The sequence below is a fragment of the Passer domesticus genome, chromosome 12, assembly GCF_036417665.1.
Source record: "Passer domesticus isolate bPasDom1 chromosome 12, bPasDom1.hap1, whole genome shotgun sequence".
NCBI lineage: Eukaryota > Metazoa > Chordata > Aves > Passeriformes > Passeridae > Passer > Passer domesticus.
In genome coordinates this window covers 89,954-333,746 of record NC_087485.1, presented here as the reverse complement: position 1 = coordinate 333,746, position 243,793 = coordinate 89,954, and the positions used below count along the sequence as shown (strand labels likewise).

General features: G+C 47.3%; 12 protein-coding genes, 4 long non-coding RNA genes and 1 other non-coding gene across 49 annotated transcripts in view; 10 read left to right on the top strand and 7 right to left on the bottom strand.

Moving 5' to 3' along the window:
- Positions 1–9,098: 9,098 nt before the first annotated feature.
- LOC135279130 (uncharacterized) lies at positions 9,099–83,532 on the top strand. 4 transcript variants are annotated; one of them, XR_010346451.1, is made up of 8 exons: positions 9,099–9,121; positions 9,208–9,282; positions 9,578–9,647; positions 57,240–57,307; positions 58,451–60,281; positions 75,964–76,108; positions 82,145–82,319; positions 82,576–83,532. It is a non-coding gene; the product is annotated as an uncharacterized LOC135279130 (long non-coding RNA). The 4 variants fall into 4 exon arrangements; XR_010346453.1 differs by lacking the exons at positions 9,099–9,121; positions 9,208–9,282; positions 9,578–9,647 and adding an exon at positions 56,925–57,156 and having other exon boundaries at positions 58,451–58,671; XR_010346452.1 differs by lacking the exons at positions 9,099–9,121; positions 9,208–9,282; positions 9,578–9,647 and adding an exon at positions 57,022–57,156 and having other exon boundaries at positions 82,872–83,532.
- Positions 11,055–18,602, top strand: LOC135279132 (uncharacterized). Of its 4 annotated transcripts, none has more exons than XR_010346457.1 (3): positions 11,055–11,929; positions 16,022–16,136; positions 16,256–18,602. It is a non-coding gene; the product is annotated as an uncharacterized LOC135279132 (long non-coding RNA). The 4 variants fall into 4 exon arrangements; XR_010346458.1 differs by having other exon boundaries at positions 16,022–16,150; XR_010346456.1 differs by lacking the exon at positions 16,022–16,136 and adding an exon at positions 12,834–15,981.
- Positions 54,583–56,201, top strand: LOC135279136 (uncharacterized). The gene is made up of 2 exons (XR_010346461.1): positions 54,583–54,679; positions 55,509–56,201. It is a non-coding gene; the product is annotated as an uncharacterized LOC135279136 (long non-coding RNA).
- A 3,334-nt stretch (positions 83,533–86,866) lies between the features above and the next one.
- Positions 86,867–89,127, bottom strand: LOC135279135 (uncharacterized). The gene is made up of 2 exons (XR_010346460.1): positions 88,861–89,127; positions 86,867–88,188 (listed from the first exon to the last, which is right to left on the bottom strand). It is a non-coding gene; the product is annotated as an uncharacterized LOC135279135 (long non-coding RNA).
- On the top strand, positions 88,268–92,714 carry PMFBP1 (polyamine modulated factor 1 binding protein 1). 6 transcript variants are annotated; one of them, XM_064386224.1, is made up of 9 exons: positions 89,363–89,422; positions 89,500–89,533; positions 89,631–89,815; positions 90,288–90,536; positions 91,164–91,292; positions 91,517–91,729; positions 91,820–91,987; positions 92,065–92,267; positions 92,539–92,714. In XM_064386224.1, exons 3-9 carry the CDS (start codon positions 89,639–89,641, stop codon positions 92,558–92,560), a joined length of 1,161 nt encoding a protein of 386 aa, XP_064242294.1. In that variant the 5' UTR covers positions 89,363–89,422; positions 89,500–89,533; positions 89,631–89,638; the 3' UTR covers positions 92,561–92,714. The 6 variants fall into 6 exon arrangements, with proteins under 6 accessions (XP_064242297.1, XP_064242296.1, XP_064242298.1 ...); XM_064386227.1 differs by lacking the exons at positions 89,363–89,422; positions 89,500–89,533 and adding an exon at positions 88,268–88,940; XM_064386226.1 differs by lacking the exon at positions 89,500–89,533 and having other exon boundaries at positions 89,345–89,451.
- DHX38 (DEAH-box helicase 38) lies at positions 92,678–101,925 on the bottom strand. Its single transcript, XM_064386189.1, has 26 exons — positions 101,406–101,925; positions 101,056–101,243; positions 100,799–100,900; positions 100,232–100,388; positions 100,014–100,132; positions 99,831–99,907; positions 99,588–99,743; positions 98,811–98,972; positions 98,618–98,725; positions 97,648–97,760; positions 97,408–97,545; positions 97,003–97,189; positions 96,729–96,914; positions 96,412–96,552; positions 96,122–96,232; positions 95,933–96,049; positions 95,590–95,697; positions 95,362–95,474; positions 94,667–94,875; positions 94,427–94,581; positions 94,192–94,347; positions 93,982–94,116; positions 93,778–93,903; positions 93,311–93,406; positions 93,046–93,167; positions 92,678–92,925 (listed from the first exon to the last, which is right to left on the bottom strand). The coding sequence occupies exons 1-26, from the start codon at positions 101,717–101,719 to the stop codon at positions 92,841–92,843; spliced, it is 3,681 nt and encodes a 1,226-aa protein (XP_064242259.1). The 5' UTR covers positions 101,720–101,925; the 3' UTR covers positions 92,678–92,840.
- A 1,403-nt stretch (positions 101,926–103,328) lies between these two features.
- DHODH (dihydroorotate dehydrogenase (quinone)) lies at positions 103,329–106,886 on the bottom strand. Of its 2 annotated transcripts, XM_064386236.1 has the most exons (9): positions 106,831–106,886; positions 106,450–106,647; positions 105,994–106,193; positions 105,712–105,794; positions 105,008–105,195; positions 104,425–104,538; positions 103,982–104,135; positions 103,749–103,908; positions 103,329–103,642 (listed from the first exon to the last, which is right to left on the bottom strand). In XM_064386236.1, the coding sequence occupies exons 1-9, from the start codon at positions 106,846–106,848 to the stop codon at positions 103,588–103,590; spliced, it is 1,170 nt and encodes a 389-aa protein (XP_064242306.1). In that variant the 5' UTR covers positions 106,849–106,886; the 3' UTR covers positions 103,329–103,587. The 2 variants fall into 2 exon arrangements, with proteins under 2 accessions (XP_064242306.1, XP_064242307.1); XM_064386237.1 differs by lacking the exon at positions 106,450–106,647 and having other exon boundaries at positions 106,831–106,884.
- Positions 106,887–107,725: 839 nt separating this feature from the next.
- On the bottom strand, positions 107,726–114,361 carry IST1 (IST1 factor associated with ESCRT-III). Of its 3 annotated transcripts, XM_064386238.1 has the most exons (10): positions 114,029–114,361; positions 112,952–113,051; positions 112,202–112,382; positions 111,895–111,982; positions 111,534–111,617; positions 111,050–111,160; positions 110,536–110,742; positions 109,373–109,465; positions 108,201–108,246; positions 107,726–108,038 (listed from the first exon to the last, which is right to left on the bottom strand). In XM_064386238.1, the coding sequence occupies exons 2-10, from the start codon at positions 113,037–113,039 to the stop codon at positions 107,839–107,841; spliced, it is 1,098 nt and encodes a 365-aa protein (XP_064242308.1). In that variant the 5' UTR covers positions 113,040–113,051; positions 114,029–114,361; the 3' UTR covers positions 107,726–107,838. The 3 variants fall into 3 exon arrangements, with proteins under 3 accessions (XP_064242308.1, XP_064242309.1, XP_064242310.1); XM_064386239.1 differs by lacking the exon at positions 109,373–109,465; XM_064386240.1 differs by lacking the exons at positions 112,202–112,382; positions 114,029–114,361 and having other exon boundaries at positions 112,952–113,046.
- On the top strand, positions 114,360–126,574 carry ZNF821 (zinc finger protein 821). Of its 7 annotated transcripts, XM_064386202.1 has the most exons (9): positions 114,360–114,506; positions 114,681–114,829; positions 115,838–115,929; positions 122,400–122,510; positions 122,607–122,732; positions 123,175–123,317; positions 123,830–123,934; positions 124,791–124,957; positions 125,652–126,574. In XM_064386202.1, exons 3-9 carry the CDS (start codon positions 115,890–115,892, stop codon positions 126,304–126,306), a joined length of 1,347 nt encoding a protein of 448 aa, XP_064242272.1. In that variant the 5' UTR covers positions 114,360–114,506; positions 114,681–114,829; positions 115,838–115,889; the 3' UTR covers positions 126,307–126,574. The 7 variants fall into 7 exon arrangements, with proteins under 7 accessions (XP_064242272.1, XP_064242273.1, XP_064242269.1 ...); XM_064386203.1 differs by lacking the exon at positions 122,400–122,510; XM_064386199.1 differs by having other exon boundaries at positions 122,400–122,732.
- A 1,805-nt stretch (positions 126,575–128,379) lies between these two features.
- On the bottom strand, positions 128,380–136,139 carry ATXN1L (ataxin 1 like). Of its 2 annotated transcripts, none has more exons than XM_064386193.1 (2): positions 136,038–136,139; positions 128,380–134,999 (listed from the first exon to the last, which is right to left on the bottom strand). In XM_064386193.1, the coding sequence occupies exon 2, from the start codon at positions 134,887–134,889 to the stop codon at positions 132,823–132,825; it is 2,067 nt and encodes a 688-aa protein (XP_064242263.1). In that variant the 5' UTR covers positions 134,890–134,999; positions 136,038–136,139; the 3' UTR covers positions 128,380–132,822. The 2 variants fall into 2 exon arrangements, with proteins under 2 accessions (XP_064242263.1, XP_064242262.1); XM_064386192.1 differs by lacking the exon at positions 136,038–136,139 and adding an exon at positions 135,243–135,377.
- Positions 136,092–174,952, top strand: AP1G1 (adaptor related protein complex 1 subunit gamma 1). 3 transcript variants are annotated; one of them, XR_010346446.1, is made up of 24 exons: positions 136,094–136,306; positions 145,513–145,716; positions 150,289–150,413; positions 152,449–152,590; positions 153,794–153,890; positions 154,735–154,811; positions 157,007–157,102; positions 157,558–157,638; positions 157,883–157,981; positions 158,394–158,449; positions 159,224–159,337; positions 162,352–162,492; positions 162,791–162,845; positions 163,864–163,986; positions 164,297–164,386; positions 164,881–165,008; positions 165,580–165,684; positions 166,176–166,317; positions 166,881–167,007; positions 167,441–167,536; positions 167,771–167,931; positions 168,926–169,024; positions 171,062–171,845; positions 173,436–174,952. XR_010346446.1 is itself a non-coding variant. In XM_064386190.1 (23 exons), exons 2-23 carry the CDS (start codon positions 145,516–145,518, stop codon positions 171,161–171,163), a joined length of 2,457 nt encoding a protein of 818 aa, XP_064242260.1. In that variant the 5' UTR covers positions 136,094–136,306; positions 145,513–145,515; the 3' UTR covers positions 171,164–172,311. The 3 variants fall into 3 exon arrangements, 2 of the variants coding, with proteins under 2 accessions (XP_064242261.1, XP_064242260.1); XM_064386190.1 differs by lacking the exon at positions 173,436–174,952 and having other exon boundaries at positions 171,062–172,311; XM_064386191.1 differs by lacking the exons at positions 167,441–167,536; positions 173,436–174,952 and having other exon boundaries at positions 136,092–136,306; positions 171,062–172,311.
- LOC135279814 (small nucleolar RNA SNORD71) lies at positions 160,713–160,799 on the top strand. Its single transcript, XR_010347009.1, has one exon. It is a non-coding gene; the product is annotated as a small nucleolar RNA SNORD71 (small nucleolar RNA).
- An 821-nt stretch (positions 174,953–175,773) lies between the features above and the next one.
- Positions 175,774–207,414, top strand: PHLPP2 (PH domain and leucine rich repeat protein phosphatase 2). 3 transcript variants are annotated; one of them, XM_064386186.1, is made up of 19 exons: positions 175,774–176,029; positions 176,243–176,487; positions 180,863–180,996; positions 185,075–185,265; positions 185,690–185,815; positions 186,908–187,062; positions 190,997–191,143; positions 192,623–192,853; positions 193,584–193,786; positions 194,288–194,348; positions 194,870–194,965; positions 196,256–196,411; positions 197,048–197,248; positions 197,739–197,901; positions 199,132–199,262; positions 199,647–199,757; positions 200,207–200,395; positions 200,529–200,760; positions 202,071–207,414. In XM_064386186.1, exons 1-19 carry the CDS (start codon positions 175,898–175,900, stop codon positions 203,208–203,210), a joined length of 4,044 nt encoding a protein of 1,347 aa, XP_064242256.1. In that variant the 5' UTR covers positions 175,774–175,897; the 3' UTR covers positions 203,211–207,414. The 3 variants fall into 3 exon arrangements, with proteins under 3 accessions (XP_064242256.1, XP_064242257.1, XP_064242258.1); XM_064386187.1 differs by lacking the exon at positions 202,071–207,414 and having other exon boundaries at positions 200,207–200,342; XM_064386188.1 differs by lacking the exon at positions 202,071–207,414 and having other exon boundaries at positions 200,207–200,437.
- On the bottom strand, positions 203,656–210,143 carry MARVELD3 (MARVEL domain containing 3). Its single transcript, XM_064386244.1, has 3 exons — positions 209,839–210,143; positions 209,544–209,641; positions 203,656–209,430 (listed from the first exon to the last, which is right to left on the bottom strand). The coding sequence occupies exons 1-3, from the start codon at positions 209,895–209,897 to the stop codon at positions 208,829–208,831; spliced, it is 759 nt and encodes a 252-aa protein (XP_064242314.1). The 5' UTR covers positions 209,898–210,143; the 3' UTR covers positions 203,656–208,828.
- On the top strand, positions 209,311–242,745 carry TAT (tyrosine aminotransferase). 3 transcript variants are annotated; one of them, XM_064386214.1, is made up of 18 exons: positions 209,311–209,447; positions 210,564–210,681; positions 211,337–211,486; positions 217,927–218,169; positions 218,349–218,453; positions 219,283–219,350; positions 219,733–219,891; positions 220,071–220,209; positions 220,727–220,779; positions 221,149–221,301; positions 222,185–222,313; positions 222,748–222,831; positions 224,370–224,468; positions 225,199–226,675; positions 226,831–228,737; positions 238,803–239,454; positions 241,135–241,291; positions 241,769–242,745. In XM_064386214.1, the coding sequence occupies exons 4-14, from the start codon at positions 217,935–217,937 to the stop codon at positions 225,340–225,342; spliced, it is 1,368 nt and encodes a 455-aa protein (XP_064242284.1). In that variant the 5' UTR covers positions 209,311–209,447; positions 210,564–210,681; positions 211,337–211,486; positions 217,927–217,934; the 3' UTR covers positions 225,343–226,675; positions 226,831–228,737; positions 238,803–239,454; positions 241,135–241,291; positions 241,769–242,745. The 3 variants fall into 3 exon arrangements, with proteins under 3 accessions (XP_064242284.1, XP_064242283.1, XP_064242285.1); XM_064386213.1 differs by having other exon boundaries at positions 225,199–228,737; XM_064386215.1 differs by lacking the exons at positions 226,831–228,737; positions 238,803–239,454; positions 241,135–241,291; positions 241,769–242,745 and having other exon boundaries at positions 222,782–222,831; positions 225,199–225,249.
- Positions 227,882–242,745, top strand: LOC135279123 (carbohydrate sulfotransferase 4-like). 6 transcript variants are annotated; one of them, XM_064386229.1, is made up of 6 exons: positions 228,601–228,737; positions 231,227–231,305; positions 234,719–234,832; positions 237,413–239,454; positions 241,135–241,291; positions 241,769–242,745. In XM_064386229.1, the coding sequence occupies exons 3-4, from the start codon at positions 234,828–234,830 to the stop codon at positions 238,602–238,604; spliced, it is 1,197 nt and encodes a 398-aa protein (XP_064242299.1). In that variant the 5' UTR covers positions 228,601–228,737; positions 231,227–231,305; positions 234,719–234,827; the 3' UTR covers positions 238,605–239,454; positions 241,135–241,291; positions 241,769–242,745. The 6 variants fall into 6 exon arrangements, with proteins under 6 accessions (XP_064242305.1, XP_064242301.1, XP_064242299.1 ...); XM_064386235.1 differs by lacking the exons at positions 228,601–228,737; positions 234,719–234,832 and adding an exon at positions 227,882–228,011; XM_064386234.1 differs by lacking the exon at positions 234,719–234,832.
- TERF2IP (TERF2 interacting protein) overlaps positions 242,323–243,793 on the bottom strand; it is a 2,229-nt gene continuing 758 nt past the window's right edge. Inside the window, exon 3 of the mRNA XM_064386241.1 lies at positions 242,323–243,229. Coding sequence (XP_064242311.1) covers positions 242,789–243,229 — 441 coding nt within the window. The 3' untranslated portion in view covers positions 242,323–242,788. The remainder of the gene's footprint in view (positions 243,230–243,793) is intronic.

Below are 243,793 nucleotides of genomic sequence, written 5' to 3'. Positions count from 1 at the left end.
GCTGAACAAAAACACAAAGCGCTTCTCCTGCTGCCCCTTGCTCCCCAGCCCTGCCTCTTTCTCCCATGGAGTTCAATTAAAGAAAGGCGAAAATTGAAGCTGTTTTACGCAAGGCGATTGCAACATGCATATTTGATTTTTATGATGGATCTAAATTGCTGAATAAGGCCGTGGAACAAAGGGAGACTGCGGCTTCCTGCCCATCACAGCCAGGCAGCCACTGCAGAACAAAAGCACCAGCCATTAGGAGCTCAGCGGGGAGATACATTATATAAATGACTTTGTTTCTCTGCCCCTTCCCCCCCATGGGGGCTCGGACGGGGCTGGGGGCGGCTGATTCCACATCCCGGGGAGAGCAGGCTGCGGGGCCGCGGTGCAGGTGAGCTGGGCACAGGCGGGCAGCCGCACCCGGGCTGGGCACGGCCCTGCCCTGCTGGCCCTGCTGGGCACGGCCCTGCCCTGCTGGCCCTGCTGGCCCTGCTGGGCACGGCCCTGCCCTGCTGGCCCTGCTGGCCCTGCTGGGCACAGCCCTGCCCTGCTGGCCCTGCTGGGCACGGCTCTGCCCTGCTGGCCCTGCTGGCCCTGCTGGCCCTGCGGTGGCAGTCGTGCCCCTCGGGCGCTGGTGACAGCCTGAACAGCCCCTCTGCAGCCCGGGCTGCGGGGCCTGTGGCACGGGCGCTCCGGAGCTGGGGCAGCAGCAGCGCCCTGGGAGCACTCCTGGGAAAGGCCACTCCGGGCTCGCTGCTGTCCTTGCAGCGCAGGGCTGACCAGCGGGGTGCTGGGCACCAGGGTCTGCGCCCATGGGGAGCTGTGGCTCTGCTCTCCACTCGCAGGACTCCTCTTTGTCTGCAGGGAAAGCTGTTTGCTAGGGATGCTTCAGGCAGAAGATCTGCAGTTCCTCAGTCTAAAGCAGGTGTTTGACAAGGGCAGGATCTGGTTAGCATCTGTGTCGGCAGAGGGTTTCCCCCAGCTCCTGGAAGCGCTGCAGGGCAGAGCTGGGCTGTGCTGCACAGTGTTTCTGCACAGGTGGGCACGGGCCTGGCCTGGCATGCCCCGCAGGGCCGGCAGCAGCCCTTCCTGCTGCGTGACGAGCATTGCCAAGATTGTCCTGGCACAGCCCCCAGCTGTCCCCGCTGCAGTGCCACGGGAGCACAGCGGGCTCATGCCTGTCCCACGCCAGCGACCCTGGGGTGCCCTGGCAGCACCCATCCCCGGGGTGCCCTGGCAGCACCCATCTCTGCAGTGCCCTGGCAGCACCCATCTCTGCAGTGCCCTGGCAGCACCCATCCCCGGGGTGCCCTGGCAGCACCCATCCCGGGGTGCCCTGGCAGCACCCATCTCTGCAGTGCCCTGGCAGCACCCATCCCCGGGGTGCCCTGGCAGCACCCATCCCGGGGTGCCCTGGCAGCACCCATCTCTGCAGTGCCCTGGCAGCACCCATCCCGGGGTGCCCTGGCCAGCGGTCAGGAACACGCACTCCAGGGACACAGCAGATGGCTCCCCGAGTCCTGTGAGCACCGTGGAGCGTGGCCCCTCTTGCTGGTGTCCAGGAGGGCTCTGGGACAGCACTGTCCCCCTGCAGGGGACAGGCTTGGGGTCGGCTGGTGCTGGCCCCATCCAGCTGCTCTCGCCGTGCTGGGGAGTGCCGTGGCTGCCTCAGCTCAACCTCTCCTGCTGTAGATGTGACAAACGCTGGAGAAAAACAACCAGCCAGGCTGAACACGCGCTTTCCTTCCCTAATGCATCCCCCAGGTCCTCTGCCCAGCATCTCCCCCTCTGCGCTGCACCGTGGAATTGCATCCTTCAGAAACAGCGTCCTAATGGATCTCCCCCACACCTTCCCTGTGCTTTGGAGAGCAGGAAGGAATGTGACAAATGCCACCGCGCCCAGGGCCATGGCCATGCCAGGCAGCCTTGCTCTGGGGGGGCAGGAGGCATTGAGAGACCACCACAGCCCTGCTCCCACCCACCACAGCCCCAGGAGCCCACCACAGCCCCATGTCCAGCCACCACGGGACCCTCACCACCAGCTGCTACCAGTGAAGAAGTTGGAGGTCACTGCGCCAAGATTTTGCTCGAGAGCCCTGGCAAGACCCACAGCAGAGAACAGGGGAAGGGAACCTGGGGAAGATGTCCCAGGCAGCCTCCTGGGCTGGCTTGGGATGAGGTGGGAACCAGACAGGTGCAGCTGCAGGAAAAGACTGGGAAAAGGTGGGAGCGGCCCAAGAGCTGACAAGGATGTGTTCAGCTCTTTAAAGTTTGATTTCCATGACCTTTTTGCTGCTGCTTACCGCTCCCCTGGTGCCACTCCCAGCACTGACTGGGCCAGGTTGTGTTTTCCCTGCTAGGGAGCTAAACTGAGATGCTGTGTGTAAGAAATGGGAAGTGACAAGATATGACCGAAGCATTGGAAATCAATCCAAACTAAATGTGCTTCTTAACTATAAGTGAACAGTTGAAAACAATCCTCTATTATAGCCATGGAGATAAATACTCTGTTTTTATTAGGAAAAAATTGCTTTGGACTGAATAAAGTCGTTTGATTAACAAGTCAAAGCAGATGGTTTATTGATGTTTCAAAAAGGAGTTTACAAGGTCTAGTGAAAAAAGAGCCCCAGCTCTGAATTAACAAATTACCCGGGTATGTGGGACATTGACAGTTCACTGCTAATAGATTTATGGGCTGCTGCTGGGTGTTTTGTCCCCATTTGGTTTATTATGATAAAATATTGGGGCAGGGGTAACCTATAGCCTCCCCGCCATATACTGTATCGACCCCTGACCCTGGGAGCCTGACAGCAAACCTATATATTAGATTCTTAATTTGTCTTAATCTAACAGGATCGGTCTCTGTGCAGTAATTATTTTCCAAAGGCAATGGTGTGGGTGTGTGTGAGTACTGCAGGTGAAGGTGGATCACTCTGTCAATTGCACTGGACATACAGTCCAACTGCTGAGGACTGGAGAGATCACAGCAGGAATGAGGTAGGAGCATTAGCATCCCAGGACATCACCTTGAGAAACAACAACATTCCCAGGTGCTGTAAATTACCCCCATAAACCAATTAACAGGGAGGCCCTGGCAGCACCTGGAGATATGCAATGATCATGGCTGGCAATGTGGGGACTTGAAGAAATGGGGCCACAGAGCTGAGCCTTTTAAAATAAACTTATGGAACTTACAGCAATTGCCCAAAGCCCTGCCCATGGACACAGCTTCCCACCAGACTGCCATGTCCTGCAGGTGGGCAGAGGGACTGTGGCTAATGCAGGCAGCTCTGGATCCACAAACTTGCTGCCCACTACTAAGGGAGAAAATTTGCAGCCAAAACTCAGCTGGAGTTGAAGATGTCAGAAATGTGGGGGACAATAAAAGGATTTTTTTTTTGCTATATTAATGGCAAAAAAGCAGTGTAGAAATAGCATTCACCTTTTCCCGGATAAGGATGGTCTCCTGACAAACAGGGACATAGAAAGGAAGAAGTGTTTAATGCATTCTTTGTCTCTATCTTCAATATGGATGACAGACCAAGGGGGTCCAGTGCCCTGAGCTTCAGGACCATGACTGGGAAACTGGTAACTCCCACTTGACCCTGAAATTGTGAGGGATTTGCTCCTCTGTCTGGGTCACTATAAATCCATGGGTCCTCCTGATGAGACACATCCTTGTGGGGTGACACAGAGGTGCAGGCACTGTTCTCTGCTCTCTCGTGGCCAGTGACAGGGCCCAAGGAGTGGCTGGAGCTGTCAGGGGAGGTTTAGGCTGAATATTAGGAAAAGATTCTTCACCCAGAGGGTGGTCTGGTGCTGGAACAGGCTTCCCAGGGTAGTGGTCACAGTTCCAAGGCTGCCAGAGCCCAAGGAGTGTTTGGACAATGCTCTCGGACATACGGAGTGATGTGCAGGGGCAGGTGCTGGACTCGATGATCCTAGCTGGTCCCTTTCAACTCAGCACATTCCTCCTCTCCGTTACTGTGCCAGCTCACTCAGGGCAGCTCCGGTGCCTGCGTGCACTCTCACGCCTGACCTGCCACGGCTGCTCCCTCAGAGAGGTGAAGAGGGGATGCTGCAGTTCGGCCCTTGCCCATCTTTGTGCCCGGGCAGGGTGGCTGTGGTGCTGAGCTCGGGCTCTGCCGCCCTGCGGAGCACGCTGCTGCCCGTGCCTGCTGGCACCGAGCTGCCACCCAGCCGGGTGTGCAGGGCACGGCTGATCCCCGACAGCCACAGCGAGCACCAGGCAGGCGCTGCGGGGCCAGGGCTGCGCTAATGCCCCGCCACGGGCTCGGCAGGGTCTGCGCACACCCCGGGCTCGGCAGTGATGAATGGCCACAAATGTGTCTGCTATTGCTTCCAGAGCACACAGGCGTTTTCTCTCTCTTTTATTGGGGCTGTTGGACCACTGGAAATGGGAACTCGTATGATTTGTTCTGCAGTCATTTCCCTTTCTCTTCTGTAATAGGATCTGCAGGAATCATTTAAACAGCTGAAGGCAATTTAGTGTCTTTTTTACCTTTCTCCCCACACTTCCTATGAGTTCACCAGGAACCCTCCTGATGAACTAATCCTACTGTAAAACATTATTTACAGGCATTATTCCTCTAATTAATTGTCTGCAGCCTTATTTACCAGGTTCTGGATTAACTCTGAGACCAGTGACTATCCAGAGCTGCTGTTTGCTCCAGCGCTTTCTTTTGCTCTGTTTATCTTTTCTTTGTACAAGAGTGGCTCCATTATATACAAACTGTCCTGAGGCTTAGCAGATATTCCAGGGAATCACAGGACTGTATCTCATCTTTTCCAGTAATTAGTTACTCTCTCACATCTCAGAGGAATCACAGCAAACCTTCTTCCACATGCCATTGCTCCCCATGAAGCAGAAGGAAATTGAAAGGATCACATTAATATTTTAATAGTTGACATTACAATTTTAATCTCACCCCAAATGCAGGAGCACTGGAGGGGGAACCATCTCACTCTCTACAACTACATGACAGGAGGTTGGAGAGCCAGGTGGGGTCAGTCTCTTCTCCCAGGTAACAAATGATAGGATGAGAGGAAATGGCCTCAAGTTTAGCCAGGGAGGTTTGGTTGGATATTAGGGAAAATTTTTCATGGAAAGGGCTGGCACAGGTGCTGTCTAGGGAAGTTTTCAAAAAATGTGGATGTGGCACCTGGGGACATGATTTAGGGGCAAGCACAGTGGTGGGGCTTTGCTGAAGGTTGGACTTTGTGACCTTACAGGTCTTTTCCAACCTTAACAATTGTGATTCTAAGCTGTCACAGCTGAGAGCACAGGTGCTACAAACAGGCTCTGCCTGTAACCTCTTAAGGGCCTGCTCAGCCCCAGCACATCTGGGGCAGTGGAGGCCCATGGAGTGCCCACAAGGGAGTAGCCTTGCTCCAGTGTTTAACCTCTTCAGTGTCCACAGGAGCTGGTGTTCTCTGTGCCAGGCACAGGTGCCGCTGTGCCTGCTGTGCCCTGCTGCTGGGCTCAGGGGAAAGGCTCGGCCAGCTCAGGAGCAGGGGTGGCTGTGCTGCTTGAGCTGCTGCAGGAGGGATCAGAAGGGTTCCCAGCACCCTCGGGGTTCAGCCGGGGCTGTGCCTCCCAGCGGGGCAGGCAGGGTTGGAGTGCCTTCCTGGCCTGCCAGCACCACCTCTGCCCTGCTTCAGCTCCGGGCAGCACTGCCGTGCCTCTGGGGGACACAGCCACGCGCCTCCTGGCCCAGGGCCAGCACCGGTGCCACTGGTGGCCGCGGGCACACGGGTTTGTGGTGCTGGCTCACACTGCTGGCAGCTCACGGTGCCACCGCAGGGCTCCTCCAGAGGAGTCCCTGCTGACAACTTGCTGGATGACTCCCTCCAGGAAAGATGGTTTTTATGCGTTGTTCTGGCATCCTGCCACCTCTCCTTGGTTGGGGTATATTTTATTAACGCTGCCAAGACAGTGGGTCTAGGAGGATGGGACGGGAATGCTTCCCTCACTTCACTAGCTGGAGCAAATCACTTACTAGGAAGCAATTTCAGTTTCACACCCTGGCTCGATTCCAAACTAGGATGGGTCTTTTAGTCTATTAGTCACAATAAACTAAACTCAGAGTTGGCCTCTAAAAGATCCCTCCCAGCCCCGCTAGGCCACTGGGGTTTGGCACCAGCACAGTGGAACAGGGCACGCCCACGTGTGCTCCTGCACACTGGAGGAATCCGTGCGCCCTGGAAAGAGAAAGAAAGGATCTTCCCACTGGAGGCATCAGCTACACCCACCAGCAGCAGATGTCCCCACCTGTAAGACGAATAAAAAGTCCCAATTTCATATACCCATGAGTGGCGAATCAAAGCCAAATTACATAAAAGCACAAATTGGTGTGGATTACTGCTGCTCCTGATTTCAAATTTTTGACCTGTGTGCATTTCAGCTGAAGGAATACTAAGAGAAAAGCATTTTAAAATGTATTTTAAAATAGGAAAATTTCTGGTTTGAAAATTATTATAAAGAGTGATGGGGAAAGAGTTGTAGTGAAAATTTGGAGGAAATGTGGTTGTAATGTGCCTAGCAGTGAAGTTCACTGGGGTCTGACCCCCACAAAACTCTCACTTTCTTTATTTTTTCCCTGGATTTCACAAATTTGAATGGTATCTTGTTTTGGAAAAAGAATCTGGAACTAGACTTCCATTCCCAACACCATCCCACAGTTACCCCATTCATGCCATCTGGTATTTGATCAATATACATGGCTGCAGGAGTATTTTGCATTGGAGCTCTGTTACATTTTTCATGTGATGGTCCATTGCACCTGGGGCTTGGCCTTATGCTGAGCTAGACAAAAACAAATTAGAAGTTTCTTCTGTAGTATGCAGTGCCTTGTTATTTCTGTAGCATCTCATACGCCTGAGGCGAGCAGGATTAGCAGAGGATTACTGTGCATGCGCGCATAGCTTAGAAAGCTGCTTTGATTACAAAGCCCAAAAAAAGGATATTAAATTTTTATTACAAAAATATTTGGTTTACTTCATTCCTCTTCTAACAGCAGCCAAAATTCCAAGCATTCTCTCGCTCTGTGGTCACACTCCAGTTCCAAGCAGGGGGAGGAAGTGAATTTCGGGTGTTGTTTTCCTCCCAGAGATCACAGCCTGGAGCTTTGCCTCTCGCTGTTTCCCAGGTCAGCCGCTGAGAGCAGGGCCTGGGCAGGCTGAGCCCGGCCATCCTGCAGAGGAGCAGCCAGGCTGAGCCCGGCCATCCTGCCCAGAGCAGCCAGGTTCCTGGGCAGGCTGAGCCCAGCCATCCTGCCCAGAGCAGCCAGGTTCCTGGGCAGGCTGAACCGTGACTCCCTTGTTGTTATTTACATCTCATGGGTTTCAGTGAGCTCCATTCCCTTCCTGCTTTTCCACCAAGCAAGCATTGGAATACCTGGGCAGTTCCTGCCTCCTATGATTTATCATTTGTCTGTGAATTTTTTCTCTCTCTTTTTTTTTTTTTTTTTGTCTATAGCAATTTGGTTTCTATGCGGTCTCAAGAACAAATGTCTGAGTCATGTAAAGCTTGGCCTATACACCACCTGTGCTAACGGCACCTTTTTTACCCACACATCCATTTCCCAAACTTTCTGCCTCTCTTACAGGGGACAGCAAACCAGCTCCAGCGTCTCCTGGGCTTGGAGACTTCCCCTATCTCGAATCAGATCTGTGTGGGGCTCAGAGGCAGCAGCAACTCTTTCATCGGTTTATAACACACATAAATCAGGGTCTAGTCCCGGCGGCCGGGCGGGGCAGCGCTGCCATAGAGCAGCGGGACAGCCGCGGGGCCTGAGGGGCCTGAGGGAACTGAGGGGGCTGAGGGAACTGAGGGGGCTGAGGGAACTGAGGGGCCTGAGGGAACTGAGGGGCCCGCCCGACCCCACAACAACGCGCGTCCCCGGCGCCGCCGAGCGCCCCGCCCCTTCCCCGCTGTCCAATCGCCGTCAGGCAGGAGCGGTAACCCAAGCTCCTATTGGACAGTTCTCACGTTAACCAACGCCGGCAGCACCCGCGGGCTCGTGGAGCCGCCCGCGTGCTCAGGGGACACCGCCCCCCCCTCGCGGAGCGTTGATTGGCCGCTGCGGAGCGGGGCTCACCCTCATCCGCCTCGGGGTTGGACGAGAGCCAGGGAGGGGCGGGGCGATGGGCGGGGCTGGCGGGCCGTTTGAACGGCGCTGCCGCTGCTGGAGCCCTTCGGCCCGTCTGCGGCGCGGCTTCGCCGTGTCCCTCCCGCCGTGCTCCCTGCGTGCCCCACACGCCGTGCTCCTCGCCGTGCTCCCTGCGTGCCCCACACGCCGTGCCCCTCCTGCCGCCGTGCCCCTCCCGCCGTGCTGCCCCCGTGCCCCTCGCCGTGCCCCCTGCATGCCCCACACGCCGTGCCCCTCGCCATGCCCCCGCCGTGCTGCCTCCATGCCCCTCCCGCCGTGCCCCTCGCCGTGCTCCCTGCATGCCCCTCCCGCCGTGCTCCCTCCCTGCCCCACACGCCGTGCCCCTCGCCGTGCCCTCCCCGTGCCCCGGCAGCCCGGCGGGCGGAGGCGCTCCCTTGCCCGCCTCCCGCCTCTCCAGACGGCCGCGGGCAGGCCCGGCTCCGCTGCCCCGCTCTCCCCGCCGGGCCAGGCCGCGCTGCCGCCCCGGGACAAAGGCCTGGCCCCTGCGGACGCGGCGCAGGTGAGTGCCCGGGGCTCCCACCTTTCCCTGAGGGGAAGAGCGCCCTGCGAGCCGCTCCTGGCAGCGCCTGGGGGAACCCTGCTCCTGCGGGCTCCAAGGGCCGCTGCAAAGCCAGCGGGAACACCCTCTGCTCTGGTTCCTCGCGGAGAAGTGGGATCAAACGCGTCTCTGTAGTTTCGGACAAACCACGCCAAACCTGTTGCTAAAAGCCTTCAGATTTGAAGTGAAACACTGAGCTGGGAGGTGCTGAAGTGCTCTGTGAGCTGGGTCCCTGCTTGTGTTGGTCCTGTTTGACCTCCTTAATTTATGACCTTAGTTTGTTTCCACATCACCGATGAGATAAAGAAATAGAAAGTTGCTTTTATTGAATCAGGCTTTAATGGGGGCGGAGAGAGCAACAGCTCTTGTATGTTGCCACAATGTTCATTGCACAGAATGCAGTGTAGGTCAACAAGAAATTGCTACTGCATAATGCAGGGGGCTTAGTTGATACATTTGGATAACCTAGAAAATCACTTGTTTGTTTAGAAAATCCCAAACATATGCTTGAATGTTTGCTCTCTTGGCTACAATAACCGTGAGGAACAACCCTGAGCTCTGCTGGTATGTGATAGTGAGAAACCATTCCCTGATAACCATGAAGTTCTGACTCTGACCAGGTTTTGGTCTGGGTTGTTAGGTGGATCGTGCAGCACAATCCTGCTTTCTGGAGGGTAACCCCTCTGTCTGACCATATGTTTAATAATGAATGCTGGGAAGATGTAAGCACCATTGGCTTTGTGGTGATCTGAATGGGGCAATGACATCTGGAGCATAAATTGTCCTGTTTCAGTTGAATTTGTGTATGCTTATTATAATAGTCTTAAAGAAAAAATTAACTTTGATTTTTAAATTTTAGATGGGACTGAGAAAACTTACAGCGACATCTCATAACTGGAAGTCAGAGGCACAGAGCAGCTTCTGAGCATGTAAGAGACAAGCAGCCCCTCCAACTTTTCTTACCTGAAGTTAATTTCACTCTAGATTTTGATTTTAGAACCTCCGGGTTTTTTCTGTCTCTAGTCAGTTTTTCTCTCTTTGTTTTGTAGTTTTACCTTGTGTTTTATTGTGAATTGTTTTTTTTTCATTTGTTTGTACTGGTTTACACTTCCAGAAGCAGCTGAGATCTTGCTATTATCCAGAAGTATTTCAAAGAGTGAAATACAGCTATTTTTCTGCTGCCACTGGTCAGTTAACAGTGATTATTAAATCCCATAAATATTCTCTTGCCTTTGACAGGAAAAGCCTTGAATGTGGGTTGATGGAAGTCCCCTTTCATGTTGATATTTGTAACTAAAATCAGGCTGCAAAGTGCTGAATGCATACAGAAAGCCCATGCTGGTCTTCCATTCAAGCAGAGCAAATGCAATCACCAGTGCTCGCGCCCTTTGAAGGGCTGGAGCACTTAAAAAGAACTAGATGATTTGTAGATGGATTCTGCCCCAGACTTCAGTGTTAGGAAAGGGCAGGTGGAACTTCACCCCATTTCTGAAAATCAAACCCATTTTGTTAATTCAACTCCCTCCAATTCCCTGTCTTGGGGTAAGTGTGCTCACTGGTGAAGAAAAGACAGAGCAGACCCTGGTGATACAATCCCACTTTGGACAGCCAGAATATTTGTTGTGTTTACAAGAGGCATTTTTTGGAGAAAATGTGTGGGAAAAGAGCTCTGGTGAAAGTGGTGAGAAGTTTGACTTAATTTTTTGAGGTCACTTCACTTGTGGGTATTTGGGTGCAGCAGAGAATGGAAGCAACTCTGCCTTATGAAAGGCATAAAACCCAGTGGCTATTTTTTGGCCAATGTTGCTGATTTTCCAGTAAGCTCTGTGCTGCACGGAGGTGTAGAACCCTAATGGTTTGTTGTATGCCATTAAAAGGTATTGTACACTCATAAAAGAATGACATTTTGATCAATGCTGTTAAAAGAATTACTGTCTTGACACAGAAAAGCTTTCCTGCTGCAAGTTTAAAAATATGCCTTTAAAAGCTTTTTATTGAATACCTTTGCATCCCTCAGAAATGTGCTATTTTGGCACAGGGCTGCTCTGAAGTAACTCCACATTGTAACCTGAATGCAAGACCTGGTGTTTACCATCAGCAGGGTGCGAGGTGAGGCAGGTGTGTTCACTTACCTACTGCCATGGGGACAAAGGAAAAGCACCTGGAGCTGCCTGTGTGCAGGCTAAAAATACAACCCCTCATTTTTAGAGCCCCAAATCACTTGAAAGCTATTTGTTTGTTTTGACATTGATTCCTCTCTGTCCCTCCAGCTTTCTTTTGCATGTCCCTTTGGAGTTTGAAGCTGTGCATTGATGTTGGAAGGTGGCAGGTAGGGGAACCACAAATCTCCACTGCAGCTGGGTCCTGCCCCGTGGGCAGGAGGGCTCTGCTGGGAGAAACGGGCTTGGAGGTGTCTAAGGTGGTGCTGTGGTGTAACACTTCTTGTGACAGAAATCTTCCCCTAGTGTGGTTGAAAGATCTGGTGTCAGAGCTCTTGATGAATCAGAGCTGCTGCAGGAGTGCAGTACCTGACCTGGTGTGGCCACAATCACAGCTGCACTGTTCAACACGGGTGACAGGTGCTCTCAGGTGGGAACTTGAGAACCCCGGCAGGGACCTGGGAGGTGGGGCTGTAATTCCTCAGCCCTGACGTGCCCTCATGCACTTCCTATGTATGTTTCTTGAGCTTTTGTGTTTCAGGCTTTCAGTTGTTCAGCTGCATGCCATGTTCCAAATACAATTTATATAAGGGTGGAGGGATAAATTGAAAGAACCAAGAATGGTGATGTGAGTTTTGATGTAAAGAAATCCAGGATAAATTGTTCTCTAGGCTTTTTCTTCCTTTCCCTTCTATATACTCGTGACCAAAGCAGCAGATGTTCTGGGCGCAGTTGGTATGGGCCATGCCCTCTCATGGGATTGTCACCTGCTGGGGGATTGCAGAATGCTTGCTAGAGGTTTTGTAACAGGTGAGTGAGGTCACAGCTTTACCTGGTGCTTCTATACCTCAGCTGAAAAGAGCTGTGACATGCAGCAGTGGGATTTAATTGCTGAAGAAAGCAAGATGTTTCGTTTCACTGTGTGTGAGTAGCTCCCTTTAAGGTCATAAATATTAATGCTCTGCATATTCTGCAAAGACAAGGTATGAAAGGAAGAAGCAGGAGAGCTTGAAGGCTTGTATTTGGCACATGAGGATGTTGCTCAGAGAACTGTGAGTAGAATTGGCACCTGTCTCACTTGCTTGCTAACTGTCTCTCAGATACCTGAGTTTTGTCCATTTTGACCTTTAAGGAAGGCATGAGATGCCCAAATACTTCCTTATTTCTGTTTTAATCAAACTTTTGGCAGCTTTCTAGGGCAGTGGTTGGTTTGGGTTTTTTTGTAATTGTGTGAGTTTCTGTCACCAGCTGCTATCAACAGTTTTCTGAAGCCTCATTTGTGTAGTTTTAGCTTTGGAGGAAATATGAAAGCAAAATTATCTTCATGGTCCTATTTACCCACAGCATCTCCCTTGAAGCTCCCTACAAATGTTTTTCTACAGTGACCTTTCAGAGTACCTGCTTTCAAGAGAGGCTGCCAGACTGGAAGTGGGGCTTAGGCATGTTTTCTTACATTTAGCTATATTAAAAATGGGGATCTTTGTTCCAGTCTTCTTTGTCTGGCAAACTAAATTGCTTTCTACCACTGATCCTTGTTTTCATCGCTCTAATCTGTAAATTTGTTCAGTAATCATCTTGTGCCTTCTTTTTTTTTTTCAGAGCATAGACAAAACTGCTGCATAATATAGGGTCAAGCTCTTGAGGGTGGGATAAAAGAAACTGTTCTCTTTTGTGTTGATATTTAATTGCTGTAAGCTGGAAACATTTATTTAGTATTTGGCCTTATCTGCAATTACATTCTGAGGCCTATCAGTCTCTAGCCCACTTGATGTGTCATGTTGATTTTGATTTTCTTAATCAAATGTCATTTTGCATCAAGTCAACTGTCATACAAAACCTGCTGTATCTGTGCTATTAATTAGCAATAAGCATTTAATTAAAAACCACACTAGTGCAAGAAAATTTTCTGAAAATTCACGTCACTAATGCTATATTACCCTCTCATTTTTTTTCCAGCCAGTATCTTGTATTGGCCATTCTGTTGCTTTGCCATCAGTGTCACACAGACAAGATTGTAGGTACTCATGTCACCAATCTGAAAAAAAACCAAAAAACCTGCCCCAACAAAATCATCCCCCCTGGTTATTGTTTCTCTCTGTCCTCTCAAATAGCCTGTTGTCCAAAGAATACCAAAAATTAGCATTAGTGGTTCAAACAGCTCCTCAGACAAGCTCTTTCTTCTAGTCACCATGGAAATTGAAACCTAGATCTTAGCTCTTCCCCTTTTGACCTGCTTGAAGCCACTCACTCAAGATATAACTGTCCTAGCAGAGTCATCTGTCTTCCTGCAGGACTTGCAGGATCCTTTCTAGAGGTTCCTTGAGGTCCCCTGCTTAACCAGCCACAGCAGCAGCACTGGGGGTGATTGTGACTTGTTGCTGGTTTGGGCAGCTGGGGTTAGAAGGATTCGGACAGAAGCTGATGGTCTAAATCTCTTTCTGCTATTATTTCTGGCTTTGGTTTGGAATTGATTAAAATTTGATGTTAATCTTTGCAGCTGTGAAGTAGAGAAATTCAACAATCTTTACAACTAACCCCAAATCTATAGAAATTGGTTCTAGTAGTGCAGTATTGTCACCAAGGCATCCAGCACAGGTGCCAGTTGTGATGTGATCAGAGCTCCTGCATGTTGGATGGATTGAGTTGCTGTAAGAACTGCTGAGAGCAGATCTTTGGGCAGCAGAGACAGGGAATCCACTCTTTTATATGATGACCTTCAAAGTCAAACCTCTGTGTTGTCTCATGTTTTTGGCTGACTTCCTGTGGGCATGTGAATAAATCAGGTCAGTGTGCTCGCTTGATGTGCATAGACAAGTATGAGGATTATGAAATGAGAGCAGTAACAGAAGGGTGTGTATTACGGTGAAAACAATAAAGGGTAACGTAGAGGAAAGTGGTGCCCTTTTGTGGAAATATTTATGAAAAAAAATGATAACTGGAAAATAAGATGGGTGATTGATACATGTGGAATGTCTCGGGAATAAACAGATCAATAAAATCAGCAAGGTGTTTTGTTACTTACTGGAGTCCTGAGAAACACTTTTGTACTTGTGAAAAGGACACGTTCTGAATTCTGGAAAGTATATTGTACTGAAGTTTAGGGGAGTAAATCAGCTGGTAGCTGCGAGTGAGGTTTGTTTTTAAGTCTGGAACTTGGGCAGTATATATTCTTGTTCTGAGCCTTGCTCGAGGAACAGCGTGCACGGAGCTGAGGGAGTAACTCATGCTGAAAAGAGCTGTGGCTTGTTCTGCTCTCGGGTTTTTTTAGCAGGGCAGTTTGCAGGATATTTTCTTTGTTTTCTTTGTAGCTCTAGTGTTTGGGCTACAGGGATTTCAAATATTTCAGAGAAAAAATAGCTTCAAATTCAGCTCTGAGTCTGATGTTTGTTTTATTAGTGGAAATCTTTGTCTCATGTGTTTTCCCAGTTCTAGATAACCTTTTCTTGTCATCTAAGAAATTAATTTCTTTGTTGGACTCATTGCAAGTAAACTTGATAGCAGGATTGCTGTTATTGAGGCAGCTTACACAGTGATTTGCTAAGTACAGCCTCTTCATATAATGTGAAGCAGAAGTCGATTTATTGACCACCACTGGGATTTCAGGAACTGTTGAACTACCTGGTTTTTATCCTTCTCTCATAAAATTTGCTATTAAATGTCTTTTTTTTCTGTTACCCTCTTGAAAAGGGTTCTCTTTGAAATGCAGTCATACAAGAGCAGCAATCCTACTCGTTTCTGTGCTGTAGGGTTTGGCTTTTTAATGAAGTGTCTACAGGGTCATGTAAAGTATCTCAACATCGGATTCTTGAAGGTTTTTGTAAAATACTTTCCCATGCCAGGAGCACCCTGGTGCTTCTCTGCTGTGACAGCTGGCTCTGTGGCTGTGGTGCCAGCCCTTGGCAGGGAGCACATCCCAGTGAGAGCAAACCACTGCAGACCTGCTCTGCTCTTAGCACAAGACTGTGCTTGCTGCAGTACATGTCCTCTGTCAAATATTATCTGCTGCTTCTCTGGACTGCTAAGGAATTAATAAATATATAATTTGATTAGTTTGTGCTATTTGCTGTATATTCATAGTAGTTTTTTACTACTTTCTGCAAGCTCTTCTCTAAGGTATATGTTAGGAAGGAAAACTGTTGTCTCTGGAAATCTGTAAAAACAGTTTTAAAAATAGAATCCAAGTGAACTGTACCAAGTGGATTATTGATTCTCGAGGATGCAGAGAGAATGCTTTCTCTGAAGTCTTCATTGCTTCAGAGCCCATACCAGTGTCTGGAAGCTTTGGGGGTGATGTTTTCTGATTTACAGACAGTAATGGAGAAATCATCTCTAGTTAATCTGGATTTCTGACAACTCTTCCCAGGCACTGCTGTAGATGGGATGTGAGAGCTGGGGCACTTGTGGGGGGAACTTGGACATTTACAGGTTATGGTACGTGGTGGGGAAGGTCTTGGACCTTGGTGTGTTTCTGCTCCATGAGATGGTGCCACGCTGTGTTATGTGTGACCAGAGCACGACACTGCTTGGGACTGTCAGAGTTCCACAGAGCTGCTACAGACACTGAAAGGGAGCAGGGAAATGAAGGCAGAAGAGAACAGCTATGAGAGTGCCTTAGATTACTGCAACCAGCTAAAGGGGATGACATGTTTGAACCCTGATGCTGCAAGCGCAGCTGCAACATCTGCCAGCCCAATGCTCAGGGGAGGCAAGCCCACCCAGTTATGTACTGCGGTTAAAAGATTTTGGTTTTGGTTTACTTGTGCAGAAGTTAAATGAAAGGAGCAAAACTAGTATTTTTCAAATTCCCTTCCTGCTTATCTTAATCTTGTATTTATTGTGCAGCAGCATCTTAGTAGTTCTGATTAACCTGACCACTGGATAGTGACAGATCCTTTTTATTTGACTGGTCCCAGAATGATTTTATTTTGCTGTCACCTGCAGATTAACAAGCTTCAAGGGGAAATGGCTTCTGCCAGGTGCTTGGTTATCATGCATGTTCCAGCTTGGTTTTATTTCCAAGACTGAGTGTCCATTTGTAATCCAGAGGAAGCCCTGATTTCTGGGGGTGGAAGCAGGAGTATAAATCACCTCCAGGCTCTCAAAGGTCCCCCATGAACAGATATTTTTTGCTTCCTCTTCATCAGGTTCTATAGGTGCCTATGCTGGTGCTTGGTATGTGTACAAATGGGAGAGGTGCTACTGTCTGATACATCTGTGGCACTCATGGCTGCATCTTCCAAAACTTGGGTTCTGCAACTGGTAACAGTGCTACTGTACTTTTTCTTCTGTCTTTTATTTATTTTTTTACATATCCACTTTCCATTTTGTTCCTGTTTACACAACTCACTTTATTCCCTTTGCCTTGTCTCCTGCCTTAGGGATATCAGCTAGCCTGAACTAACCTTTTGCATTGGAACTGAAGTTGTGAGAGAGCAAGATGAAAGACAAATTTTCCTCTCCATCCAGCGAGTAAATATATCCATCCACAGCCTTGTCAAAGAAAACCAAGAGGCACATTGCTAAGAGACTTCTAGGTACTTGGAGAGGAACATCAGATGTGAAATGCTAACAAAATTGACTCCTTAGAAATTTTGAGTCTCACTTCTACTGCAGAAAATACTTTACCTTACTCCCTTGATCTTCATATTTGTAGTGGTTTTGACATGTCCATTATTAAAGAAATTATAAGACACCCCTCCTCTGGTTCGGTGATGTAATGAAACCCCAGAGACTGGCTCAGTGTTTGGGGCTTTCCTAGTGAGAAGGAAGACTGCAAGGTCACCATATTTGCAGTTTGGAAGAAGAATTCTCACCTAGCTGATGGCTCCTGGCAGGTATCACGTGCAGAACAAGTCTGCATTCATTTTTATACACTTCTAAGAGTGAAAAATGAAACTCAGTTTCCTGATTTGGCAACAGAAGTGCCCAAGGGCTGCTGCAGGCTATCACCTGTGAGGAGTCCTTCTTGTGAGTCCTTCCCAGTGCTGCTGTAAGGGGTTATTTGGGAAGTGTGAGCAGGCACAGGCTTAGCACACGTGGGTGGGTGTGAGTCTTGAAGGTTTGTCAGCCCCAGCATCAAAGCTGCAGGGCCAATGTGGCTGTGAGTGGCCTCTGCTGCACATTTGTGTTAGGCCTGTTTGTGCCATGCTGTTACTGTTTTCTGGGTAAAATTTGTGATGTATGTAAATCTCAGGTATGTGGTCTCACCTTTTGCATCTCCTATCTGAGAAAATATGTTTGTTTTTTGTCCTCCCTCTCCTTCCTTTTCAATCATATTTTGCCTGACCAGCAGCTGCCCAGAGAGGAACCTGAGCCCAGGACTGGTGAGCAAGCGAGGATCTGCTGAATATCCGTGGTTCAGACACCACCATGCAGCTTCTCCACTCTGTCTTTAATTAAACTTGGGTTTTCTGTTGTTGTAGCTGGAAGCAGCGTGCTGACACAACTCATTCTTGTATCAGATTAAAATGTCAATGTTTTAATGTTCTCATCTGTGGGAAAAAGAAAATAGTTGGGTGTTTTATTTATAACTTAAAAAGATGCTGTGGGAAAGGTTTACTTGTGCAAGATGGAAAATGGCAACTAAAGGTACAGAGTTCCATTTAATAATAAGAGTCTTTAAAAGGCTGAAAATAGTGAAAGGATTAAATCTCTTCATGAAATAGGCTGCACTGGGGCATGGCAGTTTTAAACAATTATAAATTTACTGCATTTTTAATTATTCACTGGGTTTTTTTGCATTTGTGGCATAGTGTGCACACATCCTGATGAGCTCGTATACCAAGCTGGTGCTCTGTGAGAAGGAAAACAATTAAAGTATCTGAAAAAGAATGGTCAGAAGTCAGTGTTGTCCTCCATGCTAAGTGACTTCCTTCTGGGAGATGGGAGCAGTATTTTCTAGGGAGAGATGTAATACTATTTTTTGTGACCAATTCCATTCGTGCTTTCTGCAGGTTGCTCCCTGGGCAGTGTGAGGAGTGGCAGTGGCACTGGGTTGGAGCTGTTGGTTGCAAGCTGTGCAGGCAGCTGTCCAGGCAGGTTCTGGGCTAGCAGGGTGGCCAGGTGAATGAGGGGCTGCTGGGCAGGGGTCCAGCCAACAGCTGGAATTGCCTACTTGGGGTTAATGCACTTCTCCAGAAAGTGTCTCCCAACCTGATTTAGAGATTTGCTTGATTTAGGCTGTCCTCTGGGTTGCCATCTGTGGAATCTCTGTTTCTGGGCAGCCGTGTCTCCCTTGCACGTGCATTACACGCCCTCACCAATGCCCTTTTGGGTTATGCTTTTCCTGGACTGGGGGAAGAAATAATCCATTTTAAAGAAGGGAAACAGAAAGAGCTCCCACTGAACACTGATGCTGGAAGAAGAGTGCTTTTCATTTTACTTCCTTGCTCCCTCACACTTACTCCTCTCCCCCCATCTCCTGCAGCCCGGCTGCTGGGGGATCAATTTGTTGGCAGGGTTTGTTCAAACATCAGCAGAATGCATGTTCTTGCTGTTCTGCTTGCAGCTGGGTGCTGGAGCCAACACAAACAGCTCTGGTGTGGGAACCAACACTGGGTGTTTGAGTCAGGCTGTTCTTAGTGGTCTGTCCTTCCTGCAGTAAAAATGTCAGCAGTTTCTCTTCCCATAGTGTTCATTTATGTTCCTGTTGTTTAGTGTTTATACAGTCACTGTGCCTGTGGACAGTTCAAATAAATTTTTAAATAAATTCTGTGGCTTTCTTCACTTTCAGCTCTTGTTTTCTGTAGGTTTTGGGGGTTTTCCACTCTATGGCTTCATTTTTTTTTTTTTTTGGTCCCCTTTCCCATTGTCAAAGAGAATGTGGCATTTTGTGTTTGGTGTTGGGTGGGTTTTGTTGTTTGGTTTTTTTTTTCCCATGAGATAAAACTTGATTGTGGGGACATTTCTGAGGGCAAATAAGCTCCAGTGCAGGCAGAGTGCCTCCAGAGCAGAACAGTGCAGGTTCCCGAGTGCCTGCCTTGGGAGCCAGGCACAGGGTGCTCCAGGCTGAGGCTGGTGACAGAGATGGTGCTGCACTGCAGCTTTTTACTCCCTTCAGGGACACCAGACAGCACTGGAGCTTTGGTGGTGTGCTTTGTGACACCCTTCCAAGCACTCAGGAACGACCAACGTTCCTTACTGGCTGTGCATTGTTGCTCTAGTGAAATTCCAGGATGCAGGATGCTTGTAGGAGCTGGATGGTTTGAAGCTTTCTGTAATTCTTCCTGTTACCCTCAGGGCATGCTGAAAAATTACCACTTTGTAGAGTCTTTGGGAGATGATGCAGTCCCAGATCAGACACTTCTCTATTAAATAAAAAGTATGATAGGCCTAAAAGCATTGAATTCAGTATTTTGAATCTCTAAAGGCCAATCCCAGTGTGTATCTATTTGGACTAATTTACTGAACTATTTAGTTTCTCCTCCTGCATAACAACCATTCCATCCCCAGCCATTACCAAGTCAGCTCTGCCTCTGTGGCTGCCAGGAATAACTTTACTTTGCATGGATAATTAACTGGATTGAGTAACAGTGAAAAAAACATTATTTCCACATAGTGGTAATAATAAATCTGTTACTACTTTTGGCTCTCCATGTTATTGCCATATTTGGGTATGTCTTAATGAGGAAGTGGCTTCCTTTGGCTGAGTTCAAATACCAGCACAGAGCCTGCCTCCAGCGTTGGGCTGGGCTGCTGAGAGGAGGGCAGAGGGGGCATTAAACCAGGCAGGCATTCCTAACTGGGTTTTTTTTGGGGTATTTTGTTTCTTTGTTTGTTTTGTTGTTTTTTGTTGTTTTGGAGGGGGTTGGTTTGTTTTTTTGTGGGGGTTTTTTGGGTTTTTTGTGGTTTTTTTTCTTCTTTTTGTTTTTTTTTGTTTTTGTTTGGGGGGTGTTTTTAGAGGTTTCTTTGTTATGTTTTTTTTTGGGGGGGGGGAGGGTTGGATTTTTTATTGGGGCTTTTTTCCCCAGCAAGCAGCAAACTTCCAGTCTTTTTGACAAGATAAAACTTGGAATTTCTGTTCATGTAAGGATCAAAGCTTTGCTAAGACGGAAATCTTGCAAACATTTTTTTTTTTCAAACCAAAATTGACCTTTCCTGTGAGGATAGTTGGAGCATCCCAGTGTGTTTTTCAAAATGCATAAAATATGGGGATGGGGTCTGCTGAGCTCACCACAGGAATTCTCTTGAGGGACAGATATAAAGTTAACATAGCTTCTGAGCACAATAATTTTCATGTCTCATAACAACTTATGTGATCCTCTCACAACCTTTTCTAGAATCATCCTCCTCCTTTTGCTGTTCATTTTCATCACCTGTTCCGTGTCATGATCTGGAGTCTCGTTGTGCACCAGCCAGGGAGGAATGAACCTGCTTCCTCTCCCTGCTGGGCAGTCTGAGCGCTGTGCCAAGTACCTGACATCTCCAGTCTCGTGTGTGCCTTGCTGCTCTGATGTGGTGGCACCACACCCAGTGCACCTCCTCCTCCAGCCTGGCCCCATCGTGGGAGCTGCCGGCCTTGGGAAGGGTCAGTGACCCAAAGATCAGTTTAAGGATGTCACAACAGGCAGCACAATGGAAAGCTGAAGGCTTCTGGGAAGAAGAGGGCACACTTAATTGGTGGTAGAGAAAATAAAGGGAGGTGTTTGTTGGCTTGTGCCCATTAACATTTCCTTCTGTCAGTCTTGCCTGTGTCCCACTATTTAATTCGCTCTATGTCTAATCCATATCTGCTGTTCCTTTTCCATCATCCTCTCACCAGGTCAACCGCCTGCCTCTAACCACTGCCCTGTGCAGGCAGCTCCTGCAAAAAATAAAATGCAAAAATTACCTCTGTTATTGATAATAACTAAGTGGAGTTTGTGAAAGAGGGGAGGAATATGTAACCTTAGAGTTAAAGCTGCAGAACTTTGATGGTTGTTAAACCAATCACTGAATTTAGAAAAGACAAAAGGAAACAGCTCAAGACAAGCATTTAAGCAGTTCTTGGTGAAAAGTACTCTTTGCCAAAAATAACTTCACTTTATTAAATTGCTCATGTGGTGGGAGGAAAAAAATAGTCAAAAAAATAAGAACTTAGAGGAATTTTTTTCCTGTGTTTTCAGCATTGATCTGGCTATATGACTGCAAAACCTATAAAACTGCAGAAATGCTGAACCTAAACAAAACCCAGCAGTAGAGAGTCCTTTTCCTTTCTGAGCCTATTTATCCATTTACTTGATTTCCAGGTGGACCCAGTGTGGTGTCACTGATGTTCAATATCCTGAATATGGGAATTAGTGTGCCAGATTTCAATCTTTACCTGCCCATCATTAGAGTTCAGATGTGGGGTCCTCAGGAGTAGGCACAGCCACTACACCCCCAGGGATGTGGTGGAGTCTCTACCACTGGAAGGTTTCAGGGTGCTTCTGAGCAGTGTGAGATAAACCTGTCTGGGCTCCTTTTCCCATGGAAGGTCTGTGAGGTCCCTTCCAGCCCGGGCTGCTCTGTGGCTCTGCAGTCACAGCAACAGCCAGCGTGTTCAGGCTGGGAGGAAGGGTCTGGAAGCATGTTTGTGGGAGGTGGGAGAGGTAAAGGACAGCATTTTCTCATGACTGGAATCTGTTTGTTCTCTCTTCTCCATGGCAAAGGAAGTCAGGGCTCTGGGCTTTTGAAACCAAATGAGTGATGGTGCTGCTAATGCCCTGGTGGCTGACCACAGCTGCTGGCACCGAGGCTCCCATTGCCACTGCACTGCTGATGGGCTTCTGAGGCATTTGTTCTTATTAAATGAGTTGACTATTTTCAAATACTGTTCCAGCTGTAGTCTTGAATTATTCAATTTGGGAACATGGATAGTGCATGTTAAGGTCTGTGAGCTTACGTTCCTTATTGCTTGGTGCAGTTGAGGATGCATCATGCCATTAAAAACATTAGTTTAGATGACTTTTCTATATTAATTTTGAGGCCTGCAATAGACCTGGTGTAAATGTAAGTGGCCATGTGGCTTCCTCATCCTGTGTGCTTTGCCAAAGTATAAGCAATGAATGGAGCACTGATCTGTTCTCTGGTACCAAATTTAGGATAAAATAAAACTGAGAAATCAATCATTTGGTTTTGCCTTCATTAGATCAAGATGTACCTTGGAGTTTGCGGGCCACAAAACTGCCTCGAGTGGCAGTGGGTCCATGCTAATGCTGCTGCTCTGCAGACTGAGCTCCAGCCAACTTCAGGGCTGGTGTTACTTCTCAAAATCTTTTTCTTAATTGCTTTTCTCTGCAGAGAAATTCCAGCTGAGCATACGCTGTCATGTCACTGGCAAAGAGTTTAGTGGGGGCCTGACTACTGCCCTACAAATAAATGATATGCTCAAGCCCAGCAGTGAGATGCCTGTGAGACACCTCTGTGGTCAGCACCCTCCAGACTCTGCTCTCCAAAAATCAGCTACCTCAAAAGAAATCACTTGACTGATTTGTATAGACACTTCTGAAACAAAGGCCAGCTTTTTGGAAGAATGGTTGGTTAGGCTGCTTGGATAAATACTGAACATCTTCAATATCCCTGGAATGTAGTGTACCTTGTTCTCAGCAGGGAGAGCCACACACTGAAGTTGTTTGCAGAAATACCAATTTTCCTTGAGTCTCGGAGACAGATGTGCAGCTGGGAGAGAAGCCATGGTGCTGTGAGCAGGTGTGGACTTGAGCTCAGCTCAGGTGACGTTGGCGTGCCAGGTCTCAGGAAGCAGAAGCAGCCTGTCAGCTCAGTCTGTGGGGACTTGCCCCGACTGCAGGAACACCACAGGTACCTCAGGACACCATCCACCTACCAGCTGCACTAAATCCCAGCGCTTCCAAGTGCTGCTCCAGGGCTCAGCAGAGGGGGAAGGAACGGCAATCCAGTCCTGGCCATATCAAAGGCCAACAGTTCATAGTGGCTTTTCAGTCTTGATGAGATCCTGGCCGCGCGTTGCTCAGTGCCCAGCTGCGCTCGTGTCCCAAGGCTGCCAGTGACGCTGCTGACCTCCTGCTGTCACCGTTGTCCTGGCCCTGCCACCTGGCAGCTACTCCGTGGTCCCTTCCGACCTCTTGCTGGGTTTTAGCATGCAGGTGTAGCACAAATTTGTTTGTGTAGATTTTGGGTTGTTCTCCCTGACTGTAACAGACCTAAAGAAGATAAAGTGTTGATCACAGTTCTCTCCTTGCAGTCCTCTCAAATGGCTACAGTGGTGCATCACTGCTGACTTTAATTATGTAGTTTGAATGAAAATGAGAGGGAAGCAGTTTGCCTTGGGCCCATGCATACCTGGCATGCTTCATCACAGCCTGACAAATATCCCTTAACCCAGTCACTAGCTTGTATTTTATGGCTTATTTTTAAAAATCCAGCCCAGGGAATTGTGGTGTTTTTGAGGGGAGGGGTGTGACCTGCAAATATTTGATTGATTCTGTTCCTGTCCTAGAGTTCTATGTAAAATTTATTTCCTGGTTTTCCTTTTAAACCATTAGCTGACCTTCCATACGGATCCCAGCTGTGCATTAGCATTGCTTGGGGATGTGTTTGTATCTTTTGTCTAAAAATACCCAGCCGGTAGGATCCATGATCCATGAAAGCTAATTGAAACAATTTCTCTTCAAGTTTTGGCAAGTGAACCATGCATTATAAGCATTAATATCTATAAATTGAATTGTTAATGAATCTAGACACTAATAATGAATGCAATTTTGTAGGCTTAACTAGAAACACTAAAATTATCAGGATCTGGAACAGAATTTTCAATCATTTTTGCTTATTAAATAGCAAAACTATGCTTTTAATAAGCTAATCATTTTTATTTGACCTCATAGGAGTAGCTCAGCTGATTAGAAACAGGATTCAAAGTGCAAAACAATGCTGTTTTTCTCTCCCTGTTTTAACTACCACAGTGCAGATCAGATCAGATATTGATCTGCATTGCTTATCCTGCAATACCTCTAAAAGAATTTGCAGCAGAACCTCTCTATGTCCCATTGAAGAGGAGAATTCTCTGCACAGACAAATCTAACATGGGATGGCAAGGAAGGAATACTGGCTAGCTTGGGGGATGAAATGATAAGGAAAGAAACATCAACAGGTAGAACTAAATAGTACACCAGGGGATTCAAAGTACTCCACCAAAGTATTAACTGGAAAGAATTGGTGTTTCCCAGTTCAGTTTAAAACTCAATGGGAAATTACTATTAAGTTAATATAGAAATACACATTAAACTGCAGAGTTCCCTATGCAGGAGCTCTAACTTAGTAGATAGCAGTGTAAATGTTACACTGAAATATTTAGCTGAAGTAGTTCAGAATATTTTTACTACTTGGACATTTGTTTTTGTGTCCATGCACACTGGGATCCTGTTCTGCCTCTCCTCGTGGCTGCCACTGAACCCCTGGGTACTTTCCAGACCTTTTTGCTGTGCTGAGGGTGTTACCACCAGGGATGGCCATGATCACAATCACGGCTGTGCAACTCAGCCGCTCGAGAGACTAAACACTTTCATTTTGGTAAGATGTTTGGTGACATTTCCATCATGATACATCTGCAAAGTGAAATTACTGAGATAATTTGAAGGGAGAAATGCTTGAGGATGTTCCCCCACCTCCCCACCACTGCCTTTTCCTGATGGACAAGTGGAGACTTGCTCAGCCTGAGGAGTGTGCCCCATCCCACTGCCTGCACTGGACAAGGGAGAGGGTGCTGGGTCTGAGATGTGTCTTCCTGTTCTGTTTTCCCTGTGAAAAGTCCATATTCTGCAAGACAACTATTAAAATAATCTTTAATAATTGATATTAGAATTCATCCATTGATGACTGGTGTGTTTGCTTTTATTCTTTGCTGTCTTCTGGTTTCAAAGATTCCTTTTCCCAAACCAACAGTGAAAAACAAGGGAAAAAAAAAGTTTTCTCAGTGCTGCTGTCTATTGACATTCAACAGAATAACTACCCTGGAGTTAATTCCTCCTCCTAAGTAAACTACTTCAGTCAGGGCTGTTAGCATGGAGGATATTGGCATTCCTGTTTACTCAACAGGAGTCTTTCAGGATCCTTGCTTTTTTAGTGAATTTAGTGTATGTACATTTTCAATAAATGTAACAAATAATCCAGGCAAACCTGGGAGCCTACTAGTGATGCAAACTGAACCAAAAATATTTAATCCTGGAGTAAACATTTATGAAGTTTCTGTGCCACCCTTTGGAAAGGGATAAAGTGGTCAGTCAATGTGCATCCAAGAAAGAGCTGAAATAATATTTTTTGGTAATTTAAATGTAAAATAGTGTAAATAATAATGTAAGTCAGGCAATGGGTTAAAGCCTTTCAGCCTCTTTCTTTCACTTGAATGCCAGTTGTGTCAGGTGCCCACCCTCCTTCTCCTCCAGAAAAGAAGTTTCTGTCCCTCAGAATCTGCTCCTGCTGCAGCCACTGCACTGACACAGGTGAGAGCTGGAGAACTCTCTGATTCACAGCTTGAGATGCAATTTTTTCAGCTATAAGAACCCAACCATACAGTGTATTCAAATAAGTACTAGAGAAGGAGGACTTTACCTGAGTTGGTTTTGCCTGCCCTCTATAAACAGAAAAATCAATGGTCTTTGTTCTTTTATTGAGGAGGAAAAAAAGTACTTTTTTCCCACCTGGGAGGGCTAATGGGATACTCTGGTGTGCAGCACCATTTCCGCAGTGAGGGAGGTGTCCCTACTTGATCTCTGCTAATGAAAGTCTTCAACCAGTGGTTTCATGCTGCTTCTGGGACATAAAACTTCAGGTTCTGGCTCTCCCGATCCATCACTTTGCTAAGCCTCTGTGGGGTCCTGTGCAGCACTTTTTGAGTGTAGTCCCAAGGAGTGTGTGACTTGAAAGTCATGGCCTTTTCACTGGCCAAAGCGTGCAAAGTGGAGCTGTGGAACACCTCCATAAACTTGGCTGCAAAGGTTGAATGTTCTGATGGACACTGACAGGCATCTGATCCTCCCAGGTTGTGTCTGAGTCTCTGACAGAGTCAAACCAAACAACACCTGTGTGCAAAGCTAAGAGGTATCTTTTTTTCCCTAGATTTCAGACCAGCAAGATCTAATAACCTTTACTTTGGTCTCCTGCACATCTTTCTGAAAAACGAAGCATGTCAGATCCTCAGAAATGAAAGGACATGGGATAACCTTACACCTGAATTGACATGGGCATGTCTTCTGTCATTCCTCAGTATTTTGCTATCCCATGTTTTATGTGGCTCACCTTTCACATTGACAAAAGAGACAACAGATGTATCTTTTTTATTTCTAGAATACATGATTCCTTTAGAGCATCTCTGTCATTTATCTTGCCAAATATTTAGTGGTGCTTAGTATGTGAGGCTCTTCAGGAAGATTACAAGATTTCTCATTTTTGCTGCCTAGAATTTAAACAAATACAAAAAAACCCCGTGATGTATTAAAGAGGAAGAGGAAATAATTGACAAACTATGGTGCTGGGAGCTAAATCACTGTTGGTGCAATTGAGGATTACTGGCCACCACTCTGGGTTGGTGGAACTGCTCGGATGCCAAGCATCAACGTCAGTTTCCATGCTGGATGTCATGAGAGCCTGTTGTCACTTTCCAGAGGGCAATAAACAAAGTTTGTCATAATAGCAGCCCTCAAAATCAAGATAGTTCAAAGCAGTAGCAGCCTTGCAAACAATTACACCTGCTGTTTATTTATTTATCTTCTTTTCTTCTCACCTCAGAGTTCCACGTTTTTATCAGAGTTTTTGCAGAGTGGAACTGGAAGTTGCTCACACACTCCACCCAATAAGACTGAGCGTGGGGAGAGGTGCCCATGCCCGTTTCAGTGCCACAGAGAGAGCAGGTTGTGGCACATGAGGAATGTGAAACTGTTGTATATGCTTATTCTAATGAAAGAACCAATGAAGGACAGTTCCTTTACGAAAAGGAAATACTTTATTACAAGATCTAGTAGAATTTACGAAGCTTGTTATAAAGGTAAATATCATAAATAAATTTTTATGCCACACTTCCTGTGGCCTGAGAGTCAGATGGTGAGAAATAACCCTGTGAAATGGTAGCTTCAAGAAATAGTGCACACAGGTACTGCTGCACTTGTATTTTGGTGTCATCCACTGCTGCTCTGCTAAATTTGATTCCAACTCAAATTATTCAATTATTATTGAATAACAATACTGAGCTGGTTCCTTAGACTGGAGAGATGGAAGATAGCTCTGGACAGAACTTCAAGAGTGAGAAATGTGATTTGATAATCTGGGGGCAACACAAAATTAAGAGCCCATTGGAGGTGGAGGGCATGTTAGTTGTTTGTTAGCACAGGTGGGTCTCTGACTAGGGATTGGCACCTGCCCTGTCTTTCCTGTGAAAGTGTAGATGTTTCTAAACTATGCCTAAAAAGTTGAGGGGAGGAGACAAGCTTTCAACTTTCCTTTTTTGGTAGTTCCTTGATAGCACATCAACTTTGTTTTTCCTGTCATCTTTGTCTGCCCCTCACTCCAAGCAAAGATGCCTTGTTGTTAGCAGAGATTTTTTGATGTGGCCAGGATTAGAACTGACTATTTTGCAGCCCGTTCTTTATTCTCAATTCAGGACTTACAGTCTGCTCTCTGCAATGTTGTAATGAGATCTGGGATAATAATATCAAGCTGTATCTAAACAATTGGATTAAAGGAAGCTCTGGGAATAGGACAGAGGTTGGGGTAACTTGCTGGATTCCGTGTCCGATTGCTGGCTACTTCCCTAGGGACAAAGTGTTTCCTCCTGGCAGACCTCAGCAGCTAGCTTTCAGTTTCTTTCATGATCAGCATTTTGTGCTGAATGTTTTAAAATGTTTGGAAAATGCAGCATAAGGGAGATTGAAGGTGTTATCTTTAATTGGACTAATTTAAAAAATTAATATTGAAAAGTTTTCTCCATGTTGTGTTGCTATTGACCTGATGTTAAGAATAGCGTGTGCTGGTCTGCAAGAGAAGAGTAGAGGAATATATTTTGCTTTCGGTTTTTTTGGGCTTTGAATTTTGATGGAACAGGAGAGGTTGCTATTATGTTTAGAAAAAAAAGGTGTGAGCATGAATAGGAAATATTTTCAAAAGTCTTTTTAGGTGTTGGACTGCCTGTGATGATCTGTTCATGGATGCAGCTGGGAAAGGCTCCAGCCAGTGTGAAGGTGTTGGTAATATCTGTTTGTCAGTTTCAGAACCAGGAAGGTCTGAAAGGTAGATGGACATTTTATTTTAACCTGGTGAGGCTCCTTTAGTAATCACTGCTCAGAAAGTAATGGCATTATGGAATTAAATTGCAATTGCCTGCTTTGACCTCAAAATATTACTTTGTCATCCTTGCCTGTCTCCTTCCCTTTCTCTCTGGAAAATTAACATTAGGTAAGAGTGAGGTAGATTCTTTTCTAGTTTATTCATTAGCAGCAGCAGCAGCAGCAGCAGCAGCAGCAGTGTTGTTAATTATGTTTAGATTGTAGAGGCTGTATTATGAGTGGCCAGAGAACACAGAATTAGTTTCAGATTTTTATAGCTAGAAGGTGGGAAAATCCTCCTCTGGCTTGCAGACTAAGCAGATTTCCTCTGGATATCACTGAAGCAATAAACAATAAGCTGCAACTTTTTTATCATAGCTTTGCTCTCCATGCACAGATTTTACTGTGAGAAATAACACAGCCCACTTCCTGGAGTGTCTTGCTCTCTTTATTTACATGTGTCATCTCTCAGCTTCAGCTGGTAGTTTTCTTCTTTTTTTTAATTCTTACAAGAGCAGTCAGAATGTTCTTGAGGAGCCTATAACTGTTTTTTGGGGTCCTCCTATATGAGTTAGGAGCCTGCCAAAGCCAACCTCCATCCTCCCTGAGCAACAATCAGCAGCAATCAGGATGGGAGCTGGTTACTTGACAATAAATAACTACAACCTTTCTGTTTATTTTTAGTTTTGTAATTTATTTAAATTTTCAAAATTTAAATTTCAAAATGTTGTGGTTTTAATCAGTTTACAAACAATTTGTCTGTGACTCAAAATATCTGAATAATTTGTTAATAAAACCCCACCCTGAGCACAAGTACAAGGGAGTGTGGCACTGCAAATTCATTTATCTTCTCTCGCCATCCCAGCGTGCTGTGGCACTGTCTTTCTGACAAACTGAACTGCAGGTATCCAATGCACCTGACAGTGTTTCCTGACTTGCTCAGTCTTCTGGAAGAGACCTCTTCAGAACCTGAACTATATTGCCTTTATGCTCTTTTGTCCCTTTAAAAGTGCTTGGGGGATTTTGCTGGTCACTGGGATGTGTTCAGCATTACAAAAGTGTTTCTAATAATCAAATTTTACTCCTGGTGTCTTTATAAACTCCCTCAGGTCTTCCTCATGATTTCTTCTTCTGAAGTCGGTTTGCACATGTTCCTTTGGGCTTTTTGCATCAACACTTGATAAGTACTGTGTGTTGATAAGACATGATAGGACATTCCTGAGGACTGCCTGGAAGCACAGGACACACATTTCACTGCGTGGAGACAGACAAACCATGTTTAAGTTGATCTGAAGCAGGGCAGACTGTTCTCAGCCCGAGTTCCTCAGAATTTAGGGGAACTTCAATGTTGGATGAAGAATTTGAGTCCCTTTCATCCTCAGCTGAAGTGCTGGTACTCATTTTGTCCTTGGTAATTAAAGGGTATTTCTTGTTTTTCTCACTCTTTCAAGTCTGTATCAGTAAGATCTTTGGAGTAATTGCTCAGAACAATAACATGGAAGTAGAACATCACTGATCTCCTTGGCTGGGAAATTTGTAAAAGGGAAGGAAAAAAGGGAGAATTTCCCTGTCAGAGCTGCAGTTTGGAGCTCAGTGGGGTCTGAGAACCAAAAGAGCAGCTCTGTGTCAGCTTTGAAGAGGTAAATCCTTGAATTCATGGTAAGTTGCACATAACAGGAAATAGCAGACTGTTAAAAATTCTGATAAAATTCAAGGAACTAAGCAACTAGTGTCAGAGAAATGGGTGCAAGAAATATTTAAAAAGAAAACTAATGCAAGTAGAGAGAAAAACAGACAAGGATTTAAATATATCATAAGCACATCACAACTAATTCATCTGATAAAGGAAGATACAAGACAGAAGAGGTGACTGATGTAGCTCAAAGATTTGATGGTACAAAGCCACCTTTACTTGAAATGATGAAAGGAAATAGAGCAAAAATCAGAATATTGAGGATTATTTACGATGTAAAGAGAGGGAGAGTAATCAAAAAGGTTGAGTAAATTCTAAAACGAAATAAGAAATGGCTTATGGTGTATGTGGGGAGGAGAGAATAAAGAAATCATTACTAAACGCAGAGTCACTCAGGAATCTAAAATGGATGAGCCCTGAACTGATTTCATAAATGGGCCTTGACAAAGGGGAAAACACAGCAGCACAAGGCTATCTGTGAGTAATGGAAGCATTTCACAATGTGGGATGTTAATAGAACACTTGGAAAGGAGGACTATAAATAGAACACCACTTCCCTGTATGTGTCCTTTATGTAAAAGAAATTAATTAGTATTTTTTTGCAAAATATTGATAATTAATTTGGAAGCTAATAAACTGCTGAGCGAGGGATTGCAGAATATATGTGAGGAACACCCTTTCCTTCTCCTTTCAAAAAAGGGATTCAAGTCAGTGTTGCTCAGTACACGGTAAAATATTGTCCGAATTTTTCTGGCTCATGATCTGTGAAGCATAATCACTAAAAAGCTCCTATGCTTGAAAGCATGTCTGTCATGAGGCACCTCCTGCTCCAAGACAGCTGCCTGGATGGTTGTTCTGGTCTTTTTAGTAAGCATGGATGACTCTGGGTACCTAAAGAAGTAAGATAACTTTTTGTTTAAGGCGTGTTATTCCTGTAAATTTGAATCAACCAGACTGCATTTATTCTGCTGCTGAATTTTTGACAGAGCTAATGTCTACTTAGCCACAGGAATGTGAATGCCCTGGAAACATCAGGGTACCAGCATTGCATAGAGAATGAGAGGTTTGCACTTACAGGGAGAGGTATTTTTAAACATCTAATACATAGTAGGTGCCTAAAATAAATAGATTATTTTTATCAGTAACTTCTGATCAAGGATTATATTGTATTTGAGAAGAGTGACAGTGTTGCAGAATTCCATCAAATTGGATGTAAATCTCTCTATAATTTTTGTATTAATTTCTGCATGCAAGATGGCAAAAGTGAATTCAGAAGGAACTGACTGATGTGAAAATATGTAAGGCTGACACTACAAGCCTAAGTTTTTCCCCATACTGCTCAGTAGAGGACCCAGACCAAAAAAAATAAAGGGGGAAAAGAAAAAAAAAAGGTTGAATTAGTGCCAAGTACAGGCAGTTAGAAAAATGATGGAACAGTTGCTGGGAGATTAGAAAATGTGGATCCCAGGCAGCACCATTTCTAAAATAACTTTTCTTTGTAAAACTGTGTTTAAGGGCTGGAAGTCATGATTTATGAAGAAATATGAAAAGAATTAGATGTGTTTAACTTGGCAAAATAAATGAAGAGTGTTGTACTTGTCCATAAGCATATGAAGAGCATAAACAGAAACCATGGAGAAGAATTGCCTTGGAAAGGGCCTAAGGAATGCAAATTAAATGTATTGTGATCATAATGCAAGAAGGAAAATGTATCTCAGATATCAGGTAATATCCTCCATTAGTAAGATTTATGAGACCCATCATGATGGGAATATGAAGGAAATTATGAAAAGTCCATTGACTGAGTCAACTGAAATTGGATTAGAAGGTGTAGAACACTTCAGCCCTGAAACGGGAATTGTCACATGCCCAGCAAATGTTGCAGACTTGTGAGACTGTGGCATGACACAGATGTGTTTCAAAGTTCTCTTTCGATGTCAGGAATGCAGATTCTGTCCTTGTGTGTGAGTTCAGGTGGGCAATCACCAAGCAAGTGTGCCTTGGCTTCTCTCAGCCCAAGTTCCACATGAATCTTGTGGCAGTCTTCAGAAACGATAGCATAGTAACATGCTCCTTCACCCCATGAGTGTCCCCAGAACCAGAGGGTTCCACAGACAGCTGGGGACAGAACATTTTGATCTTACTCTACTGCCTGTCTCCCAGGTACCTGCCCAGAGGGCTCCCAGACTCCAGGGCTCACTTCAGAAGCTCAGGAGTGTTGATTCTGGTTGCCTGACACTGTGCCAGAGAACTCTGGCTCTTGTCTGGTGATAAGCCTGAGTGATAGACTTGGAGGGGGTCCCACTTGTTTTCACCTTCAGCAGCTTGCTCTCAGGAGCCGGCCGCTGCCAGAGCTGAGGCAGACGGCTGGTTTGGCATCCAGCACCAAGTGTACCTCTGGCACTGCTCCATGCCTTATATCATGCTCAGCACTGAAGAACCTCAGAGTTTATTGAGCGCCTCTCCACAACTGGCTTCACCACAGGTTTTGGGGTCAGTGCTGCTGTTATGACAGCAGGTCTTGTTTAGGTTCTTACCTGAGATCATGGCTGCACTGCTCAGCTCCTGGAAACCTTCTGCATGGTAATGGCTGGTCAGTTTTGCCCAGTTTTAAATCCTTACGAATGCCAAGGTTGGCAGTTCCCTTGGGTTCATGTCACCAAGGCTCAGCATCCAGTAATTTTCCACTTTCCCATCAGAGAATCTAAGGCACCTGCACAGAACTGTTTAGAAGAATTTGGAAGGTTGGTCATCTTTGAAGGTGCCTTGTGGATCTAGATCAGTGGCCTCCATAATGGGATGTACAAGACTATCTATTAGGGCATATGAAGATTTTTTTTTCAGTAATAAATTCTAAAATTTAAAACAGTGTTTATTTTTTCCTTGTCCTTTGTAAATGCCTAATTTTGTGTATGCTTTATAAAGTATATAATACAGTAGTATGTGGAGATAATTGATAGATAAATACACATACATTGGTGTGCACACTCAAAATTTTTTTACTAATCAGGTGCACAATCAAAAGTTTGGAGCCCACTGATCTACATGTTTAGAGAAGGTTGAGAATGATGGCTGTGGCACAAAGATCTTCCACAAAGAGAATCCAAAAGACTGATGATAACCTTTGAAGAGGGAGTATGACACAAAGTAATGAAAAGTAATGAAAAAACCCTGGGCAATGCTGCTCGGACAGTCTGTGCTTCCTTGTGTTGTCAAGTAGATGCTTGAACTCTTTCTCATGTACACTGGGGTGTATTTTAGCCTTATGTAATTCCACAACTGCTGTGTAGTCAAATAACATCATCTATCCTGCTTCTCTGCCTGGTTGCTGTGTCTCTTTGTTGGCTCCAGCCTGGTTCTCTGTATCCATCTGCTCTCACGGAGCATCCAGACCTAGTTTGGACAGTCAGGCAACCACAAGTCCTGGAACATCTGTCCCCAGCAAAGGCATAAATGTGTGCATAAATGCACTCATGGGCTGGTGTGCCATTTTCAGCTGTAGCTAGCAGCTGCAGCCACAGTCTGATCATTCATTAATTTATAGTCTTTATTATGGCTTCATATGCGTGGCCCAGGGCTTCAGCCGACTCATTCACAGTGCCACAGCCATGGCTCTGCCCAGGGGAGGCCTCAGCAGGACGTGGAAGTGCTGACTATGGAAAAATGGTGTCAGTTTTCACACTAGATCTCTGACTGGCACCTGCCATCTGATCTTTCTCCAAGGCAGAAAACACACTCAGGTCTCAGCAGTTTCTGCTGCACAGTGCAGGCAGCATACCTGTTTGCCAAAGATACGTGCTGCCAAACTTTGAGCTGTCATTCCAAATTAAGATGTTAGAGCTTTCCTTGCCTACGACAAGTCATTAAATATTGCTCAATTACCCTTGCATTGAGCCTTTTTTTAAACTCAAGCTTACTTTACTGAAAGGCATCCTGTCTTGATTTGGAGATATTAAAAGATGAAAAATCCTCCTTCCTTTGATAGGGCAGGGTTTTTAATGTCTAATCATTCTCACTATAAAACTGTGCCTGATTTCCAATTTAAGCTGGTCTGGCTTCAGCTTCCAGCAATTGGTTCTTGTTATGCCTTTCTTGGCTGGATTAAAGAGCCCTCTAGGACCTGGTATTTTCTCCCTTTGAAGGTACTTATACATCGTAATCAAACCATCTCTTGATCTTTTTAATAAACTAAACAGATCGAGCTCCTTAAGTGTCTCATTCTCAGGCAGCCATTCCAGTTCTCAAATAATTTTTATGACTCTGCACTGTCTCAAATTTTCCCGTGTCCTTTTAAAAACATGGCCACCAGGAACAAAGGCATTTAGGGTATTTATAGTCAACTGCTTGCTCCTTTTCCCAAAATCCTTTAGATTTTCTTATTTCCATGCTGTGGGTTCCCCAGTCTGTAGACTTTCTTGCTCCTAGAAACTATGAGTGCTGATGTCATTTGCTCCCAGTGCTCCCAGACATGTAATCTAGCACCAAAAAATGTATGGACCTTTGTTCTGATCGGTGTAACTGTTCTTGAGCTTTTTTTTGCCCATTTGTGGGAGCTATTTTAAATCATTAATGCTCGGGAACTAGGACCTTTGTGTATTTTGCATTCTGGAAGGATAAGAACTTGAGTTGTTTGGGGCTGTCCAAAATCACCATTGATTGTAACTGAGCCTGCTTGTTCTTATAGAGGAAACCGAGGCTTCTACCACCCTCCAAAAGGGATCTCAGTAACCAAAATGATGTTTCAGTTCAGGCAATGGTCATAAGAGATAACACAGGGGGATTGGCCAGGGAGGACAGAGTTCAGGAACCACTTAGACTTCTTTAATGAGCCCAGGAAGCTGCCCTGGTTTGTACAGGGAATTATGCTGTCCGTGAGGATTTTCTAAACCTGTCCAGTGCTGCTCCTCAGACTTGGCTGTTGCTTTGTTGGTTTTGTTTTTCTGCAATGTACCTGTGTTTATTAAGGGGATAGTGGATGATCACTCCCCACCCTAATAAAAAGGAAATTTTCCAGGTATTACCTTGGTGAACTTATTTCTGTTACAATCCCTTACCCCATTTTGGTGCCCTTTCCAATTCTCTTCCTGTTATTAGTCATAGTTATCTTCTGCTGACTATGAGCAAACTGGAGGCCAGATCTGGGGTACCTTGTGTTGCCAATATTAAGCATTTTTTCTGTTGCACCAACCAGCCTCTGAGATATTTATCCTTGCAATTATCTGCCAGGTAGGCAACGGCTATTACCTGGTTTTAAGATAGGGAGGAGAAGCCGAGGTATGGAAAGCTTCAGTAGGTCAGGGCTTGAACTAAGATCTTCTAAATCTGAGGTAATTGTGCCTCCTCTCTGTTCCATCTTTAAAAAATAAAGCACACATGTTAGTTCTGAGGCTCGCTTTCATCTTCACCATTCTGCCTCCAGAAATCTTCACTCCTCCTCGCCGCACTGCGGTCGCCCTCGAAGAGTTGCACAAAGGCTGTCAGTCGCTTTGGTTCGCTGGCATCAAATATTGAGGAAAAATAGGAACAATTACAAGTTTAATATTAAAAGAAGCAATTTCATTTCCTTTCTGGAGTCTATGTAGTTTTTTAATGCTACCTGAAGAAGCAGAGTGTCGTGCCTGGTGAACGGGGCTCATTTACCATAACTCAGACCTCCACCCCAGCATGCAGGAGACAGGCAAGGGGACACCCGTGACTGGCCTGGGCTGCGGCTCGGTTATGCACTGCTGTATTTTTAATTCAGCTGGGCCCGACTGCCCAAACTGGGCCGTTGTTTTGTGATTAGACTCTAGGGGGGCAAGAAGAGCCACTAAAGGCCGCCAGACTGTGCAGGGGCTCCGCTGCTCAGGCCGGGCCGGGAGCCGAGCCAGCCCCGCCCTGGCCGCAGAGGTACCCCCGAGTCGGTACCCCCGTGTAGGTATCCCCGTGTCGGTACCCCCGTGTCGGCACCCCCGTGTAGGTACCCCCGTGTCGGTACCCCCGTGTAGGTATCCCCGGGTAAGTAACGCCGTGTCGGTATCCCCGTGTCGGTACCCCCGTGTAGGTACCCCCGTGTCGGCACCCCCGTGTCGGTATCCCCGTGTCAGTATCCCCGTGTCAGTATCCCCGTGTAGCTGCCCCCGTGTAAGTAATCCCGTGTCGGTACCCCCGCAGCGGAGGCGCCCCGCACGGTGTCCCCCCACAGGTGCCCCCTGCACAGGAGGCGCCCCTGGGGCTGTCCCGCTCACCGGGGTGCCCTCAGCGGTGCCCCTGGGGCTGTCCCGCTCAGCGGGGTGCCCTCAGCGGTGCCCCTGGGGCTGTCCCGCTCACCGGGGTGCCCTCAGCGGTGCCCCTGGGGCTGTCCCGCTCACCGGGGTGCCCTCACGGCTGTCCCCGCCGCCCCTCAGCCGCCCCTCCCGGCGCGCTCCGGGCCCGCCCTGCGGCGCGCGGCGGCGGCGGGGCGGCAGCGCCCCCTGGTGCGCCGCGCCGGCCCCGCCCGGGGACCCCGCGCCGGGACCGGCGGGACGGGACCGGGCGGGCGCGGCTGGCCCGTGCGTCCGAGCCCGGGCCGTGTGTGACCCTGTGTGAGCCTGTGTGACCGCGTGTGTCCGAGCCCGGGCTGTGTGTGACCCTGTGTGAGCCTGTGTGAGCCTGTGTGTCCGCGTGTGTCCGAGCGCCGGGCCGTGTGTGTCCGCGTGTGTCTGAGCCCGGGCTGTGTGTGACCCTGTGTGAGCCTGTGTGTCCGAGCGCCGGGCCGTGTGTGTCCGTGTTTGTCCGAGTGTGTCCGAGCGCCGGGCCGGGTCTGACCGCAGGGCACGGCCACAGCGCTCGTGTGGTGGCGCCGGGGCAGGGACGGGTGCTCTGGCTGTGGCTGTGGCGGTGACACCGGCAGCGGCGGTGGCAGCGCTGGCAGGGCTGTCTGTCACCTCAGCGGGGCCGGGGCCAGCTGTGACCCACAGCACGGGCGCCCTGACCGCCCGGCCGCGGTCTCCGCGGGCTGGGCGGCAGCTCCCGGGGGGAGCCCCGGCAGCCGAGCGCCGCGAGGTGTGGAGGGCAGGTGCGTGTGGTGCTCGCCCCTCACCTGGCGGGCTCCAGCTGCGGCCCCGGGTGTGGAGGGCAGGTGCGTGTGGTGCTCGCCCCTCACCTGGCGGGCTCCAGCTGCGGCCCCGGCCCCCGGCAGGGCTGAGGGGAAGGTCCCTTCCCTGCCACAGGGGCCGAGCGGGCTGCTGCAGGGGAGAAAAGGCTGAAGCTGCCAGAAAAAAACTGTCAGGTATAAAAGCTTACAAATTGGGGAGAGCATTCTCCTTTGACAGAGTAAAAATAAAACCCGGAATGGGAAAGGAAAGGCGTGAAAGAGTTAGTGACAAAATATCATGTACAGCTGGGGAGATGATGGTTTTATTGGTATTGCAGGGGGGGAGGGAGAAGCTGAGAGGCAGTGAAAACACAATTTGGCCTAAAATTGAATTTCTCTGATAAGGAATTTCAGAAGCGGCTGCCTCATTCACTGTGCGGCCAAATAATCATATGCGCTTTAATAATCTTTATTTTACAGGAGTATGTTGCCAGGGCAACAGAGTGTAAGCAGGAGCATAGCACCTTGCAGATCACAAAGGCAAAGCTGCAGAAAGACATTTCAGCGAGTTTCTCTCTCCCTTTTGCAATGTAATGACGACTTATTTTTCATGCACTGATTTAATAATCTTATTGAAAGATCCTTTCCTGGTTTCTCTTATTCTTGTCTGTCTGAGCACGGACAAAGGCAAAAATCTGGAATTGTCAAGCCCACTGGGCTCAGCAAACTAACAGATGTAATATGTTTAGCATTTTTATGTAATTACTTTTTATTGCTATTTTACCCTACTTCTATTCCTCCCCAGTTAGATGCTGCTTCCCTTCCATTCCAACCCAATCAGGGGATGGAGAGGGGCTGGGGGAGAGTTGGTAATTGACGGCATTAATCGGGAATTATTAGTGGGACGTGTTTTCAGAGGTGGGGGTTGGGTGCAGCAAGAGACCTTTTAGGAAGGGTGAATTGAATTATGGGCGATGCAATAATGAAGCCTGTGGGCTGTGAGCTGTAGAGGACACTCATCCTCGCAGAGCTCTGAGTGTTATTTATCACGGGCTCTGCTCTCTGGGTGAAAACCAGCACGTTGCCCTACTGACATCCTCTGGGTGACGGGGTCTCAACTAGCTGGGCTGAAAAACAAGCTGATTTGGGGTGATTAAAAATGGAAATGTCTAGACATCTTCAATGTTGGTTAGACTGGGAGCAGAAATGCTGCAACCAAACCCTCAGCAAGGCGCAGTGTGCCCAGCCTGTCTCTTGTAAACATTTTGCTTCTTTCCCAAGGGCCAGGCTGAGGAAGGAAGCGTGTGGAAAGCAATCGTTGCTGGCCTCAGAATGGGAGGCAGGGGAAGGCTCTGTGAAATGAAGTACAAAAGCCCTGGGTCATCTCACTGGGGCTGAGGAATTCCGGGAAATCGGGAACAAAGGCTGAGGCCGGAGCTCAGCTGTGCTCTGGCACTGCGTGTGGCAGTCTGGCACTGGGAAGCACAGAATATGTGGGTTTGGTTTGGTGGGCTGAGAGACTCAGGAGAAGGACACGGCGATGGGGGTTTGCAGCCTCAGCTGAGAATGCCACAGTTCTGTAGTGTGCATACAGGCTCACAGGTGTTACTGACGTGGAACTTTGCTTTAGGAGGCCAGTTCTTTAAAGAACAGCACGTAGGTTTATGTCTTCTGCATTTGGAGAATTACATGAAGGATATTTAACAACATATGTAAAATAATACATTTAATGTACACAAAAATAGTATTTAGGCCAAGCAGTATTCTCCACACAGAATTACATTGTGGCAAACACTCCTGGTTTTCTCTGAGTCAGCATCCCCCAGTCACTGGGAATGTGAGATGTTCCTTGAACCAGGGTTTTACAGAGCAGTAAAAACTGCCCTGAAGCACATTGCAGAAATGTCTAAAAGCTAGATTCAGGAGGGGGAGGTGGTTCTGCAGAGAGCAGACGTGGGCACAGTTGTGTGCAAGAGAGGGGAAAAGTCTGTTTGGAGGCTTGGGCAGGAGATCCATCACTCACCCTGTCCCCAGTCACCAGCTCAGAATGTAATGGGAGCATTAACAGTAATACAGGGCTTGCAGTCTCACCACCACTAATATCTCACCATAGTACAGACAAAAACGGGAGTTCTGAAGCCCAGTTAAAATTCTCTTGTTTTCTCAAAAACCAGATGGGCATTTGGACCTGAGACCCAAATTCAGGGAGGGAACTGTTCCTGACTGCAGGAACAAGAGTATATGAATCTGTGCACAGTGAGGTGAACAATTAATGCTGCATTGATGTGTTCAGTTTATTAACATTTGCTTATAAACCTAGTGTAAGGACACTGTACTCTCACTAACAACTTCAGCTTGGCTTTTAGAATATTTGCAGTGCTAATCCTAAACAGCAGAGGATCAGATAATGCTGTGGTATAAAAATTACTCAATATATAAATTTCTGCGATAGAATAATATACATTAAATTTATACAATATAGAAAGCAATAAGATGCCTTCTATATAATATTATTTATGCAAGTATATAGAATTAGTCATTTGTAGTTTTGAGTGTGTATGTAGATTGAGGAGTTTAGGAATAAAGACAATTCTTTAATGTTGTCATAAAAAGGAAAAATAAAACCTCTTTTTTCTAAGCAAACATATCCCAGGTTTCACCTTCCTGCTACTAAATGAATGGATTGCAATGATGTAACAACTGCATAAGGTTTTATCTGATTAGAAAATTCAGCAGTGCCTGACACTGAATTGTCCTATTGTTCCTAGTCTGGAGATAGGCAGGATTTTCTACAGCCATTGTAATACTTGTCCCCTTTTTTTCCGTGGACAGGTCTGATTATTATTACCTAGGCTATATTTCCTTTATGAAGGAAAAGGCTTTTCATAAAGCAGAAAAGGCTTAATTATGTACAAAACTATTTTTACTGACTACAAAAGCACATGAGCATCCTTCAAGTTGTGCTCCTAAAGCTTTTCTGTGGCATGTGGGGTCAGGAGAGGGAATGAACAGAAAAGCCTGAATGTAAGATTCCAATGCAGTTTGTCTTTTTTTCTCACAAACCTGTAATCTTCATCTTAGAATTTTAAATTGTTTTAAAATATAAAAATAATATTTCTCTGGGTTCCCGTAATACAACAAATATTTGGAAACTGATTCATTCAGTTGTGTATCTAGAGGTGTATCTAGAGAACCTATGGAATAAATCAGTTCTCTGCTGCTACCTGTATGTTGGCAGAAAAGCCTGGAGTGAGTGAGCAGACTGCTGCTTTGGCAGCATTTGAGGAAAGATCTCCCCTTCCCCGTGTCCTCAGACAGCTGGTGACAAGGTCACACTGACCTGAGGAAAGCCAAGTAACTTCTGGAAATCCCAAATCAGGTCAACAATGCAAGATCTGTCCACCATTCAGATTTAAATGAAGTCACCTTCCACACCGCTTTCACTGATGTTTAAGATTTTTTTTTTTTTTAAATTATTTGGCATTGGCTGGCTTCTGTGAAATCCAACAGCTCTGCTCCTCTAGGCTCTAGCCAAGGAAATCTAGACAGTTTTTGTCATCTCTGCAGCATCCATTTCATAGAAATGCTGCACATTGATTCAGTTAAAATATGTAGGTAGAAGATCTCCTAAAAGCCATCTTCCACGGAGCCTGCAGGAAGGCAGCTGACTGCAACCAGCCTGGGCCACGGAAAGAGCCATGGAACAAGGTGAACTGCAGACTGCCAGACACTGGACAATATTGCTGTATTTTTGGGAGACTGCATTTTTAGCACCTTAAGCCAGTGCTGGATAAGAGACTGTTTGCTGGAGGTTGCTCTACAATTTTTAAATCTCCTTTTTTTCTGTTTTAATAAACTTTAAAATGGAGAAAGTGAAAAGGATTTTTATTGGTTCTTTGTAAGACTTGATGTAAGCCCACAGTTGAAGAAAGGTGAAAGGACCTGTGCTTGCTGCAGGTGGAAGCAGGGTTATTGCCATCACAATATTGAAAAGGTTTGTCTTTGTACTGATTTTCCTATTTTGCTTAGGAAAGATGGGATAAAATTTTGGTGAGAAATTGAAGCCCAGCAGCTTAAATACCCACGTATTTCTAGCACAAAATCTGGGCAATTTGCTTTGCTCTTCCTGCTAGCTTGTATCCTGCTGCCTTTTGAAATGGAAACTCTTGTGACCCTCTAACCCTCTTGTTACTCAGAATAAAACTCTTTTAATTGTGTTTTGGAGGAGCATGCAAGGAGCTCCCACACTACTAATCAGCTTTGCTGGTTTGGGTCTGTATCTCCAGGACTCATGTTGGCAGAATAGCTTGATATTATTGCTGCTCTGCATCACTGATTTAATGCGAGGAACTTTAAAGGTGCAGGTCCCCATTTCTATCAGTGTGTTCCTACAGAGTGAGAGCAGCTCCTGGGCACCCCTGGCAGGACCTTGCAGGAGACTGGGCAGCCCTGCTGCTCTCGGGGTGCCTGAAAGCCTTCCTGCAGTGTCAGAGAGGGTGACTGCCTGCTGGGCAGGGCTGGCTGTGGGAGCAGCATTAACACCGAGACAGTTTTTGGAAGAGACCTTGGCTGGTAGTTTGCTATGTATCATGTGGAAATGCAGGCTAGCTTTAGTGCCTGGCACGTCTTCACATAACTAAAACCAAAAAACCCCAAAACTCTTCTAGCTAGAGACTGTGTTTTGCACTGGCCAGAAGCAGATCTGAATGGGTTTAAATCAAACCTGTCTTAAGCTGTTTGAGGTCTCTGCAGCTTTGGTTTGAAGGATGGAACTGATGCCTTCCAGTGCTAGAACTTCAGGACTGGATAGTACTGAAAAATTCCCCTTTATTAGGAAGGTGGAAGTTTTTCAATATAAAATCCTGTCCTGCTGTATCTCCCCCTTGGGCAGACCCTCACCCATTTTAGCACTGTTCCTTATACCATTTGCCTTCTCACCCTCCTCAGAAAACACAAACAGTGCTTTAGCTTTTCACATTTCAGTATAACTGTGTTTAGCAGTGCAGCCCATGGTGCACAGAGCTGTGCTGCTGCCCATTTGCTGACATTCGTTCATAGCTCTGCTAATGTGCCTCTCTTTGGCCCTCAGCATTCCAGGAGCAGGAAGGCCACTTAACCCGAGTCCTAGCTCTCTGATCCCGTTTGATCAGGAACAGTGATGCAGGAACTACCCTTGGACAAATGACTCTGCTGAGAACACTCCCAATTGCCCTGTAATAAACCTGCTGTCCTCCCTGAAAGCCATGATGAGGATAGAGAGGGTAACAGTGATTGAAAGGTCAACAAGTGTGAGCACTGACAGAATGAAAGAAACAAATTATAATGCTGAGGCCATGATGCTGAGAGCGCCCTGTGTCTAAATCCTGGCGTGGCTGGAGCCCGGGTGTGTCAGCATGAGTGCCACCCTGTCCTGGTCCCACAGCATTCCTTTATCCTCTCTGCGGCCGAGTGCTCACAGGCTTAACTTCAGCGCTGGAGATCACTCTTGGAAAGAGATCAGAATTCACCAAGGTGACAGTGCTAGGCTCCCTGTGTGAGAAGGAGCTCTGTGCTGAGGAGCCCCCAGGCTCCAGCCTGGGGCAGACACACTGGGGCAGATCCTGTCAGTACTGGTGGATGTGAACACCTGGCTAGGCTTGGCTTGATTCACAATTTGTCTCTTAACAAGATGTAAGGAGAAACTTTTCAGTGTGTTCTCAATAAGGTAGGAAAATGGAAACATAAAACAACTGGTATGTTCTGTCCTCTTGTCCATTTGTTCTGAAAGGGACACTTCCAGGGATGGGGCAGCCACAGCTGCTCTGGGCACCCTGTGCCAGGGCCTACACATTCTGCTCAAGAACTGCAGAATTACTCAGGTAATACTGGGTATTTTTCTGTCAGATGCAGCTGAAGGAGAGGGAGTGGCTGTCAGGGAATTGTGACTGCATGGTGAGAAAACCCTTCAGGTCAGTTGGAAAGTGATGTGTCACACACTTTCCACTCTGATGCATGAGTAAGGAAGAATGCAAAGATTCGTGGCAAAGTGTGGTTAGGTGGATCAATAAACCACAGGATGTTTTGGATTTTGGAGCTGTAAGGAACAGTAGGAAGCATTGGAAAGTGTGTATTCACCAGCACCTAGGGACTGCTCCCCTGTCTGAATGCAGGTATGAAACTAAGAACTAGGAAATAGTAGCAGGAAGCCTCAAACTGAATTGGCAATGCCACAGAAAAAGTAGGGAAAAACAGGAAATGGGACCCAGCACATCCTTAAACTTGCTGTGCAGCAAATGTTTGTGGAGTCTGTCCTTTGCTGTGTGGGATGCCCTAAAGTATGACATTCTTTCCCGCTGCTGTGTTGCTAGATTGTTGATGTTCTAATTTTGAACAGATGTCCCTAGTAAGTAAAGGGTGGTTCAGTTTTGCACTGGCCAAGTTCATGTTCTGGCTGTAGATAGGAGGACACACATTGCTTCCCGTGAAGGCATCAGAGCTCAGTCTGAGACTCATTACATTGACAGCAGCCAAAGCTCAGGTTCAATAACTGTAGCAATTGTATTCCCTGAAAGTTACCAGGCATTCCAAGGAAGGAAAAACCGTGCTGGGATGGTCGATGGCTCTGTGAGAGGTCACTGATTCCAAGGAGCAGTTACACCTGCCAGCCTTTGCTACTGCTGTCAATGCTCAGGGGATCAGGTAACAGTTCAAAAGAGAGGATCTGGAATGTTGTGACGTTTGCTGTAAGTTTAAGAGAAGATAATTAGAGTTGCTGCTCCAGCATTCATCTGGATTCAGAACAACGTTGATGCAGCTGCAAAAGGCCCAGAGCTGTTGGAGTGTGGCCTGTGATGTGGTTGACTCAGCAGCTGAACTGAGGAATTTTATCTCTAAGAGCTCTTTACTGAAACCAAAATATACCAGAACAAAAATCTCCTAGCACTTTTAAGCAGAGTCCTCGCTAAACTGCTCAGTAGTTTGTGAATTGACGTGATTGTACTAACTGGGTGTTGGACAGAGGCTGATGGAGTTCATGTCTCATGGCTGGAAATCATGAACACTGAAAGCCTAATTCCCCATGCCTTTATCACATCACCTCCTGTTTCAGGAATCATGGCCTTTGTTCATGCCAGAATCAAATTCGTGTCTGAATGGAGAGTGCTTCCAGTAGCCTGGGACTGGGATGCTTCTTTCCAGGCCAAGGTGATGAAGGATCTGGGCCTTGACACTCATGAGCTGAGAGGCTCTGCTTGGTGTAAGAGCAGGGACAGTCACGTGTGTGCTCTGAACGAGTGTCTGATGCTGAGGTGGACTGGGGAGAGTTCCCTGGTCACTCGTCCTCTGATGCAGTCCTCTGGTCACCCAGAATTGCAGGATTCTTGTTCTCTGCCTCAGCACAGCTCCTCTGGTGTTAAGTCTTCATTTGCTAAATTAATTTTCTATGAACTAAAAAGAGACAAAAAGGTTTTATTTGTGTAAGTTTTGTTGGGGTTAAAATTTTTTTTTGGTCCATCTTTCCTTGCTACTAGCTCTTTCAAATGAGGAAATTCACAGACATTTTCCCTAGTGCTTTTCATACCCACTCACTTTGTTGACTATTTTGTTTATTGGATTTGTTATTTAAAATCTGTTTCCTTATGGCTCTCTCTTTAATTTTCTCTTCTTTATCAGGGCTGCATGAAGGTAAGCTGAGGCCCAAAGCTATTCTATCCTAAATTCTGGTATTTTATATATATAAAACTTCAGGGCTGATGGCACCTATACCTGGGATTATTTATGGGTTTTCATAAAAAAGAAAGAGGAAAATACAGAATTGCATGGCTCCTCTTTTCCTTCCCCACGTCCCAACCCCCTCCCCACAGAGGAGTTTAATGTTAAATGATAAATGTGGAAATTAGAGACCGTCGAGAAAATCCAATTTGGTGAGGAGTTTTAAAAATCCCATAATAAACGCGGAGTGAAATGTATGATTTAATGCGGGGCGCCAATGGCTGCTATTATGTGCTATTAGCAAATCGGGGTTGAGAGTGAATCTTTATCACGGCGCGCGGGCCGGGGCTGCCTCTGCTGCCGCTATTGATTTGTAGCCGCTTGTCATAATGACATGGGGAAGCAATGAATGGAAGATGTGCTTTTGATAGGATTGAAGGGGTGCAAAGGGGGGAGAAAAAATTCAGCAAGTTTTCTATCTCTTCTGCCTGATTAGATTTTTTTCTTCTTTTAAGAGCTTTCACATTCCAATAAAAATGCTAAATCAGCTCTGAAGCAGAATTGTTAGGGAGTAAATAGCCAGTCACATTTAAAGGAGGAAAAGATCTGACTTTACAGCTCTGGCTTCACAGCAGCCGATGAGTCTAAAGAATATTTCTGGCTCCACAGAAATTACAGTAGTGGGCGGTGTGAGGGTGGCTGAGACCTGGTCAGAGGACCCAAACAGAATCCCACTGATGTTGATGCCTGCAGTAGGCATCAACATCTGTGGATGCAGTTTGTCAGGATGTACAGGAATTAAATCCCCAGTGCTGTGTGTTTAAGGGGAGGAGGGTGTGTTTTGTGAGCTCTGAAACAAAAGTGACTGCAATGAAAAAAAAATATAAGCCTTTGCCTTATAGTAACAAATAATAAAGGTCTCCTCTGCATCTGGAAAGAAGATTTTTGTCACTTTAATTATAGGTGTTCCTTGTCAGAAACCCAGCCCAGGTTTAATGGGAAAGTAGTGCAATCCCCGTGCTGTCTGGGGAAAGAAGGGTGACTGCTGGGGGCTCTCCTGTGGGTCAGGCTCTTGGGAACCAAGAATAGGCTCCTGCCCAGCCACGGCTCTGGTGCATGCAGGGATGGACAAAAGCCAGGTGTGCTCAGGAGTGGATCTGAGGGTGGGTCAGTGTGTGCCTTTGCCTTTCTGGTTAGTAGATCTACGTGCTTTTAACTTCCTGTCTTCCAAACATTTTGCCTGCCCTGGGAAGGTGGAACTTACCTACACCCCAAGGAGCAGAGCTCCACTTTGAGCTCCTTTGCTTCAAAGCCTGCATGTCTTCTCTCATTACTAATATGATTATTATTGTTCTTGTTATTTTTATTACTCTGGTTGGCCAGGTTGAAGAGCTGTGGGCTGAGTAAAATTTGGAACTCTGATGTTTGGGTCCTCCCTTTCGGCCTGACCAGCCTCAGCTGCTCTTACTTACAGAAACCCTCAAAGAGCAGCTGAGAGAATGTGGTTTCCAGGACTCACTCTCAGAGTATGAAATAGCAGATTAGAAATCAATGCAAAGAGTCCAAGTGCTCACTTCATCACTCAGGAGAAAGAAATACAGTATTCCTGGTCTGAGCTGTGTGCTCATTAAAATCCCATCCTTTAAAACACCCTTTGAATTAAACAGTGATCAGTGGAGATGGGTGGATTTCATGCCAGAGGCAGGCAGGCTGATGGCATGTCTGACGTGGTGCTCTGGCTGGGCTCTCAGGTGTGCACAGCTCATGTGCTGCTGCAGGTGGCTGCACATCTGCTGCAGAAATTCAGTGCAAACCCTTGACGTGTCAAATGCTGCTTCTTGTGGCAGACAAAACAGAGAGGATTAGCACCTGACCTGTTCCTTCTCAAGAGCACTGATATGAATCACACAGGACTGGGCACTTTAGGAATCCATCTCACCCCTCAAGCCATTCCTGCACACTCATACAAACAGAATGGATTATTCCTGCAGGAATGAATGAACAATGAACCAGTGGGAACCCTTTGCTAGGGGAAAGTACTATTTTGGGCCAGTCCTGTGTGGTGTTTGATAAGAAGATAACAACTTGATTCTCTACATTTATTTATGAAGTTAAGTGTAGGCTGGGAATCAGCTTTGGGAAGCTTTTGGTGCTAATGTGACATTGCTTCTAGAATGGTTGCTCAGACTTCTGAACAGATGAGTCAGCAAAAGCACAGAGGCAGCATTCCAGCTCTAGTCTGTCCTGTCTTCTGTGTTCTAGGTACAAATTTTATGATAACAGCACAGGAGGCTGATATGACAACAGCTTTAAAATGTGGAGATGCTGCTGCATCTCCACATTTTAAAGGAGATGGGAAAAAGGAATAGTTTGTTTCCTGTGTTTAAGACTTTCTGGCTTAAATAGCCACTAGGTTAGATCAGCAGCCTGGACCCTCCAGTCTGTGGACTGCCTGGGTTCTTTTGAAAGTGCTCTGGTCAATCTGTCTGTAAGTGCTCAGTGTAACTGTTTGTGTTGTATCACCTGTTTTCCGGGAGCTCAGAAACACCTTTTTGCAAAATGACAGGAAAAGGCCAACTTCAGTCCCTCCTTGCTCTGCTCATGTCAGAGTGGGACCTCTGAAGGTTCCTGCCAGCCCAAGCAGTGCTGGGAGTCTGTGATCTGTATGTTTTACCCCAAGTGCATGGGGGTTGTGTGGCCCATGGCATTGGATGTAAATTCTGTCAATATCTGATCACTATTTAGATCCCTGTATGGCGAGACACAAACAATCATGTTCTTTTGCTAGTATTTCATGAATAAACATGGACAGAAAAAACCCTAAACCCACAGTGACAAGGATAAACAATGGAATGGTAAACAGTAACATAATTTTGGTAAGATGCTGTCAGGACAGCAAAGCTGTGGAATTCCTGTGGAATTGTTTTCCTTCTGCCCCTCTTTCTTATGATTTTCCTTGGTTGAAAAGGGAGGAGGAGAGAGCACATTCTAACAGTAGCTTCTAAAATCACCTCTCTTCCATCTGTGAGTACAGGTGATCCATCTCCACAGGCTCCTAAAAGCACATTTATCATTTTCAATTTGGAAGCTTTTCTGTAATAAAACTGTTTTGTTGTAGCAGACAAGTTTGGGGATGTTTATTGTGTTATGTCTGTTGGAAGGCCTGCAAAACCCTTTTCTGTCATGCTGAGGGTCCAAGGCTCTGTCATCCAAGGATCCCCTTGCATGTGCACCCTTCCCCTCCCCAGCTCTGGCTCCAGGCACAGCTGCCCCTGCCCAAAGTGTTTGGAGAGGTCAGCAGATATGGGTGCTCTGAGAGAACAGGAATAGAGGGGAAAAGAGATTGGGATAAATCAGGTGTTGACTTAATCATGATCTTTTACACAAGATGCAGAAATATTCCTCTGCAGGCAAGGTCCACTGCCAAATGTCCATTCTAATTCTCTCATTTAAAAAGCAAACATGACTATCTGACATCCTTCAGCACAAGTGCCTCTGCAGTGATGCTGTCCAGGGACTGACCAGGGAAGTCGTTGTGGGTTTCTCAAGTTCTCTCATTTCTGTCCTCACAATGCAAATGTTTAAATACTGCTGGTCTTTGCTGCAGACCCTCTCCTTAGAAATCAGGGGTGGGGTTTCTGGAGCTGTTTAAACCTAAATAACTGACCATGCTAAAAGGGAGTGATCCAGTGTTCCTCCCTTCTCAGCTTTGTTCCTGCACCTCCCTTGTGCTGGCATCAGAGCCAAAGCAGAGGCAGTCTGGGTGCTGATGTGGGGTAACATCCCATGGGAGGTGAGAAGACATCCTCCTCATCCTCCTCCTTGGAAGTTTTCCAGCACATTAGGTCAAACATGGTAAGACACTGCATGACAGCTTTGCAGGGTGCTCAGCTCCCACTGCTCTGGGGTGGAGCGGTGGCAGGGTGGGTTCCGAGCTCTTTGTGGTGCTGAAGGCTCGTGCTGTGACAGCCACACGTCCTGTTAGCCAACACAGCTCCCACGTGCCCTGGGGGACACCTGCCAGGCTCTGAACCAACAGCCCAGGGCTGGCTGGGCGGGCAGGAGGAGTGTGTTCAGCTGCAGCCTTGCTCACAGCCTGCCAAGATGACAAATATTCCTTAAAGGAGACCATTAAGTAAAATAAACCCATCTTAATACACATAGGGCGCATCTATTACAAAATATATGATACACATGTGTATATTTAGTGTATTTAAAACCTGCATCTCTGGGATGGACACAGCATTGCCTTTGTCTGAGGCATGCTCAGAACCGCTCCGTGGGGACAATGTGCTTGGGATAATCTGTTGCTTGCTGAAATATGTTCCCGTTCTGAGTCAGGTGTGCAAGATACAGGACACAAAACACCAGTTCTCCTCGGAATGTGATCCAGCTGATCTGTGTGGCTTTTGAAATGTGCACTTTCTGCTGCTGGAGATGAGTGTGTCATGGCAGCATAAAGGAGAGTTATCGCATTCAGAGGCACATTGTACCCCACACCCCTGGAGCAACTCCACCCTACATCACTACCACCCTGGAGCACTGCTCTCTGAGCCTGAACAGTTCATTCTCCATTCACAAAGTTTGGCTCCAGCCATGGACAACAAACAGGCTCTGCACACACATGTGGCCAGGGAAGATGTGCTTGGGAAGTTTGCTATAGCTCAGAAGGGATCCCCTGAATGCCTGAGAGGACAGTCAGTTCCCTTGGTGCTGACTGAAACCACTGGGCTCACACAGAGCTGTGTGTCACAGTTTGCCATTACCTTTCTCCTGGGGTTTCCTGGCCTGAGTGATTCACGTTATCTGCCTGACAAATGTTGGCACCATAGAGAGATCTGCAAAGTGCTTACAGGGGAACAGCAAGCACACCTTTAAATATCTCCTCTTTATGGTTCGGCCTGTGAGTCTGATGCTTGCTTGGGCACACAGGTATTTAATCCATACTCATACTGGAACTCCTCACCTCCACCCTGCAGGTCATAATGCTAGCTGCTGGGAATATGCCAATAAAATGTGCTGATAATTCTCATCCTGCAGCATTCTCTCTGAGCAGTTTGTCTCTTCCTTGTTCTCCATGTCCTCACAAAGAAGGTAAGGGGCTGGGAAACTGCTGACTTTGCAGCAGTTCAAGCAGGTGCCAGCGAGGCCTCCAGTGGGATGGGACTGGGAGGAAAGAGTACAGATGAGGGTTGGTGACATGTCCATCCTGGTCCAAAAATAGGGTGGGGTCCTGCACCCACACCAGGGAGCAGGGAGAGCCACAGCTGCACCCAGAGTGGCTCCAGGAATGAGGCTGGCTAAGGTGTCAACATCAGAAATGGATGGCAGCGTTGAACTGGCTCTGTGACAGACAAGGGAGAAGGAACTTCAAGTTCTAGCAAGTCAAAAACCCACCAAAACACCGAGGTGGGAGGGAGGGAGTGAAGAGGGATATCAGGAGGTGTGACTGCAGGAGGGTGCCTGGAGATGAGGGAAAACACTGAAGGAGCAAAGGACCACAGGGTAAATAGTAACCTGAAACGTGTGCCAAATGTGGGGTCGGTGAGCTGTGCCATGAACTGAAGTGTCCTGATGGTCCTCAGGGGCTGAGCTGAAAGGAGATGGGCACAGCACCAGAATCTGCAAGAGCAGTGATGGGGGCAGGCCAAGAGCTGGGCTGCGTGTCCTGCAGAGAGCTCAGTGCAATGCAGGCACCCCCCTGGTAACCCCAGTACCTGGCACTGTGCTCCATCATTTTAGGATGTAGGGAAGGAGACGGAGAGAATAATGTTTGGTAAAATCACTGGGGTATAGAAACCTATTTGAGGGTGCAAAGTGTCGTGGTGTGCTGGTGTGGGGAGAGGTGAGAGCTGGGCTGGAGGAAGGAAGAATAGGGAGAAAGGAACAGTGAAGCTCAGTGGATACTGTCCTGGTTTGGGATCGTGCTTAGGGATCCTTGCAGGGCTCGTGCTGACAGCAGCAGCTCTAGCAGTACAGAAACAGCAGAATTTGGTTATGATGCTCTCTGGGAGGTACCACACTTTCCTGTAGAAACCCCTGAAGCTAACAGGCTCTGGGCTCGAGAGAGAGAAACCACTCAAGCAATCCATCTGGAACTAATGGGGTTTATGCCTTTGATAGGGCTGGGTTTTTTCATACACCTTCTGTAGCCTTTGAGTCTGCTGAGACCTGAACCTTGCTATAATCATTTCCACACAGGACAACAAAGGTTGCTATTTAACCCAAAATTTAGTCTGATATACCCTCCCTGGCAAATAAGCTTGAATAATTACTGCAAATTATTTAAAAAAAAAATCTGTCTTAATTACATCTCAGAGGATGAAAATTTCCCACCTTGTCTGAGTGCAGAAAGAGCAGCTGGCAAATGGAGGTTTCTCTCTGTCTACTAAATGGAATCTGATTTCACCAACCCCAGACAGTTCTTAGCCTGCTGATTCTTCTGTTAATTAACGTTGGCACATCACAAGGACTTACCTGAGTCAGGAAGGAGGCAGCAGCCATGCTCCTTCCCCATCCCTGGGCAGACCCTGCCTCTGTGTGTCAGCTCTGGCTGCTGCCTCGGGAGGGTGCTGGTCCCAGCCTGAGGAGCGGGACCAGCGGGGACTGGAGCTTGCAAAGAGACTGAATTCCAAACAGTCATGAATGCCTGGACCCCCTGGGAGTTTCATCCACCTCACCAGGCTTGAAATTGTGGGGACAGCTATTAGGAATCTGCCTGGATGTGATCAAAGGCATTAGTCCACCCTATATTAAAAATCACTTCTGGGGCTGGGCTTGACTGCACAAAAATATAAAGTAGTCTGGAGAGTCTTTCATCTCCACTCCTAACAGAACAGCAATCTCCTCACAATTGCTGTGACAGATGTCTGTTGGAAAATGAAACCTGTCTGTTCCATGCAGGAAAAAATGCCCATTATTACCATCAGCTGCCACTTCCCCCAGTGTTGCCAACAGAAAGGTATTCCTGTCCTTGGGGTCTGCCACCACCTATCCGTTCCTCTTGTACAGTCGCTGAAAATCTTAGTTGTTCCTTGCAAATGTGCAGAGGTGGAGAGAGCCGCTGCTCTCCAAACATGAGTGGTGCTCCAGAGGTCTGCTGGGGACAGGGAAGTTGGTGCCTGGGACTGCCTCTTTAGGGAAGGGGAGGGGGGGCAAGGGCTCTGCTGGGAGGGGCCTTAATCTGAATCACAAACTTTAATTTTGTTGTAAATGGAAGATTAGCTGCAATAAAAAAGCTAAAGAGAGAAGTGCCTTGAACTCTGAAAATTCCAGAACTTCCTATTAATAGATCAGTGCTTAGAATAACATGAAACATCTAATTTCTCCAAGCACTGACTCATGTGCATTCCCATTAGTGCTTGGCTGTCTGCAGTCACACAGCCCCATCTGACTCCATCCCTCCTGTGCTGGCTCTGGGGTCATGGTGCAGCACGAACCTTCATGGGTTCTGTAGCATCTCAGCTGTGCAGATTCATCACTGGCCTGGTGATTTTATAAAACATTTGTGTTCTCCATACTTTATTAGTCCCTGACAGACTCAATGTTTATAACATACTTCTCAGCAAGCTGTTTGCAACTCATTGCCCTGCTTGCTTTATAGTCCATAAATATTTAATTCTTTAATAAACTGCTTATATGTAATATCAAATGACGGATGTACTTCTCTCCCCTCTTCAGCAGTGCTACTATTTGCAAAACAATTCTTTTGGTGTTTTGAATAGCAATATATTCTATACATGCTTGAATTTCCTTTTCCTAACTAGCAATTTCTCCAGGGCATTTGGTGAATTGACAAACAACACAATGGCTCCTACAGTGCTCTGGGAGCTGCCCTTTCCTCAAGTTTCCATGGGGAGACTTCCAAATGGTCAATTGACCATTCCAAATGGCTGCAATCTGAGTGTCTTGGACCCTGGGGGTGATATTTCTGGCAGTATTTCCCACCTGTGCATGTAGGAAGTGGCATGTTGAGCATGCTGGGCACTGTGCAGAGCGGGGTGCTGGCTGCTGCATGGGGGGAGCAGCCAGCACCATGCCCCACTTCTTCTGCCTCACCCACTATGCTCCATGCTCATTTTCCCAGCACAGGGCACAGTCTTCTTCCTGCTCCTTTTTGGTAGCACTTGTGCAACGAGCGACTCCAAGTGGGTTTGGTCCCACCCTTCCTTCCACCTTCTCTGGGGGTTTCTCTGCCTGAGGAGCAGGCAGCAGGCTGCTGGACTCCCCTGTCCAGTCCCCAGCCTTTGGGCTCCCCTTGGAGTGCCAGATCCTGTCCGACAGGAGCAGGAACCTTGAGGACTGCAGGAGAAGAGTCAGCCAAGTGAGGCCATGGCTAGTGCTATCGATCTGCCCTGCAGCCTGCTCCATGTCTGGGTCAAAAAACCCTCTGAGGCTGTCAGCCAGCCACTGTTAGGGTGATGGGCTGCACCTGGCAACACCAGGCTCTATGGACAGAGTGGACAGGGCTGTGGAGCTGGCAGGAAGGGCTGTCCATCAGCACAAACACAGGAAGGGATCGTGACTTTGCACCACCACGTTTGTGCCTCCCAGCCTGTCCGTGAGTCCTTGTCTTACCCTGCATTTTGGGGCAGGTTTCTGCTCAGGCTTTGCCCTTTAGTCTCTTCCCTAAGGCTTATGGCATGCCAAGGCACCATTAAGGATTGGGCATCCTGTCCTGCAGAAACCAGGTGGGGAAGGGGTCAGATTCTGGAATGATGACAAGGGCATGGAGGGGGCATGGCCTTTCTGTAGAGTTGCTTTCTGTTGGTTTTGGTTGTTCCATATTCCCAGGCTCTCTTTGGTCTGGACACCTTGGTACTGAGCTGCGTTGAGGCTGTAGACCAGAAGGACGAGGCAGAGCCAGGTGGCACCATCGGGGCTGGTGCTCTGCAGTGTCCAGACCAGCAGTGTCACAGTGCTGGGGTCAGGAAGACATTGGCTGGGCAGTCAATGGGGTGGAACTAGATTTTTATTATGGACCCTTCTGTCCCAAACCATTCTGTGGCATGATTCTATGATCTGCTCAGATCATTCTGTCCATAATCATGGCTGCTCTGTTCCTCACAGACAGCTCTGGGCTGCTCACTTGGGTCTGGGCTGGTTTGACTGCAGATTCCTTCTCACCAGGATGGCAACAAGCATTAGCTGAGCCCCTGAGAGGCTGCGTGGGCATGGGCAGGCCATTCACACACAGCTGTTGGGCCAGGTTGCCACTGAGTTATCCTTGATGTCTGGAATTTTTGCAGGTAGTTTGTAGTGGCAAGCTGAGGTTTGGAATTGCTGCCCAGAGGCCGTCCTGGTGTCCTGGTTTTGATCAGACCTGGCAGCCTGTTGCCTTTTCTCAGTCTCCTGGGTGCCCTTGCAGAAGAGGGAGTGCAGAAGGGACACATCTGTTGAGATGTGGGAAGGGAATGGAATGGAGAGAGGTGACAGCTGGATGGACCTGTGGTCAGGAGTCTGAACAGCACAGGGCAGCAGCTGCTGTCCTGTCTGCAGCACCCTCGGCACACTGGTCCTTAGACACAGACTAGATGTAACCCTCCTGTCTGGGGTCTCAGTGCTCCTTTGAGGCTGGCCTGCCCAAGGCCCCTGGTTACTGCGTGCCTCCTTTGGGCAGCCCCTCACACCACTGCTGTGCCTGTGACAAGAGGCACACCCTTAGGGACTGTGGGGCCACCCTGCTCTGGCCTCCAGGGGACTGCTCAGGAGCCTTTCTGGAGCCACAGGCATGGTCTGTGCATGCCCAGAGCACGGGGGCAGAGGAGGATTCTCTTACAGTGGGTCCCATCTGCAGCTTTTTGAGAGCAGTGGAAAACAGTACTCGCTCCCTGGCACCACGTCTTTCTGCAGCCCAAGACCTGCCCTCCACCAAGGGTGCAAGGAAGCTGCAGAGCTTCAGGATCAGTGCAGGGCAAACATAGGAGGCGCAGATCCCTGAGCTGATGTCACACAGCTGATGTCACAGCTGATGAGCTGCTGACTGCTGGCTCACTCTGCCTCTCTTTGTTCACTCCTTGCTGACGGATATGGGTGCAGGTCCCAATCCAGAAAAGCAGCTGAACAGGGCAACCAAGGGGTCCTGTTCCCCACACGTTTTTGTTCTCATTACATCCAGGTACCATTCACTGCTCTGAGGAAAACGGGTGAGGGTGGATCTGACCAGCTCTGGACTCCCTGTCCCCAGCAGGCTTCCCGGTGGCACAGTGGCCACAGCTGCTCTGCCCCAAGACCCCGTGTCCCACTGACCTGTGGTGGGGACCCAGCAGCCACCGTGTCAGCCCTCTGTCCCTTGGGAAGCGTGCATGCCAGCCTGGCATCAGCCAGCACAGGGATGGCCTCTTGTCTCTCCATCGTTGAGCTGTCATCAGGCCCCTCCTTTGTCACTGAGCTGCAGCACTTAAAGCTTCTCCCTCTGGTTCCTTTTCTCCTGTCCCCCTTCCACAGCACACTTCTTGGTGTTTCTGAATAACTAGGAATCATCCAGGCAGCTCCCAGCACTCCAGGTCTCCAGCAGCGAGCACGCCAGGTGCCCTGGCTGAGGGATGAATGATGATAAATAAGCAAATCACATGGCGGGCTGAACGATTTCCCCAAATGAGCCTGTTTGTCCCAGGCACAGTGCAAAACCCTCTTCTCCTTGGAGATAACCTTTCTGTGCGCTCACATTATGCATGTATTCATGTGACTTCCTCTGCCTCACTGCCACCTCTTGATTTAAATAAAAATAATTTATGTGGACATTCCTTCAGTTAGGATTTCCCCCCCAATAATATTTCGTTGATGCTCTGAACCCAAATGGGGTCGTTATGCTTTTGCATATCATTAGGGCTTTATGAAGAACAACAGCGACATCTGCATGTGCCGCAGTGCCACAGAGATGGGGGAAAATACAGAAAACAAACCCCAAATGAGCTCCAAGCTCATCTGGCTCTGTCTTTCCACAGTGCCTTTGCCTCTATCATGGACACAAGTAATTGTACAGTGTAATCACATCACAGCTCATCTGAATATTCATAACCAACACAAAGACTGGAGGAGAAGAGAAGTGGGGAGGAAAAAGGAAGGTAATTTAAATATAAAACAGCATTTCATTTGGAAGCAAAGTTCCCCGTCCAGCTCAAGAGATTGTCTTGGTAGTGATTCTGTCTGTCCATCTCCTGTACAGAAGCGCGGGCAGTGGGAGCAGCCGCAGCCCCCGCTGTGGAGAGAGAAAATAAAGCACAACAACAAACAGCGGCAGGACTGCCCCCAGCCAAAGGGATGTTTGAAGAGTCGCCAACGGTGGCTAACCAGCTGCTGGTCTCCAGGAAAGAAATAGTCTATTGAGGGAGCTTTATAAAGACCCCAATTAATATGTTGTGCATGTATAAGATCTACAAAGAGCCCACTGTATTCCTCCCCCCGCAGCCACCACCTTCTCTTCCTGATCAATGCCAGTGGAGAAGGATCTGTGCTACCAAATAATTGATTAATCTCTTCAGTGGTGAAAACGCCCCTCTCCAAAACAGAGAAGAAAAACAAACACAAAAAGAGGCAACAGTTCGCTAAATAGCATGTAAATTACCGCTGGTTCCATCCTGCTTTGTGCCTTTAAAAATGAAAAGGGAAAGAGTAAATATAATCCCCATCTTAATGTATATGCTGTCTTCATTTCTTTTGTATTACTTTGGTATCCTTCACCAGTATGAACACAGCAGTGTGATGTTGAAGCTGTGGCTGGCTCTGCTAGTTCGTTCCCCAAAGAGCTCCTATTTCCATTCCACTGGAGCTTATATTCCTTTAAATGTCTAGCGCAGCATCATTTCTCCCTTTCTAATACATCACTCTGCTGGAATTAGAAGAATCCAAGGTTATATCCAACTTCAAAGGTTTCCAAGTCATCATGATTTTAGTAAAAGTAGAAGACAGATCATGGAACAAGTCCCTGGCTTTTGAAGATAGGCATCACAGGGACCTTCCTCCCTCTGTCTCGTTCTCGCTCTCCCACTCTCTCCCCCCAACTTTGTACCTCTCCAGCTCTGAATGTCCCGCGCTAGCGTGGTTTAATGATATGCAAATGAAATATGCATAAAACCATTCTACTGTATGATGATTAAACACTGGAGACATTAGCCGCCGACGCTTCACTGTTTGACTATAATAATCTTCCCCGAGCATCCACTTTGATTGCGGAGTTATGGAAACCCATAGCAGTTGGCAGAGAGGGAGCAAGAGGGAGTGAAGGAAGGAGAGGTGCAGGGATGTATCACCCATCTCTGCATTTATCCCACACCAGGAGACATTTCCCCTCTTTGTACTGCGTTCCTACTGCTGTCTTTTGTAATCCATCCATGCGGTCGCACCAGGGCAATTAACGGGAAAAAAACCTCTTTTCTCTTAATGTTTCAAAGCTCATTAGCCAAACGATTATTCCTCATTAACAGCGAAAGCTCATTCATTAAAAGAAAAAATATGCCCAAAAGATGCCAGCACTGTTAATCCTGAGCCCTGTAGCTGGGCTGTAGATCCCATGCTAGTATTTTCCATGCAGAAGGGAAGTGCACCAATCCACAAAAAAATACCAAAAACCACCAGGCAAAAAGAAAACATTTCGTGAGTTTTGTAAAATCCGCAAGAGAGGCAATTAATATTCCCATTGTATGACTTTATTTTTTGTCTCTCCCTTTTGTCTCCAGTGCCCTTCCCTGGCTCAGCGCCCAGTGCCAACAGAACACCTTGCAGGATCCTCAGCAGCGCAGACACCGTAAGTAGCCAGCTGTCCCTTGACGCCCTTGTCCAGAAGCCCCCGCGCCCTGCGGACCCCGTGCAGCGCCCGCACGGCTCCTTCCCTCGCTCGCCCTCCGAGTGCCACCTGGGTTTCACAAGTAGCACCTTCCAAATCTCTCTGTCTTCAAGTTTGTGCATGTCTGTGTGGCATCCCTCCTCCTCCTTCACTCCCATAGTGGATCTCGTGAAGGGCTTCAGATCGGCCCCATTCATCTCCCTGGTGATAGCAGTGAATGTAGATAAATCTCTGCTGCCTGCTTGCTGCTCCAGTATGATTTTTATTTTGTGTTCCGTGTACACCTAGGTCAAAAAGTGGGATGTATACTGACGGTGGGTGAGTGTGTGTGTGTGTGTGTCTCTTCCTCACTCCCTGTCGCTCTCTCGCACTGAGGCACACAGACATACATCTCCCTGCGTGTGTTACACGCGTGCACACGAATAAATACCCCCACACGGCCGCGCGCGTGTGTACACCGAGGCACACACACATCTCCTCACCCACTCACACAGCTCCTCTGCACCAACCCGAGCAGTGTGTGCCTGTGTGTCTGTGTGTCTGTACGCACTGTTCCATGTGCGTGTGCATACACAGGCACCTCGCTACACCGTCAAACATTCCCTCTCCTCCCAGCAGAGGCTGTGTGCAGCCTGATCCTGCCCTGTAAGAGCGGTATTCCTTCCTCCCTTCCTTCCCTCGGCTCCTCGGAGACCTTCGCATTCCCTCCTCGGGTCCCTCCTGAGCTGCAGATTTGGCACCTTTCCCTGAGGTTGTCCAAATGGCAAATGGCATCGGCCGGAGTTCGCATTCTTGAGCTTCTCTGGGCATTTCTCCCTCCATGTCGACTACTCCCTTTTGTTTGTTGTTGACTGGGCTGGGTGTGGTTGGGTTTTTTTTGGCATTAATTGTAAACGAACCTGAATGGCAAAACACGCCAACAGCTTGCGGGGAAAAAAAAAAAGCCAAAAAAAAAAAAGAGCAAGCCCCACACAAACGCCTTCTGCTGCGACAGATGCCCATGTTGCCCCTGGCATGGAGAGCGGGCACAAGGGGTTTGTTGATGAGGTTTTTTCGATTGCTGTGTTTATTGTTCGCATTTCCCTTTTCCATTTATTTTTAAAGACTCCAAGATGCCGGCCTCGGCTTGGAACGGAGCGGTGTCATGGCGGAGACGACGGCCTTTGTCTCGCAGGGTGTGAAAGCATCCGTTGTGCTGGCTCCACTGCGGCAGAATGATGTCTAAAGGGGGGAAAAGTGCTGGAAGTCCGAGGTGTGCGGCGCTGGCGGGGGAGCCCCATCCCCATGGCGTGCGTCCGACGAAGGGCTCGCGGCGGAGGAGCCTGGTCTGTAATCCTGGCACTTGTGCCTCCGGTCGCTGCCTGCCGTTTGCTCCTGGGGGTCTGGATAATCTCCCTTGGCTCTACGGCACTGTCTGGCCCGCGCTCAGGGCCCCCGTAACATATACCCGCTGCCGCGATCGCAGGGAGCTGTGGCGTTGCCACTGAATGGATGGCACTGTGCCAACTCCGCTGCCATCCGCCCTTGCAGCTCTTTTCCTCCCTCCTCCCTCCCGCTCTCCCCTCCTCCTCCTCCTCCCGTCGACTTGATGTTAATTAACACACGGGTTAATTGATTTTAAAAGCTGAAGAATTACAGTTAAGTTTTCCCACAGGGCACGGCCGCCAGCCGGCTGGCACGGCAGCGCCTGGCGCGGAGCAGGGGGGCGGCGGCGCCCGCGCCGCACCGGCCCTGCCAGGGCTGGAGCCCGGCCCGGGGCGGCTGGCACCGCTGCCTCGTCCTGCCGCCACACCAGCGCTGCGTTCCGCTGTGAACAATCGGCACAACCCCTCCCCTCGGCTCGGCCGTGCACCTGTCTCTCACAGCGAGCGCCGCTGGCGTTGCGGCAGGGCAGCCGGGCCCCAGCCCCGCGGCGCCTCACGGCTCCGGGCCCCAGCGCCCTGCCCGGCCGCCACGGTCGCGTCCTGCCTGCCACACCTGATTCCTCTACTCGGTTCCGATGTGTTGCTTGGGGTGAAGCATCAAAACCAAGGGAAAGTTAGTTTGTTGTAGTGACGAGAGAAATAACCCATCTGGGCTTTGGTTTTTCACTCTCCCTTGCCCCAGTGTGCCGCCGGTGAGGGTGACAGTGTGGCAGGAGGAGGCGCAGCAGCGCTGGGAACTTGCTGCTTTCACCTTCCTGTGCTTTCATTTTATTTCATTTTGTTTTTTAAAAGCATGAAGCAAGTGAAGCGACAAGAGGAATCCATTATGCAAATCAGGTCACATTTGCATAATGTCTCATGACTGGAATATGCAAATGAGTTGTATAATTTATGAGTGCCAGTGTCTGTCTAAAAGTGTTTCCCAGAATTTATAAAAACTGCAGCGTGGAGAGGCAGCTGCTGGCTGCCCTGCCAGGAGGGTCCACACTCGCTTTGCGAAGTCCTCTTGAGTCTGGGAGTGCAAACGTCTGGGAATGAGTACGGAGCCCCCCTTCCCACCCTGTCCTCTTGCTTTATTTATTTCCCATTACTCCCTCCACCAAGCTCCCACCTGCTCCCCTCGAACTTCTCTGAGGATGCAGGGCTAGGGCCAGGGCAGCGGGCTGGATGGCCGGGCAGTCCCACAGGTGGCGAGCGGGGCTTGCTCGTGTCCCTGGGGGCTGTCACCAGCCGCAGAGCCCCTGCGCTCTCCAGGTGAGCGAGCTCACAGGCACGATGTGCGTGGAGGAGCCGCTTGGAGCCCCTCACGACCCGCACAGTGGGATTCCTGCGGGTTTGCTCTGCGCCAGGTCCAGCCCCTGCTCGGATTTGAGCCCCGCCACCTTGGGGAGAGCTGCAGGCTCAGCGCAGGGCTGGCATTGCCAGCGGAGGGACCCCGGTGTCCCGTCCACCGCCACAGCACTCGTGTCAGCACTGGGAAGGTCTCTGGGATATCCGGATATTCAGGACAGGTATTATGACATTTTCTTTTCTTTTCTCCCTCTTCTTTGCATGTCTGGTGATCTGGGGAGGACCAAGAGGGTTCATTTGGGATCTTGCACCTGGGCAAGTCACCGTTTTCAGCTGTCTGCACAGGGAGAGGATAGATAATAATGTGCAGGCCGGTGGAAAGCTGTGTGGGTCACAGCCTGCCACTCTGGGCAGCATCTAACGAGAAGCAGCGGGATGGGAGAGCCCTGGGGTCAGGACAGCTCAGTGTCAGCCTTCCTCAGCTCTGTGAAGTCCCTGAAAGGGCTTTTGGGCAAGAAAGTGTGATTTGCTGTTCTCAGGAGTCTGCGTTTCAATTGTAAAACCCAAATGTTTGTCTTTCTGGTTCCAAATAATTTTTGGTGTTAGGTGCCTCAAAAGTGAAGAATCTCACACTTTCCATCAGTGTGGCTGTGTGTGGTTTGTTTAGTGAATGCAGGTACAAGCTGTGACAGTGAGAGTCGCACTGAGCATCCCCAGGACAAAGCAATGGCTTCATGGACTGTGCTTTTACCTGTGGCTGGAGATTTCTGGTGTGGGAATATGGAGACCCTCCATACAGGTACAAGGCAAACCGGCATGCAGTCTGTGTGACGCTGGTGAGAGGCAGCAGCACAGCCAGACTCTGAAGCATCTTATGCTTGTTGCTGCTCGGGGTCGGTGCCTGCCCCCGCACCAAGGGGTGACTGTCCCCATGCTGGTCTTTGCTGGCACAGCTGAGTCTGACCTGGAGAAGGTGCAAGACCAGAAAACAGCTGGTGTGTCCCCTTGGAGGTAGGGGGCTTTGTGGAGATCAGGAAGGGCTGAGAGCAGCGCGAGGAAGTGGGATGGTGGCCCTGGGGAATTTCCCACAGCTCCATGATCAGTGGCCCTGCAATGTCAGGAGTCAGAGATCTTTTTAACCTCAAGGCAAACCACCCTGTTTCACTTGTCACAAAGGCCTCTGCAGGCTGGAAAGGAGAGAAGGATGTCTGCTTCCCTGTTGGGGTCTTCAGTGTGGCACTGGACTGGTGTGGTTCTCCAGATGGGCGCCAGGGATGGGCAGGCTGTCAGGGCTGCCCAGCACCAAGGCTGGGCCATGGCTGGGAGGAAGAGCTTTTTCTGTGGGGCAGTTTGCAGGTGTCAGGGGTACTCACTCTTTGTGAGAGCCCACTGCTGTGTCTGGAGCTGCCCCACCGTGTTCTGGGCTGCCAGGGACCGGTCCCGGTCCCACTCCTTGTGCCAAGGGCTTCATGGGCAGCTGCTCCCAGTCCTCAGCCTGCTCTGGGCTGCTCAGTGTGCTGCTTCTGATATTGTTATGAAACCACCAGCACACATGAATGTTCTGCTGTGGTTTTGATGCTGCACCTAGGGCTGGAGAATGTTTAGGGATGAAACAGCTTTTTTGGGATGGGAGAAGGAAAGGTCATTCAGAACAGGCATCAAAACCTCTATCTGCCAGATGAGATTGTCTGGTCTCTGTAGGTCAGTACCAAGGGACAGCTCATGGGGGATCTCTCACACTGCTGCTCGTTCGTGGTCTGGGTTTCTACTGAGGTGGTGGCTTTTGCCAGATGAACAGAGCATACCTGACAGATTCCTGTTGCTCTCTTCCAGTCTTCTCCTGTGGTTCCTCACCTGTGGCACTGGAAGAATTCCCTGCAGCTCCATCCTTGGGACTTCCTGGGGCCTTTGCCTGCAGGACTTGCTCTCTTTCCCCTCAATGAGATAAATTGTCTAAAACACAGATCCAAGGACTTGTGATCTGTTGCTCCTCTGTGCCTGGGGCTCCCCAGCAGAGCACAGTTTAACCGTGTGCCTACTGGCATTATTGTTGTTATCATCTCCAGCAAGGGTTCCCATTCAACTTAGAGTCACTCCCGCGCCTGCTTCCCTTCTTCCAGTACCAAAGCTGTTTTGAGCAGTAGGACACAGTTACAGACAGCCCCCAGGAAAGTACAGTTTCCTTCCCGCCTCTCCTGGGTAAGGCATGCACCATCAGGCAATGCCAGCCTCCGCTGGATGGATAATCCCAGTTTTGCACTCCTATCCATGCCAAACTCTGTGGCAGTGGCAGCTGCTGATGCCAGTGCAATGACCCACATTCGGAGCTGGCATCTCTTTCCTTCCCTTACTCAGTCTTCCAGAAGAAGGGTGATGTACAGACAGACTGTAAGCACTGTCTGATCACATAACCAGCCTTGGCACAGGGCTTTTTGCCTGATGGTTATAGTTAAAAACAGTTCTAAGCAAAGCATGTAAAATCTTTAAATGTTTAACAAATCTTTCATTAATCCCAGCTAAGTTGATTAAAGCTGACTGCAGGCTTTAAAAAGAAAAAAGCTGATCACTTGCAGGACAGAGAAAATAAATAAAATTAAAACAATGACAGTATAAATATGCAGCTCCCATGTTCCTGGTGTAGAAAAAAATTAGGGTGGCAGGATGGCAGCCAGATCACTGGTCCTGGGTTCGATGGAGGCAAAGATTCAGGCAGAAGAGGCAAAAAGGTACAATTCTGTATCAAAAGAATTACTCAAAAGCATCAAAGATGAAAATCTGCTGCAGGCAGATTTTATCAGGGTGTTGCACACTTGGGGAACAAAGTGGTGCTGTGTGGACTTCTTCAGCAAAACAGGACAGGCTGCTAAATTCCCAGGCAGAAATCAGGATCCTTGTTAAGATTCATCCTGATGTTAAGGTCCCAAGCATCAGACCGGCCTGTTTGTGGCTCTGGTACTCTCTTCACAGTGGTCACTGCAGCTGATCTGTGTTTGTAAAGATAGTTCTGATTGGAAATTATATGGTTAAATATCTTGGCTCTAAGTGGAATTCAGCCACTTAGACTTTTCTTCAGTAACTGAAGGAGCAGATTTTGTAGGATTAAACTCCTGTGTGGAGAGATCTGGGGTTTCTCTTCCTTAGAACCATGTGCTCCTTTCTTCAGTGTGTATTCCAAGGTATAAGGTAGAGGAGCACACTGGCTGTAGCTGTCACAGCACAGGTGAAAGCCCTCCAGGAAAGGCCAGCAGTACTGCAGACCATCACTGCAGTCACTCAGCACTGCCAGCTGCTGCCTCCCCTGTGTGCCTGCTCACACAGTGCCCGTGGTTCTGCTCCCCCAGACACTCTGTCACCCTTTCTCGTGTTTTGCCCAGCCCAGTGGTGCCCACTCACTTTGCCAGCTCAGTGATTCTGTTTACTTTGTTTTTGCCACTGTCACTGTGCTGTCCCCAGACCCAGGACTGGGACTCTGCTCCAGTACCTAGAGATGTGTGTCTCAGAGGTAGCACCATGATGGCCCGTGCTAAAAACCGCAGCAGCATCTCCTGCTGCTGCGATCATGACTTGAATGGAAGCTCTGCTGTGTGATCCTGAGCACCCAGGTAACAGCAGCTGCTCGGGCTGTGGTAGTGAGCAGAGAAACAGGGGATGCAGGACAAATCTTCTGCAGGGACAAAGGCTGCTCAAACCTCATGAGCACATGCCCACAGAAGGGAGGTTTTGGCACTCCCCCACTTTGGCAGGTGGTGTTTGGCTCTTTGAGAGCAGCTGAGATTTGGGAGAGTTTTGCAAGCTGGGTGGGTGGTCACGTCCCTTGTCACTCTCCCATCCTGTGAGATGAGCAGAACAGACCTGGCACAGGTGACTCAGCCTGGGCCCTCTCTGCTCAGTCAGAGAGCTTTAATGACAGAAGGAAGAAGCTGAAGTTTCCAAAGCTGCCCCAGAAAAGGGCTCCTAAAATGGTGACACTTCTCTTGTAATGAAGTCTCACTTTGTCTATTCATGGAAGGAGATGGCTCAAAACAAGGACAGGAGGATGCCCTGCCTTAGCCCAATTCTGCTAAAATGACAAGAGGTTCATGCTGTTGCTCTCAGATGACCATAGATTATTGTACTCAGATACTGTACTGAGGTGACATCTGCCCTTCCTCCCAAACAGGCAGCTTCCTCACCCTACAAACTGCCCCAGGGCACAATAAGTAGGTTAATGCTTGCTTTAGGGTTAGCCTGAGGGTGAGGGTTCCCTGCAGGAATAGCAGAGTGAGGTTTCCTCTGTGCCTGTGTGAGTTCATGTGTAGGGATGCCTCCAAGGCAAATGAATTCCTACTGCTCCCATTTCATTGCTTTGTGCCTTTTCCTCCTTCTTTGGGATGGTGATGTTCCTTGGGATGACAGAGCTTTGATTTTAGTTCTGCCAGGCTCATATGCTTTTCTTTGCATGGTTTTTCCATTTGTCATTAGTTCTTCCATTTCCCTGCTTCCCAGTCCTTGTTCTGGCCAGGGCAGGGAGTGGGAGCTCCAGTGGGTTGCATTGGCCATACCTCATGCTTCTGGCTGCCTGTTTCTTCTTTGGCCAGACTGGCTGCCAAAAAGGGAAACAAACCAAAACATGTCAGTGGTTTTGCATTACAAATCTGGGTGTTCAAATGCATGAAATGAGAAATTTCGGGTGCTTACTGCAACATGAATCCACCTCTGTTGGACATGAATGGCATTTCCTGTTTGTGCTCAGACTCCTGAATAGAAAGTTAAAACAGATGTCAAGGCAGCTGTGGACAGCGAAAACAGCATCAGGTTGGAGAAGAGGGAGGGTTTGGTGTGCTCATCATTACAGACTGTGGCTGTGGCAAGGGAAAGTTAAAAGAGTGCCTACAACCAGGTATTCAAAATTAACTTCCTATTTATATAGTAATGTGTGAAGTTCCTGTGTTTAATTTACATGTAAATATTGACTTATATTGTTACATAAAAGTAGTATTGACACTTTCTATGGAAAGATTCTCTTTTTGATTGCTTGCCATTTCTTGACCTACATTCCCAAACTGCAGAACCTGCCATGCAGGTGTGATTCAGCCTGTTCTTTGGTGACTTGCTGTGTGCAAAGATCCTGCAATGGAAATGGATCAGCATGTGGCAAACGTGGTTGGTGGTTGTCATGTGGGGGATTCCTCTCCCCTCTGTTGTGGAACCTGAAAGTGTTGGTGGATGGTAAGCAGTGCCTTCAGAGCTGCCTCTCTGGGAGTTGCCTTTAGTGACAGATACAGCTGTAGGGTTTTGGTGGTTCTTGTGTTACTGGAGGCAGCACACAAGCCAGATCCTTGCAGATAACTCCTTGTCTTCCACAGCTGGAGCAGGAGTGTATTTCTTTGCAGAATTGCTGAGCACTCACAGTTTTGCTTGAAACATACGAAGTGCTATAAAGCTTTTTTCTTGCAGGGGTGTTGAGATTAGGGACTGCCCTTGCAGAACGAGAGTGATGAATGTCAGAAATTCCACAAGTAGATTAATAGCAAAGTTCTGTGAGACGTTTGAAAAGTGGGCAATAAATGCAAGTTGGAGCTGGAGCCACACACTGTGCTGTGGTAGGAAGCACTGACTGATGCCTTTTCTGTGCATGTATGAATTAATAAGTACAGGACAGTGTGAGATGTGCATCAGAGCCCATAGCAAATACTTATGCAGAAGATCCCAGATTATGCTGGTAACCTTGGTTCTGTCATATCTAATGTTACAATAATGCCTTGTAATCGTAGTATTTTTCTAAAATAGTTCTACTGTAAGCACTGTTCATAAATTAAGGAATTCCATCTGCACTTGTGTATGTTTCCATACTTAGTCCACCTAATGAGAACTGCGAGGTTCATCGTCCTTTGAAAGCTTTCTCAGTTGTAAATGTGATCAGAGACACCAGAGCATTCTCTTGGCTATCAATCTGCAGATAATAGAAGGTCCATTTCTTAAGTACACACAGAAAAGGAGAAGAAGAAATACTGGCTATGACATAAAATGAATTGTCTTCCTCCATGCCCTTGTAACCTAGGGCATGTAGTGCAGGCTGCCAGCCATCGCTTTACAGATTTAGAAGTGCTGGAATCTCTCTGTCTGTAGCAGGCTGCCTGATGGATTGGTGAGTAATGGACTCAGGGAGTGCATTACCAGCGCCCAGACTAATGGCTAGCACTTGCCCATGGCTTTGGCTATAGATCATCCACTGTGCTATTCATAAGCTCTTGCCAGTCTGTCTCTGGCACTCATGCTGCAGCTGTAACACCATTTGGCTGACAGATTCTGCACCAACTGCCATGTTTTCAGAAGGTGAAGAGGAGAAAAGAGTGAGTACAGCTCTTGCTCTTTGGAGGACAGGTTAAAGGATAAGGTAATGGACATGATACTCACTCACCCAGTGTTACTAGCACAGTAGCCTGGAAAATACATTTGGGTTTGCTGTACACCATGAGACACTGTCCTACCACTGCCTGAGGTACCTGTGCCTGGGACCTTTCTTTCCCAGGCAGACCAATGTTATGAGTCAGGCAAGATAGGAAGGGGAGGGAGAGGTGATTGGGGTGCTGGGTATGCTTCTGACATGGTCTCTGGAGTGTTGGAAGAAGTGCCCGGATGGTGCTGTCAAGATTTGGCTGTTTGTGAGCTCAATGAGGCAAAACCAACCTTGGAAGGCAAAGACCATCTCCAGGGCTGACCTCTGGGCTGGCTCTGATGGACAGGGCAGGTGTGTGCAGAGAGGAATGAATTACTTCCAGTCCTGCCTGGCTCAGGAGCTTTTACTCTTCCTTTAGACTCCATCACATGGGTAGGACTCCAGGATTGTGGCTTCCTTTTGTGATTGGTACGAGCTGGATTCCTCTTTCCACCTTTCACTTGCATCACTGCCCAGCCATACGAAAGGAGCAATCCAGTCAGCTGTGGATTTAAACTGGTGACCCACCCCACAGCCAGTTGTGTGAACCATGCAAGACCTGTTCCAGTCCCTGAGACCAGCCTGGTCCCATTACTGATAGTGAAGGTGTAAGGCTTGCTCGCCTATTCTGGGCTCTCTGGCTTTGTATTTTTTGCAAGAAGTTACTTAAATAAACTTCTGCAGTTTTTCTTAACATATTCCTGATGAGTTTTTGGAAAGGGATGAAGTCTTCAACTAAGGAATTTCCTCTAGAGCAGTCATAGTAAAGATTGCTGCTGAAACCAGACAGGAGAAGCAAAATTATAAAAACACTGCAGATGAGGGAGGGACATTTTTCAGTTCCAGGAGTCCTGTGCAATAAGAAATAGCCCAGACTGAGCAACAAACACTACATTTTCTAGTACTACTCTAATTCAGGTGCTGGGGACATTGTGCCTTTTAAAGGGATGGTAGTAATGAGACGGATGTTCTTGGGGTGCTAGATATTACACTCTTTTAGAGAAGGACCTCTTTGTACCAGGGCTTTAATTTAGGCACTTCATAGGAAGTTGGGCGCCTTTCTATTGCCAGGAGCAAGGAGCAAATTCTGGTTATTTGCATTTTTCAGATTAATTTCACCAAAAATCACCATTAATTCACCAAAGCTCTGGGGGTATTTTGCATACAGAAACAGGTTACAGATTCATATTGTTGCAAAGAAGGGTGATGCTGCTGAACAGAGAAGCTATAAACCCAGAAATTCCCAGTGAGCATTATCCATCTGTTTATTTGCCTGCTATTTTAGGAAGTGTTTCTGGTAATAAAGCGTCATCAATCTATTATTTCTTTTGGCCAATCTCTCTCAGCCCGCCTATATAAAACTCATTGTGGCCTATATTTAACTGAGAATAACCTCTGCTTATTTCCTCTCTTCCACCATGAGTTTTATTCCTTTAACAAGCACAACAGCATGCTGCTCCGGCTTCAAAGAGAAAATTAATTCCGTCCGCAAAAGGGTCAAGTGCTGGAAAGTGCATAGCAATGCAGTTTGCATGGCAGGATCCAGGAGATATGATGCTAATAAGATTCCAAGATGAGAACAGCAGACTGGCTCTGGGGATTCAGATGAAGGGTTCTGTAAATTTTAAAAGAAATGGTCTCCAAAAACTAATGATGTCTGCTTTCCAATTCATTAATAATGTGAAGCAGGGAGATGGGAGTGAGAACAGGCCATGCTTTGAAATATCAGAATGTAACGAGGAAAAAAACAGCGAGAGCTCATCTCACCGGGGTCATAAAGCTCGGAGGAACAGGCGGGCTGCAGGGGAACACAGTGTCGGTGCCTGGAGGGAAGGAAATTGCACTGTGTGTTCTGCGATGTGTAATTTATGCACAGACTCTTAGCCAGCACTGATGTAAAATTTCTGTGCAGAAAAAGATGCTGTTGTATTGACAGATCTTTTTCAACGTTCTTGTTTAAGGTGACTTAGTACGCAGGATATTTGATGAGTTTTAGAAACAGATATGAATTGCCTTAGCATATTTACAAATGGCTTTTGGTAAACCTTCCCCTTCACCTTTCTGCATTGAATGCACAAAACCTTAAGCTTGTTTGTAGTTAATATTGGAAGAAAACCCCTCAGGCAAAGCCTAATGAACTGAGAGCAATTCTGAGCTTCCCTCTGCAGTATCTTGAGAGCCTTTGCCTTTCCAAGGGCTCTTGGACACATGGTGTGACCTTGTTGCTTTGCATCACGACAGCCTTCCGTTACTGCTGCAGCATTTGTTGGTGGTGCTGCTGTGCTGACATGATGCTGGAGCCTCTCTCTTGTGCCTGCAAGGGGCAGCCAATGGAAAATGTCTGTGCCTGAGCACTTTCCGGAGCGGGAAGTTGTGAGGCAGCAGGATTTGGCTCTGACTTTTATTCTGACAAAGCTAGCATGATTGCAGAATGAGGTTAAAGTCTTCCTCCTATCTTTTACTTTTAGCTGTGCGACACTTTTCCATCTCACCTTGAAACCTGTCAGCAACGGTTCTGTGAGAGCCTCACTGCCTTTGGAAGCTCTTCAGAGGGAGAGGGGCTCCACTGCCAGCCTCAATCTGCCCATGGGACTGCCACTCCCCTGGGACCCTGTGCCAGGCTCCTGCAGCTGCACCTGCCTGTGCCAGGGTGCTGGAGCTCCCTCCCAGAACTCAGCTCGGTCCTGCTGTTTAGCAGGGCAGGTTTTAGGCCAAGTAAGATCAGTGTCACCTCCCTGCTGCACTGCCCTGCCCTGGAGCCCTTTGCCTGTGTCTGCTCTTACAGTCTACAGGGGCCATCTACTTGCTTTAGCTCAAGCTGCGTTCTCTCATCTGCAGGCCTTGCTCCAGACGAGTGACCTCTCTTAAATGCAGGATTCAGAGGGGTGCTCAGTAAGTGACAGCATGTGCTGGGAATTCCTGTCCCCTCAGAAGAGCTGTTTTCATGAGGGCTGATGCTGAGCTGCAGAATCAGGAGTGTCTGGGTGTCTGGGTGGCTGGGGTAGACAGCTCATACAGCCTGAAAAGGAGACTGGAGCTGAGGTTTGCTTCCCTGCTAAAGCCTCAGTCATGAAAATGGGTGAAGTGGGGCTCTGCAGCATGGCTGCAACATGTTCACAGAAAAGGTTTCCATTACAGTGTTTATAAGTACTGTGTATTTCTTTATCCAGAGATGATAGGGCTGTATGGACAGATGCACCTCAGCTGTCACTAAAGCAACCTGGAGTCACTGGCAGCAGCTTCAAAAGCCACAGCCTTCACCTGTGGGGTTTTTTTGCATGTCCTTGGTCTCCAGTGAGCACACATAAACTGACTTTAAAGTGAACAGCAGGGTGATACAGCCATGTGTATCAAGTTGTCATATTTGCATCTCAGGTGTTTCCTTGGGGAAATTGTGTCCTCAAGAAATCTCAAGAATTTCCTTGAGGGTTTTTCCAGTGAAGTTTTTGGTTGTTATTCAGTATTTCCACACTTGCCTGCAGCCATGGTCACTCAGTGGAAGGAGGTAGGTGCTCAAAGCTGCTGCAGTGGAGGCACAGTTGTGAGCATCAGGACTGTCTCATGGCAGTGGTAAAGAAGTGAAAACCAGCTGGTGTGTAGAGGCCTTTTTTGGTGCTGTTCATCACCCAGACACTGAGCAGCCAGGTTGATTTCTGTGTCAATTATCTTCCATCATAAACTGCTCTGGTTTGCAGCTTGGCAGTAACATCACTGTAGCCATCAGGACCTCAGAACAAGCTGCTAAATTTTTAACTTTTGCTTACTCCTGTGTTTGTCTGTGCTCCTCTGTCTATTCAGTCCAGCATTTTTCTTTGTTTTTCTGGGCTTCCCCTCACTCTCGTGAGAGCATGTGCCTGACAATGAAGAGTGTAGTAATTTTAGAGTTTCTGCTTCCCCTTCCTCAGCATCCAGCATCCATGTGATGCTCACAGAAGCTGCCCAGATCCATTGCTCCTGAAAACCAGACCCTGTGCTGTCACTTCAGTGTGTGCCCAGTAACTTGTGTTTCGTGTGCCATCACCTGACACTCCAGGCAGGGATGAGGGATGCTGCAGCGAGGGGAAATGAGTGGTGGGAGGAACATGTCTGCACCTTCGCCCAGCAAATCAGGACACAGCAATGTCAGGCAGAGAAGATTTATATTATCTGAGCTGCCTAGTAGCAGATTTCTTGTTTCATCAGAAAACCCTGACTTTTCCACTGATGCAATCCAGAGCTCTGCCAGAGGGACTGTCTTGGTGGTGTTCAGATGTTGCCATATGATACCTTTTCCGCTCCTTTTCACACACAGTGTGTGAAAACACACATTTTCCCAGCAGTGCCCTTTTCAGTGCTTCAAACCAAGCCAGGCTGTCTGATTATTCCTCATGACAGGTGTAAAAGTGCTGGATCCACAGCAGAAAACCTCTTGTGATGAGGAAGCTCTCACTGCAAATAATAAGCCAGATTTCCGTGGAAACCTGCATGGTTCCAGACCCTGCACAGGCCACAGATTCTACAGCAGGATTCTGTTCTCCTAACAGACACCCAAAGGCAGATTTTCTTTTAATGTAGTATGAAAATCTATAGTGCAGTCAGCATGATGCTTCTTGGTATTTATTTTTATACTCCATTTCTTTGTTTTGTTCTCAACATCTCTTTCCATTGGGAGGGAATTTTCCATACCACCTGTGTATGAAGGACTATGGGAGCAAGACAGAGGTCAGTTGTGGTTTTTATTTTCTGAGTGGAAATGGGCACCATTTACAGTTGTGGATTAACACACTAACTGGTCTTTTTCATAGAATAATATTTACATTGCCAAGTGGATATTTTTAAGCTGTTGTCTTTAGGATTCAGTATTACCAGGCTTTAGAGTCCAGTGAAGTATTTAATTTCTCATTACACTTAAATCTTCATGTTTTGTCTCCAAACTCAGGAAAAAAAAAATTATTGTTTCAGTAATATTCTGACAATATTTTATTATTTTTTTCTTCAGCCAAAGGACAATAATTTAATTTCCCCAGCATGAAGATAATGCCATGAATCCCAGCTCTGTGGGGGGAACTGCTCTACAGGACTGCTCAAGAGCCTCTTCCCCATGTACAGACTCCTTTGAGCTCCTAATTCCTCTGTGTCTCCCAGCTTTAATTCCTCCTTTCTCTTGTCTTATTTTTCCTTTTGACTACTTTTCTATACTCTAAGGTCAAGGGTTTTTCCTATGGAAAGATAGTTTAGCCTTTCCTAGCCTTTCCTACAGCATTTGGCCAGCCAGCATCACGACCCCACACCAAGCCTGGCAGTGCCAGCAGCGAGGGGCTCCCCAGCCCCTTCACCTGCCTGCAGGAGAGGGCTGTGCACCCCCTGCCCTCCCTGCCGTGTTCCCATCCTGCTGCTGCCGTTCTGCAGCTGGAGACAATGTGCTGGAGCTTTCTGTCTGAGGGGAGCTCGGGGAGGGGAGAGGGAAAAAGGCTGTTAGATCTATCGCTGGCAATTTAGATTCAGAGACATTTCATCTGCAGTTCCCTCAAGTGTTGAATTGAATAAAACCAGAGCAGCAGTGGAAAAGGAGGTGGGGGAAGGGCTCCAAGCACTCTTAGCTAAACAAAAAGAGACAGGCAGCTCATAAAAAAGGAATTGCACCCTTGAGTTGAAAATCTGGATTCACAGGGCAGGGAGGAGGCTGCGTGGCAGAGCCCACCCATGGGCAGAGGCCAGGCAGCACTGCTGAGAGCTTCTGGCACTCCTGCAGCCAGAGCAGATCACAAGGCTCATTTCTGGGTTTCCTCATTTTCTGTTGATTTTTGAAGCTTCTGTTGTAAAATCAAGCAGGAAGAACAGAATCTCAGGCTTTGGTTGCAATTAAAAAAAAAATCCCCTATCCTTTACTTTCCAGTGCTTCAGGAGAAAACCACAAAAGCAAAACCCTCAAGGGTCAAAAATTCAGAAGAAGTAACTTAGCACTTATAATTTTGTAAACACTTTCTGTTGGGGCCAGACTTATTGTTCCCAAATGTGGCTGTGGGATGGTAGAACTGTTCTCACCATTAGGCATTTTTGTTCCTCTGCTTTTGAGGGAATTGCTGCTGGTGGCTGCTCTGGCTATGCACTGCAGCACCTGGATTTCTCTGGATCTGTCCTATTCCCCAGGTGTTAGGTGAGGATGGTTTCACAGGAGTGCTCGTCCTGGCCAAGGCTGGGAGGAGAGGCGCAGCCATCAGAGAGAATTGGGTTACAGCAGACAGTACATCCTTGGGGCCTCTGCTGCCTTGAGTGAGTGTGGTGCCAACACCCCTGCAGTGCACAGGGGTGACTGTGTCTTCCTTCAGGTGGGAAGGCAGGTCTTTTTTTTGCCCCCCTGCCCACCTTCTTACTGCCCCTCTGCTTCCTTGTTACATGTTAGTGGCAGATCTGATGCCTTACACTTTGCTCAGTCCTGCTTCAGGCCAGGTACAGGTGTGCATACAAAGAGCACATGCTGAGCCCTGCTTCAGAACAGGCCAGGCTCCACAGCCAAAGCCTGACCAGCACTGAGGTGCCTCTGTGGTACAGACGGGCAACCTGGGCAGGTGTGTGGCGCAGGGCTGATGGCAACTTAGGCAGGTGTTGTGTTTGCATTACAGTGTTCCCTGCCTAAAAAGTGTCCTCTGCCTTCATGGTGCACCTGCAGAATCCCATGTGAAACACAAAGGTATGACCAGGGTGAGGAGCTGGGACTCCTCAGGACAGCACCGACACTTTCCCTTCAAGTGATTTCAGGTGTAAAACAGGGGTCATGATTCTTACTTGTGTCACCAGAATTTGGGAGTCTGATTAGCCACATCCTGTAAAAGACTGAAGCAGCCTTACTGTAAATCCTGGACCAGACACCACAGAACAGGAGAGGCTGTCTCACAGGCATGTATTTATGCTGCCCTGTTTCCCTGTGCTATCGATCCAGTGGCTTGCTAAGATACAGCCCTGACTGCTGTAGTGGTCTAATTCATTTTTAAGCATCATTATTTTTCATGTTGTGGTCTTCCCCTGCTTCGGGTGCTTCTCCCCACCCATCCCCAAAATGCCCATTCCTGTCTGTCTCTAGGCGTGAGATGCTCCCCCATGTGTGTGTGCATACCAGGGAGATGGAGAGGCAGCTTCAGCTACACTAAGCAATTAAACTCCAGTAGCTCAGGGATGAGCAGGAGGCCGTGATTTTCTTTTCCTTCGCAGTAATTGCCTCTGCAATCAGCTTTGATCACCCGAGAGCAGAAGAGATGAGTGCTGCAAGTTGACATCAGTGGTTTTAATATATCCATTTACATATACAGGAGCAGTGCAGCATACAGCTTTCCATAGCGCCTCTGACCTGAAACCATCGCCGCTCCATAGATACCTCATTTAATTTAATACTTCACCACCACTGCGGAAGCCATACGATGGGGATGGGAGGGGGCATAATCAAGCCCTCACTCTCTCGCTCTCCGTGCATGTCTGTAAAAATGACATGAAAGTAATTGCTTTTGAAAAGCAAAGCAGAAATGGCACAATTGATTCCACTTAAATGAGAGGAGAAGGGGTGGGGGTGGGGGATGCTCACCCTAAACATGCCACCTTCTTTCCTGCTGCAAGCACATCGCTGCGTGTCGCTGCACTGGGACAGAAGAAAGGTGGGCTTGTCTGAATGGCATGGGAAGGAGGGAAGCTAGGGCAGGCAGTGCTGCTTCGGGCAGGATGCACCCCTTGGCCACCTCAGACCCACAGGCAGAGGCTGCTCCATGGAGCCATGTGACATGGCCTTTTGTCACAGGCACTCCTGGTGCCCGAGAGCTGGCAGGGAGCTTCATTGCACTGAAAATCCTAGAATCACCCTGCCCGCCAGACACACTCACCTGCCTGGCAGCTGGGGGAGGGGGATGATGAGGGGAGACATCAGCTCCCCTCCATCTCTAAGGTATCTCTCATTGTCCCTGTTGACAAAGCTTTGTGAGCCTATGGTTTTGGAATCTATCCGGTCTGCTGCTGCTGGTGGACACTCACCCTTTTACCAAGGACCTCCCAGTGCCCCTCTGTGACCTGGCACACCACTCAGCCCCCAGTCAGTGGAAACCAGGAGCTGGCACTGGTTTCCACTGGTGGGCTCTGCCTGTGTGTGCTGAAATACATCTTTAATGTAGACATTAACATGATTTTGTGTTAATTACATGCAAATTGATTATTAGTATATTTATTGAAAGTTGACATCAGGGTGACAGTCTTCAATAAATATGTTTTACTAATCAGTTAACATTAATTAATATTGAAATCCTCTGTAGGTTTAGCAAGTCAGTGAACATTGATGAGGCCCCTCTGTTGCTGCCAGTGTTGCTGGATGTTGGTGGTGTTGCTGGCAGCACTCAGCTGTTCCTGGCAGCAGTGTGGAGCATAAGTGGGCCCAGGGGGTCCAAGGGCAGTGCTGGAAGGACAAATGGACACATGCCCAGAGGGAGAAGCCTCTGGGAAACATTGGGAGAACCCCCCATGCAGCAGGGCCTGCCTGAGGGCAGGAGGGCTGCCAACTTGAGCCAAGGTGGTAGTGGCCAGGCAATGCTTGCAAAAAGCTCTGGAGACCCCTTTCTCCAGGACACAGGGCTACTTCTGAGTATATCTGAGCAGCAGAATAAGGACGCTGTTCTCACCTGCTTGCAGGACCCTTGGTTATGGCAGAGCAATGTAGAGGAGTTCTTATGCTGAATTTAAACCACCAAGCAGACCAACTCCTAAGCTGCGTGGGCAGCATTTTCTCTTGCCTCCCCATCCTTAGCAGGGCAGGAGCCATACAGTGCCTGCTGCCTGTGACTTCTCTTGCCCATCACAAGAAGATGAGCAGCATCCATGAGGAGTAAATGGCCAAGGTAGCGAGGAGAGTGGCTCTGCACTGGGGTCAGTACTTGAGTCTTGTCATGCGAATGATCCTTGGTTGACAGTTATGATTCTTCCCTGCTTCTGCCTTGTGCAAACAGTTTAGAGCTGGGACACCAAGGAGTGAATATGGTGAACCCATAGAGCTGCTTCTGTTCAGGCAGATGGACAGGCTGTGGGGTGCCTGAGCCCCTTCTGCTCTGCTCTGAGGACAGCAGACCCAGGGAAAATGCCTGAAGAGCTCAATACACAGCTGCAACAGGAGCTGGGTGTTTGGTTACTGGTTAGAATAATTTTGATCTTGCTCAGCTGCTCTTTGCTTCCCTCACTGCAGGAGTCTGACACCCCTTCTGTGTGCAGAGACAGGTGCCCCAATCAGCAGGGCTTCTGCTTTCCCGAGCTGGACATGTCTGCCTGCTGTGGGCAAGCATGTCAAATCACACCTACCATATTGGCTTCCTGTCCCCAGAACATCAGATTTTTGCAGCTAATGTGTGGGGGGTGTCTCCTCCTGCCAATCCCCACCCCCAGCAGCATCAGGTCTGTGCTGTTCGGGGTTTTGTTAAGCCGTTTAGTATTAATTGATTTTTTTTTCCATTTTTTCTTTCTTTCCCTGGGCGGGTCAATAGCTGGATGCTCAAGAGCAGAGGATCTATCAACTGCAGACCAAGCAGAGGGAGAGGCAGGCAGACCTGGAGCAGAAATGCAGCCAGAGCAGCAGCTCAGCCAGGACCTGGGGGCCAGCCACCAGCTACGGAAGGGAGCTTGGAACAGGTAGGAGAAGATACCAGTCCACTCTAGCTCAGCAGCCCAGGATGAGAAGGGAACTTTCTATTTGATGCATTCACAGCAATAATAATAATAATAATAATCTTCTGCTCTTGTTTACATGGCAGTATAAGGAAGGGCTGAAGATGTGAGAGTAGAGTCTGTCACCTCCCAGTGAGGAGGGGAAGATGGGAGGCAGCAGGGAGATGGCTACAGCTCTGCTGGCTGTGAATGGGTGGTGGGATTGCAGTTGCTGTGGGGGTGTGATGGCTGTCATGCACAGATGTTGTGGGTGTTGCTCTGCTGCTGACCTTGGAGAGACAAGAAGAGGATGGCTACAAAAACACTGCCCCAGGGCAGAGCTGTCCTGGCTAGTGGTGACATTTACATGCTGTGAGCCAGGAGATTAGGATTGCTCAGAGCTGTTCAGCCATGCTGCTGTGGACAAAACCCTCAGCTTGCTCCTGGACATCAGGGTGGGAGCAGCCTTGTTCCTGCTGCAGGCCTGCTGGGCAGCCCATGCTGGTCTACCCCATGCTGGGTCTGCTGGCCCCTGCCCCAGTACCGAGCTCCGAGCCCCGTATTTCAGAAGCTGTAGAAGTCAGACCCTTTGCTCAGCGTGCTCCCCCGTGTGTGAGCCTGGCTTGGGAAAGCACCTTGCTCCCACCTCTGCAGCCAGCAGGCTGTCTGCCTGATGTCTGCTCAGGCACCAGCATTCCTCAGTGGACTCCAGCCACAAGGTCTCCTTCGGATCCACATGGCAAACAGGGGTGAGGAGTGCTGATCCTGGAAACCTGGGGAACTCCTGCTGCTGCACACTGCAGCATTACTTGCTGAACCTGGAATCCACTTGTCATCCCCTTCAGCACCACACAAGCCATTCAAAAAATGTGTCTATTTTAACAACTTGCTAGTGAAATATGCTTGGGGTTCTGGTAGAATAAATCAGGTACTTATGACAATGGGGCACCAGGTACCAGCATATTGGATGCTCAGCACTGCTGGTTTGTCTAAGCAGCAGCTCAGAGGACAGCATTTAAAATAGGATTGGGGGGGTGTCCCCCTTATTAGTCAAAGTGGAGACATTTTGTTTCATTTGATGTGGTGACGATAAATATATTCATATGAATATGTTCATACATCTAGTGATACATACACTGCAATATATATGAACACAATGCACTGATTTCATTTATTGCATTTGAAGGAAAGTTACAAGATGCTGTTCTATTTACTCCCACATCGTCCATTGTTCTGTCTGTGAGGAGTCAGCCCAGCATGTGGGCTGAGCTGTGCATGGCAATCCCGCATTCCAACTGCCCACAGTGAAGGTGGGAGCAGGATGTGTGTGCCTTTGTCTGTGTTTGTGGATGGTGGCAGATGGATGAATGTGGGAGAGGGTCGGCATGTGCCTTTGTTTTGTTCTGCATATGCATATGGATGATTGTGTGTTGATTTGTGCAAGGACAGCATGGCAGAGTGGGAATGACACTGCTTCTTCCAACTCCCCTTCCCTTCCCTTCCCTTCCCTTCCCTTCCCTTCCCTTCCCTTCCCTTCCCTTCCCTTCCCTTCCCTTCCCTTCCCTTCCCTTCCCTTCCCTTCCCTTCCCTTCCCTTCCCTTCCCTTCCCTTCCCTTCCCTTCCCTTCCCTTCCCTTCCCTTCCCTTCCCTTCCCTTCCCTTCCCTTCCCATCTCTCCACCCATTGATACCAAATTCAGCTGAGCCTTGCTGTTGGTTTCAGTGTGAAAGTGGCAAATAAAACAGCCTAGCTCTCAATTTCCCCTTACAAACCTCCCAATTAAACATCAAGCCTTGTTATATAAAAATATAACACTATTCAGTGGCAGAACAGTGTTACACACCTTCTGTGGTGAAGGGGCTTCCTGAGCCCAAGGGGGAGTCTTTGTGTTTAACAGCCCTTGAAGAATAACTTGTCAAACTAATTCTGTAACTCAGATCTTATCCAGCTTCTGCAAAGTCCTGTAGCAGTGAGTTCCCCTGTTTGACCATGCTTGGATAAGAAGCCACCTCCTTTGGCTTGTTTTGAGCCTGTCCCCTGACAAATTTCACTGTTTTCTTGGAAAAGGCCACAACAGTCACTCCTTAATCACCTTCCTATGACACTTCTGACTTTATAGGTCTTTGTCATATTTTCTTCCCAACATCCTTCTTCTAGATAGAAAGACTCTGATCTATTTTTCTGAGCCAGTCCCAGCTGCTGATATATTTTCTGTTGTGGGGCCCTGGACCTCCCACGGCTGGTGGTCCTGGGTCCCTGCAGCAGGCAGCAGGATTTCTGTGCAAGGAGTGCCACGTGTAATTTAGCACTGGGAGCATGAGTTATGGTCCTGCCCTTTATAGAAAGACTGGCAGCACAGCCCTGCTTGTCAGCTTAGTCCCCCACCTGATCATGAGCTCTCCTAGTGAATGAATTAAGATTCGGCGTACCGTCGTTTAATACAGCCCCCATGCTAATGTCTTTTTGAAATGAAACGGAGAAAGCTGTTAACCTCAGTTAGCCAGTTGTCCTCACTGTGACCTGGATAAATCATCCAAGCAGGAGTACTGAAGAACAGTGCTCTGGCTGTTTTGCAAAATGGAGTTGGAAGGGAAGGACTGTGCTTCCAGCTCATGCCGTGGAGACTCCTCTCCACCAGGGCTATGCAGCAAAAGGACCAGTGTGTTCTTACACCAGAGACGCCCATGGGGCTCCAGGCTGTGTGCTCACTGGTACACCCCATCCCCTGGCAGCTGCTGAGGGGTCACAGCGTCACACCACAGGTGGGAAAAGGTGAATGTTGTATCTGGAGAAGAGAGGATGAATTCCCACAGGACCCCAGGAACAGGTTCCCACCGCTCCTGTCATCAGGCATGTTTCAATGTCCAGCCCTTCTTCATGACCATGTGGTTTCCCACATTCCTTCCCTTCAGCTGGGGGCTGGATTTTCCCCAGGGATGTCTCCTTCACCACATTCTGAAGGCAGCTGGCCTTGAGCTGGGAAAAGAGATGAAGAGAACACTTTGGTGGCTGCTGCCAGGAGATATGGATCTACAGGAGCAGGGAATTTCTCTCCATGAGCTGTTTTAACATTAGAACCTGTTATCTTTATAAAGGCCTCATTACTTCATCTGCTTTCACAGGGCATCTGCTCTCATAGCTACTGCTCTGTGTGGCAGGGACTTCTACTAGACAGGGTGATTTCTTTTGTGATTTCTCATCTGACTACTTTGTTGAGGTTTGGATTTTTGGTTTTTACTTCTGTATGACTGAGGGAGATCACAACACCAACTGTATGTAAGAAACTCCTGGAAAATGGAAAAAAAGCCATCTGCTCTCCATGTCCTTGAAGGAGCACTCAAGAATTACTGGCCAGAGCCTCCATCAGGAAACATTTGGGTTAGAAACAGTTTTCTAAAGGGAAGGAGAACAGAGCAAGTAAGCAGACTGCCAGGGCCCAAGGATCCTGCATCACAGGAGAACTTCAAGGACAGATACACAATACACAGGGTACTTCTAGGTTCCCCTGCCTCAGAACTGGAAGACAGACTATCAGCTTCCTGATGTGCGCATCAGCATTGCTCATTTCCTAAATCTATCCCTGCTCCTACGTTGTAATGCAGCTCTGCCTTTCCCAGAGCCCCACTGCAGTGTTCCCCCTTTTAGTGCCAACCTGTCTGGTCCCAGGTTCCCCAGGAGGCTGTAACACATGCTGAAAGGAGCAAACAGAGGCCGGGGATTTGGTGATGAAGGCTCCAATACCACCATCTGCATTGCATGTGTTGCTGTGCCACAGGCTTTGGCCAGAGTCCCACCCATGGTGGGGAACACATGAATGGATGAGACAGAGATAGGAGTGTAGATATGCTATCAGAACTTTTGGATTCAATTTCCCTTCTCAGCAGAATAGCTGTGCGCAGCTTCTTACATGTGCTGCTCTGCAAATGAGTTGTAAAGAACATGGCTGCAGTGAGACCACCTGGAGAGCATGATCCGCTTGGAGCATGCAGTTTGGCTGTGCAGGGCTGGCACAGGCAAGGGCAGGATCCGGCTGATGCACAGAGTTTGCCTCAGCTCCTCAGGGGCTGTAGGAGCCTGCTGCCCTTTGCCTTGCCCCATTGTACAAGAGCAGCCACGGAGCGTTCACAGAGGAGGGAGGAATGGTCACAGGCATAATAATACCCTGTACCATGCACCATGTACTGTACACCATATGCCAGGACTCAGAGCCCTTCACAGACACCCTGACAACATCAGCAGGGAGACAGGGACTGAAATATGTGTCCAGGACAGTCAGGGCAACTGTGAGCCAAGGTGAGCCATGTTATTTGTGTAGACACCAGTGAGGAGCCCCACTGAATACCTGTATCTGAGAGCCAGCTCTACAGCACAGTCATTGAAGAGGGAATAAAAAAATAACAGAGCATTGATTAAAATGGTTGGCAAGGCTGATTTCTCTCCATGCAGCCTCTGACGGAGCAGACTTTGGGGCTGAGGAGGAGTAGGCAGCCTCCAGGCTGTGAGGCTAATGCAGAGCCATGGCTGTTTGTATAACTGCAAAGCTTTTAAGAGAGACTTGGGAAAACTAGCTTGGATTCCAATGAATATTTACAATTACACTGCTCCAAAGCTGAATCCAATCACAGCACTGCAATGTGCAGGCTTCGTGCATCAAAAGAAAATGAGAGGAAAACAGGAAAGATGGAGTTGCCTTTGGAGGGACTTACAAACACAGATCTCTCTGCTTCTGGCAGAACTAAAATGCTTTATTTCTGATAGGAGCAATTTATTCTTCAGGCATTTTGCTTGATATTAGAAAGTGCCTGGCTGATTTTTGAAGTGAGTGTCTTCAATAGAAGATCTTTAATTCAAAATGATAGCAAGAAATGGAAAGTGTGCTTTGTAATTTTGATATTGTGCTTACAAACTCCAGAAATTGGGGAGCATTACCCAACTGGAGCAAGGGCCCCTTCCACTGTGTTCTTGATCACCATGTAGAAGCAGGCTGGGTATTTAAACCATGGTGCTAATATGAAATTTGGCTGGTTACTATGCTGGCTGAGCATTCACTGCAGCTCAGTATTGGCCTCTTCTTTCTTGCAGTAGAAGGTATGCAAAAATAATGGTGATGGGGAATTACCTTGATAAAAGATGGAGAATCTGTGACTGCTGAATCACTGCTGAGAGCAGTGTGTCTCAGAATAGGAAGTGTGTGACAAAGCAGAGACGCTGCCTGAAGTAATAACAGAAAAGCACCACGCAGCTGACCTTTGTCAGCTGCTGCTCTGGTGTCCTGTCTGCATGGCCTGTACCGGCCAACCGGTACATCCTGCCCATCCTGCTCACACAATCCATGCTGCCTGCAGCTCTTACCTACAGGACTGTAAATAGTCAGTGGCCTCAATGTGGTCCCACAGCACGAAACACTACTGCTCTCAATTAATTTGGAGTACTTAAGGTATAGCCTTGCATTCCATCATGCAGACATTCCTTAGACCACAGCAGCACAACAGCAGGTGCTTCAAAAGAAACAGATTAGGAATTACACTACAAGAACATGCAATTTGCTTGCCATGGTGTCTGCTTACAAGCACACAAACTGGGAAAGGCACCTCTGCAGTGCAAGCCCCCTCCTTCCCCACAGCCCACCAGGCAGTGTGTCCCACCCTGGACAGAGGGCAGTGAGGGGCTGCTTCCAGCCTGCACTAATCCCTCCGTGTGGTTTGAGGATGATGCTGTCTTCTGGTGCCTGTCACCTCGTGGAAGCAGAGATCTCTGCTGCTGGATGGCAGTCTGAAAGGATGCTGGTGGGAAATCCCAGGAAGCTGGTTTCTGATCTGAGTCAGTCACGCTGTTGGTGCAGAGACACGCTCCATCACACACAGGCATGGCACAGGGTGTTCCCTGCAGCTTGGCACAGGCTGGAGTCGATAGCCCTCAGCAGGAACTTGCAGTCAGTATTATACTGTCTAAGAGGCTTAAAATCAACTGTGAAGTTTCAGTATAGCTACAAAAAACCTGTTTTCTATTTGTCCACTGGTAGCTTGTTCCAGGAGAAGACAGTGCAATTTGGTGATTGATTCCTGGAGTCTGGTTGGTGCATCCATGCTGGGGTATAGAGGCCACATATCCCACGGTGCTTCCGGGAACACTCCAGCCTCAGCCACCCACAGCTCATAGGCTCCGGAAGCAGAAATGGGATCTTGCATTCCATCAATGTGAGTGGATATTTTTCTCCCATTAAAATGTTTCATTTATTTTTGAATGCATATGAGCTTTGGGGGAGCACGACACCCTGTGTGACACAGCACAGCATTCAAAAAAAAGATCTGATTTTTGCTTTTTTGTTATTACCTGATAATTTATGGGGTGCTGCTGGTTCTTATATTGAAGGCATGATGAGAAATCATACTGCAGGCAACCTCTATTTGCTAAACTTGGTACTATAATCTCCTTCACTCTATTTTTTTCCAGCTTAAAAAGACTATCCACTTTTAACTCACATGGAAAACACTCTTTGTATTTGATCATCCTTGTTGGTCTTCTCTGAAACACTTCCAAATCTTTTTCTTGAGAGAGGCAGACAGAGCTGCATATAGAAATCACAGTGCAGCTTTCACTATGAATCTGTTCATTGGCAGAACTGTGATCTGCTCTCCATTATTTTCCTGATAATTGTTAACAGTCAGTTTGCCTTTTGGGCTGTTCCTGGGCACCAAACAAATATTTCCACAGATCTATCGCTCCATCTTCATCCGATTTTATTCTAGCACAGCCCCAAGCCTAATTCCTGAGGAGGAACAGAGCTACAGCAGCTGAGACTGCAGTGAGATCTTGTGAGAAAGATGGTGCAAATGCTCCAGATCTTCAGCAAGATTAGGACCACCTGGCTGTGTCATACCTTGGAGACTGGGGACAGCTGCTAAACAGCTGAAAAAAAGAAGAAATTATATAAGGTCAGCAGACCGGGCCTCCTCCAGACAGATCTACCCTCGAGTGTTTGCCCAGCTGAGGGGCTGAGTAATGCTGTGGAATGCTGATGTAGCCAGATGAATCAGTGCTGGCGTGAACTCCTATCCAAGAGCACAAATAGCATCATGTTCTTGTGATCCTTTGCATTTCCTTCCTGCAGATTCCCAGGTGAGCAGGAAGGGATTGGGCTGCCTGACCTCTGGTACCTACAGTCATGGAAAATCTCCCCGTTACTCTGAAATCAGTAACTTGTCTGACTAAGATAGCTTCAGACAGGCGTTTGGCTGGGCTTGAAGACATCAAGAGATGGCAAATGCACGACATCCTCCCCTGGCAGTCAGTCCTTTCACATCACTCCTACTGTTTTGGGTTTTTTCCTTCTCTCATGACTGCTATGCCAACAGGACTAATGAAGCTAATGAAGCCTTCTATGCAGCAGCAATATGGTCTCAACTCTGTTTCCCTTGGGTTTCATCCTTTGTCTTAGAATACTCCTTTCTTTTTGGCCAGAGACTTAAGGTTAACCATAGAGGGGAGGGGAGGGGAGGGGAGGGGAGGGAAGGGAAGGGAAGGGAAGGGAAGGGAAGGGAAGGGAAGGGAAGGGAAGGGAAGGGAAGGGAAGGGAAGGGAAGGGAAGGGAAGGGAAGGGAAGGGAAGGGAAGGGAAGGGAAGGGAAGGGAAGGGAAGGGAAGGGAAGGGAAGGGAAGGGAAGGGAAGACCCTCTCTGTCTGCTTCATATCTGTACCCCATTACCTCCTGCCCTTTGGAGGCTCTCCCCGTGCTCCCCACCACCAGAGTATTTTTTCATTTACCCAGCTCCCTCTGTTTTTTTTCTCCCCTCAGCCCCCTTGCTTTTTCTTGACCTCCCACACAGTGCTGCCATCACTGCTGGCTCAGAAGGAGGCCCCAGCACTGCTGATGTACCTGTCCAGGGGTGCTATCCCTCTTCCAGCAACTTAGTGATTGTAATTGCGAGAACCATCAATGCCTCATGTCCTGTGACCAGACCCAAGCAGCACTGCTTTCCTTTTATTTGTTCCTTCAATTTTCCAGCAGAATTTCTACTTCTTGCTGATTTCCATTTCTTGGTTCTTTAGAGGAACACGCAGCAGCTCTACAGAGTTTGTGTATGGCCTTAACCCACAGAGTCATAAAACTGAGATGCAGTTGGCAGAAGCAGCAGTGGAAATGGTGCCGTGATGGTGTGAGCACACAGCAGCACCAGCGGCGGGCAGGAGGCAGCCCCAGGGACCGCTGCACACCTGCGGGGTCGCTTCCGACCCTGGGGGGAAGTGTTCAAACACAACCAGGCTAGCCCTGGGTGGCCTGTTCTGGCTGAGCTGCCAGGGCAGGACAAGGGGCTGAGCCAGGTGACCCGGTGTTTGGCCAGCGGGAATGTCAGAGGTTTGGCTCCTGGGTGACTGGGATGGGTAGGCCTCCTCATGCACCAACACTCCCACTACGAGGTTTCATGGGAACATGTGGCAGCTAGAGGAATAGAGCAGAGGCAAAACACTGATGTGCACTCTGGGATGTGTCATGGCCTTTCAGCTTCCACTAGAAAGACAGCAGGGCAGAGCAGGTCCCGACCCATTATTGCTACTGTGGCTGTTTCCCCCTTCTGTTTTTACACATCCAGTTTGTTCTCTCTCCCTTCCTTCTCCCTAGAGCTGCTGTGGGTTTTAATAAGTATTTTTCAAGTAGCTGGCTGAGACCCTCACAAGGATAATGAGATCATTCGCACCGCAGAATGCAAAGCCCTGCAAGTCCCGATTGCTATCGCTCCCAGTGGACTATGCCCACACTGCCTGTATTTGTGTCGCTGTTCCTCGTCCCAGACACAGCAGCATGCCCCGGCAGTACCGGATGGGATCGGGCCGGGGTACGGCTCCCTGCCAACACGAAGGGCCAAGAATTGTCACTGGAACCGCTCAGAAATAACCTTTAAGGCTTATTAAGATTCTACGGATGGAGAGGTTGATCCTGCTTTCCCGTTCATGAATCCCATTCCCAGTTCAAGCCCTGCCAGCCCTCTGCCTGCCCCGGGGTGAGGCTGAGCTGCGGCGGGAGCACCGGGCAGACTGGCACGGGCACTCCCACCACCGGGCACCCCTGCTCCGGGCAGCCCCCGGCCCGGCACTCCCTGCACCTGCTCCCCCGGCACGGGCACCCCCATCCCTGGGACAACCCCGCTCCGGGAACCGCGGCTCGGCAACGCCGGCCCGGGCACCCCCAGCCCAGGCAGCGGTCCGCGCGCCCCGCCCAGCCCCGACCGGGACGGCGGCAGAACAAAGGTGCTGGAGTGTGCTTGGGGCGTGCCCGGGGGGTGCTTGGTGGCGCTCGGCGAGTGCCCAGGCGGTGCTCGGGGATGCTCGAGGGGCGCCCGGGAGAGGTTGCTCGGGGGATGGCCGGGGGGAGTGCCGGGGGATGCTCGAGGGGTGTCCGGGGGTGCTCGGGGCGGAGCCGCCCTCACGGGCAGCGCCGCGCGGGCCGAGAGCGACCCCTGCCGGGCGGGATCGGGACAGAGCGGAGCTTGTCAGCGCGCATGCGCGAGGCTTCCGCCGCAGCCCCCTGGCACCGCGGGCCCCTGGGGCACCCCCAGCCCCGCTCCGGTCACCTGAGCTCCCCCTCAGCCCCTCCGGTCACCTCAGCTCCCCCTCAGCCCCTCCGGTCACCTCAATCCCGCTTCAGTCACCTCAGCTCCCCCTCAGCCCCGCTCCGGTCACCTCAATCCCGCTTCGGTCACCTCAGCTCCCCCTCAGCCCCTCCGGTCACCTCAATCCCCGCTCCGGTCACCTCAGCTCCCCCTCAGCCCCTCCGGTCACCTCAGCTCCCCTTCAGCCCCTCCGGTCACCTCAGCTCCCCCTCAGCCCCTCCGGTCACCTCAATCCCGCTTCAGTCACCTCAGCTTCCCCTCAGCCCCTTCGGTCACCTCAGCTCCCCCTCAGCCCCGCTCCGGTCACCTCAATCCCGCTTCGGTCACCTCAGCTCCCCCTCAGCCCCTCCGGTCACCTCAATCCCCGCTCCGGTCACCTCAGCTCCCCCTCAACCCCTGCCCACCACTGCTACAAGGTGCCCAGAGCAGCCGTGGCTGCCGCATCCCTGGAAGTGTCCAAGGCCAGGCTGGACGGGGCTTGGAGCAGCCTGGAAGGTGGAACATGTCCCTGCCCATGGCAGGGGGTGGAACAATACGAGCAGATGGGGAATCCTGGTTCAGGGCACCAGCGGGGCAGTGAAGACCTCATCAAAGGACCAGCATCAGTGTCTGCTTTGGGATCAAGGACCAAGGGGCAGAGCTAGAAATGAGCCATCCAGACTTGGTTCCAAGTGGCCATGGATGGCCCATCCACAGTGCCCAACTTGCTCTGACAAGGGGTAACCATTTCTCTGTGTGCTGAACTCCAGTTTCAGTTTGGTTTGTGTCATCTCACAGACATCAGACCGGGGTGCACTTCCGCCTGCTGATACAAGAGCCTCCTTCTGCTCTGTTCCCACTTTCCTCTTGCATTCTGATGGGTGACCAAACTACACCTTGCTCTGCACTAAACCCCTCAGAACATCACCTGAATTGTACAGTGGCTCCTTCTGGAGCCTTTCCTAGAGCTCCATGGCCCCTCTGCACCATGAGCGCTGGTAGCACACAGGTTCCCACTCCACGAAGGGCCATGCCACCACCGCAGCTGGATGTCTGGCTGCATGAGCGGCCACCAGTGTCCCACACACTACTGGGATGTGCCAGTGCAGCAGGTGCTGCATGAGCTGCTTGTGCATTCATGTAAGTACAAACAAGACCTTAAGTCATCTCTTCTTTGGCTCATCTGTGTGAAACAGGGATCACGGCACTTGTTTTGCAGAGGGGCCCTGCAGTTTGTTTCATGAATATCAAGTGGCTTGAGCTCCTGTGATGGAAGATACTGGAGATGGACAAAGGAGCACTAACAGCCTAAAGCTGATGGAGGCCCAAGCAGTGGTCTCACCCAGTTGCACTGTGTTTGCTAATTCAAGTGTGTAATCAGCACATACGGGCAACGTGTTGGCTTGGGCTGTGTCACACACAGCAGCTCAGAACGCTCTCACTGTGAGCTCATGCTCCCCAGGAGGGGTGATTGGCGTCTGCGCAGCCACCAAGGATGGGCGATGTGCAGGGGAGGACAGAGCTGCTGGTGGCATGACCATGAGATGGGTGTCATCGACACACAGCCCTGGCACAGAGAACACACAAACCTCCTTCCACCCCAGCCACTCTGCCCGCCAGCTCTCCTGAATGAAGGCCCAGCTTTGTTTTTCTGATTTCCATTTTGTATCCTAAAATATTCACTCCAAGTTCCGCTTGACAGACATGCCTAATCTAATCTCCATGTCTGCTTTCTAATTTTCGCAGCCAGGATAAAACAAATTGGCTGGCGTTAATTGCCTGTGCAGCGGCCTGGAGCTCTGAGCCGTGATTTACGAGCTTGGAGCAGGCGCTCTGCAACACATTTTTCTTAATTTATTTTTAATGAGTCTCTCAATTAATTTTCTTGGAAACATCTTAATGATGTTGGAGGCGGATGTTAATGAGGTTTGCAGCAGCACCTCATTTTGCATATTTTAACGTACTGAATGGCATGAAGCAAACTCCTGGTGCTAAAACAGAAAAAACCTTAAGACTGGAGAGGACTCCTGGGCTGACATTTCTGCCCTGGCTTGAGGCTGAGGCACTGCATGGGCTAGTTGGTGACTTTGAACATCGTGAGACTGAAGCTGGTTGAGCCCACAGGGATGGCAGGACCCTGGCAGCATGGTGGGGTGAGAGGCTGCGCTGAGTCATGGTTGGTGGCCAGACACTTCTTAACAGATGGAGTGAAAGCCTGGATACCGAACCTGGACACTGAGATGCCCGTGCTGGCATGCCCCATGTTGTGGGCACCCCATTCCCTGCACACCCCCAGCCAGACCTTTTGGGCAGGAGCTCTCCAAGACACAGGACTGGGCTGCCTGGGGCTGATGACTGCGGGGTGCTCTGGGGTGTCTCTGCCAGCCCGCAGGGTCACCGGTAATTGCTGATGCATGTGCCAGCAAGAGGCAGCAGCTGGATTGCCTTTGTTTTCTCCCAGCATGTCAGTCTTCATTAAACTGGAGGGGAATGAAAAAGGATTCACTTTTGTCCCAGCCTGAACATGGCAGCTGTTTAATTTCAATTAAGGTGGCACTGAAAAGAGTAGCATTACGGCAGTAATTAAAGTGAGACAACTCCCACCCCCAGGACTGTGCTCACACAGCAGAGGGGCCAATTTTGACCCCCCCATCCTCCCAGCACCAGCTGAGTATGGGCAGGCAGCTGTGGGTCAGGGCTGTGGGGCTGCCCCACACGCTCACAAGGAGCTTCAAGGCAAGTGCTGCCTGCAGCTCAGCACGCTGTGGCTCATCTGTGGTACAGAGCAGCACTGCCTGTGGCACCATGTAACATGGCACAGCACAGCATACATGCTTTGTCCCATAAAGGTTCTGTGCGCTGTGGATGCTTTGTGCCCTGGCTGTCGCTGCCTGAACAAGACTGAAGTCTGCAGGGAAATTTTATTTCCTCACAGTGGCAGAAACTGTGGCCAAATTCAGTTGTGTTCTGGAAGCAGGAGGTTCAGCAGCCCTGCTCACAGGACTGTTGGTCTGTGCCTGCTCCCATCACCCGTGACTGTGACCCGCTGGTGGAGCAGGTTGCCATGGCAACTGATGATTTCTGCTATGGTACAGCTGCGTTCACCTTCTGGGCCCAGTTCAGCGTTGGAAATTTCCAGTTAAAGCACTTACCTGTGAAACTGCACTGAGCGTTGGCAAGGGAGCACACACAGCCCAGGGAGTCCCATGTCACCAGCACAGGCCAGCAGCAGGTCTGTGCTCACACCGTCACTGGCACCCAGAGGCCCGTGTCACTGATCCGATCACCCGGGCACTGTGGGGTGGCCCCAGGCAGGCGGGACAACCGGACATGCACCTTCAGCCTCTCCTGTCCACACTCAGCCTCCCCAGGGGCCTGTGGCCCGTGGCCCTGCAGCAGGCCCCCCCAGCCCTGTCCCTGTGCGGGTGGCTGTTCACAGGGCACAGCCCTGAGCACTGCCATCCCCACTGTCACCTGGCCCTGGCCACAGCCCAGCAGTGTGTTCTGGGACTGGCCACAGACTGATATGGCCTGAGGACAGTGCAGGACAGCATGAGGGTGGCAAGGCCCTGCCCTGGCACAGGGGTGCTGCCATGTCCTGGAGCAGTTCTGTGGATGATGCCCAGGACCTGGTGACCTCACAGTGGCATATGGACTAGTGTCACACAGCGTGCCAGGAACACAAGATGAGGAGTATGGCACAGGAAGGCTGTGGTGAGGACTGTGGGCATCAGTAGGACCAGGTGCTGCTGAGAGCCACAGCCCCACACAGCTCCGCCCTGCTTTTCCAGGAGCCCAGGGCTAGGCTTCTCCTGCTGGCAGCAGGTGCTCCTCAGACAGGGAGTGGCAGTGCCAATACCATGGGAGCTGCCAGGCAGAGCTGAGTGACATCCGTGGGACTAAGGGTTGTCTGGGTCTGCAGGAAAGGTTATGGTCCTTCCAACAATGAGAGAGTGGACAAAATTTGGCACATCCAGGGAGGTTCCTGCATCTCAGGATCAGCCTGAAGGCTCCTGTAGAGATCTGCCAGGGGCAAAAGAAACAACACCAGAGCTGACCAGCTCCATCCAGCAGCTTCAGCAGGAGACAGAGGCCTGGCAGGCCAAGGTGAGCAGTGTCAACCATATGTTCCACCCAGGCACTGGTTGCATAACCACAGACTGGTGGCCAGGTGGTACAGGAAGCCCTGACCAGCCCTTGCCTGCACCACCAGACACCTCTTCCCCAGGGCTGGGCAGAGCACAAGAGCTCAGGGGGATCCAGTCCTGCTGTGGCTGCACTGGTCCCACTGCCACCATTTCCCACAGTGGCCACAGTTCATGGCAGTGTGGAGGGCCAGTGGTGTCAGGGGCTTGGCTATGTGTGAGCCCAAAGGAACTGTCAGAACATGCACACACATGGGGCAGTGCTGCCTGGTGGGGAAGGGCTGCACCCACCCGTTGGTAACACGGCCATTGCTGCAGTGCACAATACCAGGACTGCCAGCGTTCTCCAGCCCCAGTGCCTGCCCAGACAGCAGCAACAAGATGGGCTGGCTACAGTGGTGAGCTGGACAGAAGCTGCTCATGCCATGTCCTAGGTCCAAAGGCAAGCACAGGCACTGGAGCCACAGCATGGGGAAGCCAGAGCATGCCAGCACACACAGCAGGAAGATCTGGACCCAGCTGAGGTGCTAGCCACGATACAGGCATTGCAGCTGGACCTGGACTTCTGCAGAGGCACAAACCACAAACAACTGGTCCAGCTGCAGGAGCAGGAGTGTGCAGCGGAGCAGGAGCACCAGGACTTGGTCATTCTGATGCAGGAGTTCCAGGCACTGTTGGGCAAGGTACCAGTGCTGGCCACAGACCAAGTTGCATGTGTCCCCCACTGCCACCCCACCACAGGCTAGGCACCATGCCTGCCCCACAGCCTGTGCAAATGCCTGGTGACTCCCCAGGGGAGGGTAGAGAACATCCTGCCAGCCACACGTGGCTCTAGCACCACCTGTACAGAGCAGCCTAGCCACAAGGCAAGCCTGGCTGGCACAGCCCAGTCCACCCAGCTGAGCAGAGCTGGAAGAATGCAGACCCTAACAGCCCCACTGACACCCCGGGCACTGTCCCAGGGCTGGTGGCACTACTGCAGCCCACAACCTCGCCAGTGAGCTGGGATCAGCACTCTCCCTGTGCCCGTGCTCTGCCACTGGTCAGGGACCACAGAGATGGCTTTCCACAGCTGGGTGTCCAACAGATACTGCCACAACAGGGAGGGCACTGTGGGGACTGCACAGATATCAGAGGGCCAGAAGTCAGCAGCCTTCCTGCCTCCCACCTGGTGCAGGCCACATTCCTCTGCCACAGGCCCTGCCCAACAGGGCATTGCCCATGGGTTGTCCCAACAAGGCTCCTCCTGCAGCCTAAGCTCTACACAACATGGGCACAGGGTGATCCCACACCCTGCTGGGTACTCACAGGTCAGTGATGCACCCCTCCACCTGAAGGACCAGGCAGTGCAGACAGAGGTCACCTCCTACTTGGCGGGCCACAGTTATTTTGACATCAGCCATGATATCCCACAGGAGAGCAGAGAGCTGCTCAAGCAGGTCAGTGCCAGCAGCCCCCAGCCACTACACCAAGCCTAGGGGCAAGGGGGGCATAGCCAGGGGGGCACAGGAGCCCTGACAACCACAGTGATCCTTGCTCCCCTTCCCCCTGGGACAGGGTGGGAGGCAACAATGCCAGCCTGCCCCCACCATCTCACACAGCCAGGCAGTGGCCAGCCCTGAGCACCCTGCAGCTCACAGAGGGCAGCTGTGCTTGTGCTCAGGGCAGGGCACACAGCACAAGGCCAGCAGAGGCACTGCCTTCTCTGCAGCTGGGGGCACAGGAGCAGAGTCAAGGCCTGCAGTACAGCCCAGCCCGGCTGCAGGAGCAGCTGGCAGCCACCCGGGCCCAGGAGCAACAGGGTCTGCAGCAGCTCAGCAGAACCAACGAGGCCATCCAAGGCTTACAGAGAAAAGTGGCAGAGTTGCAGCAACAGGTGAGGGCAGGGATGCAGCCTCAGTCCCAGACCCCTCTCCTGCCTCCAGGAGAGGCTCAGCCATGGCCAACCACCCTACCTGCCCCACAGCTTTGCTGGCAAGTGCAGGACATGGAGAAACTCCAGGCAGAGCTGGCCCAAGCTCGGCAAGAGAGCACCAAACAGGCAGAAAAGATTGCAGCCTACAAGACACAGAGGCACCAGCTTCATCGGGAGCTGAGGAGGATGCAGACCTTCAAGGAGCAGAGCAAACAGGAGGTAAGGATGTCTCAAATCTTCCTGTGAAAGACCAGGAATCTGTGCTCAGCCTGTGTCTCTCACTGTGCCATGGCCAGACCTACTCCCTCCAGGAGAGGCTGCAGGAGCTGAGCAGCCTAGTCCAACACTGGCAGCAGCTACACCTAGACAGTGAGCAAACTCTGGCTCTGAGAGAAGAGGAGCTGGTTGTCTGCAAGGTGGAACTGGCTTTCCTTAAGGAAGAGCTCAGCAAGGTGACAGAGCGGGAGCAGGATACAAGGAGGCATTCAAGACACACTAGGTAGGATGCAGGAGGAGAACCCATACCTAATGTTCAGAACACCTGAGCAGCCCAAGTGTGAGCAGCTGAAAAAGTGAGCAGAACTGGCACAGCCTGGCCTGAAACAGGGCTGCGCCAATGGTCCCAGCTGTGCAGGGACAGCTGGGCACCAGCTGCCTGTCCAGGGCATGGGCTGTGGGAGAACTGCCTTTGCAGGGGTAAGGGCCAGGCTCCAAACAGGGACAGGCTGTATTTGTCCTCCAGGTCACTTGAATTTTGTGCCCTGTTCCAGGTTGTACAGGGCAACAACCTGACAGCACCAGCCCTGCATGATTCTGCAGAGCTACCTCCACCAGGAGGTAGAGCTACCAGAGCTACCTCTTCCAGGACAAGAAGCAGTGCAAAACAAAGCAAGGATCAGACTGACAACCTTTAAACAAATAAAATTCTTTCTGTTCTGTAATAAAATTAGAGCCAAGCACCAAAGCCTTCCAGGGCCACAAGCTGTAGAGACCTCAGAATACACTGATTAGAGTAGGTGGGCACCACCTTAAGCCTCAAAGCTTGGTACCTTGCCCAACAGGTTGTGCCTTCTTAGAGACCAAAGCGGGCTGGGGTGCGTCGTGGCGTCAGGGCCTCCCCCTGCTCCTTTCGCCCAGGGGTATAAATTTTAGTAGATCTGTCAAAGAGGACAAGGGCAATTAGTGGAAAATGCAACCTTTTCCTGCAACAGAACTCCCACAGGGAAGCTGGGATCCTCCACACAGGCAAGCCATGGACAGGCAGGGCTATCACATACCTTGCACTGCCCAGTGGGTTACGGCGCTCCTGCTCCTCCCGGCGGGCACGCAGCTGCTCCTCTGCCAAAGCCATTTCCTCCTCCATGGCAGACACCTCCTCCTTGGCACGGCGCCGGTTCTCCTGGAGCAAGAAGCAGCAGGTCAGGGACAGCAGACTCCCTGCAGGCCCACAAGCTTGCTCCCTTCATGTCAAAACACATACATACAGCAGCAAAACGCAGGAGGGCCTGCAGTTTGCCAGCTCATCCAGGATGGAATACTTACCTGGCGTGACTTGCCAGCATGTTTGATACTGTAGAACATAGGGCCCAGCTCTGCCAACCACTCACCATCCACGGCAGTGACACACTGCATGTACTCCTACAAGGACAAAAAGACCAGGACAGCAGGATGGCATCCTTGGCTATTGCCAGAGCCATAGCCATTCCCTTCCTCCCTCAGTTGCTGATGGCACTTCTCAGGCTAGGACCATACCCCTTCCAGACAATTCCTCCTGGCCTCAGAAGCTGCTACAGGTTGGATTTGACCACAAGGAGGATCAAACACATCCCACAAAAGCCAGAGAAAAATAATGGGGGAAGGGACAAACAGATGACACAAACATGTCTAATTGGTATAGATGGAAAAGGCTGGTATCTACCACTCAGACAGATCTCAGTCTCACAGCAAAGCCCTCCCATCTCCCCTGGAGCACTCATCACCCTTCCCACTAGCCCTCAGCTCAAGCTCACCTTGGTAGTCATAACCAATTCGTGGTACACAATGTAGTCTGGTGTGTAGCCCATGCCAAACAGAGAGCTCGTGGGGTGCAGGTGGCAGGGCATGCCTGTGCGGATGTTCACATACTCCCCAATGCCCTGCAAAGACAAGTGTGCTTAGTCCACCTGTTCCCAGGCAGGGCCTTGCAGCTCCCAGGCAGCTCAGACACCTCTCACCTTCAGCTTTGCAGCCTGATGGAAATATGCAGCACAGATGCACTTCCTGACCACATCCCAGTCTGTACCACAGGATGCCAGGCTCATTCGCTGCTGCACCATGATGTCCTTGAGCTGGGCACGCACCTCCCGCACCTGCAAAGGTGTGTGCTGGTCAGATCCCTCTTCAGCACAAGGCTGTCTCCCCCAGCCTTACAGCCACAGCCTCACCTTCCGCATGGCCTTGGCATGGATGAAGTGCTGATTGCACCACAGGGTAGAATAGCTGTTGTTTTTCCACTGCAGGTAAACATTCAGATAAGTCAAGTGATCGCTCTCTGGGACAGCAAATTTCTCCCGCACTTGGTCACTCTCCTCTTCTCGGCCCTGAAGAGTAGGCAAAGAAAATGGGTTAGTCACAGGGCAGGGAAGAGCCCTGAGCTGCTGGAACAGCAGCATCTCATACCTTAGGCCGGTAAAAGATGGCAGGCACAGACAACATGGAGACTACAAGCAAGATCTCAGAGCTGCAACCCATGTCACAGGAGACAATAAGCATTTTGGAGAGTGCAGGATCCAGTGGAAACTCCACCATGAGGCGTCCTGTAGAGGTCAGACCACCTGTAGGAACGGAACAGGGATCACTGATCAGCAGCTGGGCAGACCCCAGCGCCATGGGCTGGCAGCCTACCCCAGCTGCCAATACCTGTGTTATCCAGGGCCCCCAAGATCCACAGCTGGTACATGGAGTTCAGCATATTGTCTTCAGGGGGTGGATCCATGAAATGGAACTGCAGCAGGTCTTGCACACCCAGGGACTTGAGCAAGAGCACTACATTGGCGAGGTTGGTGCGCTGGATCTCAGGCACCGTGGTCGTCAGCAGCTCATTCTTGTAGGCACTCTGGGTGTAGAGCCTGGGAAAAGATGCCAAGAGCATGCTCCTTACAGACTTGCCAGCCTCTGCCCAGCCCGGCCCAGCATGGCACAGGGCAGCAACCCTGCACCCAACAGCAGGACCCTGGGAGGCACCAGTAGTCCAGCCAAAGTGGGGTCTCCCCAGCACATTGGGGTGTTTGGGCTGCAGCACAGCACATGACCAAGCACAGACCTTCCCTGGTCTCACAGAATAGCCTGGGAAAGGCCTTTGGCTTGGTTCTTATCCCAGTGGCATCCAGGGCAGACCAGCCACAAGTGAAGATGGGCACAGGAAGGAAGTGGAGCACATCCTTTTCTCTGCACAAGGACTGGGTCCAAAGAAGGCCTTCAGGCCTGCTTATTGCCCACACCTGTCCCCCCCTCAAAGTTCAAGATAATGAACAGCTCCAGTGAGAAAAAGATATACAAAACCTGATGCCAAGCTGAGGATACAACAGGAGCAGGAACAACAGTGACATGCCTACCTGAAGCAGTGGCCTGGGCCTGTCCGGCCAGCTCGGCCAGCCCTCTGATTGGCGTTGGCCTGACTGATGGGGTAGATCTGCAGTGCATCCATGCCTATTCGGGGGTTGAAAACCTTCAGGGCACAAGAAAGTCAGACAGAAGTAAGAGGAAGGCTGGATTGTGACCTCAGAACTCCCTCAACCTATGCCAGAAACTAGAGACAGACAGTATAGAAAACCCTGGCTCACCTTCAATTTGCAGTAGCCAGAGTCAATCACAAACATGATACCATCCACTGTCAGTGAGGTCTCTGCAATGTTAGTGGCAACGATGCACTTCCTGACCCCATCAGGAGCCTGCAAGCACACTGCACGTCAGTCACACCCCTGGGCGTGGCTCTGCTCCACTGAGGAGGAGTGCAGAGTGGCAGATGGACAGGGGTGACTCTTGGGAAGTGGGGTGGGGTACATGCTTTCTCTCACCCTCCACATGCAATACCAATGTATATCTACACCTCTCGCTCACGCTCTGTACTGTCTCCTGCTCCAGTTTTTCCTGTCCCCACCCAAATCACAAAGCACACATCAGCACCTTCTGGAAGATCTTGGCCTGCAAGTCCGAGGGCAGCTGAGAGTAGATTGGCAGTACAGCAAGAGCAGGTGCCTTCTCCAGCTCCTCAAGGTGCTCCACAATCTGCTCTGAGGTCACCTAGACACAAAGAGGGCTGAAAACATCAGACTGAAACAAGGGGATAGGACAGTACCTGTCCTTCCAACTCACCTCGATATCCTCCTGGCCAGGCATGAAGACAAGGATGTCTCCAGGAGCACCAGACAAGTGGACCTGCAAGGCTTGTTTCACTGCAGCCTCCACATAATCTTCCTGTGGGGTCTGAACAGCACAGCCCAGGTTAATCTGGAACAATATCCTTACCTGCCCTGTCCTACGTGCAAGACTGTAGCACACCACAGCCACTCCTCCCCTGTCCTGTGCGTCCCCCTCCGAGTACAGCACAGCTAGGTCACAACCCCCTCCTGCCAACAGCATTTCCATCACAGAAGTAACTGTACCTTGCTGAAAAGAATATCCACAGGAAAAGTGCGTCCAGGAATGTGGAAAATGGGAACGTTCCCAAAGAAGGAAGCAAACTTATCTGCATCCATGGTGGCTGAAGTAACAACAAGCTTCAGATCTGAGCGTCGGGCGACCACCTAGGAAGCAGATGAAAGGAACAATATGGAAGGCACATTTATGCAAGGCTGTGGGCTGTTTTCCTTCTCACTGAGACAATGGCACAGGACAGAGCTTCTGTTGTACTCCAGAGGCACTGGCTGTGCATGCCAGGGAACACCGATGCTGCTGTGCTCCAGCCCAGGCTCACACACACCTCGCGAAGCAGCCCGAACAGCACATCAGTGTTGAGCGAGCGCTCATGTGCCTCGTCCATGATGATAGCACTGTAGTTGTCCAGGTCAGCCTCCCGCAGCGACTCACGGAGCAGGATCCCATCTGTCATGTACTTGATCACTGTGCTCTCAGATGTGCAGTCCTCAAAGCGGATGGCGTAGCCTACCTGGCAGGGTGGAGATACCACAAGTCTTCCAACAGTCCCACGCACTCTCTGTCGTTGGGTGGCACCCCTGCACCCCCACCAGACTCACCTCCTCCCCCAGACGCACCCCCATCTCCTCACTGACCCGCTTGGCCACCGACATGGCAGCCACTCTGCGGGGCTGTGTGCAGCCGATCATGCCATAATCAGTGTAGCCATCCTCATGGAGATACTGTGTCAGCTGAGTTGTCTTCCCACTCCCAGTCTCCCCTACCACGATCACAATGCTGTTGTCTCTGAGGAAAAGGAAAAGGTATTTCTTCATACACCTTCAAAAAAGGGCTTTTGTGTTCTCTCTCTAAGCATCATCCTACTCAGGTGGGAGAGCTGAGCAAACACAAAGCAATGGGTTTTGTTTCCTGAGAGTACAGGTTCCCAACGGTCACAATTCTACAATTCCTCAACTGAGCTCCCAAACGTAGGCCAATGCCCTGAGGATGCCCTGGAGCCATACCTGAGGATAGAGAGCAGTTCCTGCTGTACAGCAAAAATGGGTAGGTATTGTCTCTGCTCCAGAATCGATTTCTTCTTGGCAAACTCACTGCTGGCTTCACTTTTTTCTTTCATGTGTTCAGCAAACTTCTGCTCTGTTCTAAAGAAAAACCACAAGTCCTGAAACTGCCTCTCCACACACTTTGCTATGCCCATAGCCCCCATTACCAGCTGAGCAGGGTAATTCAGAGCAAGCCCCTACTTGTAATCTACTTTGCCATCTTCTGTCACCATCTCATCCTTCTCTTCCTCCTTCTTGATCCCCATAATGTCTCCCAGTTTGGTTCCTGCCAGCTCCCAGTGCTTGTGCTGAGCCTGGAAGAACAGAGAACAGCTTAGCTTTGCCACAGCAGGCACAGACAAAATTCTTCCCCAATCCTACTCCTAAGGCTAAGAAATGGATATTAGTACCCCAGTTCCTCAATGCAGAATGCACACTCCACTCCTACATCAGGTTCCCCTCATAAAGTAGAATTTTAAGGCACTGAGATGGATGCAGAGACTTCAAGCAAAGGATTACCAACTGCCTCCTAAGAAAATAGCTCCAGCTACTGACCCTTCCATTAAATTTGAACTTAAACCTAAACAGATATGAACAGAGATAATTTTCCCACCCTTACCAAGCATTCACAGGCTTTTCTCCCACTCTGCTATCAGTTTTGCTACTACCACCATTCTGCTCATAGTATAAGTAGGTCAAACCCAGCCCAGTTTCAATGTACAAGGAACACACCTGTACTTTCCCCATCGCTATTATGTGAGCTTTAGAGAAAGTCCCTTGAAAAGCACCCCCAAAAACTAATCTGCTACCTTATCCCACACTTCTCCTCACAACTCTTCTGCTGAGACCTGACAAGGTAAATCCTGCTGCCATACTGCCTGCTGACAGTCCCTAAGCTACTGGGCATTCTTCCATATGCTTCCTTCTCCCATAATGCAAATGTTCAAATGCAGGGTGATTCATGTCCCAAGACAGTGCACAAGAAAATCACACCACAGCAGGTGCTATGAGGCAATGCAGTAAGCTGGGCTGCCAGGATGCCCCAGGTCACAAAAATATGAACCCCTTACTATCACTGCTGCCAAAGCCTGAATGCTGCGGAGTCCAAACAAGGCTCAGAGGAACGACATAACGTGTACAGTGGGCAGTAAGGCACAGGGCTGCAGCATACCCTCTTACGCTCCTTTTGCTCCCTGTGCTTGCGCACCAGCTGGCTGCCTTTCCGAGCTATGATGGCCAAATCCGAAGTGGCATCCTTCACAGGGATGACTGGCTCTGGCTGCAGGGAAAAGGCATTGCTTTACTAAAAAGGCCTCACGTGTATGGAGCTCCCTGCCATCAGTGCCTTCAGCCACAGTCTCTACCTGCTTGGTGAAGACAATCCTTCCATCTAGGAAAGGAGGCACTAGATTGTGCACCAACAAATGCACTTTAGCAGAGTTATCCTCCTCAAAATCTTCGTCCACCTCAATCCGATGGACCACACCACTGGTCAGCATGCGGTTTGTCTCCCAGCGCTCATTGTCCTGCAGGAAACAACATGTCAGAAACACAACGAAGCCTCACAGGGAAGTCACAGAGATCACACTAGAACACCAGCTTGGGCCTGGGCTCTGCACTGGCAACAGTATGGTTCAAACCTAATGAGCCTGAAAGAAAAGATAAGGGAAGGAAGAGTAATTGGAAGCAGTAGAGTACAGGAAACTGCCCACATGAAGTGCATGTTCAACAGGACTATTTCCAAGGAAATGCAGGATCGACATTGCCTGCAAGGCAGCCAGAATACATCAGGAAGCCTAGACACAATCCTACCCATGTAAAGAGAGCAGCTGTCCCAGCATCCACTGGGCCGACAGCGGACAGCCCCAGTAATGTTCTCGCACTTAGAACAGCAGGAGCACAGTCCTCTGCTGCCCTGAACACTGCAATCCACCAGCCATTCCAACTGGGAATTCCACCCATGCAGGAGTTGCAGTGCTAGGTTTTCCAGGGGAACTCAACCAGTTTCCCTGTGAGCACTCCTTTCAGCCTGGTCCAAGAGTGTCCTTCTCCACCTGAGAGCAAGGGCTCAACAAGTGGATCTTTTAAGAGGCAGCAAACCCCACGTGTTCAGAGCAGCCAAGCCTGCATCTTGGCCTTACCTCATTGATCTGCCGCCGCTGCGCCGAGATCCGCTTCTGCCTCTGCTTGTGCAAGTGCTGCTCACGCTTCTTCACATACTCCTCAGAGGAGTAAGCCAAAGGGTTGTGAAACTCATCGTAGCCCTCATCCATCATGTACCAGTCCCGGTCAGCTTGCTGCAAAGGGAGAGGCGCAGCACTGAGTTCTGCCCATCCCCACCCACAGCCTGGTGGCCCCAAGCCCTTGGCCCCTGCCAGACTCACCCGCTGGTCGTCCTCCCACTGCTGCCGCTCCTCTTCCGTCTCAAAGGCGATGCCCTCCTCCCCTTCCGTGCGCCGCCCTGGGGAGCCAGAGTCCAGAATGTTCCCGAGGAAACCCCAACTCTGTGCCACTGGAAAGGGTATTCCACACTGCCCACCCTGGGCAGCTCAGCCCAGATTCCTCACCTCTCCCTCGGGACAGGCGTGGCGTGGCCCCCAGGTGCCTCCGGTCATCGGCCCACTCATTGTACTTGTATGATGGGGTCGGCAGCGGCGTCTTATCAGAGTACCGGCTCCTGACAGACCTGAAAACGCAGCAGATGGGAGGAACCGGCGCCCTCAGGCAGACCCTTCTCATGCACAGAGCCCCCTGGGCAGCCCCAGAGCCCAGCCGGGCGTGGTACCTGTCCCGCTCCCGCCGGTCCGTGTCCCGCAGCCGGTGGCTGCGCTCCGAGTCTCGGCAGGAAGGTGTGGGAGACGGGGACTCCCACTGCGAGCGATGGGCGCTGCTGTAGCCACCATCATCTTCCTCCCAGCTGGAGCGAGATGGTGTGGCTGCATCTGGTAGGAGAGATGGGGCTTGACAGCTGTTGTTGAAGCAGCAGCCCTGGGCACCTGGACCTAACACCTTTAAATAAAGGGGCACGGAGAGAGAGCACCCACTGGCCTTCCCTCTAGGAGAAGGGGCTGACCTTCCTTCCAAGGAACTTCAAAGGATCATGTTTCCATCACACGGGCCCAGAACAGACCCCACCATGCCAAGATCTGCCAGAGTTTCAAACACGCACAGCTGGCACTTTGTTCCCAGATGCAAGTTGAGCTGGGAGTTTTATGCTTGCCTTAACTACAAACATCACAAGGTACGAGCTTTTGTACCACCCCTGTCCTGCAAAAACAGCAGGAGGCATAAAAAACTCCAAGCCCCTCCCCGTTAAGTCTGCCACAAGAGCTTTACCGGGTCCCACTCCCACCTTTGGGCCGATGTCGAGGGCTCTCAGGTTCACCCCTCCTGCCACTCCGCTCTGAGGAGCCATCCCTCTCTGATCTGCTGTGGTGACTCCTGTCCCGCTCCTCTGCAAAAACAAAATAGGATCAGGTGCCTATTGCACAAACAAGCTTCCCAAGTCTGCTATAAAAATCACCACAAACATTAGTAAAGCCTACAACAGATCAAAGGACAAGCCCAGACCCAAACCAAGAAGCACCACAAAGGTCTCTGAGCAATTACCACGGTCTCGTTTACGATCGTGGTCCCGATCCCTGCTGCGTTCCTTCTTCCGGTCCTTCTCCTCCTTGGAGGAGGCAAAGACTCCGTGTTCCCGACGCTCCCTCTCCCGCTGCCGGCTGCGCTCCAAGAACTCCTCGCTTACACCCCCTGTGTAGGAAGGAGTCTCCACGTGGACAGAGCGGTAATGTCTGGACAGGCAGAGCAGAGAGAAGAAATGCTCAGAAGTGCTGAGCAACAGCTGCGGCGCAGCCTGTGCCACAGGGCCCCGCAGTCCCCCCGCCGGTCACCGAGCGCCCGCCCCGCGCTCCCTGCGGCCACCGCCGGCAGCAGGAACCGCCCGCAATCGCCACCTGCTCCTGCGAGCTCTGCGGCTGCCCCGGTTCGCCTCGTCCTCCTCCTCTTCCTCGGCGCTGCCCGCCTCGTCATGACCCTCTTCCCAGTCCTTATAGGATGCGACGCGGGATCGCTTCCCCCCGGCCGCCTCCTCCTGCCGCTCCCGGCGCTTCTGCGCCGCCAGCACGTCCAGGCCCAGCAGGGAGACGCGCGGGGCCGGCGCCTTAAAGACGTGCTGCTCGGCGCCCCGCGTCCGCAGCAGCAGCCCGCCCGCCTCGCCGCTCGCGGCTGTCCCCGACAGCCGGTGCAGGGACTCCTCGCTCGCCTCCATGGCGGCCGCAGCGCTGCCTGAGCCCCGCAGCTCCCTCAAGGAGCGCAACCCGGCTCCCGGAGCGCCGCCATAGCCGCCCCACAGTGCTCGGCGGGAGGAGCCCCTCTAGCCCAGCGCACCATAGACACGGTGGCCAGAGCCTATGGGAGAGCCGCCACCATAGAGTCCCAACGTCGCCAGACAAGCCCCGCTCCCTGCCGGGCGGACTTCCGGCGGACGCAGCCTCCACATGGTCACGTGGGCGCGGGGCGGAGTCCCGGGCGGGCGGGACAGAGAGACAGCGGGACAGACAGAGGGACAGACAGCGGGACAGAGAGACAGCGGGACGGACCGAGGGACGGACAGCGGGACAGAGAGACAGCGGGACAGAGAGACAGCGGGACGGACCGAGGGACAGACAGCGGGACAGAGAGACAGCGGGACAGAGAGACAGCAGGACGGACCGAGGGACAGACAGCGGGACGGACAGACACAGAACGGGACAGCGGGACGGAGGGAGGGCGCCGGGCACAGAGCGCCTGCCCGGAGCGGGAAACGGGCGCGGAGCTCGCAGGCAGCAGCCTCATCCCCTCGCGGCCGTGGCTCAGCCCGCTGCCGCTGCCTCCCGCGCACGCCGTTCTCTGCGGTCCTGCCCAGCTGGCGCTGCGAGCGGGCGTGCTCGCTGCCCGGCACAGCACCCCGCTGCAGGAGGTGCCATCGCCAGGGAGGGGCCGGGCCCCGTGGCACACATCCCGCGCACTGTGCTGTTCCTGGCACTGCTCACTCTCGGCACGGCAGGGAAGCCAAAGGTGGCGCTGCAGCCCCAGGCTGAGATGTAGCCCACCTGCCCCGGGTGTACACAGTCCTTCTGGGCCAGCCCCTCTGCCCTCCTCTCCAAGAAGCACCTTCTGCTTCAGCAAGGCCAGGTCCACAGGGGCAACTCCATGCCCCGGGGCTGCCCCCCAGACAGCAGACCTGAACCCTGCTGCTCCACATCTCCCGACCCTGGTGCCTGCAGCCAATACAGTTCCCAGCAGGAAGAGCACAAAAAGCCCCACCTTGCTTAGCACCAGCCTGGCAGAAGCTCCCAGGAAGCTGCCAACCCCTGACAGGAAGCCAGCGTGCCAAGAGTTTCCCAGAAGTTGTAAACAATTTTGGTGAAGTGCTGTTGAGCAATCTTGCTCTGCAGGGTGGATTGCGAGAGGCTGCTGAGGGAATGCTTTGTGCAGGGCGAGCTGTTACTCAGGAAAAGCCTGAGATGCTGCAGTGAGTTTGGGGGGAAGGAAAAGTCCCCACCAGAGATCCCAGAGACAAAACCAACAGACAGAAGCACCTTTGATCGGGCCCTTTCCACAGCTGACAAGGCATGACTGCAGCCGTCTCCAAAACAGCTGTGTACTGGCACCCAGCACCATCACTGCCTTCCCTCCCTCCAAGGGTCTGGCCTCAGGCAGAAGTCTCTGCCAGGGGAGGCCTGATGCACTTGTCAGTCCACTCCAGAGCTCAGCTACCCTGAGGGCTTCTCCCACCAGGACAAGTGAGAGCAACATGGAGGGCTGATTCTGCTCAGCTGAGGAGAGCTAAGCTGCATCCCTCCAGCCCAGGAGTGTTCCCACAGCAGTACACAGGACCAGGTGAGCCAAATGTTTATTGACACTCAGTTCTGCTGTGCACAGGGAAGCCAAAACACAGCCCTGAAAAAGCAGGACTGTCATAAAGGCCCTGTCCCCTGCTCCCCACCAGTGCAGCCCCTGCTTCACCCATCAGACCCTTCCCAGGGGCTGGAACCAGGACCTCATCTCAGTCCCAGTCTGCCCAGCACTGGAATTGTCACCCCCAGCCCTGCTCTGCCATGGCTCCTCGCAGCTAGACCTTCATTCTGCAGTATGTCAGCAGCGGTGATCTGCTCCAACTGCCTCCATGACGTTCTTGAAGCCCTGCTCCCTAACCAGGGACAGTGTGTGCTGGCACTGGGCTGGCACTGCTTGGGCACCAGCACACAGCTGTCCTAGGACCATGGGCTCTGGGGACGTGCCTGGCCTCCACTTACCTCAGCAGCTCCTCCAGTTCCCGCTTCACTGCCCCCACCACTGGTGGCCCGTGGTACACGAGTGCTGTGTACAGCTGCACGAGCGAGGCTCCGGCACGGATCTTCTCCAGGGCATCGTGCCCGCTGCTCACCCCACCCACGCCGATAATGGGCACGCGGCCTGCGGCAGGGCGCAGGGTCAGGATGGCACAGGCAGTGCTGGCATGCGCCCCCAGGCCCTGTTCTGCCCTCACCTTGAGTGAGAGCGTACATCTCCCTGATGGTCTGTGTGGAGAGCTCCCGCAGGGGCTTCCCACTGAGGCCCCCGGGCTCCGCGCGCTGCCTGCTCCGGAGGCTGCTGGGCCGGCTCAGCGTGGTGTTGCTCACTATCAGCCCATCCACACCTAGCTGCAGCGGCACAGTGCGAGGACACAGCTTCCACCAGCAGCCCGACCTTCCCTTCCCCTCCTGCCAGGTCAGCACCACCCCGCACATAACGCAAAGCGTGCCTGGGGACAAAGCTGCCCCTCGCTGCCTGCGTGACCCAAAGCCTGGGTGACACACGTGGGCCCTCACAGACTCTGACCAACCCAGGACACCATCCCTACAGCAGCCAGAGCTGCAGGCATACGTGTCCTTCCGAGAGGTGACTTGCCAGGACCACCATGCCTCCTGCCTCCCCTTCGTACTTCCTCACCTCACAGACAACGCTGGCGATGTCCTGCTTGTCCTGTGCAGTGAGGTCAGGGGCAATCTTCACCAGCACGGCTGGCTTACGCTTGCAGGGCAGCAGGTCCCTCTCCACCAGCACCTGTCAGTGCACATGGCAGTGCAAGGCAGGGAGAGGCCTCCTCTCCCAGCTAGGAGCTACGGACACCCACTACCACAGGCCGTACAGGGACAGACCCTGCTCCTCTACGTGGCACCAAAAACAGGAAAGGCACCCTTGGCACGGGGCCTGGAGCACACAGCAGGCACAGGATCCCAAGTGATGCCTGAAGTTGTGGGGTGGATGGCTTGCTGCCTCTTGCAGGAGCAAGCAGAGGGCAAGGCCTCACTGCTCCTGAGCCCTTTGCTGGGATACAGTGCCCTAGTACACCCCACAGCAGCAGCTAACAGGGACAGCTCAGTGGTCCTGCCCACCATGCTGGAAGGCCACCCCCATTCCTCCCTGTGCTTGGACAAATGCACTGGCTGCAGCAGTGCAGATCCTGCAGCCAGGAGATGGGCTGCATCCAGTGCTCTGCTGTGCTCTGGGCTGGCTGGGGGGAGGCACCTACCTTGCTTAGCAGGTCCCGCAGCTCAGCCTTGCCCTGCAGGTCCCGCAGCCCCGGGGTGTTTGGGCTGGACACGTTCACAACAAGGTAGTCAGCCAGAGGGCCCAGTGTCCGGACCCCAGCCACGTAGTCAGCTGCAGCATCAGTAGAGCTCTTGTTCTTGCCCAGGTTGACTCCAAGAGGCATCCCAGCTGGAAGCCAGACACAGCTGAACCAGGGCAGCAGGACCAACCACCACCCAATGGCCAGAGCACCCAAAACATGAGGTCCCAGGACCAGCTGAAGTTGAGATGAGGATATATAGCCCATGTATTTCATGAGGATGGGCCTGGGACTGTCCTGTAAGCACAGGAGTATGGCCACAGCCACCCCAGTCAGCACCTCCCAGCACCACAGCCTTCAGCCTGGCAGAGGTTGCCCTCAGGATCTCCTCAGGTAGGGTTCTCTTGGCTTTGGCTATGTTGGCAGACACATCTTGCCCAAAGCAGCAAGTGGAGCTTGATCACAGAGAAAACAACAGGAGAAATGTGCCTAGTCCCAATGCCAGGGGTGAGACTACAGCCCCAAGAGAGTCCTGCTGTCCAAGTGTCCCTTGCTCCAGCCAAGGTGCTCCTGTGCCTGGATACTGGCATTACACACCAACACCTGGGAGATGCCCAAACCTACCCTGCAGACCCCAAGAGCAAAGGCTTACAAGCTTGTCTCACCACCAGTGAGCCTGATCTGTTTCTCCTGGCGCGCTCGCAGCCTGCGCTCCACCACTACGTGGCCGTGGCTGTTGAATCCATACCTGCACCAGGACAGAGGGGGTTCAAGGCTGGGCTATGTCTGCAAGCCCTGAGAAACACAAAGCAGATGTGTGGTCTCTGCAGCTTTGCTCAGCACATCCAACCAAAAGCCACCACAGCTCCAAAGACGTGGGGCCACCCAAATATTCCCCCTCCCTCGCGGTGGGCAGCCATTGCAGAGCAGCTGCCCTCAGATCCCACCTGTTGATGACCGCCTCGTCCTCTGCCAGCCGGAAGACCCTGGGCTTGGGGTTCCCCTCCTGGGGCTGGGGTGTGACAGTCCCCACTTCCACGAAGCCAAAGCCCATCTTGTACAGCCCGTCCACAGCCTCACACTGCTTGTCGAAGCCAGCAGCCAGGCCCAATGGGTTGCGGAATCGCTGCCCGAGGACTCGCACTTCCTGCGGGGCTGGGGCTGGGTCAGAGCCCGCAGGCTCCAGGAACATTGCCACGGCCTCACTCCAGCCCCCCTCCCTGCCTCCCCTGCCCTTTGGGGTGTCCTTATGGAGTGGCTGCCCGAGGGTCCGTCGTCGGCCGCCACGGACTGCGACGCGACCCAGCCGCCTGCCCACCCGCTTCCCCTGTTCTGACCGCCCTCCCCGCCCCGGTCCCCGGTCCCCGCCGCGGTTCAGCCCTCCTCAACCCCTGGAGACGCACCAGCGCGGGGCCGTCGGGACGGGCGGAGGGCAGCAGCCCGAGGGCGGCGGCGCGTAAAGCCAGGCCATGGGCGGCCTCGGGAGGCAGCGCCCGCAGCGCGGGCATCACCGCCGCCGCGTAGAGCCGCTCGTCGCCCGCCGCCAGCGCCGATCCCAGCAGCAGCCCGCAGCCTCCCAGCGACAGCGCCAGCAGCCGGCCCTGTGCCAGGTCGTCAGCAGCGCGCCGGCAACGATCCCCCACCGGCAACCACACTCATCCCGTCCCGCCCCGCTTCCTCCCCACCGGCACGCTGGCCCCGGCCCGGCCCGGCCCCGGCCCCGGCCCGGCCCCGCCCGTCCCGCCCGCAAGGCCAAGGCCGGCTGCCCCGGGCCCCGCGCTCACGCGCAGCGCCGCCGCCATCACGCTCAGCCCGACGGCCAGGACGCTTCCGGGGACCGCCCCCCTGCCGTGATTGGCGGAGAGCGTACCCTTCCAGCCAATAGCAGCACACAGGCGGCGACAGGTCCGGCCCGCGCTTTATTGAAGGAGTGCAGCGGCGCGCGCCCGGGAGCGGGAACGGGGCACGGGACCGGAACGGGGCACGGGACCGGAACGGGGCGCGGGAACGGGGCGCGAGAACGGAACGGGGCACGGGAACGGAACGGGGCACGGGAATGGGGCGCGGGAACGGAACGGGGCGCGGGAACGGAACGGGGCGCGGGAACGGAACGGGGCGCGGCCGCGGGCAGCGGCACGGACAGCCACGGCAGAGCTGCAGTCACCAACACGTACGCTACACTCCCGGCATGCCTCGCCCGCGACACTGCTAGGGTAAACAAGGTGCTGCTGCATATCCCATCAGACCACCCTCCATGCCTCACCCCAGACTGCGATGGGCCACAGGTGCTCAGCACTCGGGAGGAAAGCTGCCGCATCAAAACCCCGAGGCAGCAGCAGAGCCCGTCTAGCTCTGCCCTCTGTGGGGCTAGTCGCATACCCAATAGGCCCAGGCAGACATTGTTACCCTTCTGCAAACTGCCAACAGACCCCACTGAGAACACCATGAAGGCCAGTGAAGGCTCCCCAAGAGAAAGCCTCTGCTGGCAGGCATGGAGCTATCATGAAGGCAGCCAGGAACAGTGCCCAGAGCATAATGCACAGCTTCCCCATACAGCTACCCACACTGACAGGGGCTCTTTCTTGCCTCACTCTCACAACATGCCCCACAGTTCATCTCCTGGAGCAGCAAAGATCAGGAAAGCAGCAGCACTTGATGTAAGTACAGCAGGAAGAGAGCTCAGAAAGAAGAGTACGTTCATTGGAGGTTAATAAAGGAAACCAATTTCAAAGGGAGTCTGTTTCAGAGAGCTGTCACAGCTCCTTCCCCTCATTCCTGCAGCCCAGGAAGTTTTACGTTTTCTTCTTCAGCTCCTCAAATCTCCGTGAAAGATCATCGAAGTCAATGTCTTCTGAGGCAGAAGAGTTGGCGCCAGCAGATGCTGTTGGCAGTGTGTCTGGCACGGACGGCAATTCAGGCAGTACAAAGTTATCAAAGGTATTAGGAGCTCCAGCTCTTGGATTAGGAGAAGCTTCTGGCTTGGGCTCAGGCCCTGTTTATAAGAGAAGTATCACTGCACCTCACCATCAGCACATGCTTGCCGGGCCAAACAGAGCCCCACAAAGGAACAGTCATTCCAGCAATAGGCAGTACCAGGGGGTTTTTCTGAACAGCCCCTAATACCCAAGGGTTTTCCAAACCTCAACATACTCACCAGGCACTAGTGCAGCAGCATCCTTGTCAGTGTTAGGCTCATCAATCTGAAAAAGACTCAGTTACTACAGCTCTGTCCCACCAGGCACAGTCACACCAGCACACAGGCACAGCTCTGGCAGACCAGTGCACACTCCTCCCCACCACTAGCAGGCAGCCATGGCTTTTCAACAACCTGCCTCTTCCCAAGAAACAGAGGCAGCTCTTCAGCTTTTCTCTCCCTCCTTGTCAACTAAAGTAGCTTCACGGACCTTATTCTGGAACTGGATCAATCGAGCACATCCACTATCAGATCGGAAATATTTATCAAGGTCACCAGTGGGAAAACACCGACCCCTTCATCCGTGTCATCATAGCTCCTTGCTGCCTTTCTTAATAAACCACTGGCAGGCCCTTGTGACTACCAGCAGGGTACGAAATTACCCATCTCAGGTCTTGGTCTGTCTGGGAAAAAGGCTCACGGCACACTCAGATCTGCTAGTAAAACTTCTTATTCCCTGCATGCTGCAGCCCTCAACACCCATTCCTACCCAGTTCACCTGCACTGCTGCACCCGTGAGAACACAAAAGTGTCAGCACCCACAATGCTCAACTGTGCTGCTCCCTACTCAGGATGCAAAAACAAACAGCATGTCACCAAAAGCACAGTGGCAGGCATGATGACAAACTGCAGCAACAAAACCAGAGACAAGCATAGAAAGGGAAGTCTCCAGCCTCTGCTTTGTTGTCCCTAAGGACTGAGGAAAGTCTGTGAAAGGAAGAGTCTTTAAACATACAGCATCTGGGTCAGCCAAAATTCTCATCCAGGCTGTTAATTAGTTCAAACACCATAATTAAACAGACTCAGGGTGATAAACCCTTCACACTGCAAAAATCAGAACTTGTGGATTATGCTCATTAACTGTTTAACACCACTTTAACAATGCAGCAAGAGAAATCTTAGCTTTCCTTTGCAGCCAAATCACTGAGTTGAATGAGGAACTTCTCTCCACAAGTCATCCTTCAGTCATGTGCACTGTGATTCACTACAGTAGCAAGCAATGCCAGCATCACCCCAAAAGCTCAAAACATTAGCAGCAGTATCCTTTACAAACATTTCCCTTCTCTGTGGCTACCACTGCACTGCGAGGATCCTTCTGCTGACTGCAATGGCCATTCATCTCAGGCACTTACAGACTCATATGTGGGTGGGTTTGCTGGAATTGGTGGTGGGTGGATATTAGTGAAAGGCTGGTAGGTCCCCACTGGCAGGCCACTGAAGTTCTCCTGTAGGGAGAGATCAGGCATGCAGCAGACTACTCATCTGAGACACCACATGTCTACAGCTGCCATGGGAGTCACAGGAAGTAGAGTCTTAGATAAATGCAGGCAAGTATTCAAGTGGGTAAGAGTTTATGCTTACAAGGAAGAGATTCTCAAGTATTAAGACATATGTAGTCACCTGGAGCAGGCAGACTAACTAGCAGTCCAGCTAATTGGACTGTGGGTTACTCTAAAGAACCAGCACAGGTAAACATTTCGTCTTTCAAGGCACAAGAAGTACCAGGCCAATAAAGGAAATACTCTGCCATTTCTGGTCCTGTGTGCAGAACTGCAGAATAGGAAAGAGGTTTCTGGCTCACACAAGGCTTTGAGTTGCCTTCATTTGTCACACAACAGCGCCTCAAGGACCCAGACCTGGCACAAGCCCTCAGCCTGGGCCAACTGCCAACTGATGATACTTGGCCCAGATTTTCCACAAAAAGTACTTCACCACTACTGGCACCTTATTAAGACTCAAAGCCACCCCACTGTTCTGCTCTCCAGTCTACACAGATATCCTGTAAATTACTTAACTCAGAGAACAGAGGAGTTCTTTTCAGCTCCCACTTCCACCCTTACAACAAATCATCTGCAAGAGCCATTGGCTCAGTCTTCTCCCCTTGCAGGTCTGAAGGCAGGGCTCTTCCGCATTTTTCTGTGCTATTCCCACCCCACAACACTCACCTGATTTCCTTGACTGAATCCTGGCACACTACCAGCCTACCAACTTCAAAGTGCAGCTCCAACTCCTGGACAAAAGCCTGGCAGTCAGAAGACTGCCTCAGGAGTTAAGTCTGGACTCCTCTGTTCCCTGAAGGCAAAGAGGGCTGGCTGGAGAACAGGCACCTCCATAGTCAAGATGCAACATTAAACTTCAGCTGCACTGCCAACAGCCTCCATCCCATGCAGTCTCACACTGAGAAGATGGCCTTCTGACACACTGAGCTATGGGGTACAGTCAGCAGGCACAGGGCTAAGCACCACAATAGGAGTCTTTCACAGACAAAGGAAACACACAAAGCCCGGGAACTTACCGGTCCCTTAGGAGGTGGATAGGAGAAGGGTGGATTTGTTGTTGGCATGGGCATAGGCATCATCACAGGCATGGGTACCAACCCATCATGACCTATCATTGGGGCTGTAAATCCACCACCTCCACCCGTTCCATGGCCACCCTTCTTCACATCATCCGTGAAGCCCACATCAATGAGGTCTGCCTCTCCACCTGCTGGGGCTTCAGCCTGGAAAGGGTGGAAGAATTCTGCTCACCAACACATCTCTTATGATCACTGCCCTCTGTACACATTAGATGCAGCATTTGTCAACGGACAAGATGGGAACACACAACAGGAGCAGAACAGAGAGCAGCTATACAGCAGTATTAACGGGACACAGAACGGGAACCAGGCTGTAGCATATTAACTACTGCCATGTGCCATAGGAGTGCATAAAGGAAGAAGGACCATAGACAGCTAGGGCTGTCTGGAAGACACCAAAGCACAAGGACCACCCAGTTCACTGCAGTGCCACATCCTGGGGCTCACTCACCATCACCACTGAGTCAGGCTCATAGGGCACATTGTAGTTTTTTGCAATCTCAATGAGGTATCTCTCCACCAGGATCTTGGGTGGTGCTTCCACGCTCAGTTTGTGCATCAGCTGGAACACAAGGGTGGAGAGACTTAGTAGGGCCAGGGCAATGCAGCACCCAACAGCTCTGTACCAGTGCCATCCCAGCCAGGGAGCAGCAGGCAGCCCTGGGGAGACCCCTCCACCCAGTACAACATGCTGCAGGCAGCCAGAGGCCAGGACTCTATTTGCTCTACCCTTCCCCATCCACAACCAGCAGAGCAGGGCCTCCCTGCCTGGGGCCTCAGCACCATGCTCCAATGCAGGCAGGCCCTGGCTGCACAGCACCTGCTGTGTTCCAGAGTGACTGCAAGCATCAGCCACTAGCCAGGGGCCCAAGGGGCAGCAAGCCTCGGCAGGCGTGGCTGCTCTGCCAGCTCTGCCTGTTCTACCAGTTCCTTACCCTGTCATTGACTGTCCCAATCTGGTTTGTCCGGCACAGCTTCCCATACTCCTTGCTGTACTTAGCACACAATTGATCAGCAACCTGCAGCAGGAGAGAACCTCTGGAACACACACATTCCTGCTTTATCCCACCTCAAACCACATATCCATTCAGCTCCCTCCCTCATTTTTCCTGCTGAGCACCCCAGTTCAGCAGCTGCAGCCATGTCAGATGCTCTGAGGACATCTGGTTTCCATCTGCAGAGCCCATAAAATCCTCTGTTTTAGTGATATAAAGTCCCAAACAAGGGCTTCCATCAGCATCTGGCAGCATCACCCCCACCCTGCATGTGCAGCATCCCTCAAGCAACCCTACTCACAATCTTCAACTCTGCCACTTCTGACTGGAGGCGTGGTGCAGCCCAAATCAGTGTCGACACTGCCTCTGCCAGGCCAGAATCCAGCTCCCTACAACCAAAGAAAACAATTCTCTCTCCACCCCATGCACCCAGCCTTTGCTGCCCTCAATCTGTTTAGCCTTTAAGTTCCCATCCTATGCACTGGGCTCCCCCATACATGGGGAAGAAAAGGTCTCTGGAGAGACAAACATGGGTGCCCTTCTGTACCCCAGACCTGCCCCCAGCAGTGCCCCTTCGTGAGTCCAGAACCCTCTCAGCCAGAGCTTACTTCATGGACTGGATCAAGCCAAAGCGGGCGAGCAGCAGATCACAGTACAGCTCCAGGATCTCCATGGCCTCCACAAGGTAATCTTCACGGATGATGTGCTCCACACGAATCCTGGCACGCTCATCTTTTCCAGCTGCCAGGTAATCTGCAATCTCCTTCCTTGCCTTCTGGGCCAACTCAGCTGCAGCACACATCCCCAGCCTGGTCACTGTGCTGGCCTGGGCTGCTGCCTCCAGACCGCCCACAAGTCCCCATCACACACAAAGCCACCACCAGCTTCTCTCCCCTATCTAAACTCTGCAGCATGAGACACTCAGGCATGACTTGGCAGAGCCCTCATGTCCAGGTCCATAACTTATGGGAGCAAAGAAAGTGGACTTTAGGCTGCTGGAAACACTCCTGCACCTACAACCTCCCTGTGTCAGGGCAGGGCAGGTGGGGAGGATCTCCCACAGCACCCAGGGAGTTCTCCACTGTGCTGTTAGCACACACAGCCCACAGATGTTAGTTACCACCCCACAAGTTGCACTGCAACAGCTGCCAGGAGGGTGGACAGAGGCCATACTGTGGCCAGCCTGCTCTTCCAGCTCCTTGTCTACCGGGGCAGGCTGTAAGGCCTGGGTCCAGCAAGGAAGAGCAAAAGGCCACTCCATACTTGGCCCAGGAAAGTACCCTGACTTCAGAAATACCTTCTCAAGTCTCCTGAGCCCCAAAAGCATCCCGGGTCCCACCTGCCCCCTTAATACTCACTCTTTTTTTTCTCCAGTAGCTTGAGGCGATTGATGACGAGGCGCAGGTTGACTCGCAAGCGCTCCGCCTTGAACCCAGAGCCCAACATGATAAACGCTTTCTGTGGGAAGAGGGATGGTCACTGGAACCAACAACTGCCAGTCAGCACACCAGACACTGTTCTACTGGGGGGGGAGGCCAAGAAATTCCTCACACAAACAAGCCCTGGTCTGGCAATTCTGAATTATTTATAAGTGACTGAACCTCAAGCGCTTATTATTACCTTTCCCACTTCATAACCCTGCACCTCACCAAGACCAATAGGACTGGCCTTAGAACTTCAAGGAAACTTACTGGACAATTTTTTAAAAACGGAAAAGTCAACTGAAGAGCCAAGCCCATCTCTGTCTCATGACTGTCCTATCGAAATACAAGTCATAAACCAGCGATATCATTAACTAGAGGACTTAGTTAGAAACTAAGGTTGTAACAATCTCGTCATCAGAAGGAAAAAGTTGCCGTTTCACATTCCCCACACTCTTCCTGCCTACTGAAGACATGCTTAGTCTCCCAGGAACCAGTTCAACTTATTAACCCTACAGAAAGCAAATTCTAACAGTATTTAATTATAGCATTCTGTTTGACAAAAACTGTTCATCAAGGAAAATCGTTCATCACGGAAAAGCTTCCTTAGAAGATAGCACACAGAAAAACCTCGGTTTGGATCTCACCTCCCCATCCCTCTCTGCCGGCGGCTCCACCGCCCAGAGCGGAGCGAGCCATGACCTGATCCGGCCGCCAGCTACAGCAGCCGCTCGGCGAGACTCGCCGCTTCTGGCCTACTAGGGGCAGTTCGGACAGTGCGCAGGAGGCCCTGCATGAGCTCCACCGGCGCAGCTGCACCTGAGGGCTGGGAGGAGAAACCCCTCTCCCTCCCCAGGTAGGTGGTACCGAGAGAACATCCCACAGCACGAGCGGAGCAGGTCCCAGGGGCGAGTCCCAGGGCTGCGGGAGACCCTGAGGCAAGGCTGCCCGTCACGTTCTCGGACGCCGAGCGCTCCCCACGGCCCCGCTCACCCGTGCCACGGCCCAACTCACCAGCCGCCGCTCCGCCGGCCCGTCACCCAAAATGGCGCGCGGCGGCCGCAGGACTTCATGGCGTGCGGAGTGATCCCCACAGCCGGCACTCCGCGCACCCGGTCTCCGGCACTGCCCGCACCCAGTCCGGGGCTCAGTCGAGCTGGCGCGGCGGGCGCTGTCCCGGCCCGGTTCCGCAAATGCGGTGCTGGAGCAGCGGCGGCCGGGGAGAGAGCGGCACGGTCTGGGCGAGCGGCGCAGAGGGACTACATGGCCCGGCGGAGGGATCCAGCGCGCCGCCAGCTGGTGCCACGCCTGATAGGCGCCCGCCGGTGCCCGCCCCCAGCGCGGCGGTTCCGGCAACGCGGCGTTCCGCCGGGCGCTGTGCCCCGGCCGCGGGGTCCTCGGCTCTCTGAGGGCCGCACGGCGCTGGCGCCACCGCGAAGGAGAGTCGCACCGAAGTCCAGCAAGGGCCTGGGCCCGGTGCCGCAGCCGCCGGGTAAGCGGGCCTAGAGCGCGTTCGGAGCGGGCCCGCTGATCCCGCGCGGTGGCCCGCGAGGGGAGGCGGCCCCGAGCCCCCAGGGCGGGGCGGTTCTCCTCAGCAGGTGCGCGAGCTCATACCGCGCGCGGTGCCTCGAGGTTAACACCCGCCCCGTGCGTTCTGGCCTTGCAGGCTGCGCGAGCCTCTGGTGACCGGGGTGGCACGAGAGCCCGGTGGGCTGCCGGCGGGGGCGGCCGGGGCAAGCGAGCCCCGCCGCAGGCGCGGATGAGCTCCGTCGGGCGGCCGGGAGTCAGGCGCTGGGCTGGATCCATGGCACACAGGTGAGGCGCTTCAGGTAACGAGAAGGCGGCAGCTGAGGCTGCGGACGGGCCGTGCCCCCGGTGCCTGCCTGCCCCGCGCCGCGCAGCCCCGCGCTGCCCTCCGCCATCTTGCCCGTCCGTCTGTCCGCTGCCCTTTGTCTGTCTGCGGCCGGGGCAGCCGGGCCGGGCTGGCGGTGCCGCCCGCGAGGGGAGGCACGGGCCCCGCGGCGCGGCCTCCGCTGCCAGAGCCGGCCTGCCTGCAGGGCTGCCCGTCGGGGCCTGGGCAGCGTCCCCGCGTCCGTCCCGGTGCCAGAGGAGCCGCATCCCTTTGTCTGTGTGTCCGGGCGCTTGCGGGCCAGGCCCTTCCTGCCGTCTCCTGTGTGCTGGGACTGCCGGCTGGATTCCGCTGTCTGGGGAGGTTGCCGAGATCTTCGTGTGCATCTGTCTGAGAAGGCTGATGGGATCCCTGTGTCTGTCTGGCAGTGCGAAGCTGACAGGATCCTTTTGTCCGTCTGTCTGAGAAAGCTGATGGGATGTCCATGTCTCTCTGTCAGCGAGAAGCTGATGAAATCCGTGTGTTTGTCCCTCTAAGGAGGCTGACAGGATCTCTATGTCCATGTGTCTTGTGGGAAATGGGTTCGGCTCCTCCTTTTGTCTGTCTCTCTGAGAGGACTGTTGGAAATGCCACCTTCCTCTGTCGGTTCAGCAACAAGGATGATTATTAGTTTGCAGGAATAGGCAGCAGAGAAAAGGGTGTTTGGACTGAGGTTGCAGTAATTTTTGAAGAGGACACTCATTTTTTGAGGGGGTCAGGATCTTGACCTGAGAACTGGGTAGGACTGCCTATGCACAATGCTTTGTGACATCCTTGTGGATTGTGTTGGATGCTGGCCTGGAATCTGGCTGTGGTGATTGCAGAATGAGCCCCATAGGCAGAAGGGTGGGGGATGACCCTGGGACAGCCAGCAGAACTTGGCCAGGGACTTGGAGGGTTTCAGTGAAGTGTGTGACAGACTCTTCTTTTCTCAGATGAGCCCTCTGCAGAGGGGAGGAACACTCTGTGCTCCCAGGTCAGGGAAACATGTCCCGTCGGAAACAGACCACTCCTAACAAAGTTCACTGTGAGTATGAGGTTACGCAGCATTGTGGGACCCTTGCTCTGGCTGGGTTGTGGAGAGAGGTGGGAGGAGTGGAATGATGGGAGTGATGGGAAGGGACGGCTTGTGGGGAACAGTGGTTACTCATCTTTTGTCTTAGTGTGTAAAAGAAGAGAAATTGAGCTCTGTGCATCAGGGAAGCTGGCTGTGTCCTGGCATAGCAGGACAGGGATAGGCTTGAACAAACAGGTAATGCTGTGAACACAGGTGTGTATATGCAGGGCCTGTAGCTGGGTTTTGCATTCACACTGTCAAAAGTACAAGTCAGAACACTATAAAATATGGCTTGGGGCTCTGGCCCAAGCAAGTCGTGGGTTTTGATCTTCCTCCTACCACAGACTCAGCTGACTGGCCTTGGGCATGTTACTTAAGCTCACTGTACCTCAGTTTCTACCAGATGATGAAATAAAGCCATTTGCTCTTTCCTGTCAAGGAATGGGTGGTGGCCAAGTAATTTACAGGACAAATAACTGCTGTCTGACAGATAATTCTCGAGCTGAGGTGTAAGATGGATCTGTGTTTCTCCATCATTGCCAAGGCCTTCGCATTTGTTTGATAGTGAAAGGGCTGAAGATGCTGTGCATCAGCACTTCTTGTGGGCAGGCTACAGCCAGGCACCAGTGGAGCTGGGAGACAGAGATGGAGGTTTGGCTGCAGAGGGGAAACCGCACATGTATAGCTTTTGTTTGGCAGCAGAGGGAATTTGAGGGGCCTGAAATTATGCCCTTGTTCATACTTAGGTTTGTGGCTGGAAACATGCTTGGAATTTGGGCTGGAATTAGGAAAACAAGTTTCCATTTCTGTAGCTCTATGAGAGCAAGGCTGCTAAGAGGGCCCTGTATTTTTTTGGCTGCAGTAGCTGTCAGGAGTGCAAGACAGAGCTGAGTGCTGCAGCCCTAACACTGCCTCATTGCTGGTGCTGCTGGCTTGCATGTCTGTGTGTATGTGTGCTGCCTCTGTGCACAGGTGTGCAACAGGCATCTGTGCATGCTGCTCTCTGTGCAAGGGGAAACACTGGGCTGGAGCTGACACCTTGCACACTCGGTGAGTGGGCTGGGAAGAGCTGTCTCTGTCTGGGACTCGCAGCCCCACTGGCTGGGCAGCTTGGCTGAGCCAACTGAGCTGTCCTTGTTGGCCAGAGCGAGGTTCCCAAGGAGTGTGGCTTGTGGCACCTGCATTGCCTTGTGCTCTCCGATTCCTGCTTCTGGTTGCTGGGTTCCACTGTGGGCAGAGTGTAGGTGTAATTTGTCTGATAGTACATTAATGACTTTGGAGTTGTTGTTAGAGAAATTTGACATGTCCAGTGTTTTGTCCTGTGATGCCAGTAACGTGCCTTGTGTCCACACAATTCTGCTTCTTAGAGTGCCCAGGTATTACTGCTGTTATTGAGCTCAGTTTATGTCATGTATGCACTTAAGCTGTCTTCCCTGGGCCGGAGTCGGGATCTCTTGAGTATGGAAGGCAAGCACTACAGCAGTTCTAATGGTGCAGATAGAGTTTCCATCGTGTTTAGCTGGGTACTTCACTGCATAAAGGCTGTGTTCTTCGGAAGCTTGTACTTTCATATACAAAACTCTACATATCACAAAATTCGGTGGTGCACTGTTTTCACAGTGAACATTATTTTTTTATCTGCAATACAAATGATGGTATCTCCAGTCTGGTTTTGGAGGAAGCTGTCTGACAAACATGCTACCAGGGGGCAGGAGGTTATAGCATCAGGGATGCCACGGAGTGGAGTTCTGGGACCTGTTCATCTCCTTTACATGCAGTACGTTGCTACAGAGCAACAATTCAGCAGGAGCCATCAAGAGCAGCAAGTAGGACCACAAGAAAATAAGGGGACCGAGAGATACCAGAAACTTGTCAATGGTGATGTCTTCACCTTGGGATGGAAAATCTTGTCTGTCTTATGATGAACACCACGAAATCGTTGGGACTTCTCTGTCTACCTAGCCTGCTGTGTGTCTGGAGGGCCCAGAAATGCCGTGCAGTGCCCTGACGAGGATAATCGGAGAAAACACCGGCTCCAAGAACGGGGTGAGCCAGCAGAATGAGGAGTCAGGCTGAGACATAGCAGACACGTTACTGGGACTTCTTCACAGGGACTGCAGTGGTTGGGAGGAGAGGAATGAAAGGGACAGCAGGTATGCAGCTTTTTACGCAGTTGCCTGCAGCTGGGGTCTGATTTGGCAGGCTACGGGGCTGGGGGACTGCCTTTTGGATTTGCATAAATACGACTGTGCATATATGACTGGACAAATTGATGGGAGGATGGTGCCTACTTCTTCCTTGCATGGCCACTCCATCTTCTCTTCCTTCTTGGACTCAGTAGGGCGAGTGACAGCTGCCGATTTCCTCTCCTTGGCTTGCTTGGTGTCTCCTCTTTCCAGGATTACTTTCCAGGCTTGGCATGGCCCTCATTTCACCTTGCTCTCACAACAACATGGTTTTCTGTCCTCACTTAGGACAGAATCCCTTTGCTTGGCAAGCAGAGCAACCCAGCTAGGAGATTGTATGGTTACAAATCAAAACAGTTTTAAATAGAAGTTGATATGTAAGGAAATTCAAAATAATACTGAAGCAATGATAAAAATTGTGGTGAAATTTATCACAAAAGTCTTTCTGTGCATGATGGCCAGTCCCACAATTTTAATTGTAGTCATTCCCCCTGCAGCACATAAATGGCTCTTAAGAATGTAATTTTATTTTGACGTGTGGTGCATGAAAAACATACCTGACAAAGTGCTAACAAACAGAGCAGTAATAGTGGAATATGCTTGTTGAAAAATAAAATTCAGTTAAATTGTTTGTGGGGAGATACCTTAATTGAATCAATTTGGTCTTTATTTTCTCCCAGAGTATGCAGTATAAAAGTATAAAAACTCAATGCAATTATCTGTTCTTGCATTCACCTGTTACTGCACTGTCACCCTACCAGTCATGGACCACTTGCTGCCTTTGTGCTTGCCAAAATTTGTTGCAGGTATTAGCATGCACTTCTCTCTCCCTGCTGTCCACAAGCTGCTTTGCTTTCTATTGCTTGTGTCCTGATGCTTATTTTAGAACTCTGGATAAGAGCTTTTGTTAGTCAGATTAATTCCTGCTTCCAAGCTCTATTTATCATGGCTCCAATATCCCATTAATCCTCTATTTCCTTCCCTCTCTCTCTCTAACACACACATGTTCTGTGCTCTGGTGTTCCTTGGATTTTCCTGTCTATAATAGTCCCATTTTGAAGGGAAAGTATCTTGCAAGAAATAGCACCCAGCATTCACAACCGAGCCGAAATGTTCCTTGCATCAAATCCCTTGGTTCTGAAGGGCTCCATGGACTGCCATTGTTAACTGTTTCAATTGTGTTGTTTTTCATTTCAGTAACCACTACAGCAGTGTGGACAACCCAGAATAGCCATGGGGCAGGTGGAATAGATCCACAGTGGTGGAAAGACTTGCAAATTTCAGGTCCAGGAACACAGAGAAGACCTACATGAACAGGGACTCTTAATTTATGTACAAGGAGGGAATAAACTGACTCATCTCTGAGAGACCGTTCTGTTTAGGAAGGAAGGCAGGAGAATGATGTAGTCCCTTTGGATTTTGTTTTGTGGATTTTGGGGTGGGAGTTATTTGTTTCTGTGTTTATTTTCCAGAACACCTGAGAGTTATCCTGCATTCATACAGTTCAAGAAGGGAAGGGCTCAGGGCTGATACCCTAGCAGTCATGCCTGCCCACGTTACACAGTACCACAGGGCTGTCCCCTATCTCCACTGCTGACTTGGCATCCCTCTCATACGCAGCAGTATGGAGAGGAGAATGGAATACAAAGCAGAGGCATTTATGTCATCTCTCTTGTCTTACATCTCTAGCTGTTTGTAAACAACTACAGTGACTTGTTTTGGTGTTGTGGTCAGCCTGCAGCCCTGTTTGTATTTAATAAAGAAACTTCTGGAGAAGAGTCTGTGAATTCACTGTTGAGCATAACATCCTTTACTTACGGCAGTGATCCTAAAGCTGTTGCCTGTCCAACTCCTCTTCCAAGTGAATGGAAGCGTACCAAAAGTGGGGTGGAGGTGGGGGTGTGTCTGTTTATGAGCATGTGTGTGCAGAAACATCAAAAGTATAACCCTGGACCTATCCAACATTAAAGCTGTAAAGCTTCATCAAAGGAGGACTTAGTCTGTCAGTAGATGAGCAGGACATTCTTTCCTAAGTTCTTTTGTACACTCTTACTATAATACATAAAAAATTTTGTAGCGGAAGACAGTATTTTTCCATGTTTGCCTTTCCCAGTCCCATGATGTTTTTAGATAGAGGCTGGGGAGGATGCACAGGACATGGCCTGCTAACAGCACGGGTTTGTTTAACAGCTTGCATTGCTGGCTGTAAGCGGGTTGTTCTCTGCACTGTGCTGAGTCAATGCTCACTGGGTTCTGGAGGTGTTGCACAGAGGCTGGAGGCACACACAATTGCTCAGTTACTGTGACTGATGACAGTGTTCCTTATGTGAGGAGTTCCTTCTGTCACCTCAGATAAAGATCCCAGCTCTTAAATCCTGCATGGTTTGCATAGCTGAGCAGGAACCTGCCCTGCCTTTGGACTCCAGGCTGCTGCTCAGTGGGATGTCATCTGTCTGAAAGGGAATAGGGGAAAGCAAACAAATGAGCAGCCTCAGGCATTTGGGAATTCTGTTTTGGAACTCTGTCAAAGGTAGCAGCACATCTCCCATCATAGTTTTACATCTGTCCTGTGTTCTGCAGATTTCTTCATTTCACTATGCCTTCTCTTTCTCTTGCAATGCTTTTTTGATCTATGGACTTTTATCCTGGTGGTTTGTGGGTTTCTGCTTCTTGGAGAAGCACTGGAATTCTGTGGTGTCTGCTGCTTGTACAGTCTGTATCTCGGTCCCACCAGTGAGAGGCTGTGGTCCCGATACAAAAACAGCACTCCAGGTCATGAAAATCATTCATTGCTGGAATGGCTTCTGAAAGGGTGTCACAGCAGTCATGATGGTCCCTGCTGCTTTCAATGACAGGTAGATTTGGTGCTCCTCAGCACTTCTCCTCAGGCACATGGATTGTGCTCTCAAATCTTCTCTACAGCACTCTTTCTCACATTTCTGAAAGAGAATGATAAAAGCCTTCAAATGCTTTCGGAAACCTACATGGGGACATTGGGAACTAAAACTCTTCTCCCACAGTCTCAGTGAAACTTCTGAAGGTCTTTGAAATCTTCCATAAATCACAGTTTTTTAAAGCCCTGCCAAAATTGCAAGGTGAGCTCCAAGGAAGGCAGTGTGAGTGGGAACATGGAGCAGCACTTGTTGGAACAGTTCAGCACGTGGGAATGTACCTGTCCTTGTAACAGGACTGGTGCTTTCTCTCAGGAGTTCAGTTTCCTGGTTATACTGGTGCCAGCTGTGGCCCTGTACTAAAAGGTAACTTGGTCTTTTGAAAGCTATATTTTGATTTTATGTGAAAAATGCACTGCGTTTTCCTTGACATTTTCACATTTGTGCTTTGAATGGTTCTTGAGCACTTACAAATCAGTTGATAAATCAACTCAAAATCCAGCCTGCTGGGAACTTCAGCACCTTTCCCAAGCCTCCCAGCTCATCCACTGGAAAAGGTAAATCATGACTACACATGGAACAATGTAATTTGTTTGCTTTAATATGAAAATTAATGGTTGCCTTTTATTGTTATTCTCTGGAACCAAAACTTCTTTGAGCAGGGTTTGCTGTTAAAAGTTTTCATTCAGAGCACAAATAAATACTTTCTTTCAAGGTATTTACCATGTCCTGTTGAGCTGAGGTACTAGTGATCACTGTTTTCAACTAAACAAATAGGTTTGTCCTAAGCATGCATCTCAGCTCTCTGGGGTCATTCCCTTAGGTTTCTGTTTTGAGCATATGAAGTGCCAATGAGATTTATTTTAGCAAGAGCCATTCCTGGGCCAGGCAGGGTAGTTTTCTACTCATCATATACACAGGAGAACACCAGCTCCATGCATAGACACCTTCTGTAAAGGCAGCTTGTCTTCATCCCTCCTGGGACAGAAGAAAGTGACAGAGCATGCCAAGGACAACTCCTAATTTTCATATCACTGTGGAGGGCAGGTGAGGTACTGGGCACTTAGGGAGGTGCTATTTTTGTGCAAAATGCCTGCTATAGCCAGGAATAAGAGTTAATAATTTAGAAGAGCTATACAGTACTATCCCTGATCTGGGATACTGTCACAGTCCCCCGGGGCTTCCCCCCACCCTGAGCTGTGCTGTAGGATATTAGTGGATAGCTTGGCAGCAGCAAGAGCCACCTGGCTATTTATGGCAGATGTATGGGGTCACAGGTATTTTGTGGCTGGAGTGGCATACACAGTATGCAGGGGCAGCCCAGTGCTGCACATTGCCACTAGTGAGACTCTTCTACATCCAGGCACTGGACTCACATCAGCAGGTGCCAGAGGCTGGTGTGGCAGGGTAGGCAAGCAGAGAAGTGAACTAAGTGCTTTCCAAGAGGTGACTCCAGAGGTTCTGCACAGTGCAGGTGAGCAGCCCCACACCTGTTGTATTTTTGGCAAGCCTTGGTGGTGGGAAGCAGTGGAACAGCACCAGTCTGACTCTTTGTCTTTGTGGCTGCTAGGGGAGCAAGTCTTTGCAGGGCTGGAGGAGCAAGCCCGCCAAGCCATGATGAAAAATAACTTTCCTGGACCTCTTGGGGACCAAAGGCCAACAATTCGTCCGCTGCAAGACCCTGACTCCAGCAGCAGTGAGTTCTGCCCCTTCCAGTAACACCAAGGTAGTAGACTGGGGAGACTGGAAAGGGGTGAGGCTGAGGCTGCACAGTGTGTGTGAGTCCTCTGAGGACCGTCTTACCCAGCTCCTCCTCCGGGTTAGCCCATTGCTGCAGTGCAGGACTTTGTCCTAAGGACCAGACCAGCACAGCACAGACTGGACAATGCCATGGGACCCAGTGCCATTTCACCAGAGCAGGGTGGGAACCGCAGCAGCTCTGGCTGAAGATTGGGCTGAAGAGCAAGGCAGTGTAAGAGGCCATGCCCCAGGGACTCAAGTGCCCTATACTGAGTTTAGATGGAGCCCCTAGTTGGAGAGGGTGGGCAGAGGCCCCTTGTAATGCTGCTCAGGACAGTTAGGGCCTATGAGTGCCGTCAGTGTCCTGACACTTGGTAAAACTGTTCTGCACATTTCAGGTGGCAGTGATGATGAGGAAACCACTCAGGATGAAGTTTCTTCCCATACATCTGAGGAAGATGGCTCAGTGGTGAAAGTGAAGAAAGAATTAGAAAACACAGAACGTCCTGTGGCTGGAACCCCATTGATAAGAGAAAATGAGGCAAGTGTGTACTGGTTCTGCACTCACCATAGGCTCCAGGGAGAGAAAGGGTACTGGGAACTGTCTAAACACTTTCTCTCCCCGTCATGTTTCTTTATCTTTCTCTCCCTCCCACCTCCTCCAAACAATGTCTCCTGGCAGGAGAGAAAGGGTATGAAGAGCTTTTTGGCTGCCTGGAACAGGAGATAGCAGGCACAAACTGGCCAAGATGCTTGCAGAGTGCATCCCCTTCCCTTGGTTCTGGTGCATTCTCCGATTGGCTTCCCCTTGCCACAGAAAAGGCCCTGCCTTCTAGAGTCACTGTGCTGGCAAGAACTTGGGTGCAAGTGAGGCTGTGAGGCTTCTGCCCCCTCTCCGTGAGATGCAGGGGTTTTGCTCAGAGGCTACATGAAGGTTTCTTTCAAATATCATGTACCCAAACCAGCCCTGGCAGGACTGGGAGGAGCCAAGGAAGGTCAGTGTGCTGGGGGGGGTCTGTGTGCCTTACACGGAGTGGCTGTTCCTGCCCCTAGGTGCCTGAGAATGTGAACACTGAGCCCATAGTGGGACTGTCACAATGCCCCCTCTGCCAGCTCGAGTGTGGAAGCAGAGATCAACTCATCGCACATGTCTACCAGGTAGGGATAGTTCCAGCTGTGCAGTGTCTCTGGCCTGAAGCCTCAAATCCAGAAACAACTCAAAGCACAGGGTAACTTTGTTCTGGTCTTTGCAACCACAGAACTGAGTTCTAGCTAGGATGTGACTGAAGTTTACAGCTGTAAACCGTGTCCAGAGGGTGTCTGGGGGAAGGCCCTGGTCTACAGATCTGGAAAACATAACTCTATGCCAAGGCAAGAGTTTCTGCAAGTATTTCAGGCTAAAACCAGGTAGTTCCTTCAAACTAAACATGGAAGCAATTTTTATATCATTCAGTGAGATAAGAAACCTTCCTCATTTATGTTATACTTCATTACAGTTCATGTAATTATCCATGAGAATAGCTGTTCTTCCTCAAAATTATCCCAGTTTTGCAAGAAATCTGTGGTGAAATCTTAGGTTTTGTTGTCAGTGCTTTCTTCATAACACATCAAAGTCTGTAGCAGAAGGAATGAAACAGAACTTACCTGTACCAGTTGTCTCCATGTAAGTGCTTCTTTATCAGCATCCAGCCTTGCTTTAATTGAGTCATGCTTTGTCCTGCACCAGCAATTCCTCAAATGCGTTCCTGAAAACAAGGGTTGGGTCTTACAGTCCAAGTGTTTTGGCCTTAACTTTTTCTCCTGCACTGGAGTTGAGCTATAAAGGCGCCTTCTCCTTGTTTTACCTGTGACACAATGAATTACTTGTCTTGAGCTTGGTCTAAAAGCTGGCAGACAGAGGTTTAGTGATAAAGGGTTCCCATTCCAAGAGGCTGAACAGAGTGGCTTGAGCATGCCTTGGACTGGGCAGGGAGCTGGGCAATATGTAACTACCACCTGAGTGGTTGTTTTGCAGCACACTGGAGCGGTGGTGAGTGCCAAGAGCTACCTGTGTCCTGTGTGTGGCAGAGCCCTCAGCTCCCCTGGATCCCTTGGGAGACATCTCCTGATCCACTCAGAGGACCAGCTGTCCAACTGTGCAGTTTGTGGAGCACGCTTCACCAGCCACGCCACCTTCAACAGGTCAGGGTCACCCTGGCCAATGAGTGGGCTAGGGCAGCACATTAAAGATTAGGTGGGTTGCCTTGAATTACTCAGAAGTTGTGGCTCTGGACCCACTGAGGCCTGTAGGACAGTGCTAAACACCCCAGTGAGTGAGATTCTCTTGATCCCTTCCTGCGTGCAGCTCTGCATCCCCTGCCTAGATGTCTGCAGGCTGGGCTGGTAAAAGGTTCTTTCTTAGTGCTGTGCAGAGCTAGAGAAAGCGCTGTGGGCTCCAGTCACTGGAGAACAATCCACCCCTTCCCTTGTCCAGCAATCCATTGGAGTAAGGCTGCGCTATCCAGATGCGTTCATCATGTCCAGAGCAGGACTACAGGCAGAGACCAAAATGTTCTTTCTTTGTGTCCTGCCTAGTGGGAGATTATCCTCTGACCAGTGGAATGGGGCTAAAAAGAGAAATTCAGAGATGATGGGGAGGAGCAGCTTGCTGGTTTATTCCCACTCTTGCACTCTTCCAACCCAGATACTGCTCTGGGCTAATCCACTTCCTTGCTGTGGATAGGAGTGTGCTTTATTTTAGATACTCAGACGTATCTGTGGGCAAATGATTTAGCAGAGGGCTCTGCCATGGGCTGTAGTGGGAGCATTGTTCATGGCAACCCATGGGGACTCTGCTTACAGCACCAAGCCTCTGACTGTTCCTCCTGCTTTGCAGTGAGAAGCTGCCAGAGGTGCTCAGTGCGGATCGGCTGCCGGCACCACAGAGCCAGGGCCCCTCCAGCGCTGAGGGTAAGGATGTTGCCTTCTGCACCCCTGTGTATCCTGCGGGCATCCTCCTGGTGTGCAACAACTGCGCTGCGTACCGCAAGCTGCTTGAGGCACAGACCCCCGGCATGCGCAAGTGGGCCCTGCGGCGCCAGAACGAGCCCCTGGAAGTGCGGCTGCAGCGCCTGGAGCGGGAGCGCACAGCCAAGAAGAGCCGGCGGGACAATGAGACACCTGAGGAGCGTGAAGTGAGGCGCATGCGGGATCGGGAGGCCAAGCGGCTGCAGCGCATGCAGGAGACAGATGAGCAGCGGGCACGGCGGCTGCAGAGGGACCGGGAAGCCATGCGCCTGAAACGCGCCAACGAGACCCCCGAGAAGCGACAAGCCCGGCTCATCCGCGAGCGGGAAGCCAAGAGGCTCAAGCGGCGCCTGGAGAAAATGGATATGATGCTCCGGGCACAGTTCGGCCAGGACCCCTCTGCCATGGCTGCTTTGGCAGCTGAGATGAACTTCTTTCAGCTGCCAGTGAGCAATGTGGAGCTGGAGAGCCAGCTGCTGGGCAAAATGACCTTTGAGGAGCAGAGCAACAGTGCGTTGCACTGAACCACAGCCAAGAACTGTGCTGCCTTTGCTGCACCTGCCACATGTGCACTAGCAGGCTTTGGCACTCAGGAGGCTGCTGCAGGTCCCTGCTTGACCCTCCCTGACAGGTGGTTCTGGTTTTCCTCTGAACCCAAGAGGAGAACTGAGCTGAGAGATGCCTGCCAAAGCAGCTCTGGTGGGAGCAGATTCTGAGGATACAGTCTGCTCTGGGGGCCAAGTCACAGCCTGTGACAGAATGAAAATAAATTAATGTATTAATTAACATTAATTAATGTTCACATGTATTAGTCCCCTTCTTTACCTTTTGTGCTTTGTCCTGGTTTTGGGCCCTTGCCCTATAAATGGGTCTAGGCTACTGCAGTTCTGCTGTAGGTGAAATCCACCTCAATAAAAAGGGATCTTGTTTACTGCAGCATGAATTACAGAGCTGAAGACAGATAGTCCACAAAGTCCTCCAGGAGTAAATCCTTTGCAGTTTCTGCCCGTAAAAAGGAAACAAGGGAGGATATCCATCTGGAAATGCCTGTGCACACTCCTTTTTTTAAACATTGTCATTACATATTTAGTTGCAATGGCATCCATGGAAAAACTAAGGAACCTGAGGCCATGTTTTAAGATACCCCATAAAAACAGTGAAAGAAATGCTGGCCAAGGTAAACAAATAGCAAACAAGTTTGCTGCTTTACTCACAAGTTATTTTCACTTAAACAGCATTTCAGGTTTGCAAGTGAAAGAGTTGATTGAATGGTAAATAATAGAGTAGGTCCGTTTCTAGGACTTTATGGGTTTGCTTTTCCCTTTATTCAGCACTGGTGAGGCCACATCTGGAGACCTGTGGCCAGTGCTGGAGTCCCCAGTGCAAGAGCAACACAGACGTACTGGAGGCAAAATGTCATCGTAGCCTGTGCCTCCAGGAAAAGGTTCCTGTTCTAATAGAAATCACTATTAAAACTATGCAACTATGGAAATGGTATCTAGGCATCTTTAAACTGCAAAAGGCAAAGCAGTGGCACAGAAGGATTCATGGCAGAGCAAAGAAGTGGTACACTCTCCGTTTTTGGCTTCTTTAAGAATGAGCACCTGAAAATGCATGGTGTTAGCTCCGTGGTTTTGAGACATCAGCCCACCAAAAGCCAGTGTGCCACACTTCTGTGTTTTGCAGCTTGAAAACCCCTACTGCCCTCATAGCATTTCCAGTTGAGGTCTAGAGTCATACAGTGGATCAAACACCTTGGGAAGTACTGTCTTCTCTCTGATGGCTGTTTCTCTTTAAGTCAGAAATGGTGACCACATGACTGATACTCGAGATCAGAAGAGTAAAGTTAAAACAAGAAGCAAAACCTTTTGATCAGACTTCTTAAAACCCTCATTTTTCAGTTTGAAAAACATTTGATTGCAGCCCCTTAAAGCCCTAGTTAAAACAGTTACCTTCAAAATGCATAATGTTGCATTTTACTGGCAATAATGAACCACTCTCACAGTCAGCCCTGGGGATGCTGCTAGGAAACAGCATTGAACCTCTTCAGTGCAAGTTTTCTCCTTCTGCCACTGCAACATCTAGTTTCCTCCCTGTAAGCTGTTTTAACATGATGTTCATTCGTCATGTAGAACTGACACCCAGGAGCCATCCCTGCTTCGCTCTCTTTGGGAAAAGGCACTGTAAAGGAGCTGTTCAGTTCCATGTTCCTTTGTTCATATCCTCCTTTGTTCTCTGATCTCTCACTTTTATCCTTACTTGTGTTCGTTTTCATACTCAAACCCCCAGTTTGCTCCTGGCAGTATCTGCTTTTGCTCTGCCTCATGTTTTGCTTGCCCAGCAGAGATGTACCTTTACTCTGCAACCTGCTGCTGGAACTTTCCCTGTATGTCACCAACGCCTTATCTTTATTCCAAGGGGTTCAGGAGAGACCACATAACACAAAAGATCTGAAAACACAGAATTATGACTTATAATCCATCTGTCACCCTTTATCTTGCCCTTGACATGAGTCTCCAGATCACTGTAAATCCAGAGAAGCCACATGCTAATAACCACTGATACTGTAGACAAGCAAAAAGTCTCAAACACCAAAGGAAAAGCTATTGGTTTATATATAGATATAGATATATGTATATAGATATATACTGTTTACAGAGTCAACAAGTTAAATGCAATATTCATAAAAGCATTAACAATAAAAATACAATCTGTTTGTAGGCAAGTACAGACTTAAAATGGTAAAACAGGAAAAAGGATCTCACCAAAGTACAAATATACAGTACAAATTGATTTATTTAAAACAGTTACAAAAAAAGCACAACAAAATAGAGATTATCCTTAGAATTATTAATGCTTTGTTAAAGATCAGGTAGGAGGAAAGGGGCAGGGACAAAGTTGGAGGGGAGCACCTGACTAGTTCTAAGGCTTTAGATACACTGCATCGGTTACATGTTAATACAGCCATATACTGGGGGTTATAGTGAGGGGTCAGCACTTATCTACAAACATCTCTCTGCCTCAGGGCAGCCCAGCCAGCTCCCCCATGTCTCTCTCTCTCTGAGCACACCCTCCCTGGCGCTAAGGTGCCATGAAAGCCCAAAACAACTCGAGTGTGCCAGGGGCATGTTGGCAGGGTGGGCGGCAGCAGCCCAGGACCCGTGGGGCAATTCTGTCCTTGACAGACAGTGAGAAGGCTGTGGAAGGGCCTGGACCATCACCATTTTCAACTATATGGAACACCCTGGGCCAAACTGTACAGGATGTGTATTTGTAGCTGTCTTAGTAGCTTCTGACAAGTGTCAGGCTCTAGCACAGCTTGAAAAGACAGGGAGCAGTTGTGAGTGACGCTGGGGAAGGCACGTGTGCTGCTGCGGGCAGGAACTAGCATTTGGGATACTCCAGCTGCTGTAGTTTCTTTTACAATGTTTTCTGAGTAACAAGGATTGTTAGTTCTCTATGGGACAAAGTGACTTGAAATGTGGGGTGGGGACAGGGACACAATGTGAAAAGTGCAATATAAAAAGCTGCTCAGCAGCTGGAAGGGGAAGGCAGAGGGGCCTCTGCAGCTTCCTTCCCTTCCAGACAGAGCTTCCTCTGCATAGTCTGGTAGTGATGAGCGCTCATTGCTGTGAATGCACAGCCCAGAGACAGGCTTGGCTCTGCTGTGCAGCTAACCCAAGGCATGTTCCATGGGATGGGACAGATGGCTACAGACACCCATTATTGCATCCCATGGACTCCTGCTACAGAGTGTGAGCTGGATAAGATCAGGGCCTCCTCCAGGCAGGACAGACCACAGCTCTCCTACCCTAGACAACTGCAGCAGGAATATGGTATATTTCTCTGAGAAGTCTGTCACATCTCTGCCAGCAGAAAAGCCCAGGTAACCATCCCACTCTGCAATGTCTTCCTGGCTTTATCTCCTCCTTTCCCTGTAAACCCGAGAAATAAAAGCCTCCTCCACAGGCTCATTCACAGCCTTTCTCACTGCAGCAGAGCCTGCCTCACACTCCCTGTCCCACACACTCCCTGTCCCAGGAGAGCCTCAGTGCTCAGCACAACCACCACTATGGTGCTAAGCCATACAGCCCTGTGCAGTAAGGACAGGTTCCTGTGATACCAGTACTGCTGAGCTGAGCTGGAGAGTTGCCAGTGGTCCTCTCCTGCTCACCCTTTGAGGCAAACAGCCAGACACAGATTCTTCATCTCAGTCCCCCATCATGAGCTGTGCTTCAAACCACTGCTTCCAGGGAAAAGCTGGCAGCTGAAACACACACAACAGCAGGACTGACAGGAGTCTGGATAAAAGCACCAAGGTCCAGTTCAGCATGGCCTGTTCCACAGAGCTCAGGACTGCACCCAACAGAGGTGCAGCAAGCCAAAGTCCAGGTCAGCAGCCAGGTAAACAACAGGGCAAGCACCTTCACAGCCCTTCACCTGCCTACAGTACAAAGCTATTTAAATCACACAGCATCTTGCCTCATTTGTCAGTACTGCTCATTCACACCACAGTGTGGCTGAGATCGAGGAGTTACAGTTACACACGTGGTGTTAAGGCAAGCCCTCCAAACCCTCACTCTAAGACAGACTTCGGGGTTCAGAGACACTCCAGGGGCTCTGCACCATCAGTTGCTCAGCCATTGCCTCTGTGTGTAACCAGCCCTTCTACATTCACATGCCGTCTGTTGCGAGATCCCTTTCTCAAGTGCCTGTCGCAGCCCTGAATCCCTCTGCGTGCACCCTGCACAGAACAGGCATGAGAACCCCGGCTCCTCTGCCTCCTGCCTTTGTTGGCAGACACCTCAGATATCCTGAGCATTAAGTACTAATTACCAACATTAACAGAGAGTTTTATGTAGGAGAGTCGAGTCAGCAGAAGCTGTGACACGCCCAGGTGACAAAGGGGCCCAGGTGGACACTTCACTGACAAATGGGGTTGTGAAAACAGCATCTGTTCCCACAGCTGATGCACCTGAGGAGGCAGAATCTTCACACAACAGTGTCACTGTGACTTCACACATCCCAAATGCAGCTGATGAAACCAGAAGTAGTGTGTCATGTAGGAGCAGCTACATGTGATACAGGCAGCATCCTCATTCTGGAGAACCCTGTGAGGCACAAACACTGAGGGCACGTTTAGCACACATCTCACCTAAGCCCTGTCCTGGTGCAGGCATTTTAAAGGCAACAGAAATGGCTAGCAATGTGCTAGGAAAACAGGACTGAGGCTGGGATGGAAGGGACATTCTGGAGACTAACTTGCCTAATACACAGGCAGAGCATGCATCCATTTCACAACTGGTCAGCAGAAGCCAACCAGTTACAGGACATACTCCTGGGGAGTGCAGAACAGCCCTGAGACAGCACCACTGCAAGGAGAGGTGCTGACACACACCATTCTGTCACAGAGAGGAGTGGCACCCCAAGAGTCAGGCACACTTGACAAACTTCAGGCAGATGAGAGCAGGGAGACAGAAACAGCATGCTGAACATCAGGACTCTGCACACTAAGAAAGGCCCCCTCCAGAGCCTGGTCCTAGCACAGAGATGGGCACCTGAACACAAGGAATACCCTATCTAGGTTAAGTCAGTGAAAACTGTTTTTTCACCAGAACAGTGACTATTCTTTATCCTAGCTGAGCAATGGTGTCATAACACACCATCAGAGAGGGTAGATTAGTGTAACTACAGGAGACTTCACTCAATAGTGTTACCACCACAATCAGCTGTTCATACATAATTGTATTAAATCTCACCATGAAAAAGACTACTCTTGATTTGACCATGTTTTTCTACAGAGGAACTCTGAATCGAAGCATCAGAAAAACTAACACAAAATTACTCCAAAATGCCCTGTGACACTGTGATATTTTTAGAGTCCGTACATGAATAATAGAATTGTACTTAGCACAAACTTTGTATCTTGTCGGCACGTGCACAAACACTTGTCTCTTGTCTAGAGCTTATTCAGGAAAACTGCCTTCAGGGAAGAACTAGCCATCTGGAACATTTTTTTGACTTAATACAAAATAGCATTGGTCTTCTCACAGAAGAAGAATGTTTTCACCCTTCCCTAGAGAACGCTGAATGTATTTTGCTCCAGATTTAAAAAAATACCAAACCAATAAAATATCCAAAACCAAAATTCAACCAAACAAAAAAATCCAACCCCATTCATCCCTAGGTTAAGCCTCTGCAAAAGCTATAAGCCCAGGAGGGTTTTTTTTTTTGTGGTTTTTTTTTTTTTGAAAGTTACTAACATGGGAAGAAAGGTTTGATTTGGTGGCAAAACAACTAAGTAGACTTTATAGCAGGAAACAACGTCTCCCATCCCAACTTGTGTCCCATCTCAAGTGCTCAAGTTCCCTATTCACCTGCACCCAAGCCCATCCTTTTGGTCCTTCCTCTTGAATTTCTGTGATTCGTTCAAATCTGTACATTCTTTGCAAGAAGAAAGAGCAGTTGGATTCAGTGGAAGAGACATTAATCAGAACCACCAGAGAAGCACCTCCATCCTGCCCTTGAGAGCTCCACCGGTGAATGGTCCTTTTAAAGTGCATGTGTGAAGAAAGGGGATACTGGGAGCAGAGCCCCTAAACTCCAGTGGGGACCCATCTCTCCCCATCATGAGAAAGGAGAAATAAAATCTTCAGCAATTTTATCTGCTACCTTAAGCCAAGTCTGCCCTCCTCATCTCCCCACCTGCCCCGAATGCTCGGCCCCTGCCCCGCAGGGAGTCAGTTATCCCAGGAGGTGGGAGAAAGCCCCAGCCTCCAGCAGCCTCGGGAATGCTCTCATCACACACTCATGACCACATCCCTGCTCCCCACCCCAGCTAGCCTGTCGCTACTCCCTGAGGCACTGGAGGCCTCCTGACTCCCCAAGAGGAACTGGTCAGCCGTGGAACTGGAACGGAGCCATTCCTGCAAGGCAGAGAGCAGCCTTTGTTGGTGAGCCTATGACAGAGTCTGTGCAATTCCTCCACCTGATGGCGAGGCTCACCTGCTGTGACTGCCCTAGCTCACACCTCTAAGGGATCATTTCCCTGCATTCGAACGCCCTTCAATAGACAGCTTGACCTCCTGGGGAATGAAAGAGGGACGGAGCAGAGAGGGCCGAGGCTCCTCTGCCTGCATGCTGTATCTTTGGAAGCCTGGGGCCAAACTGTACAGACTGCCAGCCTCAGGCTGAGAAGATTCTGCACGGGAGCTCTGGACCGTGCTGCTTCTATCTGTGTGGCTCTTCCTTTCAGCAGCTCTGTCAGATGGCTCTCTGGGCCCCTGAGCTGTTCGTTCCAAGCTCTCCCTAGCAGATACCAGCTGATCCGTGAGAGGGGAGTTGGCCTGAGAAGCAGAGTTGCCATTCATGCTCTGTAAACTGATCGATATGCAGACATCCCCCACCTGCAGCCTGTGACAGGGCAAAGCAAAGAGCTGAGCAGTCCTCCCAGGGCTACAGGAGGACCAGCCCTGGCCATACACAAAGAAGGGATGCTCCGGGGGCACATCAATGCTCACTTTACTTTGTTGCTCCCCAACCACAAAATGCAGTGTGACAAGCCCAGGCCACTGGCTTTCCTGAATATCCACCACAGTGCTGGAGTCGATCTTCAGGCCTCCACTCACCTCTGCACTGCGAACAAAGTCTTGGGTCTGCAGGTCCTCCACCCGCTTCAGCTCTCCCGTCGCCAGCTGGATGATGGCTCCTTTCATGAAGTGAGAGGGCAGCTGTGAGGAGCTGGGTGGCTGCAACTGGGCCAGCTCCTTTTCATGCACATTTCCTTGAGACTGGGCATCTGGGCTCTCCCTCAGCAGGGCTTCTGAAGTGGAAGACCTGACAGGCTCAGATCCCACGGGAACAAGTACTGGCTTGCCATTGGCTATCACCATTCCTTTGGCTAACTGCCTCTGCCTAACAGTCTCTTGGGGGGACATTCCGCATGGGCTCCGGGACTGGCTGTTCCCAGCTGCAGCCCCGTCTGTGGTGTTCCTCAGCACATCTCCCTGCCCATCAGGGGTATTATGGCAAAGGTTCAAAGGGCTTGGGTCATCTTTCCTCTGGGCAGCCAGAACATGATAATCCTGAGATGCCAACATCCCCACCACCCTCTGAACCTCCAGATCAGCATCTGGGGTGCTCCTGTGAGCAGGCACAGAGATCTCTCTTCCCAGCATCTGGTAACCTGGAAGGAACTGTCCATCAGCCACACATCCTGCTGCAGCCCCTGGGGGCAGACAGTCCTCAGCTGCACTGCTGGCAGAGTCCACAGCCTCGCTGGGCCTCCTGGCCACACTCTGCTCCAGGGGCCTCTGCCCACCATTGGCCGCAGCCACCTCTGAGCTCAGCTGGCTGTCTTGCTGAGGAGACTCTGGGCTCCCACCTGCTGCAGGTGCCTCATAGGCTGAGTAGCCTGGTGGGAAGCGGGACATCTGATAATAAACAGGAATTCTCCCCGGTGCCATGTCCACTGGCTGGGGCGCAGTGTGGTGCTGCATCTGCCCAGGAGAGGCTGCAGAGGTGGATTTGTTGAAGCTGTGGGTGGGAGAGGTAGTCTGGGGGGAAGGAGCAGCTTCTTCCGTGAAGAGGGAGGCGTATGGCACGAAGTGGGGGACGTGGGGGGCAGCGAGGTTGGTGGAAGGAGACAGGAGAGGACCAGGCATGAAGGCAGGAGGGACGGCATAGGGCACTGTGTAGTGGGAACCGATGAGCTGCAGGGAAGCCGACGGGATCTGTGCATAGTGGATGGAGGGGAAGGGCACTGCCGGGTGCTGGATGATGGGCGAGGTCACGTTGAAGGCGGGGGGCAGGGGGCTCACGTTCACCACGGGGTGCAGGCCCGTGGGGGAGAAGGTGGCGGGCGGTGCTTGCACTTTGTAGAGCATCCCGTACTGGTCCACCGTCAGCCCCGCCGCTGCCTCGGGGGTCTCGCCAGGACCGTAGCGCGGCGTGGAGGGAGCCGGCCGAGCCGTGCGGGCCCACTCGGGGCCCTCGCCCGAGCCCTGGGCTCCCCCCGCCCGTCCCGCCTCGGTGCCAGTGTTGGCGGCGGCAAGTTCCCGCTTCTTGGGCGGGAGACACTCCTGGCTGCGCTCGTGGCCCGCTCTCATGGCGCCGCGCGGTGTCCCGGCAGCCCCGGCCGCGACGCTCGCTCATGGGGGCACCCACTGGGGCTGCCACGCGCGGGCTGCTGCATCCGCGCCGCCGGCCGCCGCCTCACCTGCGCCAGGAACAGAGGGAGCCGTGAGTCCGAGCCTCGGGAGCGGCGGCCGGCCCGACCCCCGGCTCCGGCAGCGGGCACGGCGACGGCCCCTGGCCCGGGGTCGGGACGCGGGGACGGAAGACGCCCGAGCCCGGCCGCCGCCCCCAGCCCCGGCCCCCAAACCCCGGCCGCGCTGCCGCGCACCCCGCCCCGCCGTGTCCCGCGGGCCCGCCCGGCGCTCGCGCGGTGCCCGCGGCTCACCCGCCATGGCCCGGACCGGCCCCGCGGGCCCGCCCGGCGCCCGCACCGGCTCCTCCCCACCCGCGGCGCACGGCGATGACGCGGCGCGCGTCAATGACGCGAACACCGACCGCCGGAACCGCTCCGCGGTCGTGACTCCGCCGCACCCGGATGACGTCACGGGGCACCCTCTGCGCCGTTGCCGTGGCAACCGGCTGCGTCCGCCCGGGGCTCGGAGGGCCCGGCCTGCGGGAGGTGCCCGGGCCCGGCCGCCCCGCGCGAGCCACCCGGCGGGGCCCCGCGCGGCTTTTGTTGGCCCCGCGCCCCAGGCGCACTCTCTCAGAGGCTGGCCGGCAGCGAGGGCCTAGCGGCAGCGTGGCCAGGCTCCCCTGCGGGAGCCTTCGGCCTCAACGTGCCCGTGCCCTGTCTCGCACCCCCGCAGTGTCCGGCCGGGTCCGTGCTGCTGCCCGGGCTCCTCCTCATTCGGTGACCGTTAATGTGACATAAGGTCCTGGAAGCGGGAACAGAATAGCCGCCTGGGGCGGGGCTGGCTCTGAACCCTCTTCCAGAGACGCCTCGTTTACTGCGGCACACCGCGTTCCCCCCGTCGCCCGTGGGCGTTTAAACAGCGCGAGATTCGGCGGGCTCGGAGCGGCTGCGCCCCTCCGGCCTCGGAACCCTCGATCGCGGAACGGCGGACACGGGCCACGGGTCCCGCCCGGCCCCGCCGTGGGGAGCGCGCTGCCGGGACCGGCCCGCGCGTGACGTCATCAGGGACTGCCACGGTGCAGACGCACCTTTCCGTCTAAGACCAACCTCACGGGCGCTTCCGCCAGGAAAAGTAGTGCAAGCGGCATTTTCCGTTCCGCCACCGGTGGTGCTGCGCCGCGCTCTCCCCATCCCCGCCCCGTTCCCGCCGAATCCGGCGCGGCCGCGCTCCCACCCGCGGTCGGGAGCGCCTGCGGGGTCGCGGGGGGCGAGCCGGCGCGCGGATCCCTCCGCCTGCGGTATCGGTGCTGCGGCCGCGCCGCCGCCATTTTGAATGCCCGGCTCCGTCCGCCGCTGCTGCTGCAGGGACCGGCCTGGTGAGTGGGACCGACTCGGGCCTCCGCTGCCCACGCCGGGCATCCCCTGACCTCCAGGTCCCGCCGCCTGGGGCCCCGCGGCTCTTGGGGCCTCTGTCCGCCCCGAACTCCGCGGCTGGGCCTCGGCCGCCCTGTCCGCGAGGCCGCCCCTTGCCCTCTCGCCGCCTCTGTCGGCGCTGCTGCCTCTGCGCGGCTGTCCGGCCCGCTTCGAACTCTGCCCTGCGCCCCGGGGCCTCCTGCTCGGGCGCCGGGAGCGGTCCGTGCCTGCCCGGGCCGTTCTTTGCCGGGAAGACGGCGGTGCGGGTTCTGCCTCGGCCCCCGTCCCCGGAGCTCGGGGGCAGCGGGAGCGCGTACCTGAGCAGCTGCTTCGTGATGTGCCCCGGTGCCGTCTTGGGAGAAGTCGGGACTTGTGCCCGTCCTTCCCTCGGTGTCTTATTGCCTAGGCTGCACAAGCGGTCCGAGTATTACAGCGTCTGCATTGCTTACCGTCCATGGGTTTTAATGGAAGCAGGAGATGTTCGGTCTGGCTGAGTGTATTTGCAGTGAGCTGCTGTCTGTAAGGGCGCCTTCAAGTCCCTTCTTCAAGGCTGGTTGAGTTCTCGCACCAGCTATAGGTTAAGTTGTAATTTATTTTATAGTAGACATTGTTTTTAAAGTTAACAGGTGGAACAGGTGTGTGTTTTATTGTGTTGAAAGTGATGTGTAAAAATGTTGAGCGAAAAATTTCAGTTTCTGATGCTTGAAATATTAACGGGACAGCACAGAATCCCAGTGGAACATCTTTGAAAAAATAAAAGTGTCATGTGTGGTCAAAAAGTGTTTGCTCCATAGTGGCTTAGACTGTAAAATATATGTGTGTTTTCCTCTATAAATGCAGGGGAATCCTTAAGGGATTCTCCTAGCATCCTACATCTAAAATGACAGAGAAATTTGTGCTGTTTTATTTCCCCGTTTTTTTTATTGTGATTCACTTCTGTGTGGTAGACCACAACAGCTTTTTGTACCCATTTCCCTGCTACCACTCCTGTAAACTACACTTGGTATTTTTTTTCCTTTGTTTGCATATCATATTCTGTTGCCAAATTCTTTCTTCTGTTTACTTGTGTGCTCTCTGGTGTTTGGGACAGGATTTGAAAACTTGTTGGGTACTTGAGAGCTGAATGAAGGCAGGAGACTTTGTGGGTTTTTTCAGAGAAGGTTATTGTGAGCCCTTTCAGTCTTCTGTGCTGGGAGAAGGAGAGGAAAGGTATTTAAATTTCTGTTTCTTGAGAAGTGAAAAGTAATTGTTGGGTAATTGTTTTGTGAAGGGATCCAGCTTTTGTGTTTTCAGTATGTAAGATAACTTTCCGATTTCCTCTTTTTATGATTAAAAAAAGCTTTTATTTTCTTCCTTTTTGGATGTTTTTCTTTTCTGCTCCTGTAACTGCTGATCTGTTTTCCTGAAGGTGGCATGGTGGAGATGGAAAGACGCTGTAGTACCTTTGTGGTGTCCTGTGAGAGATTAAGGGACAGCAGAAATGTTCTGATTCTTGGTGTACAGCGCTTCGCAGTGGCTGTGCAGTGAGATTGGTGAGTGTGTCAGGCCATGGTGTGAGCAGGTTGTGGACGGTGGCACGGGAGTGCAGGCTGGCTGTTCTCACCCTGGGTGGTGCAGTTCAGGGCTGGAACGTCAGCTTCCCAAGTGTGCGGGCTCACGCGAATCTTTACTGCTGCTAAAAGTGATGGCACTCAGTAAAGCTGCTTACGCCTCTCCACGGTGAATATTTGTGTTTGTGAACTGGCCCTGTGTAACTGCAGGTGATGGGTTGTTTGATCTCATTGCATTTTTTAATGATAGAGCAGCTTCTTCTGAATGCAGGTGATGCTAATTTGTTCTAGATCATACTCAGCAGTTCTTTGGAGAAAGGGTCTGTTCTGCCATAGTAGGAGCATTATTTCACTGGAGGAGTTTTGGAGTTAATTAAACATATGATGAGGCTGTATCTCAAAAAACAGAGCTGTAGTAATGTGAGTACAAGTGAATGCTGGTATCACAGGTATTACTGCAGCCTATATCTGCTATTTGGCAGAAATGCTACAAGTGAAATAAAAGATTATAACTTCCTAGGGCATTGCTGAAGTTATGTAGCCTGTTGTAAAGTTCATATCAATGAATGTAAAAATGTGGCATCTTGTCTTTCCTCTGGCATTAGCTAGGACATAGAAGGGTGTAGGGTTTTTGGGTTTTTTTTGGTGACAATCTAGTGTCTCTTTTATTGTTATTTAAAGTTTAACTCTGCAGGAAAGTGAACAGGAAGTAAAATAGCCAGAGTACCTCATAGATTGAAATAGTGAGGAAATTAGAAGCAGGTGATAAGATAATGTAGGTCAGTGGTGATTGAAGTATTGAAACAGAAGCCAGAAAATCTGGAATTCTGCTTGTATCTGTCATGGTGGTCAGATATATAGCTGTGCTAATTCTTCTTCCTACATCTTTTAGCCGCTAAAAAATAGGGAGATATTTATTTTCTTTTTTGGCAGTTGTTGAGGTTAATGTTTGTACTGACTGGGAGCTCAGTGTGTCTTTTGAAGGCAGTTCAGGAGTTGCTGCATTTGGTGTATGTGCGCAGTTGTGCAGGAATGGGACACCTCATGCAAAGTGCTGATATGTGCTCTGGGACTGTGCCTCAGTCAGCAGGGAGTGGGAAAGGTCTGCAGTTGCTTGGCAGTGGGATTGGGTGGGATTGGTGCAATGTCCTCAGTCTCTGTCCTGCCTCTCCTCTTCCTCTCAGCTCTTGAGCAGCACTGAGCCTTGCTTCTTGAATACCATTGTGCTGCATTTCTTGTTGGTGGGTTGTTTTGTTTTTTTTCACTGTAACTGGAAGTGGGACCATCTCTTCTTCCAAGACTATTTTTAAACTCTGTTTTGGGATACTTTTTTTCTTATTTGACCTCCCCTTCTGTCCTCCAGCTGTCTCCACATAAAGCTAAGTGTAACTGTGATGCCTTTTCTTCTGAGAAAGCATTTTGAAGCCCCCTGCTGACTTAATTGTTTTCTGGTTTTCTGATGTTGCTTTCTAGTTCTCTATTGCATTCAATAGGTGTTTCCTCATGAGAGATTGTCCCACTTAGCATGTTACATGGTTAGTTGCTCTTTCTCTCAACTTGTTTGTGTTGCCTTTGCCCTTCTTGATGATGGTGGTGCTCCTTGCTTTGGTGTTTATTGTATAAATAGTCATAATAATTTAATATTTACTGTTATCTGTATAAATATTGATAATACGAGATAATGTACTAATATCTCTGCATATGTTGACACCCTCATCTCTACTTGGAGAGTACGTTTTTAGTTTCACTGCTAATATAGTTTTCTTTTTAAGTGTCTGATAGAAGTGGGAAGCCGACTGGTAGCAATGAGGAGTTGAAGCTATCAGTGTTGGGTGTCAGCACTGCAATTACTCCTTTCATGGAGTCTGGACAGATCCTCTGCTCTTGTGTGTACTAGGCTGGATTCAGTTGCACTTAAGCAAGTAGGGGAGTTCTGCTATTGATTTCATTTGGGAGTTTGGTCTGGCTTTAGTTGTGTAACTTCCCAAAAGCTGGGGTTGCTTGAGGAGTGTGATTGCTTATGCATGTGTTGGGGTGGAGCAGCTGGAGTTGTGTGTTTTAGATGTGTTCAAAATCTATGCTGCTTCAGGCTTGGGGTGTTTACTAGACAGAACCAAGTTCAGAAATGCTATTTACATCAAAAGCTGTAACTTGGTGTGTATATCACCACAACTGAAAATACAGACCATTTCCCAAACAGTAGATCTCTTCTGTGAATAATTTCATTAATTTTGATGGCCTTTATGTCTTAATGTTTCCAGAATTCAAGGCTAGATAATAATGGAATGTTAAAATGTTAAATGTCTGATAATTTGTCCTAAAGAAGTTTTAAAACAACTGTTAATTTTTAAAGTTTTATTCTCTTAGAAACACATGGGATATTTTAGAGGTAGTTTTCAGAGGACATGTTCTCAACTCAGTGTTTAAGGACTATCCTCTGTCTTTACTCTGCAATTCCTGATAGAGGAATAAAGCTTAAATATAGCACTTGAGCATTTTCAAGGTGGGTTTTGGTAATATTAGGTGTGTGTTGTAAGTACAAAAGGTGACCCATCATATTTGAATGTGACTGTATTCTAAGAGAGACTTCTGGTAAAGGTCTATACTCAAATGTTTTTGGTACAATGGCCTGTTGAATAAAATCTTTAACTTTCAAATGTGACAAGCTTCACTAGTAACAGATCATAAAGAGGAAAAAACAGTGATTTATCAGTACAATTCAAAGGAAAACTAAATGGTGTAATTCATGAAGATTTTTGTTGGGGTTTTTTTTCACTTTTGTATAGTAGGAATGAGTTACACAAAGAGAGAGAATGCCTTTTTATTAGTTCATGGGAAGGATTCCTGAATAGCAGAGGGAGGAGGATTACTGAGGCGACACCTTTCCTAGTCTCTGGATTTCTTTCATTCAGGAAAGAAGCTGGAATTCTGTTTTCTAAGGAGCTTAAACACCAGCCACCTATACAACTTGAACTAATCTGAATTAGGTCTCTGACTCTCTCAGAAGTTTGGATCTTGATAGTATGCTCTTCTGAGGAGCAAGGCTTTTGAAATTGGAAGAGGGAAAGCGGTCTGAGAAGGTTGAAGAATTCTGTGTGCAGCACTACCACATATTGTAAATGTTAACTAGTAGGCTCTTTTCAAGTATTCAGAAATCATCCCTGATTTTTGGAGCTTGTAGTTAGCAAAGAAATGGCTGAAGGAAACTCCTGTTTTTAGCCCAAGGAGGAAATAGGCAACAACTTCTACAAACTGCCTTGTCATTTATGTTGATGTGCAAAGAAAAAAAGGATGTGTCTGCACTGGTGAAAAATGTTAACTAATCCTGAAGAACAAGATTTGCTACTTTGGAGGAAGTTCTAAGGGGCACTTAGGCACCAGCTAAAGTGAAGCTCCACTATCTGCCCTTGCTGGATGATACAGTTATCCTCCCATTGTTGCAGTAAAGGTCTGTTGGCATTGTAATAGGCTTAGGAATTGCTGAGACTAGGTAAATGTTAATCTCTTCTGTAATGTTTCTCAATTTAAGTGTTGTCATGTCCAAAGTTTCTTCTTATATGCAGTAACTACTGCTTATGCTTACTTAAAATGTCTGAAACTCAAAAATGTGATGAGATTTCCAATGTATTAGCATGCAGAAGAATCTTAAAGTCACTGAAGGCAAAGAACAGGTACCTGATGCAAGATTTTTTGATATTGAGAGAACATTTTCTTGTGGAGGGGAAGAAAAGACAATGTGCTACATTGTATGGGAATTACACTGTCTTGAAATACTGGAAGAGTGTACACAAGAAGAGCTCGAGTTTCAAGGATAAACATGTATGTTGATTTGTGAGGGGCCAATGCTATTTACATAGATGGGTGCAAAACCTTTTGTATGGGACGGATTCAAAGGTATATTAAAAGCTGAATGATTTGATATTGACTAAAAAAGAAGTATTTAGTTGCAGCACAAGGCTAGAAGTGCCTTTTCTGAATATTGGAAAATAAATCACAGCTCTGTCTTTTGTCCTTTTGTAATCCTCCATGGGAGCAGTTCTAAATTTTTCTGTTCTCATCAGGCAGGAAGTGGGTGTGTGAGATACAGTTGCTCTTAGTCCTTCAGGTTAGACTGTGTAACTGTGTTAGTTGTTACACGAGTGAGAATAGCAGGAAGCCTCAGAAATTGGTTTTTGGGTCTTACTCAGGAGTCCTTGCTTTCTGAAGTGCTGGTCTCCTTGCTTTCCTGTGATTGTGAAGTGAGGAGAAAAAATAATCTTTACAGTGTGCCTTTGTAATTCTTTATTTATGCAAAGGCATTCGTAAATACTGACTATTCACTTTTTTCAGTATCTGAATGATGTTAGAGCTTCAGTTTGTTGTCATTGTACCTGCCTTCTTGGTGAGACAGGAAGACCTGCCTAAACACTGGAGAAGGATGAAAAAAAAGTATTCATAAAAAGTTGTATTTCACGTATATAGTAACGTTGTTGAATTCTGTTTTTCCATTCACCAGAACTATTTAGGCAGTATTTCCTTTTATTTTCTGTTGTCCAGGGCCAAGCTTAAGATGCTGAAGCCTTCCATTGGCATATCTACAGAAAGTTTTTGGTCCACTGTCAAGGGAAGGAGTGGGTTTGTACAAGTCACAGGCTGCAGATATCAGTGTTTAGCTGTTTATAAACCTTCAGATATAGAGTGAGAACAAAACAGCTTGTGGTATCAAAACAATTTGTTGGCAAACCTCAGTTTGTTTGCAGGTTATGTATTAGTGTTTCAAAAACTTTGTAAAGAACACTTCCTTTAAAGTAAAGGTGTCAGTCATGGTTGTAATAGCTAGACTAGTAGTAGCCACTGCTTATCTTCTTGGGAACAGCAGTGTTGTAGATAAGCTTAATTAGGATGCAGAGCCATACCATGAGTGTGGATTCATGCTGGAGTGAACCTTTCACTTTTTTTCCAGTCCATCTGAGGTCTCCCAAAGCCGCATGTTCTCAGTGCTGTCTGTCTATGCACAAGCCAGACTGATGTGTCTGGGGACTGCTTTTGGGAGGAAGGGGGCAAGCTGTTTTTTGCATGCGCAGGTTGGTGCACTGTGCCTGGGATGCCAGTGTGAACACAGTGGAAGGACTGGACCCACCTTTTTCAGCATGAGCCTGCACATGAGGGATCTTAGTGATTATGAAATTATTGCCTATGGGCTGCAGAGGAATGTTTCTGCAGTAGCACTTTTATCTTTGTAACTTCTGCCCAATTTTCCAACAAGAACGTGGCTTATCGAGATGAGTTTAGAATTATGTGGTATGTGTGTATAGTAGATGAGTTTAGGCTTAAAAATTCAGCACTTAACATGGACGGTTGCCACCTAGGAAAGAGATTTTTTTGCGTTTACAATACTGTTGTGTAAAACACAAGCTGAGCACTTTGCTGCAATCAAAACTCCACAGAGTGTTACCAATTTTCAGGAAAATAATAGGCAAAAAAATAGAAGGCATTTTCTATAAATACATCAATATTACATCTACCCCTTAAGTGCTACATGCAGCCTATTGCTTTTCTTCCCCTATTGTATTTGCAAGCGACCCCCGTGGCAGGGAGGAATGATGCATCTGACTCCATGTTCTCAGAAGGCTAATTTATTACTTTATAATACTATATTATATTAAAGAATACTATACTATACTAAAAATACAGAAAAGATACTTACTCAGTGCTAAAAAGATAATAATGAAAACTTGTGACTCTTTCCAGAGTCTCGACACAGCCTGGCCTCAATTGGCCAATGAGTGAAAACAACTCACGCTGGAGACCAATGAGGCAATCACCTTTGGGTAAACAATCTCCGAACACATTCCACACAGGAGAAGCAAATGAGATAAGAATTGTTTTCCTTTTTCTCTGAGGCCTCTCAGCTTCCCAGGAGAAAAATCCTGAGGGAAGGAATTTTTTCAGAGAGTGTGAGTGCCACATTCCTCTTGAGAAAGGATGCAGAACTGTATTACACGCAAGCATGGCAGCAAATGTAGTGGTCATGGAAGGGCTTGTTCTGGAGATGGATTTCTTACTTCTCCGTGACTATTTTTGTTATACTTGTTAGTGCAGCATGAGCGCATAGCAACCATTAATTTATTCATATCACAGTAATGTGAGGAAGTGGTGTGAATTCTCATGGAGAGACAAGAGTAAGGATTAATGTGTCCAATAGTCTTGATCCTGCACATGTCAGCATTTTGGGACAAAGTTTCCTTATGCAGGAAGAATATCTCTACTCTTCCACTTTCAAAACTAAATGCTTTGTGTCTCTGTAAATCCAATCTTTTTAAAGTGTGAAGATGGGGAACTTAAATATGAGGAGTCTACATGGTTTGGCTGAAGGGGCCTAGTGTAGGTATGAGTTTGTAATTGGGACTTGGAGCTGCCTTTGTCTGGCTTACTGTAAGGCCACCTTTACTTGTAGATGCATCTCTCTGCTTTTGTGCAAGCAGAAAGTCCCCTGTTAGCTCTGTGTCCCAGCCCTCTGTTCAGTGGTATCGTGTAAGCCAGTTAAGTGCAGCGCCTGAATGCACGTCTTTTTCTTATATGGCAGGGCTTAAACTGTATGACACAGTGTTCAGGGGGAATGGTGACCCAGACAAAATCTGTGGCAGATTGGCATGGCAACTTCTTACAAGTTGGTCTGATACCTTAACAGAAGGGCTCAGTTCTGTTCCCAAGCTGGCATGGATGAAAGAAGGCTGTAAAGATGTTTATATAGTCTGAGCTCCCTGAAAGTTGGAAGTCAGCTTTGGTGAGCATGAACTAAAAAGTTCAACTGTTGAACATAAATCCTAAAGTTTGGATTCTGTTTGACAGCCACTTTCCTCTTAACAGGAACTTGGCAGACTAAATTGCTCTGTGGGTCAGATGGCTCCATCAGTATTCCATCTGATGAGGTGAAACAACTCTGTGTTCTTGTATATACCTATCATACCCGTACTGCCAGACAGTAATGTCACAGGCTTGTTTGTTTCAGAAAGGATTGTTCTAATTGGGGTGTAATAAAAGGATGATGTAAACCTGATTACTTATTTGAAGCAGGATTCTCTGAAATATCCGCTCACCTAAGACTGCTCTTCCATTTGCTTTTCTGCTGACTTCCACACTTCTAAGAAGTGTGTATGGCACAAGTTAGCGGGATTTTTGAAGCATGGCCATCTGAAGCACTTAGATGAAATCTTGTGCAAGTTGTTAAACAGAGTTGCGTTTTGTAGAGGATTTCTGTCCCAAGTTGTCACGGTTCTGGGATCAGTTCTCTTTGGAGCCTGGCTTTTCTGGAGAGAGGTAGATGATGTGAATATGAGAGTACCTTGCAGAGTGCTGTTTCTGCCTGTTTCAGGTGGGGAGTCATGTTATGTTCATTTGACATCTGGCTCAAATTGGAGTGATTCCGATTTCTAGTATTCTGGAAGAGCAGATGTGAGGTACAGTGAAGTCCTCAGGTTCTCAAGTGTACTCTTAGCCATGCTACTCAGGTAGCCTACATTTCTACATTCTTTTACTTACATAATTGTACAATAAAAAAAAAGAATACATGGAAGTGTGAGACCATTATGAAGCCTTTAGAGATAGTAAAAGTTTTACAGACCTCTTTCTTCTCTCAGAGGATGCCAGCCCCCATCAGACTGCGGGAGTTGATCCGGACCATCCGGACAGCAAGAACCCAGGCAGAAGAGCGTGAGATGATCCAAAAGGAATGTGCTGCTATCCGGTCATCCTTCCGAGAGGAAGATAACACATACCGATGCAGAAATGTGGCAAAGCTGCTGTATATGCACATGCTGGGATATCCTGCACATTTCGGACAGGTAGGTTAAAATGTAGTGCCTTCTGTGCATAAGCCAGTCTGTCTTCTGTGTTTTGGGCACATTAACTTGTTCAGAGCATTCCTAGGTGCAGTTCTGCTGCCCTTCGGGATGTTTTGAGGTCTGTTTTCACATATGTTCTGAACCTGTATTAGTTAGTTTAGATTTCATTAGTGAGATGTGCTGTTTGGGGGTTACATATTTTGTTTTGAAACTTGAGGTTAGTCTGCTTTTGCCATACTGTCTCCTCCTCACCATCCATGTTTCTGCTTAGCAGTAGTGCTTAAACCACAGTCCAAGACATAGGGATGTTTTTAGATTGGATCAAAATAGCACCTTGGAGTTCTGTCTCTGAAAAATACCACATACTTCAAAGGAGGTTCTATACCCATTTCTGTATAAAGTAATGCATTTGAGACAGAAAAGAGCTGGTCTGTTCCTGGCAATCAGAAGTTGGTGTTCCTTATCCCCATCTTAGTGAGATGACATGGAGAATGCAGGTGTGAGTTTTCCATCTCTTGGCTTATTTTTGATGTGCTATTTTTGACAGAAATTATAGGAAAGGGAGACAGGAAGATGGAAGCTCTTGATCTACAAAGTGTCCCTCAGGTTAGCTTTGCTTAGTCTTTGGGGCATAGTCAGTTTTGCTTAGAAATCGGTAAGCGTCCTGGTAGTAGTAATCTAACCTAGGTCTTCAATAAAGCTTAAATCAGTCAGATCAGTCAAATCAGTCAAATTGTTGTATCCCTTCAAGTAGCTTCATGTCTTGTGTGTCTGTCCATTTGTGGTTGAATTTACCAGTCCTAATATGTCTCACTGAAACAGTAAGCTCAAAGATGTGAAAACAAATTGCACATAGTTAGGATTAGTGAGTTTGGGCTCTGCTATAGTATATGAAGTGCCTCATCTTACTTCTGTATTATTGGATTCTTCTCTCAGGGTAAAGAGTTCTGAAAAAGAGCAAGAGAAGTTGTGTATTATTCTGTTCTAAATGCTTTTCATAGCTGGGCTGTCTGGTCCAAGACAGAAACTTCCTGTCACGAAAATTAATTATCTTGGAACCTTAAGAATAATGAAAAGTGTTACAAAATATCATCTAGAATTTCAACATTTGGCCTATGTTAAGAACATGATTTAAATTTCATTGTTCTATCTTGTTGCTCAAGTATTTAATCCCATCCAAGGAAGATTATAATTTGCCATTTTGTTTAATGATTTAATTTACCATTACTAAGTAAATTTACTAATTTACCATTGCTAACTAAAGCAGAAATTTCCATTTTCTGCTTTGGTTACTAATGGTAAATTCACTAGTAATGGTAAATTTCACTAACTTCACATTAGTGAAAGAAGGCTAAAGCAGATTGTTCGGTATCTGTTATTGCCAGGCTTGCTGCATCTTAGAGGATACAGTCTCAAGCTACCTCAGGGAAAGTATAGGTTGGATATTAGGAAAAAATTTTCACTGAATAATAAAGTACTGAATGCTCTTCCCAGGGAGGTGGTAGAATCACCATCTCTGGATGTGTTTAAAAAAAGACTGGACGTGGCACTTGGTGCTATAGTGTAGTTGAGGTGTTAGGGCATAGGTTGGACTTGATAATCTTAGAGGTCTTTTCCAACCTCATTGTTCTGTGATTCTGTGATCTTGAAAAGAAGAGTCTATTCTGACTATTTGGAGAGCAGAGTACTTCATTCAGTGCCCTTGGTTCTCTTGTAATTTATCAGCTGCATTTTCAGGAGGGAATAGGGAGGGCCCAATGCTGAAAATGGTTTTGACAAATATTCTGTAAGAGAGTGAGTTAGAGACCTTTGCATGTCCTTAACACTTTCCACTGGAAGGAATCTTTCAAAGTGCTACTGTTGTATAGGAATGTATTTTGTGTGAGCTGGGGACCTGTTGAGGACACAGGCTCTTCCAACAGTGGAGTCTTGCAGATTGATAGTCCTGCAATGTAGACAGTAAGCTTCTGAGGGTGATAGGTATATATGCAGGAAAGATGTTTTGCTGAAAAACAGGAGAGCCACAAGTGTTGTTACAGTCTCTCTTAAAGCTGTAAGCAGACAGCAGCTAACAGTGTGGGTAACCAGGAGTGAGTGGTTGATCTACTTCTGTCCAACCCAGGGCTCCTCAGCTTTGACCTGGGATATCTTGTACACAAGTAGGATGATGAGCCTGTATTTAGCCAGCGCATGCTCATATGCACTGGATGGCATGCTGTCTCCTGAGCGTGTGCAAAGGCTGTTTGTGCAAGTATAGAAGTCGTCGGACAGCCTGGACAAATGGTCAGATAACTTTATTATTGTCACTGTTTCTATTTGAAAAAAAAAATTCTAGTTGGAAGAGTGGCTATGTCTGTAAAAGTTGGGTCAGTTGTAGTCTGGTTACATGCCAGTAGTATCTGTTACAATAGTGATGTAGCAGATTTTAATTGTTCCTTTGAATGAAATGAATTTAACAGTATCAAGATTTTTTCCACTAATTACACCTAGTAAGAGCTTCAGCTCATCATGTTTCTTAGTATTGCTGTGCATTAATCTAGTTTGCATGTACTTCTATACAAGTGAAGTAAGAACTCATCAGCCTTTCATGGGGTAAATTTCACTAATATATTTTAAATTCAAAAGTACTAGAAATGTACCTTAGAGTGTCTGTTGCAGTCATCAGTTTTCTTATGCTCTTCCTCAGTCATTCATCTTCTGCCTTCACTGGCTCTTACTCTGTAGCTTAGGTGTCACCAATTTTATGTTGCGTTTTTGCGGAGGATTGTATAAGTATCTTGTAAACCCAGGAAAGAAGGTCGTTTCAGAGGTGCATTGTTCTCTTACAGAAAGCACTGGAAACATGAGAGCTTGATATCTAGTGGTCTGTACGTCATCTGTGTCTGATCTTGGGCATTTGGGCAAATTCAGTTATCTCTGAAGAGGACCGGTCTTATTTTTTCAGAGGTGTTTATTCGAGGTTTTCATCCGATTTAACCTTGCAGACTTTCTTTCAAGCCTTTTCTTACCAATTTGTCATCCTTGCTCTAGCTGGACTTTCACATGTGAAAACAATGTCAACAGTTGAGTGTGTGTTCTAATGCCATGTGGTCACGAGAACTTGCCAGACTGGGACTAGGCCATAGCACTTTCTTTCTCTGGCACTTCAACTTAAATTTTCTTACCAATATACTGTGCAACTTTACTCTTGTTGATGTGTGTGTTTCTTGCATCTCACCTGTTCAAGCTTCTGTCTAGCTGGAGCCATGAATTCCTTTTCCTGACACCTCATAACTTTGCCTGTGCATGCCCCCTTTGCTATGGATCTGTTGCCAGTTCTGTCTCCTCCTCAGACCTATTGTGTATGTTTATTTGCTGCCCCAGCTAGTAAAGCAGACTTACAGAAATTGTTTGCGAGGGATAGCTCTCTACTTCCCTGTCAGGAAAGTAGACATAGATTACGGTTGATTAGTTATCTGTTGCAGAAAACTATTTTGGTGCATTGTAATATCAGAATATCTCTGTGGTGGATGGTATTTGTTTTTCAAAGTGTCAGATGTAAAAATGACCTGGCAATTAAACTTTAAATTAGCAGAGTGCAGATAGAAACTATGTGTGTTGTTTTGGGAATCTCTTCTGTGTATTGATCACAGTTGCTATTTCTACAGGGGGAAAGGGAAACTTGTAGTGGCTAGAATGCACATGATTTTAGTAAACTTCTGGTGTTCCAGAGATTACAAAGAAGTATAAAAACGTAACTATCTCTGGCAATCTACTTTTTACCTAGCTAGCAAGTTAGTTACAGATCATAATAAACACAACCTGGTTTTAGAGTCATAAAATCCTAGAATGGTTTGGGTTGAAGGGTCATCTAATTCCAACTGCCATAGGCAAAAACACCTGCTAGTCCAGGCTGCTCCAAGCCCAGTCCAGCCTAGCCTTGAACACTTCCGGGGATTAAGGGGCAGCCACAGCTTCTGTGGGCAGCCTGTGCCAGGACCTCACCATGCTCACAGCCAAGAATTTCTTCCTAATATGGAACTTAAACTTGCCCCTTTTTCCATTTGAAGTCATGACTCCTTGTCCTATCACTACATGTCCTTGTTTTGGCAGCTTACAGAACATTGATCCTCTTCCTAGTAGATAAATGGAACCTTTTAAGTTTAGTTAAAAAGTTTCATGTGCATATCAAACATGACTCATGAACTAGATTTCCAGATCTTTACTATTTTGTGTTTCCTGATGTGTCTTTCCTCTCTGTCAATGTGCTATTATTTACTTTTGTGATCTGACATTAACCAACATATCTGGTATATCTGAGGTCATGGAAGACCATCAGTGTCTGGCCACTTCAAGGCACCGGAGCTGCTAATGACCTTCCTGCTGGCTTTGTTGGAACTTTGGGCAGGTCATTTAATATTTCTTGGTTTTCCATATCACCAAAATGGAAACTGAATACGCCTTTAAAAGTGCACTCTGAGATACATACATTACTACACATCAAAATTCAAACTGTTTCTTCTCTAGCTAAGAAGTAGTTTTTAAGCTAATTATGTCTTTTTTTTTCTTCTTTTTTTTCTTTTTTTTTTCCAGTTGGAGTGCCTCAAGCTTATTGCGTCTCAGAAATTCACAGACAAACGCATTGGATATTTAGGTGCCATGTTGCTGCTGGATGAGAGACAGGATGTTCATCTTCTTATGACCAATTGCATCAAGAAGTAAGGGTACCACCTCTCCATCAAACCATGATTTGAGGTTTCAGTATCAGAAAGTATCCTTCTGACAGTGATACTTAGAGTATTTTAGGGTTTTTCCCTTGTGTTAGAAAACTGGTGCCTTGAAATTATTGTATGCTGTTGACCATAATAAGACTGTTGTAGTAGTGCTCTGTATTGGGCCATCCTTTCTAGCTTCTGTAGTGGGAACAGAATAAAATTACATTGGTTTTGAAGAGGCATATTTATCAAGCAACACACGTCCTGTGTGTGTTTGCTTCTGCTGACAAGCAAGGCAGCAGCTTGGGATGTGCTGTCATTTTGCTGAAATCAGACAAGGGGGTATGGGAATTACTATTTTTTTAATACTTCTCTCAGCAAAGCAATGTTAAAGTGGGACTTTTTTACATCATAGTTTAGTGGGTGACGATGAGTGTTTTCTTTTCAAGATAGATTGGAGCAGGTATGGAACAGCTGGGTTCTGGTTGACCTACCCCAAGATTGTGTGTGGTGTACCTGTTTTTATTATTATATACTATTAGCACATAAGTCTCTCAGATATTAGCACGTAAAGTATTGATCTTCAGTTAGACTGTAGCCTCAAAGTGCTTTAAAAGAAACTTGACAAAACTGTGGGCCTGAAGACCTGCTAACTTTGAACGTAGTGCCCAGAAGACAAGATTTTTGTCTAAAGATCTTTCATTGCAATGCTGTACCTGTGAAGTGCTTCCATTAGAACCAGGCTGCAGGTTAACAGCTCTTTTCATTGTTTATGCTACAGTGAATTTGGTAAGTGTGTAATGAGTTTGAACTGGCAATGGGTCAGACGGAAGCTGAGCAAAAATGGTGGACAGCTTCCCACCATCTCCTGGGTTGTATATTGCTTTCTCCTTCAGCTTCTATATCTGCCATTGTGTCTTGCTTTTATCTAGACATTAAGGGATTTATTTATGGCACTGTTTTTCACTGTTTCATAGCAAGACCCAGATTTTTGAGACGAGAAGGAAAGCAACCTCTTGAAGCATGTACTTGTGATACAGCTTTATATAGCTGCCAAAAAATTTTTAAAGGAAGGAAACAAAAAAACAACTGATTTAGTAGCATGTGCTACCTGTTCCTTCATCTGCATGTTGCCATAACTGCTTCATATTACAACCAGGATGCTGTCTTTCCATTCCACAACTCTTGTGTGTTGGGTTCAGAACCACTTCTTTCCCCAGCTCTTCCATCTTGCTCCCCAGCTCCCCTTGCCTCCCAAACCAGGAGCTGTATTTTTTACTGTCTTCAGCATTGGATCCTGGGTGCTGTGTCAACCTTAGTACCAAACACAGAGGAAAAGTGGTGTAGAATTTTATTTTCAAGGCTGTTGGGATTGCCATGTAGAAGCTATGTTGTCTTGTGCTTAGTGTGACATTGTAGCTAGCCTTATGAATAGCATCTCCTGTTAGGTAGTTTAGCTTTTTAGTGACCACTTCACAACTTCCTTAGGTATATGAATAGGAAAAATTGCTAAACAGAATTCTTGTATGAATTATTTTCAAGGTGTGTGAGTGGTGGGGTTTGTGGTTTTTAGTCAGGACAGAGAATACTTTTTCAGGTTTGTCTATACTGTGTGGTTTGTAAATGCAGAAGCTGAAGCCTGTTGTAGAACATCTTTAAACTGGGACAGCCCACAGTGTCACTGCTGGACTGTACTTTGCATGCAAGTTCCAAAGCTAAAACCATTTGAAATGGAATTCTGTATAGTCTTCCCTCTTCTCAGCTCAATCCCCGGATACCCTGACAGGTCAACCTGATAGTTATACCAAGTATTTTATCTTTTTAATTGAGGATTCTGAGTATAATTAGATGCAAACCCTGTAGTACATGCACTCAAAGCTTCCATTGCTCCCAAGTCGTGCTCCCACAGAGCTGTGATTCCAGAAAATTCTTTTGGGCCATGTGTTGCTGGATAGATGACTCTAGCTGTAGATGCCCTTTTTTGTGTATTCAATTTCTGTGTGTGCATGCTGATTGACTTTTTTGTTCTTGTTTACAGTGACCTTAATCACAGCACACAGTATGTGCAGGGGCTGGCACTTTGTACTCTTGGCTGCATGGGTTCCTCAGAAATGTGCAGAGACCTTGCAGGAGAGGTGGAAAAGCTTCTCAAAACTTCCAATTCCTATCTTAGGAAGAAGGTACTTCAGGAAACTTTTGAATACTTTGTTATGGATTAAAAGGCAAGATTGATTGAACACCTTGCTAATATCTGGAACATTAGATGACTGAGATCACACTGAGTGAATATTTTCCCAGTGTGCAAGATGGAGCTCAAAACTCCCTGAATGTTAATAGCAGGAATGTATGTAAGCCTCTAGAAGATAAGCCTCCAATTGGCAAGACAGTTGCTTCTGTTTTTGTACTCTCTCCCATAATGTTATTGGTGGTAATGTGAACATTTGCCCCCTCATGGACTCAGTCTCAAAATTCTGGTCACCAGTTTGATTTATCTTCTCAGATAAGAGAAGACTCTGGTTATTAACAGTGCAGGCTGGTATCAGAAGATTTGAACCTATTTGATGTCTTCTGTTGATGATGGTAACAGTAGTATGAGAACTAGAAGGGTTAAGGTTTTGAAATGGACAAATACTTATAAATTGTCTCATTCCTGCAGCAAATGTGCCATAGCATCAGCAAAGTATGATTACCCCTATTCTTTTAGGTTTATTTATTGATAAGTCTTGGCGAGAGTGTGAAGCAGTAAGATATAGCAAGAGATGCATTGCTACTTCTTTGTCTAGTGCTGGATCTGGAGAGAGTTTGGAGAGAAAGCAATGCTAAGAGGTCTTGCTGTGTTCTGGAAAGAGGCACTTGATTTTCAGGCAATTGCAAGGAATAGTGTCTCCTGTTGCTTCTCCATCCTGGAAGAAATAGACACGTGTTTTGTTAAAAGCCCCTGGAAATGTAGTTTTATTTCTCATAGCACCCATCACCTGCAGGAGGAAGTTGTTTTTTGGGGAAGGAGGGAAAGTAAATAAGCCGTAAGTTTACAGTGAGTTTAATTATTTGTTTCCAGTGCATTATCTCCTTCCCAGAAAGAGGAATACAGGCTGAAGTAGCCCTGTTAAAGCAGAGCTGCTTTGCAGATAATAGCACTTGTTTTGTGAATAATGTAAAAATGAACCATTGCTAGGGGGAGTATTAGTTTGTAGTTCAGTGCTCTCCCTTTATCGAACTCTCTTTTGGAATGCTGTTGAGTGACACTTGCAATAGAGAGATGGAAAAATGTCCCAGGCCTTTGTTTATCATGAAGATTGTTATAGTGCCCACTGTGCTAGATATTCCCAAAACAGGTATTGTTGTCATTGCAGTGTGTACTAACAAGTGTTTTTCCTATCCAGGCAGCACTGTGCGCTGTTCATGTCATCAGAAAGGTGCCTGAACTTATGGAGATGTTCCTGCCAGCCACCAAAAACCTGCTGAACGAGAAGAACCATGGTAATAGCTGAGACTGTACTTAGCAAGGCTAGGCCATTCTCCAGAGGATAGTGCATTTGCTACCTAAGCCTTTTGTTTGAAGGGAACTTCAGAGGTGTATTTGTATGATTTGTTTCTTTCCATTTCTACACAGTGAATGCAAATGTCATTTAGAAGGAAGAGATGTGTATGACTCTGCTAATCAACAGGACTTTAAGATGGCATAGGTGACAAAAGGAACTCTTTCATTGTGTTTTGATACACTTCAGAGTGGGTGAAATAGGAAAGTTTGATTTTTATCCTGTACACTGCCTAAAGTGACTCTAGGGAAATGGCTTCTTAGGTTTGGTGGTATTATTTTTGTGTAGTGTTTCTTTAAATGGAGTTCTGAGGCCTCCTGAGGAAGGTGACATAAGGTCAGCTAGGCAGCCCAAATCAGAAGAGAAAATCAGGAAGTGTGAGGAACTTGACACCCACAATGCAATTAACACATGCTGTCCTTCTGGAGTCTTACGTTTGTGTAGAATCATAGAATGGTTGGACTTAGAAGAGACCTTAGAGGTCAGTAATTCAACTATGACTATTACTGTATCTTTAGTATTCGAGCTTCTGCAGACCAAATCCAATTTATCTCCTGCCTTGGCCTTTAATTGCAGCTTTAAGACAGGAGCACATTGTTATCTGCCTTTCCCTTGGACACAGCTGCAAGCACAAATATCTGTAGTACTAGATATGATATGTTGAATTCAAAAATGTTTTTAAATGATTTCCTGTTGTTTTCTTGAGATGTTTATCAAATGTCTGGAGCCAGTGGAATGATGCTAAATGGAGATACATTATTCTTTTCCCCCTCCCTCACCTTTAGGTGTTCTTCACACATCAGTTGTCCTCCTCACAGAGATGTGTGAGAGAAGCCCAGATATGCTTGCACACTTCAGAAAGGTAAGTGTGAACTCGTAGTATTGCAAAGTTAATAATAATGGCCTTCTAGTAAAATCCTTACAATTGTTTTGGTGAATAATTTAATGATACTGTCTGTTTGATAATTTATTTATTTTTTAATCATTAAGTGTGGGAATTTCATGTGTATCTAGGCCTAATCCCCTTCAGTAAGTGGTTAAGTTACAAACAGTCAGTCTTAAGATTGTGCAGTATAAAACTCATCCTAGAGTTAGATTTAAAGTTGGGTTTGATGGTCCCTTAGGTTTTTCCTCAGTCTTTCTATCTAATTGCATGGTCACACTGAAATCACAAATGAAGTAAACATAGAGAGTAAGATGAAAAACTGAAGCTTATACCAACACCTGAGTGCTTTAACCACAGCTACACAGTTATATGCACTCAGTTCAAAAACACCAGTCTAAATTCTAGTTGTATAGATACCTCATGACTGATGTATGGTACACTACACAATTTTCCGTTTTAATTTAAGGGTTTGAGAAGCAATGTCACTCTTCTTCCTCTAGAATGGAATGTTTGCTTCCCATCACCCTCCTGACTTCCTTATGTTGTTTGCTGTAATTTGCTGTATTATTGCCATGTGAAAGACTACTGATAGAAGAGCATCTGAAAATTGCCTTGATTGTCATTTTAAATTCTTGATCAAAGAAGGAGAAATTGAACAAAGCTGGTAGAACAGAGCAAGCCATTTGCTCCTTTGAAAAGTCTTAAAGGTGTTGTTTATTTGCATGCCCATTTACTTTCTTCCTTGACTCGTCTATATCATTAGAGATTTAAAACTGTACATTCTTTGGTGCATTTTAGCATTTTGGCTTGTATTTTCCCTTGCTTTGATTGTAAATTTCAAAGCAGGAAAAGAAGTCAGATGAGGTTTATTTTGCAGGTACCATCCCTGCTACTAATTGCTTGGTTAATATGATAGTTGTGAAAAGAGAGAAGAGCTGAGTGCACAAAATTTTGTTACTAGGGGCATTCTTGCTAGCTATTTCTTGTAGTTGTTATGCTGTGAATGGTATAACATTGACCTATCCCTAATGCTTGCTTCGTCTGTTTTGTCCCTTTTGTCTGTTTGGAATCCTGCTGAGTTAGAATGAAAAGGTAAGAGTTAATTTTTCTAGATGATGCATGCTTGCCTTGAATCTGTAGATGTTTGTCCCTGTTGAGGCAGTACCTCTGAATGACAGAGCTGTGATTGATGCCACATGCTTAGATAATCTGTTCTTGTCTAATCTCTTTGTGTGCTGATCTTGTCACTAAACTTCCACATCCATGGCAGCCCTGAATCTCAGTTGTGGCCTTCTGCAAACATCAGCCTGCTTTCCTCAAGCCTTCCTTCATTTGAGGAATACTTCATAGATTTTTTTTTTTTTGTGCCTGTACAAGTTGTAGCCCTGGGCTTTCTTCTTACCACAAACTGGGCTTTGTGTTTTCTCTGAATCATGGGGCAACTTTGAGTGATTCCCAGAAAGGAGCAGGACAGATAGTTAACTGCCTGTAAGAGGCTGTAAAGGCTTTCTGTGCTGCCAAGAGCTACCCAGTCCAACTGCAGTGCTGATAATCTTCATGGGTGTAATTTGTATTCCAGAAGATGCGGGGACGGGTGGGGGGGTTGGCCCTCAACCAGTCTCCATGGCTGTAATGTTTCCCTTTGTTCTGTCCTCAGTCCTGATAATTCATGCATGTTGGAAGGCAAAGCAAACATGAATAAGGATTCCAGGAATGCTCCGCTTGTGTGCTACTATGTCTGGAGGGAAGATGTTGCAGCACCCTTCTGTTCCCTCTTTAAGGCAGATACAGGAAGTTCAGGGTTAATTTTTTGTGTTTTTTGGAATGCATGTTTTCAGAGGAGTTTGTAGCTCCTGAAGAGCAAAGGTAGGAGCAAAAGGAGATGACAGGGAAACTAGGCTGGTTTTCTTCATACAGTATACCACAAATGTAGATTTACTACTTCGAAGACACAATATGGTGCTCTGGTCCCAGCTTCACTGTTTCTAGTTGTGTCTTAGCCAGGCTGTAGGTATTCATACAGCATCAGCTCTAGGTGTGCAGGTTGAATTTTGCAGAAGAATCCAGAGACTGACTTGCTTTCAAATACAAGATTTGTTCTTGGACCAGTGCTTCAAAGCTGGGATCAGGGAAACAGCAGTACCCTAACAGGACAACTCTCTTCTTCACAGCTTGTTCCCCAATTAGTTCGTATTCTGAAGAACCTTATCATGTCTGGATATTCACCAGAGCATGACGTGTCTGGGATCAGTGACCCCTTTTTGCAGGTAAGGACTGATGCAAACAGTGACTGATAGCTTTAATTCTAGGACTGTGTTTTGAGCCTTAAGTGTGTGACAAGGTGGTTACCTGTGTTGATTTTAAGGCTTTTTTGGTCTTCCTTTGAGCTGGTTGTGCAAATGCTGTTCATCTGCCCTAGTGAATGACACCTGCCTTGGTTTAACCAGCAGTTGTAGTGTTGTCATGTTATGTGACAAAAGAGAGAAGCAGCACTTACTGATTTTTGGAAGGCTGTGCCTGGTGGAGAGGGGACACTGAAGACTTCTGGCTAGTGGGAAGAAAATAAGCACAGCAGAAGCCTGTTTTTGTTGATAAAGTTCATACCTGGCATAAGCATTTTGCTTAAGAGTGGAAATCAGCAGCTTCTTTTGCTTTTTTGCCACTACGACCCCATATCAAACAATGCTATCCAAGCTTTTCTTTGCTTTGTTTTATAAAATAGGTACGAATCCTGCGGTTACTAAGAATTTTAGGGAGAAATGATGATGATTCTAGTGAAGCAATGAATGATATACTTGCACAGGTAAGGTCTGCAAGGTTGATGATTGGTATAAACTTTCTCTTAGTTTCTTAATAATTTAGGTTCTGCAGCACTAATGAGGATACAGCTGCTTGCCATGCTAAGTGAAATTTTGTTGAAAGAGATGCATGTTCACAAGTGTGGTGCTGTTTTGTAGGGGTTGGTTATTTTTGCTGCCTGTTCTGCAGAAGAGCACAAAAGGGATCTGCTTTGAATGCATCGAAGTTATTTTGTTTCCTTTCTCCAGGTTGCCACTAATACAGAAACAAGTAAAAATGTGGGAAATGCCATTCTCTATGAAACTGTGCTGACTATTATGGATATAAAATCTGAGAGTGGCCTGAGAGTAAGTTGCCTTTGCTATGGCCTTTGTTTTTTTCCTAGGATTGTATTAGAGTAATTTGTGTGGAGGACATGAAGCAAGATTGTTTCACCATAACACAGCTCTGCATCTGTCTCTAGATAAGTTTGTAACCTTTGCAGAAAGGGTGCTTGTTTTGGGGGAGAGAAAGTGTTTGGGTTTTTTTAAAATAACAAAAATTAAAAGGCAAAATTTCCTGCAGAGCGCGTGTCCTGAGTGCGAGTGAGAGCCTGCAATGCATCCCTTAGCATTTTCTCTGCTTAGGCAGCTTCTAGAGCTCTTTTTGGCTAAGAACCGCAATGCTAGTTTTGACGTGTTGCCTTTGAAGTCACCGTGAAATGATGAAGATAACCAGCAGCCCTTTTAGATCATTGACCTTCCCTAACTCTTTCTGCAGGTCTTAGCCATTAACATCCTAGGCCGTTTCTTATTAAACAACGACAAAAATATTAGGTAAGTTGTACAAAGTGTGTTTTGACAGCACCCAATTTAAAATGTGTGAGAAACAATTACACAAAGATGACGCTGAAGTAAAGCTTTCCAGGAGACCCTGTTGGGATCACTGCTCTTGGGGTTAGTGTGGCTGTTGAGCTTGCTTCTTTCTTGGTGTGTTCTTTTCTGTGTGCAAATCTTACTTGTGGCCCTGCCCTTCTTAGTTGATAAGTTGGAGTGTATGATCTATTTCTCAACATGTGATTTCTTAATCAGGTCCACATTTTTTCCTGTCTTGTCCCAAGTGGTTTGTGATGCTAATCTTATCAGAGTTGGCATTGGAGATCTGATAAATTAGGCAAAGACTGATTTTTCTGGTTGTGTGCTGGTGGCAACAAAGGAGTTTAGTTCTGCTCTGGTCACTATTAATCAGGATGTGGAATTGCTGAAACTGTTAGGATTGAATACCATCTCCAAGCAGTTGGATAGCAAATCATGATATGGGTTTCAGACTCTAGCCGTGGAATTTTTACTGATGCTAGTTTGAATGTAAGATCTGCAGAGGTGCTTGCTTGTCTAGACAGCAGTGTTGTTAGGCATGTTACAATTTAGTGTGGTAGCTCACCTGTGAAGGTAGGTCAGGGAGTCCCCTACAGGATTTCCATTCATTACTGAGTGCAAGAGAATCCTATTCTGTTGCAAGATAAGACTAGGTTTAGGGCAAAGGGACAGTGTCTGTGTATAGAAATTAAATGGCTACTGTCAGCTGCTGATGACCTTATGTTCTGTTTGCAGATATGTAGCTTTGACGTCATTGTTGAAAACTGTGCAGACAGACCATAATGCAGTACAGCGGCACCGAAGTACCATTGTGGACTGCCTGAAGGATCTGGATGTCTCCATTAAAAGGTAATCAATCAGATTATCAGTGAAATAGACTCTTGAGGTTGACAGTCTGTGGAAAATGAGCAGAGCATAGGGGAAAATGACAATAATCCCAGGGAACTGTAAGTGAGACTACTGTGAAGGTATAATACGGTTCTATAATTCAAACATGATAATGAAGATGTACTTCCAACTTCTTTGGAAAGCTGCTGTTAAATTTCATGGGGAAAAAAGAAATTGTTTACCTGAATTTTTCTACAGTACAGTATCCGTGGAGATTAGATTTGTGTGCTCTCAGCAAGATGGAATGCCTCTGTGCACTATGATTATGATCAAAGCTACTCTGATGTGCTCCACGTTGCTTTTCTTTCCCAGATGAAGAGTCAGTGCCATGTTGTCTTGGAGCAGTGTTAAGCCATCCAAATAATGTATTCTTAGATGTATTATGGAGTAGTAGAATTCAAACTTCACAAATTGTTTGAGCAATCAGTTAACAAACCAAATCCTTTTATCATTCTTGGTGTTAATTTGTCATTTAAATAGTGGTGTGTTGCTGCTTCTCTAGGCATTGGGAAAGTTTGCAACCTTACTTCTCACCAGAGAAATACTTTTTGTCTTGTACTTTGTCTTAATTTCTTCCAGTTTTCATTACTTCAGTTATATTCCTTTTACTCACGGTAGTGACTCCCTCCTGTTTCTGTCACTCATGGAAATTCTTGAACTGTTTGGTCTCAGTTTGCCCAGCGTATGTGTAAGGCTGCTCTTCTAAACTGAGTCTTTCAGCCTCTTGATTCCCTTGTTCTTTATTTCAGAACTCTCCTCCTCTTCATTATTCTTTCTGTAACTGGGTTGCAAAGAAAGGTCTGGGCTCAGTGCAGTATACAGCATGCAGTGTTGGGGACAGCAGCATTTTTCCTGTTGTACTTCATAGAATCTCTCTGCTCCAGGCCAGAATTCCACAGAGCACTCATCATGTGAATATACCTTCAGAATTGTTCAACCTCTTCCATCTGCTCAAACTGATTCGATACACTCATTCTTCAAACTTATGCCCATCTTTGAATCAGCTGTAGATTTTTTAACAGCTCTTCTCAGACTGTGTGTAAAACAGGAAAGAAATTGGATTTGTCTTGCTTCTGAAACTTACTTTGAACTGCTATGTGTACTGGGTATCATGTAATCTCTTTTTACAGTTGCAATCTATCCCAAACCACAAATTTGTATCTTAAATGCTCAGCAAGTCAGGCTGCCATTGCTGTGTGGTGTCAGAGCCAGCATGGGGCTCAACTGTGGAACAGCAGAGCCTTATCTAGATTATGGGTAAAAGGCAACAAAAACATTTTATTGACGCCTGCTAGGAAAACACGGGTATGCTACAAACAACTGAGCTTCATGTCTGAGTGCTGTTGGAGGATGAAGCCTTTGAGTGATCCATCAGCAGAGCACAATGTTGCCATGCTGACACTCATGCTGCTGACAATGCACTGTCTTCAATGAAGCATTATATTAAATGAATATATGTCAGAGTCCGCAGGCAGCAGGCTTCAAGGACTTGAGGGACTTGCTTTTTGTTATCTGAAGCATGGCCTCTGCTCATCATCTTGTAACTGGTGCAGTTCATATTTGGTCCATGTAGTGTGATTCAGAATGGCTTTGCCATTTAATTAGGTTTTTTTTTCTGCTTGATTTGATTAAACTACATGCTTAAGAATTTGTGACAGAAATGAAACATGTAATATGACTGAAGGTAAGCAATTATGTACTGAGATAAATGCCTGGTATGAAGAGAACATTGTATTCCTGCACCACTGCAGTATTGATATATCTGCTATAAAGTGACTGAAATTTTAAACATAACCATGGAAAAGTTGTAACCCAGTAGGGACAGGTGTAAGGGAGTTGGGAACTAGTTGGAAGGATGGAAACAGTTCTAATAATGGTACAGGTCATCAGTTAAACAGAGATTTAAATGTTAAAAGGTAGCAATTTAGTTTGGTATTTCCAGCCTAATTCTGAATATCTCCATATTTTTTCAGTCCCTAGGTACTAGCTGGGTAAAAAGCAAAGTAACACATTTACAATTCACCATTCTGTAAAAATCCTTATTACAATAATAACTAGGAAAATTTAGAGAAGTAGTGCTGTCTAGATGTTCTCATATTCTTGAGAACAAATAGTGTGTGCCCAATACCATATTAAAATTCACTCAGGGTTATTTAGCAAGCCTGTTTTAATGCATTTGAATACAGCTGTTTCAAAGTTGTTCAGAAATCAATCACATCTGAAGTTAGTAGTCTTCATTCAAAAAAATGGCAGAAGAATGAGAGACCTGTGTTAAAGTCAACTACAGAAGCTTCAAGTAGAAGGGCCTGGGACTAGCATCTGAGCTCTCAATGAGCACAAAAAGGAAGAGCAAGGAGCTAGTACTCTGACTGCTTGTGGTGTCAGCACATCTGTGGTGAGGAGGAATGAACAATACCAGGGTAAATTTGGGTTCTAGAAATCTTATACTACAGTACAAGAAGCTTTACTGTATCCAGTTTATTCAACTGGATACAGTAAAGCTTCTCAGTTAATATTTTAAATCTTGACTGCATTTGAATATCTAATATATGGAATTAGAAATAGGTCTGTTCTGGATCCCTGAAGGTGGAGAAAATATGCTGTGGCATGCTTTAATTGTTACAGTTGCATGTCAGAAATGACCAGTATTCAATTGCACTTGGACAGTCAGATTTTAATGTTGGACTCTGGCTGCTGAAGGATATTGCTAGCCTTAAGCTATCTCTAACATGTGGATAGATGTTTCTAGAGCATCCCGTAGCCCCACTCGCCCTTAATGTTTTGGAGAGTGGATGTTTGTCTGCCTATAAACAAAAAAATACTGCACATTAAATGTGGAGGGCTGTTCTCACAGGATTAGTAAGTATTGATCTCTACTTAATTAAAAGTTAAATGCATTTTTGTAGCTAGATTTCAGGTTTTTTTACCTCCTTCACTAGGTGAAGTTACTCGATTGGTTTTGTCTCTTGCCCTAGGCGTGCGATGGAACTGAGTTTCGCTCTTGTTAATGGGAACAATGTCCGTGGAATGATGAAGGAGTTACTGTATTTCCTAGATTCTTGTGAACCAGAGTTCAAGGCAGACTGTGCATCTGGAATATTTCTTGCAGCTGAAAAGTATGGCTTTGTTTACTTGCTCATAATTTTTGGTACATCCTCGGGGTTGTGAACACCTTGTGTGTTGTTTCTCTCCCTGCTTGGTCCCAAGAGAGAATGCGTTGATTCATTTCTTTTCTGTTCACTGATTTACGTGCGGTTTGTCAGTTGTAGCCCTCCCTCAGTATTGATGTTCTTCCTCATGAAGCAGTGGGCCGGGAAGTATCTGAAAGGGGGGGCGGTTCTGATAATGCTGGTTTTTTTGCTGGTGTTGAAGACTGGCACATACTGCTCTAATTTGTTTTCTTAATTTTGTCAGATATGCTCCTTCCAAGCGCTGGCACATAGACACAATTATGAGAGTCTTAACAACGGTAAGTGAAATTGCCTCTCTTGTGTGCGACTACAGAAAATTTTCTTAATTCTGGAGGAAGTTGGAAGTTGGAGATGATTCTAAAGGCTGGCAGATAAATACTAAAATGCATAGAGGAAGTGTACTTGTGATAGTCACGTTTACTGAGTTTACATATTTCTGACTGAGTAATCACTGAGTAATTTTTTGGGTCACTGAGTAATTTTTTAGAAGAACTGTACTATTTCAGAAACACACGAGAGTAACTGTGTAGCAGTGTTTCTACTGCAGTAATCACACTAGCATCTAAGGACAGCTCTTGTACTGTCTCATTCCAATATACAGTCCTTTCAGAGGAGAGTGAATGTAGCCTGTTAATGAAACAGTGTCAACAACCTTCTGGTTCACCTTCTTTGGGGTTAATTATTACACTTTATGTACTTGAATTTTTCTATAAACATCACAGCTGAGGTGGAACTGGAGCAATGCTTTGGCAACTGAGGGAAGAGATCTTGTTAACTGTGGTAGGCAGTGTGTTCTGTGAGGCAGAGGAGTAGGAAGAGATTTATCAGTATAACTGTTCAAATTTGTGAAGTTCGGCAAAAAGTAAGTCTGGCTGGGATGCTCTTTTGTCACCTTGAAACAGAGAGAAGTAGATTCGTCTTCTGAAGTGAGAATTTCTGTTGGAAGGTTGGCTGTGAGAATTGCTCTCAGATTTTACTTTCTCCAGTAAAATAATTGCCTTTTCTTGTCTGCTAGATAAACCATTCATAAGGTTGTATTAATTTCTGCACTCTGTCCTCTTGCAGTTTCAGGGTATCTATAGTGTGGATTTCTCTGAGTATAGTTTTATTTGTTGATAAATGTGCTGTCCTGTACTTCTGCTGCCCTGAGGTTGCTCAAAGTCAACCATAAAGTGCACATGGATGAAAGGGTTGGTTTTTATTTCCAGATGCATCAGGTAGTTTTGTGAAGGGTATCACAGCTGCTGAGTGTCACTTAAGAAGGTCTATAGTAAAACCTAACAATTGTTCTTGCAGGCAGGAAGTTATGTTCGTGATGATGCTGTTCCCAATCTGATCCAGTTAATAACTAATAGTGTGGAGATGCATGCCTACACTGTGCAGAGACTCTACAAAGCCATCCTTGGAGATTACTCCCAGGTAAAACCAAATGCGGCTGGCTTCAGTTTCTTTGTTTTACTGCAATAATTATGCATGTTTACTGAGCATCTCAGGGAAAGCCAACATCACATTGTCTGGCTCCAAGGGAGAGACTGCTGAGCAGGCATGTCTTCTATAAGTTCATGTTCTTTTTAGTTTCTCCAATTCTCTTGTGGAATTCTTGATCAAATCAAACATTCCTCTTTCTTCTGCTGTGGAAGGCTAAGCTTGCTCCTGGAAATGTGGATAATTTAATTTATTATGCAAGCAGCCATTTATCTCTTAGACTTCTCTGGTTTTTTTCCTACAGCAACCCCTGGTACAAGTTGCCTCCTGGTGCATAGGAGAGTATGGAGATCTTCTGGTGTCTGGTCAGTGTGAAGAGGAGGAACCAATACAGGTATATCTCAGGAAACAACTGTAACTGGACACCTGGCTGAGGCTGGACCCACTTGATGCTGGTTAGGTGTAGGGAGTGCTTTCAGCAGTTCCCTAGCACTGATGTCCATGATGATAATGGACCTTGGACAGGAATCTCCTTCACCTGCTGCAGGCATGGACTGTGTAAATACTGGATATGTGTAGTGTTGCTACAGCTGGCAGAATGGTGGGGTTTCAGTGCCAACTGATTCGGAAGCAATCTGCTAGGGTCTTACTGTATTTCAGTGATAAACCCACTCTTTAATGCGTGAAACAGGAACTATATTTTAAAACTCATACCATAAGATCTCCACCTGCATGCATGTCTCTCACACCGAACATAATGTTACAGGCTCAGAGTTGCGGAGGAGTGTGACGTGGCCATTAGGCAAGAGACAGGTTTTTACATTGTGGTCTGGAAGGCTTGCTGTAAGCTCCTCTCTGTCTTACTCTAACCTCACTGTATCTTTTCAGGTAACAGAGGATGAAGTTCTTGATATTTTAGAGAGTGTCCTGATATCTAATATGTCTGCATCTGTGACACGAGGCTATGCTCTCACTGCCATCATGAAGCTTTCCACAAGGTTCACCTGCACTGTCAAGTGAGTTCCCGTTGGTGGTATACTGCACAAGACTTTGTTGCAAATATACTGACGTCAGTTGTCTTCAGTAGGAGTATTCCTTGAACATGTTCTGCTTCTGTGATTTACAGGAGTCATCATGTTAGTTGTTGGCTTTTACAGTCCTCCTTTGCTCACTGGGTGAAAGATATCTGCTGTGGGTACTGTTTTCTCTAGGGATGCCCTCTGCTGCGTGGGGATTTAATCCATGTTGCTGTTTCTTGAAAACTCCTTAGTTTCAGTGGACCGTTCTTTCTGGTTCTTTATTTGGATGATGGAGAGAAAAAATAGCCTTGTTTCCTGTTGGATACTTCTCAGTGTTGGTAGTTGAGCTTTTTTATGCTATACCCTAAGGTGGTGTATTAATCACCTGCTGATGCTTTTGTGAAGGGACAGTTCATATATGGATATTACATGGATACTGCTGTTTTACATGAGTTATGTGGACTCCTGTTGAACAGGAACTCAGTAGCATCTTCAGGATGACACATGCTAATCCCTTGCTTATTGCTGCTAATTCCACGGTGTGTTTGTTTTCCCTTGCCCCCAACAGTCGCATTAAGAAGGTGGTTTCCATCTATGGCAGCAGCATTGATGTGGAGCTACAGCAGAGAGCTGTGGAATATAATGCACTTTTCAAGAAATATGATCACATGAGGTAAGTACTGATAGAGATTTGGTGTTTGAAAAGGATCATTATCTGCTCTGATCTCCTGTGGATGACAGTATGCTGTGAGAACTTTGGTGATTTTTGTTAAGGTTACAGAGGAACTAGAATCTCTCCCCTTCTACAGGGTTAGCGAGTGTTTTAAGGACTTAATGTATCCTGTATTATTGTTCTATGATCAGAGATTGTCTCTGCCAAAGCATTTGTCCTGCTTTGAGCCTGAGCTTGTCAGGTGCTGGGGGAAAGCAGGAGACAGGAGGACTTGTTTGTCTTTTAGCTATCAACTAGTGTATTTGCACTGGCACAGAATGCCAAGGATTGCTTCTGACTACCTCAAACTGTCATGCAGTCTTGCAGTTCCCCTGTGTTGGAGCTCAAGGGAAAAGGCAGGTTCTCCCGTATATATCGACTCTCGAATGTCTTAAGTATTTGGATTGGGATCCAGGAAGATGGCACAGTGTAACTATGTCAGCTTCTTTCAGGCCAGCACTGCTTGAGAGAATGCCAGTAATGGAGAAAGTCACCACAAATGGCCCTGCTGAGATTGTACAGACCAATGGAGAGACAGAGACAGCAGTACTGGAAACCAAACCTCCACCTTCTGGATTGCAGCCTGCTAACCAGGTAACAGAAACTGACCCAGGATAAATTTCCACTGCCTGTCAGACCACGTTCCAGTCTGTGCCAACAGCAAGCTGACACCATCTCCCTCGCCCTCTCTGCTTCTTTGCTGTTTCTGACTGGTGATGATTGTATTACTGCTCTGCTCTGATGGCTCTAATGTCCAGAACAGGTGTGTGGGACAGGTCATTGTAGGCTCAGGTGCAGGGTGGGATTGTCTCGGTTGTGGTGCTAATAATGCCAGGGTTGTGTATTTCATCCCCTTATGGGCCATTCACTTTAGAGTTGGACTCAATGATTCTTGTGGGTTGCTTCCGACTGAGAATATTTTGTGATTCCCCAAACATAGTGCGCATGAGCCCAGTCCTTCCCTATCTCTTCAGTCCCTCAAGCATGGAAACTAGATTTCTTGTGGGGCATGGGATCACAGTGAAGCTAAGAACCCCTCTAACTGGCCATCAGCTCTGGTGGTCTTCAGTTTGAGAACAAATAGAACACGCTGCATTTGCAAGGAAAAGTAGCAGAACGTTGAATATATGTAAGTATTACATCCACTCTCTCATTAGGCAAATGATTTATTGGACTTGTTGGGGGGAAGTGATATAACACCTGTAATTCCCACTGCACCTACAAGCAAGCCAGCCACTGCTGGTGGGGAGCTGCTTGACCTCCTGGGAGACCTCAACCTAACAGGTGAGCAGGCTGCATTTCTTAGAAGTCTACATTCTCATCCCTGGGCTGGGATGAGGGTGGGCTACTTCTCATTGTCTTTTAAGTCCTAGTTTTTACACTTACTCTTACCAAGATCCATACTAGCATACAGGTGGGAGTCAGGGAATGAAGTCACAGGTTGATTCTGCATGATTAGCTGGTGAGACTTGAGCATTTTCACACCTGAGTCTGGGAATGCTGTGAGACTTTCCAGAGAGGACTGTGGGATGTGAGGAATTAATTCCATTTGAATACTTGCTAGTTCTTGAAAGCAAAGAAGGGGAGGATAACAACACAGGTGATTTATAGAGTTTCATGTAAAGAAATACAAAATGCAGCAGTCAGTCTTTGGCAAAGGAGTAATTACTCTTCATTTCCTGACAGCAAAGTATTAATCCTTCAACATTTCTTGTAGGTTCTCCAGTATCTGCCCCTGCACCCCAGATAGCACAGCCTCCGTTCCTGCTCGATGGACTTACATGTCAGCCTCTCTTCAATGATATTGCTGCAGGTTAGGGACATTGTAAATCCTTTGCCTGAAGTGCCCCAACACCTACCTAGAAGAGGAAACAAGGAATAGTAGAAAAAAAATAAAAGGGAGGCAATTTGAAAGTGTGCCTTAGATACTGGAGCACAAGGGGATGTGTTTAATTTTCAGAGGAGTCTGGGATAAAGTAAGTGCATACTATGATGTTGAGAATGATCTCCAGATTCTGTAGGTCTGCTGCTTTTTTGTTTCCTACAGGAATACCCTCCATTACTGCATACAACAAGAATGGGCTGAAGATTGACTTCACCTTTGAGAGGTCGAACACCAACCCTAGTGTCACTGTAATCACGATACAGGCCTCCAACAGCACAGAGCTGGATATGACAGATTTTGTTTTCCAAGCTGCAGTACCAAAGGTAGAGCCACTTAGAGCTACAGTGAGAAGTTGAAGGGCCAGTTGCAAACATTTCCTAATTGTTGCTTTCACACAGATAGAAACTTGTAAAGTAAACAAGGCTGAGAACTATTCCAAGTTTCTCTTAGTGCACAGTTAGGTCACTTCTTTCCAGTCTGAAAGTACATGTTGTAAATGCAATAAAACACAGATTCCAATCAAATTGGACCACTTCTGCTTAGACAAAATTTTGTTTTAAAATCACCACTTTCTAGAAAAATGGCTAAACCTCAGTCAAAAAAAAAACAACATATAGGTGAAAATCAGTATTTTGGAGACACTAATCATACCCTTTATTCTTAATTTCTAAGAAATATACTGTGTTTTTTGGAGCTATGAATACATGAAAGGAAAAATATTTTGAAGCTATTAGTTGCTTATAAAAATTTAAATGAGTCACAATATGGTGATTAATGGCATTCCTCATTTAAGGAAGTGAATGGTTTCCCCTTGCACTCAGCTGCAGGACAAAATGCGAGTGACAGATACTGCCTAGTTTGTAGAAGAGCAAACTATTGAAGCAGCATGTGACTGGAATGCTCTCCAAATTTGGGAAAGTATGTTCACTTCTAGGAACTAGTATTCCTCTAACTTGGATTCGGGTAGGTTTTACACCTACTATGGGAAGGAATCAGAGAAAGAACAGTCCTCCTGGAGTTAGAGGTGTGCTGACTGTTTCTCTGAGTGCAACACATGGAAGCAAGTGTTGCTGCTGATCTTGGCACATTGCAGTAAGCCCTCATCTTCTATTATTTGTGTTACCTGGATCCTACTTGCATAGAAAGCAGGTGGGCCAGTGAATGTCTTGTTTGTAGAGAACAGCAAGATAGGGAACTCAAGAACTGATTATTCAGAGCCAGAAACTAACTTTTAATTTTCCTTGCTTTCTTTCAGTGCAAACAAGTCACTTCTTACTTGATTACACATAATTTTTTTTCTTTTTGCCCTGTTTTCAGACATTCCAGCTGCAGCTTCTGTCTCCCAGCAGCAGTGTCATCCCTGCATTTAATTCTGGGACCATCACACAGGTCATTAAAGTCCTGAATCCACAGAAGGTGAGTGATTTCAAGAAAAATTGTTGAAGATACTGTCTTGTAATCATTAATTTGATGCGAGTCAGGGGTACATATCTGATGAGAGGTAGGGAGTGGTGGTAGTGAATGATATGTTTTCATGGCAGTCACTTTGGTTAGCGCTAGGAAAAAGTCATGAATAGCACAGGAGGTTCTGGACACAGGTTTGGTCTTCAATTTGATTATACTGCTGAAACAGTTTAATAGCTTTGCTACCTTGAAGTCATTCACAGCTTGCATTGCAGTGGTTGTTAAGTTTTCAGATGGCCAGAAGAGCTTAACCTAGTGTTTCTGTGGGTTGTAAAAGTGATGTTTGGAAGGCAAGCATCTTGACACATAAAGATATTCAGCATTTGTTCACAAAAAAGCAGCTTGATCCATATTCTTAAAATTGTCTGTTAAGTGGTCTCATTTTTTTTTAATGTGATGAGTGTAGTTTTAAATAGTTGATGGAAAGAATCTTTAGGTGTGATGTAATTGTAATTCCATTTGTTTTACAGCCTTCAGAGACAGGCTTCAAGACTGGGACACAACAGACTTGAGGGGGAGGGAGGGATGTGGCCCACAATTCCTCCTTAAGAGGGTTTGCAAGTGCTCAGATAGCATTAGAAAGAAAAAAAAAGAGAGATCATACTTCTTCCTTTGAAACAGCCTTATGATCCTAAATGACTCTAGGAACTTAAAACATCGGGAGCTTTTGATAGGTTAAAACTGATGTACTGCTCTAGATGTAAAGTATTTCTGCTAGATTGATGTAAAAATTAGAAAAAAAATCACAAATTTCAGCCCAAGTTTTACTGAATGTCAGTCTTCTAGTGCATAGTTTTTGTGGTTTCCATGCATCTCCCTTTATTTCCATGTAATCTTCTCACCTCTGCCTATATTAAGCCACAAGACTAATTATACATCTGATATCAGTTTCTCTGTGATGCTGTAGAGCACCTTTCAAAGATCACCTTAAAAGTTATTTTCTGAACTTCGGAGGATTTAGGTGTTTTCCTGTAATGTGCCAGAATGGGACCTGCAAGGTGAAACACACCTAGGGTAGTGGCATGCTTTCTTGTAGGAATGCCACAACTCCTAGGAACACTTCAGAGTACAGGGGTGCAAAATAAAGCCATCATGCTGGATTGAAACTAATGGCTAGTTTTCCAAAACTACAAATAAACCAAGAAGTGACAGTGATGATGTTGATCTATTAGTCATACAGCATAATTTCTTTATCCTGAGCCTCGTTGAAGCAGTCATTGTCTTCCTTTTTTCCCCTCTGCTATCCCTTTTCTTATTTGTCTGTAGGTATGGAGAAAAGAGACAGAAATGGTCAACTTTTGGCTTTTTATTTTTGGATTTTTTGAAAGAGAGAAAATAGGGAACCTGACTGGAGCATGCTGTACTCTAGCTGTTTTTAAGGGCCATCTAGTATCTAGGTGATGGCCAAATGACAGTGTAAAGCGATCTCTGAGCTATTACATTGTTTAGTTCCATCAGAAGGGAATGTTCTTGGAGATTCTGTTTCGAGTCTTTCGTAGGCTATTTCCTTCACGGTGCTGTTGAGCTGTGCAGTACTTGAAGTTGCCAGACTGCTGCATTGAATGGATGGCCCATCTCTCCCTGCAGGGCCAAGTGCAGTGCAGCAGAGTACAGATCTGCCACCTGCTTTCTTCTGTTGTTAACTGGAATTTGAAGGGGGTTAATTTTGTATTTAAGGACTTCAGTGCTTGCAAGAGCAGGACCAGTGCAGACACAAACATGGGTAGAAGCTGTGCTGTATCTTTTCTAAGAGCTCGTACCTGATCTGAGAACTACAGTGACCAATGAATGTCCCACTAGATGGAGCATTTATCTGCAGTGTCATAGCTCACCCCGCACATACTCCCAGCAAGGTCTTGTGGTCAGGAAAAATCTGTGTTGAGTATTCGTGGGGTAGGGGAGGGGAACTGGATGAAGAAGGAGTCTCTGACCTTTAATGAAGACCTGAATTTGTTTTGTATTTAGTTGTTTCCCCCTTTTCTCTTGCAGCAACAACTACGTATGCGGATCAAGTTGACATATAATCACAAGGGCTCAGCAATGCAGGATCTAGCAGAAGTCAACAACTTCCCCCCTCAGTCTTGGCAATGAGGCTCTGGCACTATTCTTATTCTCATCCCACCCAATCAAAAGAACTCTGGGAAGAAGGTTGTGATCCTTGGCAATCCCCCAAACTGCACCATGGGCATGGGGAACGAAAGAGACCTGCTGATGAGGAGGAATTTTCCTGAAGTGATTGCTGACTCTGAAGCATATCTGTTAAGATTAATCTCCTCTCTTCTGCTGATGAGGCTGGTGGCTTGTGGAGGCTACTGTGCACTCCCTCACACATGCATTCACAGCCAGAAACAACATTCCCTTCTCCCCTTCCCCACCCTCCTTCCCCCTCAAAAAGGAACATAGCCTGGTTGGAAGAGAAGTCTGGAATTTCTAGCAGGGAAACTTTCTTCTCTCTGCAGCAAGTGAGCAGTTGCTCCTTCTTTCTGCTGTCTTTTTTTCCCTGGGGTGGGTAAGGTGTGTTGTCATTCATTTCTAGCCGGATTCCTTCAGGCATTTTCATCTGGGACTCAGGTGGGGTCTTGGGGAATGCCAGGCTGCCCTTCGTCTTTCTTCTTGTATCCCCTAGGTCTTAAGGGGCTGGAGGCTTCTTATGACCTACTCAGTGCATTATTGTATACACGCACTTCTTAGTTATGTGCTGCATACCAAGAGCAAGTGAGGCCTTTGGAGTTCATCTGCAAACCTGGAACACAGTGCAGGAGAAGAGGTGCTGGTAAGAGTTGGTAAAATTGCTTCAGTGCTGTACTTGGAAATGAAGCCCTTACACCTGAATTTTCTTTCCTTCCATCAGTAGGCACAGCCATGCAGATTCAGAGTCTTCTGTAGCTTCCCCAGACAGCGAAGTGAGTTATGAGAGATGTAGAGATAAAAGGAGCAGCTGTTTTTCTAACACATACGGTTTCAAAGTCTTTCAACCTGTTAGGTGTGGTTTATGGGTAGAAAAGACACATTCAATTTTGTAAATCGGTTTTTGGGCAAGGGCTTTGCTCCTGCTGGGAGACTCATGAGAGACTATGCTGCAAAGTTGCTCTTCCTGGTTATTCCAGAACTTCTCCCCAATTTTATTTCCAGAGCCTGTTGTAGACCCCCTGGGTTCCATTTGAGTTACTTCTGACTGGGATATTTGTGTTGTATCTGTAATATTGGCACTGAAATAAAGACCATGCAGTTTAAAGAGATCTTTTCCCATTTTTTTACTCAGTTGATCCTTGCTCCCCTTTCAGAATTAATGTGCCAGTTCACATGCAGACTGAAAGTAACTAAACTGTGTTTTGAACACAAGCCTTTGTTTGAGTATTTGGATTCAAAGATGCAAGGTCTGGTTGGTACCCCTCTGAGCTCACAGAAAGCTGTGTTCAGGGATGTCCCTGCAGGAACTCCTGGGAGGTGGTGCAGTTCTGGGCAGTCTCTAGGAGGTGATACGTAAGAGACAAAAGCACAGTGTGACAAACTCCAGTTGTTCAGTGCTCTTTAGAATGTGTCTTACGATATCTCTTAGGTCTTCATTTTTGAGTGTGCTGGTAAGCTGAAGGTTGGGCACTTCTGCTTCGGTTCTGTTCTAGGGCTTTCCAAATCCTTGAGTGCTCTGAGCACAAGTTTAGACATAGCTTCTTGTGTCCACAGAAGTGCTAACACTGGGCTCCAGAACTTGCCAAAAATATTGCAAGAGTGATCCACAGTTTACTTAGGGAAAACTGAAGACTTGTTCTGCCCTTGAATTAGGAGCAGGAGGCCACTGAGGGTTGTTCAGTCTGGTCTGGTCCTGACTTCATTAAGCAATATAATGTAGGACTGACACTAATTTAGGTGGTGGTCCATGTGTAGTGGAGTAAATTTATCTTCTCTTGAAGGGTACTTTTACTACCTTACTTATTGAACTGGTTTGGGCCTTTGGATTAGCAAAGAACTTTTTTTTTTTTTTGGTACTGGCATCAGTTTAGGGTTATAAAATCTAGAAGAACAATGTATGATTTCCTTAAAATTAATTTTGGGTTGTGGTAGGGTCATCCCTTGGCTATCAATGGAGAGATATATCCTATGCTTAGCTGAAAGCATTATGAAACAGGCAGTTTTGCAGGAAAGGGCTGAATCAGGGTCCCTTTCTGGTGCTGAGCATTTAGCTTAATTGTTTTCACTGTAGTTGTGGTTATTCATTGCCCCACTATCTCAAACTGAATGTTGAAAACTGAGCATGTTAAATCCATACCCCAGTGAGCTCTGAGAGCATCCCAGATAAAAAGCTAATGGGAAGTCTTTGTCTTGATTCTTGAACTCCTCATAAGCTCTACCATTCTCTTCACAGAGTTGTACATGATCACTCGTACTGAAAGCCAGCATGCCTCGCTCTCCCTTTGGTTTTGCTGGGAAAGAGCACTGGTACAGGAAATTAGATGGGAAGGAAGAAGAAAATGGTCTCTCGCCTGGCCAGTTTGTTGCAGCAGAGTTGGGAACAGTGTATTTTGTCCCTCTTGTCATGCTTGTTTTCTGTCCCCTAGAGCAGCTGTCTGTCTCTGGTAAGCTTGTGGGGTGAATTCTTTCTGTGTTCTTGGCTGCTTCAGCCACGCTTGCACTGTGTCTGTGGGGAAATGGGCATTTCGTCCTGTATTTGAGTCGAGCTGGAGGAGGCAATGTGTGTACCCAAAATACGTTTTGCAGGAAGCCATCCCTTGGCTATGAAGTACTCCTTTGTAGCAGCCAAACATTCCAGTTGTCCTTGGAGCTCTCCCCTCCTCACTAAGGGATGGATGCTGACATTACACAAGAAGGAAGGCCAGGCTTCACATCTTCCCCTATCTGCAACACCAGATAATGCTGCTTGCTCCTTGACCCCCCTGTGCATTTCGAGCTCTGTGCTGCTGCTGTGGTTTTCCTCTGGAGAGCACTCGCCCGTCTGAGGCACTCCAAGCATATGCTGAGTCCTCTTCCCGCCGGTTGAATGCAACAGGTCTGGTCAACGTTTTCCTTGCTTCAGTGTAAGGGGGATGTAAAGGCAGCAAGATATGGACTTAATGGCTAATCTTACTAGTATCTGCATGGGAGGCTTTGGAACTGGGAGACACTGGATGTCTGTTTTTTCAAGTGAATGTATTTTGAGTCAAAAAAATGACAGAAACAATAGTGGCCATAATGAGCCTGAAGGGGGAGGAGGCATGGAAAGGTCCTAAAAGTTGACTTTGTCCAGGTCTTGATGGCACAAAATAAGGCCTTGAACAACTTACTGAAGCAATAGCAGTGAGGGGACTGTCTTTACAGTACCTTGGATCTATAATTCAGAAGATACTGAAGCAGCTGGGAAAGGTACCAGTGCCTTGCTAAGGCTGGTACTAGCTGTGAGCTGCAGCAGCACTGACGCTGGTGCACTTTTATGTGTTCATTTTGTACTTGGAGGCTGCGAGGGAAGGAGCCGCTGGACTGCTTCCCTTTTAACTTTCACTCTACTCCTGTATATTCCTTTTTCTTTCGTGGTGTTGTAATTTAAATTTTACATAGAGCCCCATCCCACCTCTTAGACAGCATAGAGAAAAAACAGCAAACAAAAAGGTACTAAAATGCCAATCCCCAACAAACCCACAAACCCACCAAATTTAAAGTGAAAAACATGCCATTTGAGGCAGGGCACCTGTTGGCACTCAAAATTCTGGAGACCTATTTTTCAGATGTGAAAAATTTAGGTAAATGCTGAGTAATAGGTGAGTGAGGAGCTTAACAGATGTAAACATTTACATGGGATGCATTAGACTTCTGCTGTGTGTATTGTCTTTTGGTTGAAACAAATTATGAAGTGACTAATAAAATGAGTCAATATTCAATGATTTAAAATTGCCTTGTTTCTTTCTACCAATACAGTGGGATAGAATGTTTTGATTCTTAATGTTTGGTCATTGCAACGTCAGATGATGCAAAATAGTAAGGCCATGTTTTGAAAAAACTTTACAGGAAATTTTGGAGAGCAGGATGAGTGGACAGTTGGAAAACACTTGAGCACTTCCTGTGGAATACCATCCTGAGAGAGAGCATGTTAGTTACGAGCAGCAGTGCTTGTCCAGATGCTAGAAAGGTATGCTGGGATCTGAACACAAGGAATGTGTTTGGAGCCTGCTCTGGGAGCTCAGTAAAAGGCCCCTTTCATACTCCATGTCACACTGGGACAAGGATTGTCACCATATCTCTGTTCCCACGTGTGCCTGCTCTGTGTTTTCTCGTCACAGTCACATTTCCCTAGAGGACCTTTCGTGTCTTTTCAAATGCGTAATTTCACTGTGGGGAAGGTAGCTTTTTTAAAATGTTCTTGATCCTGTTCAGGCAGAAGCAGCGGCTGCCCTAAAACATACTCAAATTCGTGCAAACTGTGTCATGATGATGATTACGTCACTAGTAGTTACTGACATCATTAGCAGCAGCCACTAGTTAAGAGTGGCAGAGCTTAGGTGCTGGGCCTGCAAGGCAGCAGGAGCCCGGTGCTGTTGGGCTGCTGAGCAGCGTGCCTCCAGCTGCGGGGCGCTGCTGTGACAGACGCTGGGGCTGTGCGAAGGGCGGGCGGTGGCAGGTGCGTTTGCAGCCTTCACGTCAGGTTTGCCCTTTCCCCGCCCGGCTGGCGAGCGGCTCGCACTCGGCAGCTCTCGCTGGTGGAAGGCGCGGACACAGGCAGGCACGGAGCTCGGGGCTCCCGCCGCTGCCGCCGCCGCCCGGGGCGGGGCCTGGGCCGGACGGCCCGCGCGCTTCCGGGGCGGGGCCGCGGCGGCCGGGGTGTCGGTGCGGCCGGCGATGGGGGAGGCCGCGCCGGGTGCCGCGCTGGGGCCCAGGGAGGCGCAGGAGCCCGAGGAGGACGAGGCGGCGGCGCCGGGCGGCGCACGAGGGCGCCGGGCCGGATCCCGCGGCGGAATCCGGGTGCTGAAGGTGAGGAGGGGACCGAGGCCTCCGCCGCTCCGGGCGACTCGGTGGGGTCGGGGGGAGTCGGCTGCGGGACGCCGCGGACACTCGCCCGCCGCGACCTTGGTCTTTCCCCTGCCCGTGGCTGCTGCCTGTGCGGAACGGGCCGCGGTGGGGCCGGGTCGCAGCGCGGGCGCGGCCTCGGGCGCTGCTGACGCTGGCGTCTGGGCTGCCTTGCAGAGGAACGCCAAGCGCCCCGGCAGCAGGAGCTGCCAGAGCAGGAGTCGGGTCGGTTCCCGTGAGAGGACCTGGCTGAAAGGGGACGTCGGACGAGGCTGCGTGTATGTTTATGGAAGAGACTCAGCAGCTGCGGCTCCTTCGGACTTGCGCCTAGTCCTCTGCACAGTGGACACCCAAGCCTCGGAGATCTGTGACGGAGAAGGGAGAAAAACCCTCTTTTTGCAGCTTCATGGAGACCTGGTCAGGTGAGGGCCGAGAAAGGATAAACCTGACTGAGAAATGTTTTGTGTAGGTTTGCGATGCTCTTGTTCACCGTGTCCCTATGCCTATTGGCAGGGCAGGTTGGGAACAGGCAGAGGTAGTTGCTGGCAGTCAGGTACAGCCTTGAGTCAGACACTCCATAAAAATTAGATAGTGGCAAAATAGAGAGGTTACACACCTCGTAGTTATGTGTTTTAACAGGAAGGGTTTGACTGTTGCTCCAGCCAGAAATATGCCCTCATTTTCTGAGTAGAGACACCTGTTCATATATTCCTTTGTTATGTTCTGTGTTACGGGGATTTTAGCATCTGGACAACCTGATCTATTTAAGAGGCTGTAAACAGTTACTTTGAGTCAGCAAAATGAGGTGCTTTCACAATTATGTCATTTAATATTTACATGTGAGTAAATTTTTTTGCTGAGAAGAGTTGCCAGCTAATTAAAGGCAGACAGAAATTGTAGCAAGGGTTTTGCACTGGATTAGCAAATTGGCAGCAAATTGCTGCCAGCCTTTTGGAAGCAAGTACTAAGCTGTAAATTATTACTTCACACTCCTTTTACCTTTTGGTATGTCTAGGTCTTGGCCAAGATTTGTCATAAATTTTGTAAAGAGTTCTTGGTTATGATGTGTCTATTCCTTGTAATTCTCAGAGGGTGTTTGTCACAGAAGAGATCCTTGAAATACTTCCCGCTGGAGTTGTTCTTGGTAGGGAATGAGTGTTACCAGTATTGCTTCAGGAACACCTGTGTTAGTAGCAGGAAGCAGGCCTGAGTGGTATCTACTTGGACGTCCACAGGAAGATGACAGAATGCTCAAGATTATCTTCATGACCTGTTGAGATAATTCCTTCCTCGAACAAACTTTATTAATTACTTTAATAACATGTTCACTATAGAAATTACTTTGTTAAATATCCGATCAAATCTTACCATAACTACCTGCGTCTCCCAGACAGCTTCTGAATTCTTTGCCCTTTTAATATCAGCAGGCGACTTTCTTTCCACAACATGGCAGATGTTGGTTTGGCAACCGACTTGGAAGACTGAAAGATGTATGGAAGAATAGCAGAAGCACTTTTATGTATTCAGTCTAAATATTCAGCAATGTCCTTGTGATCATTCTGTTTCCTTTTCAATTCTGTGAATTCAAGTCAGTTTCTGTAAGAACTTTTTCTTCTCCACAATGCACCTCAAGGATCTTTAGCTTTCTCCTAGCCAGAATCTTTCCTTATGCTTGTATCCCTTCATATCCAGAAATTATATCTTCCTGCAGAGGGAAGGGTTAAACAAGAATTGCACGGATACCTTCTTTCCTCTGGATACCACTCACAACAAAAATTTAAGCTTCCAAGGTTTGAAAACGTGACCCATACTTATGGATAGCTACAGTTGCAACAGGAATGAAACTGAAGCAGAAGAATAGGAGTCTAGGGGTAGTCAAGGGAAACTTGGGCAACGTAGTTGGAGAGCCAGTCAAATCTCTCATATTCGTGGATTCTGTGCTGAAGGGTATACAGTATGTCAGGTGTACTGTATTGGAAGTCAGCATTGTTCAGTGCAATCTGTTATTTATTAATTTCAGTTTCTAATAGCTTGTCTGTTACAGGAGACAGATACACAGGTTTGTCACTTTGAAGATTACCTCATAAAGCTCTTTTGAAAGCGTGATGTTTGTTCACTGATATATGTTTCTATAGCAAAAAATAATAAGTGATAAGATAAACATTAGCTACATATTTGTAGATGTGCTTGGCTCTGAGCAGTAAATCTTGACAGAAGGTCCTAAAAAGGGCTGAGATCCTTAATTTGAACTTAAGAAATCTCTGCAAAGAAAGAAAAATTGATGGCATTTCACTCTTTTGAACCAGTCTTGTCCCGTGTCCGTCTTACAAAACAGGCAAAGAAACAGCATTTAATAAGTCAGCTTTTCATGCTTATTGTGCAGGAATTCCATCTTAGCTGACATCAACTTATTCGTGAATAGGAGCTCCAACAGACAAGTTCTGAAGAGAGAGGAAAGGGGTTATACAGCCTTCTGGCTAGTAAGTAGATGCATTTCTGTGTAAAACAAAAGCATGGAACAGACTTGCCCTAAACAGGCTTGGTGAGCATTGAGCAGTAAGAACTAGTTTTCTGGGTCAGCTCATATCAACTAGATTGCCTTTTCAGGCAATAAACTTTGTTTGAGAGTAATCCTTCTTCTGATCCAGAGGTCCTGTATATGAAGTGAGAGTTGCAATGTATCTGATGGAATACCTGAATCATTTTACTTCTTGAGATGTGTCTTGGTGACTCCAAAGGAAGCCTGGGTGACTAGGTACTTGTAAATGGTGCATGTTTTATAAAATCAGTCCTGCCTTAATTATTTGATAATATTTGTAAAGCTGTCAGTAATAGTGGAAATAATTAAAATAATAATTTAAAACAATCAGAAATGTTCTTATTCTTAAGAAGAGATGAGAAGAAGTGGAAAGGTTTGGTACATACAGTGATGAAATCTTTCCATTAAGACACACAGTATAAATAATGTATGCAAGTCAACAAAGTTTAGTGGAAAATGGATCCTACCTAGCAAATTGATGCTTCAAAATTTTGAGCTTAGTTGCCAAAGGTATTAGTCATTCATTGCAGTGAGATGTTGGGCTGGACTCTGAGCAGCCTGTTCAAGTCGAAGATGTCCCTGTCCATGGTGGGATGGTTGGAGTAGAAGACCTTTAAAGGCCCTTCCTACCGAAAACGCCTGAGGTTCTGTGTTCTGATGTCACGGAGAGAAAAGCAATGCACAAACCAGTTAAAACTCATTGGCTAATATCTTACAGACTGGAAACTGTTATTCAATGTAAGCATCTTGTTTTGGTTGAGGAGCTGTTTGAAGGAAGAAATGTAAATTTACATTGTTCAGTTTGCTCTGTTACTAACCTGTGGCTAAAAGGTAAGAGTTCAGTAGGGCATGAATGGAGAGAGTGATGGGTACTGAGAAGTCAGTGCAGCTGATTGCTCTATATGGTTTAGCATGCAGTATTCCCTGGAAAACACTACTTTTCAGTATCGCTAGGTTGATTTATGTAAAAAACAAGTGTCCTAAATACTGCAAAGGAGAGGAAGAAGGTTATAAATTGCCAAAAGATGCAGTTCAGGAGGACTTGTGCATTGGAGGGATATGAGTCTAGAGCAGGTTTGATCCAAGAACAGAAAAGTGTTTGAGTTAAACCAATGTGTATGTGCGGTTTTGTGAAGTCAGTGCATGGATACAGGGAAAAATCATGCTAGTGCTTACAGAGTAGGGATAAACTAAAAAAAAAAATTGATGGTAAAAATCCTTCTGAATAAAAGTAGACCCGCTCTACTACAAGAATAGTTTTAAAAGTACCTTGCACCTTATATTGAAGAGGAAGTTTGAAATGTTTAGTGACATGGTTTGTAAAGTCCTGTTTAGAGAAGAAGAGACTGTTGAGATCCAGTGACTGTAATCTGAAGCTAGGCACTTTTAGATTAAAAATGGGGATTTTTAATGTTGGATAATGAGTACACCATTGGAACAATATATTTTAACTCCTACCTAACATTTTCAGTGCTTAATCTTTTACACTATTTTTTTCCTAAAATAAAACTTGTAATTTAGCAAGAAACTGTTGTTTTTATTGAAGAAAATCACAATACAGCGTCTCTGGAAAAAGTGAGAAGAGAGGATCAGAAAACATGTTTTCCATTCTGAATATACTAAATCTGATGTTTCACAAGAACTTTCTCTTATTGCTGTTAATTCAAGCTAGCCACTGAGTTCTTCCTTTGTTCTGCCATAGCTCTAAAACATCCTTTTAAATATACTGGTTGAGTTAACTTGCCAAAGCATAAGAATCTAGCCACTGATGTGAGCTGAACAGAGCAGGAAATTTGTCTTCTATTTGTTTTGGGTTTTTTTAGTGATTCTTCATGAGGATTCTTCAAGTGCTTTGCTCTAAGCTGCATTTGGAATAAAAATTTAGCAGTTCTTTTATGTTTTTGAGGCATTATATGTAGGGTTTTTAACTACTTGGCATCTGTCTTTTTGGTACTTCTAGTTTTGTGTCTTGTCATGGATTCCTCCTGGTGCTCCTTAAATCATGAAATAGAAATACTCACCGTGAATTGTGTGGATTATGCCAATTGCTGTTTCTCTTATGCAATGTAATTCATAAGTGCTACAGTTCTTAAGTGCTGCTTGTCAAGCAGGGAGCAGAGACACAAGAATCTGTGCTTGCCAGACCTTTTCAGAGGAGCAGAACAGACGGTGTGTCAGTATTCCTCACGCTTTAGCTGTACTGCGACTTGTTTAATCTGTTTTGCATTCTCAAACTTCTGTCTTGTATGTTTTGACAGGAGGCTGGAACCCACAGAAAAACCCCTTCAGATTGTGTATGACTACTTGGCTGGGCTGGGTTTTGATGATCCTCTCAGAATACAGGAAGAGGCAGCAAACTCTGATCTCAGCTGTATGATTCGCTTTTACAGTGGTAAGAAATGTGTGTGCACACTGTCACTGTTCCTGCAGGTGTAACTATGAGCTGGAACTCGGCTAAAGCCTGAGTCATCAGCCTGTTGGGTTTATAGAGGGCTACAGCAAGCACCAGTAAGCATTTCTTAAAGTAAAACATTTTAGAGATTAATAGAAAAAAAATTACACTTCTGTGGTTTTTTTTTGATCCTGTCCATGACTTGAGAAAAGACAGGTCCACAGGAGGGCACAGGATTGCTCTGTTGTCTTTAGATTCAAATATTGCAACTGATTACTTAGAGCTACCACTGGGAGTTCTGTTTAGATGTGCATGAAGATTGTATTTACAAAATGTTTGTGGATATGGGCAAGGAAGCTCCTGGTCAAATACCTCCACAGCCTTTTAATAGTGAAGAGTGAAGGTGCCAGCTGGTTAATAATAACACAGGCTGCCCTCAGAACCCTAGGGCACTGGATTGCAGAAGCAAGACTTTGGAGTGTGGCCTGTTGAATTGATTTGGTCAGGAGACAGTATACAGGAGCCACAGATAACAGGCATAGGCCTGTGGGCATGTGGTACTAGCAGTCAGAAGGGGAATTCACTGAAGTTAACAGGAAATATAAAAGAAATGAGGGTGAAGAAAGATAATAAAGAAATTATTTCCTTACTTATAAGTACTTAAAAAAATACAGTGTATTTTTTTGCATTTCAGAAAAAAAAAATCAAGATGCTTTTAATGGAAAATTGTTCTTGCATTATGGATCTGGGCAGCCAGGCTAAGCTGTTAGCCATCTTTTGGTTACTCAGTGTCAAAAAAATGCATTTATAAGCAATCAGCTTCTTCACCCTGCTATCTGAGACAAACCTCTTCTGTTTGGGAGCTGTAAGAACAGGCAGAACAGTGTAGATACCGTATACACCATATATATGCAAACATATATATGCAAAACACTAAGTGTAACAGATGGAAAGAAGTCTGACATATGTAGTCTAAATTAATGGAGCAAGGAAGAGGGAGTCAGAAGTTACTTCAGCTGGAAGGAGTAGAGGCATCAAGGATAGGACTATGGAGAACTTCTGAGGAAAAAATGAAAGCTTGGATATGTCAAGCAGGAACTGCCAAGGATTCACAAACAGCAACTCAACTTCATGGAACCAAGTAGATAGAAAATGTAATTGAGTAGTTTCAGTCAGCATCAGTGGCTGGTCTGCTTAGAAGAAAGCGATGAAGGAGGAAGTATAAGGGTTGAAGGGTGTTCAGGAGCCTTGTTTTAAGGAAGTGCAAGCAAATGCCGACAAAGGGATTCTCAAAGGTAGGGGAGGAATTAGAGGGAATGCTATGGAGGATGATACAATAATTTTGCAGTGTCTGCAGCTGAGAACATAAGGGAGCAAGTAATAGATTTTACACAGAAAAACTTTACTTAAACCAGTCTGTGATGCCACGATTCTGAGTTGGAAGGAACCTTAAAGATTGTCCAGTTCCACCCTCCTGTCATGGGCAGGGACACTTTCCATTAGACCAGGTTTCTTCAAGCCCCACCCAGACTGGCCTTGGACAGTTCCAGAGATGGAGCAGCCACAGCTTCTCTGGCCAACCTGTGCTAGGGCCTCCCCATCAAACATTTCTTCCTTATGTCCAGTGTAAATTTGCCCTTGTTCAGTTTAGAAACATGGCCCATTGCTCTGCCACTATAGGCCTTCATAAAATGTCTCTCTATGCCTTTCTTATAAGCTGCCTTTATATGTAGAAAAGCTGCAAGAAGGCCTTCCCAGAGCCTTCTCTTCTCCGGACTGCACAACTCCAGCTCTCTCAGCCTGTCTCCATAGGAGAGGTGTTCCAGCCACCTGCCTGTGTCCACGGCTGCCCCGTGACCCACTCTAGGATAGGTGTCATGGTTTTGGAGCAGAGAGGGACACTGGAGGATTGGTGCAGCTGTGTAGGAATGCTTGGAACAGTGCTGCTGTCGCAGTTAGTAGTAGGATACCACTTTTAGTCTCATAATAATGTTTTCTTAAAAGTCTGGGGCTTTGATTTCAGCTTGGTGAAATCAAAGCATTTTTTTCTGTGGATTCTTACAGTTTCTCACTAGTAAAGGACATCTTATGTGAAACTTCATGTGTGTGAAACAAATTTGTTGTTGTAAATAAACAACTACATGTTTCAGCTAAATTTAGCCAGATATGGACATCAGGACAGCACTTTAGATTTGGCTAGCTGAAGATTCTACTAACTGAGAAACAATGTTACAGCTTGAGTCAGTAGTTAACTGTTTACTCCTGATAAATGTTTGGAGTGTGGTTTTCTTATTCAAGCTTGCTGTGTGATCCATGTGACCTGCTTACTCCACATAGCATCAGTTTGAACATCCAGCCCAGCACCCCAGGAGTGTGCCACGAGCAGCTGGACCTTAGTGCCAATCAGCTCTGAAGCAGCTCAAACCCCTTCATATGCTACCAGTATCTCTTTCAGTTAGAGTATTGTGGGCTCCAAATCCTCTGTAACCCCAACTCCAGAAGCTGAATGGTTTGACCTTGAGTCCAGTACAGCAGCAATTGGCAGCAGTGTGACTCCAGTCCAGTCTGAGTAGTTGCAGTGGCTTGTCACAGGGTTGGAGTAGCCACAAACAGTTGTTTCTCCCTAAACAGGACCTAGGCCACAGTTGTGGTGCCTAGCAATAGGGAACCACACTGGTTTCAACATCCCAAGGATATTAAAAATTCCCAAATGCTGTTGTAATTAACTTGGAGGAGAAAAGGAAAATGTGGGAAGTGTCCACTCCCTAGGAGGGCTGTCTGCGGAGAAAAGGCAAATAGCGTCATTATCGATATTTTCCACTAAATGGCACCAGAGCACAAAGGTAGGGGCCATGCTGAGCACACAGATGACATTACAAAATGCAACACCATAACCCTAACCCAGCCTTTACAGCAGATAAGGTGTTACATTTTGTTGCACTTGAGAACAAATGCAACAAAATGGAGCAAACCAATCAATATTGTAACCAGCCACTGTTAAACCAATACAGCAAATGCTTATAGCAAATCTGTTTTTACACGCTCTGGTCAGATGTGTCTCTGCCCTTGGTGCACCAGGGCTGGCACCTAAAAGGACTGTTGTGGTTTAACCTCAGCTACCCAATCAGCACCTGCTCACTCACACACTGCTTCCCCCATGGGATGGGAAGGAGAATGGGAAAAAGGTGATACCTGAAAACAGTTTGATAATTGAAATAAAGTAAAATAATAATAATAATTGTAATGAAAAGGGAAATAAAAAAGAGAAATAAAACACAAGTGATGCACAATACACTGCTCATCACACTGGTGCCCTTTCTCTAGCAGTGCTCAGCCCTCCTGTCCCAGTTCCTTAAGTTTGTATACTGCATCATGTTCTATGGTGTGAAATATCCCCTGTGCTAGTTTGGATCACCTGGTCCAACCATGGTCCCTTGCAGTTTCTTGTGCACCTGCTTGCTGCAGAGAATCAGACACTGTAAAGTCCTTGACGTGGGTGAGCGTTGCTGAACCAACCAAAACAGCAGGTTTTTTTGTGTTATCAACATTATTCTCACACTGAAGCCAAAACACAGCCTTGTACCATCTGCCAGGAAGAAAATGAATTCTATCTCAGGCAAAACCAGGACAGTCATCTTCAGGGACAGAATTTCCTTTGTAGTTGATTTTCCAGGTCTTCCTTTAAAGTCCAGTAGAAGCCACTTATTTAATGATTTCAGTGACTTTAGCTGACTCAACGAGAGTTTAAAATTGTTTTTCTGTTGCATTTGAATGAAGGATATTTGGCAAGCATGTGGATTTGCTAAGGTCTGTAACTACCTGAGGATTAAAAACACGCTGCATGGCAACCATTCTAACATTGTTCTGGGAGGCACAAATGGTGCTGCTCAGCTGCTGTTCCTGTGCTGACTGAGGATGTTGCTTGTCCTCTGCAGAGGTTTGTTTTTTTTTAAAGTGCAGTTTCTCTGCTTGTTCTTTACAACAGCCGGTTTTGCATGTTAGAGCCGTGTCATTTGTACTCACAGATGAGAATGAAGAACATATGGACAGTAAATGCCAATGTCCCCTTTTTCTTCAGAAAAGCCATGTCAGGTGGAACAGCTGGATCGCATCCTGCTCTCTGGAGTCTATAATGTACGCAAAGGAAAGACCCAGCTGCACAAGTGGGCAGAGCGCTCAGTCACTCTCTGTGGTACGTGCCTCATTGTGTCCTCAGTGAAGGACAGCCATGCAGGGAAGATGCACATCTTGCCTCTCGTTGGAGGGAAGGTAAGGCCTTTTTTTTGGTTAGTTCCCTGTAACCTGAGAGGGAAGAAAAAATATAGCAGTGGTGGAAATTGCCCACAAGAGATTAATGGAGGCTTTTTTAACAGATTACTGCATTAATGTGCCAAACATCTTTCTACTTGATTTGCTTAGGTAGTAGTCTGAAGGCTAATAAAATGAACACTAGTTCAGCTTTCACAGCAGTAGCCAATGTGCACGGTCACTCTGGAAATTACTACTTCTTGTATCCATTTCAGCAGAAAGATGTTAAGCAGGATTTACTTCTCTGTTTTTCTCCAGTGACAGCAACTATATTTTCGGCAAAATGCAATGTTACTGGTGGCCAGTAATACTTCACCCTAGACTTCAGGTCAGTTGCAGTTTCTGGTGCTTAGGCAGACTGTTGTTGTCAATTCTCCCTCTGCAGGTGGAAGAGATGAAACGTCGGCAGTACACCCTTGCTTTCACATCTGCTGGAGCACAAGCTCAGACATACCATGTTTCCTTTGAAACGCTGGCAGAGTGCCAGCGGTGGCACCGGCAGGCATCCACGGTGAGCCCCTGGGGACAGTGTGGTTTGGATGGTATGTGCAGGGTACGCCACGGGAAGGCTGTTATGATGCAAGCTTGATCTGCAGTCAGAGACGAAGCTAGGATGCTGGAGACAGCACCCAGGACATTTTCCGGCTTTATTTCCTTCATGCTCTGGGCTACAGAGATTTTTCTCTTAGCCTTCTCTTTTTCTCTACCTGTGCAACATTGTCGAGCAATAGTTCTGTGCTGTTTTAACCTCTGCTGCACCTACAAGACTAACTGAATCACAGGTCCCTAGAGCAAACCACAGGGACTGACTGGCTTTACAGCTGTAGAAACCTACAGATTGCATTTGTTGCCATACTTGAATGTATCTGAAGTATGACCTGGACATACACAGGGCTGCCCTGAGGTTTGAGATACAGAGACATTGTAGGTCAGCAAGGATATTATGAAATACAAAATGAGTTCAGGATAAAGCAGGTCATAAAATGTCAAATTAAGCACTAAAGACTTCAAAACAAAACATACTTTATGAAAGGACATGAGATTTGCAAAGACTTCATGAAACGCTGCCAAACCATAATTTATGAAGCCTTTTTCTAAAAAGTTATGTTTCAAATTTTATACTCTCAACAAACTAATAAAAAAAAGAAGTACCTAAAAGTACAGAAGAAGCAGCTATGCTAGTTAGAGGTTCTGTAAACCTCAAAGAACTGAACTGGAAAATCAACTGCTTCCTGTTGCTTCTTGCACCTTTGGAAGGCACTTGAGATTATGCTTTCTCAATAGTTTTCTGAAAGATCTGTTTTCCTCTATTACACTGGCTCTCTTATAGCCTAGCCTTTAGGCAGTGTGCCCAGTCCACATACAGAGCAGGGCTTTGTATGAATCCTGGCTGGTGTCCAGCTGTGCATCCTTGTCAGGGATGTAGCAAAGGTCATAGGCTTGTACTTCACGGACTCCCATTTCCTGTATGGACTCTACCTGGTAGGTACAAGGAGTTCTTTCATGTTCTTGCAAATTGTTTATTACCTGTATTCTTTGGCCTTCCATTAGACTTCCAGAGCAAATTTGTTGCACAGCTGCAGCTTTTTTTCTTTCTTTTCAGATTGTGTCTATGCGATTTAGCATGGTTGATCTTTCATGCTACAGCCTTGAGGAAGTACCAGAGCACCTCTTCTACAGTCAAGATATCACCTACCTCAACTTACGCCACAATTTTATGAGAACAAGTGGAGCAGGGAGTCTTGACTCTCTTTGCAGGTCTGCAAAGAATCATTTTTCTCCAACATTTGGAGTCCTTGACATGTGGATACAGGAATGAAGTATTGCCTGTTCTCTTGGGGATGGTAAAAAAATTGATCTTTAGGAAGCTCTAACAAGTGACGGGGTTGGAAGCAGAGCTGGGCAGCACAAGCAGGAATAAATTTCCAACAAGTTATAGTATTCATGAGCTCCCTTCCACAGATTCTGTGCTAACTCTGATTTGAGATAAGCCTTGTGGGGTGACATGCCATTTGTATGGACAAGATGCAGTAGTAATATTAGGCTGCTTGCTAAGCAGAGAACATCTTGGGGTATAAAATAAAAGGCAAGGAAAAGCATAGTGCTGCTGTTGTGAATAAGTGTTTGTAGGAAGAAATTTAGGTCTGAAAAACCCTGTTTTGGCGAGTTCTTAATGTGTATTTGGAATTGGCAGAGGGCCTGTGAGACTCCAGCTTTGCTTTGGAAACTTGTGATGATCTGCTTTTAAGAGAGTAGCAGTTGTGTGATGGTATGGAAGCATGATGTAGTCATCTTAGGTAAGTGAAGGAGTCTTACAAAAATATTTTAAAATTAATTTCCCAAAATCATAAAAATCTAGAGGGAGATTAGTCTGTTGATATGTATACCAACCATGCTAAATAGAATTCAAGGAGTTGCTCTATGAATTTTGAAAGCTGTTGGGAAGCTTACAATGGCTCTGTTTGGAACACATTTCCCTAAGGAAAATGTATTTGGAGAAACTTTGCAAAACTGCTTTTTGGGGGTTTTTTTGTTTGTTTTGGCTTGTTGTTGTAGTTTTGAGGTTTGGTTGTTTTTGTCATTTTGGTTTGTTGGAGGGTATTTTGCAAGGTGGGATGGGGTTGAGGAAGGCTGTATTTTTGTTTTCTTTGTCTCTAGGGGCCTGCTACTGTACTATTTCATTTTTCTTCCTCTAGGGTAATGAGATGCCCAGGTATCTATAAGAACATACAATGAAAGAAAATTGCTCACTTTTTGGAATTCTTTGCAGTTTCCTTGTGAGCCAGAGTCTAGTTCTGGTTTTCCAAACTTGTTTAAAAGTTTTCTAATGCTGAATTGTAATGGATTCTGTTACTGGAGAAGCTGCTTAAAATAATTTAAGATTTTGCTTTCTACTTGTCTCTTCAAATACGTTGTGTGATTTCTGAGCACATCAGAACTTTATTTTCTAAAATGGAGTATCCTTGGTTCACAGGATCAGCAAAGGGGCTTGAAATTTCTTTTGACCTTGCATGTAGTCAACAAGAAATCTGACATGTCAGAAACTCAACTCTTCCTGGCAGTGACTATGTCTGATGAAGCTGAAATCCACAAACAAACAAAAGCCATAAAAGAAGTTCTCACTTCACACAATCTTGAATAAACAGATAGCATTAGGTTGCCCACATAAGGCTGCTCATTGCCTTTTGAAAAGATTTTCTGTCTGAGGTTTTTAGGATGCTTCTAAGATTACAGCATCGCAAGAAGACCCTTGCTCACTTGCAGTAGGTGCTCTCAGTGCATTGAGACTATCAATTCCCAACAGCAGAATTTTTCTCAATAATCAGATCTCTTCCTCTGAGCAACTTTCAAGCTCTAGGAGTCTAACTACCTATAATAGTGGAGCAAAAATAATTGGCTAAAGGGAAAATGTTAAGCAAAGGGTATTAAATAGGCCTACCTGCTTAGTTACATCTCCTAGCTTATTTTTTATGTATTGTAGTGCCTTTCAAGCACCTCACTTACCTGAAAAACACTGAGATCTGGTCTTCATTGGTATGTGTGTGTGCACGTGCATGTATACATCTGCATGTCTCTTGTCAGCATTCTAGCTAGTTGATACAGATTTGTGCTGGTGTGCTTTGTTGGCAGAACAGGGTGTGTTAAACTTGGAATATTTCAGGGCAGCACCAGTTTGGGCTGCTAAACAGAGGATGATCATTCCATGGAAGATTCACTGCTGTGTTTCCATACTTCCTTGTTGTCTCAGTATGCCCTGTGAGAGCACAAACCATAACCTGAGGAGCCACAACGATTTTGGAATCTTTATCCCCTCTAATACCTGGTTCATATACACAGCTTGAATGAGAGTTACATTTCCATTCCACTCCACTCCTAGATCACTTCTTGAGCTTACTGAGGCAAAGAAGAAGGAACAGAAGGAGAACTCAAAAGACTTTTGAGTATTGTCCTTCCCACTCAGTATGGAAGTCTGCTTGAAGAATCTCAGACCCAGCTGCGTCATATACCAGTTTCCCTTCAGCTTTTGGAAACCGTAATGCCCCTCATATTTTTGCAGAGGGATGAATTCTAAACATTAATTGTGCTGTTGTGTTTGATGCTGTGTCTCTCAGAGCAGCTTCTCACCACATTGTTAGAGAGGGAGAAACACTGCTTGGCACTAAGAACAGGTGTAGCAAAAGCTATTTCAGAGCTCCTGAGAAAGCAGTTTTATTAAAGCATTTGCTGATTTCAAACCCTGAGAGCCACAACCTGTCCTAAATTCTTAAAGCTGAGCCAGCTAGTGAGATTGTTCAAATCTTAAGGTTCATCCTCATTCTTTCCTTCTTTTCCAATACTGTGGTGGAGTTCTGTGTGCAAGTTTCTAATTTTTGTATCATTGTTAGATCCTTGCATTATCCTTCCTTTGAGGCAGGCTTTTACCAACATAGCATCTTTTTCTCTTTGGCTTTCAGTTGCAGTAAAAGGGAGTCTGTGGCTGCAGCAAACAAAATCCCTGTGCCCTTATTCAAATTATGAGGTGCTCAATGCAAACAACTCATGTCCAAGTTTCAGCTATGCTCCCTCTTTCAAAAGAACAGCACCCCCCAAGGTTATAAAGCAAAATGGAGAAATATACATAGTTCCTACACAGATCATTACAAGTATTTTGAATCGAAAAAAGGTCACTATAAAGAAGAAAACAACTCCAAAACCTTTCAGTCCTATATTTCAAGACATCTTAAGCAAGAAGTAATATTCTCCCTCAAGCTAATTAACCTTGTTTTGTTACCGATATTATTACGTTTGCTTCAAAATAAGAGCTACTTGCCAAGAGCTACATGCCTGGGAAAAGTCAGGTAGGAGAGGCAGATTAATAATTGCATGTTTCCAGGAAGTAGTTCTCTAGTACATGAAATTTGCAGTTATCTCATTGAAGTGAGATATTAATTTCCCCACTGAATTAATTTTTGGTGGTTCCAGTTTGGGATGAAGAGGATTTACTCGGGGAACAATACTTTTGCTTCTTGTAGAAGGAGGCAGGAACTCTTGGGGGAGAACCCTGCTGGATGTTACCCCAGCCACACTAAGTTCCTTCTCCGTCTTTGGACCTAGCATAGTGATTGAAGGAGCTAGAAATAGGTAACCATTTCCCAAGCACCGGTGGGGCTGTGTGCACCTGGGGCAGTGCTTGTGATGCAGTCTGCTGAGAACTGTAGTTGTGCCATCTTGTTCAAGGACTTATGGGTGCAGGTTTTGGGTTTTCCCAGCATGAAGCAAGTGCTTTCTTAGTTTTCCCTTTTACAGCTTGGCTTGGCTTTCTGTTTTATTCTCAGTCCTAGGAATGTTTTCAGCTCCTCTTTTTCCTAGCTACATAATTGTAGACTCTTACTGTGGTTAATTATTTTAAGGTAAATTTTTTTAACTGAGCATTTTAGTCACCTTAATCTTAGTAGCAGTCACTAGGACAAAGCTTGTTGGTGTAGAAAGTTGTTATCAGTTCCTGCAGTAAACCTATGGTGTTTGATCATTTTCAGCATGACAGTTGAGAAGAATATCAATGACTTAAACCCAAATTTATGCAAAAACTCCTGTAATGAGTTAGCTGACTGTATCACCAGTGTACAAAGACTTAAGAATTCTTTATTACTGGTTTGTGTATTTTTGCTTTAAACATGTAGGTTTCTGAATTAACTAGTCTTCTTGCTAATAGGTTTTCTCAGTTGAAGAGTCTGAACTTGTCTCATAATAGACTGGGAGAGTTTCCTGTATCACTGTGTGAGATCTCTACTCTGACAGAGCTTAATATTTCCTGTAATGGACTTCATTACTTGCCAAGTCAGATTGGCAAACTGTTGAAGTGAGTATGTTATTTAAATCTGTGATCATAAATATCCTTGGTGCCTCAGCTGAGCACTACTGATGTGCAGATACTGTTTCTGAAAGTGTGGAAAAAAAAAAACCAACAACAGGGCAGCCTGTTTTGCCCATGAAGGCTGAATGATTAAGTTGACTTCAGCAGAAGGTCAACAGCTAAGATGTGCAATCCCTTAATCACTACTAGGAAAACATCACAACTGCTAGTGCAGAAAAGATTAGGAAACTTGATGCAGGTGAAGCACTGAAGGCAATTGCATTGTTTCTCAAATAAGTCTGTGTGCATTCTTCTGCAGCTTCAGAGTTGTCTGACTTTCTGCATTTATTATTTGAATTTAATATTTTCAGTACTGATGCAATTTCTATTGAAGTTTTAATTTATTGTAGAAAACTTTTCTGTGGTAACTTTCACAGGGGTCTAGTGATTTTTGTCAGCACTGGTATTTGTTTATGCTCTACAGAATTGGCTGCTTTTGTGTTAGGGGATTTTAACATTAAAATGCTTGAGCAATCCCCTCTGAAAATTTTGTCTTAAAGTGTTTGCTGGAGCCTTGTCTATTTTCCTCAGTAGCTGCCCCAAATGCATAAGAGCTTAAGCTTAGGTAAATTTAATTGCAAGACTGTTAGTACACTTAGATAAACATCAATAGATGTTTATCTAAATGTTCATATAGATAAACATCAATATGAAACTGTTTATTTATTGTGGCCTGCTTTTCCTCCAACTTGTATCATTAAAAAAGGAGTGTCTGCAGCCACATTGGATGTGAGCAAGTAATTTCCAGAATGATCTTTTAGCCATATGCAAACTGTGAGGAAAAAGTTATATGTCGGCTTACACTTCCTGGAGGTTTACAGTTTATTTATGGGTCCAGTTATCTTGATGACTCCTTGAGCCCTTATTCATAAGAGCTTTTTATGGCCTCAGATTTCATTTCTACCACCACTAAACACAAAAAGGTCTCTGTTGGAACATAATCATAATAAGGGAATTTTATATTTGGGATCTGAGTCTCAAAAGCCATACAACCTTTGAAACAATTCATCATACAACAGAAAGCTACCTTATTCTTTTCCGAGTGTGTTTTGGAATGGACAACTAGAGTGTAAAATCTTCTACTAGGGCATTAGTGTGATAGGAGGTATGATTAAACTGTGCCATTTGTAGAAAATCAAGTAATTAAGTAAATATCTTTCATTTACAACGTATGTTACAACTGGTTTGTATTTTGCTTGTGTTAACGTACAATCTTTGGCACAACTGGAATTTCCAAGGCTATTACATGTGTGATAAAAGTACTTCAGTAACTTTACGTGTATAAGAATAAAATTAGCTGTTAGGTACCTTTAAAATAACCACATTGAGACCAGCTAACTATATGAGAAAATTCACTGAAAATACGAAATGTGATGTTCACTACTCTTTGCAGAATTATTTTCTTTCTCTTTTTCACTTTTGCAGTCTCCAGACCTTCTGGCTTGATGGCAATTTCCTCACATCCTTACCAGAAGAGATGGGAAACCTGCAGCAGCTCAGCTGTCTTGGGCTTTCATTCAATAACTTCTGTGAACTGCCAGCAATTTGTGAAAAACTTGCCACCTTAGACAAACTAGCCCTGGCAGGGAACTTGCTAGAGACCCTGGACCTGACAGTGTTGAACCGTATGGGTCACATCAAAAGTGTGGACCTGAGGTAAGGGGTGAAACTGGCAGGTGTCTATAAAACAGATTGGTACTTTCCATTTACAGCAGAGGATCTGTGCAACTTCTGGTACGTTTTGCAATAAACTAGGTTCAGTTTTTTCTCTTACTGATTCTTTAGCTTTTATGGAGTTCTGTTTCTGAGGGTGTGCAGAATCCACTTGGAAAAGCAGCCTTAATTGAGCAGTGCCAGATGCTGAATGTGACCCAGCCCTCTAGTTTCCTCCTATGATTTGCTGTTACCTTAAGCTTTGGTAGCTCAAGATACTAAAATCTTGGTCTCTTCTTTCTTTCTTTGCCTCACTGCCCTAGAGATGTTATCCTGATTCTCCAGGCTGCCAACTGCAGATCTCTCAGAAAGGGACAAAGATATTTTTGTGTGTGGCAAGGCAGTCTAGTATCTGTTCTTAGATAGCTTCCTCTGCCCATGCAGAGTAGCTGCCCCTTGACCCAGTTTCTGTTTTCTAGACTGGATCTTTTTTCAGAATCTCTTAAGAATTTGGGAATCATTAAAATGATTATGTGTAGCAGTGTAGACAAAGGAAATGTTTTTGTTTGTATTTACTGCCTGAAATTCACCATTGGTTGTCGCACATTTCATTCACTGTGCTCACCTTTGGTGTTGGCCTTCACCAGAATTCTTCCTTTCCTCTTCTTTCTTCTCTCTTACCAATGTCCAGTGTTCAGTTTTCTGACTTTTTAACTCATCTCTGAGTGTTTAGGCTGAACAACCTGAAGAGAGCAGCAGCTGACACTCTGGAGGAGAACAAATCTGTGGCTTACATGGATTTACGAGACAATCAGATGACAGATCTGGATCTGAGCTCCTTGGTCAGCCTGGAGCAGCTGCACTGCGAGCGAAATAAGCTGAGAGAGCTGACACTGAGCGGCTTTTCCCTTCGGGCCCTGTATGCCAACAGCAACTGTATGTCTCTTTGTCTTCTTCACCTGCCTTTTCCCTTTAAGCCCTGGGAGCAAAGGAAAACAGCCTTTTGCCCTCTCTTATGCATTAAAAAAATACTTATGTTGATGTTATTGTGGTGAAACCATATGCGATGGGTCCTCTGAGGTTAGCTCCTATGGATCACATGTGCATGGGTGTACACAGGCTGTGTAACAGTGTGGAGGTTGTGGTGTTATATCCTGGGAATTCATGTTCCATTGAGATGTGTTTGGCAGCCCACAAAGTAAAGTACCGTTCTCTCTTGTTCTGGTGCTCCACATGGATGGAAAAATGGATAGTGAGACACTGTAGTGTGTCATATGGCAGATGTATGAAGTGTGAACTCTGTGGTGGGAAGTATCAGTGGGAACCTTGAGTCTCTATAGAGAAAGATTGTGAGTCTCATTTGATCTCTGATTTGCATCTCTGTGCTGTTTTCTCTCTGAAGCTCTGCAATCATACTTACTTGCTTTACTTCATCAGGTCTGACAGCTGTCAATATTTATCCGGTTCCTGATCTACTGACATGTCTAGAACTCTCTCAGTAAGTGATAACACACAACAGAATTTAAAGCAAGTATCTGGACATCTTGAGTGCAATTAAACACAATAGGACTTCAAAGCCCAGCACTAAACAATGATGAAAGTGTCCCAGACCAGAAGCCCTTCTGAACCAGTATGACCTTTCCAGGTGACTTTGCTGTCCTTCAGCTGTAGGCTGTGATCAGGAAAAAAAAACAAAAGCCAAGCAGGGACCACTGAACTTGTGGCAGCTTACTCAACTGAATGGGGGGGATCCATGGATCAAATATTTAGAGTAGCTCCCAGTGATCTCTGCTGTTGGTTTCATTGCCTACATCTGCCCTTGGAGCAGCATTGTGAAACTTGTAAGATAGGATGCCCTGCCAAGTCATGAACCAGTTCAGTTTGCATTATCCATGACTAAGTCAGACACTTTTCATTATTGCCTGTTGCTTTTGGTTTGGCTGTCACTAAAATCATGCAGCATTCAGTCTTTTCCATATGGAGTGCTGTTTTCTAGCTTTTCCCACTTGCTTTTCTCAGCAATCAACTACAGTGTGTCCCAGACTGGGCCTGTGAAGCAAAGAAACTGGAAGTTTTGGATGTGAGCTACAACCTACTCTTGGAGCTTCCATCAAGGTCAGAAAACCTTTGTAAACAGAGCTGAGCTTTCTTCTACAATGGGCTGTCTGGGGAGAGAACAGCAGTGCTATTCTCATTGCTTAATTCCTTGTTGCGTTGAGATATTTACTGTCACTTACTTTGTCTATGCAGCATCAGAAATGGTCTGTATTCAAATGTTGGAAAGAACCAGTTTCTAGGTCAGCCTTTTGAACAGTAGGGGCTAGGTAATTCTATCCTGTGCTTTCAACTGCTACTGCAGCTATTTGCACCTGACATAGAACATGCTGCTGTGATTTATATGTGTTATCATACTGTCTGTGAACACAGGTCGTAGGTGAGACCCTAATACATTTTGCATCATGCCAGAGAAATTTCAATCTGTTACCTTTGACAGGGAGTTATCACAAAGGCACAATTCAGCTGATCTGAAATGCAGCTTTCACAGTGCACCATCAGCCAGCTCCTTTCTCCCTATTTCCCTTTCAGTTTCTGGAGAAATGCAGTGAATGAGAGCCAAGAACTAATACTATTTTGCAGTTATTTATCCCAGGAAGAAGCAAAGCATAAACATTCTCATCCTAATAAGGGTGTTTGGTGGGTGTGTGATTTGATGAATGACACAGTGCCTGGGGTAATTTGTACTAAAATTGAATGGAGAAGTAGTTAACAGAGAAGAAATGCAGAACATGGGTTGGAGAAGTTGAAGCAAGAGACATAGGAGGTGATCAGCAGTGACATTCCAGTAATTGTCACAGAAAAACTATATACATCAAGAGCAAGAAAAGGACATAACAAGGATGTGATAATGAGAACTTAGAAGAGAACTTTAGCCAATCCAATGGATTAAAGTGACCAAATTTTAATTATATTACGCAAAGAATAATTTGCTGCCTCAGAAATAATACAGGAGTGCTAAGCCACTAGTTAAAGCTTTGAATTTATGTCGGCACTGTGGAAGCACTCCTTTCTACCTACAAGTGACAACAGGCATTTAAAGCCCTCCTTTGTGACTTCTTTCTTTATCTGCCTGAGAGAATGCTGGGCACATGCACACCAACTTGAATCACAAGATACCGAACAGTAGTAGTGTAGAGGGAAATGTAGATGTGCATACAAGCAGAGAGACTTGAACCATCTTACCCTGTGTGTTGTTCTGCTATGTAATTGTTTACATTTTATGGATTGGTGTATTTTAATTTTTCCCTGGTGTACAAGCAAATTAAGTGGATTAAATACTACCTTTCTCACTCTGTGAATGTCAAGAGGAATGAACCAAGTTAAATAGAAAACCCTGTGTCTTTCTAGGATCCTCAGAAGCTTGAGTCTTCGGAAGTTGATGGTGGGGCACAATCGTCTGCAAAGCCTTCCACCTCTTCTAGAACACATTCCACTGGAGGTGCTGGACCTTCAGCACAATCTGTTGACTAAACTCCCAGAGACACTCTTTGTCAAAGCTCTGAAGTGAGTGTCAGTATCAAACATCTTTTGAAAGTGGCACCTGTGTGACTGTCCTTCAAGGTGCCATTTGCATAAGATATAACGAGGTGTACCCTTTATGAGGAGGTTATTCAGGTGCCATAAGGGAAGCCATCAAGCTGATTTGAAGGAATCAGTCCATGTTACTGTATAATTACAGGAAAACAGAAGCTGCCTGAAGAACTTTGTCTTTAAAAGTAGTCATAAGTTCAAGTGCAAAGAAAAGAAGCCAGTCAGATTCAGTTCATTTGAGAACAATAAGAGAGACCCTTTACAAATGAATAGTTTCTCCTAACTGTATCACAGAGGAGTTAGCCCTTCTTTAAAGAAGCCCTTCTTAAAGTAAAGTTTTATGTTGTCTGCTTCCATTATTACCCAGTATTACCCCTGGGCTTTTCAGTACTCACTGTTTACTGTAAAAATGCTGTGTGGATCCACAGAGCATATAGCTAGTAAGTCATTAGTAGACTCACAAATCTTAATGTGGGTAGGGATGTTACAGTATTGTCTGGCCTCCTGTCTGATATTGCTGTCTACACTGGCATTTGTACAGCTCCTTTTCCTTGTTAATGGAGTGGTTTGAATGATGTGAAGTCTGATTCTTGCACTTGCTGTGGTTAGCCTCAGGTACCTGAATGCATCTGCAAACAGCCTGGAGTCCTTGCCCTCCACATGTCCGGGGGAGGAGAGTTTGAGCATGCTGCAGCTGCTATACTTGACTAATAACAACCTCACAGATCAATGCATCCCTGTCTTGGTGGGACACCCAAACCTACGGATCCTGCATCTGGCAAACAACAACCTGCAGACTTTCCCTGCAAGGTAAGTCAGTAAGGCTGTTGGGCAAGACAATGCTTCCTGGGAGGAAGCTGCCACCTCCCCATGATTGTACATGAGTCAAAGTCAGAGTGAAATGCTCTCCCTCTGGCTTGAAGACAAAAACCTGATTTTTCTACACACTGGGGGAGGAGAAGTGTGTTAAGGGGATTGGCACAGGGTAGTGTTGGCTGTAGGTTTTCCTGTACTAGTTGAGGTGCCTTCCAGGGGGACCAAGGGATGTAACTTGTGTTGCACGTGTGTGGGGATGGGGTGATATTTCTTTGCAACTTCAGCACTAATGGTAAAGGGTCTGTCTGTTGTACAAATCCAAGCCAGGCATCTTACTAGAGCATCTCTTAGGACTTTGGGTCTCCCATCAGTAAATCAGAAAAGTAGCTCATAAAGGGCAGTGTCTATGGATACCTCATCTGCAACTTCAGAAAGTGACAAGTTCATGTCTGTAAGATACGGTATTTTTTTGTTTCCCTTTCAGCAAACTTAGTAAGCTGGAGCACTTGGAAGAACTGAATCTGAGTGGAAACAAACTGAAAACAATTCCTACAACGGTTGCAAACTGCAAGCTACTTCATACACTTATTGCACACTCTAATGAAATCAGCATTTTTCCAGAAATCCTGCATTTGCCCCGTATTCAGGTATTTGTATGGAGAAGATAAAGAGATATCTAGTTTGGGCTATAGAATGAGTAACTGCTAGGAGAGAGCAGGAGGTCCCAGCAAGACCAAGTGCAGGGTGCTGTATCTGGGTCAGGGCTGCCCCTGGTATTAATCCAGACTGGGGGATGAATGGTTGAGGGCAGCCCTGCTGAGAAGGGCTTGGGGATGCTGCTGGATGGGAGGCTGGACATGCCCCAGCCATATGTGCTGGCACCCAGAAAACCCCCCAGCCCACTCATCCTGGGCTCATCCCCAGTGCCATGGGCAGCAGGTAAGGAGGGGATTCAGAACCCCTGCCCCACTCAGATGAGATCCCACCTGGAGGGCTGCACCCAGCTCTTGAGTCCTCAGCACAAGAAGGACTTAGACCTGTTGGAGTGCATCCAGAGGAGTCCATAAAGATGATCAGAAGACTGGAGCACCTCTGCTGTGGCAATGGGCTGAGTGGTTTGGGGTTGTTCAGCTTGGAGAAGAAGAGGGTCTGGAGTGATCTTATTGCAACCTTGCATTACCTAAAGTGACTAAAATAGAGCTTGAGAGGGACTTTGGACAAAGGCACGGAGTGACAGCAGAAGGGGGAATGGCTTTAAAGTGAACGAGAGTTGGTGAAGGTTGGATATTAGGAAGAAACTCTTCCCTGTGAGGGCGGGGAGGCCCTGGCACAAGTTGCCCGGAGAAGCTGTGGCTGCTCCATCCCTGGAAGTTTCAAGGCCAGGTTGGACAGGTCTTGGAGCAACCTCTTGTAGTGGAAGATGTCCCTGCCCATGGCAGATGTGTTGAAAAAAATGAACTCTAAGGTCTCTTTGAGCACAGACCATTCTGTGGTTCTATGACTTTGCTTGATCAACCCAAGAAGAGGCCACAGAATATGCATTCTCCATCTCTCACCCTCTGAGTTGATAAAAGATCATCTCATTCACTTTTACCCCGTCTCTGACATTTCTGGTTTCTTGCATTTGAGACAGTGGGCAGCAGGTTTGCATATAGAGGCTTTCCTTTATCTTTGGTGTGACCTAGTCTTTCAGTATTGGAGTCATGGCTATTGCAGGTTGCTTAAAAATCTGACAAGTCAGATCCATTTCCATAACGTATGTGTGAGATACAATAAGTAGCAGGGTTGTATGACGTTTGTAAGGAGCACTGGAGTAACTGATGATACGACACAACAAAAGAGTATTTTCTTTGTCATGCTGTTTGTTGCTACCGCAGTTTGTGGATTTGAGCTGCAATGAGTTAACTGAAATCCTAATCCCTGAGGCACTGCCAGGTGCCTTGCAAGAGCTGGATCTGAGTGGAAACACAAACCTGGTGTTAGAACACAAGACACTGGATATCTTCAGGTGAGCCACTGACGTGTCAACCCAGTAGTGACCTGCACAGGGAAGGGTAACCCTTGCCAGGAGAGGAAATGGGATAGTAAAGTAAAAGCACTTTATCACTGTATGATAGTATAACATTCCCTGCCTGAGGCAGCTGAGACTTGCTGTCTTTGGGAAGGGAAAAGTCGGGGTCTGAAACATCAGAGCAAGGAATTTTTCAGTTGGTATGAGGTTTTCCCAGGTGTCTCTGGCATAAGCAGCCAGACATCTCCCGAACACCTAGACCTTAAACTCCTTTCCTTGATGCAGTTCTTTCCACAGACTGCTGTCTAAAACTAGACTGGACAAGGTCCTAAGACCTGTTCAGCGGGTTCTAGAAAAGCATAACTTCTGTTCTCTCTGTAGTCACATTACCACACTGAAGATTGATGCTAAGCCCTCCCTCACAGCAGACTCGGCACTCACTTCTGTCTTCTGGAGTCACGGAGTAGCTGAGATGGCAGGCCAAAGAAATAAGTGAGTATTATGGTCTGCTGAACACTGACACTGTCTTCTCAGGATGCTGGGCAGAGTGCACTGCTGAGCACCCAAGCAGACCTGTTTTGCCCAAGAGCTCATCCATACCTTTTCCTCTCTGGATCTGTTACTAAGTCTTGGTAACTCATGTCTCCACATTTGCCTCTATTTTCACACTTTTCCTGGTACACTTGGACTCCCCTCTCCAGCAAAGATGCTTTTTCTCTTGCCAGCTGTGTCTGTTGCCCTCTCCTGCATGTGGTCAAGGAGGGTTTGGGAATTCCAATAATAAAATGTAGCTGCACATCTCCCACGCTAGTGAATGTAGGGCTGGTGGCTTTGCTGCCCTGTGAGAATGGCACTCACAGCAAAGTGCCTGATGGCTGTAGTTTTGAGAACAAGTTAATTTTTTGAGACATATTAACTTAGCTTGTATGCTTTTCTGACAGGCTGTGTGTGTCATCCCTGGCACTGGGGAGCTTTGCAGAGGGGGTGGAGGCTGTGTATGGCATGTTTGATGGTGACAAGAATGAAGAACTGCCACGTTTGCTGCAGTGCACCATGGCCGATGTGCTCCTGGAGGAGGTACAGCAGTCTGACACCATGTTCATGTCCAACACCTTCTTGGTCTCCCACAGGTAGGACAGTGAGCAGGCTGGTCCTAGTGGGACTTGCATAAGGTATATCAATATGTTAGGTATATCAATATGTTAGCCCTCCAGAATGCCTGTCAGTAGAGTCTGGAGCCTCCTACACTTTCTCTTCCAACAGAAAGCTGGGCATGGCTGGGCAGAAGCTGGGTTCCTCTGCTGTCCTTTGCTACATTCGTAATGAGGTGGCTGATCCAGCCAGCAACTTTTCTCTGACGGTGGCCAATGTGGGGACGTGCCAAGCCGTTCTGTGCCGAAGTGGAAAAGCACTGCCTCTCTCCAAAGTCTTCAGTCTTGAACAATGTTCAGAAGAAGCCAGGAGAGTCAAGGAACAAAAAGCCATTATAACAGAGGTTGGTTTGGACCCTTTCCACTTCAGCTTCCACACTCACATAAAAGCTTGGTACAAATACATGAGCTTGATTGTCTGCATAACATAACAGGGGAGAGGGTGACATGAAGGTTCTGATCTAGTGCTTCCTGCTCTGCTTCATTTGTTGATTTGCTGTCCAAAACTGCATGTTCCTAAGCACTTTGGCCTAAGAACTATGGTTACAGGATGACTTGTAGTATGCAAAACTATTAAAATGATTTCTAGAGAACTTGGTAAAGGTTAACTTTCTAAACACTTGGAAATAACAGGAAAGTTACAAAGAGTGGGAAAAATACATCTGTAAAGATCTTGAGAAATGAGTGCCAATCACTGTAGTTGTATGCTCAGCAGTGGGTCTTGTATTAAGTTGCTAGATAGAAGTGTTTTTCATAAGCGTAATGTGTCACTGTGTTACAGCTCTTCAAGGAATAGCACTGCAGCTACTGACTGAAAATAACTATGGGACTAATGTAGCACGTTAAATAGTTTAAAAACTGGCTCATTAATGGATTCTGAAAAAGAAAAGTGAAATTACTGTATAAGAGACTTCCCTGTGCATCTCATCTGCTAGGTTTTAATACTTTGTGGCAGCAGCAGTGCTGACACCCAGAGGATACAGAAATTAAGAACGCTGAAATTAAACTCAAAACACTGACTTGGAAAAGGGACTGAAGGTTATGGGCACTTCTCTTCATGGTAGACCACTGCCAGGCTGGCCAGGGGACCATCTAGCAGAAGGGCGTAATACATCCTGGTTACAGAAACAGTTTGAGATACCTACCTGTTTGTTTTGTCCTCGGGTTGTAGTGTCCATGATTCAGAATGCAGTTATATATTAATAAAGAGGGAAATAGTTCAGATAATACACAGAAATAGTTTAGTGTCTGGGTAACCTGTCTTGCACTGAGAAAGTCAAAAGTCACTGTCTCACTTGTGCTAAAAAAATAAGTTTCGCATAAGACTAATCAGTGAGACTCTCTGATCAGTGTACTGCAGGTAGTCTAGCTGCACATTTCAGAATTGTCTGCTACAATTCTTCAGAGTACAACAAAAAGTCTTGTGGGATAAAAGTGTGTTATTGCCAGCATGGGTGATGGCGTTTATTGTACCTGGTCATTAGGTATAGTGCATGCGCTGTAGTACCAGCACCTAGATCCCTTTCTCCAGTGCTGCAGCTGTGTAACTGACATTTCTCGAGGCTCCAAACCAGCATATGAGCAGGAGAAAGTTTGCTTTCTAAATTATCTAATAGCACATCCCATGCTACTGCCTTATTTCTCTTGTCCGCAGGACAATAAAGTCAATGGTGTGACTTGCTGTACTCGGATGCTGGGCTGCACATACCTGCATCCTTGGATCCTGCCCAAACCACATGTCAGTTCCATTCCACTGACTGTACAAGATGAATTGCTACTTCTAGGGAACAAAGCTCTCTGGGAACACCTTTCTTATGCAGAGGCTGTCTCAGCTGTGCGGCACCTACACGACCCACTAGCTGCAGCAAAGAAACTCTGCACTTTAGCCCAAAGCTATGGTTGCCAAGACAATGTTGGTGCAATGGTGGTATGTCTGAACATCAGTGAGGACAACTGCACGTGTGAGATGCACGGCCTCACTCTGACAGGCCCTGGGGGATTTAGTTCTACTACCACCAAACCAGCAACACCTTCATGTAGCAGTGGAATTGCTTCAGAGTTCAGCAGTGAACTGTCTGCTTCTGAGGTTAGCAGTGAGGTGGGCTCTACTGCATCAGATGAACACAATGCTGTTGGTCTCGACGGCAGCTTGCTACCACGACAAGAACGACGTTGCAGCCTACATCCTGTGCCCCCCTCAAGCATCTTTCAGCGCCAACCTTCCAGTGCCACCTTCTCTAGCAACCAGTCTGACAATGGTCTAGATAGTGATGATGAGCAGCCTGTGGAAGGTGTGATGACAAATGGCAGTAAAGTGGAGGTAGAAGTGGACATCCATTGCTGTAAAGGAAAGAGTCTGGAATTACAACATCCTGCTGCAGAGTACAGCTCTTCTGCTCCAGGGCCAGAGGATGACTCTGGGCTTGTACTCATCATTCGGAGGCAGAACAGTGTAAACAGCAACACTGTGCAGAGAGGGGTTAAGGAGAAGTGTGAACTCCAAAAATCTCTTTCCACATGTTGTCTTTATGGAAAGAAGCTTTCCAATGGCTCCATAGTGCCCTTGGAGGAGAGCCTCAACCTCATAGAAGTAGCGACAGAGGCACCCAAGAAGAAGACAGGCTATTTTGCTGCTCCATCCCAGATGGAGCCAGAAGATCAATTTGTGGTGCCACCTGATCTGGAAGAGGAAGTGAAAGAACAAATGAAGCAGCACCAGGAGGACAGAGCAGATCAGGAGCTGAAAGAAGAACATGCAGCATCCCTGCCGGAGGAGTTTGACACAGCTCTGTAACCCTACAAGTACCATTCCCACATTATCTGTCCCAGGAAGCTCTGTTTAATAAGGGCTGTCATGCCCTCTGAGGGAGCTGGGATCTGCAAGGAGTACAGACACCTGCTGCTTCCTTAATGGAGTTGAGGAAGAATCAGGAAGGCCATCTGGGCTGTCCACTTAACCACTGTAGCATCTCAGTTGTTCTATGAGCACACAGATCAGCAGCTAAGCTCTGTGTTAGGGACTGTCTGGTAAGTCCTTGAACCCTGAGATTCTGCCAGCTGTGCTGGACAGGGGCTGGCATATGTGTGTATGGGGTGAGGAGGCTGCTGAGAGAGAAATGCTCAGTGTTTAGAGTCCTGTGAATATTTCTGATGCAGTGTCCCACCTTCCCCGCCAGCACCTGACTTTGTTATTCCTTGAACGAGTACAGACAGTTGCAATGAAGCTGACCTGAGAATGGTTTCCTACATTAATTGCAAGCACTTTTATTTATTGCACTGAAGCTGTTCTTTTCCCTTTCAGCCCAGCACTTTATTATTTAGGGTTAGGGGAGAAAGCACTCCACAGCAGGTATGCTGTGGACTTTTCCCAATGGATGTTCTTAGGATAGTGGAGGACTCAGGGTACCAGTGTTCTGATGGGCACTGGTGTAGGGGAGAGTGAAGGTTATGATGGGATCATTCTGTGCAGGATGAGAAAACACATAGCTGAGTGATAAGCAGGTGCCAACCGATGCATTTTATATGGAGCATAGAAAAGATCAGGACTGGTTGATTAAGGCAATGTGTAGATCTAGTGGTTCTAGCTGCAGAGCACAGACCCACCTCAGCAGCAGCCTGGCCACCTTCATCATGGATGCTTCACAGTAGAAGCTTCCTCTACAGAAGTCATGGGATAAAGCCAGGAGCTTGTGCTTGTCTCAGTGGTCAGTCAGAAGAGTTAAGCTGTAAACAATGGTGTGCTGTAAGACTGGCAGAAGCATCCAGTGCTCTTTTCTGTCAACATAAGCCTCTGCATTGTCAGCTACAGCATCTTTGCTTGCCTCTAGAAGCAGGAGTCATATTCCAAATACACAGCAACCAGCATTTCATGGTATGTGCCCAATTTGGCCACAAACAAGGTGAAAGTGTACTTGTTCCTGCTAAGCCTTCAGCACAAAAGCAAAAATTAAACTTTTCATCTTACTCACATTTTTATCAGCACTGAAAAGATGTTTAAAACAGTCCCACTAATGATGAACTGGCTAGTCTGCACTCAGATGCCTTGTTTCCATTAGGATTTTTGGTGCAGGGTGTAAGTTGGCTGCAATTGTTGTCATCTTGTATAAGGGTTGTGGACGTCACTGCCTCTGTAGCATGCAGATCTGTCTTCCTTCCTGACAGAGCTGGATAGCAGCTGTCCCTGTCATGTCAGTGGTGCAATAATCCTGACTGTGATGTGGGCTAGTGCCTTTTCTTCATTAATTATATATTTATGAAGAAAACATAAACGTTTCTTCTGAAGAGATCTGAGGGGCTTGAGTTGTCTATTTTTGGATCAAATTTGGGCCTTACTCAGAAGGAAATACTGTGCAGACTGTTTGTGAAATTCTGTCAATATAGATCTTTTGACAAAATCTAATGGAATTTTACTGAGATTTCAGAGCACCTTGAATTTCTTCTCACTAAGAAAAAAAGGTATTTCTGTCACGCACGAGGAGCAACATTTTAGGATTGTAATCATGAAACAACCCAACTTTTTGCAAAGTTTAAACTCTCACAATTTTTGGTTGTTTAAATGCTTATTTCATTTGGAACTGGAGGTTGAAGCTAACTCTTAAAGTCACAGAAACAAGGATTTGAATCCTTTAGGCAGAGGAGAAACAGCAGAAAAGGTTCAAATGCTAAACCCCATCCCAATGTATTCAGCTGCAACTTTTGATTCTGTTACTGGTGATAATTTTACCAAATATCTGTGCCTAGCCTCACAGTTTCTGATATCTGAAAGGGCTGTGGAACAGCCTCCATTCAGTATGATGATCAGGGACTGATGCAGAAACCCTTATTTCTGAGTAAGACTCTGACAAGTCCTGCACTCTGAGTAGCATGTATGAATGCAAATCAGGTCTCTATTTCTTGCACTGATATGGAAAGTCCAGTGTATCCTTGCCAGTCTGAATCAGTACTATTGCATGCAGAATTGCCACAAGGAGTTAGTAATGAATGGCTCTACCTATCTCAGTGTTGAAGGAATAAGAAAAACACAGCTCTGCAACAGAGCATGCAGATTTCTGAACTGTACCTCTTGGAGGTAGTGGCAGAATGGAACAGAAGGAATGCCTACTTTGACTTTTTCTCCAGTGCTGTTTCTGGTTTTGAAGCAGAAAGGGAGTTTAAATACAGCCAGCTCCTATTTTCTATGGGTGTGAACTGTCATGGAAGACATGGCTTGTTATCTTTCTTACATTCCAGGAAGAATCCACAGATTTCTGTGAAGCTGGTATTATGGACTCTGGGCAGCACAGGCTGAGTTGACTTTAGCTGTTCCAAATAGTGTTTCTTTATTTGACTAAGACAAGCGCTGGTGTCCTCAAGCAGCTTTTGCATATTTTCCATGTGCTTCTTCCAAGGATTAAGCTTTTCCTTTTCCATTTCAGCCACAGCATTGTGATGCTTTTTCTCCAGTCATCCAAAATCTTTTTCATGCATTAAAAATAGTGCCTGTTCATCACAGAAAGTGCTGCTTTTTCCTAGGCCACTTTTGGGTGTCAGCAAAGACACTGGCGTAATTTTTTCATGCAGATGTCCTGGATTTTCTAACAAAAGATTCCAACTGCTGAGACACGCTTCAAGGTCACTGTCATCCAAAGAAATTGGTTTTTTTCTGACATTGGTCAGACAGTGGTGTGGCTGGGTTATCTTCATCTGTCTGGTGAGGACAACTCACAGAACAGAGTGCTTCCCTCCATTACCTTTTGTTTTCCTTCCTCCCTTTGTGTCTGCCCTACTTTATTTATTAACACTACCTTAGATTTCAAGCTCCCAAGGAGCACTGCTGTAGGTGGAACAGGTATGAATGGGCAGTCTACTGAAGGACTCATAGCAGGGTATAGAAAGTGTCTTCCCAATTATCTTCCTGTTCTCCAGTCCCTTCCCTGATTTTACAGAGTTTACAGAGATACTATGTGATCATCACATAACCACATCACTGAGAATGTCCCACTCACTTGCAGACTTTCTGTTAGAGAGGGGTTCTCACCTTGAGGTCCTCTGGCTATTTTGTCCCTGCTGAGCAATGCAAGCCCTCCCACACTGCACGTAGCCACAGCCAAGTGAAGCTGAGGAGGTTGCTGGTCCATCTCTTCAGTAATTCTGGCTCTGCTGATAAGCATGCTTGCTGAGACAGGTACTCTGAAGGCACTGCTCTTGTCCTGTCCTGTCCAGAAAGGCTTCTGTATTGAGTGGTGGGTAGTGGGGGCCCAGGTGTTAAAGGTAAGAGCCTCCATGTTGCCCCCAGAACAAGGCCCAGTGGAAGCAGCATCACAGACTGCTCATATCAGACTGCAATCTTCAGTTAGATGGGAGGGTAACATCCTGTTCCAAGGAGGAGGAAGTATTTTCCTCTCTCAGGGACAAGCTGCTGTGAAGTCTAAAAGCTTTCCTGTAGTACACAGGACCTTCAGCCACACCTAAGGCTTTGGACCTGTGGGGTTTCTGCACTCCTTCCAGACAGATGCTGGTGGCTTTTGTGTCACTTGCCAAAGGCCTTTCTTCAGGCAGATCACCTCTTTGGTCTTGTGCAATCATTGTCTGCTGTTCTATTGCTCTTCTAAAGACTCAACTGTATTTTTCCTCTTTTTTCACATTTTAAAATGTTACCTTTTTAAAATTATTAATATGATCTGGCGCATGTTAACTATTGCAGTGTACCAACCGTTTACTAAATAATCCTTTTTCATGCTTTTTTTTTGTTTTTAAAAAGGAGAGTATTTTCTGTATCCCACTCTAGCATGCACCTATAATGATCCCTGTTTTTATAGTGTGTGGGAGTAGGTTGTCCAATGAATGTGCCCTCAGCACTGTGGCCTATGTACTGCTTTGGAAAGGCAAATAACGTGATTGTTGGAAAACACTAGTCCACTGATTCTTTATTCAGATGTATAGAGAAGTTGATGAAGGAAGAGTATTTTTGCATTGAATTTTCAGCTGACTTAGCAATAAAGATTTTTACTTTCATCTAACAGCTTATTCTGATTCTGTTACTGTGCTGGAAAAAATCTCTGCAATATCCCATTCAAAGGTAGCTGTGTCTAGCAGCAGCTGTGCTGCAGGTTATTCACTGAGCTCTATGTGCTACTTCACTCATCAGCCTTCCATACAAAAACTTCTTTCAGAACACTGTGAGGGTGGAATTCGGCTTACCAGTTATTAAGGCAGCTTTCTGTTTCCTGCTAGAGGAATGCTGCCCTGTGAACTTGCTCTCAATAGCACTGTACAGCTCTAGAAGTAGCTGCAACAAGAGGAAATACAGAAATGTTAGCAGAAACAGGACAACAGTCCTGTAAATCCAAAAACAGGTCTACGTAAATCCCTGTGCTGAGACACTTGATGTTAAAAGGCAAAAAAAAAGCGAACCCCAAAAAGCACATAGTGTGTTCCTACTTGGCATCTGTTTTACTTTAGTGTCTCTAGTTCTAATAGTGTTCCATGGTTTTGGTAATTGTAAGGATTTAGTCACTGGTGCCAGTGAAAGAAGAGCTATGTCCAAGGCAAAGCACGTTTCTGGTATATTTAGTTTTTTAATATGGACAGAACTTATCTGTGAGACTGTGGTGGTTCCAGCCTCATATGAACAATCCACACAATGGACACTGCTCTGAAGTGGCATTTCATTTTGAGACATGAGTTGGTGATTTTTTCCCAGTTAAACTTCCTATAAAAGTTTTTCTAAAAAAAAAAATTAAGAGCAGCATCTCATTTCTCCAACTTCTACATTGAAAATGTATTTTGAAAACAATATACTTCTATATTGAATCACCAATTTTACCTCCTAAAGCTTTTGTCTGATTATCCCAATCTAGGGCATCTTTTTAAGCAAAAGTCTTATATACAAGTTATATAAAAAGACCATTTTATACATAAATGCACCCTCTCCAGGAATTTGAAAAGGCGTTGTATCACAAGTTAGACTGAGTTTGAGAGGTTTTTTCAGGATTTTTTCATGGCCTTATAAATGTCATGTTCACACTGGTCTGTTAATTCCAAGAGACCTACAAGGAAGCAATATTTAACTGTCACAATCATGGGCCTCAGTCACTTGTTTTTAAGAGCTCTTTTCTCAGCAGAGTCACATGCCTTTTGTAAAGACAGTTTCAGCTACAAAAAGGTGTTAATTGACAGAAGCATGTAGCGGCAGTACTTGTAGCAAAGCAGAGACAATCCACTGCATCAGCTTTGAGCCACTAATAACTCAATAGTGCAAATTCAAGTTAGGAATAACCTGACTCTACCATATTTAGAACTATGCCAGCTTGGTGGGTGTTCTGTAGCATTAAGGCTGTACTGTCCAGAAGAAAGGAAAGCATACTGCTTCATCTCAGTAACGAGACTGGCAAAAATCAAGACCATTACTGGAGTGCAGGAATCATTTGAGTTTTATAATTGCAGTGGCTTCTGTTTCTGTTCATGAACTGTCCTATAATCTCTGACAGCTAGGCCTGCACTGAGCAGGTATGCCATGGCAGCCATGCAGCCCAATAGACCAGCAGCAATCTCTGCCCCATGCAAGCTGCACCAGAAGCCCTGATAGCCTTTGCTTTGATAAAGCTGCTCTCTCTCTTTGCACACTGATGAATTATAAACGCTCAGCAGAGAATGGAGGAAATAGTAGAGAGCAGGCACTGTGCCAACTGCAATCACTATGTGCAAGGTGCATTCAATTAGCAGCCATGCTGGGAAGTGCCACGGGACCTGCAGAACACCAACCAAAATTAGAACACACGGGAAGACCAGGAGACATCCTCCCACGACCATCGCTGCCTTTGCAATGGGCAGCTTCAGCAGGTAGAAACGCTGGTCAAGCTGCTGGGCTCGCTCCCCATCCGCTCCGCTGAAGCCGCTGTAGGCCCCGCCGTACTGGTAGTAGTAGATGCCCCCCAGGGCGGGGAGGCCGGTGTATCCTCCCGCCGAGCCGCAGGACACGGAGCTGCAGACCAGGATCAGGGCGGCGAGCAGGACCTCCACCATCTGGCAGCAGGCTGGAGGGGAGGCCGAGGTGAGTCTGCGGCCACAGAGGAGCGCCCGGGGGGGAGCCGGGCCAGACGCTGCGCTCCGCGGGACGGAGGGAGCGGCTCCCGCGGGCCGCGCTCACCCCGGCCCGTGCGCAGGTACAGGCAGCGCCGGCGCTCCAGCGACCCCGGCACGGTGCGGCTTCCCCGCGGCCCCTCTGCCTCTGGTGCGGGTACGGCGCTAAGGAGAGATGATGGCAGGGATGGCAGTGACCCGTCCAGGGCACTTGCCGCCGCCAGTCCGGTCCGCTCAGCCCCGGCGCCGACCCGGACCCCTCGCGGCTGCCCGCACCGCCCGCCCGCACCGCCCGCACCGCCCGCTGCCCTCAGCGCCCGCTGCCCGCACCGCCCGCTGCCCGCACCGCCCGCTGCCCTCACCGCCTGCCCGCCCCGGCGCGTCCCCCCTGCGCGGCACGGGCGCAGCCCCGCTCCGCCATGGCCCGGCGCGGCCCCGCTCCGCGGGCGCTGGGGACGGGGGGCCGGGCCGGGCCGCCCCGGGGTACCGCCAGCGCGGTGAACTCCGTCTCGTCCGCTCGCCTTCGCCCCGCCGGCGCTTCTCTGAAGTGGTGGAAGCGCCGACCGGGCTAGGCCCTGCCCCGTCTGAAGGTGCTCAGCTCCCCGGCGCAGGTGCGCGGTCTTCCGGCACCTGCGCACGGTTCACCAGCTGTTGGCGTGTGTGCCCGCTCCCCCTCGGCCCAAGGACACACTCCCCGCAGCCCCTTGTGGCCATAACGTCTCGAGGTTTCTCACCTGCCACAGAACATGCTTGTTAGAACCCACTGGAAACTGACTAAATTTAACTAACTAAATTTTCACAATTGTACACGTTCTGCCTGTTCCTGTGCTGTGAGTTTTGGTGTGTGTTCTTAATTCAGTTTTTCTGCCACCTCGTGCCTCTGTAAACTTCATCCGTGCTTCTCTGTTCCTGTATGCAACCACACTCCCAGCCTCTCTGGGCCTGCCCTAACTCCACTAAACCCATCCTGTGATGCAGTGACTCACCTCTATGCAGCACTCAAGACACAAGTGCACTGGCAGTTTACATCAGCAGAACAACTGTCTGTCTTGTCCTGGCAATACACAGCATTTTGTTGCTTCTCCAGCTGCCCCAGCACGGAGCCTGTGTCTCCTGATACAGTCACAAACACCATGGGATCTGTCCTGCAGTTGCAGCTGTGAGGTTCCAGTTCAGCCCTTGGCGGACCATGTTCAGGTGTTCAGGTAATTTTCTTTAAATACATTACCTTATATTTAGCCATACAGAACCAAATAGACCCGTTTGGTGTCTTTTTGCCAGAGGCCACTTCAGACTATATGATGGGACCATTTACTGACAATAATGTCCTGCTGCCAGTGTGTCCTCCCATCCTGGTAGACCCCTTAGCACAGCAGCCATCACCTGCCAGCAGAGGAGGTGATGAATTACTCCTGTGGTATTGGTGGTGGCCGGAGTGAAGGCAAGCATCCAGGCTCTCACCCATGTACAAGTGTCAGCATTTCTCAGGGCTGGTAAGGGCAGAGCTGATTCAGGAAAGGGAGAAAAGTAAACAGCAGGACAATTTGGAAATACAGAAAACTCCACATTCAGAGCAAATGCTTTTATTCAAGAGTTTGACCAAACACTGCCTGTAAAAGCTCTTTGCTTTTACAGAAAAAAAAAAAAAAAAGAAAAAAAAAAGGCAAATAAATGCTTTCATTACATTTAGGAAAACACATTTTTGGGAAAACAGTTATACTGTAAGGTCTCAGACACAGTACTTGAATATGTGCCCTGAGAGGCACACATTCCAAATTTGTCTAAGATGCAGAAATACATTTCCTCCCTCTGCAAGACTGATGGCAACAGTAAGACTGTTTCACCTTTCTGTCTCTACAGGAGCAACAGCAATAACCTTATAGACTTATGTGATGAAAAGCCTAAAAACTGCACTTCAGCACTGTAGAAAAACACTCTCCTCAACACTTCACCTGATTCCACAGAGGACTGGAGATCTGAAAATGCATCTTAAAATTTAGTTAGAATGAGGTAAGAGAGAAAGAAAACAAAAGAACCATTGTTTCAATGCCCAATTCAGATAAAGAAATTGTGTGTGAAGTTAAAAAATGGAGAATCCATAGGGAGCTTAGGATGAGAAGTCTGGAGATAGTCCAGGTGCTCAGCAGTGAGGCTGTTGCACACACCTTTTCACCAGCACATGTTGCATCACTTATGTTGACGTGCCAGAAAGCAGGCCTCCTTGCTGGGTGGGTTTAAAAGTTTTAGCAACCATTTGTGAACTTTTAGGGTCATGCACAGTGCAATTTTTCTTAGTAGACCTTTTAACTGAAAGGGACATGAAGAACTAAATTGAATAATCATGAGTCACAGGAAGGGATGAAATAAGTGTTTCTTATGCAGAGTGTTGCTGCTGGTCATCCAACAAACTGAGATAAAGCTTTCTTTGGATTTGTGTGTGATTTACTTGTTCAAAGACAGGAAGTCTTGCTCTGTTGGAGATGTGTTCAGTGTTCTACTAGAGTGTTTGCTGCTAAAAAGTAAGGTACAAGCTTCAAGATACTGTAGAAGTGAGTCAGTCTTATTTAATTTCTGTTGCTATAATGAGAAATCTTAAAAACATGCTTTGTGTCACTTCACTCCTGCTCAAAGTTCTGTAGCTGAACATGTTCCTCTTGGGTTCCTGTTCTCACTGCAACAAATACCAGTCAGCAGAACAGAGCAATAGGAAATTGAGGATACCAATATTAATCTTCACCACTGTTCTGGCTTCTCTTTGTAATTATTTATTAGTATTATTTTTGGCTTCTTTGGTTCTGGCTAATTCTGATATCATTGTTGTGCTAAGGGGGGGAAGGATCTGGTTTGGCTTGCCATGGACCAAGAGCTCTGACCTGGTTCAGTGCCCTCCCTGGGAACTTGGAGGGTAAAGTGGTAGGAGCAAGTCATGAACTGCCTCCTATGTGTCCAGTTTGAGGCAGCTGGGAGCTGCAGCACAATCACTGCTGAACACCACAACCAGATTTATTGACTGTCCCACATAAATAAATAATCACAGGGACAATGAGTGCAGCATGATGACGATAGAGCAGTACTGTAGAAAAGAACTGGAGGTTACTGTGAATGACAAACTGAACTCAAGTCCACAATGTCACTCTATTGCGAAAAAACTAACATTTCTAGGGTGTATGAACAGGAATGTCACATGTAGGACGTGTGAAGAAATTCTTCTGCCCCCACTTCAGCACCAGCTTGGCTTCAGTCTTGCACACTGTGTTTCCAGAGGCGAGTGGATCAGCTGGAGGGGATTCAGAAGAAAGTAAAAGAAATATCTAGAAATACAACCTGTGAGAAAAAGATTGATCACAGACATCTCATTTGAAATAACTAGCATCTGTTAACAGCTTGCAAGCTTGTAAATAGAGAGATATCTTGACAACTTGCAAACTTGTAAAAAACTCTTGTCAAGAGCAGGGAAATATTTTGTTCACTCTGTTTGCTGTTGGCATGGTCAGAAAACAGAGAGCTTAGCTTGAAGCAAAAGGGATTTATTTTAGGCACCCTCAATGTTTCTCACACACACTCCAAGTCCACCATTTTATAAAGAGATGAACATTTATTGCAGGAGTGGATTAGTAAGCAGATAGTAGGTTTCCATCACTGGGGCTGTAATTCAGTCATGAGAAGGCTGGCACATCTGTGTTCTTGTGAGAAGGAAGTGCTGGTGCTGCCCACACCACCCCCATTAGCTGGTTACTGTTCCAGTGGCTCCAAGGCCATTGGAGGACAGCTGCTATGACATATCATGCAACAGCTCAAGTCTCTGAAGCCGTAAGTCAAACACAGGATATGCACTTACCTGGATAATATTTACCTGGATGTAAACAGACACAAGTCTGGACAGTATGTTTTCTTTCACTGTGCCTGTACTCAGGAACCAGTAACACTCACACTTTGTGGAACATTCCTCTCAGCATCTGTAACAGGAATTGCAAGTTTTAATCATAGCTGTTGGGCCTGTAGCTCACTGGTGCTTCCAACTCCCCACAAACCTGGAGTGCACTCTGTGTCTCTCAGTGTGCTGGCTATGGACTCAGTGCCCAAGCTGAGCAAGCAAAGACTCCTGTACCTGCTGGACTCTGTCCCCACCCAGCACCACAGTGGTCAGTGGCCAGGGAGTACAGTCTGCTGGAAGGAGTAGACATAAATTGCTGGAAATAAAAGTAAAATATAAGTAGGTAACAAGTGAAGTCATTTGTTACCAACCCTGGTAGATTTTTATGCAGAGTACTAGTTGGGCGTCTGTCCCTGCACCTCCCAGTGCACCTTGAATTGGCAAAACTATCCTTGTGCATGACCTACCTGCAGTCTGACAGAGACAGGTTTGTCAGTGCAACAGTGCTTGAGCCTGTGCTCTCCTCAAGCAGCTGTTTGCCAGTCCCGCTTTGTGTCTGCAGCTTAGTCTGGAAGCCAAATTGCTTGGTCTTACTGGCTTCACCTCTGCTCACAGAAATGGGACTCTGGAAGCCCTGTTACCAGAGAAAGGCAGTACCATAAAAATGCTGAAGTTATCACTAGTTTCTCCTTCTAGTGGGAAGAGATAAAAATCAATTGCTCAAGCTAAACAAGAAAGAGGGAGCTGAAGAGGTATGCACAAGATACCTGTGGGCTTGACCTGCTGGCACAGAGGAGCAAACTACAGAGGGTGGAGGCAAGTCAGTGGGGTGGGATGTTAGTGGGGAGCATAGGACCTGACAGTGCAGAGAGATGGCAGCCTTGCTAGCAGAAACACATCCTACAGGGTATGGCTGCCTCTTTCACTGCACCAGGGAAGGATGCCTTGGCCATATTTCTAGAATACTAACTGCTGAATTGTGTGTTCATGCTTTTGTCCTGTGAAACACTGCACAACAAGGGGTGGGAGGATAGGGGCTGCATACCTCATGTGAAAATGTCTGGAGGAGGACTGGAGTCATACAGTGAGAGGAGAAGGGCATTGTAATAGCCAGAGAAACCCACTGGTGCCATTGTACACTTCTGTCCTCACCCTGCTTCTCACCAGGTTCTCAGCCTTATGTAACTGAACTTCCTATGTCTCCAGAGCCACATTTTTCCCCACCTTGGCAACAGACTTCCACTGTGGCCTCCCCTGAACCTCACTGCTGTGTGCAATATGACAGGTAGGGCTCCAGTTGCGTCAGTTTGGGGATTGTTGCTAGGCAGAATATACAGCATCGTCCTTGAAGCCTCCCAATGCTGTGTTTAACCCTGCCAGGGCTGCAGCATGGCAAGAGATGGGGCCAGCTGAGGGAAGTGAGAAAATAACCCATAGGTGCTTGGGTTGCATTAACTTCCAAAGGTTACTCATGTCAGGTTTCAGTGAAAAGAAGAGAGAAATTGTGTAGCCCTCAGTGGAAGACAGTCCAAACAGCTTCAATACAAGATGTTGCTCTGTGAAAGGGTTTTGAAAGGTGCTATTCCTTGTCCAAAGGCCTTGGGGCTAGTTGCAATGAGAAGTCTGCCCTCCAGTCTGGTGCTAAGGATCCTGGCTAGACCTGCTGCCTTCCGCTGCCTTCCAACCTGCCTCCAACCCTGAATCCTTGGCCCCCACTGTGGCCTCAGAAGTGCCCATTGCAATACTGGGGTCAACAGCAGGTCATGGCTCCCCAGCAGCGTCAGCGTCAGCACTGAGGGAAGGGGCCACTCATGTCACCTGGGGAGGTGCAGCCTTACAGATGGTTGTGTAGTGAGCATGGGTTGAATGCAAGGTCCTTTGTCCTCCAACTCGGGTGCAGGTATAAACAGGTAAAATTCACAGTGACCACTGGCCTCTGCAGTGAAGGCATCAGCAGACTGTTTGCTCGAAGGTTGGCAAGGCCCTCTTGTCCCTGAGCAACTCTTCAGTCTCTGGCCATCTGCTGCCATGGCAATAAGGGAAGACTTGGAGGAGCCCTTGGAAGGCAGGAAGAGTGCAGATGTCTCTCATTTATCCTAGCCATGCAGGAATTAAGAGGAAGGAAGCCATAGGTTCACATCACTTAGCAAAAAAGGGCCTTCTGGGAATGGTATCATCTGTGGTTTGCAATACCATCAAAGAGGGAAGAATTGCATAATTTCTGCTGGCTGCCAGAATTATGAGTTTACTTGGGTCTTGCAGCAACAAAAAAAGACAAAACAACCCCAAACCAAACCAAACCAAACAGAAAAAAGAAACCAAAAAAACCAAGAAAACCCTCCAAACCAATGACGACTTGAGCTTACTTTAATCCTTCAGGTCCTGGTGCCTCCAAAGCACTGGCTAGGGAAGTGCTTTCCTCCCTTTAGTTTATTGAGGAAGATGCCTCCCAATTGTAATGAAGCCACAAACTGGTGTTTGTCAGCTGGTGCATTGGGATCCCAGAAACTCTTAAGTCAGAATAGACTGATGGCTTCCTCAAGCTTTATGATCCATCAGTCCACTCTCATTGAATCACAAGGTACTAGTGCTGGAATACCTGGACTCTGCAGTTTGCCCCCAGCAGTGTTTGCAGACTGGGGAAAGTGGTGGCAAAGGGTGGCAACCCAGGCACGCCAGGAAGCCAAGCTGTCTCCTTAGGCTGCCCCCAGAAAGAGTTAATGCAGAGCCATGTTCCAGGCGTTTGAAGTGACTACAGTTGCAAAGGGGAGGAGAGGTCATTTTTGGGTGGGGAGAGCAGCCCTCTCTGTGAGCCAATGGCTAAATGATTCAGTCTCAACGCCCAGTTTTGGGGATTATTTCATGGGCAAAAATTCACAGGATTTCCTCTCAAGGGGATTTGTCCTGGATGAAAACTAGGGACTGGGCCCCCAGGCTTGCTGGTGTCTCCGTGTCTGTGCTGTAGAAGGTAAGGTGCTGTGTTCTGGTGTCTTGCTTCTTTCAGGTGGGTAGTGGGGAGTTCTTCCCTGGCCGCCTGCACTGAAGGTATCTATTTTTTGATACTGAAGGTATCTGTTTCTACAGCTCCCCTTTTCAGAAGGACCATGTTGCAGGGTGGTGTAAGGGCTCTGCTAGTATAGACTGTGTATTTGGGGCACAGCCCAGCTGTTGAATTGAGATACATGGCCCATTTCTAGGCTGAGTTTTTTGTGCAGCCCTGCTGTATATTTCTTCAGCTGACTTTCTTCTGGTAGAAAGGAAACACAAGGCTTCAGCAGAAAAGCTGAAATCTTGCTTTGTGACCCTGTTAGATCAGCCTGGTTGCTATAAATGGCCTAATAATGCACTGCGGGTAGAGTAACTGCAGCAGCATGGGCATCTCTACGTGCGAACTTCACTGAAACAGTGAGAAATTTGTTGAGATAGCAAATCCTGTCTGAACCAGGTAACACTATAGCCCTTCTGGCTCAGTCTCTGCATCAAGGAAGGGGAAGCTGTGCTGTATCTGCGAGTGTGGGGCTATGCAACTACCATCAGGAAAGGGCCACTGTTTATTGAATTGCTTTTCAGTGAAGCAGAGAAATAGGAGAGGAGAAAGCAGTTTGTGGCAGGATTACAAGGTAGTGTTCCAGTATTAGCAAGAACAGACTTTGTGGCTCAGGAGGGCTGCCTCTTCTGTGGCCTATCCTAAGCTGCAGGTGGAAATGCCTGAGTCATCATCAGTTTGTAAGTTAGGCTTTTCCTGCCTGGTCTAGCTCGTGTTCTGGGTATAACATGCTGGGATGTGTAAGTCACTTTTGTGTCCTTTTTTGGGTCTTGGAGGCAGCTCTGCCTTCTTTGTTACTCAGTTTCAGGTTGAACTACAGGCCCTTTGTTTGCCTCAGTGCTGCCTCCTGAATCTCCTAAGATGGCCAAGTCTTGCTCCATTTCCTAAGCATTGCCTTTTGCTCTAGGCTCTCTGGGCTGGGCTGTTCTCTGCTGACAGAAGTGTCTAACCTCTATCCTGCCACTGCCCAGTGCATCCTGATAACATTAAAGAAGAACTGCCTTTTTGGCATCTGATATTTGATTTCTAGTGCTGCATTTCTGTCTGTAGACTGGAGGAACATACTGCATATGAACACACATAGTGGGCCAGCCCTTATGTATGCAGGTTGAGGTGAACAAGTTGATAGCTGGGGGGAGAAAGTGGGTGACCTGGTCCTTCTGTCAGTGGAATATTGAATCTGCAGTCAAGCACTGACTACAACATGCTGCTAATTCTTGGCTTCTGGCTTTAGCAGGGCTTTTTCTTCCTCAGTGCAGGAGGTCCATACTAGGCAGGAGTGCAGCTAACACACAGAAGTGTTTTAATCTTTCCCTCTGTATTTCTCTCTCACTTATGCATGGGGTTTCACTACATCCTGGCACCAAATATGGCCCTACTTGCCGCTGCTGCTTTGTCCATAGGCAGTAGGTAGTGTCTACAGATTTTGGAAGTTTTACTTATGGGCTGCATCCCCAAATGCATCCCCAAACAAGATTCCTTGTCTGACATGTGTTAACTAAGACCAGGAAATTCACTTTGCACTGACAGCTCTCAGGATGGACTCGTACCTGATCCAAGTGAATGGCCATGGACATCATGCCCCTATGCTAGATGTTCATCTCAAGAACACTGGGAACACCATATCACCAGGGAAGGTGAAGGGTCGGAAGCCAAGATGGGCTGTAAGGGCTTCTGAAATGTCAAAGAAGACTTTCAATCCCATCCGAGCCATTGTAGACAGCATGAAGGTGGAACCCAACCCAAAGAAAGCCATGATCTCCTTGTCATTAGGTGAGCATAGTCCTGTGGCTGAAGCCTCCAGGTATTTGGATCAACTGTGTGGCTGACAGATTGCAGGGCTCTGAAGCACAAAGTTTGTGCGAACACCAAGGGATAGGTCAGACAACCACACAGCTCTGTGCCTGTCACAGATCAGTGAGAACTTTACTGTTTTTTTGATCTTTGAACAGGAGACCCGACGGTCTTTGGAAACCTTCCCACAAATGATGAGGTCACACGGGCTGTGAAGGAGGTTTTGGACTCAGGACAGTACAATGGTTATGCTCCATCTGTTGGTAAGTTGACAAAGCTCATCCTGTGAGAGTTGGATGAAGTCATGTTGCAGGTGCTACCCCACAGCAGGTATATGGAGCCCACAGACATCTTTCCATTAGCACCCTACAGCTCTCGTCACCAACAGTCACACAAACACACAAGTATGTGCATCCCCCAGATACACCTGTGTGCTCTTTCCTGTGTGGGCTGTTTGAGGCCCAGAGATCCTGCAGATGCTGTTTGCTGCCCCAGCCATTGGGCCAGACAGGCTATCAAGAACCTATAAGGGCTTGGGGACTGTGTGTCCCTGCTATGGGTTATAGCTAAGCTCCTTTCTGATCTGCCTTAACCAGGAGTTCCCTTGGGCTCCCTGACTTCACTGACACCATGAGCCTTGTTTGCAGTTAGTGAAAACTAGAAAAGCATGCACAAAGCACAGACCATGCCTGTATCATGGGGCCCTCCATCTGGTGACAGGGAGGGCTGCCCCAGTGGCATTGCTAAACAATGAAAGCCATGTCTTCGCTTCCTTCTGGCTCAGAAAACTCCCTGGCTTCCTTCCACTCTGCTCCTGTCAGTTCTGTACCTGGGACATGCTGGGGCCAGACTTTGCCTCCCTGCTCAAGATTTGTCCCTGCTCTTGGCCGTTCTGGCCCAGCCTTGGGGCTGCATGATGCTTGGCCTGAGGCAGGACAGTCTCTGCCACTCTGGGACGCCACCAAATGGGTTTTCCCCAGATGGGCAGCAGCTGTGAGCCTTGTACTGGTAAGAAGAAAGAAACAGTACTGGTAACAAGAAGGAAAGAATCTGTAAAAACCTCCTTTCTATGTCTGACTCGTCTTTCCTCAGGCTACCAGTCCTGCCGGGAAGCTGTTGCTGCATACTACAACTGCCCAGAGGCACCACTGAAGGCCCAGGTACTGGTGCCCAGCTAAGGCACTCCCACTGCAGTGCAAACAGGGTGCTGCTGCCTGCAGACCACAGGGCATGGGAGCCCCTACCCCAGCTCTCCCTCCCTACCCAGTTACAGGACTAAAGGCTAGTCAAATCATCTTGTCCCAAGGTGGCCTCCTGCTACTCTCATCCCTTCCCTGAGCCCTTCACCTCCACCCTCCCCAGGAAGAGGTTTTGCTTTCCACCAGCTGAAGTTTCCCTGCTTTCAGTCAGGCCCTGGCACTGTCTTTTTTGGCTGAGAAGCTCTCCCTGGCAGAGCTGAGCCTGGATGTTATGTCACTCCTGTGTGTTTGGAGTACTTCAGTGTAGTTGTGGTTCCCACTGACATCTCTGTGCTCTTTGCAGGATGTCATCTTAACAAGTGGCTGCAGCCAGGCCATAGAGCTTGCCTTGGCAGTGCTGGCCAACCCAGGGCAGAACATCCTGGTGCCACGGCCTGGCTTCTCCCTCTACAAGACTCTGGCATTGTCTATGGGGATAGAGGTCAAACTCTATAACCTCTTGGTAAGTTGTGGCAGGCCTGGAAGGGACAGCCCTGATATTTCTCCTCTCAGAAATACCCTGGCCCTGCCTGAAAAGTGGGTGAAGGCGACATGAGTAACCCTGGGTGCCCTGGCACACCTGACCTTGGGTGGTAAGTCCAGTTCCTTGGCTTTTACTTTCCTTTCTCTTCACTTCACTAGCCAGAGAAGGCCTGGGAAATTGATTTGGAGCACTTGGAGTCTTTGGTGGATGAGAAAACAGCTTGCCTCATTGTGAACAACCCATCGAACCCCTGTGGCTCTGTGTTCCGCAAGAGCCACCTCCAGGAGATCCTGGCAGGTGAGCCTGCCTGTGTGTTTCTGGGGCCTGGGGCATGGTTGCAGTCTGGTGTCTGCCCCCATTGCTCATGTCTCAATCACCGCAGCACCATTGCCAAAGGCTTTGCTTCTGACTGACTCAACCTCAGGAATGAGGGCTTACTCAGTGTGGAGGTGCTGTCTTATCTAGGCAAGATCATGCAAAGCATGTATCTTCCTCAAGAGCTCTCTGTGACTTGGCCTGCTCATTTCTCCCCTCTGGCTTTGCACTGGGAGTGTTCACAGGAGCCCTGTGCTTCCTTGTCCTGACAGGGAGGGCTGTGCTGCCAGTCCCCACCAAATGGAGCAGAACTAGGCCCAGTCAGGGCAGGGATCCCCAGTGGTCAGGCTCTCCAAATGAATAGTCTGTAGGAGGAAGATAGGGACCCTGTGCCCTGAGACAGAGCTTCCCTCAGAGCTCTGCCAGGCCCTGCAGCAAAGGGCAAACTTGTTCCCATGGAGAATGCAGGTGGCCAGGCTGAATGCCCTCTCTTCCACAGTGGCATCAAGACAGTGTGTGCCCATCCTGGCTGATGAGATCTACGGAGACATGGTGAGTGTCTGTTGCAGTCCTTTGCACTCGCAATGCTGCCTGTCCTTTTTGATGTACCTAGTCCTTGGCCATGGCAGTCAAGTCTCTAGAGGTGAGGGACAGCTCCACTTCCCAGGGCCTGGGTCCATGCCTGGAGCTCCCAATCCTTTAGGGCACAGTCTTAGGGGAACCTCTCATGTCCAGTTCCCTTCCTCTTCCTGAACAGCTTGCTTTTATGTCTGTGCACTTACCATGTTCATACTTTGAAGCTGTGAGTTTCACCATCGGTTTCCCACCACTTTCCTGTATCCCTTCTTGTTAAGCCTCATGCTCACACCCAGTTGTCACAGTAAGAGGCAGGGACAGCCCTAACACAGTCTCTGGTCATAGGTATTTGCTGACTACAAGTATGAACCCATTGCAACTCTCAGCACCAATGTGCCAATCTTGTCCTGCGGCGGCTTGGCAAAGCGATGGCTGGTCCCTGGCTGGCGGATGGGCTGGATCCTGATTCATGACAGAAGAGACATCTTTGGTAATGAGGTGAGAACCGCTGTGTTGCTGTCATGGCAACAGACTTGCAGAGTCTTCAGTATGTGGATCACCAGGTGTTTAACTGATACAGGCAGGTACTCTCACGTGGGTGTGACCCAATTGTGTTTACCTGCTTCTCTGCCCCGTTTCATATCCCTTCTTTACTCCATCTGCTCCCAGACATGGTCTTCTACCCACATCTACACTGTAACTCACTCTGTATCTCTGCTGGTCATTAATATACGCCTTGTCCTTTTCCTGTGCTTCTAACTTCTCCGAGAGCTCCAGTGTGCACTGAAAGTATTGCATGGCTTATCGGGCATGTGGAGTCCATGTGTGGTGTCTATGTGCTCTTACATGGTTTCTCTTAAAAGTAAGAACAAAGCACCTTGCAGTGCTGCCAGTACTTTATCTGGCTATTTTTCAGCTGTGTTACAAGGACAACCATCTACTGCAGTGACCTTTCCACCTAGAAGGCTCTCTGCAGAGGAAGAGGGAGAAGAGAGGACCAAATGAGTGAGCAGAAAAGCTAATATTGATTGTCCTTACCTGGCTTTGAAAGTGTGGATTGTGGGCACAAACCAAAGGGAAATGCAAAGTTGTATTTGGAACAGCTCTGGCTTTATTTGTATTATCTATATTCTGGCCTGGTTTGAGTCAGATTGGGAAGCTCCAAAGGTTTTCTCTGTTGGCATTTCAATCTGCAATGGAGGAACAGAGAATGACACTGTAAATAGTCTGCTAAACCTGACATACAGTCAAACAAATGTTCTTTGTATGCTCACTGAAGAGAAGGGTGTGAACAGCTGTAGAAATACAGGAAGTGAGCCTTGGAGCTGTTCCTTTCCTTTAGGGAAGCATCATTTAAGCTGCAAGTATTATGTTTTCTCAGATCAGGGACGGCCTTCTAAGACTGAGTCAAAGGATCCTAGGACCCTGTACAATTGTCCAAGGAGCACTGGAGCGTATCTTGCACCGAACACCACCTGAGTTCTACCACAACACCCTAAGCATCCTCAAGGTAAACAGGCTGTTATAGATCAAGAAGGGTTGTTCAAAAATTGTTTGGAGGGAGTCCTTTCTCTCTAGTTCATCATTCTTCCTCTCCTCCTCCCCACTTGGAGCTGCAGTTTTGTCTGTGATTAGGATGACCCAACAGATCAAATTCCAGCAGAATTTGTTATGGGCAGAAATACTGTGATAACATTCAGGCAGCCTAGCTCTGCAGCTGGAGCTGCTGACCCAGGGGATGAAGTTTGGCATTGACTTTCTGAGCTCAGCTCAGTAACACCTGCTGTATTCAAGGCCATGATCTCCCATGCTGTTTGCATTTGTTGTCCCTTTATTTGCAGTAGGCAAACCTGTTCATAGTCCCGGTCCAGAATTTGGCTTCCAATCACGGAACTGTTTTCTGGACTTTCTCCTGTTTTGAAATTTCTGCTTTTTGCTTTTCAGTCTAATGCTGACCTTTGTTATGCTGCCTTATCAGCTATCCCTGGCCTTCAGCCTGTCAGGCCTGCTGGAGCCATGTACCTTATGGTAAGTGAGGATCACTAGCACTCACACTAGGTCTGGTTGCCAGAGCTAGTCAATATTTCAGATTGGTACTTGCCACCAGCTCTCCATTACTATGCATTTTCAAATTGCCCTGTGCGGTAAAAGCATCCCTTGATCACCTTAGAAGGCCAGGATATGCTGTTAACTGCTCACTGAGCAGAGGCCAGTACATTTAACCCACTTGCTTCTGCACAGAACTCCATGACTTTTACTTTTCAAGACAAGGCTGTTTCACCTGCATATAAATGCCGTTGGCAACTGGAAGCCCCTATAAAACAAGGCAGAATATCATACCTCCTGTAGAAGATGAAGCCTTCTTCATAGTAGCATGCCTGTCTTCTGCCTGTGGTGTTGCCTTTTCTTCTGCCTTTTCCCATGCCTGTTTGCTTGAAGGTTTATAATATGCTCAAATTTCCTTTTTCATCTCATCAAGCTCAGTTGAGAAATTTATGACACCTTGACACATATGAATTTTTTTTTCCTTTTACTTTGTTCCATCTCATAATGTCTCCAGTTTTTCATTCACTCTTAAAATGTGGACTCAGAACTGGACAATACGGCAGTATCTGTCTCACTCATTTCTGTAGAAAAATCCTTATCACTTTACCCTGTTTCAAATTTTACTCAGAACTACACAGATCATTTTGCTTATCCTTTTTATATAGAGGCACAGCTCTAAGATTCTTTCACACTTATTGTATTTCTGCAGCTGGCCGTCTATTTCAAATTAAATCATGTGTTTATTTTTGTTTTCTACTAGCTCTTTCAGAACTTATGTATGCAAATTATCTATCAAATTACCTGTTTAAGAATATTTTCATGAGATGTTTAAAATCTTTGGTTATAAAGGTCAGTCTGGATGAGGCCCTGAACAAGCTGATCTAGTGGGTGGCAGCCATGCCTATAGTGGAAGCATTGGAACTAAATGAGCTTTAAGGTCCCTTCCAATCCAAACCATTCTGGGATTCTATAAACAAATGGCCAAAATAGCACTGTCTTTATGTGAGAGATGGACAGCTGCCTTCTTTCCAAATACAAAAAAGAAATATTTATTGGAGATGTTACCATTTTCATGTCATTTTACCAATTATATTATCCTACAAGGATTTATTTTGTTCATAATATTCTAGACCTTGCTATATTTCTTTTTATTTTAAACCAAAGCATTAGTTTTTTCTTTCATGACAGGATTACTAATGCATATTGAGTTCTCCACCAAGCTCTGTCTCAATGTCTTATTTATTCCTTTTCACTTCTAATTGGTTACCATGTCTTTTCTATCAGATGTTTTTTTTATTGAAGCAGCATTTAACTGAAGTTCCATTTTTAGGTAGTTAATGAAGGCTTTTTCAGAAGCCCAGTTTTCATTTATATGTTTCTGTCTTGCATCCCAGGCAGCCCAAAACATAAGCAAAAATTGAAGGCAGACAGTTGCTCTTCGCTGGGAAGTCATTGGGCCATGTGTGTAAACAAGGACACTGTAGATAGTTTTGGTTGCCATGTTATATCCTCTGCTGCAGGTTGAGATAGAGATGGAGCATTTTCCGGAGTTTGAAAATGACGTGGAGTTCACTGAGCGACTCATCTCGGAGCAGTCTGTGTTCTGCTTGCCAGCCACGGTGAGCCTAACACTGAGCGCCCCAAGGAGCTGCAAGGCCAGAGCAGGGTGGGAGAAACTGTAGGGGTTTGCATCCCTGAGCTCTCAGGACAGACTGGGAGTTGTGTATGCAAGTGTCCACAGTAATATAGTAATGTGTAGGAGCTGGCTGTCAGCTGCCCATGCTGTGTGTGGCAGTCTCTGGCTCACTAACAGCCCTTAGTCAGGCTGCCAGGATCTTCCCAACTCCAGGCTTGCCCAGTATTTCTCAACCTGTCAGAGCTGTATTCCTGAAATCCATATACCTGCACACTTCCTTGCTGAAGGTACTCCCTCAGAGGAGTGCTGTGTTCCTTTCCTCAGTCTGTTTCCAGTCCCCCACCCCTCCAGACAGAGGGAAGGCTGAGAACATCTGTGCCTTGCATTCACTTCCAACACTGAATATGGACAGGGCCTTAAATATTTTCCAGCCCTCTCCTTCGCTAACTCCTTTCAGCCTATTCCCTGCACAGTCTGCTCTTCGCAGTTGACACAAAATCCTCTGGCCTGTCCCCCTCACAGCATCATGTCTACACAGATGGAGATGGGAGATTTGCTTGGAACAGGAAAAACAGTCTAAGGGAGCAAGAAACAAGCCCTCCTGTTCTATATTGACTGTATTTATGTGTTGATGCAGCTCATGGTGCCAAGGCGGGGCTCTAAAACTGGCACTATCCCGGGTAATCTGCCAGCTTAATCTTTTCTCATTTCAGTGCTTTGAGTACCCAAACTTCTTCCGCGTAGTGATCACCGTGCCTGAGGAGATGATCTTGGAGGCCTGCAGTCGCATTCAGGAGTTCTGTGAGATGCACTACCAGGGTGCTGAGGGGGCCCAGGATCTGGAGTGTGACAAGTAGCTACAGATGGCCCCCTGCCTCTGTCAGGCTAGACCTTGTATGAGGCAGCAGCTGGGCAGGCAAGGCTGCTTCCAGCCAGCCCCACCTCTCTCTGCCTATAAGCAGCCACTGTCCTGCTGCTTCACTTTTTGTGGTCCACAGGCTCCTCAGCATTATGGAAAGAAGACTCTTCTCTCTCCTCCTCCACTAGAGCTTGCACATCCTCTTGCTTCCAGTCCCCCATGTCTCTGTAGATTCAGCATCTGTGCCCTGTGTTGGTCTGTGTTACCTGTGAACCAGCTGCAGGCAGGGGCAGAAGGTTTTTCCGGGGTTGGGCCCTTTGTCAAAGGCCCTGTTGGCCTGTGGCTCCTGTGCTGGCCACACTTCCCCATTGGGGACAGGAGAAGGCTGCTGTCTTGGAGGATAAAACTACCCACCTCTCACTTCCCTGTGTTACTTTAGGAGGCCAGAGCTCTTTATACCAAGCCCTTTGTGTGATAAAGGGAGTAAGTTATTGTAACTTTTTTATTAATAAAAATTCTGACATGGCAGTCCTGCACTGTCCTACTGTTGCGTCAGGTTAGGCTTGGTCACTGTGTGGGTCACCTTTGCTCACCTCATGGTATTTCAGTGCACCAGGCATGTCCCTGCCTGCCCAGGGCCATCCTGTGTGCCAGGAGGGATATGGTGAGAGTGATTCAGACCCCCAAAGAAACCCACCAACCCTGAGAGCAGGATGGGCCCTGAAAGCTTGACACAGACTGGAGCCAGTCCCTCCTGCCCTGATGATGTTGGCAGCTTGCTGTGGCAGCCTGTCTACTTCCCACAGAACAGTCCTGTCTTCACCTTCTCCTTGGCCCTCACATCCTCCCCCACCCAGCAGAGCAGTGGGTGCTGTCCTTGCTGCTGCAGGGAGGCAACTGTCCCCAGGACTGGAGCCAGCCATGCCTAAATACTCAAGGCTTGGCATGCCTTTCTTGCTGTAGTGGTGAATCATGGGGTGGCACCCCATGGCTCATACTATATGTGGTGTTTGTGACATGCCAGTGGTACCAGGATTACTGATTGCTGAATACGTCAGCTCCATAAAGTAATGAGGAACTGGTGGCCTGTTGTCTGATTATTCAGTGGAAATGGGAGGAGATGATAATGCCCATTGCAACAAGTGTTCTGGTGAGATGCTCAGGACTCATTTCTGCAACTCTCAGAGGGGCAACTTGCGGAGTGCCTTATATTGCCACCTTCAGCTCTGTTCATGTGTTCCCCACAGGGTTGGGATCTACAGGTCAACCCTGCCTCCCCAATGGCAGGAAAAGTGAGCTAGCTCTGGATTACACCAGGCCAGTCCTGCCAGGTTCTATAACGGTCTCATTGTCTCCCCTTACCTTGGCAGTACAAAATCTGGGTACCAGTACTCCATTAGAGGGGAGGGCTAAATGAGAAAGCAGTATATGAAAAGGTCTTTGACATGTTAGCTGAGTGTGCATGCTACATCTTTTCCTTTCACAGAAAACAATCCCAGAACAAAAAGAGAGGGAAGCTGGGGCTATGGTGAATGGGTGAATGGTACACAGCTTCAGAGATTTCATGCCATTAGATCTTCAAATAGAGCTGAATAACCAGAACTGCTTAAGACATTGACAAGTAACAAGCAGGGTGGTGTATGAAGGATCTGTTGGACCAGGAGACCTTTACAGCATGATGTTGCTGCACTGTTATGCCGTCTTGAACCTACTGCAGCTTTCATGTTCCATCTACTTCCTTCAACTCTTCTCCATGTACCGTAGGTTCTGTGGCTTTAATCCCCATTAAGTCCACTCAGAGATGTCTGTTAACATGCAAATATTCTGCAATAATTAACACAATGCTGTTTCTTTTTTACCCAGCCACATTTGACTGAGAAGGCTGACAGAGCCAGAGAAATAGGCATATATATACCTCATAAATCTCAGGATATTTTGATTTCTCAAGGACACATCCTCCATTGTCATCTTTTGTAAACATATCCTTTTGACCACACCTAGGTTTTCCCTGATGCAATAGCAAACTAGCATTAAACCACAAATGTGCTGGTATCATTTTTCAGGTATTATACTCACAGATGCTTTGCGTCATAGTGTGGGCGTAGGTTAGAGCACCCTGCCAGCCATACAAACTAGCCTAAGTTGGAGTTTGGAGGTACTCTGTGCCGAAGGAAACCCCTGCAGCATTGAGACCAAGGAAGAAGTCAAGACACAGATCTGAAGCTGCTCTTTGGAGATGCTCAGACAAGATCTGCAGAGCTTTACCAGAGCTGCCCCAGTGCTCTTATAACTCATTGTGGGAAAATAAGGGAAGATTGGCCAGGAGGATTGTAAATACACTCAAGTGTCTTGCAGGTGAAGCGTAGAAAAACATATATATTATACTAATTGTTTAGTCTTGTGTGTTTGGTAAGTGGAACATCTCTTTTTATATAACATAGGTCTGTGCTAGACTTAGAACCACCCTATTGAATATGCTTGGCATTCCTGCTTTGCTGTGGTAAAGATCAAATCTCAGTGGTAAACTGTGCCTGCAATAATCCCTGATATACATGTGAAAACAGCAGGTTTGGTGATCCTTGAGTATGGACTAGACTCCACAGTGCTGGGATCCCTATTTGTGTGCCTCTGCCTGGGTCCTGCTTGGAAGATTCCCTGGTTGGTGAGGTAACAGAAGTAAATTTACTCTGCATGTCATATGTGTTTTGGTGGTTGTTACTGCATCCTGCCTGTGCCGGCTCACACACTGATCCACAGCCATCCTCCCTGTCTTAGCTGGGGAGCAGCAGTGGTACAAACCTGGCACAGGCTTGCATTGTGCGTCTGCCCTTTTCTGTGCTGTCTGGGCTGGCCATGTTTAGGATTAGGGTGATTTACCTCAGATATGGGGACCTAGGCAAGGAGGCAACCTTATGCCTAGGGCTCTCTTTGGGAAATGAAGGAACTTCTCAGCTTGAAGTGTACTAATCCTCAGCTTCCAAAGCGACTGGCAGTAGGTTCAACCCCGACAGGGAAACTGACACCGCAGGCAAGCTGGGACAAATTGCACCTGCCAGCAGTGAGATCATCAGTTCCCCCAGGTGTTTTAGGAACCTCAGTGTAGCCTGGCTCCTGGCACTGGCCTCACCCACCCAGTAGCCCTGACTGCCTTCAGCTGGTCTATAGACCAAAGGGGAGGTCCCTGAAGGTCTTCCTGCCTTGGGGCCATGGACTTTGCCTGCAAGAGCCTGTCTACACTAGCCTGCTCTCTTACCATCATGTAGCCATGCTGTACACCTGCGGTGGAAGATGTGGTTTTCACTGATTTAGACTCAGGATAGTTGCAAGGAAGCAGTCTGGGGGATAATCATGGAGGTCCTGGTGAGCCAGAGCCCAGCCTTTCCGGGAGTTCAGGTAAGGCCTGAGCAATGTGTGGCAGTGGAACCCCAAGAAGAGGTGTCTGTGAAAAACTTTGTATGTGAGGCCTCGCTCATAACCTTGTTCTCCTGGGGCATGCTGCTTTGTCAGGGGCCAAAGGAGCTGACCTGCTCTGGTGGCATTACCCACCAGAGGCATATACAGTTTTCCACAAGCATGAAAAGTGGTTAGGAAGAGACCATGGATGTAAGAGGAGATGCCAGCAGTGGGCTGGGAGACACTACTTACTCAAGGTGAATAGGAGGGATTTTGTAAACCAGAGTGCGAGTGTTGAGGAGCTCTGTAAGACAAGGAAGGCTTAGCGTGGTCGAAGTCATGCAGTTGACAGGACAACCACGCAAGACACATCCTCAGCAGGGTTCCAATAGCTAGGAGTACCTACCAAGCTAGCTAAGCTTAACAACCGGTCAGAACAAGGTTGAAGTTGTGTGTTCTGCACTAGCCTTCAGCCTCGGTTCCCAGCACTGGGGTGAGCCTCCTGAAGGGCAGAAGCACTGGAATCTTTCTCATGCTTTCACTGTCTGGCATGGGCTCTTGCAGTGCTGGGAGCCGAGATCAATACCAGCCCTTTGCTCCGTCATATATTGTCTTTGCTTTCCTTATTTGTCTTGGGTCAGTGCTCCCTGAAGCTTTGCCAAAGCAAAGAGGTGTTGTCAAGAAGTCTGAATGACTTATTTCCTGGATACCTGACAGAAATAGTTGGTGCTAGGACAGGGTCTTCTGCACTCCAGTGCATTGCATGGGCTATGCATGCTTCAGGTCTGCTTGTTGCTGTTGTTTCTCTCAACTCTAAACTAGCTGTTCTGCTCCCACTTCAGTTCCTGTGCTGATTTCCGGGTTTAGACTGCCTATGTACATAAAGAAGGCAGAAGCTGACCAGTGAAATTAATTCAAAAGTTGAAAATATATATATATATATTTCTTACTATTTTTCTCATTTCTGTAATGTGTTGGTACATTATTATGTGGCCTCCTTCTTTCTCTTGTGTTTTCTCATTTTCCTGTTCCCCCACCACTTGATAGTAGAGTGCTGTATTACAATGAAGGCAAGAAATTATACTGAAACTGTGCAAGGGTGAGAGAGGGACACAGCCACTATCCTTGCTCTTGCCTGACACAACTTTGGGTTATGTGACAATTCAAACAAGTCTATTTATCTCAAACTGCCTCTAAATAAAAATATAACTTTAAAACTTAATTCAAACACAAGAAAAAAGCCACAGGTGCATCAGCCTGTCCTTGGAGAGGTGCTGCCATATAGGACATCATATCAGTCATTTGTCTCGTTTTTCCTTGTTCTGGAAGGCATATGGGGCAACATCTGCTCTAGCTCAGAAAGAACTTGCTCTGACTGGAATTTAACATAGGCATTGCACCTCTGCTCCTATGCATTCTGGAGCTTCCCTCACTGCTGCATTCTTTCCATCTTCCATGAATGATGACTTCTAAAGAAATCTAAAGAAACCAGGATGACTGTATACAGCATCCCTACCAAAAAGGGCTTTTCTGAAAGCAGAATTCCCTTCTGTTGCCTTCATCCCATTGAAAGTAATGAGCAATTGACACAGAGACTTTTTTTTTTTTTTTTTTTGTAGATTACTGTCAAGTTTGTTTACTGCAAGGAGCAGAGTTTTTCTTGTGCATTTCAAAATACAATATAGCAGTACTCAAATCCACTGATCATCACAGGACGCCATGCATGGCCCTTGTGTGAACAGCGACATTGCAGAGCCATAAATTTTAATTTTCCTCTACAGATTCAGAAGCGTAAGCTAGAAAACAACTGAAATCTCTCTGCTTTGAAAGGGAAACATTCACCAATGCATAGTCACAGCACTGACTCTTACAGCAGCTCCCCTGCATCATACCTTTGAGATGCAGAAAATATGAACTATCCCATCACACACCTGAAAGTAATAGAGATTTTGGCAGCATGATTACCATGAGCTGCTTTAGATATCAGCCTGGTATGAGTTGTGTTATTCAGGACATATAAGAGCAGATATAAAAAACTTGTATAGGTTGAAGACTGCAAATAGGGAGAAATTACTCCTGTGTCTAGATTTTAAAAATTGTGATTATACCAAATACAGTTTTTATTGTAGGTTTATGGTAGAAGAAAGTAGTTCCCACAACATGCAGCTAAATGTACCCATATTTCCCATAAATCCTGTTGCTGCCAAAAGTATCTTAAGTTCAAAACAAGACTGGAAAAGTGAGATACTTTTTTTATATCTAGGTGATATAAAATACAAAGACAAGCTTGATCTGAACTGATTTCAGACAGCTTCTGTGTCTACTCACAGACATCACTCTCCACTCTTGTCACAGCCAACAGAAAGAAACAGGATCTTCCAGGGCATCACTCACTAGCTTATTTTTAACATCTGCATTCGGAAAGGTGAATTGTGTACTCCAGATCCCTGGCTTCAGGGAGGAAATGTTTTTCTTGTTCTCTTCCCTAGGCATCTCCTCTAGATGATGGCAGAAGACAGGGCATGGGGTTAGTCAAACCCTACAGCTGACCAGGTTTCACTGCCATAGGTATGCCTGGTTCTCTTATCAGCTGTCAAAAACGTGCTGTCCGGTAGGGAGGCATCTCCAGTGTAAGCACTGTGGAGTGCTTACACTCTAGTCTACACCATTTGCATTCCTCAGCAGCCTACTTCTGTTGCTTCTGCACTGGGTCAGGTGTGATCTGTTTATGCATGCTTGGGAGCACAGTACATGTTGCTTACTTCTTCAGGGTGTAAGAAATAAAAAGTGTGATTGCATGGGCAGTTCACAGAGATCACTAGTCTCTGAATCCAGAGAGAGGGGGTAGAAAATAGAAATGTGTCATTCCCTGGACATACTGCAATAGGCCTTCGTCTTTCCTTTGCTGAGGACTCCAGAGCTGGATGCAGTTCTCCAGGTGGGGTCTTGCCAGAATAGAGCAGAGGGGAAGAATCTCTTCCTTCATCCTGCAGTCCGTGTTGTTGGTGACACACAACCCAGAACATGACTGGTTTCTGGGCTGTTAGCACACATGGCTGGCTCATGTGAAGCTTCTTGTCCACCAACACCCCAAGTCCTTCTTCTTGGAGCTGATATCAGTCCATTTTCTACATAGCCCATGTTTGTGCTTGGGATTACTCTGACCCCATATGCTTCTGCTTTGCCTCATAAAGCTTTTGAGTCAGGCATATGCAGAGCATGCTGTTTATTTTCAAGAGTCAGAGGTTTCCTGCTTCAAGTGTCGCAATGTGCAGTTCTCAGGAAATACAGTGTACCAGACCAGTTTGTCCTCCAAAATCTCAAATCCAAGGAAGAGCATATTTTCCTCCTCTGTGCAACTGCTCATACTACAGAGAATGCCTTGTGGAAAGTTCAGATAAATAACTGGGACATGGCATATATACAAGTAGAAAAATCTGCTTAACCCTCTGACAAGATGACTGCACAGTAGCATTCAGTGCTGTCATAAAGCCTACATATTGATGCCAAGGAATCAGCATATCTTGGGCAAATACATACAGCTGGAATAGAAATTTTGATCCATCTCTGTTCATGCAACTGTTAGCCAGGGAGAAATAATCCTTCAGGAAGAGTCGCTCAGTTGTGTGGCCTTCACAAAGGTTTTCTAACACCTGATGATGTACAGGTGAATCCTGTGTGTCAGTGCAGGGCATGAGAACACATAGCAGAAGTCCAGATTGCACCGACCATTGTGTGGTCCTCCACAGCGCCCTACCTGGACCACTGCCAACTTCTTACCTTGTTTCCCAGCCTAGGGTTACCAGGGCTTGACCATTTGTGTTTGCAATGCAACAAGTGAAAGGGAACATGACCTGCCTTATTCAGATTGTCCCTCCTGCTGGAAGCACCAGCCTTGCCCAGATTTTTTCTTTTGCTGTCTCCTATACTCCACTTGCCCTGAGAGCAGCAGTGAGGTCCTTGAGAACACAAAGAAGACACCATTAATAGGTCTATATCTCTCCAGACTGTGTGACAGAATCTATGAGATCTGGAATAGGAATGACCCAAAGCAACTGTCTCTATGTGTATTTCTCTTGAGCCCAGTGCTGCCCTGTTTCACTACCTTACCTGGCACAGTCCCATTGCAGTTCCAGCACCCTTGTGAATCATTAACAGTCCAAGTCCAGCTGCTCCTTTCACAGCTTGTCCTTTCACACAGTTTTCCTTCCCAGCCTCCAAATGTTTAAATCAAGCAAGGTACAGACAGAGAAGAGTAAAAAAGATTTTTATATTAATCTGCATCTGCTGACAACATGACAAGCAGCCAGAGCAATATTAGGAAAGTATGCCCTACCTCTGCACTCATGGTGGGCAAGCTGGTCCTCTTTGCAACTTGTTTGTCCTTTGCTCTGACATTCTACAGACATCCCTGTTCCTGCTCTTATTTGGAGCTTGTAATAGGAGTTAAAAGTATCTCTCAGTCTCCTTCATGAACTTTCTGGCCCTGTTCCTTTACTAGCGGCACCTGGTCATTCACACCCCTGCAAGAAACTGCCATTTCCATACCTTTTGCTTAGTGCGGGGCGGAGTTTTCTAGTTTAAGGTTGGTCAAAGTAGGCGGGCAGTGTAGAGCAGTCAGTCTTAGAGCTGGGATGTACATGAAGAGGACAGGATGGGGCAGGCACAGGTGTAGGTAGGAGCTAAGTACATGTGTATATGAGACCCCAGCATGAAGACAGAGTGCCTGTACATGAATGCACAGTTGTTCATGTGACTGCCTGGAGGCGCGTGTACCACAGCAGTGAACGTGTGTGAAGGCAACTTTGCTTGAATCAGGTCTGGTGGTACTTCACAAGGACTTGTTAAGGTGAGATTTTTAATCATTTCTTGGTATCTAGCGTAGATGCTCGTGATGCCAGCAAATTGTGACAATTTTCTGCAGACAGAAGCTGTGGGTCTGGCTTAGAGGGTAGTTCCTGCTTCTCCAGTCTTCTCAGTGCCCTTGCTCAGCTTCTCCCACTAGTGGCAGTCATGCCAGCTGCTCATCCCTGAATGGGCAGATGACTTCTAATTCTGCAGAAACGGACCAGGCCAAATTGAAGCAGTATTTGAAAAAACTGTGAGCAACCATCAGTGCCCTCAAAGACCAATGACATGACAGGAGCTTCTCTGGTGCCAGATCCTCTTTGCTATACTGCTGCTGCTACAGCAGTGGGGAACCTGTACATGTCTGGAGAACTCCCTCAGACTGGCAGAGCACTCAACATTAGTATGCACAGCACAAGGTGTTTTTGGGCTGTAACTGTCTCACACCTGCCAGAGACATGCACATGTTCAATAATCCTGTAATTTGGGGATATGGCACCCAATGCTGAGTCCTTCTCATGGGTACATTTCCTTGGGCTGCTTGCTGCTTTCTGTAACACTTCCTCCTTACCATGATAAAGCTTTTCAAAGGTCTGTGTATGTTTCTAGAAAAGCCTAAGACTCTGCTTATTTTTTTTTAATAAGCTGCTCAGGTAGTATTTTCATACCTTTGCTGTGGGAGACACTAACATGTTGATACTGGATTGTTGTATTTTTCGGTAGTTTCTATATTGCATCATTTGTGCCCTGAGATTCTACCAGTTCTTTCTGCTCTCAACCAAATCTTAGCTCTTCTCTGTTAGCACACACACTGCTAACAGTGTGCTTTTCTTGTTCTGTAGCAGAGATTGTCTCTGCTGTTATTCTGGGCTGTTCTTTACTTGCCAGCTCTGTGAGTGCTTCATATTTTCACTTTTGCAATATGAAATTAATTCCATCACTGGTGACTGTGTATGTTTGCTGTAGAGAAAATGTGGTTAAGCTTAAAATCTTAGTTTAGAAACATCCCAGCTCCCATGACTGAGAAATACAGTGGTGAAAAATAAGGTTATATAATTAGTATTTTTGTCATATTAGAGAATGTTTTACAAGATAGTATAGTATGACACTGCTCTTTCATTTCTCTTCATCAGGCTTACAATTCATTTCAGTCCTTCTACTCTCTGTGGAACAGACTTTTGATGGCAACAATTATCACTAGTTCTTATATGAGTGAAGAAGCTGTTGAAACTGTGGTCTCACATGAGGTAATTTCTATCAAAAGCAGTCACTCTGTGAGATATCTAAAACATCCAGCTATCCCATGCTGGGATAAAAGTAGACTCTTGTTTCCTGAGAAAAACCTGATTTAATTCTCATGCTCAGGCAATTTATCTGTAGGTTTCCAAAGAAACAACTATTTCTGTGGTTTTAAATCTGCCTGGGTATCTACCTTCATGCCATTGTTCATGTCTGCTCAACAGAATTTTTCTCAATTAATAGCTTCTGGCTATATTCCAGGATCTCTGTCAGGAGTTAGAATAACAATATTAGTGGTGCCAGATGGAAGTGATATCATCAAAGTTCATTTGGAAGCCAGGAGTTTGGTAAACACTGCTTGTATTCATTTGGAAGGAAGAAGCTGATATATCACTTATTTTTACAATAGTCTTTTTTTGCAGCTCTTCCTAGGGTTGGTCCAAATAGCAACCTCATTCAGCTCCTTTTCAGACCTGAACACTACAGGCCATTTGTGTAACCAAAAAAAATCAGTGGGCTTCTTGTCCAGGAGACAGGAATGATGTGGTCCCTGTCTAATTGCACAGCCCCATCCTTGCCAGACATTACTAAAGCAAAACTCATATTGTGGTAGCACCTGTTGGCAACAACCAGACTTACCCATCAGGCTGGGTATTTTCCTTACTCACAGAAATTATAACTGCTGCCTTATAAACCCTAAGCTCAACACAAATGCACAGCAGGTTACTAAGGAAAAAAAGCCAATGTATGCATGTATATTGGAGGCATAGATTAGGTACTGTTCTTCGTTGGTTAGCAGCAGTGACTGTATGTGAAAATCTAAAACATCAGTACTAGAGGAACTAAAATCATGGGAGGAGGCACCCCCATGCAAATTAGTCTGAAAACTTTGCTGCAGAGGAAAATTGAGGCAGGGCATAAGGTGGAGGTTAGAGAAACTTTGGGAACATTCAAAATTACTGTGGATCCAGATGGCATGGCAAGCAGGTAGTAGGGAGGCAATGTCTGCATTGCATCTGTGTTGAGTCATCTTACACCTCTGCTGCTCGAGTAGGGGGGCTACTGCTCGGTATGGGAATAGCTGCTAGAGTGTCATGCAATTGTGGACTGCACAAAAGCAGCGTACAAAGCTGTAAGGGCCTGGGCTCAGATGCTGCTCTGTCGGGGATTAACATCTTGCCCTAAAAGCCCTGCTCTCTCTATCCTGTCTTGCTGTGCCTCCCCCTGGAAGGACTGACCATGACTAGGAACCAGAAAAGTTTTTTCAGTTTTAATTCACCTTGGAAAAACAAGGCACCTGCACTAGCAAGAAAGGTCTGTCTCCACTGTGGCACAGCTAAACTGACAACCTGGCAGACAGTGATGGGGAGCACTCCACGCTGCCTGGGCTTCAGTGCTGCACAAGGAGCTTGTCCTCACGGGTGGCCCATGATGCAGATACCCAGCCTGTATTTGAGGCACAGTCAGGCACTACTGGGGGGCAGAATGAGAGCGCACAAGACAGGAGTAATTGGCAAAGTGTCCTTTAATGTATTTAAAAAAAAAAAGAATTCTTTCTGCCTCAGATCCCATCTTCAGTGGTGTATTTCCTGCAGATTACTGTGCCAGCTGGTATTCAGGCTGTGAATTCTTTCTGTGGTATTTTCATGTCATGTCCCCAATAGCATGAAAATTTTGTGACATTTTCCAATAATTCAGTCATCCTCCAGAGGCAGAAGAGAGGTTTAGTATATGAAACAAGGACCCAGCTTTGGGCAGACCTTTGAGTTCAAGTAGCACGTTCTATTGTACGTCTTCTCATAAATGACTAATAGGATGAGTGGGCTTGGAGGGAGGGATAGCAAGTGACAGTCTTTTTAAAGGAGTTAGGCTAAGAAGGGGCTTAGTAGGGCAGGTAAGCAGTTAAGCCTGCCTAGACAAAGATGGGTGTTTCTAGCAAAATTGCCTACAAAGCTCTGTCTGGATGAGATACTGTTCTTGGATTTATTACAGTGCCAAGCTTATTCCTTTTCTATGTGAAGTTTTCCCTGTGGTGACAATAAATGTTTCCTGAAATTTCAAAAGGAGTATAATCAAAACAAAAGGGAACCTACATTGTATGTTTACAGCATTTTGGCATAAAAATAATTGTAAATATTGGTCAGAGTAAGGTGTTTAAAAGTAAAATGTATAACTGTTGTATTCTGAACACCTCAGCAAAAAGGAAGGGTTTGCATTTTTCCTTCATAAAAATTGCCAGAATTTTTTGCAGGGATTATGCACATGAAGTACACACTTGTCTGTACTGACTTCAGTGCACTCAACTAGTTCTTAAACTTTGATAAAAGTGCAGACAAGTTTTTCAGTATCTTCTAAGACTATATTAGAATGGCTTACTGACAAATAGTGATTTTGCTGCAGAAAACCTTCAGTCCTACAGTACTTACGTCCTTTGCAAAGACACCTTGTGTGGTGGTTGTCACAGTGTCACTAGCAGTGTGGCAGCTTTCCAAAGTCTTGTGCCCTGCAGAGGGATGCACAGGAGCCTGATGCACCACATCTTGCCTTTTTCATCACCTTGTGATGCTGAACTTCCTCTGTTTCTGCAGGTCCCTTGCAATCATGGTGAAGTCTAGAAGAGTGCAGGTGCTCCTGATTCTGGTAGTTCTGTCCTTCCTTCTTATCCACTTCCTACCCTGCAGCAACAATGCCCATATGGAAGAAAAACCTTCTCCTGTCCACATCCTCATTCTCTCCTCCTGGCGGTCAGGATCCTCCTTCACTGGACAAATCTTCAGCCAGCACCCCAGTGTCTTCTACCTGATGGAGCCTGCATGGCACGTTTGGGTTAAGATGTACCAGAACAGTGCCAAAGTCTTACACATGGCAGTGCGGGACTTAGTCAGGTCGGTCTTTCTGTGTGACATGTCTGTGTTTGATGCTTACATGTCTAGCCAGAAGAAAAAGTCTGATTTATTTCAGTGGGAGACAAGCCGAGCCTTGTGCTCCCCACCTGCCTGTGACTCATTCAGTCGCAGTGACATAATCACTGCAGGCAATTGCAAAACGATCTGTGGCAAGTACCCATTCAGCAAGGTGGAGGAAGCTTGTAAAACCTATAGCCATGTTGCCATCAAGGAAGTTAGGTTCTTTGACCTGAAAGTTCTCTATCCCCTTCTCACTGATCCATCCCTGAACCTCAAAATCATTCACTTGGTACGTGATCCTCGGGCTGTGTTCAGGTCCCGAGAGAATACAATGGCAGACCTGAAACGCGACAGTAACATTGTTATGGGGTCTCAGAAGACAAAGGGAGAAATGGGGCCCTACAACACAATGCAGGTAATCTGCAAAAGCCATGTTGAGATATACAAGGCAGGAAGTCAGGCCGCTCCAAGCTTCCTGAAAGACCGGTATCTGCTGGTTCGCTATGAAGACATTGTCAGAGACCCGCTAGCACGGGCTGCTCAGATGTACAGGTTTGCAGAACTCCATTTCACACCAGAGCTTCAGAAGTGGGTCCACAACATCACCCATGGAAAGGGTCATGGAGCACAGGCCTTTGATATTGGGTCGAGAGATGCACTGAGAGTATCCCAGGCCTGGAGAAAGACACTTCCCTTCCAGAAAATAGAAAAAGTGCAAAATGTGTGCAAAGATGCAATGGATTTGCTGGGCTACCGGCTTGTTCAGTCTGAAGAAGAGCAGAAAAATATGTCTCTGGATCTTTTGTTTACCCAGAACTCCTCTGAGTATCATATTTTGAAGGCAGAAAAGCTGGTCTCTGCATCTACCCTCTGAAGGCTGCAGTGCTGAACTAGAGCCAAAGAGGACAGAGGTGCAGGCATAGAAGTGTAAGAGCGTGCATGGATACAAGAACCCTGACTACATTCAGGAGAGCTCTCAGTAGCAGAGGGTCACTCTCCATGAACACTAGAGATACAGCCACAATAAAAGCTAAAGTAATGCGAGTTTGTTTTCCAAATTAATTATGTTTAGGTCGGAGCATACAGAATTCCAGAGGAGTAGGAACAGATGGCAGAAGCTCAAACCCCCCACGGACCACAGCTGAAGACTAGGGAAACCACATAGAGCAATTGCACTGCCAAAGAAGAGGAACTATAAGAGGAAGCTGAGTAAAGAAAACATCACTTGATATACTGCCATGCAGGATATGTAGTGGCAGAAAAGACGCAAGGATGACTGGACATTTGGTTTCTGGAAAGATGTTGGACTTTGGTTTGATTTTGTGTTGGGTTTTTTTGTTTTGTGGGGTTTAGTTTTTTGTTTTGTTTTGGGGTTTTTGGTTTGTTTGTTTGTTTTTTAATGGTTGCATTTTCAAGTCCAGTTTTTTTCCTTTTGCTCCATTCATGTGTCTGAGTATCCAGCCTTGGTAGCAAAGATGGGGAAATGTTTGTGTTCACTTACTGTATAATAGGAAAATGGAATAAACCAGCTATTGCTGAAAATAAAACTCCTGGGTTTTCATGTGGGAAACCATTTCTGTGATTATGTGAATCCATTTATTTTTTTGCTGAAATAATTCTGTCTTCTAGCTTTCAAACCCAAGAACAGTTGTTTTCCTGGGAATTCCCACAGTCCACACGGGTGGCAGAAGAATTTATGCTAAGGTTGACATCCTAAAGACAAGGTAAAGATATAGATTTCATTGGCATAAATACCAAAACTGAGAAGACGGGTTAATGGGAGAGGATTGAAGAAACCAAGATAAGATCAGGAAGTTCTCCTATTGAAATATTTGGTGAGAGTATTTCTTGTCTTGGAGCACGAAAAAAATAAATTTAATGGACTATGCCATTCTCCACTGTCTCCATTGGAGATGCCATTCTCCTGCCTCCAATGGGAATATATAGCTCAAACCTGAACAACAGAGTTGTTTTCACCTGGTTTTAAGTGTTCCACAAGACAAGGAGAAAAAGTTGCTACCAGATTTGGGGATGAGTAAAATGCCTACAGACACCTATTTCTGAATATCCTTTTTCATGTAAACTGCAGAGTCCCTTTAACACAGAACACTCGCTACCTTAGCAATATGGGTGTCTGTATTCCTAGAGCTAAACCCCTAATCCCTGAAAGGGCAGGATATTGTATTATGGAAATAGTCTTATTACTAGGGATTGTGTTGAAGGACAAAATCCATGCTGAGCAGGCAGCACTGGCTTCATAGTAGTAAGTTCTCTGAAAGCAAGGTATCCTCCTTTACACTGTGCTTATGCAAATTTAGGGCAGGCAAGCTGACATAGAGAAGTGGGAGTTGCACTGTGCCACAGGAGCACAGAGACACTGTTTTTCTTTATAGTCCCTTTAAAATACACCTTAACATATTCAGCTAAAAGCCCATTGTTACTGAAGTAAGTTATAGTAAAGAGCTTCCTCCTGTAAGTGCCAAGAAGCTGGATTCTGAGCAAAAATAGATTCGTTTTGGTACATTGCTACTTATCTCTACATTAGCCAATGTCAGCTTGAGTGACTTAAATTTTATTATGAATACTTGTTTTCAGTGGATGCAATCAATTCTGCGTATCACATGTTTACCTGAATAAAAACCTCCACAGTGTTTCCAGTCAGTAAAAAAATGACATGAAAGTAATATATGATGCATTTCCCTAATGTACTGTTTTGAAAATTACTTACACTTCTGTTTCCTAAGCTTAATCAGAGAAAATGCAGAATTGTTGATTTCAGTATGTCTCTATTATAGTCCTTTAGGTATGTTTCCTCAATACAACAATTTGTAAGATTTTCTTTTTTTCTGGAAACAGCAAAGTCTGCTGCCAGTCTGGTTACGTGAAAATGTAAAGTTGTCTTGATTCAAGTGAAGATAACTTAAAATACTTTTTGGAGGAGGAAAAAGAAAACTCAACAAAAATCCTCCAAAATCTTAAGATGCTGATGATGATGTGTAAAACTATGGCTCCATCCTTTGGCATATGCAATAAAGATCACAGAAGTCTGTTTAGAAACAAACATTAAGTTTACATTGTACAAGTTTAAAAGAATAACCTCTGTTTTCATACCAATGAAATGTAAGATGGAGAAGTCTCCAGTCAAAAGGACATATAAAAACTGACTCTGTGGTATTCCTGTCTGTTGCTCTTCAAACTGGTGCATACAATCAGTTTTCCATTGGTAACTCTAGTTATGAAAGCATAGAAATTGATTTTGATGAATGCTGGCTAACTCTAAAAGGAAGCAAATAGGAAATACCCAAATTCTAGATAATAGTTTGCAGACCCAGAATTTCTGGCTGTAGAATTCTCTTAAACTCTAAGTTCTTGTATGTGCATTGTCACTTTGCTCACTTTTCCAGGTATACAAATATTGCTGCTCCAGGGAATAATAGGAAGAAACTTCTTTGAGCCACAAAAAGAACCTTCCTGACCTTTTGTGATAGTAGAGGAACCTGATAGGAATATGGAAAACCAAACTGTCTCCAGCATGTTGAAAGGAACATAACTGTGTTGTAGGTAAGACAAAGCACAGAAAACAAAGATTTTTATAATGGGAAAAGACAGAACCAGAAGTAGAACCATACAATATGGTGTCATCCCTGGTTTCTCCAGGTTTTAACCTGGTAAAAGAGACCTAGATCTATGTGCATGCACAAGCAAGTGCATCTGTGGACAAGCAGTGCCTTTCAGGAGTTCATAACAGAAGAAAGAGGGCAGCCATGAGTAAACTGTGGTCTTCGTGTCTTAGGTCCTACACCTACTGAGTGTCACATGGAAAGATTCTCAGCATTAGACAATGTGTCCATAAGGCTCTGCAAAGGCAAAACCTCTCTCTGTGACCTCAGAAGGTTGCACTGCACCTTACACTAATTGCTCCGCTGAGACAAACTCACTCTTAAAAAGTGCCACTTAGAATTCTAAAAAGATAGAGGAAAGCTGACCATTTTATATTGCAGCTATTTAATGCATTCTATCTCTCACTTTGAATTCCAGGGCATATACCACTGTAACACTGTGGTACTGCTGACATGTGTATGCAGCCCCAGCTAGAGAATGGGAGCTTTCAGCTGCAGGAGGTGACAGGTCTCCTGTTTATGAACCTGGTCATCAGCAAAACTTGCATTTCAAACCAAGCTGGTAACATTCCTAATGTAAAAAAAAAATTACTGTATTAGCTATATTGTCTTGCATTCCCTCATTAAGTGCTTGTCTGGCTTCCACACAAATCTCAAATAACTGTTCAAAGTCTGAATAGCATGACTGTGCCATATAATTCTCACTTTTTCAGTCCAGTGAAACACTGTGTAGTGCTGTTTGAGCATTTATTTGGTTACATTGGTTAATTCCTTGAATAATCAGTAGGTGTTGCAGTGGTTTCCCAAAACAGCAGTCTCGTTATACCGTTTTTTATTTTCAGTATAATTTTAATTTGGCTTAACAGCAGCCATTTCACAACTCACCTTAATTTTCTGAGTGCCACAGTGCAATATGCTAAAAACCCAAAATATTAACTCTTTAGAGAGGTTAAAAAAAACAACCAACCAAACTTTGCCTTTGCCAGCCCATTTTATTTCACCAAAGAATGAATTCCAGATTTTTAGTACTCCCTTCAAATAGTATTAAAAGAAGTAACCAGAGCACAATTTCAGGCTAAAAGTACTGAATTTTTCAGATTATGTATCCTAGCAATAGTGTTCTCTCTCAAACACAACTTAGGTGACAGATACATAACCTCGGATCATACCCTCTTAACTTTCACTTCCTACTTCAACTATTACTCATAGCCCTGAAAGCTGGTGTACTTTTCCCCAGTAGAATATACAGCCTGGTACAAGCATTCTTTTGATTAAAGCAGCTGCATCCTCTTAGATCTGCAGAGATGCAAAACAGGCCTTTTAATACAAAAAAAAAAAAAAGGCATTTCTTAAACTTCAGAACTTTGATCAAATTTTCCACTGTGTTTCTGAAATCACTATTACATTTATGCAACTGTACTAGATCAGTAATGTCCTCTTAACTCTCTCTAAACACGATCCGCTTTGCTACATTTTCAGCTCCAAATTTGGCTATCAGTTTATTTCTGACATGTTCATCATCCTTTTGCAATTCTAAATCATCCTCTCTGCTCCATACAGGATACCCATCCGAGCGCTGCCCTGTCTGCAGAAAGTATGAAGTAGCTTCCACGTCACCGCTGTTTTTCAGAAAGGCCTGTGTAACAGTGAGCAGGTCCACAGCAAACTTCTCCATGAAGTGCTCCATAGTTTTTACCACGTGTCCCACCACATTGGAAGAAGAACAAGTGCTTTTTGATCTTTCTTGCTTTTGTAACTGAATGTCAGGGAAAGCAGAGTCCTCTGGCCCAGTTTTCAGCTCAGATGCTGCTTCTCCCGGGGCCCTTCTCAATCCATTTCGTGTAGAAAGTTCTGCAACATCTGAAGAGTCACTTTCTGACTAACAGGAAGAGAAGTGGAATCACCAGTTAGAGATGGTATTTTCTGGCAAATCTTTTACCACTGCAACCAACCACCTTTTACTCTGACTCTACAGTGTATTAAAACCTCAGAAATTACTAAACATAGTAAAAGTTACTGACTGAAGCAAAACCGTATGTGTTAATGAGGCTGCACATGATCACAGAAATCCATAAACTATAAAGAAGAATTTGAACAAACTAAGCTTAAAAGGTAAAAGTGTTGATGCAACAGCAGGAACGTTTTTTGCCTGAGATGAAAGGATGACTTCCATTTGCCAATACAGGTTTTAATGTGACAACCCCCATCACATAAACCTCCTTATGGTAACTTGCACAGGGAAGAAAAAATGCACCAGCCAGGCACCATTTATCGCAAACCACATAGAGGACAGCTCACAGTTTAGCACAGCAGAAGGGATATCGCGGTGCAAACTCATTTCATGTGTTAATCAGGAGTTTCTATGGTGCCATCTGTGACACCGGGGAAGGCCTGCCCCGAGCGCTGCGAGCAGTGGAGGCTGCTGCTCCCCAGGCTGGCCCCG

Coding starts and splice junctions, on each gene's coding strand:
- DHX38 (XM_064386189.1), bottom strand. CDS start 101,719: ATGGAGGCGAGCGAGGAGTCCCTGCACCGGCTGTCGGGGACAGCCGCG. Junction 100,901..101,055: donor CGATCGTAAACGAGACCGTG/GTAATTGCTCAG, acceptor TTGTTTTTGCAG/AGGAGCGGGACAGGAGTCAC. Junction 94,348..94,426: donor CCATCTTTTACCGGCCTAAG/GTATGAGATGCT, acceptor CCTACTCTTCAG/GGCCGAGAAGAGGAGAGTGA.
- ATXN1L (XM_064386193.1), bottom strand. CDS start 134,889: ATGAGAGCGGGCCACGAGCGCAGCCAGGAGTGTCTCCCGCCCAAGAAG.
- IST1 (XM_064386238.1), bottom strand. CDS start 113,039: ATGTTGGGCTCTGGGTTCAAGGCGGAGCGCTTGCGAGTCAACCTGCGC. Junction 111,618..111,894: donor AAGTGGCAGAGTTGAAGATT/GTGAGTAGGGTT, acceptor CTCCTGCTGCAG/GTTGCTGATCAATTGTGTGC. Junction 110,743..111,049: donor AGCCTGACTCAGTGGTGATG/GTGAGTGAGCCC, acceptor CACCCTTTCCAG/GCTGAAGCCCCAGCAGGTGG.
- TAT (XM_064386214.1), top strand. CDS start 217,935: ATGGACTCGTACCTGATCCAAGTGAATGGCCATGGACATCATGCCCCT. Junction 220,780..221,148: donor ATGAGATCTACGGAGACATG/GTGAGTGTCTGT, acceptor CTCTGGTCATAG/GTATTTGCTGACTACAAGTA. Junction 221,302..222,184: donor GAGACATCTTTGGTAATGAG/GTGAGAACCGCT, acceptor ATGTTTTCTCAG/ATCAGGGACGGCCTTCTAAG.
- AP1G1 (XM_064386190.1), top strand. CDS start 145,516: ATGCCAGCCCCCATCAGACTGCGGGAGTTGATCCGGACCATCCGGACA. Junction 163,987..164,296: donor TCCTTGGAGATTACTCCCAG/GTAAAACCAAAT, acceptor TTTTTCCTACAG/CAACCCCTGGTACAAGTTGC. Junction 167,932..168,925: donor TCCAAGCTGCAGTACCAAAG/GTAGAGCCACTT, acceptor CCCTGTTTTCAG/ACATTCCAGCTGCAGCTTCT.
- MARVELD3 (XM_064386244.1), bottom strand. CDS start 209,897: ATGGCGGAGCGGGGCTGCGCCCGTGCCGCGCAGGGGGGACGCGCCGGG. Junction 209,642..209,838: donor CGCGCCGGGGCGGGCAGGCG/GTGAGGGCAGCG, acceptor ATCTCTCCTTAG/CGCCGTACCCGCACCAGAGG. Junction 209,431..209,543: donor GTACCTGCGCACGGGCCGGG/GTGAGCGCGGCC, acceptor CCTCCCCTCCAG/CCTGCTGCCAGATGGTGGAG.
- DHODH (XM_064386236.1), bottom strand. Junction 106,194..106,449: donor GTCCCGACGGCCCCGCGCTG/GTGCGTCTCCAG, acceptor CCAGCCCCGCAG/GAAGTGCGAGTCCTCGGGCA. Junction 105,795..105,993: donor GACGAGGCGGTCATCAACAG/GTGGGATCTGAG, acceptor GTCCTGGTGCAG/GTATGGATTCAACAGCCACG.
- PHLPP2 (XM_064386186.1), top strand. CDS start 175,898: ATGGGGGAGGCCGCGCCGGGTGCCGCGCTGGGGCCCAGGGAGGCGCAG. Junction 176,488..180,862: donor CTTCATGGAGACCTGGTCAG/GTGAGGGCCGAG, acceptor ATGTTTTGACAG/GAGGCTGGAACCCACAGAAA. Junction 191,144..192,622: donor CAGATTGGCAAACTGTTGAA/GTGAGTATGTTA, acceptor TCACTTTTGCAG/TCTCCAGACCTTCTGGCTTG.
- ZNF821 (XM_064386198.1), top strand. CDS start 122,291: ATGGCAGATGTATGGGGTCACAGGTATTTTGTGGCTGGAGTGGCATAC. Junction 123,318..123,829: donor CATTGATAAGAGAAAATGAG/GCAAGTGTGTAC, acceptor TCCTGCCCCTAG/GTGCCTGAGAATGTGAACAC. Junction 124,958..125,651: donor AGCCACGCCACCTTCAACAG/GTCAGGGTCACC, acceptor CCTGCTTTGCAG/TGAGAAGCTGCCAGAGGTGC.
- PMFBP1 (XM_064386223.1), top strand. CDS start 89,395: ATGAGGAGTATGGCACAGGAAGGCTGTG. Junction 89,423..89,630: donor TATGGCACAGGAAGGCTGTG/GTGAGGACTGTG, acceptor CTGGGTCTGCAG/GAAAGGTTATGGTCCTTCCA. Junction 91,293..91,516: donor GCAGAGAGCTGCTCAAGCAG/GTCAGTGCCAGC, acceptor GCTTGTGCTCAG/GGCAGGGCACACAGCACAAG.